Raw genomic sequence first — 277,356 nt, 5'->3', positions numbered from 1 at the left:
TATAAATCTGCATCAATCCCAGTTAGTACGGCTGTATGGAAAGAAGTGAGAGTCGCTTTGAATGATGCGGCAGCAAAGATTTGTGGGATGGAATTATTTCTTTTGCTTTCCTAAAACGTGGTCCTGTGTTTCCTACGTAAAGGAGATCATAAAAGAAGCACTGAGGCTCTTTCCCTTGGTGCTTAGTGGATTTGACCAGCTTGTTGCTTTGATACATCCTCAGTTTGGAAGAGTCCTTTGCACAAAAGACTATCTGACTGAAGTTGTTTGTTTTTAGAAATAATTGGGTTTAATTGTTATGCCACTAAAATGCAGCACTTCAATGCTCTAAATGCCTGGTAATTATTTAATAATTTGTTCTTTTGACCCTTAAAAAGAATTACATTTATAACACCATTTATCAAAAAACAAACATAAACTTAAGTAATCCGGGAGGATAATAAAAATGTCTCTGCTGTGTGGCTGAGGTCCTCCGAAAAGGTTTCAGTCACCTACGACTTAAAAACATGGCAGAATGTTTAAGGACAGATATGGTTTTTAGTGCCCTTTAGCGCAGGAACCTTGTGTAGCTGCTTAAATAAACACTTTTTACACGGAGGAAAAATGTGTGGATCTTTGGAGGTTTTCCCACCCTCTCTGTCTGTCTACAGGCCTACATGCCACGAGGTCAGGCCAAAGTGAGGGGGGCAGATCAGTGCGATGCATCGGCCCTGCTCAACCTGATCAACTACTGCACATGTTTCTCCTCTGTGGATCCAAAGTTGGTGAGACAGGTAAACATCGACCAAAACGGTCACAGTAACACATCGATTCTTGCATTTAAGTCTTGAAACTTAGAAACTGCTCGCAATCCAACGCTGTCACATTATCCCCATATGCAGGTGTAGCGTATAATAAGGCAGACATGTTGCACACCGTTGGACAGCTGAGATTCTAGATTCAGCCGATGCAAAGAATTTTAACATGCCTCCACCACATGTCGAAACAACTGATACAAAAATCACGAAACGGAGGCAACTCGCCCAGAAATCCTCCACTGATTTATATTTTCCTGATTCAAATGATCTTTTTTTTAATTGATAAGGGTCTCTTATAAGTCCACTATGTTTACGTCTGCATTTTGGGGTTTGCTTTTAAGCTTTCAGTATCAAATTCAGAATGGGAATGTTTACAATCAGTTTGTATGACAAAACATTTCTTTCTTTCTTTTATTATATTTGCAACTCAATCTCAGTAATAACTTCAGAATAACAGAGACAGTTGTCTATTTAGGTAAAGTATTGGTATTTTAGGCACATTTTCACAGAATGGGAAGCAGTTGAGGAAGATAGTGATAGTGATGATTCACTAAATTAATTTTAACATGCATACACCTTCCTTTCCTTCACACACTTAGACAGCAGTGTAACACTTCCTTAATGACTGTAATCAGTTCCTCTGCTATTATGCTTTTTTTTTTTTTTTTTAAAAAGGAAAAAGAAAGAAAAACAACCAAAAACAAGTCCACAGCCCTGAGGCTCTTCAGTGGTTTTAGATCAGTCGTCCTTGTGTGTAACTGAACTGCTCTGCTCTTTGTGGTCACTCAGTTCAGGAAAATGTGACACTGCAGACAAGAGAGGGTTCGTCCAGATAAGAAGTAAGACTTTGTGAGCTTCAGAGGTGCTCTTAGTCACAGATGGATTTAGTCATCTTTAAGCTGAGCCAGCTCAGCTGTAACCCCATTTTTTGTCCTTAAGCTAAACTAAGCTAAGCTAACAGCATGAGGGTTGTTGCCTTGTATTTGATAGAAAGAGGGTACCAACAATCGAGGCAAGAGGTCTGTCACCTACCTCTGAGGAAAGAGCAGTATGTTACGACGTGCTCTGCAAAAGATTTGGTGACCTAAAAAAGGTTAGTGACTGCAACCTTATCTTCTGAACAACCACTTGAGCACTTTTTGAAGTGCTGGTGGCTCATTCAGGAACAGGGTAAGGTAACAGAATGCCATTTTAGATTTTCTCACACAAGGTGGCAACAGGAGCAACAGTATGCATCTGCACACGGCTCATTTATGGTAAAAGCCTGACCCTGGCCGCAGGGGGGTGGTTTTAAAAGTCTTGGTTTAAATCTTTAAAAAGATTGGTTGGCAACAGTGAGTTGAACTGAAGCCTTATATCATGTGTTGTGAATTAGAGAATTGTCTGCTACGTCATTTGAGATACTTGACATTTACACAAAAAAATTAGGATTGAAAACAAAGACCTATCTAGTATGTGAATATTCAAAATAGTATCAGTGTTTTTTCTTTATTCACAGGCTGCAGCAGTAGTTGAACAGTGTTTTAACTGGTATTCTGTGATATTTCTGTGTGTGGGTTTTCTTCAGGTGATCCAATACAGGAATGAGTTGATGCATTCTTGTGAGTTTCGTGTGAAGGATGAATGGATGAGGCACTACTGGACCGCTCTGAAACACTTTGTGCAGCAGCTCAGTCACGTACCACAGATGGCAACAGCTGGACAACAAATGGAAAATGTGAGGATGTTTGTTCACGACTGCAGCTGAAGTATTCTGTGTAATGGAAAGCAATCGGATACGTGATGTTTTGTCTCTTCACATTGTTCCGTGCAGATGCTGACTGTGGATTTGTCAATATGCATCTTCGGTGTGGACCAAATGGACTCTGCTGCTTTGTTTGATGGACTACAGCATGACTCTGTAAGCCAGTCGACGGCCAGCGCTGACTTAGTCAGCCAATGGGAAACTGAGCTGCTGCAAGAGATGTTGCAGGAGTGTCTGCACGCTGCTGCTGAGGATGATGCAAAGTCACAGGTGGGAAGAACAGTGATGGACATCCCTTTGCATTTGCTCACACAGTCGATGAAAAGACACTTGGACTTTCCCTGACTTTTTGTCTCCTCCCCAGGACACAGAGCAGCTGAAGAGGCTGGGGGGCTTCCTGCAGACCAACCAAGATCTGAGTGAGAGGTTTTCTACACAGATCCAAGCCATCAACTCACTCCAGCCCAGAGAATGAGAAGAAAGAGAAATGAGGAGTTTATTATTTGCAGTCAATGTACTTGTATTCATTCATTGAAATGGTCAGAATTTAAATTCGGGAGCAAAGCACAGTCGGTTTGTTGATGTTTTTTTTAAAAAAAGAGAAAAAAACTACACATGTACTCAAATTCACTCTGAGACGTTTCAGCTGAATTTGTCTATGATACAGAAGCCCTTAAGAGCAAATTGAAAGAAATATTAAGAAAAGAAAGACATTTCCACCCATTTCACATAAAAAAGGATGCAGAAAGATTGGCCTTTAAAAATATTTTTTTTTTCTGTCCTCTATTAATGAAAAAAAGGCTAAAAAAAATCATTTTGAACAAATGAGATTACTAGAAATAGAATTTTCTCACTTCTACAGGGCTTCCAGGCTATCGTTTACATTTAATTTATGGAAAGGTGTTGGTTATTTGGCTATGGTTAGTCACACAAATAATGTCAGTCTGATGAGGGGATATAATCGCTTGTTTGTGCGTGTTCTCTGTGGGAATCCACTAACAATAAACTACCGAATGCTGTCTTAATAAACTTGTTTAAAAAACTAATTTTATGTGCAAACTGTTGAAATCTGTGTAAATCCATGTGTGCGTTTTTCAGCTGTGTAAAAATATAAGTGAGGCTGGTAATTGCTAAACGCGCATCAGCCGCCTGTGGGGAGTTCAGATAGGACGGTACCTGCAGCACTCAGTCTGAATGGGTCTTGAAATTAATTCAAATGAGCACACGCTTGTCTCATTAGTGTTGAAAATATGGAAATTAAAGCAAGTTAAACTTATTTTGTTTCGCTGGTCTCACTTTGTATTAGAAACTACAAGCCAGTGAAAGAGTGAAGTGCCATGGAGTACCATGCCAGGTGTAGGCTCCTGGTGAAAAAATGCAGGTCCCTTTGCATGGAGAGTTGCATTATTAGAGAAAACAAATCTTCCTGTTTTGGTGGAAAGAAAGGCTTCCAAAGTGAAAACTGGGAGTTGGAGCAAGTTAAATTGAAGGGTTTTTCAGCCATCACCTTGTTGAGGATTAGTTCCTGTCTAATTCAATCTATCCATTCGCTCAAGTAACGTTTTTTCATGTGATAAATCATTGATCATCTAGAAAAGGGTAAAATGTCAAATTTAAAGTGTTGTGCTGTTTTCCTCAAGAAAATAAAAAAGTCAGCTCCTACGACGTAACCCGTTTAAAGTTTAAGACTCTTCTTTTCTGCACTGTGAAATAAGTCTACAGCGGTTTTACTTGCAGCTTACTGAATAGACTTTTTTTCTCACTTCTACAAGGTAAAACTTGCACAACCACACCTTTGAACAATGTTTTGTTTTTCTGTGTGTGTGGTGAGTCGGGTTGGTTGGTGGTTTGTGTATATCTGTACGCATCTGTCTGCTTTAAAAAAAAAATAAAATAAAATCACCCTTCTTTGGCTTTTTAAGGTCAACTAAAAGTTTCTGAATGTGTGTCGATAAGATTGTTGACACAAGCTCAGGCAACATGTCAGTTCAAGCTTTTTTTAATTAGATTCACAATAGTTCAGAGAAAAGTGTTGATTTTGTCCAGACATTTTGATCTTTTGTGATTCTCACGACAAGAACTAAACTAAAAGTCAACAGAGTGTAAAAGTAGAAGGGGCTGCTTTCGTTTTTGGCAGATTAGAGCTATTATATGTCAGGTAACAGCAGTGTAAGTCATGAGAAGACTTACCGCATGTAAGAAAGGTGTGAAAGCCAGAAATGCTTTTCCTGCTTCATAACCGTTCGCTTACTATTGTGCTACTTCAGTCTGCTGCACCTTCCCCTACAAGGGAACAAATGAATGTCTGCCTCTGAGGCAACATGGAGAGGGAGGGGATGTTCATTCAGTCTATCTACTATGGGCAAATTGGAAGCGAGGCCACAGAAAGACTGCTGGAGATTTATGGACGTGATGGCAGCTTTCTGCTGAGAGACAGTCAGACGGTGCAGGGGACTTACTGCCTGTGTGTGAGGTGAGCGTTTGATGCAGAGGTACATGTTTGATCAAAAGGGATGTTTCCATCCTGTTTTTTAAAAAAAGAAAAAAAAAAATTTGCTCTTGATTTGATCAGTTTGTCGTGAACACACTACGAAGGATTTGTTCTTCCTGACATAATTGCATTTATCACACATAGACGATCCGTAGAACAAAGCAAGACAATAAAACCTTCTGTAAAATCTACTCAGCCGGAACCAGAAGTAGTGCAAGATAGAATTGATAAAATGCTTTGGTAAAAAAGGATAAGACAAGTAAAAAGGAGATAATAAACACTCAAGAGTATCTGTAAGTCTAACCATTGGCACATCTCATAGGCCTGACAAAACAAGAAAGTTTTGAGCCTTGATTTAAAAGTAGTAACATTTGGGGCAAATCTCAGTGTTTCAGGGAGTTTGTTCCAGAAATAAGCAGCACAATATCTGAAAGATGCTTTACCATGTTTTGTCTTAGGACTATAAACCGTTAGCAGTCCCTTTCCTGATGACCTAAGGGTTCTTGATGGCTGATAGGGAATAAGAAGATTTATCCGGTATTTTGGGCCCAAACCATTTAGGGATTTGTAGACTAGTAAATTAATTTTAAATTCAACTCTCTCACACAGAGGAAGTGAGTGCAAAGATCTGAGAACTGGTGTGATGTGGTCGTATTTTTTGTTTTTTGTTTTTTACCCGTGAACACACGCTGCTGTTTTTGGAAGCTTTTCTTACGAAGGCCGATATAAAGCCCATTGCAGTAGTCTAGTCTACTCAAGATAAAAGCATGGACAAGTTTTTCCAGGTCTGGTTTAGATAGAAGGCCCCTAATCCTTACTATATTTTTTTAGGTGGTAAAATCCCGACTTGGTTAGTAAATTAATCTGGTTTTCAAAGTGTAAGTCAGCATCTAATATAACACTCAAGTTTCTGGCATAGTTTGTAGTCTGTAATGATAGAGTTTTCAGATAAGCCGTGACCTTAATTCTCTCAATAACTTCTGTTTTGTTCTTGTTTAGCTGCAGGAAATTATGGGACATCCAGTCATTTATCAGTGAGATACAGTGATAAAGGGAATCAATCTGCTTGTGTTTTTGGGCAGATTTTTACTTCGTTGAATTGAATAAAGGACATTGTCCTAAAATGTAGAAAGATTATGATAAAAAAATATTCTGATACTGTGGATAAGAATACCAGAACCTTTCATAATTGATATAGATGGGTCTGACCGTTGACCATGTTTGAAGCATTGTTTTTCTAGTGACATTGATTGCAGAGTATCAAACTTACAACTTCTACAGTCAAGTAACCCCGGACAGCACTGGTATTCTGATCCTTTAAGCCACTGTTAAAGTCCTCTTTAGCTTTATGTGAATATACCAATTACTTGTGTAGTTAGTTTCTAAATGTAATTTTTTCACATTAACATAACTGTAATCTTATCTGAATACTTTTAGACCATTTCTGTATCAAACTCCACATGGACTGTTTAAAATACAAAAAAAAAAAGTATGCGGCCGCAAAATGTTCTGTTCCAAAATTTGTGTTTCAAAAACTTTTTTTAAAGAAACAACAACAAAAAGCAAACCTATTAAATCACCCTCATACTGTCAACAGTACTGGAACAGACCCAGGTACTGTGACGCCGTCTTTTTTTTTACGTAAAAAGGACTGCTCTTGTGGTGCAAAATGATGCAAAAGACTCTCAAAATGTCCTTCTTCCATTTTGATGTAAGATGACGGAATTAAACCAATTTATTCATGATTTGTATAAAAAGATCATGAAATTTAAGTTCAATGAGGAGCTAAACTTAAGTTAATATCCAGGAGATTATAGGCAGAATTTATAATTGGTCACATCAAACGACCTTTACATGTCCTCAGGTGTACTGTAAAGGTTAAATGTAATTTCAAATTCAGTCTGGACTGATTATAGTTCTAAATTTCCCTGACCATGTGGATGCACTTAAAGTATTCAAAGAAAAAGCTCTCAGTTTTGATAAATGACCCCAGTGATAAATGTACAGCTGTGTTTTAAGTGACATAAAATACATACACATTTTACTGTTGTAGTTGCTTGTGATGGCGTTAATGTGGTGGTTTGGCTAAAATTCATCTCATCATTGTATATACAGATCTATATATGTACATATTTCAGTCCAGAGTTTGTTGGGCAGTGGTGTGTGAGGGTATTGGTTAAGGATACGATGAGGAGCGGGGTCATTTTCGATATTTTAAAAAAAAAAATTGGATATTTGGGGGGGGGCTATGCCAGTGCATCACAGGGCCACACAGAGACAAACAACCATACACACACACTCCTAAGGACAATTTTATAGACATCAATTAACCTAACATGTATGTTTTTGGATGATGGGAGGAAGCCAGAGTACCCAGAGAGAACACACACATACACAGGGAGAACATGCAAACTCTACATAGAAAGGCCTGGAACAAGGGAGTTGAACCTGGAATCCTCTCGCTGTGAGGCGAGGGTGCTAACCACCACACTGGTGACCTGTCCAGGCAAATACCCTGGACAGGTCACCAGTCCATCACAGGGCCACACAGAGACAAACCACCGCACACACTCACACTCACTCCTAAGGACAATTTTGAGTCACCAATTATATAACATGCATGTTTTTGGGAGGAACACACAGAAAGTGCCCCAGCCATGAGTCAAACCAGGAAGCTTCTTGCTGTGAGGCAACAGTACACCACCACATCACCGTGCAGCCCCTGTTCCTCATAGAACACGCAGATTTGCCTTAAAGCCCCAACCCACAAGCAGTCAGGAATGATTGCAGAAATGATTTTTTGTTACACATATTCGCCGTCTTACTTTGTCCTATTCAGACTGTGGGTGGTGCTCTGTAGACTCAAAGGAAAATCTCCAATCACAGCAGTTATGGCTGATTTTACTCATTATATTGTCTTGTAAAACAGCTTAGAAATATTTTAAAAAATAAAATAATTTTACAATATTGAAACCAAGGTTAAAAATTAGATTTTTAACAGAGAGCGATTTATTTACCATTTATCAAATTATTTAAATATGCCGCTTGCAGAGTGGAAAATCATTAGAAAAAAGTATGTATCAAACCGCTGACTGAAAATCCCAATATGAGTGACTGAGATGTGATTTTGCATCTCGTGTTAAATACAAAAACAGAAACCAGTGAGTCATCTTCAACCCCAGAACATCATACCAAGTCTCTTTCAGATTGAATGTGCACATCAGAACGTGAACCTTTTTTTTTTTTTTTCCATATTTCAGAGGAAGTCATTCAAATTTCAGAAGTTTTGTTTTACAGAAAAGCTCCTTTTGTGCATACCTACAGACTTGTGCACGCTGCTGACAGCTGGTACCTTCAAGTAAGTGACCATCAGAACGCAGATCACACATACAGTCCAGCCCAAAATTATTCATACCCCAGGCAAACAGTGGCGTCCTCCTTGGTCTGCCTCCGTGGAACCCAGCAGTGTGCAGTGTCCCTTGGACTTTTCTGCACTGAGACGTTGCCACCAGCAGAGCCCAGATTCACCAGGATGACCTTGATGGTGATCCTTGGATTCTTTTTCACCTCTCTCACTATCCTCCTGGCCAGCACAGGAGCCACTTTTGGCTTCCGACCACATCCTCTTAGATTTTCCACAGTGCGGACCGTTTTGTATTTTTTAGCAATACTTTGCACAGTAACCACTTTGCAACATTTAGATTTGGCCTTATAGCCCTTTCCTGCCTCATGAACAACCACAATGCGCAGCACATGCCCTCATTGAGCTCCTTTGTCTTGGCCATGACTGTCCACAAACCAACTGCAGAGAGCTGCTGTTTTTCACCTGTTGAGTTGATTAACAGCTGTTTCCAATGAATCAGGGTAATTAGGATCCTTTAGAACAGCTTCGATTATTTGGAATGGTATAGAACTTTGGATTTTCCCATTGCCTGTGACAGTTTGCAAAGGGTATGAATAGTTTTGGACTTTTGTTCAAATGTAAATAAAAGCTGAGAACTTATTTTTTCCACAATGATGCCACTTGTACATTGTCTTATCATCTTCTGTGAGACCCCTGTCATTTCCCGTCAATGAAAAACTTGCTGGTGGAAGAAAAGTAACTTTGAGTCAAAATTTGTCAGTTGTATGAATCATTTCGGGCTTGACTGAATACACAACTAATTAAGTCTTTCAAGATTTGATGCATTTGTGTGTGAATGTGTGATTAGCAGGATTCAAGAAACAGACTGCTGAGATTTGAAACTCTGGAGTTACTGATAGAGCACCACAGAAGGGCTACAGACTCTCATGTTGGTGTCGTCCCCCTTAACGATCCACTAGAGAAAAGGCAAATACCTGACAGGTTTTTTCAAGGTACGGCACACGAGGACATGCATCTTTTCTCTGCTTCATGTATTCCAATAAAATCATATCGAGTTGCAACTGCGTGTGATATACTAAAAACTGGCCCATGCACTTACACAGATGCAAACACATACACCCACGTATAGTTTGTGTCTGTGGTGTGTCAAAGAGGTCTATTTCATCTATGAAAAGCCTGTGGTGGCTGATGACATACTCTATAAACTCTTGCACCATTTAACTGTTCTCAATCTCCACCACAGGGCTGGTCTACATGGAAATGAACAGCAGCAGAAGCAACTCTGCCGAGTGAGGCCTCGTCTTTGGGCCAGCAGACCGTGGAGCAGTTCAAATGCTTATTACTTTGTGGAAGATGTTTTGTTCATTTTGTTTTATATGTCAGTGTGTGTTTATTGAAGACAAATTTAAGTGTTTTTTTTTATTTTTGCTTGAGAGCATGTGGGAGTGTTTTTTTTTCTTTTTGTTGAACTTGTTATAATTGGTTTTGTTTTAAGACATCATGTATTCAGACTCAACTTTATCGTCATTGTACAGAGTATAGGTGCAGATCCAGTCAAATGCAGTAGTTCTGCATTTCTAAAAGTTAGGTAGTTTTCCAGTGAACAGGACATTATGGTTTAGAACTATAAGATAACATAACTGGTTAGAACTGGCTTGCATAACAGGATCAGATGAAACTTTATCTTGTCAGATTAGGTCTGCTGCATTAGATACACGCCCCAAACAACACTCACACACATCGCTTAACACATTTCAAGAACAAAGACAATTGGACAGTGGTTGACCTGTCCATGTCGCTGGTAACTGGCCGATTATACTCGGTCAAGTTTAAGTCAAATCTCTGTACGGGGCAGACCCAGCCCATGAAGATAAATGTGAACTATTTCCAAAGATCAGGGCTCATTCTGACAGAGACCCTGTGAGAATTCTGTCGCTCCGAGCCCAGCACTGCCTTACCTTACCTGTAACCTGGATAAATACTTTGTCAGTGAAGATTTCTCTGGACAAGCAAACTAATGCTGTGTAATTGTAGGGTGTAGTTTCTGACCAGTGTCCTTTATCAGCGCTGTCATGATTTGTTTGTGAGAAAGAGTGAATTTCCCTTTAAACATCCTGTCATCCTGTGTCGTACAAGAGGGGCATTTTACAATGCTGGGTATATAATAGTTGAGGATGAAGCCACTTTTGTGATTAGCTTTTTCTGTGTGGTTTATTTGTTTAATGTCATAGAGGCCATTAAGCAAAATGGCCCAGCAGCATGTAAAAAACAAACAAACAGGAAATGCAGAGAAGGAATCTCACCAAATAGTCAACGTGTGACACATTACACTATATCAGTATGTTTTAATAAAAACACCAATAAAGAAAAAGTGTGAAAAAAACACGGACGCCTCGGACACCTTCAGTGCTTATAGAACCACCTTTAGCATCAATGACTTGAAGTAGCTGTGTTTTGTATGATGTTATCAGTGTCTCACATCTTTATGGAGGAATGCTGGCTCACTGCTCTTCATTCAGTTCATTGAGGTTTGAGTCATCGCAACGCCTTGTTTATTATCTTTCTCACTCATTCTGTTGTAGATGTGCTGCTGTTTGGGATCATTGTCCTGTTGCATGACCCAATTTCAGCCAAGCTTCAGCTGTCATACAGTCACATTTGACTCTTGTCTTGACTCTGTAAAGCAAATAGATGTCCTGTATTTCTCCAAAATGACACCTTCGCCTTTATATTACTGATTTATCTCCCCATTTTTTTATCATGTTTTGCAGTTTTATGGAGTTTTCAAAGTCATCACAGCATCAAATGATCCTATATTTATGCTGCTGTTATAATGCTGCTATCCTAAAATGTATCAAAAAGCATTATAAAGTAGCAAAACACGCTAACCCCCATAAGGCCTAAGCAGCAAGATAATTATAGCAATTAGCCAAAAAATTTAAATCATCCAAAGTGGACCAAACAACACACAGTATACCAGTGCTTAACATAAAAGGCACACAATGATATAAACAATGAGTATAAACAATTTTGTTATCAATCTGTCAGTATCCTCTATAGCTTTCAATATGTCTTTCCAGCATTTTGGTCTGCATCTTCCACCTCTGTGATCACCTCTTCCAGTTTAGCCGGCGGTGCAATATGGATGAACTGGCAATACAAGAAAAAAAAAAGGAACCTTTAAATAATTTTTGCACAAATGTTCTTGGCTGCTTGAGTAGTAAGGTGCACATAAGTGCCTGTGTGTTCAGCATGAGCATGAGCTTACAGTGAGGGGATCACTTCTTTCCAGGAAATATTTGTACTTCACTGGGGGGTGAGGAATCGGAGGAAACAGAACTTCGGTCAACCTGTGACAAAACACACACACACAAATGAGTTTTAAGATACACTGAGCGTGGATATTTTAAGCTCATTGGTGGGATTGCGCCAAAGCGCGCCCAGTATTGTTGTAACCACTGTTGTAACAGTAAAAAAGAAGGTCTCCTTTTTTCTCATGTCGACCACTCGCACGCTACATAGAAATGCAGTTCAAATGCCATAATAATCAACTCTGTCATGTGAAAACCGTTATGATTTTCTCAGATGAACGTGGTACCACTCCCAAAATAAACGATTTTTGAGAAAAGCATACCCATTGTAATGAATGGATGGAACATTCCGAACTAGAGTGTAACTGGTGTTCAAAAAGTGGGGAAAGCTGAACATTTCTAAAGAATTTTTGACAATTTTTTTTTCGATAGGCAAAATCTTTTGATGAAAATGTAGAAAAATGAGTCTTCTCTCTCAGATTGTACCCCTCTGAGCCAGCAACTCTATGCTTTTGGTGCTAGAAGGCCCCAAACAAGAAGAATGTGCCAGACTGCCACACAGACTACAGTAAAAGAAAACCAAAACCTCCATATTTTCTCATTACACCGGAAACACAAAAGCCCCACTGCTGAGCTCAGTAATTCTGTTTTAATTTGCTCACACATTGATAGATTAGGCCAAAGCTTTTTAGGAATTGCAAGAGACAAGAGACAGGCATTTACAGCAATCCCATCACAATTTCTCCAGAAACGGTTTAAATGTGTACTTTTGTTTGAAAACAGAAAGTTATGAAGTCAAAGAAATGTCAAAGAACGAAAGAGAAGAGAAAATAACTCCCATCCTTCCTTTATCTGTTTTTGTCTTTTCGTGTGCTTCCTCTTTTTACCTATTTTAGAACACACTGAGGGGAGTTCAGTCTGCAAATTAAGGAACTTCAATATCAATGCTGGGTTGTGGTTTTTCAGAAGAAAAAACACACTATGACATATCACAGTCTTCTCTCTGCCATCTGTTTTCTAGGCTTCAAGAATTCAAATTTGTCCTTTTCTTTTTACACTGGTCAGTTTCAAACTTACGAGTCAGGACATAGTTAATATATGAGCTGAGAAACAGCTCAATGTGGTTTTCTTAAAACAGGAGTGGTGTGCAGAGGTGTGAGATAACTGCGTGAAGGTGTTAAGCGCATGTAAATGTGTGTGAGTCACACATCAGCCAAGAGCTCAGTCATTCGGCCAGATACACTCAACCTCTGATGGCGCAACAGCAGCAACAATGTCAGGAGGATCATGGGTATTCCGAGTGAAATGGAGATAATCACCAAATGGTCGAGTCTGCCAAGGGACTGTTCCACAGCTAAAAACACACACAGATATTGTTTTACTGAGTTTCATGTTTCAACATGTTTAACATTGTCTATAAAGGCTTCCAGGTGCTAACTAATCTAACAAAAAAACAGCAACTGATCTATCCCTTTATTAAAGAGCACTCACTGACAGTGTGACTCCAGTCGCTCCAATGATCACAGCCATAGCATGTACTTGACATTCTTGCCCTCATTCTCACCCTGTAGGTGCGGGAGGGATCTGCATTCGGCTCTGTGTAAAACACCTTGCCTGTCAGGTTTCTGGGGTATTCCTGTTTTGGAAAGATTCACCAGGATTTTTTTTATTTCACAGAGACCACCCCCTGCTTTGATTTCTCTGACTTTTTGGACTTGGTTTCCTCAAAACCAAGCATGTACTTCATGTGCAAATAATACATTCGGTACAGTCTGTAAATAATACAATACAATAAATATTGTGTGTCATTTTCGATGCAACATCACACATAGGAATCCATGCCATACCTGGTCACCCATGTCAAGCTGATAGTCATAACATTCATCGTTATTGGCTCTCTCCCTATGGGGCAGATCCCATATTATGTTGAGACTTCCATCTTTGATTGACGCAGATATATTTCTAGGTGGAGGCAGCACCACTGTGAAACACACAACCACATCATCAGCAAAATAGCAATGCAATGTTTTAAATTTCTGCTGCTGACTTTACAGTGTGATCCCTCAACATAACTAGGTTTTAGCTCATTAAAATATTTCAGTTTCAGATTTGTAGATGGCAAAACCCAACTCCAACATACGGTTACTCGCTTACTGGAACAACCTCTGTGGGAAACATGATATGCAGTTTACAAAGGTGGTTACATGTTGAGAATAAAGTTGTGCTGTTCAAAAAATAAAGTTGTAATTGGAAGGTGAATGCCCCAACTTCGTGGGAAAAAAGCTGCAACAAGAGAAATTATCAGACAATGGATTAAGTAAAATATTCTTTCATTTGGTTGGTGAGGCCTCAAACTGAGTGAAATTAATCTTACAGCATGTATCAAAGTGGCAGCCGTGATAAGAGCTGGTCAATTTCCCCTGTAATGTGAAGGACAGGTGCTTTACTGTTTCTTTTTTATACCATGTGTATGTCTTGCATTAATGTAACAATTGATCCATACAATTATTCTAACTAGGATTTATAATGATAATCAATAATAGGATAATGGCAGAAACTATTCTCATCATGACAAACATTTAATTTCACTTCCATAACTGTCTCATTCCCTCATTACTTTACTAAATGATTACAAATCATCACTAAATTCGGTAATAAAGTAGGTGCAAAGTATGAAATGTGCTCTTTGTTGTCCTCTCTGCAACACTGAACATCTACCTGATAAAAGCATATTAGTTGTCAACAAGTTCAACAAGGTTCAATAAGTCCTCCAATCAAAACCAAAAAAAGGTTGTTTGGCTCATGCCTTTAAATACGACACATAGAGGCGTCCTCTGAACTACGGCCCCAAGGAAGGTGGCAAGAAAAAAACATGACTCATATGAGAGTTGTCACATCAGAGTCCCTTCACGTGTTTCCTTTAACAAACCAAAGTTCTTTAAGGAGGAAGCAGGGGGTGGACGATATCCACATATGGCAACAGTTCTTTCAGTTCTGGGTTGGAACTGGTGGCTCTGAAGCAAGGACATCTCATTTTGTTAAATGCCTGTCACCTCGTCTCCTCTGCTCGCCTCCACTAATATGCAAAAAAAGAAGTTGAGTGTAGGATTCAAGTTTATGAAAATGAGACGAGGCGTGAGTCACTTCTTGGTTGGGTTTTGACAATAATCCGCTCTAATAAGGGTTTCAAATAAAAAACACTGTTTTAAGGTTAAAAAAAAACATCACTGTTAGGACTAAAATACCTTCTATCTGCTGCAGCACCATCAGGACAATGGATACCATTTTGGCACTAGAAGTCACATTCTTTCAAAGTAATTAAAGGTCAATACTGCCTGCATGAACAAACTACCCACGATGCCTGAATATGTTTAATATTTGGCTTTGATAATCTAGCTTCTTATCAGCAAAACTAATGCTATTCCCACTAGTCTCAGCTATACTCTGCAGAGCAGCATGCTACATTTTAACTATGCAACCTTAGGGACAAAGGCCTTTTCTGTATAGTTCAAATCTAAAATCTGTTATGGCTTTGTTATTCATCTTCAAGCCCTTCGTAATGTTTTAAAACTATTGCCCACAAAGAGATATTCATTATCTATATAAGCATTATAATGAGCAATTACCGAACAAAAACAAACATTGCATATCTTGGAATATTACATTGAGTTTCCATTTCGTATACTAGGGTGTAAGTCGTCCACTCGTCATCCAGGGACATGTTAAAGTGAAGAATTATTTCATAATCCATCTTGGTCTCATTGAGCATAAAAGACACTGATCCAACTCTTTCCACAGAGGCTTGACTTCGAGACTCAACTGATCTGCTTTTGTTGCAAACACTGAAAGAAGAGACAGAGAAATAGTGTCACTCAAAACAACACAAACATTCCAAAAGAGTTGGAACTTTGTAAAATGCAAATAAAATCAGATCACATTGCTTTGCAAACCAATATCAAATTATTCACAACAGAAAATGTGCAAAATATTGAAAGTGAAGCATTTTCTCATTTCATGAAAAAATATTAGCTCTGTGTTTAATGGCAGCAACACATCTAAAAAGTAATATGATTGGGTAAAAAAAGAGCACCTAAGTGAGACAGAGTCTCTCAGAAATAAAGATGGACAGAGGTTTAGTAATCTGAAAAAAAAACATCTACAAACTGTGGTGCAATTTCACAGTAATGTTCCTCAGTGTAAAATTGCAAGCACAAATATTCCATCATGAACAGTACATAATGTCATAAACAACGGGCATGATTCTGTCATGGAAATCGCTGTGTGGGCTTAGGAACACTTCCAGAAATCTATGAACAACGTTCACTGTGCTTTCCACATATGCAGGTTAATAATCCAAAGAGGAAGCCATACGCGAGCGTGATCCAGAAATATCGATCGAAAAATCGATCTCTTCATCACTCACATCAAAAACCTGCGTCTCTAATGGTTTGCACCTATGGAACTGAGAACATGCACATCTCTAAAGGCACCATCCGTGTTGAACGGTATATACAGATTTTACAGCACTGCAGATTGTTTAGCATTGAGGTTGCACCTCTTACATGAATAGGATTAGGATCTCTTAAAGGTGAATCGTATTCCTGTTTGGAAACTGGCCCCACTCACACGGCTTGGTTTTGATCAGCAAATCACAATCATCATGACAAAGAGTAAAACGCTTCATAAAGCCTATAAGAATACCTGGTATAAACAGAAAGCTCAGCGTCTTTTTCCAAAGTACGGAATGACCATGAGCAGTTGAGCATCTTGTTTGGGAACAGGAGGCAGTTAGAGGTTTCTATTTCATCAGGCACTTCTCCCTCCATATCAAACCCTGTAGAATTCTGCATGAAGACCTTATAAAATGTTTAAAAAAAACATTAGGAAAAGGAATATAAAAACTGAAAATTACAGCTCGGTTTTAGAGTTTTAAAAGGTGTTTGATCCTTACTGTATCAATGTCACTTCTCTTTTCACATAGATCTGAGTTGCTGCCCTTAGTCTCTGTAACAGTAAGAAGTAAATGTCAAAGTTATATCATGGGGGGGGGGGGGGGGGGGGGGGGGGGGGGGGCATTTTTCTTGTCACATTTTCTTTAATCACATTTTAGAGCACAGACAGCATGAAAGTCAGAGCGAGAATCAATAGAGCCCATCTAAATGAAACACAAAACACTTTTCTGGAGCACAACATGCTACACTCATCAGGGTTTAGCATTATTCAATATTTAAAGAGCTAGAGGAAATTAACTGTGACACCACCTTGATAAACACAAGCTAACTGTTTGCTATTAGTCATGTTTTCATAGCCATCGCTCACCACCATCTGTTTGCTTTAAACATTGGATTGGAGTCACATACCCCTTTGTGAGACAGACAAAACCAGGAGACTGAGCCAAAGAATTGGTGGAGCAGGAAACAGCTTCATAGTCAACCTAGAAAATCACATACACAGACTTATTTTACTTTCTTTTTGGGGAGTCTCCATTGGCAAAATGTATTCCATCCAAACCGTGACCAACTGAAAGCCTGAAAACCCATTCAAATCAGTATCAATTTCAGTATCAGTATCAATGTAACCAAGCCTCCCCCCATTTTGGACCTCGTACAGTTAGGACTCTGTTTTATCAGTTCATAGTGAGCGATTTCCTGGCATTTCAAACTTCCCCTTTTCTTCAAGGGCTTTCACATAGAGACAGAGTTCTTCTAAAACATTGTGGTTTGGTTAAAGGCAGATTTAAAGACACCGCTTTTCTTACTTCAGTGGTTATTTATCCCTTGTTACTTGCCGTGTTTTAGCAACATGATTTTCCACGATTAAAAAAAACAGATAGAATGATTCTCAGTGCTCTGGTTTGTTTACACCCCTATCAGATTAAGAAAAGGACAGAGCCACGATTTCCCCCTGGAGGTGTAAGCTACTCTACTACAGCAAAGCCAACCTATAAAAGCAACTGAGAAACAGTAAACATACCTGATAAGAAGCCGTTACCTCCAGCTGTCCCTGCTGACTGTGGTTGTCTGATAGCCGAAAGAGAAAATGACACATTTCTGGGGAAAAATAAAGCATGACGTCACATACTGTACATAGCACTCAGGAAACCAAGGCTTTTTTTCTGTTTTTTTTTTCTCTCATTTGAGCCTACACCACAGGATTAGAATATCTTCATCACCTTGTGCTCAGCTTTCCTGTTTAAACCACATACTTTTTTATCATGACAGGCACAGCTTTTAATATAGTCATGAGAATTTTCATTTAAACATATTGTATGATATAACAGTTGCCCTCTGGAGAGCTAATTTCAGCTTCCCTACTTAACCTTTTTAACATTTTTGCTCTTTGCTGTTTATATATATATTTTTCTCTTGTTGTAATATACTTGTTTATTAGATTCCTAAACCGGAACCTGAATCCTAATTTCGTACCGTAAACATGTAAATGTGAGCTGGTATGGCAATAACATTTCCTTGAATCCTTGAATTATGAGCATGGCTGTGGGGTGAATTGTTCTATCGTTGATATCAAATATCAAAATGGCATCTAATCAGTTTTGATATCTTTTTAAACGTTATATTAAGAACTCCTACTTTTGAATAAAGCATTTGTTTGTAACAAGTGGGTTACAAGATAGTTGGACTCTGATGGACTCACCCTCTGTATGATAAAAGAGACTGAGTAACGCTATAAGCTATACTTCCTTAGATATAGGTAATGGCTCATTTTCTCCACTGGCTCAACTTATCCTATTTTCCCCCATCATATTCTTTTCCATTTCCTCAGCTGAATTTCATTCCCATCATCACAAATAAACCAATAAAAAACCTTTAGACGTAGAGGAACATAAGTATTACTATTATGTAGTCAACAACTGTATCAGCTTTTTTAAGTCAAATTGTGAACATTGCTTTTCGCTAAAAGTGTCAATTTAATCGTTTAAAATTTGTAGCCCGATAATTGTATGAGAGTTTTACTTAACACAAAAAAAATTACGTTCCCTGACCGGGAATCGAACCCGGGCCGCGGCGGTGAGAGCGCCGAATCCTAACCACTAGACCACCAGGGAGAACTGTGAAGTTAATGACAAGATAAGAGTGTTAAAGGGGGATTAAAAGCCATATCAGACATAACCCGATAGCTGTCTAGTAAGTCTTTATATCATGTTCCATATCTTTTTCCGTGTGTGTGTGGGGGGGGGGGGGGGTTGTTTGTTTGTTTGTTTGTTTGTTTGTCTGATGCTGCAGCGTCAATAGAGAGAAACGAGATCAGGAGTCAGCACAGTACCGCTCGGTCGGACCATTATTTCATTTTGCTATCACCACTTGAATCAACAAGAATCAACCGAAAGTCGCTACACCTCCACTAGGTGGCGAACGGCTCTTGCTCAAGTCTCACACACTTCTATTGTCTGACACAAAACCCAAGGTGGCTCAGGGAACCACGCGGAACTTAAAAACGGGTTGAGAATACCTGAGCATAAGGATAGAGAACCTATCGGGTTTTAAGTCGATACGCTTGTTCAGTCGGTGTGTGCCAGCGCCTTCAGACCAACGTGGTTTCTGTCTGAAAGCAGAGCGCTTCCTCGCGCGCAGAAAAGAAGCAGGAAGAGTACCAAGGTAACCGAGGGCTGTCTGCCAATAATTATTAAGTTATGTATAACTGAGTAATGCTCATCGTTATGTATTTGTCTCTTCTTACGCAGCCTCAGGATGTCGGCCAAAGGCACAGTGAAGCGCAATAAAACAGCCATTCAAGCGACTTTAGCTGCGGACCGCAAATTTATACTCGACAAAGTTTACGAGAAAAAATTAATAACGCAACGTGAGTACAACAATCTCAAAAGCATCAACAAAGAGAATGATGAGGGGCACGTAACTGAGCTTGTGGATAAGCTCATGAACAAAGGAGAAGACGCGTGTCAAACCTTCCTGAATCTCCTGCAAACGGATGAGGACATAAGGGAAACCTACCCTGGCCTGCGGGACATACAGCTGAATGATACCACGGCTTCACGTCTGCCTGTCCAAGTTTCTTCACCTCTAAGTGGTAGTTTAACACACTTTTCATACTATAACACTGCTTTTAAGTCAGTTTCGCATAAGGCATAATTGTCCAGAGTTTCATGTTTGTTTCACTTTCTCTCAGGTGATCTGTCGGAGGACAACAGGAAGAAGGTGAGCTCTCATACTGAAAGTGCACATTGCTGGAGTCAGCTTTTCATTTGGATTTGTTTGATACACACAATGTGGTGTTAAAACTCTCTCTTGAACTCAAGCCATACGTATTAGCTTGTAGTAACACAGAGAACTTAATCTTTGTTATACTGTAATACCTCATCAAATCAAGATTACGGAGAAGACCCTTAATTTTGCCCTTTGGTGAACTGCTAGCGTCAAATTGTTTCCTCTGTTCTTAGGGCAAACCTTATGTACTGGAAAGTCAGCCAGTTGGCCTGTGTTTGATCATAAACAACGAGAATTTCATGGACAACACAACAAGAAGTGGAACAGAGAAAGACGCTCGTATGTTCCACACACTCTTTCACTATATTACTGTGTTCATTGCTGGTTTAAGCTCAATCCTCTCCCCTTTTTCATGAAATTCTCTTCAGAAAGCCTGGCAGAGGTGTTCAGCTGGCTGGGGTTCAGAGTGCTGATGTGTAAGGACCAAACCAAGGACCAGATGGAACAGACCCTGGCTGGCTTTGCTTCTCTGAGTGGCCTCACGCAGCTGCAGGTGCCAAGCATGCAGGAGTGGTCCGACAACACATTCACTGCTCCTCAGCCGGGTTTGAAGCACAGTGACGCCTTCATCTGCTGCATTCTGAGTCATGGGATAAAGGGTGCCGTCTTGGGGATCGACATGAAGCCTCTCGACATTATACAAATCACAAGAACTTTCGAAGGGACTGAGCAGTCGGCTCTTACTGGGAAGCCCAAAGTGTTCCTGATCCAGGCCTGCCAAGGAAATAAGATACAGCCAGGCGTGTTGTTGACAGATCTACAGACAGATGATTGTGGTTCAACATCCATCCCAGTGTATGCAGATGTTCTGGTTGCCTTTTCCACAGTTGAAGATCATGTGTCATTTAGACACCCAACCAATGGGAGCTGGTTTGTCCAATCTGTGTGTCAGCAGCTGAAGGAGCATTGTCCCAAGTAAGAAAATTCAAATGATTTTGTCTTCAAGTCTCTGAAAATCTGAACCATCCATAATATTTCAGAAATCTGATTTCCAGAATAGTTTTTAATGACATTTTTCATTAGTCAATGAAAAAAATCAATGAATTTGTATCAGCCTTTATTTAACAGACACGAGTCCAAAGGAATTATTTTAAGTGCGTTCGCCGGCCAACTTTATTTTATTTACTAAGTATAAACCAATTTAAAATTTAAAAGCAGCAACAGACTCAAAAAGGTCGTTACAACAAGCCTTCCTTTTGTTAACATTTGAATGGTTTTGGAACCAATGGGGCCCTGTGATGGACTGGCGACCTGTCCAGGGTGTACCCCGCCTTTCGCCCGATGACTGCTGGGATAGGCTCCAGCCCACCCGCGACCCGATTAACGGATTGACGGTATAGAAAATGGATGGAACCAATGGAATCTGTGTCCATTAAGTAATGGTAAATGGACTTGTACTTGTATAGTGCTTTTCTAGTCTAGCTGACCACTCAAAGCGCTTCACTACATGCCGCATTCACCCCACTCACACACATTCATACAGCACGTCTTAGGATATAACTACGTTCATTCACACAACGTGGGGTTCACTGTCTTGCCCAAGGACGCTTTGACATGTATCCTGGGGAAGCCAGAGTCGAACCACTGACCTTCCGATTGGTGGGCGACTGCTCTTCCTCCTGAGCTACAGCTGTAGCCGTAGCTAAGTATGGGAGAGTATTTATGAACAGGACTAGATTATCTATACAGTAGTCCATGTGTTACTGGTGTGTGTATGGGGATACAGTCCATCGTTATTGTACAGGTGTCAGGAGGTAGAGTTCAGGAGTGTGACAGCTGTGGGGAAGAAGCTGCCTGGTGGTCTTAGTCCGGAGGCTCCTGTAGCGCCTCCCAGAGGGCAGGAGGGTGAAGAGTCTGTGTGCTGGGTAATTGGAGTCTTTGATGATTTTCCCAGCCCGTTTCAGACACCGCTTCCTGTAGATGTCCTCTATGACAGGAAGTGGTGCTCCGGTGATGCGCTGGGCGGCTTTCACCACCCTCTGCAGCGCCTTCCGGTCCGAGGCGGAGCAGCTCCCGTACCAGATTGCGATGCAGTTGGTCAGGATGCTCTCAATGGTGCAGCGGTAAAGGTTCACCAGGATGTCTGGGGGTGTCTGCAGGTGAGATCCTTGGAGATGTGGACACCCAGGAACTTGAAGCTGTTCACACGCTCCACCGCCGGCCCCTTGATGTGGATGGGTGGGTGTGGGTCAGCGTTCCTCCTGAAGTCCACGATGAGCTCCTTGGTCTTCTCAGCGTTGAGCAGCAGGTTGTTGGTGTCGCACCACTCAGCGAGACGATCCACCTCCTCCCTGTAGGCGGTCTCGTTGTTGTCTTTGATGAGGCCGATCACCGTGGTGTCGTGTGCAAACTTAATGATGGTGTTGGAACCATCGACAAGTTTGCAGTCATGGGTGAGGAGGGAGTAGAGGAAGGGACTCATCACACAGCCTTGTGGTACACCGGTGTTTATGGTGATGGTAGATGAGCAGTGGTTATCCAGCCGGACATGTTGGGGTCGGCTGGTCAGGAAGTCCAGTAACCAGTTGCACACGAGGGAACTGATGCCTAAGTTTTGTGATGAGTTTTGAGGGGTTGACTGTGTTGAATGCTGAACTGAAGTCTATGAACAGCATCCTGGCAGAGGTGTTTTTATTGTCCAAGTGTGAGAGGACAGAGTGCAGCGCTATGGAGACTGCATCCTCTGTGCTCCTGTTGTGGCGGTATGCAAATTGGTGGGGGGCAGGATTTGAGGTGTGCTAGTGTCACGGGGGAAAGGAGGGGGGTGGTCGTCGGTGGTCGTTCTCCCGCCATAATCCACCGACGGCTCGCAAACCACCCCTCTCCACCGATTGCAGCTCCTTCCTTATAGTTACGATGGTGAGCGGTACTGATGAGCCACAGCTTAGATGCACAATTAAAAACAACATTTATTATTAAAAAAAACAATGTCCTTAAAAAGAGCTGGGATCCCTCTGTTAAAATAAAAACACAATTAAAAGCTTTACTAAAATTGCAGTCCGTGCGCCACAACCATTGTCCTTGTCACTCCTCCACCACGCCAGCCAATCCTGTCTCTTGGCTATTCAGCTCAGCTGGTCCCCGGCGCTCCCCAGTGGTCCCAGCAAAAAACAAATAGCATGGGCGGCAGACAACTATGCGGACAGGAGAGTCACTCGCTCTCCTCCAGAGTGGGCCTGACCCTACAGCTCCGGCTACCTGGCCTCCTTAAAAACAATCTAGGCGCCAGTCCCAGCACCTGATTGGCTTGCGCCGCAGTCAGCCAACAGGTGGATCCACTTACTTGTTAACATAGGAAAAAAACAATACATGCAAGAACTCAAATCATAGTAAACACAATTGTAACAAAAACACAAAATATAAATAAACATGCAACTTAAACCAAATACACAACGCATAACAGAACCAAAATATTACAAGCAGCGGAGGATCTCACTCGTGACACTAGGACCAGCTGTTCGAAGCACTTTGTGATGATGGGGGGTGAGGGCTACCGGGCAGTAGTCATTGAGTCTTGATGTGTTGGAGTTTTTGGGTATCGGGACTATGGAGGTGGTTTTGAAGCAGGTCGGTACCACAGCATGGGCCAGGGACAGGTTGAATACCTTCGTCAGCACTCCTGCCAGATCCCCAGAACACGCTGTTGAAAGACCAATGCTTTTTTTATTCTGCATCAAGATTTTTTGTTGAAATTATTATAATTCTCTGGTAGAGTATGGAGTAGTGAGCTTCCACTCATCTTTGCTCCTAAAAAGATCAAACCTTTAATGGATGCTCCTTTTATAACCAATGCTGACACCCTCACCTGTCACCAGTTAATCTGCTGATTGGAGAACCTCGTTTTTTTTTTATTGTGTTGCTAGCTTGAAATTCTGAATCTGTTTATTTTGTAAATACAAAAAAGTTGGGGAAAAATCGTTTTGTACTGGTCTGTTAAATAAATAATCAGAATAATCAACAAATGATAGATTTAAGGTTTTTAGAAAATGACCCATCTTTTCCGTTAATGAGATATGTAGATCTGATTATATGAACACTTTATTTCATCCTGATCTGCTCATCGACAGTGATACTGTGCGTTTATGTTCATTGTAAAAATCATTTTAGGGGTGAGGACATCCGTGATATTCTCCTCCACGTCAACGAAGACGTAAGTGAGAAAGAGGCTAGTTCCAGTTGGCCTGGTGCAGCCAAACAGATGCCTAAAGTGGAACACACCCTAAGGAAGAAACTTGTACTGCTCCCACGTTATTAGTCAAACTAAAATCACCACAACTCCAGCAACCAGTCCAGACTTCAATGACTCCTCAATAGAGATGTATAACTGTGGGGAGTTGTTTCTTTAAATTTTTTTTGGATCATTATATAAGAGAATGTTGGAGAAGTTAAAAATGTCATAATTTAATTTACATGTCTGAAGCTCTGAAGCCATAGCTTGAACAAATACAGAATTTCCATGCACTTTGCACGCCTGAATTATTAGTCAAGCACATGTAATGTCTTTAATAGACCTGTCGGATGGCAAAACAATATAATGTTGTCTGTGTACCGGAAGTAATATGTTGGCAAGAAGCACAAAGAAGGGTGCTGAAGGAAACTGGCGCATTTATAGTCCGTCCCACCTATAATGAGTGGCTATCAATTAGGTGTTCAATTAGGCCCTTTATAATGCATGAGATGCGAAAACATCTATGCTGCTACAGACTCATAGTAAAATGAATAGTAATCATTTGAAAACAATAGCATTGCAGTTTGTGACATACAGGAAAACATGAACTAACTTCTTTGCTTTCTTCAGCTGTGTACTTTTTCTGTTCTGTTTTTTCTATAATAACTATTGTAATTTTTATCACGTAAAGTACATGTTTACCCATCTGTGTCCATCTTAGAATAGTTCGACCTTTTCTCACGGTTGGAACTCATATTTTCTGAATAAAACTGGTAAGAAATTCGATAGTCGCTTGAGTCTTTTTTCATCTACAACATTACATTCCGTCTCATATTGTTGTGTATGTTAATAAAAGTGGTGGGGGTTTCTGTCCTGAAGGTTTTACGTACTTCAGCTTGGTGGATTTGTGCCTCTGGATGTGGCTTCTTCAGCGTCGTTGCCATGCCAACAAGGATTCGTTTGTCTTCCTACCCATAGACTAAAAGACAGTGGCGAGAGCAGTGCAACACAAGGCTGCCAGGAGTAAATTAGCCGCCCAAATAAAGGCCTGTCGCGTTAAGTGCCTTGTTTCAGTCGCAGGGAAACTCGTCGTAAGTAAAGACACCGTCAGTAATGGACGACGCTGGTGGTGCCATCTCGGTGGCTGAAGGACCCAAACATGGCGAGAAGTTGACAGCCTCCGATAAAGCCGTCACATACATTTCCAATATTGGTGAGTTCATAGTAATGTCCCACAGAGTGGAAGCTGAACTGCGCGTGTTTCGCAAAACTTGCTAATATCCCATATTTGATTGCTTTGAAAGCAAAGTGGCGAGGGGACACATTCATGAGAGCTGCAACCCGAGAAGAAAAAGAAATAGCTGTAAGTGTCCAATGTGTTCAAACAGAGCCTTCGGAGCTGCAGAGGTGTGTGTTTCCAGAGTCTCTGGTGACGGTGTCGGAGGACGGCAGAGACCTGGGAAGGTTCGATGTGGCGGTGGAGTTTGCCCGTCGACTCGAGCAGCCCTGCGTGCTGCTGCACGCGCAAAGCCACGGAGCCAATGACGGCTCCCCCTGTGGGACTACAGTGACAGGTAAAGACAGGCAGAAGCACCGAAAACCGCTGTTTTCCATTTACAGTGTGTCCACCTTTATGTCTCTTCTCTTCTGCCACTTTTTGACACTGTAAGCCTACATAACCGTTGACCTGGAGGTGCTTGAGGAAGACCACTATGAGTATGTCAAGGTCAGTTATTCTAACCTTACCCACGCTGCCTCGATTAAACTCAGTTGCAATAAATAAAAACCTTTCCTGCCTTCCATACTTACCCAACATTTCTATGTTTTAATGTTGCCCTCCTCTCCTTAAAACATGCCTTCAGCTTGCGGGTCACAGTGTGGAAAAGAAGTGCCACATGGTGCAGCATGAAGGCCAGATGCTGATTGATAAAGTTACCACTGTGGGAGAGGTAGGAGAAGACAGCGTAGCTCCCGTCATACTAACAGAACAGCAATATGAGCAGCTGCGCTCCATACAATTACCTTGTTACACTTTGGTCATCATAAGCTTGCTGTTTCGATACTTTTCAGAGACTTTTTACTGTAGGTCACACTTGATTTTTTTTGTATGTGAATGTGTGTACAGGAGGTGACAAAGGAGAGTGCATCATATCCCATGTCTGTCCTGAGAGGGCTGGTCACTGAGGGTTCCAGTCTGCTGCTGATGCGCCTGATCGCTCTGAGGAGGGAGGTCCCAGAGCACATGGCCTTTGTCTCTTTCGATCAACACATGCGCATCATCCACACCACTTTTGTGAGTGATTAAAGCTGTGTAGGTCTTCCTGGTCTATCACATATCCGAATAGTACATTTGTTTTAAATGTTCTTTTGGTCTGATGTCAGAGTGAGCTGGGTCTGAAGCAGCTGGAAGTTGGCAGTGAGGTCCTGGAGGTATTTGGGGTGCAGAGGATCGTTCACTCTGTGGAGAGCAGCCCCTCTACTTGGCAATGCTACTTCCTGGATGACGGGTAAGCTCTATGATTACAGCTTTACAGAATCCTCTGGTATCACTGGTTGCCACTGTGGATTGTGCACTATTATAATACTTTTGGTGTTCAGCAGCTCCCTTGAAAGATTACACCACAGAGTTTTAACTGTGCTGTGGTAATAGATTGAAATATCAAATCTTGCAAGTGGTAAAGAGTGAGGGGCTCTGCAATCGTGGCGTTATAAGATTTCCATTTCAGTGTGCTATGATGGAAGCCATTCTGTGCTTTTTGCTCCATGTAGACTGTCAGTTACTTTTACGTGATCTCTTCCATTTTTTTCATCATTCAAAGTTTCAGTTTTCACGCTTTTGACTGAAGCACAAGGAGCATTTCACTAGTTAGGTTTCCATTCACCAGCAAAGCAAATCTGAGAAGATCCTTTTGTGTTGTGACATACTGTTGTGACATTTCCTCCCTAATTCGGCCTGAATAGCAATGAATTTGAGCAGAACTTCTAAGTCACATCACACTGATGCTCTGTAAATCACTTTGAGTAAAATTCAGTGCTTGAAATTTGAATTTGTTGAACAGTTAATTTTCTCTGTTCAGGCATTTGGCAAGCAGGATACAGGTGGGATCACCCATCACCATGAAGCTTCTGCAGCTGCCGTCAACTATAGAGAAAGGTGACTATTCTCACACACACAGAAAAGAGGCCTTCCGCTAGAAAAGGAAGATTCACTGATGTGTCTGCGTGTGTGTGGTTATACATAAGGTTTTGAAAAAATCCAGCTTGTCTGGGAAGAGGACATGCAGATGTGCTCTAACTTCATGGACAGAAAGGTATCTGATTATGTTCTCATGTGAAAACACATTGGCTTATTATTGTTATTTTATATAATTAGACAAAGTGTGCCTAAGTAATAATGTTTACTACAAAATGTTTTATCTTACACTAAGAAGAATGGGTTATGAATGCGCGTTTATGTCTCACTGTGGCAGGAGGAGCTGAAGGCGGACCACGCTTCATACCTGAGGCAGCACCCAGAGATTCGAGCCCTCATATCTGACTTCTTGCAGTTATTGCTGCTGAGGAAACCAGACGACGTCCTACTGTTTGCCAAAGAATATTTCCTCCCTTTTGCCTCCTGCCGTCCTCCAGAACAAACCTGAGAGCACTCTAAAAGGCACATCTCGCATGCCTAAATACTCTCATTTTATAACTTGATGCTCAATTGTAACTCTTACAAGTAGAAACGACAAAGGAGACATGGAAGGAGGGGAAGAGCAACTTTCAGATTTAAGACTTTGTGATCTTTAAAAAAAAAAAAAAAACTTAAGGGACCTGAATAAAGGTTTGTTTCTAAAAGTGTCCAAGTTGGTCTCATTTCAGTGTGCTCACAGTCATGTATGAGAAAACTATTTGGAGTTTCCCAGCTGTATCCGGAAAAAGCTAAGCGTTTCTTCAAAATAAAAGCGCGCAATAACAAACAAAATGTGATACACCGTCAAACAACGTTGTGCTGTATCTGAGCTGGTGAAGACTATAGGTGTTGACGCGTCATTTAGACTGGACTCATCCACAGAAAGAACCACGAACAGCTGAATGATTTTCGACTCCCCCCACCTTACTCGTAGATTTTACTTTTTAATTTGAGTTCAGAGGGGAGTCGTCTTCTCTCTAAAAAAGGGGCCCATTTCCTCTGAAAGTGAAACAAGTAACTTGGCGGAGAGGACGGGAGGGCAACGAAACTACTCCAAGTTTAGTTTGCGTATAGTGAATTTTAAACTCAAGAAGACTTAACAGGGTTACAAAGGACCTTTTTTTGTTAATTTGAGGCATTGCTGAACTTGACGAGCGAGTCGAGAACCGTAAGTCAGAATGTCGTCATCTGATTTAGCAAACTAAAAGTTAGTGATGTAATTTGGCGATAAAGTTGCATTATGTAATTAAGGAAATAACGTACAGTAGTCTTATGTATACGTTAAAAAGGCTTAGCTGTAGTTTTTAGTGCCACACAGTGATACGTAAAAAAGTTTTCGGCCTTATATTTTACATCTTGGGTGGAGAAATGAGTTATCTTGTGTGTTTTGCGTGTGTGTGACGTCACGGGATACGTCCCAGTCAGTCGCGAGTCTTCGCTTTTTTTCAGTCAAGGAGCGAATAGTTAATTGTTGATATTCATATGAAAATTTGAAGAAAAAAATTGTTGCTATATTTCTGGGAAACCCTTTAAAAAGAGAACACTACAAGCCTAATGTAATTGCAAAAAATTATAAATTGAAAAAGAGTGCGGTAATATAACACTCTAAGACACACACAAAACAGTTTAATACCGAGTTTACACTTTCCTGTGTGAGGATTTCACTCTCCGGACAGGTTGATAATTAATTAGTGATGTAATCAGACCAGACCATCTGACGAAAGTAATATTACCTATAACAACACATCTGCAGTCATTATTTTTCTATTATGGTAATCATTTTTCAAGTTATACAGAGGTGACATTTGTTAGCACAATAAAAACTTTGCATTGTAATGGCCACTGTGACTTATATAATTTTCTGGTGACCATAAGTTATTCATTAATCACATTTTGTGATTTAACGTTGCCTGTTTTGCAGGTGGAGTAGTTAATACTTTCAGTCTGGTTCCTCATAGACATGCATACTTTCTCCTTGTTGTTTTATCGGGTTCTTTGTCTCCCTTGTTTCTTCTTGTTTGACTCTGACCGTAGTGCTGTGAGCTGAGCATCAGACCCGTGCTGGTGGCGGCTGGCAGGGTGATGGATAGGCGGACGCTGTCTCGTATCGATGAGGGGCTGGACTCCTCTGAGGTGGCAGAGCTTTGCTTCTTGTGTAGTGATGTTATCAACAGGAAGCGTCTGGAAGGGGTGAGTGTCACATATCAACTGTTGCCTCTGCACGTGTCTCAGTGGCATGTATAGAAAATAATGCATCACAGGAAACAGAGCTTATACGCTCTGTATACTCACTTTCATTGACACTTTCTAAAGATTCTCCTCTCAAACTGGGTCTGTGTGTGTCTCGGTTGTCCTCACACAGATTTCGGATGCAAAGGGGCTTTTCAATAGACTTGAGGAAAAAGGTCTGCTGAATGATAGTTCCTTCCTCTGTCAGTTGCTCCACACAATCCAGCGAGCAGACCTCCTCAGTCTGCTGCAGACTGACTGCAGACAACAAGAGGAAACCGATGCGAATCCTATCCTGTCTAAGTACAGGTAAAAGCAGTAAGAAATGGGCTTTACATGTACAGAATGCATGCAGTAATAATACAATAATACTGCTTAGATACTGCTCCCCCCTGTCTTTCTCGTTTTCACTCTGATGCCTTCACCTTCAGGGTGTTGCTGTACAAAATACATACGGACATGACTCAGGAGAATCTGGAGATGATGAAGTTTCTTTGGAAAAGCGAGCTGGGTAAAAGGCAGCAGGAGTTGAGCAATGTGAGAGTGCACCCACACACACCTCGTGAGCCCCTTGAAAAGGAAAAGAAGATCAACCTGCCACACCTGTGGTTACAAAAGAAACGATGACATCACAGCTTTGCTCTTTGCTTTTGATCAAAAAGTTTTATTCGTGAACAACAGGAGCCACAAAATGTGCGCTTAACAGTTGAACTCTGATCAGGATGTGGGAAAGATGTTCATTATCATTGCATCTTTATCCTGTGAGCATATCATAAAGTACATAATAGGGCAGCTCATCTTTGTTTTAGCCATTGTTTGTCTACATGTAGTTCTACAGCAGATCCAAGATTTGCAGTGAGACTTCAAATTCTCCAAAACAACTTGTCTCCCTGCTAATTGCAGACGGCTCTGGATGTGTTTGCTGAAATGGAAAAGAAGGGAATGATGTCGGCAACAAACGTTGACGAGCTCCACAGGCTGCTGCCAGGCCTTGATCATCAACTGGCATCGATGGTTCAGACTTACAAGCAAGGTACGAGGCCCACTTCCACACACAAGCAGACACACATTCAGATTCTGTGCTTCTGTGGACTGTAAAGCTCTTTTGTTGAAAAATAAAATGAAAAAAAGTGCTTTCATCTAAATAAGCAAACAGTTTACCATCTATTATTACTCTTTTGCAGGGTTACCCCAACACATCCTGCCTGGTCTTAACAGCATAGATCAACAGGTGATTTGTGTATGTGTGTTTTTGGAGAGTTAATCCTGCAGTGAGCCAGCTGACTGACCGCTATGATTGATTTCTTCCCACAGAGGGCCAACAACTTACCTCCGCCAGTGCAGCCTTTTATACCCATATCGGAGACTCAGCCCAGCTGTAAGCGCCCCTTTTTACATACTTTTATTATTTTGCCTCTAAATGACTTTTTGGGAGCCTTAAGCCACAGTTTCAGGAACACTAGTTCTCCCTCTGTGCTCGACATATTCTCTTCCATGTTTTTAATGCTCATATTTCCTCAGGTGGAGGAGAGAGTATTTTCTCCGATGCACAACCAGACACAGAATCATCGTCTCTTTCAGAGCGCTTCCCCGCGCGCAGAAAAGAAGGAGGAAGAGTATCAAGGTATTTTAAAGGAGGGCTGTCTGCCAATAGAGTCGCTAAGTTATGTATAACTGAGTAATGCTCATCGTTATGTATTTGTCTCTTCTCACGCAGCCTCAGGATGTCGGCCAAAGACACAGTGAAGCAAAATAAAACAGCCATTCAAGCGACTTTAGCTGCGGACCGCAAATTTATACTCGACAAAGTTTACGAGAAAGAATTAATAACGCAACGTGAGTACAACAATCTCAAAAGCATCAACAAAGAGAATGATGAGGGGCACGTAACTGAGCTTGTGGATAAGCTCATGAACAAAGGAGAAGACGCGTGTCAAACCTTCCTGAATCTCCTGCAAACGGATGAGGACATAAGGGAAACCTACCCTGGCCTGCGGGACGTACAGCTGAATGATGCCACGGCTTCACGTCTGCCTGTCCGAGCGTGACGACGCGCCGCCGTCACTCGCTCACCAGCTGAGTTAGTGTTAGGAGTGTTACTTAAAAGACTCTTGAACAGTTCATATATTTGAAGATTGTACAAACGGAACACACACGGGTATGGGTGTAAATGTATTTAATGATTTGGTGCGCTACATTACAGTCCGGAAATAATCAGGTCATGGGGAGAGACACTGGGCTGGCAAACCTCGTAGTTCACCTGTGAATGAGACTACATCGATTGATAAGCCGATAACGGTCGAAGGGAATAAAAGACTAACGCAACGTGTTTTAGTTGTAGTGATTAGCATAAACTTACCTCTACTTGTCTTCCTGTCTCCCGAGGTGTTCGGCCCAAAAGAATTCCCCAGGGGCACGCGCACCTTATTGGTTCAGGTGTAGTGCTGAAAAGAGACTGCTTGCCGAAAAACGAATGCCCATGACGGAACACGTAGAAGTTCAGAGGAAGTGAGCGTAGGTCTACTCATAGATATAATATACGGGGCAGCTGGCAGGCACAGCACCGAGAGAAATGTTTTTTTACTGTGCAATAGAAATGTCCTGTAGCCCAAGTGAAGAGACTAGAACGGCACAGATAAAATAAGTAACCTGATGTTTCCATAATGTAGGTGAGTTGTCAGCAATTGATGAGAGTAGATGCTTTACCTTGCCACTTTTATTGTTGTTATCATTGTTGCAATGTGATTTTACACCGCTATGATCTATAAATAAAGTTATATTTCGATACCTCAGTTTCAATGATTTTATGAAGATTAGGAAATAAATGCAGAAAAAAATGTAGAAAGTTTTAATGTCATATTAGATAGCAATCATATAACACATAATGAGAAATCAGTAAGTGCTATCAGAGGTGGGTAATAACGAGTTACATTTACTTCATTACATTTACTTATGTAACTTTTTGCATAACTTCTACTTTTAAGAGTATAATTATGAATACAATAATACAGTATATATAGAATTGTAACTGTAATGGATTTCCTTTACATTCTGCATAACATTCACTGTGTTTGCCAGATGCATGTATAGTGAATTTGGTCAAAATCACTCCTTGCAATAAAGACTTATAGGGTGCAGTCACTTTTTGGCAGGGCTTCTCCTGCCGAAAAGTGACTGCACCCTGTAAGTCTACATTGGTCGGGTACATGGTAACTCATGGTACATGCTGGTGATATTTCTGGTGCACTCCCAAGCTTCCAGAGATGAACGGAGTGAAAAAGAGTAAATATGCGAAGAGCAGAGATGGAGAAATATGCAGCATCCTGTTAGCCCGGTTTCAGCTGATACAAGCACAAGTGCATGAGTTGCAAGATGGATATGAGAACGGAGCTGAGGACCATGATGCGGATGATAGTGACAACATGGAGAATCGGGGTAACAGGCCAGCAGAACACGTCACCACCACCACGGGCACCACACATTCACAGAGAGCCCATGCTGATGCCACTCTCTTCAGAGTCAGTCTGAAAATGTCTGGATTGATGTAGGTGTTGGTATATGGAAACTTTTGATAAGAAAAATAAATGTGTCTGGATCCTCAGTCTTGGAATTCTCCCTTGTGCCTCCATGGCCGCATGGGCATTCTAACACCAAGCCTCTTCACCTATAACACTGCTTTTAAGTCTGAAGGTGAGCTCTCATACTGAAAGTGCACATTGCTGGAGTCAGCGTGTTTCATTTGGATTTGTTTGATACACGTAATATGGTGTTAAAACTCTCTCAAAGTCAAGCCATACTTATTAGCTTGTAAGCTCAATCCTCTCCCCTTTTTCATGAAATTCTCTTCAGAAAGCCTGGCAGAGGTGTTCAGCTGGCTGGGGTTCAGAGTGCTGATGTGTAAGGACCAAACCAAGGACCAGATGGAACAGACCCTGGCTGGCTTTGCTGCTCTGAGTGGCCTCACGCAGCTGCAGGTGCCAAGCATGCAGGAGTGGTCCGACAACACAACAGTTTGCCAAAGAATATTTCCTCCCTTTTGCCTCCTGCCATCCTCCAGAACAAACCTGAGAGCACTCTAAAAGGCACATCTCACATGCCTAAATACTCCCATTTTATAACTTGATGCTCAATTGTAACTCTTACAAGTAGAAACGACAAAGGAGACATGGAGGGAGGGGAAGAGCAACTTTCAGATTTAAGACTTTGTGATCTTTAAAAAAACAAAAAACTTAAGGGACCTGAATAAAGGTTTGTTTCTAAAAGTGTCCAAGTTGGTCTCATTTCAGTGTGCTCACAGTCATGTCTGGGCAAAACTATTTGGAGTTTCCCAGTTGTATCCGGAAAAGCTAAGCGTTTCTTCAAAATAAAAGCGCGCAATAACAAACTAAATGTGATACACCGTCAAACAACGTTGTGCTGTATCTGAGCTGGTGAAGACTATAGGTGTTGACGCGTCATTTAGACTGGACTCATCCACAGCAATAACCACAAACAGCTGAATGATGTTTCGACTCCCTCCACCTTACTCGTAGCTTTTACTTTTTAATTTGAGTTCAGAAGGGAGTCGTCTTCTCTCTAAAAACTGGGGCACATTTCCTCTGAAAGTGAAACAAGTAACTTGGCGGAGAGGACGGGAGGGCAGCGAAACTACTCCAAGTTTAGTTTGCGTATATTGACTTTTAAACTCAAGAAGACTTAACAGGGTTACAAAGGACCTTTTTTTGTTAATTTGAGGCATTGCTGAAATTGACGAGCGAGTCGAGAACCGTAAGTCAGAATGTCGTCATCTGATTTAGCAAACTAAAAGTTAGCGATGTACTTTGGCGATAAAGTTGCATTATGTAATTAAGGAAATAAAGTACAGTGTTCTTATGTATACGTTAAAAAGGCTTAGCTGTAGTTTTTAGTGCCACACAGTGATACGTAAAAAAGTTTTCGGCCTTATATTTTACATCTTGGGTGGAGAAATGAGTTATCTTGTGTGTTTTGCGTGTGTGTGACGTCACGGGATACGTCCCAGTCAGTCGCGAGTCTTCGCTGTTTTTCAGTCAAGGAGCGAATAGTTAATTGTTGATATTCATATGAAAATTTGAAGAAAAAATTTGTTGCTACTTTTCTGGGAAACACTTTAAAAAGAGAACACTACAAGCCTAATGTAATTGCAAAAAATGATAAATTGAAAAAAGTGTGCGGTAATATAACACTCTAAGACACACACAAAACAGTTTAATACCGAGTTTACACTTTCCTGTGTGAGGATTTCACTCTCCGGGCAGGTTGATAAGTAAATTAGTGATGTAATCAGACCAGACCATCTGACGAAAGTAATATTACCTGTAACAACACATCTGCAGTCATTATTTTTCTATTATAGTAATCATTTTTCAAGTTATACAGAGGTGACATTTGTTAGCACAATAAAAACTTTGCATTGTAATGACCACTGTGACTTATACAATTTTCTGGTGACCATAAGTTATTCATTAATCACATTTTGTGATTTAACGTTGCCTGTTTTGCAGGTGGAGTAGTTAATACTTTCAGTCTGGTTCCTCATAGACATGCATACTTTCTCCTTGTTGTTTTATCGGGTTCTTTGTCTCCCTTGTTTCTTCTTGTTTGACTCTGACCGTAGTGCTGTGAGCTGAGCATCAGACCCGTGCTGGTGGCGGCTGGCAGGGTGATGGATAGGCGGACGCTGTCTCGTATCGATGAGGAGCTGGACTCCTCTGAGGTGGCAGAGCTTTGCTTCTTGTGTAGTGATGTTATCAACAGGAAGCGTCTGGAAGGGGTGAGTGCCACATATCAACTGTTGCCTCTGCACGTGTCTCAGTGGCATGTATAGAAAATAATGCATCACAGGAAACAGAGCTTATACGCTCTGTATACTCACTTTCATTGACACTTTCTAAAGAGTCTCCTCTCAAACTGGGTCTGTGTGTGTCTCGGTTGTCCTCACACAGATTTCGGATGCAAAGGGGCTGTTCCTGAGACTTGAGGAAAAAGGTCTGCTGGATGATAGTTCCTTCCTCTGTCAGTTGCTCCACATTATCCATCGAGCAGACCTCCTCAGTCTGCTGCGGACTGACTGCAGACAACAAGAGGAAACCGATGCGAATCCTATCCTGTCTAAGTACAGGTAAAAGCAGTAAGAAATGGGCTTTACATGTACAGAATACATGCGGTAACAATACACAGGCTGCTCTCACCCACAGTTCGTATGAAAATGTACGAAAAGTTATGCACAGATTTTCGTGCATAATCCTACGATTATCCCTCCTGAGCTGTCACCTTATCGTGGTGGGGGAGTTTGCGTGCCCCAATGAGTCTGGGAGCTATGTTGCCCGGGGCTTTAAGCCCCTGGTAGGGTCACCCAAGGCAAACAGATCCTAGATGAGGGACCAGACAAAGAACAGCTCAAAAGACCCCTTATGATGAACAAAAAATTTGGACCTCGTGATCCCTTGCCCGGATGTGGGACACCGGGGCCTCCCCCCGGAGCCAGGCCCGGGGGTGGGGCCCGGCAGCGGGCGCCTGGTGGCCGGGTCTGTGCCCATGGGGCTCGGTCGGGCATAGCCCGAAATGATGACGTGGGTCCCCCTTCCGACGGGCTCACCACCCGTGGGAGGGGCCAAGGGGGTCGGGTGCGATGTGAGCTGGGTAGCGGCCGAAGGCAGAGGCCTTGGCGGTCTGATCCTCGGATGCTGAAGCTAGCTCTTGGGACGTGGAATGTCACCTCTCTGTTGGGGAAGGAGCCGGAGCTGGTGCGCGAGGCTGAGCGGTTCCGGCTAGATATAGTCGGACTCACCTCGACGCACGGCTTGGGCTCTGGAACCAGTCCTCTTGAGAGGGGTTGGACTCTCTTCCACTCTGGAGTTGCCCGTGGTGAGAGGCGCAGAGCAGGTGTGGGCATACTTATTGCCCCCCAGCTGTGTGCCAGTACATTGGGGTTTACCCCAGTGAACGAGAGGGTAGCCTCCCTCCGCCTTCGGGTGGGGGGACGAGTCCTGACTGTTGTTTGTGCCTATGCGCCAAACAGCAGTTCAGAGTACCCACCCTTTTTGGAGTCTCTGGGGGAGGCACTGGAGAATGCTCCTACCGGAGACTCCCTCGTTCTGCTGGGGGACTTCAATGCTCACGTGGGCAATGACAGTGAGACCTGGAGGGGTGTGATTGGGAGGAACGGCCCCCCCGATCTGAACCAGAGTGGTGTTATGTTGTTGGACTTCTGTGCTGGTCATGGACTGTCCATAACGAACACCATGTTCAGACATAAGGGTGTCCATATGTGCACTTGGCACCAGGACACCCTTGGCCGCAGTTCGATGATCGACTTTGTGGTTGTATCATCGGACTTGCGGCCGTATGTCCTGGACACTCGGGTGAAGAGAGGGGCGGAGCTGTCAACTGATCACCACCTGGTGGTGAGTTGGCTCCGCTGGTGGGGGAGGATGCCGATCAGACCTGGCAGGCCCAAACGTATTGTGAGGGTCTGCTGGGAGCGTTTGTCAGAATCCCCCGTCAGAAGGAGCTTTAACTCCCACCTCCGGCAGAGCTTCAACCATATCCCGGGGGAGGTGGGGGACATTGAGTCCGAATGGGCCATGTTCCGTGACTCCATTGCCGAGGCAGCTGATCGGAGTTGTGGCCGTAAGGTGGTCGGTGCCTGTCGTGGCGGCAACCCTCGAACCTGCTGGTGGACACCAGTGGTGAGGGAAGCCGTCAAGCTGAAGAAGGAGTCCTATCGGGCCTTTTTGGCCAGTGGGACCCTGGAAGCAGCTGATAGGTACCGACAGGCCAGACGGGCTGCGGCTTCGGCGGTTGCTGAGGCAAAAACTCGGGCCTGGGAGGAGTTCGGTGAGACCATGGAGAACGATTTCCGGACGGCCTCGAAGAGATTCTGGTCCACCATCCGGCGTCTCAGGGGGGGGAAGCGGCTCACAGTCAACACTGTTTACAGTGGGGACGGGGCTTTGCTGACCTCAACTAGGGATGTTGTGAGTCGGTGGGGGGAGTACTTCGAGGAACTCCTCAATCCTACCAACACGTGCTCGGAAGAGGCAGAGTCGGAGAGCTCGGAGACGGGGCCTCCCATTTCTGGGGCTGAGGTTGCCGAGGTGGTCAAAAAGCTCCTCGGTGGCAAGGCCCCGGGGGTGGATGAGGTCCGTCCTGAGTTTCTCAAGGCTCTGGATGTTGTAGGGCTGTCTTGGCTGACACGCCTCTGCAGCATCGCGTGGACATCGGGGACAGTGCCTCTGGACTGGCAGATTGGGGTGGTGGTCCCCCTCTTTAAAAAGGGGGACCGGAGGGTGTGTTCCAACTATAGGGGTATCACACTCCTCAGCCTCCCTGGTAAGGTCTATTCGGGGGTATTGGAGAGGAGGATCCGTCGGATAATCGAGCCTCGGATTCAGGAGATACAGTGTGGCTTTCGTCCTGGCCGTGGAACAGTGGACCAGCTCTATACCCTCGGCAGGATCCTGGAGGGTGCATGGGAGTTCGCCCAACCAGTCTACATGTGTTTTGTGGACTTGGAGAAAGCGTTCGACCGTGTCCCTCGTGGAGTCCTGTGGGGGGTGCTCCGGGAATATGGAGTGCCGGACCCCTTGATAGGGTCCGTTCGGTCTCTGTATGACCGGTGCCAGAGTTTGGTCCGCATTGCCGGCAGTAAGTCGGATACGTTTCCAGTGAGAGTTGGACTCCGTCAGGGCTGCCCTTTGTCACCGATTCTGTTCCTAACTTTTATGGACAGAATTTCTAGGCGCAGCCAGGGCGTTGAGGGTGTCCGATTTGGCGACCTCAGAATCGGGTCTCTGCTTTTTGCAGATGATGTGGTTCTGTTAGCGTCGTCAGGCCGTGACCTTCAGCTCTCACTGGAGCGATTCGCAGCCGAGTGTGAAGCGGCTGGGATGAGAATCAGCACCTCCAAATCCGAGACTATGGTTCTCAGCCGGAAAAGGGTGGAATGCTCTCTCCGGGTCGGGAATGAGATCCTTCCCCAAGTGGAGGAGTTCAAGTATCTCGGGGTCTTGTTCACGAGTGAGGGACGAATGGAGCGGGAGGTTGACGGGCGGATCGGTGCGGCGTCTGCAGTGTTGCGGGCTCTGCACCGACCCGTCGTTGTGAAGAGGGAGCTGAGCCAGAAGGCGAAGCTCTCTACTTACTGGTCAATCTACGTTCCCATCCTCACCTATGGTCACGAGTTGTGGGTAGTGACCGAAAGAACAAGATCGCGAATACAAGCGGCCGAAATGGGTTTCCTCCGCAGGGTGTCTGGGCTCTCCCTTAGAGATAGGGTGAGAAGCTCAGTCATCCGGGAGGGGCTCGGAGTAGAACCGCTGCTCCTCCGCATTGAGAGGAGTCAGATGAGGTGGCTCGGGCATCTGGTTAGGATGCCCCCTGGGCGCCTCCCTGGGGAGGTGTTCCGGGCACGTCCCACTGGGAGGAGACCCCGGGGAAGACCCAGGACACGCTGGAGAGACTATGTCTCTCGGCTGGCCTGGGAACGCCTCGGGGTCCCCCCGGAAGAGCTGGAAGAAGTGGCCGGGGACAGAGACGTCTGGGTTTCTCTGCTCAAGCTGCTGCCCCCGCGACCCGACCCCCGGATAAGCGGCAGATGATGGATGGATGGATCCTACGAATATCTGTCAACACGAGCGACCAGTGCGCCTGTGCAAAGCCTGAAGTCAGGGCTGACGCGCCTTTTATTCACAGAGGAAAATATAGATTTTTAAATAGTTTCGACATTATAATACATTGTTGAAAGCGAAAATTTTACTTTTTATTTTTACAATCTTCCTTCAGGGAATGTATGCAAGCTTTAGTTTTAAATTTATTTAAAAATAAACATATATTTTTGTTTCGAACGTTGCTATGGTGGTTACTAAGGACACTACTATCGCTGTAGTTTCTGTAAACGACACGTTAATCGCCATAGGCTTCTTTTTGTTTGTTTGTTTTAATTGCTTTTATTCCGGCTTTGCTGCTGAAACACACTATAAAGGAAATGCATTCAGGCAGCGGAGAAATAAGTTTGTTTTGTTGTTTTGGATGAACAACAGTGCACCCTGAAAAATCATTGGCCACTGACATCTTCTGCATGGAATCAGAGTGCCGAGGCAAATGGAGAGAGCCAGAATAATTATATTTACAGAAGGATGTATTCATGGACAGCTAACATATAAACAAACAAAATAAAGATAGGTTTATTTATTTGTCATTCTTATGCGTCACATAAAAACAAAATTGTGTTTCACACATCCACCGTTTGGAGATCAGTGCAGTTAATTTCAACAATAAATAAGGAAAAATGGAGGATACAGTAGGTATAATTGGCCATATTAGATCATTAGAAAATATAATATGAAACTCGCTGTAAATTATGGGGAAAACCGGGTCTAAACTGGTCCAAATTTCAAAGTCTGACATTGTATTAAGCAAACGTCAATATTTGGAACACATGTGGTCACTAACTAACCTTAAAACAGGTTTGAATTATTTCATCCAGCTTGGCCTCAATAAGGTTCTGAGAAAGTACACCTCAGAGGGCCTTGGAGCAAGATGAAAATTAAACTTTGGTGTAGGACAAAAGTGAGGACATCATTGGAAAGGTCTTGACCTGGGGAGTAACATATGTCAGTATGAAAATTGTGGGCAGCTCCTGCTCCCCAGGGTGACCTTTGAACCTTGAACCTGAGACACATCTGAAGGCTGACAGAGCAGCAACAAAATGGGCTTCAGACCAGTTGTAAACAGTAAACGGAAAGCTCTTGACCTATACTACCATCACCTGTGGGACACCTGTAGGGGGCGCCACTGAGTAGGGTCAAAACCCAGAAAAAACATCATTTCCCCCCTTTAACTATAAGCAAGATCAAAGCTGACCAAACAGTTGTGCTTCCCAACCCCAAAACATATAATAAGTCTGAAAGTTTCCTGGCCACAATTTCACATATTAGAGGAAACACATTTGAACTACAAAACATATGGTGCTGCCCGCCACTGTGTAGGGCAATTTAGAACAAATTGTAGTTTTTATATCACGCTTCCGGGTCAGGGTCAGGGTCAGGGTCAGGGTCGCAAAATTAGGGTTTGAAAACCCTATCTGCGCATTCTTCAACTGAAAATGTATAACCCTCACATGTACATTTATGTCGTGAGGAAAGCTGTTATGAAAACATTCTGTTTTCACTCTGTTCCCCCCCCCCCCTGTCTTTCTCATTTTCACTCTGATGCCTTCACCTTCAGGGTGTTGCTGTACAAAATACACGAGGACATGACTCAGGAGAATCTGGAGAAGATGAAGTTTCTGTTGACCAGTGACCTGGGCAGAAGGCAGCTGGAGTTGAGCAATGTGAGAGTGCACCCACACACACCTCGTGAGCGCTTTGAAAAGGAAAAGAAGATCAACCTGCCACACCTGTGGTTACAAAAGAAACGATGACGTCACAGCTTTGCTCTTTGCTTTTGATCAAAAAGTTTTATTCGTGAACAACAGGAGCCACAAAATGTGCGCTTAACAGTTGAACTCTGATCAGGATGTGGGAAAGATGTTCATTATCATTGCATCTTTATCCTGTGAGCATATCATAAAGTACATAATAGGACATTTTGAATTGACCTAGAATTTGAGTAAAGTTTTTCCCACATACGCAGTGAAGTGAAAGTTTTTGTTAGGAGCCCCATTTTTAAGTATGATTAAGACAGAAAGAACAATAGTCATTATACAGCGAAAGCCTCAGTCCTATTTAAAGCATAAACCACTGAGAGGATGTGGACACCCTTTGGTGGCTGATTTCTGTTATCAACTGGCTCCATCTATTTCAGGTGGTTAATAGATTATACCTGTATGGGCAACACAGATTTATCAGGGCAGCTCATCTTTGTTTTAGCCATTGTTTGTCTACATGTAGTTCTACAGCAGATCCAAGATTTGCAGTGAGACTTCAAATTCTCCAAAACAACTTGTCTCCCTGCTAATTTGCAGACGGCTCTGGATGTGTTTGCTGAAATGGAAAAGATGGGATTGATGTCGGCAACAAACGTTGAGGAGCTCCACAGGCTGCTGTCAGGCCTTGATCAGCAACTGGCATCGATGGTTCAGACTTACAAGCAAGGTACGAGGCCCACTTCCACACACAAGCAGACACACATTCAGATTCTGTGCTTCTGTGGACTGTAAAGCTCTTTTGTTGGAAAAAAAAATGAAAAAAAGTGCTTTCATCTAAATAAGCGAACAGTTTACCATCTATTATTACTCTTTTGCAGGGTTACACATGCAACCCCAACACATCCGGCCTGGTCTTATCAGCATACATCAACAGGTCTGTGTGTGTGTGTTTTTGGAGAGTTAATCCTGCAGTGAGCCAGCTGACTGACCGCTATGATTGATTTCTTCCCACAGAGGGCCAACAGCTTACCTCCGCCAGTGCAGCCTTTTATACCCATATCAGAGACTCAGCCCAGCTGTAAGCGCCCCTTTTTACATACTTTTATTATTTAGCCTCTAAATGACTTTTTGGGAGCCTTAAGCCACAGTTTCAGGAACACCAGTTCTCCCTCTGTGCTCGACATATTCTCTTCCATGTTTTTAATGCTCATATTTCCTCAGGTGGAGGAGAGAGTATTTTCTCCGATGCACAACCAGACACAGAATCATCGTCTCTTTCAGATGAGGTAACCCACTGACAGACTTGTGATTACCTCTCTTCTGTTAATTCCATTCTTTTATGGGAGCTTGATCTGTCTTCGGGACTTTGTTTGTGCCCTGTAGACGGAGTACTACCCTATGACTCATAATCCTCGAGGCTTGTGCGTGATCATCAATAATGAGATCTTTTTTGGGCCAAGTCTGAAGAATCGCCAAGGAACTCAGGAGGATGAAAGTATGTTCTGTTTTTTTCTTTTGTTTTTTTGTTGTTTATTATTTAGAGATCAGTGCTGGTCACGAATGACATGATGCAATCAACTGATATGATAGCATTTGTCCTTTTTTCTGTGTTGCACAGAGACTCTGACCACAGTTTTCAGACGCTTTGGCTTTGAAGTGGTGGTCCACAACAACCTGACTGCAGAAAAGATTCGACATGAAATACGACAGCTGGGCGAGAGGAACTTTTTGCGTGATGATGCCTTAGTGAGTTGTGTCTCTTTACAGGCTTCTGTTTCAAAATCATTAGATACGGTTAACAACTTGGAAATATCCCTTTTCTTTCTTAGAAGTTAGACAAGAAGATTGATGACTCTCATTTGTGTTTGTTAAACTTCAAGTCAGAGGCCCTCCAAGAATCAGGCTGCCACACAAGCACAACTTGTCAGTTTTGCATCTCGGTTTTGGTGGAGATGTTGATGGACTAGCAGCTGCTCTACATTTACTGTACAGCTGTAAAAGTTACCAGTTTTCTTGTTTTACTCACAGTGAAGCAGAGCATACTTCCAAAAAAAAAACATTTTAGTCCTCTTCCAGTGAGGTTAAACCTCTGATTAGTTATCATTGTTTACATACAAAATCAAAGCTTGTTTAGCACCTTCTAATTTCCTCAAAGCTTGGGTGGGTTTTAAATTCAAGAGACTCGATACACAGCTGCCTCTGTTTTTTCTGTAAGGTCATAGCCATCCTTTCCCACGGAGAGAAGGGGTGTATCTTTGGCAGTGATGAGACAGAAGTGCGTCTGCGGGAGTTGACGGAGCCCTTCAGGTGTGGCAGAGCCCCCACCTTGGCCGGGAAGCCCAAACTCTTCTTCATCCAAGCGTGTCAGGGCAACAGCTACCAGATAGGATCCTTGCCGTGCCCCCCGACGGCAATACAGGAGGAGGAGGAAAAACCGAGCCGCTTGGAGGAAGACGCTGGCCGCGTCCAAGGTGAGACGGTGCCTTGGGACGCGGACTTCTTGCTCGGCATGGCCACTGTGTCGCAGTGCAAGTCGTTTCGAAACACCTCCACGGGCTCCATCTATATCCAGGAGCTGTGCAGGCAGCTGACTAAATCAGCAGACAGGTAAGAGAGTGTTTGGTGACGTAACCTTAGAGCTCTGCTAAGAGTCAGGGAATCGGTGTGGAAGGTTGACCTAACGATACATTAGCTGAGCGTAAATGTCACGTTACTGACACAAAGCCCCGAGCACACCTCTCTGAGCTCTGAGACTCTTTTACAAGTTTCAAGTGTTGGAAGGTCTTTGAATGTTTCCCCTTGCCCAGTTTGAGGGGCATAACCACTTCTTGTGCTTTTAGAGCGTTGTGAAGTTTCGCAGGAACAAAAAAAAAAAGGACTGTTGAAGATGTAAAAGTTGCTAACTGTTTTCCACGTTTTCTGTGCAGCACGGAGAAGGACGACATCCTCAGTGTCCTGACACGCGTGAACAGGGAAGTCAGCAAGGGAGTGTACTTATCGTACAAACAAATGCCGGAGCCCAAGTACACCCTCACTAAGAAGCTGGTCCTCAGATACGTATGAGCTGCCTGGGACCAGACTGTCAGCTCGCCATATTCTCAGAGACTCGATTCCAGTTACAGCATGTGTGTGTGAGTTTGTGTGCGTGTGTCTCTGTGTGGCACGAGTGATTTAAATGAATTCATTTTTTTTGCATCCTGTCAATCAAATGAAGGAAATAAAGAAATAGAAATGTGTTAAATGTGGTATAAAATGTCAGTTAGAAAGGTTTTTGGTTTCATCTAAAAAAAAAAAAAAAAAAACACAAACAAGCATTTATCTAAAAAAATGAACAGCAAGAAGATTGAAAAGAGGTCTCTTTGTTTTCCATTATTACAGCAGATTTAAAGGGGTAATCAGTGTTGTCAATTATTGGAAAAATGTGTCTTCCAAATAATAAAAAGATATCAGTAAACACATTAAATGGTGTCTGGTAGTCTCTAATGAAACTTGTTTCATTCTATGCTCATTTGAAGAGATGACACAAAAAACTGAGACTTTTATTGCTTTTTGGGGTGGTGAGCCTCATACTCCAACCCTATATTTAAATTTAAAACGATCTGCAACACTAAAGTTTGAAAATGAGCGCATAGAAGCTAAAGTACTCTTCCGTGCCATATTGTGCGCATTTACATCTTACTGACGCGTTATGGTTTATGGATGTCTCTACGGTCGTCTCTGCAACATATTAAATGCTGCTGCTGCTGTCCTGAAAATAAACTCAACGTGATCTGATGGGCAAAAGAAAGTCTCTTATACTGGTGGCAAACTCCGGCGGTGCGCATCTCGTTGCAACGCGCCTTTATTCGGTAACTTGAGACGCGCCTGTTGAACATGAGTCAGCGCCTCCTGGGAAGTGTCTCACCCTCCGTGGGTGTGCCGTGTGACAGATTCCTCCGGACTCCACCCAGCCCGCTCTTCCCCGTTCCAGGAAAGCTTCTTCGCTGCTGCTTCACATCTGTTCACCGCTGTAAGTGCTGTTCACAACGACCCCGGGGACAGAAGGACCTGACAGGCCCGTGAGCAAGCTTACGTCGTCGCTTCCTCACAACATTCGGGTGTTTACAGAAAGAGCGGAAAGGACGAGGCTGGCAGCCGGGAGACAACTCGCTGTTTATCTCTGGGAATAATCACGACCAGCTGGACGCCTTGTAATTTGGTAAATTGAGAGGTAATTTTGAAAAGTTGTATCTATTCCGTAGCAGCTTCACTAACGACCACCATGTTACATGTGACATACCGGACGTGTGGATATCTCGAATCCATCGGTGGGGTTGCAATTCGTTCAGTTTGGTGAGCGAGCATATGGGCCTCTGCTTGTGAAACAGCTGCGGGCCCTCACCTGAAAGACCTTTTGTTGGTGGAGGTTCGGTCAAACAGCTCCACTCCACCCCGTGAACTGAGCCAAGTGGACGTTTTTATTCTTTCCTTTCCCAATTTTGGTCAGTTCAGAAGTGAAATACTTACTTTATGTATTTGGGTGATTGAGTGATTGGAAGTGCTGTGTGGAAGCCGATTAATGGTTGCATATTGACATAATATTTAATAATTCAAGATGTTTTAAAAAAAAATCAAAATTCTGAGATATAAAGTCTGAATTCTGAGATGCTGAGTCGTATTTTGAGGCATAATTTTAAGAGGCTACAACCCTGATAGTATCTCAGAATTTCCCCTTCACTAAGTCCAAATTCTGAGAGGGCAGTGACTTTAAATCCTTGTCAGTTTATGATGACGGTTTTTCACTTCTGCATCACCTTGAACTGAGCGTCGTGCTTTGGTGAAGGTCAGCAGGCTTTGTGGTTTGTTGTCAGCTGAAGCTCAAGGGGAAATGACACTTTTCTCCAACTCAGAAAGCACTATTGTTATGGCAGACTTCCTGACTCCTCACACCTGAGCCAGCATGCACATCACGGACATAAATCGGAGACTCCTGAACAGAATTTATTTCTTGTTTGTGATTTTTCCGATTCGTTCCACCTTCCAATAGAGACAAGTCTGGGGAAATACCAGTTTTCTGCTTTCTGATACCAGGACACATTCAAATCAGATAAATGCAACTTCAGAACAGCTCTCTTTATGTCTCCAGGTCCCGCCACAACATTTGTAGAGCTCTGGACTTTGACTTGATTATTTTCTTTTTCAGACATTCTGTCGTAGATTTTTCTGCTGTGCTTCAAATTCTGATCTTGTTCCATAGCCTCATTTCAGCCAAGCTTCAGCTGTCAGACAGATGACCTCACATTTGACTCTAGAAATCTTTAGTATAAAGAGGAGTTCATGGACTCAATGATGGCACAGTGCTCAGATCTTGTGGCTGACAAAACAAGCCCACATCATCACCCTTCCACCACCGTGTTTGGCAGCTGGTATTACAGTTATTAGGTGTTTTGCCATTCCGTTGTTGCCCAAACGCATAACATCCTGTAATATAAAGAGGTTGCACATTTTTTGTCTCATGACCTATGTGTAAAAATAGGATGCTCTCATACATGAATTATAGAAATAGTTCTGTTAGTCCTTTGATTATGAAGAGTCACCCTGTGAAAGCTTGTCTTTAACTGTTATCATTTTAACTCCTCCATTAATGTGCAGATTATTCAGTCAGAAGAGAAATGAATAAACCAGACAGTAGTGGAAAAATTCCATTGCTATGACTAATTAAGTATTTTCAACTCTAAATAATGGGATAAGGAAATAAATGGTGTGTAAACTTAAGACAGAAAAAAAACAGAGCTTAACTCTCACCCCTCAAAAAACAAATGACTCCTTCTTCAGCCAAATAAAAGCTTTAGGCAGTCTCAGGGACGAGGTCAAATATAAACTTTGCCGAACCGGTTCTTGCTGTCTTGTGTGGTATTTCTGTTATTTTGTTTATTCGTGACTAGGCTCGCATGATGGAACATGTGGATTTGCCGGGCGCGGGGCTTTGCTGCCAGCAATACCTGACAAGGTTTTTAGGAAATTGATGTTACCTTTGTTGAAGGTAAACTTGTTCTTGTTTCCGTGTCATCATGACTGCATGCTGGGTATTATAACGCTGGCCCTGACACCACACGATGACTTGCTGTTTGTGGTGACTTTTGAAATGCCTGTAACGTATGAAGACATGGAACTCAACAAGCCGCTGCTGTCCCAGAGCAGAGTTCCACCCTCCTGCTCAAACACACATAAACCTGAATAGCTGACTGTGGTAGTAACCAAGAAGTGATCAGATGTGTTACTCATTCTGTGACTGCACTTTTCCAGTGACTGTTTTCTGTCCTGTTGCTTGGTGCTTTGGATGTGATGTAATGGCATCAAGAGGTGGAGCCAGGACTTGAATTCCTTTGCTCATGTATTGCCCTGAAAGCCCCATTGAGAATGGAGCTCTGCTGCTTTTAGACACTTTAAAAATAACGTGGAACGTGCTAAGACACACAGGTCTCTCTTTTTATTGTGGTGTCTTGGTATATATTTTGATTTACAAATGAGTTTTTAGACGATCACATGCAAAATATTGTGAGGGAGTGCAAATCCGTTTTTGTTGTTTTTACATGATTTTCATGGTAAAAGTAGTGCGTGTGTGTGTCCATGCTGTGGTTCAACAGCCTCTGGTGGTTTTCATGAACCACTCTGCTTATCAAAACCACGTGTTCATGTTAATCTGTTACAACCCAAAATTGAATTAGGAGGTTAAGCCCTTGTGTTTGACACTCAGCCAGAAGTTATTATACATCCTAAATGTTAGATCAATTTGTGTGTGTTGCTTATACAACCAGTAGCAGCTAGGCAGGCCAAAAGCCAAACTTTTTCCTTAACAACCCAGACAGCAGGATTATGCATTCATGCATGTGCTTTCATACACATGGTGGCAATATAAGGACAATGGTTTCATTCGATTTTTTTCTGTCATAGTAACAAAGTACAGAGGCAGTCGCTGCTCCCTTTTAAAACGTTGATTGTGGAGCTAGAGAATTTTTATTTGAGTAGCCAAGCTGAGATCTTTTACCCCTCTTGGGTTGGCACAGAAACAGATGTCTCTTTTGTTCTTCCTGAATGGCCCATACAGTCGCTGCAGGGTGTCTTGTTCATCCTTTTTGATCACTTTTACATACCTGCCACGTACAAGTCCATCGTGTTTGTGCAACACTTAGCTGATCGGATGAGATCGGGAGTTTCCAAACGGCTGACTATAGTCATGAGAACTTTACATTTTAAACACAAATGAACCACAGATAGTTATAAATTTGAGCTGGTTTTGTTGTACTTGTTGTCTGGTCTCTTATAGAGTTCTGTTCATTCTCATTTCATTGCTTTATGTTTTCATTTTAATTAGTTTGATTTCATTTATAGAAATAAAGAATTCTGCACCTCTTTTCATCTTTAGTAGGAGTTTCATCCCTGCAAGATGTGTGAGATTTAGATATGATTCATCAGCCCTTTGGTGTCTTGTATTGAACGTTATTCTGGTTGGTTGTTTTCCTTTCAGAACACAGTCCTATAGAGCTTTGGAGTTGGTAGTACAGCTTTCTTTTTATTTTTGTTCAGTTATTTGTGCTATATTGACTTTATATAAAAAGTACTACACAAATAAAGTCTAATTGATCATTTGATTGATGAAATAGGAGTTCCAAGTTGCCACTCCAGTTATATTTTATTTATTTTTTATTTTTTTTCACCAGTATTACAAGGATAATGGTCTCTTTTAGACATGACCACAGGGACAGTTGAATGAGGATCCCTAAACATTAATTTTGAAATTCATATTTGAGGAAACACAAGATCTTTCATTCTACTTTTGAAATGTTTTTGCTAACGTTCCCTAATCTAAAAGATGGACAGAGGTAGGGTATCCCTGCAAAGGGCAGGGTATAAAGTCAAGGCAACGATCTGAATCGCTTATGGATTAAAGTGTGTGGACGTTTCCATCCACACACTGTTGAGGGTCCGGTCAAGTAGTCAAAAAATTTACCTCCTATTATATTTCCCTTAGCACTTTTCCTTGGGTTTGGTGGAAAACATCATGGAGGGAAAATGGCAGGAGAAGTTCTTAAGGACTTAGGACAAGACAACCATGCTGTAATGAGAATCTGACCAAACTTACACTAAGCTGTGATGTGGATCTGAAGCACTGCTTTAAAAACTTTAAAGCAGTTTATTGCAATCTTATCCCAAAGGTTATCTAATATATGTCATGTGTAGACATAATACAGAACATTAGAAAAAGAAAAATGAATAGAAGTGAAATCTGTTGTCATCACAGGCTGCGCACCCTCCTGTCCTCATATTTATTTGCACAAACCACAGAGGGTGCAGATGAAAAGAATCGAGCCAAGTCTTTTACCAAAAGAAAATGCAGCATTATTATTTTTAGGATCTGGAAAACATCGTGCTTTTTATTCAAATAGATCCTTTCATAACACTTACCACAGCTTTTCCCATGTATGGTCTTCTTGTCCTCAAGTCAAAGAGTTTTGACATCACAGCAACATTATCGGGATGATTTTAGGAAAAGCAAGGTGTTGTGAGATCATGTATCTTCCTTTTACTCCCCTCCCCACAGGCACCATGTCCAGGTCAGACTACCCTCCAGGGTACGATGAGTCCCGCGGCCCGCTCTACATGCCTCAGGGTGGGGGCTACCCGCCTCAGGGTGGGGGTTACCCGCCTCAGGGTGGGGGCTACCCGCCTCCCCCTGCGTACGGCTTTCCCTCCTATGGTGGCACCCAGCCAGGCCAGCCCTCTGCTCCCTACCCTACTGGTCCCAACGCAACTATGTTCCCAGGACAGCCCAGGGGGTATCCTCCCGGACCGTACCCTGGACAACCTCACCATGCCGGGTCACCGGGACCAGGATACCCCAACCCACCTCCTATGCCCCCTATAATCCCACCAACCATACCATCGGATGTCCTGAGCTCTGGTAAGACTGGGTAGGCCAGGTATATCGAAGTGTATCATCCAATTAAGTTGTCCTCACACAAATGTGTGAAGATGGTGCTGTGATATTTTTAATAAATCTTTAAAAGAAGCATGTTGGGGGATGGAAAATATTCTCTCATAACAACAGATCCAAAAAATCCACCTCTCAGCAAAAAAGAGAGAATGTGTTCAGTTCCCAAAAATTTTGACATCCCTTATTCTTTTAATGTAACAAAGTTAGACTAATGACTAATGGCTCTTATCCATCATCACAGTTGAATGTGTCTTGTTGCTGTTTGTCGCCACTGATCACATTTCTTTTCCACCGGTAACGCAGGTGATGAGGAGTTCGCTGCAAGTGGCCGAGGCTGGGACGATCTGAGCATTCGGCATGCCTTCATCAGAAAGGTAAAAGACGTAAATCATTTAGAATTTACCCTATTTTTTTGCAGTCAGCTGAGTACACAGATGCCAGCAGAGTAATCACATAACTATATACAGTCTCCAAATGAGAATAGGTGATAGGAGATAAGTTATCTGCGAACACTGTATCGTCATATTTACTTTTATGCAAATGAAGAAAATGTGATCTAATGATGTATGTAAGAACCTTTTCCACATTTTGTAAAATTGCTGTGTATTCAAAATCCCAGAAAAACAATCTGATGCCATTTTTAGATGAGAAATGTAAAAACATCTGTGGCTGGATGCATACAATTGTGTGAGGTTTCATTACTGTATACTCCCATAGGCAGAGCTGTGCAAATACAAAACTTTCACCAGATTCGGAAGCTGTGCATATATATGGTTCTCCCTTGCTCACCTCAGTCATTTTAAAACTAGAACTGACACAGGTTCACACTTATAGACACTCCGCTAACTAATCATATGAATAGGAAAACATTGTTGCCATCACAACTAAACAGGCCCACGTCAGAGTCAGGGCTGCAGGAGGAGGCCCAGTTGAACGGCAGCATGTTCAGTATACAGAGATTATCAGAAGGGAGACAGACGTACAGATGAATTTTGTTTTTGTTTTGTTTTTAAAGCTTCGTTACAGTCTGAGAATGACAGAAATAATTTTACATTTCGAGTTTGTCACATCACAGACAAATGTGTTATTAACCACTCAGCTAAATTTGAACGATTAAACAAGTAGCCAGTAAATGAATTAAGCTCTGAGATGCTGAGGATATGTCTGCTGAAGACAGATCTCAGATCAGCTGAAATGAATCACAATAACGGATCAAACAAAACTTGTTTTAACTCATGTAACAATACCAATTGCACACAGCAGATATGAAATATTTCAGGCATCTTATAACCATTTTACCAATATTGTTAGTGCACAACTGACATTTTCATTGCTCGTTTATTCCGTCGAGGTCCAGGTGAAAAATGAGGCTGATGTTGCTGGTAATCCTCTACTCTTTATCAGCTTGGCTCTGCATAAGATCAGTCAAAAGCTCTGCTGGTGTGTTGCAAAGTCTCATGGATTCATGAATTCAGTTTTTCTCATTGTCATTATTCCTCTACGATTTACGAGTCTGGCAAATTCTGACTTTCAAGGAAGTTTTATTTCCGTGATGAAGGCAGAACATTTAGCTAGTTAGTTGCTAGTCTTAGCCTAATGCATTGCAGTAGGTCTTAACATTCCAGTTTTAGGAGTGGTGATGGTTTTTGGTCACCTTTATATAAACAGTCCTTCTTTGTCATGGAAATCTACTGAGGAACACATGTCACGACTTTCAATCTGTGGAGCACAGCTGTACTTATTTATAGCGCTCACACTTGAAATGGAGTCTGTGAGAAAAACGAATTATCGTAGAAGAGTGTGTGAGGTGTCACCATCCCAATGCGTATTGTTCTTTTACAAATGCCTGAATGTGTGCAGGATGAGGCGCATACATGTTTTCCGTGTGTATGCATCATATATGCATCTGACCCCTGCTTACATCAGTGTACACACACTGTTTTATAATTAATTACGTTTCTATGTTCAGAATCACTCTTCACTTTATACAATACACGCTATATGATAGGGTCGTAAGCCTTTTGTAACGGAGAGGCCTGACTAAAACCCTAAAAAAGCTAAAAAATGCTTTATGGTGTTAGTCAATAACGAACTCAATTCTAAAAGGCATGTTTGACACAAAAGAGAACCACAGTGATAAGAAAACAGTGATAAGTGTTGACTGCCTCAACCTTGGTGACTGCTTCTGTTCAGCTGGAACTGCGACTTTAAAGTTAAAGTGGAAAGAACAGCGATTAGCTCAAGATACCAGTCAGTTACAGCACAAAACTAAACAACAACAACTCAAAGCATGAGTCGAAAAAACAACAAAGGAATGGCTTCATCGGGAGAAGCTCAGGGGGTTGTTTGATTGTTTCTAGCCCCACGTGTGTGTGTGTGTGTAATGCAGGCCTGTGTGTTTTTCAGGTGTATTTGATATTGGCGTCTCAGCTCCTGGTCACAACAGCCATTGTGGCCGTATTCACATTTGTGTGAGTATACAGAGTATGTGTTTAGTGTGGCTGTCAGTGTTTGAGTGTGTCCCTCCTAACTGCTCCTTCGTTTCTCACAGCCACCCTGTCAGAACGTTCGTACAGAGAAACCAAGCCGTGTACTGGGTGTCTTAGTAAGTCTCACTCTGCGTTAATTTCACCACCTTACAGTACATGCGATACCCAAAAATAAGAGAAGGGGAAAAAGAATCCAATTTTGCAAAGATTTACACAAAAATCTGTGTTTTACCATTTTAGTGCTGTATACTTCATCACCCACATTATGCTGGTTTGCTGCAAGGGCCCCCGGTGAGTGCCAGGAAACATTTGGACAGAGAATACTTTCTTGTTATTAATATTAACTTGCTTATATAATACTTACTTATAAGTTCTATGGTATTAATACTATATTAATACTATAAAAGAACCCTGTATTAATGACTCTTTTTTTGCAGGAGGAAGTTCCCATGGAATGTCATTCTGCTGTCCATCTTTGTAAGTTGAACTGCTTACAGTCGAGTTCAGAACCAGGAAAGTGAGACAGATTATTACAGTTTACTGGAGTCTATTTTTAAACTGGAACACTAGCTTTCTTATTGCAGGTTAAACTGAAAAACATCAAATAGATCCTGTATGGTCTATTCACTCACTGTTTGCATATTGCATGCGGTTTTATCAGCTCAAAAAGCAAAATGACGCAGTTACTTTGTGGAGCAGCTTAGTCACCTGATGGAGTTGGACCGTCTGTGTTATTGATGCTGTAAACATATTTCCACATGTTCCATTTTGCCCTGAAAAGTCACAGCTGATATCCTCTACATAGGCTTTTCCCTTTTTTCTTTGAAATGTTCTTATTTCTTTCAGAGGTTTTAATGCATATGGTATATTGCCTCGTGAAAGGTGCAGTTATTAATCACAATATTAAGTATTTAGCAATAGATTCTGCTGTATGTTAATATTTAGCAGTTTCTGGGTGGGTATTTATTTAGTTTTGCAGCTTTAAATTGCATACTGATTTTTCCTTTTCCCTCACAGACGCTGGCTTTGTCCTACATGACCGGGTCCATATCCAGGTAAAAAAAAAGAAAAAAAAGAAAAATCATCCAGATGTTTTCCTCAACCTCTGTCATCATTGTATTTTTCTCTTTGATTTAAGTTACTATGACACAAAAGCCGTGTTTTTGGCACTTGGGATCACAGCTGTGGTTTGCATCGCTGTCACGGTCTTCTGCTTCCAGACAAAGGTGCGTGTGGTTGTGTAACTGCACATCAGTTTCAAATGGCCTTTGTCTCTTTGTTCAGTTACCTGTTCTAACATGTCCGTCTGTGGTTCCCCCGCATAGGTCGACTTCACCAAGTGCCAGGGCCTCTTCTGTGTCCTTGGGATCGTCATGTTTGTGACTGGCATCATTTCAGCCATCGTGCTATCTTTCAAATATGTGAGTTTAGAGCTGATGTGACCGAGGAAACATCCCTTCTTGACAACTTCTAAGGTCACTGAGTTTGCTAATGACGTTCTGTTGTTGCAGATTCTGTGGCTTCACATGCTTTATGCAGCTTTGGGAGCCATAGTCTTCACTTTGGTGAGTGCTTTTTTTTTTTTCCAATGCTGAGCTGCAGTCATGTGAAAAAGAAATGACGCCCTCTGTCAATTCTAAAGTTTTGTGTTATGAGGACAAATAATATGTAAACATGGCCCACTGCTTCAGGGTCTTACAGTTTGATAATTATAGCCTCAGATCAACAACACACCATGCGATTACTTAACAAAATGTGACCTAAAGACACCCTGAGATAGCCTGCAGAACCGTCCTCAGCAGCAGTTATTATGTCCTGATATGTAAAACGTTGGAACTGATATACTCTGTTTCCCTCTCCCACTCTAATTTTCAATGTTTGTGTCTTGTAGTTCCTGGCATATCACACACAGCTACTGATAGGAAACAGGAAGCACTCCATCAGTCCAGAGGAGTACGTGTTCGCAGCGCTCTCCATCTATGTCGATATCGTCCAGATCTTCCTCTTCCTGCTGCAAATTATTGGAGCTTCCACAAAATAAAACTGCCGACATGAAGGTTCCGGGTGCGGGGGAAGCATTGAGCAGCAAATTGATGCTTCACTTTTTGTCCTCCACTTTTTTTTAAATTGAAAAAACAAAAACAAAACATTCTTTCAGTAAATCACAATACTTTTCTAAAGTCGTGGCAAAATCCAGGGAAAACGTCTAAGGGCTGAATTGGATATTTTGTTACCGGGTAGAGCAACTCTACAGAAATTGCACTTTTTCCTTAAGTATTTTCTATATCTGCTTTAAACTAGCTGCAACGTTGTTTTTTTTTCGATAAGTTGAAAAAAAAAAACATTATTTATGTACAGCTGCAATTCATTTTCTTTCCTGCATAAATGTTGAGAAAACTTACTGCCACAGATGTCACGACTCTGTAGAGTCAGTTTTTTTGGGGGGGGGGTGATATGACCACCCATGAATTACAGTATAGTGCTCTTAACAGTAGCATTAGAGCTGCTATAGTCGCTTTATGAAGTACAGGGTTATAGAGTAAGCTTTTATAACACACTGCGCATATGTGTTTTTGTGCTCTTGCAGTCAGATTAGGGGCAGACAGCGAGTGTTGGGCCAGCCACGGTGGTGTTCCTTTAGTGGAACATTTCTTAAGATTTCCTGACGTGATCAACCCCGCCCAGCTGGTCCTCCACACTCTGCATAAACATCACAAGCCAAAGTTACATACAGTCCTTTACTCGAATCAACAGAGGCTAACATTTGAAATATAAAGCAGAGGTCAGTGTAGTTGAGTGCTTGTAAATATACACATCATTCATGGAGACAATTTCTTTGCTTTTTCATATTAAATAAAGATTTTTTTCCATTGTTTCCATGTGATTCATATGCATTTATGCCAGTGATGGCACATTGGCTCCTTAAACTGTCATGATTAGTCTTTAGGCAGTAGTCCAAGTGTTACAACACAGTCATTGGTCCAGTTTAGCGTTCTTGTCACGGTGGCGGTAACGACTCCCCTCGTATTCTCCTTCGTTCGATTGCTTCATCCTCTGTCTGACCTTCAGCTGCTTCAGTCGGTTTTTGTCCACTTGTCTCTTGGCCAAGAGGAAGCCGATTATTCCTGCGGGGAGACCAATCATCCTGGACAGAGAGACAAATATTTTTGGTCAGGAAATGCATGTTGTAGTCATGCTTTGACTGCCAGGACAGTTAGCGTGGCCATGCTTTGAAAAACGAATTTGTAACGTCGACTCAGAAAATAACATCTTAAAATAAAAAATAATAGTTCTGTACAATAATATAAAGGAAGCACCAAATTTACGTTACATTCAAAAACAACTATTACTGAAAGGTACACCATTTTACCCACCACCGCACTGTACTGAGATGCCAGCACCAGTAGTTTTCAGGAATAGGGAAGAGAGAGACGGCAGGAAGATGCAAACGTGAACGTGTTTAGTTCCACGTGTTCCTTCATACATGCTGCTGACCAGCTTCTCTCTGGTTCCTGAACCACTGCATGGTTCTTGGAACTTTGGTGCTAATAAGCGCGCCTGGGGACAAAGCAGGATTTGTGCCTTGTTGAGTATCTGGATTTTCATCATCACGAAGCAGGTTAGCTTCTCATGCCATTGTATCAACATGGCAACTTACACTGGAATCCTAACCTCTGTAGCACATGTAACGGCATGTTGTCCAGACCCATAAAAAAGAAAAAAAAGACTTCAATTTGTGGACAGCTTTAAAAGTCAAAAGGTCAAACACTGACTGAGATTCTTCATAAGATACTGTATGTGTCAGCAGAGGAGAAACAGAGACTTATTACACTAAAACTTGTTCCTGTTGACTTTTAGATATATCTTTCCGGCTGATATTACACTGTGAACGGAAGGTGCTGCACAGTCACTTTGCCACCTGTTGTAAGGGACAGAACTTGAAAACCTGCCGTGTTTGGCTTCCAGTTGCAGTTCATTGTTAGTCGAAAAATCTTCGCAAATTACAACTTTCTTTTAGACATGTTGTCACCATCAAATTCGAGATGAGTTAATGTTTTTCTTTAAATAGTGAAATGTAACAACATCTGACATTCTTTCTATGTTCTACTGTGAGTAAAATACTGTTTTATGATATTAGAAAACCACTAGATTCATTTATTTTAATTTTTTTTTTTTTTTTTTAAATTTGGGGTTGTTCATACAAAGCTGGTCTGATTATATTTATCAAATGATGAAACATTTCTGTCCTGAGGGCACAAGGGATCCCAGAATGGTTTAACCAGTATGGAAATTCGGCTTATATGATATAGCTTTCACCGCCACCAAATCACAACCCAACTGCGCACTATTGGGAGAGTTTGGATCAATCCGTTCAACTGTATTCCCCATCACCAAAACCCTACAGATGGAAGAAATTATGTTCATCGTCTTGGCTGAGTTTCAGTTCTATAGCCAATGCCAATGTCCAGTGAAGCTGTTCTGTCGTACATAATTAACACACAACAAGAGTTTAGCGCATCCTCACACAAATTAAAGCATGTATCTTTACATTTCTTCCTTCACGATTGCTTTTCAAAGATCGGACAAACATCCAAATGGGAACCATTTTTGTCCCCTCTATGCAAAATACATTCTTCTGTGACCAAAAGAAAATCCGGTTTGTAAATAACACATTACAAACGCCAGAGGAGCTGAGCAAACTCACCACGCATAGCCTATCTTCATCATAGGGTTCTTGGCCTTTCTTCTGGGGATGTACTCGGGACCCTCCGGTTCCTCCTCGTCCTCCTCCTCCTGCTTGGCTCTCTGGGCTCCCGCTGAGCTGTGAGTCTGCGCGCTCTTCTGCGGCTCTGTCCTCGAGCTGCACAAGGAGGCGGCGGGGGAGGCGTGGAGCCGCAAACGTTGACACACTGTCGGGATTTGACTGCACTTCGTGAGGAGCAACCGACCGGGAGCAAGGTGCAACCCTAGAGGACCCATTAAACGTTTAACTTTTCTGTGCTAGACTTCAGTCACCTCTGCGGACGTTAACGTCGAGTTTAAATTAAGTTTTTAAGAGGAAAAAAAACAACTTAAGGAAAATTAAAATGCTTTCTAAGAGCTATAACATACATAACGCAATTGAGGGATAACTGACACTGCTACTGATGACAAAGATATTCATTTTGTGAATCACTTTGTGGTGACCGTTTACGCCAAGTCTATCGTCAATAAAAGGGTTTTTACCTGTCAGAGCTCCTCGGACGACAGTCAGGCAGGAGGCCGCCATGTTTGTTTAGTAACAGCTAACACGCATGCGCAGTGCTTCTTTACGCAAGTAGAAATGGGGTCCACCTAGTGGACAACAATAGTATTGCGTTTTATGAACTGGTGTGAGAAATTACCGTTAACACGTTTTTTTACAGAAACATTTTTATTATTTGAAACAACATTACCATTCACTTTATACCATAATATTACAACAACAAAAAACAAACAAACAGTATAAATTGAAACCATGTTTTAGAGCCTTGGTGTTTGTCTCTAATATACAGTTATAGAAAGCAATCAGCCATTACACAGTTCGAAGAAGTTACAGCAGTGAACAACTGTGGAAAAAAAACAAAACAAAGCAGTATATTTACAATATCTCACTTTTCTTATTAACCTCAGAATTAAGTCTTTGTACAGCTGAGATCATCACAAAAAAGTAAGTCTTAACATCATCTCCAACACTTCTATCATGTATGTGGTACAAATGAGCATCAATAAAACACTATGAACATCACTGTGTAAGCTGTGTAAGAGTCACTTTAGTCCTCCAGGATGTAGTTGGGGTTGACGACCAGAACAGCTTCTTCTGTGCCTTCCGACTCTGAGCCCTTCAGTCCCCCCTGAGACAGCTCGATGAGGATGTGATCCTGCAGAAACAGATTGATGCCAAATTTGGTGTAAATGGACACCTCTGAATTTGTAGAAGACTTCACTTCAATTTCTTTTTTGCCAAATGTCGACTCACATAGTGAACCAGCCTGTGGATGACCTTCTCTATCAGGCCCTTCTTGTTGATGAGCTCCTCCTCGGAGTCGATCTCTGACTCGATCTCCTTCAGATACCAGTTAACCACTGCAGTTTTCTTCAGCTCCTCCTCTTCCTCAGCTATGACACAGAGTGACAAAAATGTGAAAAAAGAAAAATGATTAGTATCACCGATTACAAAAGCCGGAGGAGAAAGGACACGCTTTGAGAGACAGAGGAGGAACGGCCTCTTACCGTCCTCCGCTCTGCGCAGGTGAAGGACCAGCAGGTTGGAGATGCGTTTGTACTCGGAGAAAGACAAGCGGGCGGACGGTTTGGGCTGGCCGCCAGGCTCAGCGTTCCCATTCACACCATCAGCATGGCCATTAATTCCATTAACATGGCCATTAATTCCATCTCCATGACCGTTTACTCCATTTGGGACATCGTTGCCTACAGAGAAGTAAAAAGCAGCAAATGAACACTTTGTTGGAGTTTTTGAGATCCAAGTACACGTATGATTACATTTTGAATCTACACATGCAGGAGGGTGCGACCGTACCTTCCTCCTGCGGCTGCTCCTCCTCCTCCAGGTCATCTTCCTGCTCCAGGTTGATGTCAGGCGTCTCCACTCTGATGATGGACTTGTTGAGAAGACGGAAGGCTTCCTTCACGTGTTTGGGCTGCACCTGGAGCCGGAAAGTGAACGGAAAGTGCAGCGTCACTGCATTTAGTAGCACTACACAGGCAACTCCCTGAACATTTTGCTCGGAGTAAAAATATATAGATTTTTTTTAGATTTGTTCAAACATACTTCATCACAGCAGTGCATGCGGGCCATGGCCTCCGAGAGGCGGATCATGCTCTCCAGCTGTCGCACCGTTATCCTCCAGGCAGACTTGGACACACCCCCAGAGCTGTCACGCTGGCGGAGACGCTTGTACTGCTCGACGATGAACTCCTCCGATTCACTGGAGATCTGTGAGGGTAAAATACACACATGTAGATAATAAATACCCAGGCCCCTAAGCCCAGGGCCATGGAAACGGACCCGACATCCCGGTACAGCTCAACTGAAAGCGACTCAGAGCAACAATAGACATACATGGATGCTTTTTGGGGTTTTTTCTGTGGTTCTTGTATTCAATCCATAATGCTACGGGGTAGGAAAACATTTTTTAAAAAGTAAGAGTGTGACTGCATGAAGACACGCACCTTAGGTTTGAATTGCCTGGCAAAGAGAAGGTATCTGCGGATCTCATCCAGAGAGTAGAGTCTGTCCACCGACTCCTCCACACGCGAGTGCAGGTCCACGATGCGCCTGGCGATGGCGTAGTCTGTAACCTGCGACACACCCAGACGCACAAACGGTGCAGATCAAGTCAGAAGTTCACGACATTAATGAGATGCTAAAGAAAGATCAACCTCATACAGTCAAAATACACAATAATGAAAACTAATATCAAATAAAACCGCCTCCGATGTACGCTGGGACTGTGTGCACGCGTACCTCGTTACAGTCATCCACCAGGATGAAGAAGAGGTCGAAGCGGCTCATGATGGGGGCGGTCAGGTTGACGTTCTGCTTCAGGCTCTTGCTGCGGTCGTAGCGCCCGCTGACAGGGTTGGCGGCAGCCAGGATGGACGTTCGAGCGTTCAGAGTGGCCTGAAGGAGACGCAGGGAAAAAATATCTGCTTATTCTCATGAGGAACAGAAACATCTCCTGCTCGTGTTGGCTGGCTCACGGGCGTATCTTCTCTTTCCAGAGCACTGAGGTTTCTCTCGACTAACACCAGGGGATGGAAAATCGACTTGAGATCATCGAGGAGGTGTATGAATCTGATGTGCGTTACCTTGACTCCAGCCTTGGTGATACTGATTGTCTGCTGCTCCATGGCTTCATGGATGGCCACCTGGTCCTTGAGGTCCATCTTATCAAACTCATCGATGCAACATACGCCCTGAAAGCAAACGCGGCCGTTAATAGCACAGAATACAGCGACATACAGCGACAGCGACAAACTCGTGACACTCACGTTATCTGCGAGCATCAGAGCTCCGGCCTCGATGACAAACTCGTGCGACTCCTCGTCTCGGACCACAGCTGCTGTCAGACCTGCAGCGCTGCTGGCTTTGCCGCTGGTGTACACTGCTCTGGGACTGAACTCCTCCACGTGCCTACAGGTACGCAAGGATTCCCGTTAGTCATCCGTCTGTGTGACACGGTGGGTGCAAGCTACATATAAATTATTCACAAGGCAGATTGCGTTTCCAGCCGAGTTTTTGTTACATACTTCAGGAACTGGCTCTTGGCAGTACTCGGGTCTCCAACGACGCAGACGTTGACGTCTCCTCTCAGAGAGGTTCCCTCCATGGTCGTCTTGGGCACGCCTCCAAAGAGCATCAGCAGGATGCCACGCTTCACCTCGTCGTTGCCTGCACAATGTGCAACGTTAAGTTGAAAAGTCACAGCTTTCACATGCTTCTCTCAGGCAGAGAAAAAGGCTCAGCGGAGGTCCGATCACTGACCGTGGATGGTGGGGAAGAGGCTGGTGCAAAGGTTGTGGTACAAGTTCTTGTCCTGGCTCATCTCAAACACCTTCTCCCACTCCTTCTCGGTCATCTGGCTCTTGATGCTCTCAGCAGTTTGCTCCTCATCCCGCAGCTCCTTGCCACCAAACTGGAATAAAGACAACGTGACGCTGTAATTCGGCACCACTTGCCTTGAGCGTTAGTTTGCGGTGAGTGTTTCTTACTCGGGGGTTGGTTGGGGCCACGTTGCAGGCCAGAAAAGCCAGTCTGTATGACAGCTCTCTGACTCCCAGAGCCTTCAGTCCCCTCAAACCCTCTGACTCAAAGCCCTGCCGACCTCCTGGTACACGGGTACTGGTCTCCGCTCGCACACCTGGAGACATAACATCCATACAGATGGTTGAAATGGGTCCAAATGCAAAACTGCTAATGTAAGAAAGTGCTTTATTGGTTGAGATTTAAACCATACCAGGAGTACTGAGCTGAGAAACATCCGGTACGACGATCAGGGTCCCGGTGAAGTCACAGCGGTCTCCTGCCTGAGCCATCTCCACGGCCTCCGCCCTCAGGATGATCTCCAGGGAGCGTGGGATTGAACCACGGGGCAGCTCCGCCTGCGTCTCCTGAATACGTACCTGAGCACACAAGGGTCACACATTAGTGCCCCCTCTCATTTACACAGAGACACACACGCCTTCAGCCTCAGTTACCTTCTGAAAGTCGATGAACTTGGATTTGTGCGTGTCGAGGTGGAATCGGGAGCGGTTGTTGCAGACGGGGTTTCTGCAGATAGTCGGTGGGGAGTATTTGAACTGCTGAGAGACATCTTTGATCACAGCCTGGCAGTCCATGCACAGGAAGGTCCCGCTCACCTGCAACCACAGAGCGGGTCGTGTCATCAGTGAGAGACAACAAAAACTCAACAATACAACTTTGATCTTTTGTCACAGCGGAATCTCTCACCAGCTCAGGGTGGACTGGGTGTGTCCTCACCACCTGGCCGCTGATCTTCACCAGGGTGCCGATGCGCATGGAAGACAGCTCACGGATCCTACATTATACACACGATGAAGATCACTTTCATACCCTTGCACAGTGATTTAGACTGAAGCCACTCGTTTTAAGCTTACTTGTGTCTGGTCGGCAGATCCTCGATGGCAACGTAGAACTCTTTGTTGAGAGGAACATTCCCGTGATCTCGAGCAAAGTTGCGCACTGCCCGGCAGAGGTAAGGATACACCCTGAAAACACAGTCGCTCGGTTTAATGCTTGTATTGTACCGAATGGAAATAATGGCTATGCCTACATCTGTACCTGTAGAGACCGTTTCAGCAGCTGCTGTGCATGGCAGTAATGAGCTTAGCATGAGATGTTCATGTAATATATTGTACTGCACATTTTAAACAGTAGAAGAACTAAATTCATATCCTGTGCCCCGGTAAAGCTTTCTGTTGCAGGCTCATCCAGTGTGATCCGTTTAACAGTACAGTCGTATTCATGTGTGATCTTAAGATCAGAGCCCCCTCCACCCTACCGTTTCAGAACAAATGACAGCAGATCAACTGCTCTCTTCAACACTGACGCTGGGGAACAAGCGGAGGTTGTGATGCAGCCCAGTTGTCAGGACCTGTGGATCCTGTGGTTGGCTCACCTGTAGTACTCCTCCTGAATGGTGGTGGCCAACTCCTGATTGAAGCCCTCCAGGTCTATGAAGCTCACCAGAAGAGTGTTCCTCTCAGGCCTGATCAGCTCCTCGGCCTCCTGGACATACTTCACATCCCCATCCCCGGTCTGAAACCTAAGCAGCACAACATCATCATTAGATACCGTCTAATACGAGTAAAACAACCGATCGACACAGCACTGGACCCGTAGAAATTCTGATCCAGAAGTTTTATTATGCGCTCGCGCCGTCGGCAACGTGTCACGGCCCACAATACAATAACGCCTGTTGCGGATTGACTTACTCCTCAAGGAAAGCCTGAAACAACTTTTGACATTTTTCAGCCAACTCGTCCTTCACCATGGCCCCGGCATTCTCCGCGGTGGCTGTAGCAACATCCATGCTGCGAACTGTAGTAATAGAGTCGGAAAGTTGAGCAAATTTCTGGACCGTACGGTTCCTCAACAGACTGGCACACACTACACGCTGACGTCCTAACAACAGAGCTGCGTTTCGCGCGAAAAGTGAGACCACGTGACATTTGGCGCGCCGATTCCGACCAATCTGCGGTGCCGTGCAAATATTCTTCAGGTTAGTAGCCAATGAGAGGAGAAAACGGCATGTGACGCAGAGCTCTTCTCGTTTCCTGTATCAAAAGCATTAAAGTTGTGCCGAAAAAAATAAAAGAAGACAAGTCAACTGTGGCAATGTATCTGCAGGCCTGTCGGGAAACACATTCACTGTCGTAGTTCTAACGTAGTGAACAATATACAAAGTTAAGCTTTGAATTAATTGAACAGACAGAAATAAAGTCGTGGAAACATCAGAACACCCCGTGGAAACATGAACTTTTTATAATATTTCAAAGCAGCAATAGTTGTCCAGACTTTCTGAAGATCTTTCAAAGATTTTCTTTGGATGTTGGCTGCTTTCTCATTCATTTTCAGCCAAGTCATTTCACATGGCCATCTTCAAAGGAGTGTAGGAATGTTTTTTTTTTTTTTAAGTTGCTTAACACTGACCCATGAATCATCCAAGCATAAAAAGACAAGGGATGCACCTGTGTAGAGTTTACTCATAGCGGCCTTACCAAATACCCCGTTTTATTTGGCATCTTTAGTTACTTGGTTACCAGCAATCTGTCACAAAAAAACACATCCTTTATTCACATTTCCTTAGATGCGTCACTAGAAAAAGATAACACAGATTGACATACATGAAATAAAAGTAGAGTAATTTGAGGAAATTGGACAAGTGGAGCCCAACAAAAGTAGTTTCAGATCTAGAATAATATCTACAGTAGATGGACAATATCTGAAAAGGATGTCCTGAAAAGAAGGAAGAAATATCCAGTTAAAACCAGACAGAGGACCTGAGAGATGCATACTGTTGACCCAAGCCTCATCAGAAATGGTCTCCATGGAAGGGTGGCTGTCAAAAAACCATTCATATGGAAGGGAAACAGGGAGAAAAGGCTGAGCTATGCCGAATGACACAAGAAGTGGACTGAAAATCAGTGGCAACAGGTGGTATGGAGGGATGAATCCTCCCCAGAGCCCGGACCTCAACTTTATTGAAGCAGTGCGGCAGCCGATATCCAAAGAAGGGCTTTGGGATGTCCTTCAAGAAGCCTGGAGAACGATTCCTGAAGACTACTTAAAGAAATGACAAGAAAGCTTGTCTAAGAGAGTTCAGACTGTTGAAGAATAAAGCTGGTCATTCAAGCTTATTGATATTGTACAAACTCAGTTTTTTCCTTATGTATTTCCATTGATGTTTATTGTGATTCATTAAATGGATTCTCTTATTTCCTGTTTTCCTGACAATATTGAAACTGTAGGTAAACATTTGGAAATTTGATATTCATTTTAACAATACTGAAAGAAATAAGTGGAATAAATGTCTGTTAATAATTATATTGACAACATAATCAGTAAAAAAAGCATTTTCTTATGAAGAAAAAGTCGGGATGCCCCAATTTTCATTATTACTTAGAATTCCCAGAATTATATTCAGGTATACTTTGTTAAATACAAATCGTTTAAATTTCAGTGCAGAGATTTTTGGAAGAGCCTGCCTTATTCAAGCCTTAAACATTTAGTTTAGTTTGCTCCTACTTGTATTATCACTATGGCAATGAGACCTGCAGGAAGAAGATTATAGACGCATAGGGCTTTAAAAAGATCTCAAAATAATTTATAATCTGCCATTCCACTGTCCGGGAAAAAATTTACAAGATGGGAACATTTAAATTGACTGAAACAAACCAAGTTTGCCTAGTCAGTCCATTACTGCATGTTCAGTTTAAGAGCTGACCACAAAATGATTAAAGAAGTCTCCAACAATCCTAGAATACCATCAACAGACTTACAGGAAGTTCTCGCCATGGTTGATGTCCAAGTACATGAATTTACCATCAGTAAGAGACCACACAAGGTTGAGCTCCATGGGAGGTATGTAAGGAGGAAACATTTGTAGTCAAAAACAGAACATCAGGGCAAAACTGCCAGAGCACAATGAGCTTTTTACAGAAGACTCAAAATTTGAATTAGAAATCAAAGACTTCTTTATTGTATGCTTGAGCAAATTACGACACCATAAATCTAAAACATTTAAACTGAAGCAGAGGTGGATCATGTAACATGACCCAAAATGTTCGAGTAAATCTATGAAGAAATGGCTGAGTAGAAAAGAAATGGATCTTTCTGGAAGGGCAGAGTCAAAGTGATTTAAAACAGGCTGTGCCTCCGAGACAGCCCTAAAACATCACACAGCTGTCTAAAAGGGGGGCTAACTTTCTACCAGTCATTGTTGGAGACTGGTACATGATTGTAAGAAAAGTTTTGTTAAGATATTTTAATTCATGCAGAACTTTATTGTATTGTATCTGGTAGAGATTAAGGCTGATTGTTGTATTGGTTCCCAATCCAGGGGTTAGGCCTTTCCAAAGGTCCAAAACTTAATCAGGATAAATGAGGAAATGAGAGAAAACAAAGTTTATTATTTACAAAATTAGACAAGTCAACTCTGTATTTAGTGAAATATCAAGTGATTTGACCTAAGATATTTGTCAAGATGAAACCATGTGGATGGTAACAGCTCATAGATGTCTATTAGAACCCACACTTCTGTTTTTTGTTTGCTTTGCAGATTGAAAAGGTTACAAACCACATCTAGAAATATCACTTTGTAATCTATCTCCAAAGTGTGCACTATAGTTTATGCCACAAACATACTCTGTTTATTAGGTGTCTGATATTAGTACATGAAATACTGTCAGAGAAAGGTGGTAATTACGCGTGCAAATAATCTTACAGTATATAAATATATATATATATATATATATATATGTGTGTGTCATTACGAATTATCATTCTAGTAAATAACAACAGTACCAGTGTTGCTAATTTGTCTATAATGCAGCCATTTTTACATTCAATTTATGACTGGGAACTACAAAACGTGGTGAAGTGTTGCAGTTCCAGATTGTGACCGTTAGATGGCAGTGAACGCTCATATCTCCGTCTGTAATTTCAGTTCTAAACTCGGCCTGCATCAGGGGTGACACTCTAACATCATTCTGGCTGAAACCACTTGAAAAACTCTTGTGTTTTCCGAACACAAGATCTACCTGACTATTGACTATTTTTGTAGTCACAGAGCTTGTTGCTGTGATGTATTTCCAGGTGCTGAAGTTTAACTATAGTTTAATGTCAGTGTATATAATCGATTACTACACATGACCCCTATATATTTGCAGATGATATCAGAGTTACGTTGTAGTTTCACACAGCGAGCAGAGTGAGACAACTGTGAGGCACACTAGCAGTAATTTTCATTTTATCATTCCTGCTTGATATACTGCAGATATAGTGGGGGTGGCTGCATATTTGTCCATTCATTTTTATGTTTTATGGATTTGTACAACTAAACAGTTTGTTTAGTCTTTCTGTTTTGTTTTTTTATCCCAACGGTCTTAATTTGTCCATGTTGCAAATAACCAGTCGAACTTACTGGTCTGTCTGCACAGCCATCGTTGCCGCACTTTCATGGTGGTTGCTTCTTGCTTTGTACCATCATTGTATTGTTGAGAACAGCAGCTGTTATCATTTTGAACACAGATCACGTCTAACCGCTGCCGTGAGTTTACTGTATCATCAGTGGAAGAACAGGAATAATTGCAATCCGCAGTTCAACTGACCCCTGTAACTGTTTTTTTCCAAGAATATCCTACCAAATTACGGGTACTCATTGACATTCATAGGCGAGCTTTTATCTAAAGCTTTACATGAATATGTTTTTCACTTCTAAAAACCCCTGAGCATGTGGGATGTTTTTGACCCCCGAATGAGACAGTTTGTTCATCAGGGGCAAAAAAACAGAGCAATGCACCATGCACAATGCAACTGAAAAAGCAACCGACAAACATCAATGCTGACTGTGCTTCTCAAGGCAAAGATTGTGCGCAGAAAAAGTGAGAAAGAAAAAGTCAGCTAAGAAAAAGTGAGAAACCACATGATGATGATGACACCCGAAGTCGTTATAAAGAGAGGGATATCTCAAAGTTTTAACTTGACTTTCAGACAGAATGCAGTCAACTAAAAATAAAACAGAGCAAAAAAAAAAGTGCAGTCAGCCTCGACAGGCAACCCTCCCAGGACCATCTGTGAGGCTAAACACTGATTTGCTGCTCTGCAACGCCAAGGATGACTGTTTCTGATTTTTTTCCCCCACATCATTCTCACGCCTACACCTGCTGCGGTCAATACAAACACTGTTGGCAGGCTATTGGTTTCACCTGTCACATTGTATGAACCCACCAGGAACAAAGCAGGAAGTTATTGCAGGCCATTTGGATGCAACCCAGTCTCTTTATTTCTCCTTTTGTCTTGACCTCTGGCGTTCCCACAATTGTTCAGCAGCAGGAAACTCAGTTTGTCTGAATATGAGGGAACCTGACCATCTGTAGGCACACACTCACACACACACACGCACATACATACTCACACAAACCACAACATCACAGCAAAGTATGGTGCAGCAATACAGGCAGCATTAAGTACCCAACACATGCATAGGTACAGCTATGTTCTGCCACTGAGAGAAAAAGCACTGCATTGACAAGTAGTAGTAAGATTCATTCATATTGAGACACAGGAGGCAAGTACAGATAAAACACTGCCACTCTGGTATACAGACTCAAACTCTGCCTGTGCAGTAAGAAAGCTTTGATGGTGCAGTTTTGTCGTCACAGGTGAAAAACAATACAATGGGTACAAACATTTGTAAGAGAAGCAGGATATGAAGATAGAAAAAACATTTTCAAAAGAGCTGTTTCCTGGTTTATTTGTAATCAGTGAGTGACACATCATCATTGTCTTGGCGGCAAAGTCCCGTGCTCTAAATCTGAAACTAAAGTGGCTCGATAAAGGGTTTTAATATCCAAACTGGGTAAGCAGAGCAGGAATTACAACATTTCTTGTCCACAAATCTCCAATTTCGGATCACCACACCAGAGCCGTTGTTTTAAACATAGTAATCACAAAGTAGTATTCTCAGGACAAACAATGGGTTTTCCCTGACTGGCAGGGTCAGTAAGCAGACCTCACACTGCACTGAAACAATCCAGATGTCAAATGGTAACTGGCGTATGCTTGGCCAGGCTTCATTAGAGTGGATGAACAGTGTACTGAACTAAAAAAAATTGGCGATTAGGCTCCACTAATGCGGAGACATACATATGGAAAACAAACATGATGTCTAGCACATAAATTACTCTGATTTGTAATTTCAGATTTGAGTAAAAGTTTAAGTACAAGCTTAAAACTCAAATTTGCCCATATGCTGCCTTTCAGCATCCCCACTGGCCTTGCAGAAGAAGTGTTGGATGAGCAACGATCTGCAAGGCATTTTTGGTTAAGGTCAGATAGTCAAAAAGTGACCTCCTGTCGTCTTTTCCTTCGGTCTTGTCCTCAATCTTGTTGGAAAATGCAATGGGAATCTGATCACACTTTCATTCAGCTGTGATTCGATCTGCATAAAACTGCAGATGTTCAGTGTCCAACAAAAGGTGCTTTGAATACTTAATCAAATGCAAGTATGTAGACACACACACATATTTATATATATATATATATATATATATATATATATATGTATGTATGTATGTATACGTAACAACATTATAAGGTTAGTATGGTTACCCCTGTCAGGTTTTAATCAAACTGTTTTTATAGCTGTATAGCTGCCATTTTTTTAAACATAATTGACTACTAATTAAAACATTAGATGTTTCTAGTTGGTTTCATAGCGTTCTGGACTTTTACACATCTGAAAATCAGAGATTTGCAGCATAAAGAACACTAAACCAATTCATTGGCTTTAGCTCTGTCAAGAAGTATTGCCTTTTCTGTTGTTATGTGTGTTTGTGTCCCTTTGTTAGGCCGCCCGGTCAGTTGAAACAGCAGAAAAAGAAACATCTGGTTATATTTCAGTGCACTAAAACATCTAGTAAATTGTCCCTAGTGATATCTCGGAAAGTCTAATAAAGTCTCCACAGGAAAAGAGTGAAGTTCACATGAAAACTTTTTGTAATGGCATCATTTGGAGAAGGCAGCACAGAGAGCTGGACTCAGACAGACAGAGATTATCAGATAAGTTTATTCATCTTTTATCTGTGTCAAGGTGCTGATCTCTTTTACAGGCAGAGTTGTAAAATGGAAAGGCAGCAGTCTTAGTGCCATGCTGAATGATCCGCTTGGTAGTTCTGGTCATTGAAAACATCTCAAGTCTATTTTAGGTGGAACAATGTTCAGATTTAGTGACACAGAGGTGTCCACAGAGGTGGAAGGTTCAGAATCTGGGACAAAAACTGAGACTTCAGATGACGGAAGAGGAGACAGTAGCACATTGAATGATGACAAAACTATGGAGGCAACATTCAACATTTCTTCTTCAATCATTTTATGCCACCTCCCCTCTCCAAATGAAATATCCACCCATACTGAGGCTGATGACACCATAAGCCACAAGATGAAAATTCTGCCACTCATCCTCTGGAGACTATCTGAGATTATCTGTCCATCATTCTTAGCAATGCATTGCTGTTGTAACATTGCAGACTGTCTTTCTTTTTCATTTCATTTCTTTAATCTTTTCAGATTGATAAGACGACGGGTTCAGGTCGAGCTCAGAAGCTGCGGGAGACTAAACGGCAGTAAAAAGCGTGATATTGTTAATTTTCTTGTTTGACACACAACTGGTTACATGTGACGCTGAATGAGACGTGATGAGAACAACCCTTCTGCAGTTAGGGGTGCCACAGCTCTCTGTGTTGCTGAGTTCAGAGCTGCTTGTATGTTTAATTGTTTTAGCTGCTTGTTTTTCCTAAAATGAGCTGCAGGAAGTCTTTCCTGTTTTGAATACACTATGAATAGAAGTGAATTGTGTGTGTGTGTGAGTGTGTGTGCATGTATGTGTATTTTCATTTTTTTCATTTTTTTTTGTGCATGTATCTGTGAATGTGTTGAAGGGGGGTGGGGGAAGGAAGGAAGGATGGCGAAACTGAAAAGGCACCAGGTAAGTGTGTTTTCCACACTTACATACATATATACATATGCCATCCTTCCTCCATATGTTTCTATACGTATACAAGTAACTTCATAGCTGGATATATTTGGTGATGTACGGCTTCAGTTCCTCCCACTTACAAAGAGTCAACCTTTCTTTGTGGCATTGAGTTCTCTCTCTCTCACATGCACAGCTCTCCTCTTCATCTTCTCGTCCTCCTCTCATGGTTGCTCCAGGAAACAGGACACAGTAAACTTCCAGCTTCTGTTTCTTTCACTTCCAAATGGAAGTAGGTTTGTGGGAAGCGCTGTTTTGTATGTGTGTGCATTAAAGTGCTGGAAATGAACCCCTTCATGCTTCCTCTTCTCTCACGTAGAAAAAACAAACTGTTTATACCATCAACATAAATCTAATTAGCACCCCCCCTCAAAAAAACCACATCCATACGCAGCCTCTGTCTCATGCTCACAGACTCACACACCTGGCTGTTGCACATCACGACTCAGGCACGGTTTCATCTTTCGAAAGATACGTGCTGTTCACGCTCTGGATCAGTGAATTCAGATGCCACACAGCTGAATGATAATGAATAAAGAAGAAAAGCTGATGGTTAATAAGATTATACACCTTCGTGCTATTTTTTTCCCTCCTCTTATCTCACATTGTGAATGATTGGCTCTCCACAAAACACGGAAAACGACAAGTTCCTCAGTAATGTTTCCAAAGGACAATTTCGATTTAAAGTTTAAGAAAATGGCAGCTTTTCACCAGCAATCAAGGAGAATTATGTTTAATTCAGGCTTGTTGTTCTTCCTTTTCCACCTTTCCTGTTCCTTTACAGTGTGTTTTATGTGATAAAACGCCTTCATCCCTTCTGTCATTATTGAGCTTGGCACTGGACTGGAGATATTTATGCATTTGGGAGAGTTGATAATTCTTATCAGAGCTTGTAAGCACGGCATTAGCTGCGGTTGAGTGATTGAAGTGCAAGCCAGGAATTCTCAGTTTGAGTCAGGAAGCAAAAGGAAACAAAAAAAAAACAGAGAAGCACAAACATGAGTATTTAGTGTGTTTTATTACAAACATGTACAACATGTATATGAGCACAGTTGCATATCAACACTATTTACAAATGAAATCTCTCAGTGAAGAAGAAGACAAGTCATGGTCCAGCAGACTGCTCCTTTTTTTTTTTTTTATCAGATACTTTGTGTAAACTTTCTGTCATATATTACAGTATGTACAGTACACACAAACACACACACACAAGGCAGCATTACAAGGAGACACTAGCTGGAGTGTAAACTGGATGACTCGGACTCTGTGGTCGTAGAGGTCCCGGGGCATCTCCGGGGTAAAACCTTCAAACTGGAAGCCCGACTCAGAGTGAGGGCTCTGCGGGCTGAACTCTTGAATCCGGCCCCTAGGAATGCGTAAAGTAGCGGGTTCAGGCAGCAGTGTGCGAATGCCATGGGCTCAGCCACCGCAAGCCACAAGCCTAAAGCAGCCTCCAATCTGCAGCTCCGCGGCAGGACCTCCAGGCGCAGCAGAGCATCCACAGAGATGCCCGTTCCATAGGGGAGCCAGCACACGAAGAAGCAGAGCACCAATGCGATGGTGGTCCGAACCGCCCGCCGCTTCTGCCTCTGGCCCCCCAACGGGCCTCGTGTCAGCCTTGTGACAATGACGCAGTAACACACAAGGAGGACCAGGCCGGGGATCACCAAACCCACCAGGACCAGCTGCAGGTGGAAGACTGAAACCCAGAGAGGAGCATTATCTGCAGGGTAGAATCGCTGGCACAGAGTGGATCCCTCTCCTCCTTCCTGAGTTCGGGCAAATATCAAATCTGGCACTGCCAGCAGGCCAGAGGGCAGCCAAGCACCTGCAGACAGGAAGAGGATGAAAAGAGATAAGTTTGAGGTGTCAGAAGAAAAGAGACAAGAGATGAGAAGGCAGATCAGTCTTTAGCTACCCACCTACATACACCAGTCTGTGTGCCAGCAGCTGCCTCAGACCACCGGTGTTGGTGTCTGTGGCTCTGACGACTGCCAGGTAGCGGTCCAGGCTGATGAATGCCAGGATGAGCACGCTGCCGTACAGGTTGACAGTATAGATCACATGTACACCAACGCAGGTGGCTGCTCCAAACCGCCAATCAGCTAGGGCTGCGTCTACTGCCCAGAACGGGAGCGCCAGAACAAAAAGGAGGTCAGCAGCAGAGAGATGGAGGCGGTACCGATCCGTCAGGCTGCATTTAGACCTTCAGAGAAAGAAAAAAAAATCCAATCAGTCACATGGTCACTTCTTACCTCGCACTACAAATGTCCTGCAATTCATTGGAGCCAAAGCTCCCGACGTCAGTCCTCGACCCGCCTTCTCACCTGCGCTGACAGCCCAGAACCATGACCACCAGGCCGTTTCCTGTGATGCCCAGGATGAAGATGAGAGAGTAGACCACAGGAAGGAAGACCTGCTGAAGCTCAGCTGTCATCAAGTGTTCCACATCACAAGGCTCCTCTAGTTCCACTCCCTCCTCTCCAGAGCCAGAGCCAGAGCCTGTCTCATTGTCGTAGTCAAAGAAGATATGCTAGAAAGACATGAGAGATGATGAAGGAAAAGGCAATCACATATTTGAGAACTTCCACGAAAGCTGCGGTGTTTGACCAGACCACCCTTACCTCATAGTACGACATGATGGAGACAGTGCTTCTCCCTTCTTAGTGGAGTGAAGCTCAGACTTCAGTGTGTGGGGTTTTATAGTTGTGTCCATGCTCCTCCCCCAAACACTCCACCACATCTGTGAGCCTGCTGAAACGTTTTTCCTGTTTTCGAGGTGTCAGGTGCTGATAGTGGATCTATCACAGGATACTGCGTCGCTATGTGTGTGCGTGCGTGCTGTTTGAATTGTTTGAACCCTGAGACCTCTGCTTTGTAGTCATCAATTGGCAATAGGAAAGAAAGCCAATGAGAATCGGACAATGTAATGTGTGTGTTTGTGTGTACATTTCCAAACTCCATGCTTGGTTAAATGAGGACAAGCAGCAGGAGTAATAGTTCTCACCGGACTGTGAACTTACTCGTCCTTTGTGCGTCACTAAGCATGTTCACATGGTCTCGTATGGGAGACACACAAGGACACGTAGAGGAGACAGAGTCGTTTTTTCTTTGAATGAATGTGAGATGATTATCAGCCTTCCTCAGCTCAGTTTTGGTAAACAACCGGCTGCAGGACTCCTTCTGATCTTTCTCTGTCAGTGAAGCATCAAGTGTGTGTTTGTGATATCAGTGAGTCACTTCAGAGCAGCAAAGAGACTCAGGTCTCAAACTCAGGTCTCAACACTTTGAAGCAAGAGTGAGCGAGCAGAGTAATCGTGGACTTTAACGGCGCTAATATTTATTTCTGTCATTTTTTTTAAACAACAAATTGTCCAATTTAGTGAAAGGATCAAACCTGAAAACATATGAAAAATCTAATTCAAATGAAAGTCGTTCCAAACTGAGGATGGACAATGAAAAGGGAAATGTTATGTGGCTCTGCGTTTTAAATTTGATTGATAACGTTCCCAAAGCACTTAAAATGTGCTCACTTTGTTAATGGATTATATCCCTATTTGTCATCTACGAGTGATGGAAACTCGAGCGTCTCAGCGGACACATTTCCTGACTGCTCTGACTTTAAATCCCCATCCTCTCCCAATTTACTAATCCCCAAAGTAAACAGCAAATCTACTCTGGAAAAACTGTTACAAGTGTCAAGACTGAGACCCCGGCCCCTTATCTGCCTCTCACTTTCCCCACCCTTCCTCAACATTCACCAATATCAGCACAACAATCTCAAAAAACAACAATGCTGTCTAAACTCTGCAGTTTTTGGGGGGTGGGGGGTGGGACATGTGGACTGATGTAAAAAGTCCTAATTTTGGACAACATGAAGCTACATTTTCCACATAACCTGCTAACAGCGCCTAATGGAAGAGGCTCCCGCAGTGAACTCAACAGGAGCAAACTTTTTTTTCTTTTTGACGCTTACTCACAGAGGTCACAGAGGTCACACGGCTGTAAACAATCACCTTGATTAAAAGCTGTATTACGCAGATCTGTGCCAGGCCCCTGCTTCTCTGCGGGACACTCATCGTTGAGCGTAGATCACACCTGCATCTGTCCTGCTGAGACTTGTCCTAATGATGAGAAACACATGCTTGTGTGACTGTTGTGTCCTCATCCTATGTGTAATGATCTTAATGGACTTAATTAGTTGTGAGATCATCCATTGGTTGTGTTTTTGTTTTTTTTAAACATATCACAATATTCTCAGTCTTCTTGTCCCTTCCCAACTAGTACTACTGGCATTGAATCACTTCCTTATTTTCTCATCTGCTTTTTTAAATGTATTTTTACATCGCATGGCGGCTGTTTGTTTTGGCATGAGAGTTACTGGTGACCGGACTGATGGGCTTTTTTTCTTGTGTTTGGTAAATGTCGGATTGTGACTGTGGAAGGAGATGGCGCCACCGAGTGGATCTTTAAGGAAATGCACCCAACCACACTGCCTGCAAGCCTGTAAAGACGAGATCAAATAACAGGAGTCTAATGAAGACGTGAGCATGTTTTCAGAAGAAGAAGAAGAAGCTTTTATCCAAAACTTATCAGCAGAAATGGATTCAATTGATCTACGGCGACACAGTGCATCAGATTGTTCTTACATTGTGATCTGATTTTAAACACTTTTTACATGACATGCAGCCATTTGCTTCTCTTTACGTTTTAACTTTTAAACAATTTTGCAAGACACACATTACCTGAATACAAAATAATTTGCTAAAAATAATTTGCTAAAAATGTGTCGATTTCGACTGCTAACTGAAACTTGAGGATTAGATATTTTCCAGATATTTTTATGAGAAACATTGTAAAAAATCTCCTTTTCATCTTTTCAGCAGTTGGAAATGGTAGTCTGTTCTTTTGTGTCAAACTTCCGACTACTGTCACCCTCCTTACTCCTGTCTAAGCTACAATTCTGTTGGGCCAAAGCTCTGCTGCAAGAATGTCGACCAGGGCCCCATTTCACTCTCACATCACCCCGATTCTCATGCCACTGCACTGTTTCTCAAAATTAACTAGCCAATTTTAGCATCCTCCTCTTTGTTTCTAAAGCAGCAAGCGTCCTGGATCCAGAGTACATGGGTATATTTTCAACTCTGTATATTCCCAGTAGACCCCTCAGATCTTCTGATTAAGGCCAACTAGTCATTCTGTGTGGGTTTTTTTTTTCATTGTCCCGGTTCGCAGACTGTGGAATTATCTTCTTCCACAAGTCAGAATGGCAAACTCTCTTGAGTGCTTTAAATCACAGCTGAAGACCCATCTGTTTTCAAAGATTTTCTGTCTCTAACTTACTGGCTTAGGGTTCTGTTTTGTGGCGTTTTGCTGGGCTGCATGTTTCTTTCTGCCCATGTTTTCATATAAATCTTAGTAACCAGGGTTTTGAAAGGTGCTGTATAAGCACGTTATCCCTGTGGAAAATGTCGCAAAGTTAAGGAAAGGTGATAGGAGAAATCCCAAAGGATTTGGGAGAAGACAACTGTGCTGCAATGAGAATCCGAGCACTTCTACTTAGTTAGTTTGTGGGCCTGCATCACTTCATACAGATTGCTTCTTCGTTGCCACATTATAGTTAAAAGGAAAAAGGGAGAGGGGGCATAAAGGTGAACTATACGACTATCACATCCTCCTATCATGGTATTTATTTTAAGGGAAGCACTCCGGCTTATTTCCTTACTCCTACCAGAATTTTAACAGGACATCATGGCTGTGTTTCTGCATTTCACTCAGTAGGGTTTTAAAGCAAAAAAAAAATAACACCTTTAGTTTTATCCACACTAAATTGGATCAATGCAACCAAATGAGGCCCTGTAATGGACTGGCTAACTGTGAGAAATTTGTGAAATCCTCTGTGGGTTTGTGGCCTCAGTGTACCGTCTTGGTTCATGTAGCAGCTACTTTTTGTTCTTTTATTTTTATCTCTGACCTGCAAAGCGGTGTGTTTGAACCTTACTATTTCCATTCCACTGTGATGGATCCTGAGTGTCTTTATGTTTTTGACACAGGGAGTTATGATCCTCAAGGCAGTGCATTGTGGGAAAGTAGCCCACGTGGAGAAAAGTGGAGTTTGAGGCTGTTTTTTTTAGTATTTCCATCTGAAACAAACTGGTGCTTTTATTGTATATTGTAACAATACTGAAGATTGTAAAAGCATCTTTTAAGCATGTTGTAAATTCCATGTAAAAAACAAAACATTTATTTACAGTTGTCAAGTTGTATGAAATTTTAAATCAACCCTATTTTGAAAGGATACAAAAAAAACAACAACATGCGGAACTGCTTTGTCAAAAAGTCCAGGAACGTGGAACTGAAAGAGCTATCAAACAAACTCCAACAAAACTCCAACAGCAAGAGCAGGTCATCGACCCCAAATCTTCAGCCGTAGCCGTTTGTTTAGGGAAACGTCGCAGTCACCTGGCTAACGTTTTTCTCTGACAATCATGCTGCTGTTGCCTCGCAACTGAGCGAGCAGGTCTCTGAATCCGCACGCCTTCTTCCCGCGTGTTTCCCGCTTGGCTCGGACAGCTTTAGCCTTGATGGTTTCCCGGGTTACAGATGACGGAATCACCTCAGCCGTCGAATCTGCATCAGCTCGACTCGAGCTGCTAAAAGAGCTGTTTGAGCCGTCATCCATACGGTTTATCCCGATGTGTTGGCGGCGACTGTTGCTTTGGAGACGCTGCTGCTTAGCAGCACGGGAACCCTGGGAGCCATCTCTGGTTCGCTTTCTCGTGTTCTTCTTTCTTTGCTTTTTGGCTGGCTCTCTGGCACACCGTCTCAGGTTCCTGACACAATCACGCAGCGCATGAGTCGTTTTCCATGAAAACAGAGGAACATATCAGACATGTGAATCAATGCATTACCTCTGAAGGAAAGTGTGTGGCCTCGAGCAGGCTGGTGACTCCCCTGAACGTTGCCCTCTGTCCTTATTCAGTTGTGTATGTCTTAAAAGCTTCCTGAAATGACACAGATGTGCAGTGAATTTGAGCCCCAGCCTTCTGTCTTGAAGCTGGCAACCACAGACACTGCAGTCACAACTGCTCTTACCGCACTGCATTAGGCGGCCTTCTCGGCATCCACTTTTTGATCAGCACCCACTGGTCGCATGTCAGGGACTGGGGATCTAATGAGGAAACAAGAAGCAGCTATGAAGTTTGTTTGTTTTTTCTGCACCATGCATCACACTTTTAAGCCATGAGTGCACTAACCATTGTCTTTGACTTTGGTTCTGACTGGAGCCTTTGTTCTCTTTGCCTTCTGATAGAGCTTGTGACAGGCTGAGCACAGGACCCAGGAAGGCTTTAGCTTCTTGGCGGGGGCATGATGTAAGAAGGAGGGACCAGAAACTATGCTGCTGCACTCAGAGCCACCATCCTCATTCGACTCATCCAGCCCGTTATCAGTTACCTCTACGGTGTCTCCTCCGTCTTGCTCTGCAAAACGCTCCTCAGCACAAGTGCCATTTATGATGTCGATCATGTCACAGTCCTTCCCCTCATCAGAGTCATCAGCCTCGGTTTTCTTCAACCAAGCTCTCACTCTCTGATCTCTCAGCCTATGCTGGTTAACTTCCTCATTCGGCACGGGACTTTTTTGGACATTCTTCTTGGAGGCTTTTGACAGTCGGGTGACGCGTTGGGGAGACATGGATCCCTTCCACTTGAGGCGATACTCAAATGACCTGCGACAGCGAGCATCAGAGGCATGATAAAGCACTTCCCTATGTCTCCTCTGTGAGATGCTAATGTGTTCAAAGGTCATCTTACCTATAATATTCTACTTTTACAGACAGTGAATGAGAGAATAAATCCAAGCCATCTGCATCATAACTGCTGTCAGTCACAGGCCTGCAAAATTTGAAGATAAAATTTGATTACTTCAATGACACACGACTTGTCAGGAGTTCTGTTCACAACAAACACTAAACCAAGGGCAAAAATTATCTGTGAGCAGTTGATCTGCTTCTCTTATCTTGAGCTCCTAGCTCTCAACTGCACTTTATATAAAAACTGATGGATGATGTAGCATTAAAGAGGCATGATGATAACTACTACTGTTAAATCCAAACACTTAGCTTTGAGCCAAGGCTACTCCTGATCAGACAGGACACTTTGATGATGAATTTTAGTGGCAACGATGCCACAAACTAACTAACGATCATGACTAACAAACGTCAAGTTCAGGCTGTAAGCTCGTACAGCCCTGGGTCTGAATGATTCAACACATCCGACTGCTACTAGTTCAAAGTCCTGAAAAGTCTACTTTTGTTAATGTTAAGTTTAGCATCCTGATCAATCTAACGAGGCTGAAAACAAGCAATGACCTCCGAGCCGAGGGACGTCAGCCTGGTTGTGACTTTAAAACTTACTTCGTATCTGTTCCCTCACACTTTTCATTGTCTGACATGTTCGTAGCTGCTTTCATTTCACATCTAAAACTACGGAAAAATACCGCGCTTACTGGCTCGTGCCGTGATGGGCTCGCGGGACCAACGTTGACCAAAGGGCTCGAGGACACTTCCACTTATCAACTGAAAGATGCGCGAATGGAACAAGACTCTTTGCTTTTGTAATCGAGTCTTTTAACGGCTCGGCTTGGCATCGAGTCAAATGTGCTCGTCACTCCACTTGTAGAGTCTTTCCTCTTGTCTTTTTTTGGGTGGGAAATGGCGCTTTAACGCCACCAACTGGACAAGCGCTAGAATGTGAAAAGTCATAGCTTTATACATAGACGCCGCATTGACTGCTGCCGCCCACTAGAGGGTAGTGCTTACGGGGCGGCCATCTTGGAACAGTGCCACTCGCTCCCATAGGCATATATACATAGAGGCGACAAGGAAGTCCAACTCGCCCCATTTTTTTTTTTGCTCCGTACACAAATTCTTACAACATAAATATCAATAAATGTGAACTGCTAGCAGTTAAAAACTGCAAATGTTCGCGCCATCTGCAACATTACAGTAAAAGTCAAATATGTAGGCCTTACAATCACCAAGAATCAAAAGACAAGATCCACCCTAAACTTTACTCCAATTATTCAGAATACTCAAAAGAAACTAAACCAAAGGTTACATAGGGACGTATCCCTAAAGGGTAGAGTTTAAAAAATTAAAGCAGAGGGAATGTCTCGACTAACTTATGCTGCTACCTCACTACATTTAGATAAAGAAATTAGTAAAGCTGCTGACCAGATGCTCTTTAATTTTATATGGAAAAATCGTACACATTACATCAGAAAAAGTATCATATAATTATGAGTCTGGAGGGCTTAACTTCCTGGATTTTAAAACTTTAAAAAATACATTAAAAATTTTATTAGGAAAGAATTTAAAAAAAAAATCTCAATCTGGAATTTTATTCCCCACCACGTCTTCTATCGTTTTGGAGGCCTCCATTTTATCCTGACTTGTAACTATAACGTAGAAAAACATATACAGGTCCTCCTTGCCAGGACTGTCACAGTTTAGGTTTTAAGTCTTCTTTTCAGGTCATTTGTTATGTTTTCAGGTTCCAGATCATGTTTTTCCCCTGTTCACTCATGTCACCTGTTTCTGTTCACAGCTGCACGTCATCACTGATCACTTCCCCACAGTTTCTAGGTTCACTTGCACCCAAGGCAGAATCCTCATGTACCTTTCATGCCACAGTTGTCTTGTTAAGTCTGTTTTTTTGGCCTCATAGTCTTGTTTTTTCATAGTCTTGCTTTGTTTGTTCATAGTTAAGTATTTTTGATTATCCGGCTCAGCCGCGCTTTCTGTTTTTGCCTGTTTGGAATAAACCTTTTTTGAATTTGGGTCCTACCTTCATCCATCGTTCCTGACAAGGACTCTCATCTATAAGCACAACCTTTCACCTCACCGTTATATCATTTGGATAATAACATTTGTTTTCCTCATCTAGACACGTATGTTCCATATTCAGCTGACTCTCCAGAAGGAAAACTATGTTTGTCACTAACTCAGAAGAATAATAAAAAAGTATGTGCCTTATTTAAAAAAGATATTGTTCCTACCCCTAATATTACTGTTTTTTGGAATAGTTTCACAGTTTAATGTTGATTGGACAAAAGTTTTTAATCACAAATAAGGTTAAGGAGGTTTCTTACAAAATCATACAGAAATATTATCCAGCTAATCATTATATGCAAAATTTTAAAAAGAGCATATATAATATAAAATATATCATAGTAATTACTCTTTCTGTAATTTACATCCAGAAACAGTTGTTCATTTGTTCTGGCTTTGCTCTCACATGAAAAAACTATGGGCAAACCATAGCAAATTTATTATTCTCTTGTACCATAGATTTTATTTTACTTTGGGAAAATGTTGTTTTTGGTTTCCGTAATTACCCTAAGAAAGAAGGAAAATGTTACTTTTAAATAAATCTGTTTTTATCTTTTGCAAAATTTCATTTTAATAAAAGTAAATTTTCTAAATTTCTAATTTTCAAAAAGAAATGGAACTTTACTTTAAGCTAATCACCAAACCAGCAAACGAAAAGGCTATTAAAAGCATAGACTTTTGTGATATGTATAACCTTGTTGTATAATGAACATCACTCCTGGCACATGTTTTCTGTGTTTTCCTTGTATAATGTTCCCTGTATACTATTTGTAGTATAGGCTATTTCAGAGGGAGAAAACAGGCTGCCTGAAATAATCTGTTACCCCTTTAATGTTGTTAAACGCACATTTGCTTTTATTAATTTATTTATCTTAAAGAAAGAGCAATTATGTCTAAAACCACCAAACTGTGTCAAGAACATATTTTATACTGGGAGCCCGCAGGTTCAAAGGTAAAAAAAACAACCATGACACAATAAATTATAACATTTTGTCGTTTTACTGACTAGTTGATCAGAAATGACGTACAGACTGTAGAATCTGCCTCTCCGGCTGCTGTGAGCACTCCTGATACCAGGGGAACTGCGAAAAGCTTTTTAAAAATGTTGTATTATGTTTTCTTTCATTTTAGCAAGTACCATCAAGGCCAACAAAAGCTTCAAGGAAAGCAGAAGAAGTGTGTTTCCTTTCAGTGAACTTTCCTCAGCATTTCCCTTAAGCGGAAACTCATTCTAATGTTGTATCTGCATGTAATATTTTTTAAACACATGAGAGCGTTAAGGCCCTGGTCATATTAAAACCTGTATTGCATTTTCTCTCTGCCACTCATTTTGGACACATTGACACACACATGAGCACACATTAAAACATACTGTAGTGTGTTATGTCCCTGTCACTTAGACTTAGGCAGCTTAGCTCATATCCAGGGTGCAAACAGTGAGCCTGAGCGATGAAATTAAGAATGTGGGTCAGCTACATCAGTGAGTGATGAGTTGTAAACGTCACTATATATTTCCATCCCTCTTTCCACCAGGACCACAATTATGCTTTGCCTGCTTCTCCCACTAAAGGCCAGACTTAGTGAAGCTCTGCTAGAGTGGAGAGTCTGCAGCGCGAGAAGAGGAATAGCATGCTCCGGGAGCGAAGGGCAAAGAAAAATGTGCACACTCTTCTCGAGGATCTGAGGGAGAAAAACCTCAAATGAAGCGTTGAAAGACAGGCTTGAATGCTAGTCAGCTAAAATGGAAATACTAATTAGAATATTTCATATAGGTAATTTATGCTTGTAGTCTGTGTTAAACTCTTATTCAAAGGGGTCGTACTAATAAGTTTATGCTTACTGAATTTCAGATTCTCTTGGCAAAGAAGGACCATGAGTACACCAGGGAGCAGAGGGAGTTTGCCCTCATACTACACCTTCATAGTCCGAAGGTAAATAGATTCCTGAGAGAGTCTCAACATCTTCCTGTCCCGCATCCCCATACATTGCAAAAGTATTCTCACATCACACACTGCGTTCCGATACATTTTGAGCTTTCAGACATGCTATTTTATGTTTTTTTTTCCCTGAAGAGGTTCTGGTGGTCAAATAACGAGATAGATTGATCCAGATTCCTGGATTGCTTATGAACAAAGACTGCTGGCAAGAAATCTTAAAGCTAAACGAGGAGCTGGGTTCTGGGAGAGCACCATTAGTTCTACCAATACTTTGCTCAGCGAGTTACAGCAGAACGGCAAATGAAAGATTTTATGTTTACTCAGTAAACCATGTACATTTCCAACAGAACAAGGACTTGATAACTTACCCAGGATAACTAGAAAATTTGACTTCCCATTAAGAAGTTGTAAATTCGGAGTATGTATGTACATCAGTAGGCTGTAGAGTAGAAAGGCAACAAGTTGCCTATTAAAGCTCAATAATAGTGTGGTACAGGGGTACCCAGAACTTGAGCCATTAATTTAAAATAAATAAAAACCTGGGCAAGGTCACCACATGACCAGACTGCTTAAGACAGAGTAGCACTGGCTGTGGCTTAACTGCAGAAGAATATTTGAGAAGTCTCCAGACAATCATTTCAAGCACATAAGTTTGGTGGGCAAGCCCTCAGGTTGGCTACTGTCCACTCGGCAATGAGCAATCTGTGCCCAGAGTTACGTGGCAGCATAAAGCTGTACAAATTTCAAGAGTGCACTGTATGGAAGGGGTTGTCCAGCGGCCATGTACAGGTGTAGAGAAATGGCTGTAAAGGATGCTGTACCTGATTGCTAAGGTCGGTTGAGCAAAGGGTGCAACCATTTGACAACACTTCCATAGCAGTTCCCCTCAAGATGCAGAGCTTTGAGAAGCCATGTTCTAAACCAAGAGCAGAATCTCTGAGTAAAGTATGACAGACGATGCCTGCCATTTTCCTTAAACCCAGATGGTGTACACAGGCCATCGTTTCCTTTAGTCAATCATCTTGAAGCTGGATCATTTGACAAGATTTTATTCAAAATCTAAAAAGAATCTTCATATGCTGTTGGGATTCAGCTTTCCAATCTGAAACAGAGAACCATGTTAGTTTAAGCACTGAGATAAGACCTCATTTACCACTCTCTCAACATACCCTTGGCACATCATGTTCAGCTCTAGCGGGCACTTGGGAAGAACTTTTTCTGCTGCCCAGAACCATGGCTGTCAGTAATATGCTCCTTCAAGTAGTGGACATCCTGAAAGTAGTCCTTGCCCTTCTCATGCTGCTGGCTGAAGGTGCTGTAGGTTCCAGTGGGGTACAGGCCATACAGGAGTCTGTAGTCAAAGTTAGGAGAACCACCCACACCAAAGCGTGGCACAAGTACGGTTACGGATCCCGGTCCAGACACTAGCCGAATTCCTCTGTCTGCTGCTGGTAATTCTCAAGTTCAGCTTCCTTCATGACACTGGAAGTCTCCCCTGACTGGAGCACAGGGCCAGGTGGTGACAGAGGGGCTGGAGGGAGAACGTCAGTGAGGCTGAGGGTTTGGGCTGACGCATCTTCAAAGACTGAAGGAGCAATAGCCCACTGTGTGGAGAGATTTCATAATTAGTCCTCTTCACAGCAGAAGTTTTGATAGCATGTATAGTGCAGTGTTTCTCAATTCAATTCAATTCAATTCATTTTTTCTTTATATAGTGCCAAATTACAACAATTGTCATCTCAAAGCACTTAAATAATATAGTCCAATTCAAGCCAATTGGAATTCAATTCATTGTAATCATAATCCAAGGAAATCCAATGAATTAATTTCAAAATAATCAAATTCATTCATATAGAGCCAATTCAAAAACAATATCCTAGCTAAGGAAACCAAGAGATTGCACTGAAACTAGTCTTCAGTCCAATCTCCCGTCTTGAGCGTGCCTGAGGCGACTGTGGAAAGAAACGACTCCATTTTAACAGGAAGAAACCTCTGGCAGAACCAGACTCAGGAAGGGTGGCCATCCGCCCCGACCAGCTGGGATTTGAGAAGACAGAAAAGAGGGAAAAGAGGGGGGAAAAACACCATAACGCCATTCAAAGGATATCTGTTGGAACAGGGAAACATACGTTAATAACCACAATAATGTCACATGTACATAATATCATTTGAGAAATTAAACGGGGGAAAAAAGTTAACAAAGTGAACAAAGGTGTGACAGATGAGGTCCCCCAGCAGTCTAAGCCTATAGCAGCTTAACTATGGGCTGTTTCAGGATCGCCTGAGCCATGCCTAACTATAAGCTTTATCAAAAAGGAAAGTTTTAAGCCTAATCTTAAAAGTGGAAAGGGTGTCTGCTTCCCGGACATTTACTGGCAGCTTATTCCACGAGAGAGGGGCCTGATAACTGAAGGCTCTACCTCCCATTCTACTTTTAGAAACTCTGGGAACCACAAGTAAACCTGCAGTTTGGGAGCGAAGTGCTCTCTTAGGAAAATATTTTACAATAAGATCTTTAAGATATGATGGAGCTTGGTCATTAAGAGTTTTATATGTGAGGAGAAGAATCTTAAATTCTATTCTGAATTTAACAGGGAGCCAATGAAGAGAAGCTAAAACTGGAGAAATATGTTCTCATCAGAACTCTGGCTGCAGCATTTTGGATCAGCTGGAGGCTTTTCAGAGAATATGTGGGACAGCCCAATAATAAGGAATTACAGTAGTCCAATCTTGAAGTAACAAATGCATGAACTAGTTTCTCTGCATCACTCGGAGACAGGATGTGCCTGATTTTGGCAATAATATGAAGGTGAAAGAAGGCACTCCTAGAAACCTGTTTTATATAATCTTCTTTCACTTCACAGGGTTTTGATGCCATTATAACAGATCCTCATTGTGCCGACAGGTTCATTGATAGCTGAGAAATATGGTGAGTTGCCCCTCTTTTTTGGAAACTCTGTCGGCGTGCCTATATATTTTCTCATGGTTTCAGTCACCATTCATTTGCTGAGGGGGATTCTGTGGTCCATGGATTTGATGGCTGCATGGTAGCCCTCCCCGGCCTCGTTGGTGCCTCGCCTTTCGACTGGATACACAGACAGAATGGACTTCAAGGAGAGAGTTATGACTTGAGAGTCAGACATGTCTTAGTGAGCTCATGCATAGCGAGGATGACTGATCTTGTTCAGTTTTCATGATAAAAAGCTCAGGTTTTCCCTTTTATTTTGGGAACTAATCCGGTACTTGCCGCTTTAAGCGAGTCAGAGCTCCACATTTGACTGTTTCTGTCTATTACACAACTGACAAATAAGGCCATTGATAGATGGTGGCACACAACATGCCATAACATGATTTAGAGTGCGTTTATCCCGTTCTCCAGGTGGAATGTCAGCTGAGACTGCGCAGTTTATTTTGTAAGACCATAGACGGAATTTAAATAACTCAACAACGAAAGAACTGACAACCCAAACCTCTGGTTACTGAGGACTGAGACAGCGACTCGATTTTACTGAGGACTTTGAACACACACAACTCTGCTAATTCACAGAGGAGACAGACGGCAGTGAGCACTTTCCTGGTGTATTCACAGCAAAGGAAAGGGTGTGACCAAAGTCCCTTCACTTCTGGACTCTGCCCCAATTGATCTGCGTGTAGAGGAAAGTTCAGGTACACACATAAGGAAGCGACAACAATGAGGAAAGTAGCAGTGTTTGTGTTTTTGCTGGTCAGCTTGGCCATAGAGGTGAGTGGTGCTGCAGATAAGACGGGGGGATCTGTGGCAGAAAACACCAGCCCAGAGAAGACAAAGGAGGCCAAAGAAGCTGACAACATTCCTGCTAGTGACAGCGCTTCATCAGCCTTTTTAGGTCACCTGCTGGTGGTGCCCATGGACGGGAGCCACTGGGTAGGCATAAAAGCCATTGTCCAAGAAATGGGTCGGCGTGGACACAGGGTCACTGTTGTGATGCCAGAAATCAGCATGCGGATGGGCGCAGGAAAACACTACGACACAGTCACCTACCCTGTTCCCTACGACCAGGCTTACATTGACTTTGTGTTGTCTTCGCACAAGGACATCATGGGGAAATCTGCGCAGGGTTTCGTGGAGAAGATTAAGTCACGATTCTCTCAGATCCAGATGATTACAGGTTTTATTCACACCACTGCAGAGAGCCTGCTGTTCAACACCAGTCTCATCTCACATCTGGCACAGCAGGTGAGTGAATATAAGAGAGAAACACAACTTGGAATGTGAATTTTGTAAGTTAGGATTCATTTGTAAGGCTTCTGTTGAGACCATCCCACTGGTGGTGGCTGGAGCACTTTTGTGGAGATGCTGCTATTTTGGATCACATTCATTCAGTCGTTTTCCATATCCACTTAACCTATTCAGAGTCATGGGTGGGGCTTCCATAGGCCAAAGAGGCAGGGCACAACCTGTCTGAGGTAACTGGATCTCAGTGTGACAAGAAACAACTGTTTAAATGAATCAAAAAGTACTAGAAAACTGTACTTATGTACAATTCTTTACTAAACGTACCTAAGAGAAAAACACTCTTTCACTCTTCACACTGTATAGCTTTTTGTTTTTATTTCAGGAAAAAGGGTCTTTATTTGCTTTTGTAAAATGTAGCGTGACAAGAGAATCCAATGATATGCAATTTATCCATCCATCCATCATCTGCCGCTTATCCGGGGGTCGGGTCGCGGGGGCAGCAGCTTGAGCAGAGAAACCCAGACGTCCCTGTCCCCGGCCACTTCCTCCAGCTCTTCCGGGGGGACCCCGAGGCGTTCCCAGGCCAGCCGAGAGACATAGTCTCTCCAACGTGTCCTGGGTCTCCCCCGGGGTCTCCTCCCAGTGGGACGTGCCCGGAACACCTCCCCAGGGAGGCGCCCAGGGGGCATCCTAACCAGATGCCCGAGCCACCTCATCTGACTCCTCTCAATGCGGAGGAGCAGCGGTTCTACTCCGAGCCCCTCCCGGATGACTGAGCTTCTCACCCTATCTCTAAGGGAGAGCCCAGACACCCTGCGGAGGAAACCCATTTCGGCCACTTGTATTCGCGATCTTGTTCTTTCGGTCACTACCCACAACTCGTGACCATAGGTGAGGATGGGAACGTAGATTGACCAGTAAGTAGAGAGCTTCGCCTTCTGGCTCAGCTCCCTCTTCACAACGACGAGTCGGTGCAGAGCCCGCAACACTGCAGATGCCGCACCGATCCGCCCGTCAATCTCCCGCTCCATTCGTCCCTCACTCGTGAACAAGACCCCGAGATACTTGAACTCCTCCACTTGGGGAAGGATCTCATTCCCGACCCGGAGAGAGCATTCCCCCCTTTTCCGGCTGAGAACCATAGTCTCGGATTTGGAGGTGCTGATTCTCATCCCAGCCGCTTCACACTCGGCTGCGAATCGCTCCAGTGAGAGCTGAAGGTCACGGCCTGACGACGCTAACAGAACCACATCATCTGCAAAAAGCAGAGACCCGATTCTGAGGTCGCCAAATCGGACACCCTCAACGCCCTGGCTCCGCCTAGAAATTCTGTCCATAAAAGTTAGGAACAGAATCGGTGACAAAGGGCAGCCCTGACGGAGTCCAACACTCACCAGAAACGTATCCGACTTACTGCCGGCAATGCGGACCAAACTCTGGCACCAGTCATACAGAGACCGAACGGCCCCTATCAAGGGGTCCGGCACTCCATATTCCCGGAGCACCCCCCACAGTACTCCACGAGGGACACGGTCGAACGCTTTCTCCAAGTCCACAAAACACATGTAGACTGGTTGGGCGAACTCCCATGCACCCTCCAGGATCCTGCCGAGGGTATAGAGCTGGTCCACTGTTCCACGGCCAGGACGAAAGCCACACTGCATCTCCTGAATCCGAGGCTCGATTATCCGACGGATCCTCCTCTCCAATACCCCCGAATAGACCTTACCAGGGAGGCTGAGGAGTGTGATACCCCTATAGTTGGAACACACCCTCCGGTCCCCCTTTTTAAAGAGGGGGACCACCACCCCAATCTGCCAGTCCAGAGGCACTGTCCCCGATGTCCACGCGATGCTGCAGAGGCGTGTCAGCCAAGACAGCCCTACAACATCCAGAGCCTTGAGAAACTCAGGACGGACCTCATCCACCCCCGGGGCCTTGCCACCGAGGAGCTTTTTGACCACCTCGGCAACCTCAGCCCCAGAAATGGGAGGCCCCGTCTCCGAGCTCTCCGACTCTTGCCTCTTCCGAGCACGTGTTGGTAGGATTGAGGAGTTCCTCAAAGTACTCCCCCCACCGACTCACAACATCCCTAGTTGAGGTCAGCAAAGCCCCATCCCCACTGTAAACAGTGTTGACTGTGAGCCGCTTCCCCCCCCTGAGACGCCGGATGGTGGACCAGAATTTCTTTGAGGCCGTCCGGAAATCGTTCTCCATGGTCTCACCGAACTCCTCCCAGGCCCGAGTTTTTGCCTCAGCAACCGCCGAAGCCACGGCCCGTCTGGCCCGTCGGTACCTATCAGCTGCTTCCAGGGTCCCACTGGCCAAAAAGGCCCGATAGGACTCCTTCTTCAGCTTGACGGCTTCCCTCACCACTGGTGTCCACCAGCAGGTTCGAGGGTTGCCGCCACGACAGGCACCGACCACCTTACGGCCACAACTCCGATCAGCTGCCTCGGCAATGGAGTCACGGATCATGGCCCATTCGGACTCAATGTCCCCCACCTCCCCCGGGATATGGTTGAAGCTCTGCCGGAGGTGGGAGTTAAAGCTCCTTCTGACGGGGGATTCTGACAAACGCTCCCAGCAGACCCTCACAATACGTTTGGGCCTGCCAGGTCTGATCGGCATCCTCCCCCACCAGCGTAGCCAACTCACCACCAGGTGGTGATCAGTTGACAGCTCCGCCCCTCTCTTCACCCGAGTGTCCAGGACATACGGCCGCAAGTCCGATGATACAACCACAAAGTCGATCATCGAACTGCGGCCAAGGGTGTCCTGGTGCCAAGTGCACATATGGACACCCTTATGTCTGAACATGGTGTTCGTTATGGACAGTCCATGACCGGCACAGAAGTCCAACAACATAACACCACTCTGGTTCAGATCGGGGGGGCCGTTCCTCCCAATCACACCCCTGCAGGTCTCACTGTCATTGCCCACATGAGCATTGAAGTCCCCCAGCAGAACGAGGGAGTCTCCGGGTGGAGCATTCTCCAGTGCCTCCCCCAGAGACTCCAAAAAGGGTGGGTACTCTGAACTGCTGTTTGGCGCATAGGCACAAACAACAGTCAGGACTCATCCCCCCACCCGAAGGCGGAGGGAGGCTACCCTCTCGTTCACTGGGGTAAACCCCAATGTACTGGCACACAGCCGGGGGGCAATAAGTATGCCCACACCTGCTCTGCGCCTCTCACCACGGGCAACTCCAGAGTGGAAGAGAGTCCAACCCCTCTCAAGAGGACTGGTTCCAGAGCCCAAGCCGTGCGTCGAGGTGAGTCCGACTATATCTAGCCGGAACCGCTCAGCCTCGCGCACCAGCTCCGGCTCCTTCCCCAACAGAGAGGTGACATTCCACGTCCCAAGAGCTAGCTTCAGTAGCCGAGGATCAGACCGCCAAGGCCTCTGACTTCGGCTGCTACCCAGCTCACATCGCACCCGACCCCCTTGGCCCCTCCCACGGGTGGTGAGCCCGTCGGAAGGGGGACCCACGTCATCATTTCGGGCTTAAGACTTTTGCACTGTACTGTATCATTTTTAACAAGAATGACTTGACAGAAGCACAAGTTACCCATGCCGTGTGCAACAATGCACTTCAATTCATCACACAACCAGACTCTTTTCCATTTTTCCACAGTTCCTCTTCGATGATCCCTGACTCAGAGAAGGAGATGGAAATTTCTAATTCCTGTTTTGTCCTTTCTCTTTTTCCCTCCTTCCCTTCATAGGGTTTTGATGCCGTCTTGACAGACCCAATGGTGCCGACGGGCTCACTGATAGCTCGGAAATTAGGTGAGCTGCCCTGCACTTGGAATCTCTGTGAGTCTGAGCACCTGTATATTTTCTCACCAGTGAATAATTTTCAGGCATTCCCAGCATTAATCTGCTGAGGGGGATTCCGTGTTCCTTGGATATGAAGGCTGCGGGGTGTCCCTCCCCGGCCTCATACGTGCCTCGGTTTTTTACCAGATACACAGACAGAATGAACTTCAAGGAGAGAGTTATCAACACTTTGGTGAGCGCTGAGAGCTGGACATGCAGGGCTGAGCTCATGTACAAAACAGACAGCTCGTCTTGTTCAGCTTTTCTAATTAAACATTTTTTCCTTTATTTGTTAAACCAATTCAGTTCCTGCAGATTTAAGCTGATCAGATCAGTTGGTATTTTCAGTCTTTCATATCCTTCTAAGGAGTTTTGGCTTGCAGACGATGCAGTGATAAACAGGCCTTTCTAAGATGAAAAATACACTTTTGTTTGACCAATCCTAACCCTTTGTTCATCTTCTCACGTCCCTCTAAATTCAAAATGTTGTAGCACATGACCCATTTATTCCTGCTAAAATCCATATACTCTCCGGTCCCATCCAATTATATTTATAAAGCACATTTAAAACAACAAGGTTGAACCAAAGTGCTGAATACAATGTGCTATTCTACAACTCAACCTGTGTCAAGATGAACTTTTTTTCCAAGCACAAAACATCTCACTATGTGCATTTTCTTGTGGTGCTTCTGACACACAGGTGGCTTTGTTAGAGCCGCTGTTCTGTCGACTGCTGTATTGGCGCTTTGACCAGATAGCCCATCAGTTCCTGGAGGAAGAGGTGAGCGTAGCAGAAGTGCTGTCAGACTCTGCTATGTGGCTGCTGAGGTAACACCTGCTACGATTCTTTATTTGTGTTTGGAAAAATACTGGAAGAACACTGAAAGAATAAGTTTCCTAAAAGCCTTCCTCTCTTGTTTAAACAGAATTGATTTCACACTGGAGTTCCCCCGTCCTCTCATGCCTAATGTAGTCCTGGTTGGCGGAATTAACTGCGACGTGAGAAATCCTCTTCCTGAAGTAAGGCGTTTGTACTTTAGATTCCAATTCAACTTCTAAATACAACTCTCAGCTTTTCTTTCCTCTCACTTATCAACAGTGGCTGTATATTGGTGGGACTGAGATGAATAGTGGAGGAGTAATGAATGCAAAGTGTCGAAATGAGTGTGTTTTTGCAGGATTTGAACTCATGGGTTTCAGGACAGCATGGATTTGTAGTTTTCACTCTGGGCTCCATGGTGTCAGATCTGCCACAGGAGATCACTTCTGCTTTTCTAGAAGCTTTCAGACAGATTCCACAGAAGGTAGGAGAACATTTCTGAACAGATATGAGCGTAGATCTCAAATCTTAAACTAAACCTGCAGTTATTGACACTCTGACAGGTGATATGGAGGTACACTGGGCAGGTTCCTGACAACATTCCAGCTAACGTGATGATGATGAAATGGGTGCCTCAGAATGACCTATTAGGTGTGTGAGTCCACTGCAGCTCATCCTGAAACATGTCAGTCACAGCTGATGGGTGATGTCTCACATATCATAACCTCTGCATGTGTTAGCACATCCTGGAGCTCGAGCTTTCATCACTCACGCTGGCTCTCACGGTCTGTTTGAGGGTTTGTGCCATGCTGTTCCTATTGTGATGATGCCGCTTAATGGGGACCAGCCTGACAATGCACAGAAAATAATGAGCAGAGGAGCAGGAGTCGTGTTGGATATAACTTCTGTCACCACGGAAGAAATCATTCAGGGACTGAATGAGGTCATCAATGACACCAGGTGAGGGGTCAGAAAGTTGCTCATAGTTTGGTCTTTGTTGATCTAATCTGTGTTTTATCTCATCTCCCATCATTTATCCATATATGCCATGTTTCAAACTTAGCCATCTATCGGATTCTTCCAGGTACAAAGAGAATGTGCAGAAGCTGTCAGCTCTTCATAAAGACCGTCCTGTCGACCCACTCGATCTCTCAGTGTTCTGGACAGAATTTGTGATGCGACACAAAGGGGCAAAGCACCTGAAAGCTGCTGTCCATGACCTCAACTGGCTCCAGTACTTCTGCTTGGATGTAATAGCACTACTAATAACTGTTGTGTTGGTTACTGTGATACTGATGGCAAAATGTTTGAAGCTATGCTTCCGGAAACTGAGCAGGAAGAGGAAGCAGGACTGAGATGATGTTATAAATGACTTCTTTTCAATCCTCACCTCTTTGTTTAGGAAAAAGCCTAAAACAGCACATCTGACAACTCTTAAATCAAAGGTCACAGGTTCCACAGTGGCAGCTGATGTCAGTAATGTTGCAGGAATCTTTTGCGTAACTCAACAAGATGAATTCTCTTATTGTGATGAGCAGTTGATCCATGAGGCTGACCGGACTGGGGTCAGTGTGCAGCAGTACAAGCAGCATTACACTGTAGCTGCAAACTCACGGTTGAGGAAAGATTGACATTCATTTGACTTACTATGAATCTTCTTCTTAGGCTAGTCTCAAGCAAGGTACGGTAAATACCTTCTGTAGTTCAGTCAGCTGTGACATATGCCAAATAAACAATGACTTTATATTAGTTGTAGGACTTTACTGCTACACAGCAGACCTCTAAATGAGTGTCTCCTGATCCTGGTCGCTGCCTGATTAAAATCAATTGGCCGTTAACAGGCTTCTGCAGAGCTTGATGACATGTTATGAGGTAAACCATTCATAATGATTAGGTGTTTTGGTGCGCAAAAAAAATCCTAAAACATTTAGGGCAGTGGGTTCCCAGGTGTCAGGGGTGCAGATCCGATGTCAGGATTAGGGGGACACAAAAGGGATTTTTTCTTTTTGCCCGTATGCAACTCAAACCATGCCACCATAAATCACAGCTTCGTAAAGTCTCTCCATAGCATTCAAAAAGTACTGCACAGGCAATCATTTATTGTGCTTTCCTTTCTTGTTTATAATCCTAAAAAGCCAGGAGCATGTATCACAGCTTACTTAACTGTTATATTAGTACATCATAGTTTTAAGGGTCTGTCATTTCTACCCACGTTCTTATCTTTCACCTCCCTCCGACCCTCCCAGATCCCAAATTCTTCTCACCATCTTCCTTTTCTCCCAGTGTATGGGACTACCTTATGCATGATTAATTGATATGGATGAATATCAAAATATGAAGCCCTAACCAAGATGTGTAAACTAACTGATATTGTTTTTACAATACCAATTATGATGGTAAACAGTTCTAAAAAAAAAGAAAGAAAGACTGTTCTAAGAGCACAATAAACACAACACAAGTTGACCCAACAAAATCTGATTTATTTACATAAAATCATTCCTTCCTTGTTGTCATCTGTCATTTTCCAGGAGTCTCTGGAAGAAGAGATGCTGTATCTGTATAACTCTTCTCATCTGTATTACTGTTCTTGTCTTTATTACTCTTATTATTTATATCTGGTCAACTCCTGGATACAATAAAGGATAAATCATTTTACAACTTGACAATTAATTCATATCCATTCATTTATATAGTCATGTTTTATAGTTAAAAAAAAAAGTCCTTATAAGAAAATGTATCTATCTTGTTGTTGTTGTTTTTTTGGCAACCCTAGCCCCCCCCCCCCCCCCCCCCCCCCCCCCCCCCCCCCCCCTTCCAGAGCTGGCAGAAAGATTGAGGGGGGTCGTTTTTTTAAAGCCTGCTGATGCCATCAGCGTCTGTCTAAGAAACTACCCATTCCTTTGCATTGTAGTGGAGGAGGCCAGAGATGGAATGTGGAGGCAGAAATATATTTGTCAAACATTATTTGTTCCACCTATTTCAATAATTTCTTCTTAGATGTGAATCTAAAATGTGAATAATGTGAAGTCTGAAAATACATTTGTTCAATTTTTAATAATTTATGGTATTTTTAGGGGGGGGGGGGGGGGGGGGGTATTCGTGTTTTTCAGAAAAAGAGGAGGGGGGGGGGCATGTCCCCCCTGGATCTGCACCCACGCCAAGAGTCCTAAAAAGGAGACAGCGTGATAATCAATGGCTGCTTTGCAAACTCCCACGACTATTTACAACAAATCAAATTGCTGTTGTAGATAGATCATTATGGTAACTCTTCCTTGTCACATGTGCTAAAACGCTGGAAAAAAACTGTAGGAAAGGGGCTGTATTGGCAGGGTGCCATACCGATCCCTCTGATTTCTGCCAAACAGGATTACTTTGGTGCCTTTAAACACACTGCCTGCAGAATCTCCTCGGTTTATCCCGTTTGAACTTTTGTCCAGTTCTCCAGGTGGAATGTCAGCTGAGACTGCGCAGTTTATTTGGTAAGACCATAGAAGGAATTTAAATCACTCAACAACGAAAGAACTGACAACCCAAACCTCTGGTTACTGAGGACTGAGACAGCGGCTCGATTTTACTGAGGACTTTGAACACACGCAGCTCTGCTAATTCACAGAGGAGACAGGCTGCAGTGAGCACTTTCCTGTCGTATTCACAGCAAAGGAAAGGGTGTGAACTAAATCCCTTCACTTCTGGACTCTGCCCCACTTGATCTGCGTGTAGAGGAAAGTTTGGGTACACACATAAGGAAGCGACAACAATGAGGAAAGTAGCAGTGTTTGTGTTTTTGCTGGTCAGCTTGGCCATAGAGGTGAGTGGTGCTGCAGATAAGACGGGGGGATCTGTGGCAGAAAACACCAGCCCAGAGAAGACAAAGGAGGCCAAAGAAGCTGACAACATTCCTGCTAGTGACAGCGCTTCATCAGCCTTTTTAGGTCACCTGCTGGTGGTGCCCATGGACGGGAGCCACTGGGTGGGCATAAAAGCCATTGCCCAAGAAATGGGTCGGCGTGGACACAGGGTCACTGTTGTGATGCCAGAAATCAGCATGCGGATGGGCGCAGGAAAACACTACGACACAGTCACCTACCCTGTTCCCTACGACCAGGCTTACATTGACTTTGTGGTGTCTTCGCAAAAGGACAACATGGGGAAATCTGCGCAGGGTTTCGTGGAGAAGATTAAGTCACGATTCTCTCGGATCCAGATGATTACAGGTTTTATTCACACCACTGCAGAGAGCCTGCTGTTCAACACCAGTCTCATCTCACATCTGGCACAGCAGGTGAGTGAATATAAGAGAGAAACACAACTTGGAATGTGAATTTTGTAAGTTAGGATTCATTTGTAAGGCTTCTGTTGAGACCATCCCACTGGTGGTGGCTGGAGCACTTTTGTGGAGATGCTGCTATTTTGGATCACATTCATTCAGTCGTTTTCCATATCCACTTAACCTATGCAGAGTCATGGGTGGGGCTTCCATAGGCCAAAGAGGCAGGGCACAACCTGTCTGAGGTAACTGGATCTCAGTGTGACAAGAAACAACTGTTTAAATGAATCAAAAAGTACTAGAAAACTGTACTTATGTACAATTCTTTACTAAACGTACCTAAGAGAAAAACACTCTTTCACTCTTCACACTGTACAGCTTTTTGTTTTTATTTCAGGAAAAAGGGTCTTTATTTGCTTTTGTAAAATGTAGCGTGACAAGAGAATCCAATGATATGCAATTCATGAAATTGCTAAAATAAACTGAAAATAGTTTAAAAACAAGTCAAATGTTGAAAACTGTGAAATGTTATAGATTTTTGTAAAATATTTGTTCATTTTGAATTTAGTGACAGCAACACGTGTCAGAAAAGCTGGGACGGAGCCACGTTTACTGCTCCGTTTCTTCCCCTGTTCCTGTAAAAATCGTCTGTTCTGTTGGTCTGTTTTTATATCACAGCCGAGGAGTTGTAATACATGAAAAATGTGGCCTGGTTGGCTGCAATAGCTCCAAATCTTTACTTTCAAGCTCCTTAGAATGGTACAAATTCAGTTTTTGCCTTATAAACTGTATTTCCATTTATGTTTGTAGGTTTCAATAAATCACTAAACCAATTTCCTGTCTTCCTAACTAAATGACAGGTGGCTTAAGACTTTTGCACTGTACTGTATCATTTTTAACAAAAATGACTTGACAGAAGCACAAGTTACCCATGCCGTGTGCAACAATGCACTTCAATTCATCACACAACCAGACTCTTTTCCATTTTTCCACAGTTCCTCTTCGATGATCCCTGACTCAGAGAAGGAGATGGAAATTTCTAATTCCTGTTTTGTCCTTTCTCTTTTTCCCTCCTTCCCTTCATAGGGTTTTGATGCCGTCTTGACAGACCCAATGGTGCCGACGGGCTCACTGATAGCTCGGAAATTAGGTGAGCTGCCCTGCATTTGGAATCCCTGTGAGTCTGAGCACCTGTATATTTTCTCACCAGTGAATAATTTTCAGGCATTCCCAGCATTAATCTGCTGAGGGGGATTCCGTGTTCCTTGGATATGAAGGCTGCGGGGTGTCCCTCCCCGGCCTCATACGTGCCTCGGTTTTTTACCAGATACACAGACAGAATGAACTTCAAGGAGAGAGTTATCAACACTTTGGTGAGCGCTGAGAGCTGGACATGCAGGGCTGAGCTCATGTACAAAACAGACAGCTCGTCTTGTTCAGCTTTTCTAATTAAACATTTTTTCCTTTATTTGTTAAACTAATTCAGTTCCTGCAGATTTAAGCTGATCAGATCAGTTGGTATTTTCAGTCTTTCATATCATTCTAAGGAGTTTTGGCTTGCAGACGATGCAGTGATAAACAGGCCTTTCTTAGATGAAAAATACACTTTTGTTTGACCAATCCTAACCCTTTGTTCATCTTCTCACGTCCCTCTAAATTCAAAATGTTGTAGCACATGACCCATTTATTCCTGCTAAAATCCATATACTCTCCGGTCCCATCCAATTATATTTATAAAGCACATTTAAAACAACAAGGTTGAACCAAAGTGCTGAATACAATGTGCTATTCTACAACTCAACCTGTGTCAAGATGAACTTTTTTTCCAAGCACAAAACATCTCACTATGTGCATTTTCTTGTGGTGCTTCTGACACACAGGTGGCTTTGTTAGAGCCGCTGTTCTGTCGACTGCTGTATTGGCGCTTTGACCAGATAGCCCATCAGTTCCTGGAGGAAGAGGTGAGCGTAGCAGAAGTGCTGTCAGACTCTGCTATGTGGCTGCTGAGGTAACACCTGCTATGATTCTTTATTTGTGTTTGGAAAAATACTGGAAGAACACTGAAAGAATAAGTTTCCTAAAAGCCTTCCTCTCTTGTTTAAACAGAATTGATTTCACACTGGAGTTCCCCCGTCCTCTCATGCCTAATGTAGTCCTGGTTGGCGGAATTAACTGCGATGTGAGAAATCCTCTTCCTGAAGTAAGGCGTTTGTATTTTAGATTCCAATTCAACTTCTAAATACAACTCTCAGCTTTTCTTTCCTCTCACTTATCAACAGTGGCTGTATATTGGTGGGACTGAGATGAATAGTGGAGGAGTAATGAATGCAAAGTGTCGAAATGAGTGTGTTTTTGCAGGATTTGAACTCATGGGTTTCAGGACAGCATGGATTTGTCGTTTTCACTCTGGGCTCCATGGTGTCAGATCTGCCACAGGAGATCACTTCTGCTTTTCTAGAAGCTTTCAGACAGATTCCACAAAAGGTACGAGAACATTTCTGAACAGATATGAGCGGAGATCTCAAATCTTAAACTAAACCTGCAGTTATTGACACTCTGACAGGTGATATGGAGGTACACTGGGCAGGTTCCTGACAACATTCCAGCTAACGTGATGATGATGAAATGGGTGCCTCAGAATGACCTATTAGGTGTGTGAGTCCACTGCAGCTCATCCTGAAACATGTCAGTCACAGCTGATGGGTGATGTCTCACATATCATAACCTCTGCATGTGTTAGCACATCCTGGAGCTCGAGCTTTCATCACTCACGCTGGCTCTCACGGTCTGTTTGAGGGTTTGTGCCATGCTGTTCCTATGGTGATGATGCCGCTTAATGGGGACCAGCCTGACAATGCACAGAAAATAATGAGCAGAGGAGCAGGAGTCGTGTTGGATATAACTTCTGTCACCACGGAAGAAATCATTCAGGGACTGAATGAGGTCATCAATGACACCAGGTGAGGGGTCAGAAAGTTGCTCATAGTTTGGTCTTTGTTGATCTAATCTGTGTTTTATCTCATCTCCCATCATTTATCCATATATGCCATGTTTCAAACTTAGCCATCTATCGGATTCTTCCAGGTACAAAGAGAATGTGCAGAAGCTGTCAGCTCTTCATAAAGACCGTCCTGTCGACCCACTCGATCTCTCAGTGTTCTGGACAGAATTTGTGATGCGACACAAAGGGGCAAAGCACCTGAAAGCTGCTGTCCATGACCTCAACTGGCTCCAGTACTTCTGCTTGGATGTAATAGCACTACTAATAACTGTTGTGTTGGTTACTGTGATACTGACGGCAAAATGTTTGAAGCTATGCTTCCGGACACTGAGCAGGAAGAGGAAGCAGGACTGAGATGATGTTATAAATGACTTCTTTTCAATCCTCACCTCTCTGTTTAGGAAAAAGCCTAAAACAGCACATCTGACAACTCTTAAATCAAAGGTCACAGGTTCCACAGTGGCAGCTGATGTCAGTAATGTTGCAGAAATCTTTTGCGTAACTCAACAAGATGAATTCTCTTATTGTGATGAGCAGTTGATCCATGAGGCTGACCGGACTGTGGTCAGTGTGCAGCAGTACAAGCAGCATTACACTGTAGCTGCAAACTCACGGTTGAGGAAAGATTGACATTCATTTGACTTACTATGAATCTTCTTCTTAGGCTAGTCTCAAGCAAGGTACGGTAAATACCTTCTGTAGTTCAGTCAGCTGTGACATATGCCAAATAAACAATGACTTTATATTAGTTGTAGGACTTTACTGCTACACAGCAGACCTCTAAATGAGTGTCTCCTGATCCTGGTCGCTGCCTGATTAAAATCAATTGGCCGTTAACAGGCTTCTGCAGAGCTTGATGACATGTTATGAGGTAAACCATTCATAATGATTATTTGTTTTGGTGCGCAAAAAAAATCCTAAAACATTTAGGGCAGTGGGTTCCCAGGTGTCAGGGGTGCAGATCCGATGTCAGGATTAGGGGGACACAAAAGGGATTTTTTCTTTTTGCCCGTATGCAACTCAAACCATGCCACCATAAATCACAGCTTCGTAAAGTCTCTCCATAGCATTCAAAAAGTACTGCACAGGCAATCATTTATTGTGCTTTCCTTTCTTGTTTATAATCCTAAAAAGCCAAGAGCATGTATCACAGCTTACTTAACTGTTATATTAGTAAATCATAGTTTTAAGGGTCTGTCATTTCTACCCACGTTCTTATCTTTCACCTCCCTCCGACCCTCCCAGATCCCAAATTCTTCTCACCATCTTCCTTTTCTCCCAGTGTATGGGACTACCTTATGCATGATTAATTGATATGGATGAATATCAAAATATGAAGCCCTAACCAAGATGTGTAAACTAACTGATATTGTTTTTACAATACCAATTATGATGGTAAACAGTTCTAAAAAAAAAGAAAGAAAGACTGTTCTAAGAGCACAATAAACACAACACAAGTTGACCCAACAAAATCTGATTTATTTACATAAAATCATTCCTTCCTTGTTGTCATCTGTCATTTTCCAGGAGTCTCTGGAAGAAGAGATGCTGTATCTGTATAACTCTTCTCATCTGTATTACTGTTCTTGTCTTTATTACTCTTATTATTTATATCTGGTCAACTCCTGGATACAGTAAAGGATAAATCATTTTACAACTTGACAATTAATTCATATCCATTCATTTATATAGTCATGTTTTATAGTTAAAAAAAAGTCCTTATAAGAAAATGTATCTATCTTGTTGTTGTTGTTTTTTTGGCAACCCTAGCCCCCCCCCCCCCCCCCCCCCCCCTTTCCAGAGCTGGCAGAAAGATTGAGGGAGGTCGTTTTTTTAAAGCCTGCTGATGCCATCAGCGTCTGACTAAGAAACTACCCATTCCTTTATATTGTAGTGGAGGAGACCAGAGATGGAATGTGGAAGCAGAAATATATTTGTCAAACATTATTTGTTCCACCTATTTCAATAATTTCTTCTTAGATGTGAATCTAAAATGTGAATAATGTGAAGTCTGAAAATGCATTTGTTCAATTTTTAATAATTTATGGTATTTTTAGGGGGGGGGGGGTATTCGTGTTTTTCAGAAAAAGAGGAGGGGGGGGGGGGGGGGCATGTCCCCCCTGGATCTGCACCCACGCCAAGAGTCCTAAAAAGGAGACAGCGTGATAATCAATGGCTGCTTTGCAAACTCCCACGACTATTTACAACAAATCAAATTGCTGTTGTAGATAGATCATTATGGTAACTCTTCCTTGTCACATGTGCTAAAACGCTGGAAAAAACTGTAGGAAAGGGGCTGTATTGGCAGGGTGCCATACCGATCCCTCTGATTTCTGCTAAACAGGATTACTTTGGTGCCTTTAAACACACTGCCTGCAGAATCTCCTCGGGTTATCCCGTTTGAACTTTTGTCCAGTTCTCCAGGTGGAATGTCAGCTGAGACTGCGCAGTTTATTTGGTAAGACCATAGAAGGAATTTAAATAACTCAACAACGAAAGAACTGACAACCCAAACCTCTGGTTACCGAGGACTGAGACAGCGGCTCGATTTTACTGAGGACTTTGAACACACGCAGCTCTGCTAATTCACAGAGGAGACAGACGGCAGTGAGCACTTTCCTGTCGTATTCACAGCAAAGGAAAGGGTGTGAACTAAATCCCTTCACTTCTGGACTCTGCCCCACTTGATCTGCGTGTAGAGGAAAGTTCAGGTACACACATAAGGAAGCGACAACAATGAGGAAAGTAGCAGTGTTTGTGTTTTTGCTGGTCAGCTTGGCCATAGAGGTGAGTGGTGCTGCAGATAAGACGGGGGGATCTGTGGCAGAAAACACCAGCCCAGAGAAGACAAAGGAGGCCAAAGAAGCTGACAACATTCCTGCTAGTGACAGCGCTTCATCAGCCTTTTTAGGTCACCTGCTGGTGGTGCCCATGGACGGGAGCCACTGGGTGGGCATAAAAGCCATTGCCCAAGAAATGGGTCGGCGTGGACACAGGGTCACTGTTGTGATGCCAGAAATCAGCATGCGGATGGGCGCAGGAAAACACTACGACACAGTCACCTACCCTGTTCCCTACGACCAGGCTTACATTGACTTTGTGGTGTCTTCGCAAAAGGACAACATGGGGAAATCTGCGCAGGGTTTCGTGGAGAAGATTAAGTCACGATTCTCTCGGATCCAGATGATTACAGGTTTTATTCACACCACTGCAGAGAGCCTGCTGTTCAACACCAGTCTCATCTCACATCTGGCACAGCAGGTGAGTGAATATAAGAGAGAAACACAACTTGGAATGTGAATTTTGTAAGTTAGGATTCATTTGTAAGGCTTCTGTTGAGACCATCCCACTGGTGGTGGCTGGAGTACTTTTGTGGAGATGCTGCTATTTTGGATCACATTCATTCAGTCGTTTTCCATATCCACTTAACCTATTCAGAGTCATGGGTGGGGCTTCCATAGGCCAAAGAGGCAGGGCACAACCTGTCTGAGGTAACTGGATCTCAGTGTGACAAGAAACAACTGTTTAAATGAATCAAAAAGTACTAGAAAACTGTACTTATGTACAATTCTTTACTAAACGTACCTAAGAGAAAAACACTCTTTCACTCTTCACACTGTATAGCTTTTTGTTTTTATTTCAGGAAAAAGGGTCTTTATTTGCTTTTGTAAAATGTAGCGTGACAAGAGAATCCAATGATATGCAATTCATGAAATTGCTAAAATAAACTGAAAATAGTTTAAAAACAAGTCAAATGTTGAAAACTGTGAAATGTTATAGATTTTTGTAAAATATTTGTTCATTTTGAATTTAGTGACAGCAACACGTGTCAGAAAAGCTGGGACGGAGCCACGTTTACTGCTCCGTTTCTTCCCCTGTTCCTGTAAAAATCGTCTGTTCTGTTGGTCTGTTTTTATATCACAGCCGAGGAGTTGTAATACATGAAAAATGTGGCCTGGTTGGCTGCAATAGCTCCAAATCTTTACTTTCAAGCTCCTTAGAATGGTACAAATTCAGTTTTTGCCTTATAAACTGTATTTCCATTTATGTTTGTAGGTTTCAATAAATCACTAAACCAATTTCCTGTCTTCCTAACTAAATGACAGGTGGCTTAAGACCTTTGCACTGTACTGTATCATTTTTAACAAAAATGACTTGACAGAAGCACAAGTTACCCATGCCGTGTGCAACAATGCACTTCAATTCATCACACAACCAGACTCTTTTCCATTTTTCCACAGTTCCTCTTCGATGATCCCTGACTCAGAGAAGGAGATGGAAATTTCTAATTCCTGTTTTGTCCTTTCTCTTTTTCCCTCCTTCCCTTCATAGGGTTTTGATGCCGTCTTGACGGACCCAATGGTGCCGACGGGCTCACTGATAGCTCGGAAATTAGGTGAGCTGCCCTGCACTTGGAATCTCTGTGAGTCTGAGCACCTGTATATTTTCTCACCAGTGAATAATTTTCAGGCATTCCCAGCATTAATCTGCTGAGGGGGATTCCGTGTTCCTTGGATATGAAGGCTGCGGGGTGTCCCTCCCCGGCCTCATACGTGCCTCGGTTTTTTACCAGATACACAGACAGAATGAACTTCAAGGAGAGAGTTATCAACACTTTGGTGAGCGCTGAGAGCTGGACATGCAGGGCTGAGCTCATGTACAAAACAGACAGCTCGTCTTGTTCAGCTTTTCTAATTAAACATTTTTTCCTTTATTTCTTAAACCAATTCAGTTCCTGCAGATTTAAGCTGATCAGATCAGTTGGTATTTTCAGTCTTTCATATCCTTCTAAGGAGTTTTGGCTTGCAGACGATGCAGTGATAAACAGGCCTTTCTAAGATGAAAAATACACTTTTGTTTGACCAATCCTAACCCTTTGTTCATCTTCTCACGTCCCTCTAAATTCAAAATGTTGTAGCACATGACCCATTTATTCCTGCTAAAATCCATATACTCTCCGGTCCCATCCAATTATATTTATAAAGCACATTTAAAACAACAAGGTTGAACCAAAGTGCTGAATACAATGTGCTATTCTACAACTCAACCTGTGTCAAGATGAACTTTTTTTCCAAGCACAAAACATCTCACTATGTGCATTTTCTTGTGGTGCTTCTGACACACAGGTGGCTTTGTTAGAGCCGCTGTTCTGTCGACTGCTGTATTGGCGCTTTGACCAGATAGCCCATCAGTTCCTGGAGGAAGAGGTGAGCGTAGCAGAAGTGCTGTCAGACTCTGCTATGTGGCTGCTGAGGTAACACCTGCTACGATTCTTTATTTGTGTTTGAAAAAAATACTGGAAGAACACTGAAAGAATAAGTTTCCTAAAAGCCTTCCTCTCTTGTTTAAACAGAATTGATTTCACACTGGAGTTCCCCCGTCCTCTCATGCCTAATGTAGTCCTGGTTGGCGGAATTAACTGCGACGTGAGAAATCCTCTTCCTGAAGTAAGGCGTTTGTATTTTAGATTCCAATTCAACTTCTAAATACAACTCTCAGCTTTTCTTTCCTCTCACTTATCAACAGTGGCTGTATATTGGTGGGACTGAGATGAATAGTGGAGGAGTAATGAATGCAAAGTGTCGAAATGAGTGTGTTTTTGCAGGATTTGAACTCATGGGTTTCAGGACAGCATGGATTTGTCGTTTTCACTCTGGGCTCCATGGTGTCAGATCTGCCACAGGAGATCACTTCTGCTTTTCTAGAAGCTTTCAGACAGATTCCACAGAAGGTACGAGAACATTTCTGAACAGATATGAGCGGAGATCTCAAATCTTAAACTAAACCTGCAGTTATTGACACTCTGACAGGTGATATGGAGGTACACTGGGCAGGTTCCTGACAACATTCCAGCTAACGTGATGATGATGAAATGGGTGCCTCAGAATGACCTATTAGGTGTGTGAGTCCACTGCAGCTCATCCTGAAACATGTCAGTCACAGCTGATGGGTGATGTCTCACATATCATAACCTCTGCATGTGTTAGCACATCCTGGAGCTCGAGCTTTCATCACTCACGCTGGCTCTCACGGTCTGTTTGAGGGTTTGTGCCATGCTGTTCCTATGGTGATGATGCCGCTTAATGGGGACCAGCCTGACAATGCACAGAAAATAATGAGCAGAGGAGCAGGAGTCGTGTTGGATATAACTTCTGTCACCACGGAAGAAATCATTCAGGGACTGAATGAGGTCATCAATGACACCAGGTGAGGGGTCAGAAAGTTGCTCATAGTTTGGTCTTTGTTGATCTAATCTGTGTTTTATCTCATCTCCCATCATTTATCCATATATGCCATGTTTCAAACTTAGCCATCTATCGGATTCTTCCAGGTACAAAGAGAATGTGCAGAAGCTGTCAGCTCTTCATAAAGACCGTCCTGTCGACCCACTCGATCTCTCAGTGTTCTGGACAGAATTTGTGATGCGACACAAAGGGGCAAAGCACCTGAAAGCTGCTGTCCATGACCTCAACTGGCTCCAGTACTTCTGCTTGGATGTAATAGCACTACTAACAACTGTTGTGTTGGTTACTGTGATACTGACGGCAAAATGTTTGAAGCTATGCTTCTGGAAACTGAGCAGGAAGAGGAAGCAGGACTGAGATGATGTTATAAATGACTTCTTTTCAATCTTCACCTCTCTGTTTAAAACAGTATTTGAAACGTATCAATATCTGTAAAACCCTGATGCAAAGTGTGAAGTTATATTTCCTAAAAGTCTTAAGAAGAACAAATATTTACACTTGGTGACCAAAAAGACATTTAATTAACAGAAAATACAGAAATATCATTAGATTGAATTAGGTATGGTGTTCCTTTAAAGGACAATGATGAGATTCAGTGGCCACCCTTCTTTGGAGGAAACATGGCGTACTCTATTGCCAGAGCAACAGTAAAAGCAGCAAAGCCCCACTTAAATCCTTTCAGCAGAACCTCTGAGAAGGTCACAGCACGAGCGAAGCCTCCTGAGTATCTCCATGCCTCATTGCTGCAGACAGAAAGAGAAAGGGGGGGGGGACACAGGTCGTAGCGTCGGGACTTATCTCACACACCAACAGATGTTAGATGTACCTCCTAGCTGTATAACTCACCGTGCCCACGGGTCCTTGAGGCCCCTGGACGCCAGTCTCTGCTGTGTGAACTCCATCGGTGTTCCCTCTGCCTTCCACTGTCGCCAGTCTGGCATGGACAGCTTGCTATGGCCTTGATCACCTCCCATACTGAAAACACACACTTAGGCAACTCAGCAGCGGTATTGTATCAGTAAACAGATCAAATCTAATTTTGCTTTATATGTCATCCGTTTCCAAAAGAATACACGTTGACAGTCATTAATGTCAAGCCTCAACTCTGTCATCTACATATTGTAATGGAAAATTTTATTTAGCCTTATACTTGTGTCCCATCATGCTTAAATCACTTGTAAGACTTGACATTGATTCCCAGACATTAGATGCACCTGATTTTATAGTACAATATTTCTTTTTGTTACTTGTGAAACTTTGTCTCCCTTTCTCAGACACCAGAGAGATAAGATGTTTCCAAACAAACAACTCTGTATTTCATTTTTCATTTTGGTTTGTGCACTGCACAAGGCTGTCCAGCTCATCAGGAGATAAGAAGACGTTAGACATACGTAGACATTTTTTTCTTCTCCTGTGTTCAGGTATAATACGACATGCACTGAAACTGTAAGTCAGAGCTACACTCTGACACAGGTGCTCTGTGTTGAAGTTTTGCTCTCTCTTGTACAAGAACTGTTCAATAAACCTGCCTGAGTGTTTTTCACCTCAACAGTGCTTGGATAATCATTATTTTTTCCACCACAATATTTATTCAGAAAAGCCCTTAAGTCAAAGCAAAAGCAACTTTTCCAATGTTTTTTGTTCACCGCAAAACTTGACTTGACTGATGAATACTTGAAGAAGTACACACTGCCTCAGATTTGGAAAAAATGGGCATTTTTGTTGCTATGTCGCAGAGAAACTTTTATTTTCAATTTTCAATATTCAAAGGTTAAAACTCATTTGTGAATAAAATTATCTTCATTTGAGGAAAGATACGGACGGCAATGAGGGATGAGATTATAACACACGAAGCAGTTAGACTTAAAGACTTGTTTTTAAAAGAGATAAAGTCAAAATATAATATTAATTCCAAATAAACACGGATTTTGGAAATATTCTGAACAAACTGCATTTTATATAAACCAATCTAAGCTCCTCGGGACGAATATCCCTTATGTCGATGAAATATTGTTTGTAACAACTACACTTGAATGTCAAATTCCAATAAAGTAGCTTAAACGTATAATCTACTCAAAAGAACCAAATTTTTAAAGTTTTATTTTAGTAAATAGAAGAAAACTAAATGTTACTATTGTAAATAATGTTTTTAACTGTTTTTCTTGCGTAACTTCAGTCCAATGTTTTTAAAGCACACAAGTAAAGATTTCAGGGAACAACGGATATGAAAACTATGCTCATGTAATAAAATGGGGGCTGCTTCAGCCTAACAAAGCTTTCTGATTAAAATCAGCTATTGGGATGTAAGAATGACATTTAGTAAATACAAAACCATTGTCAACAGCTGAGAATCAGGATCTAAAACATGTTTTTCTAACAAGAAATATACTTATGTGTTAGTAATAATCAGAAAACTGTGTCATCCCAATTAAACTATCAAACAAATCGTTGTTGTAGTATGAATGGGGCCTGTTTATACTCCCATAGTTATTAGCTAACTTGTTTTCTGTTTGCATTAAATACGTTAACAAATAAGTAACGCTAATAGTTGACACATCGTTGAGGGCAGAAGGTGTTTTCTTAGCTAGCGGCACGTTAGCTAACGGCATACTAGCGCATTAAATGTATGGCTTTGGCTGTAAAACCGGTTTTACTCACAAGTCAATTGGTAAGAAAATAATGTTTAACCATCTGCTATAACCGTGAGTTTAAAATTACAGCAAAACTCTTGGATATCATAGACACATCACTGTACCTGTACGGTTTGTTGTGACCTCTGCAGCTGAAGCAATGAAAGCGACGATTGAAGCTAGTTTACGGCAAAGGTACGGCATACCATTCAGGACAAAATACCAATGCGCTCTTTAGGCATATGCATTCGAAGTGTCTTCACTTTAGCTCATACCAGATAAGACGCTTTTTACATTTATTTGTTGACGTAATGTCAGATTGTTATCTGATGTAAATTTCAAGTGGCTGCCGCTTATTAACTGTAATGCTGAACAAACTCGTAAAATCGTCACAATTTTGGTTTATAATGATCAACTTCGATTGGATTAGATTCTTTTTTATTTTCAGTCTAGTCAGCAATTGTGACAATATTGTATAAATTTACAAAACAAAGGCACTGGATAAACATTTATCAGTACATCTCAACTTTTAAATGTTACAAGTCACAGTCCAGAAAAACTATATGTTTATGTTGTTATTAATTACATAACATTCTGTACACAATTTTGACAATGGATCACACTCTCTCTATATATACAGCACACCTTATAACCATGGAACTACAGTGTGTACTCTGTGATTGCGCTTGTGATCTATGTACAGCTGTACATCGATTACACTCGAGTGTTTTGTGCATAAGTAGATTAAAGTTTGCTTTGTGGTTTGAGCAGCTCCTTTAAAGCTTCTAGGTTTTCCCCCTCTGGAGCGTCAGCCCACGCTTTGTGATCTGCACACAATAACACACACAACAATTCAGTTGATCATATTGCATAATATTTATCATCTAATACATAATGTAAAGACAGTGCTGGGTTAGCAAGGGGCACGCACCAGGTATCTCCCACATGGAATGGTACAGACTTTGTCCTGCATCGACCTTCAGTGTGGCTCCGGAGATGTAGGATGCAGCGGGAGAGAGCAGGAAACACACTGTAGAGGAGATCTGAACAAAAAAACAAAACAAAAAACAGTCAGATTAGAATATTCTTCAGTGCGCTGGATATAGTTGCAACCAACTGAGCACCCCCTCACCTCACCCCTCCCTTTTAAGCATGCAGGAGAGACTACATAGGATGCAAAAAAGCAAGGCCTTGTCTAGAGCCACTATTTGGTTTGTCCATTCTGGGCTTCTGTAGAAAGATAGCGGTGTAACATGGACGACTCTGAGAGAGAGTGATGTTAGTTTTGCTGTGCTCCATTCCTGAAGTAACAACTTCTTTAAACACACTATGCAGGACATAATTGACAGCTAGCTTAGTGTGGGAATGTGGCTGGAATTGATTCCAGTGTTAATTTGGACCACGCAGATCCCTGACATACAGTGGACACTTTCAGGACCACAGTCCATCCTTAAACATACTGCATATTTCTTCTGCTCTTGTCAAAGGGCTGAATCCCCTCAGACAATTGGACAATTTCCTTGATGTAACATGTAACTAAGCAGTTACACACCTCTTCAGGCACGCCCAGTCTTTTTGCGGGGCTAAATGGAATAGACATCTTGAAAAGATGCGGTCCCAGCTCCTTATAGTTCTCCATCGCAGTTTTGGAAAAGATTGTACCCTTTAAGCAAAAACATTAACCACAAATTAAGTAATGAACAAAATCCTCCAGCACTGATCAGCTCTTGACCTGTACATACAGGTGCAACAGCGTTGACTCTGACTCCTGAGGATGCCCACTCGACGGCCAGACTCTTGGTTAAGTTGTCCACCGCTGCTCTCGCTGCTCCCGTGTGGCTGTCAGGGAGAGGAGACACACGCGCTGCAGGAAAAAAATGCGCAACTTTGCAGAACTGTGCGTCAATTTGAGGGAGGCAGCTCTTACGACATGCCAGGGAAGCCTTTCCACATGTCAGCGATGATGTTGACGATCACACCTCCGTGCTGCTTCATCCATGCAGCGTAAACTGAGTGAGGAGAGTGGAAACAGTCACACTGAGCGCCTCTGCACCCACACCGACCCGTGCCCAGTGTGTTTTGCTTACCCTCCTTGCAGCAGTGGAAGGTTCCAGTCAGGTTGGTCTCTATCACAGCCTTCCAGCCTTTGGAGGAGATGTGCTCTGCTGGGCTGCTGAACTGACCCCCTCCATTGTTCACCAGGTAGTCGATCCGGCCGTACCTCTTCAGCACAGACGAGACAAGAGCCTTCACCTGCAGTGCATGGAGGCAAGATGAAGCGTACTGCCATCATCACGCAGCAGATCCCGATTCAGAGGCTGAAAACGCGCTCACCTCTTCCTCGTTGCGGATGTTACAGGGTAGAGGAGTGACGCTCGCAGGACTGGAGGGAGGGATCTTCTCACTCATCTCCTGAGCCGCAGCGTCCAGCCTTTCTGCCTTCCTGCTGGAGATCACCACGCTGCAGCCTATAAAAAAAAAAAAAAAAAAGAGAGAGAGATTACACTGAAAATGACACGCACAGCTGCAGCTTTATAAACAGCCCAGTAACAACTAATGGTCTGGATATAATATATAAATGTCAATCTTCAACTCCAGTACTTTTGCCACCTGGTTTTTATGTGAATGTGAATACACCAAAGTTATTAAGAATTCCCCTTGATCTCATTTATTTCCATCATACACTTGACTTTCTGAGTTGTTACTGAACATGAAGCTTCTACACACAGTAGATCTTAGTCACTCATTCAAAGGCTGTCAGTTAGTCAAAGACTTATGTGTGTCGAAGTTCAATCGGCTGTTGGCAGTCAGATGTTCTTCGCGTTAAACTTTCTGAGCTACGGGGGGGGGGGGGGTGGGGGCAAACACAAAGCACTCTTAACTCTGAAACAAAGCTTTACCGACCCAACTCCAGCAGCTCCGCGGAGATAGCTTTGCCAATCCCGGTCCCTCCACCCGTCACTATCGCAACTTTGTGGTTGAACAAGCCCGGTCTGAACACACTGGATGCCGCCATGCTTTTCTCTGGAGCTCCCTGAAGTGACGCAGCATCAATAGCGCCCTCATCTGCAAGTATTACCACCACGTCCGACTACTGCCACCTTCAGGAGTCGTCTCTCTCTCTCTCTCAATGCACACGCAGATGACATAAGTTCATCTGTGCAATGACAGCTGGAAACAGCTACGTTAGGGTTTTTTTTTTAGTTTCTCATCAGAGATATAAACTTATTTTCTGGCTATTTTTCATACAGTGAGTTGTGTAAACTCTGAGTTAGTTTTTACATTTTCATTTGATCACCTGAAAATGTCTAATTCACAGTTTCCAATACCAGTGTCACGGTAGGACATCTGGTTAAGATCCACAAGTGAGTTGAGTGTTAAAAGTCCGGTGTGCATCCGCGTCTGCGCAGGTGGCTGTTATTAGCAGCATTTGGTATGTTAAAGGTCCTCGCCCTCCTCGCCTTTTCATCCAAAGATGCAATCGTTCTATCCTGATGGGAGGTATTTCTGCAAGAATGACAGTGCCCTTACAAATGACACCCACGACAAATCTTGGATGGACAACATCATGACAAAACCTCAGATTTGGACAAAATGGGGTATCTTCTCTCCTTCTAGTCTCATAAAAAGAAGACTTATGACCAACATATACTAAAACTGTTCTCGGAGTAGTTTTGAATCCAACACATTTCTATCAGAAATAGGTTTTCATCTCCAATAGATATATAATTACTCTAGATGGCATTTCCTTGGCTTCTAGTTCTACAGTGAGGAACCTTTGAGTTATTTTTGACCAGAATCGATCATTTGACTCGCATGTAAAACAGGTATATTGAGAATATTGCCAAAAATCAGGAACATCCCGTCTCAGAACGATGCAGAGAAACTAGTCCATGTTTTTGTTACTTCAAGATTGGACTACTGTAATTCTTTATTATTGGGCTGTCCCACATATTCTCTGAAAAGCCTCCAGCTGATCCAAAATGCTGCAGCCAGAGTTCTGATGAGAACTAACAGGAGATCATATTTCTCCAGTTTTAGCTTCTCTTCATTGGCTCCCTGTTAAATTCAGAATAGAATTTAAGATTCTTCTCCTCACATATAAAACTCTTTATGACCGATCTCCATCATATCTTAAAGACCTCATTGTAAGGTATTTTTATAACAGAGCACTTTGCTCTCAGACTGCAGGTTTACTTGTTGTTCCCAGAGTTTCTTAAAGTAGAATGGGAGGCAGAGCCTTCAGTTATCAGGCCCCTCTCTTGTGGAATAAGCTGCCAGTAAATGTCCGGGAAGCAGACACCCTCTCTACCTTTAAGATTAGGCTTAAAATTTTCCTTTTTGATTAAGCTTACAGTTAAAAACATTTTAAACAAACGTACAAAAGACAAAGAACTCCGCTATAGACTCCTTTATTTTTAGATGTTGAGGTCATGACCAGCTCTGTTTAATCATAGAAAAAGTCCCAAATCCACCAGCGATTGTCGCACACTGGTTTACTGGTCCTTCAACTCCTTCAGCCTCCTGATTGCGGACTTGACTGTGACGGCCGACGTTGTGCTGTAAGAAAGAAAAAAACAATCTTTAGAATAAATTCTGACTACACGACACGTGTTGTGTTTTTAAAATATGCCGTTTATTTTAACAGCGCTTAAATGATAAAAGCTGTTGAAAAATGTGTTAATTAGTCAAACGTTAAACACTTCTTCCTCTCATTGATGACTTCATTTTAACTGGGATATCAACACTTGAAATGCCACTCATCTGACAAAGTTGGCTTTATACCAGTAAATGAAGCCAACTTGGGGAGGGGCTCTGGCAGCTATGCCTGTTCTACTCCTCGTGCAAAAGTCGGCTAGAAGTTATAACAAGCAGTCAGGGAGGTGGAAATATCTTTCATGACAGGAAAAATATTTGCCAGTGAAATGAGGGGTCACTTTTTTTTTGTCCCCACAAATCAAGTGTGATGTGATGACGCACTAAGGATGCTGCATCCTTAGACGCTGGTTAGATAAAAACGTTGCAGAGAGAAAGCGTATAGCATTTATTCATTTACAGCCCAACTTAGTATCAAAAGACACTTTTAGTCCTACAGTGACTAAGTACAGCAGCCATATGGTTCAAAGGGGAATATCGGCCAGCTCTGCGGGTCAGTTACTTTGAGAACGACCGATACGATAAACCTTGATCGCTCCCGTAGATCAGCTACCACGAAGCCTCCTTACACTGATGAACGTTATCCTCTCCATTCACAAGTTCCACTCATGCACCCACGTTTGGAAAAGGAGTGACCCCACAAGTTCGTTACTTTGATGACAGATATTCACAATGGCAGTGACTGGGTGGTTCAAAACATCATTTAATCTTTCCTTCTAATCTGCCTCATAGTGGCACATATCTATTGCACTGGGCAGGCTAACCACTAAGTCACACTGAATTTGGATACCACACAATCAAGTTTAACACTAAAACATAAGGAGGCATCCATCTATGCATGTACATGCAACTGTATGGCCCGCTTACTTAATCAATATGCTACCATTAAAGTTTTTAACCATTTACAACTTTGATATAAATTTGTCAATTATGATCTGAAAAGCAGGAACAATCGCACCACTTTCATTAAAAAAAACCCAAATATGTATATATATATAACTGCTGGGAGAGATGCATTAAATAAGACAGAAAATCAACAGCGCAACATACTTGTACGTCCAGGCACCTCCAGCCACCGTCTTCCTGCAGGACCCACAGTGCCAGATACCAACAGCCCTCCTCTTCATCTTAGTCTGTAAACACGGATTAAATTAATTAGAAAGTTTTACAAAAAACACACAACATCCTAAAGTCCTATTGTGTTTCCAGTTAACTGAGACTGAAGTCTGTGCCATCGTGTAGTCATGACTACAGTTCAGGGTGTACACTAAGCAGACAGGCCACATATTGTACAAAATCTGTTGCAACGGTTTGTGATGCCAACACTTACCTTGCCACAGAAAGAGCAGGTGTACTTGGCATGCTGGGAAATTTCAATTTTCTTCACCATCTTCCTCAGCGAAGCCCCATAACGAGTGCCGTACTTCCCAACAATCCCCACCTTCTTGGTGCGTTTGGCCTGTGGAAAAACAAAGTGAATTACGTGACAATGATAAAGAACATTACAGCAAACTGCAACTATTTGGTCAACGGAGTTCATACACCTGGTTATGATATACTACTGTTCCCTCACAAGTAACAAGTACGTCCTGGACAGGGTTAGAATATTCTTTAATTTTTTCTTATAAAATGTAATAGAATGTATCAAATCATTGCCAATGCAAAACAAAAAAAAAACGTAAAGGGTAAATGAGCTGCTGTCATTCTTAGGGACACCGGCTAGCCAACACAATCTTCTACTTAGCAAGCTAACCATCATGCTAACTTACCCCGCCAAAACAATTAGTCTTTATTGAAAACACGACATACTCTGTTGAGATATGAACCACGCCATTTCGCTGTGGTCTAACTACAGGGCCTAAAACAAAAAAGAGGAATTCTTTAAGAGACTAGCCGGCTAGTATTTGGGCTCGGTGAGTAACGAGATGGTAGCCATTTCGGTCTCAATAGGACATGGCAAAACATCGCTTTTACTACGGATAAAATCTACCAACTAATACAAATCGAATTCAGGTCTGGCAAACAAGGTTAGGATTAAGCCTCTGAATATGTTATTATATCTTTTGTAGTACGGGAATCATCAGATTGGCACGGATTATGAGGGGGACAGGGGAATCTTACCATCGTTTCAGTGGAGACGTAGGTCCAAAGAGGGATTGCTTAACGCGCAGGCGCGATTTACTAACTCGCTCGCTCTGCATTGTGGGACTTTGAGTTTTTACAGAACGTAGTTCTTAAACATAAATTAAAAGCTCCACATAAGAATATATCATTACATATTTATTTGCGTGTTTAATATTATAAGGGGTTCACAAACGCCAGCGATAAAACCCTGCACATAAAAGTATCTAACAATTTAGCCGTAACTAAGGACGCTTCATTAATTACGCGCATGCGTATTCACGTAGCTGACGGCAACGTCCCTCTGCTGCTGAGTCGAGATGTTTGTCTACTTAGCCTGTCATGATGCGGCCTTTGTTGTTTGTTGATATATATACGAATTAATATGTTCTTTATTTCTAAGGAAGGTAGCTGATATGCCATGAAACTAACACGGAAATTGGTTCTCGCTAAGGCTAAGGCCTCTGACTTGGAAAGCGTGAAGAAACTAAACTGCTGGTGAGTCTCTGAGTTACATTTTAGCACACCAGTGATTTAGTTAGTTTTTGGTCCACATGATGATAGCCACGGCGGACGGGTATAGGTCGCTTGATGTCTTGCATTTGTGCTAACGTTGCATATCTTGTTTTTTTTTTTTTTTTTAGGGGATGCAACCTGACTGATGTGAGTAGTCCTAACAGTTTAGATGGCTGGCAGTTACATTCATTTAAAAAAAAATATTCGTGCTCAAATTGAAACACTGTTCATTTTAATCCAGTTAATGAAGCTGTAACAATGTACGTGTCCTGTCAGATTTCTATCTTCTCTCAGATGCCCAACATTGAAGTGCTGACGCTGAGGTTGGTCCCTTTAACTTTACTGTCCCACTCTGGCACAAACACATACTGTAGAGCCATGCCCCTTTAACGCTGACATGATACTGCAACACCTGCAGAGTCATTCAAAAACTAACCTTAAATCCTGACTGCGATGCTCCTTCTCCTCTCTGCCTGCAGCGTCAACAGCATCTCGTCTCTCTCTCCTCTGGCTGGCTGTCTGTCTCTCTGCGAGCTCTACCTGAGGAGGAACATGATTCCCTCGCTGTCTGAGCTGTCCCACCTGCGTCCGCTGACACGCCTCAGAGTGCTCTGGTTGGCTGAGAACCCCTGCTGCGGAACCGATTCGAGCCGGTACCGGCTCACTGTGCTGCGATGCCTGCCTCGCCTCCAGAAACTTGACAATCAAGGTGGGTGTAGAATGCTCCCTGTACGTCCGCTCTCTGGCAAAGTGCAGTTTGAGCTCAGCTGCTGCAGAGCTTTCCCACTTTAACTCATTTGAATAGTTCACACATGTATATGTGCGATTTCTGCGTGCAGTGGTGAGTGAGGATGAAACTGCACTTGCTCTCATGGAAGGCGAGGAGGTCAGCACACCCCCAGGTAATACCCAGAACCAGCTTTCCAACAATGGGCTTCTAGATGCAGAGACGGAGAATGACCCACTAAACTACAACATGGAGGAAACCAAGTAGGTTTTGCGGACTGAAAAACTTCAATGGAACTTTTATGAAAAGAAAAAAAATCACTAAATGAATGTAGAATTCCTCCCTTTTGTTTCTAGCAAAATCAGAGAAGAGTTGGGAATGAAGCCTCTCTCGAGGGACAAGTTCTCCTCCCTTTCTTCTCCATCGACTCGAGAAAAAACAACAATGAGAAAGGTAGCTTCCTCTCAGAAGCTCCGGCCTGAAATTTTAAATGTTGAATTCTGCTCAAAAGCTGGAAGATTAATGATTTAAATGCTTTTGTTTTTTCTAAGACTCACATTGTGGATGCAGTTCTTCTGCTGCTGAGGGATTTGGATGAAGAGGAGCTGCGTATCGTGCACACAGCTGCACAGAACAGACTCCAGACGTACACGCTGGACTCAGGAGACGCTCAACGAGTCACAGCCCAGACAGAGAACTGCTGAAATGCATCACTTACAAGCTTCACAGCATGCGTTCAGGCCATCCTCTCTCACTCCTTTCTACGTTTAACACACGCCTGAGGATCATAATTGATACACTGCGTCCCAGTTCACACTTTTCCCTTTTGTGACCCTCTTTTCTCACAGGGTTTAATACTTGATGATTTCCACCACTTTCTTTTTACAGCTGCATGCCGACCTGCCTTGTAAGAACAAAAGAATGTATGTTTCGCTAGATATGAATCTATTTCTGTAATTAAAGACAGTAACCAGCAATAAATTAACTCCCAAGTGTTGCTTTTAATAACTCAGGTGTAGTCCGCAAGCATGTACACATCACAATGTGAATGTCACATTTGTACAATGAGGCACTGAGGCCCAAACATTTCAACCAGATTTAATGGTAATTAGCTGTAACTGGGCTCCAACATCTGTGACCGGCTCAAGTGAAATCTGAAGGGAAAGACAATCATAAGCCTGAAGTTTTGTCCTCTCAGTCACCCTCCTCGTTCTCCAGAAAGTCCATCAGTGTGCTCGCATCCACGGCAACAACCAGGTACTCCACTCCATCGGCACCCTGGAGTGTCACATGAACAAAGAAAGTTTTAACACCTGATAAACGTCAGAGTTTGCTGTAGGTTTTCTCGCTGATTATGAGGCTTGCCTTGCGTGTCCGAATCAGTTTGTGGTCTCTGAACTCGGTCAGCTGAGTCCTCAATGTGAGGTCCGAGTTCACCAAGAACGCCTCTCGACAACGCTGGTAGAAATCTTGGAAGGATAATCCTGTGCACAACAACAATGGTTACAGCCTCGCGATGAAGTGAAAAATCGCTTTGTGGTTTCGGGTGTTGAATGTGGTCTCACCTGCGTACGAAGGGTTGTCTTTGTTTTCCAGCTGGAATCTTACCAGCAGTTCAAAGATTCCCCTGCAGAGAGAGCGAATGCACAGCCGTTGAGAAGTTGCAGACTCCAACAGCTTTGACAGCTAATTGCATTAAAGTGGACGTGGTACCTGGCATTGGGTGTCAAACTGCGGAGCACGTGTGTGAGGGAGGACAGAGCGAGAGCGCCGGTCTGCTGCACCAGGAGAGAGTTCTCATATGAAGTTTCCTCCGTGTAGTGCTGGAACGTCACACATTCCCACCACAGCCAGTTAAACTGGCTCTGCTTAAACTGGTCCCACACTGGAAACGCACCAGCAACGTTTAGCTATGGGAAAACATTTCTGTGTGATCAACACTGCGGCACAAATTCCCACAAACTCTCACCTAATGGCGCATTGATGTGGTCTAACGAAGCCACCAAATGCAGGTTGGGCAGGGATGCCAGCTGCCCCAGTGCACTCTGGGCCTTTTCTCCTCGCAGCATCGGTCCGTCGATATTATGGATGAGCAAGTACACGTGGAGATCTGGGCCTGGGAGCACACGTTGGAAATGTGAAACACAGAATTCCGACATAATCTCAAGACCTACAATTCACACAAGCACTCACTGTCTCTGAGAGTCTGAGTGATGAACTGGATCTGGTCCGAGGGTGTTCGGAAACTTCCCTGGTGCTCCAGAACCTCACATGTCAGCGCATTTAATATCTGTAATAAAACCACAGCGTTGTCATGATAAACACGCAGGAGTCGTCAAACAAAGCATAATAAAGTGATTTTTTTTTTAAAAACACTGACTGATTTAAGAGTAATGGAGGGGAAAAATCCATTGACCACCAGGTGGATCTCTTGAGATAAATGAGACACCCTGAAGTCCTCCAGCAGAGCTTTTTTGCTGCCCAAACCGTAGACCAGCACACTGAACCCCAACCTACACACAAACAGCCACAGACTTTCTGTTTTTGTACTCAATGTTTCAACATGAATAAGACTGCCTGCGACAAACCCACAACAACACTTACTGTAGCTGCAACATCCATTTGTTAAAGTGCTTTTTGTGTTTGTTGTGCAGCTGCTGGGTCTCTTTTGAATAAGAGGATGATTTTCCTTCTAAAAGACAAACCAAAGTCTCCTGCAAAAATGGGGAGAAGAAAAAAAATTTAGCCAAAACTTTAAATAGAAACAGCTCGTTTACTAATAGCTCTGAACTGGCAATCAGTAACGGACCCTGTCAAGTTTGGGGGTGTGTAAACGCTCGAGGGTGCGGTCTGATGTCAAGACTTTTGAGCTGCCGTGAGCCTCGAAATAGTCCTCGATCATGGTGGGCTGGTTGAGAGGTTCTTGTGTGTTCTTGCTTTTCTTAGCAGGAGTCTTGTCGAGAGCTGCAGATAAACTTCTTCTGGGAGTTCTTGGGTTTTTCAAGCTCTCCTTGTCCTCTTTTCTTGCTTTCTGCTCTTCCCCATGCCCATCGTCCTCCTCGTCTTCCCCCTCCCCAGAGTCAGAGGGTGAGAGTTCACTGTCGCTGTCTGACCGCATGCTCGGAGCTGAAAACATCGAGCACGTTTAAATGATATCGAACTGACATTTGTTTAACCTACTTATAACGGGCCGGACTCACCTGTCAGTCTCTTCCTGAGTCTGTGTGGCGTTGTGGAGACGAACTGGACCTTTTTGCCCTGTTTAAGAAAACAAGCTGAGACTGAGACGAGTCCAATCTCTGCACAGAAAAGCCACCAAAACCAATAGGGCGGTCTTCAGATGTTTAGAAGTCTGGACCTTTTATGAAAAATAAAACAGTGGTTTGTGGTCTTACCTTCTGTGGGGTCCTGCTTTCACCTCTGTGGTCTAGACAGAGAAAAAGAGAGACAAACTGAATCATTTGAAAATGAACAAGGAGATAAGGAATCTAAAAAGGAAGAGAGGGTGAGGTGCACTGACTGCGGCCCGTTCGACTGGGAGTGGAGGGTTCGACATCTGGGGTTGTGCTGAAGCTCACGCTTTTCCCAGGAGTCCGTGCCAAATCACTTGCTGTGTGCAGAAGCAGAAAACTAAAATCAACAATCGTTTGATAAATCTAGGTGAGGATATACAATGCAAAAAAAACCTGGAGAGGCTAGAGGCTCTCACCAGTCTGGGCCATGCTGTGGCCGCGTCTGACTTTCTGGAACGTGAAAATGGAAGATCCGGCCACTTTTGACAAACCATCCTCATCCTCTGTAAATCCAAGAAAACAATGTGACTGAGGTGCAGTTACATGTGGTGATAATATCAGTATTCTTAGTAGGATAAAAATGCAAAGGCCTTGTGCTAATACAGGCGACATCAGGAGGTATACTGACCAACCATAATAATACATACTCAATCCACTCTCATTTCAGCCAACAGAGAACCAGTCCTGTTCTAGTCCATGCAGCAGTTCCATTCAAGCCCCACAGCGACAATGACAAAATAATGGATCTACATATTTTGACCACAGACAGTTTGTTTAGTCCACCCTGTACCTCAGTCATGGACACAGTGCCCTGCCCCAGTGACTAAAAAATAAAAATGTAAATAAAAATCTCACCCATCTGCTCTCAACAACTCCAAACTGTTTGTCTTAACATCTCACACAGCGACGAACCATCAGGGCCCCTCTTGGCCTTCAGAGACGGCCTAATGTACCATAGATGTTCTTTTAACTGAACCAAATGTTCCTCAAGAAATGAACCCTTTGAATTGGTTCATTGAGTTAAAAAGAAAGTAGTTAAAAAAAAAAGAAGTTAAAAGAAGTAATCAAAAACTTTCAATCAACATGAACCTGATTTGCTATTTTGCTATATTCATGCCTGCTATAATAACAATAGTTTCACTCATCCATTTGCTTTACCTGGCTTTAATGAACACGGAACTGAAGCGTAGTTTATGCTTCTCCGTCATTTCGACGGCGTACGCCACAGCCTGACGCGCACCTCCAAAAAAATTCTAACTACACGTGGCGTTGACGCGGACTGTAAGGGCTGTGATTGGTCCGCTCAGAACGTAATTTCCAGCAGTTGCTTTTTCCGGTCTTAATGGCTGTATATGGTGAAGAAGCTCGTCAAATTGGCCCGTTGACATTCGAAAGTATCGAAAGTGCATTTTTTCATCCATGTCCCTCAGTGGGTGAACTAGTGTTAATTCACCAGTTCCCAGCCTCGACTGGTTTAAGATTAATTTATACTCTTTCAGGACGTCGTCATTGAGCATTCGAAGTTCTGCGTCAAGGGAACACGTTCCTCTGCAATTCACCATGCCGCGAGGGGGGTGTGGCTGTGTGTTTGTGTGGTTTCAGGGGTTATAGCGAATCCTTGCTTTTTCTTCCGGTCACAGTTAACAACAGTAAACAATGGCAACTGAAGTGGAGCAGCTGTATTTGCAGTTGGAGCTTATCAATATTGAAGAATAAATGCTTAAACAAGCAAGGATTCAGCTATAACCCCTGAAACCACACAAACACCCCCCCCCCCCCCCCCCCCCTAGCGGCGACATGGTGAATTGCAGAGCAATGCGTTCCCAAGATGCAGAACGTATGCTCAATGACGTCGTCACGTCGGAGAACCATAAACTAGGACTACGGTGAGCATGGAAGTGAAAATATTTGCTAACAGCAATTGAGTGTAGAATTTTATCTGCGTTTGTACAGCAAGTTACTTTGCTCACGTGGACACAACTAAAACGGAATATGCTGTGCAACATTGTGATATGGGAAATAAAGGAAACTCGGGAGGCTCAAGACTAAATCCTTGTGCACAGCATCTGTTTTCTCCGTATTTAGCCTACTGTGGTTTTCTGGTTATTAGGCAGAAACTGAACAGAACGGACAAAGAAGACTGAATCTGTGCTGAGGACAACTCTGAGACCCTGAAGTTGATTGTGGAAAGAGGAAAGTTGCTGAAGCTGCTCAACATAAAGAACAACAGTAAACACCGTCTACACAACATTAACAGCGTCGTCTGCCTGAGGTTTCTTCAGCATTGATGCAATAAGGTCAAGAGCACGAGATCGTTCCTGCTCACTGCAATGACTTTTGGGGTTTAAAAAGTATCTTATCTATCTGTTTAGCTCTCACTGGGAACCAGTGTTCCAGATTCCAAACAAAATACTTGAAAAAAAAAAATAATAATATCACTCACCTTCTGCATTGTGTGTTCCTAAAGCCTGGATATAATTCTGCTCATCAAAAACCCCATTTTCATCAGCATCGTGTTGTTCCTCCTCCCGGCATCCTCTCCTTCCAGCCGGGTTCTTGAACGTTACCATCCTCTGAGCAGCCCCACCACTGCTCTGCACGCCTACAACACGGTACAACGTGACAACGCAGGGGGTCAGTGAGTCAGACAGGGTACAAAACCTGCTGATTAACTATGACATATGGGCAAAAGCAGTGTTCATACCCTCTTGTTTGTCCACGATGTGCTCCACAACATCGTCATCCCCGATGAACTTCACCTCCAACACACTCATTCCTCAAGATAAACAACACACATGACAGCTGTTAGGCACGTTGCTCGGTCTTAAAAAATACAGCACCCAATTTCGGGAGCGTATAAGGGTCACGTGTCAACAATTCTGTCGCTAGTTGTGTTAGCGTAATTAGACCGGTTAAAGCTTGCTGTTAGTGCGTTAGTGTGTACTCGGTGTGCTGCGGACAGTCAGCAGTAACACAAAGCGGCTAAAAGTGGAAACATAAAGCAACTTACTTGTAAATTTCGGTGAAAGGCCCCGGAATAAAACAAAACTACCAAAAAAAAAGTTAAAAAAGGGTAAGTTTAGTTGCGTTGTGGTGTTACAACTTCCCGCGCCATCCTACTGAAGTTTTTAAACCACGTGACGAGTCAAAGGTTATACAATGTCCAATGAGAAAGCCAGTTTCAATCAAAACCACATTTCCCATCATGCACTTCAAACATAGATCGAAACCTGCTAGAAGCTGATCAGTGCTGCAATTTAACAACAATTATAATGTAAACAGTGGCATACTTCCTGTTTTGAAATAGAAAACTTAACAGTGCCATAACTGTTAATAAAGACATCTACTTGAAGGATGGTGACAGCACAAGTTATTTCTTTACAAATTACGTCATTACAAAGGAAAATTAAGATAAACACTATCAAATTGGTGGGTTTCTTTATCTAGTTCATTACGATGAATTTTTTGTTGTTGTTGTTGCAAAACATTGAATTAGAAAAAAAAAAGGTTGGATCAATAGTAATTTTATCAAAGCATAAAAGTACATAAATTAGGGGTGGATGGAGCTCAGTGGTTAGACTGGGTCATCCAATAAGGTTGGTTGTTGGTTCAATTCCCACTCTCACCACTCAAAAAGATTGGTGAAGCTGACAGCTGGTGGGGTGTCAGTCTACCTTGTCACAAGGTGCCCTTGAGGAAGGCACCATACCCCCATTCTCCCCAGGTGCTGTGAATGGCTGCTTACCACTCCAGTGTATGGCATCTGTCTCTATGAGTGTGTGCACATGTCAACAGGTGCCAACATGGATGGGTTAAAAGCAGAGGACAAATTTTGTGAGTATGTTTGTATGCATGACAATAAAATCTGATATTAATCTTAAATCAATTTAAAAAACATGTCCGTGGTGTGGTGACCTCAGAATTAACCCATGACCGTGTGTCATCAGAGATAATCAATCAACTACAGAATGACTCACTCAGCATTTCATATAATTTATTGTTTTGCCTTGCAAATAATCTAAAGTCAAACACTACTCAAGCTACATCTTACAGTCATTTCTTTTCTTTTGTTGGTATCCTGTTTCCCTTACCTGCAAAATACCTGACAAATACATGACAATTTATGCAGGATTTAAATGTGTCCAATCCAATGTCTAAATCTCACATAAGAGATAATTATCATGAATGAAAGGCAACTATTCAATCAAGCTGTTGCATGTAAATAATGTGGCCAACATTTGGCTGAGTATGAATACTTATATATATATATATCTCCGCATCATTATTATACATAACACTGCTAGATGTTATTGATGAGGGAACGACATAGTCCTTAAACTTGCATTTACTTAGACATCAGACCTTTAAAACCTTTCCAGATTTTCTTTTTCTATATCTACTTTGTCACTTTAGATAAAACAATCAGCTGAGAGCTCTGCCAACACCATTACCCTATGTTTTTAACAGCTTAACTGTAACAGGCATCACTAATGAAATCAGCTACAGGTATAAAAGGCCAACTATCTATCCTAACAAGGCATTGTATAAGTAAATGTTTGGACAGGTGTTCACCACCCACGAGTGGGTGTCCACTTCCCCAGCAGACGACCCTCAGAGTGCACGTGATACACGGGGTGCATCGTGGCGGTTGCACATGACTGCAGAAAGCAAAAAAAAAAAGTAATAAGGTAGTAAGATCACAAAAGAGAGCGACAATAAAACAGAAATATCGGCACACTTTAAGGACCAGTTTGTAGGGTTTAGCAGCATCGAGTAGGTGGTTTGAGAGGTTTGTAACTGCAACCTACTTGGGCATACCAACATTCCCAAGTATGTAAGTGAACCAAAGTACTCTACAGATAGTAAGGGCTGTTTCTGCTGATAGAGCACACCCAAATCCTGCACACTGGTCCTTTAACACCACATTAAATGATACTAACATGATAGGGTATCAATGTGAGCAAAGAGCCAAGAGGGTATTTGCTGTAGTCCAGTGAACCTGAGATAGGTTCCACTCTTCCATGCTCCTGAGTCATAGACAACAACCTGGAGGGAAAACATTTCACATTACCAATTTAATCACACTTAAGTTTTAAGTTAAGCGAAAAGCACAAAAAGCTTTACTTGAGGTCCGGATGTCCTTCGATTACGGCATATCCAGTGGGAAGTTTTCCAGCTCCATCCAAACTGTGAGAGACAGTGAGAGAGAGGGTAATTCACATATTTCCAGCGACACAGACCTAACAATAATGTAGGCAGGAGTTTAAAAAATGCGTGTTTACTCCAGTTACTTTGAATGCTGCTAATAAGCATGAACATAACATTTGTCCATTGGTAAACAGTTTACCCATCTGTTCTGCAAGTAATAAACAATACTGATGAAGCAACCTGATTCCAGTCCATCCACAGTCCACCAGGAGCTGGTTCCTGTGTGGACAGTGTCCTATGACTCTTGTCAAAACCCTCACAGCCACATCATCCAGGCAGCAGGAGCCAATCATAGACTGCTGCACATCTGAAACCCATCAAGATTCATTGAAACAAACAAAGAAGAAAACACCACTACGGTAGTAATTTGGTTTTTCATTGTGAGAATTTCAGCTGTAGAACAGCAAAACAAATCCACATTAACACACCGTAGAAGACATAGTTTCCAGGATGCACCTCGCTCAGCTTTGCCATGTCTTTGACTGGATGGCTACAGGAAGGGGTAGAGCCAATGCTGGACTTGCATGTTATGCCAACAGCCTTTAGTCTGCCAAAGAAAAAGAAAAAAAATTCCATTTCTAAAACATTAAATTCATTCAATTGAATTGAATCTTTGGTAGCGTGACTTGTGTTTGTTATGGTTGTGTTGCTGCTTGAAAGATGCCCCCATATTTTCCTTTAGAAATTCACTGGTGTGAATCAGTAAATTGTTCCATCAGTGACGACAAGCTGAGCTGGCCCAATACTGCTTACCCGTCACTTATCTTAACTGAGATTTGAATAGATAGATATGACAACAGGAGTGTGAGTCTGAGTAGCCTGTGACGGCATTATCTTTCATGTCTGTGCTTTTTACAACAGCACTATTCGATATTATAATTTATTATACCAATACAACACATGTGATACACCGTCTGTGTAACAGCGGGTTAAGATCACATTGGATAACAGCTCTTTTACCATTTGTAGAAGCAACATGTATGATGTCTTGTATGATATATACATATATATATTTTTATTTTGCCATGCTCCTACTTTTCCATGAACTGCAGAGTAATACTAGTGGTTTCCTGGGCGACAGTCTGTATTTGCTCCACTCCTCTGCAGCTGTAGGTGTTCCCGCAGTGGGCGTAGACTCCCGTTAGCTCCACGCCCTCCGTCTTAGCGATGGCTTGGGCCAATATGAGCGCCTCAGGCTCCGAGTGCAGAACGCCAGCTATGGCGGGAAAAAAAATAAACACAGTGGCGGCATGTGCTCAGAAGCTCATGATCAGCTAAGTGGCAGTTTCCTAGAATGTTTACCTCTCCCGTTGCCACAGTCAAGTTTCAGCCAGACGTGCCACTGCCGACCGGCTTGAAGGGGCCTTTTTTTGAGCTGCTCCAGAGCGTCGGGATGATCCAATAACACTTGGAAGAGATCAAGCCTCTCTGACAGGGCTGCACAGCGCTCTACCTAAGGATAAAAAAACGTTTTTTTTTATTCAACAAAAAGTTGGGACACTGCGTAATATTTAAATAAAGACAGACTGGAGTGATTTGCAAATCTCATAACCAAATATTCTATAAAAGCACAGAAAGCACATCAAATGTTGAAAGTGAGACATTTTGCTATTTCAAGAAAAATTCATTTGATGGCAGCAACATCTCAAACAAGTTTGGGACGTGTTCAAATTTACAACTGTGTAGCATCCTCTCTCGTTTTTACAACAGTCTGCGAACATCTGGGGACTGAGAAGACCATTTACTGGACCTCTGGGAGGGAAATGCTGTCTCATTCTTGTCCAATACAGGATTCTAGCTCTTCTTTGTCATATTTTGCATTTCATGATGCTCCAACGGGCCAATTTTTCAACTGATTAAAGGTCTGCACTGCAGCCTGGCCAGTCCAGCACCTGGACTCCTCCACTTCGAAGCCACGCTGTTAAAGATAGATGCAGTATGTGGTTTAGCATTGTCTTGCTTCCCTGAAAAAGTTGCTGTCTGAATTGGAGCTCATGTTGAGCTGTGGTCATTCATGTCTCTTTCAACCCTGATGGTTCCGATTCAGATGTGCTAGTTGGAAGTTCCATAAGCATGAATGCCCTCCATACAATCAGAGATGCAGGATTTTGAACTGAGTGGAACAAAAAACAAGCTGGAAGGTCCCTCTTCTCTTTATTCCTATAAAAAATCATTTAAAATTTGAATTCATCTGACCACTGAATAGTTTTCCACTTGTCCTTAGAACATTTCAAAATGTGCTTTGGCCAAGAAAAGATGAGAGCGTGTCTGGGTTAACTTCACTTGGTTTCTTTTTTGCATGATAGAGCTTTAACTTCCATTTTGTAGATGTGACTGTGTACTGTTCACAGATCATAATTTCTGGAAGTGTTCCTGAGCCCATGCAGGGATTTCCACTTTAAAATGCATTTTAAAATGCAGTGAAGCTTAAGGGCCCAAAGACCATTCAAAAATTAGTTTTCAGCTGTGTTCCTTGCACACTGAGATGTCTCCAGACTCTTTGAATCTTTTGATGATATCGTATCATATGATAGAATATTCATAGTATTCCCATTTTTACATGGAGGAACATTGTTCTGAAATTGCTCCATAACTCGTTGACACAGATTTTTGGTAGATTGCTTAACCTTTGAACATCACTCTGCTTCTTTAAGGTGCTCCTTTTATACTCAATCATGATACTGACCTTTTATCACTGAACCTAATCAGTTGCCATATGTTCTTCCAGCTGTTTCTTTTCAGTACTACTAGCTAGAAGTGAAGTGTTGCTGCCACCGAAAGCATTTTGTGAAATAAGAAAATGTCTCACTTTCAACATTTGATATGTTTTCTATGTTCTAGTGTTAATAATTAAATATGTTTAAAAGATATGCCAATTGTTGCATTCCGTTTTTATTTACATTTTACATTGCATTCCTACTTTTTTGGAATGGTGGTTGTTAAGTCACACCATTGGGTGTCACACATATTTGTATATATTGTCAAGCAAAAAGAATTGTGTATAAAAGAACCTTGTCAAAAGGAAGACAGTATGCATAGAGGATGTCATCAAATCCATGGTCGGCATAGAAGCAGGCCTCTGCCAGAGTGGAAACCACCATGCATCTCCGGGATCCAGCCGTCATTATGTCAGCACACTCACTACCCATCCATCCACACACACACACACAGAGAAACAGAGAAACAGCATATCAGTGTCTCCCATATGCAGCCTGACTGACATGTATGCTTGAAATGTAAGTGAGAATGCGGATCCACACAGCGTTTTGTGGGTCTTCATGTGTGGACGAAGCTGGACCCCCAGTTTCTGACACCGTTCGATCATCCTCTGAGCGTTTCTTTTCACTTTGTCCACATCCACCACTAGAGCTGGGGTACACAGGGCTGATAGGGGCTGTCCCTCCATACTGACAGCACTGAAGCATCACACACACGCACAAGTTATTTCAAATGCAATTAAATTTTTGTGCATGACTTGCTCTACTCACATATAATTACAATGATGCACAATTCTTCTGACAACAAATATAATATAAAGGTAATATAAAGGTGTATGTTCTGCGTGAGCAAATCAGCGCACACACCAGAGGCTTGTGTGCAGTTAAACATTGTGAAACACAGACCTTTGAACTCAGAAAACTTTACTCCGACTTTTAAAAACTTTTTTAAGAACAATTCTATGTTAGTGTTGCCAAAAAAAAAAAGAAGAGGTAACAATGAGCAAGAATGCAACGGCGTGCATATGACATGAAATGCCACATGTCACGGATTGTGAAATGTGTATGTGCAACATAGAAAAATGTGAAGGATAAACAAGATTTACCTTAAAAAGCCAGCGGCAGTTTCTCGTTGAAATGCGTGAGCTGTGGTCACAGTACTACGGCGTCCTTGTGTGGTCAAAAGTCCTCAGCGGAAAAGGCATTATCTCTGCATATGGTGCTTTAATTTGCACCTCATCCCAGTTTAACAGGGTTTTAACATAACAGGTGACTTCGGACAACTTTCTTTTAACGGCGCCAAGTCACCCGTGTTTAGATTTTGATTAATTTATTTACTGCTGTTATGTAATTCGTTAGTTATGATCATGAAAGCTTTTTCAAAATCACTGAGGAAAAATACTAGACTGTTTTCCATCAATCTTCAGCCCCACATCTTCTGTCTTAGGCTACAGTTGAGAATTCGTTCCCTTTTTTTATTTGTTATGTTTTTGTAGGTTTGTGAGCGATGGTCCTTGATTTTGCTGCCTCTTAGTGGCCAAAGAGTGTATTTATACCTTTAAAAAAAGTCGCCAAAGCAGACTGTACTTAGCAATAAGAGTGATGCATGAACTGCGTGTGCATAAAAAAGCAGTTTTTACGTCTTATGAACCCAGTCCAGGTCAGCTGGTTTGCATTTCAGTGAGATGTGTTGGAGCAGAAAATACCCAGGACAGAGGAACACTGCTAACTTTCTGTCTCATTGATTGTGTTTTCTTAGCAGACTCTTAATTAAGCTCACTGCTGAAATCAACCAAGCATAAGTTCTCAAAACTATATTTATGTAATTTACTTGTGCATTTCTGTTTTATACAAGTTTCTACTTCCACTCTAATATTTCAGAGGAAAATAATGTTGTTACTTTCTACTCCACTTGATTTATTGACTTTGGTACAAGTGACCATTATCATGAAGGTCCAACAAAACTGAGACAATAACTAGCTTCTAAAATACAACACGCTGATAGATGTTAATGAAACAAAACAAGCTGAAGCTAAGAACAGATTTATACATCATAACTCACAATTTTTCAGATTCATCTAGTCTCCCTGAGAATAAAGCTCCACAGGGTACAATTATATTTACAACAATAAAGTTGGGAATTGAAATATATGCTCTAAATACATGAAATGGACCGAGGTAGAGTAGAAAGAGGTCTCCAGTTCAAAAGCCTGCACCTCTGATGGCGTGGAGGTGCATTAGTGCAACTGACATCTATAGCACCATTAATGCTGCATAATGATAACAGAATTTAGTGGAACATATTCAACTACCCAGACAAGGCTCTTCTTCATGGATGGTCTGCTTATTGCAGGAAGAGAATGTCAAAGCATCCTCTGTGTGCATTATGAATGCATGGCTCTGAAGTAAAACAGTCCAATAGATTCTTTAGTCAGGAAGATGGGGAAAATATTGAATTTAAAAAAAAAAAATTCCTGAGTGCCAAAACAATTAAATAATCTGTTAAAAGGACTAAGTCAAGCCATATGCATTTAAATCCATTTAAAAGCAGTGATTACCCTTTTGCAGCCAGAAAGAAAAATGTACAATGTTATTTTCTCTCTCTGGTAAATCCTGGCAATGTTGTGTATATGCACAAGTCTTAATCTTTTCTTAAATAACTGTGTGCAGCATATCATGCTGCATTATGCTTTTTAACAAATGTAGGTTTACACACTCACCAGTGCTTGTGGAACGACTCTTTTGGATGGTCTTCTCTAAACCAGAGAAGAAGAATGCAAATGTTGCTGTTTATTGCAAAACCGTTGTGAGGCAAACTACATAGTTTAGTTGGTATCACGTCCAGATTAAGGAGGAACTGAACTCTAGTTTCTCCATTGTTCCTACATCGACTTGTCTAAGGTGTACCCCGCCTTCCGCTCAATGGCAGCTGGGATAGGCTCCAGCACCCCTAACGATCTTCAACTGGATTAAGACAATGTAGAAAATGGATGGATGGATGGATTCTGCCTCATCGGTGGGAATTTAATAACATTCATGACTTATCACTGTAAATATTGCTAATAGTATATACATATCATAGTTCAATAGTAAGATTTAAACAAACACACCACATTCAGAACATACTTTGCAAACATAAAAACAGTGTTGGAGGTCACAACTTCATACTTTATTTGAACTTACTGTATACAGAATTGGTTCTTTCATGCCTGTTTGTCAATTTCTGTGCAGTTATTCACAGCGTATATATGGATACCTGCATGAATTTCCTGTGTGGTTGAATGCGGAAAATTGAAATGTAATGGCTCTCCCTTAGAACAGACATGTCAATATGGTTTGATACCCTGAATAAACTAAAGTAATTACAGCATAACATGATGTAAAAAGGAGTTTTTCTTTTAGAACAACTCAGATGGCTTTTTTTTACCTTAGCACCTTTAATGTAAATATGAACTTTGTGAAGAAAGGTTGTGTGCATTTGCGTTGTGTGAGAGAGAAAGAGAAAAATATGTTGCTGCAAACTGAATGTCATCAAGAAAAAGAAAACTAAATGAAACTTACATTTAGTTTGGTACAAATTCAGTACTTTTCCTCTGAGATACCTTTGAGTAGCTTTGGTTAGAAGTGCTGACTGATTTAGAGTAATACAAGTGACATTGCCTGTTATTGGGTGTGTGAATATGTGTGTGTTTCTATATGCGTTAGTCCTGCATGGATTGTTTTGGCTTTTGTAAACACATTCTCATCCACAACAATAGGGCATGTAGCCATCTCAGTGTCTTACATTCAGGAATGATAATGATCACAGAGGTGCGTCTGGTGCCTCGGTGAATGTTTACATGTACACTGAAGGAGCTGGTCCTTCTGTCATTCTATGCCTTCTAACTCTATCGTGAAGAGCAGTATAGTTCCTCACTAGCATATCCAGCGGATAAAGCGCTCAAAGAATGATTTTGTGTTCAGCATGGTGTAGTCAGCTCCTTTAAAGATGGCCGACATGTCCCCGAGTGACAATTTGCGCAGCACCTCTTCGTTTGCGTCACTTCCCATGGAGATCACCGTGGGAACACCTCCCGCTCTCCTCATGGCGGTGACTCCTTCATCCAGCTGATCCTCGGCAGTAGTCCCATCAGAGATGAACACAAAGGCCACTTCAGCACTGCGGCGTACCTACAAACACAATATTAAAGGAACAGTTCAACATTTCAGGAAACATGCATTCGTAATTTGCAGTGATTCGCATATCACCTGCATGTTCCAGCTTTGAGATTATAGGACATTTTTTATATTTTCTTAAACACACTCATGCATTTTATTGATGAGAGTTCATAACCAGGCTTGTCAGTTTTGTGAGATTACTATCACAAGAAAATCCATCTAATCAGGCTCTGAATTATAGGGTTTGAGGCCTGAGGAAGTTTGAGTTGTGTTGGACCAGTAATCATCTCATTCTGGCAGGTTCAGGATGAAAGGACACTCAGCAAAAGTGTTTTCTTCAACTAGTTAGACTAAATGTTTAAAATCAGTAATCACAGAAAGAATGGACAAACAAGAAACTATTGATTTTTGTGTGTGTTTTGACTGAAAAGATGTTTTCATTCCCTGACTGGCTTGGAAAGAGTGAGATTTGGATTTTTCTGCCAAGTATTCCTTGAAAGTGTCTGCTGTTTTCCAAACAGGTTTGAACTACTAATTCTCCGATGGTTCAGCAAACATGGTTCTGGTTGTGAGATTATATGAGAACATTGATAGAATTTTGTAAACGGTATCATAAATATGAAGCTACAGGTTAGCTTTGTGTCAAAAGGAAGCAGCTAACCTACACTCTGTTAAAAGATTATACAATCCAAAACCTGCTCATAACAGTGGCTTTTCAAAACCACGAGAGAACCTAGGAGGTCACTAATATCAGACTGAAAACAATCCTCTACAAATTAATATGTTACGATTTTAAAAATGACGCACACTTTTGACTAGTTCACAGCTAAGGTAAGCTAATCATTTGGTGGACTTTGATCCCTGAGAATCAACTGAGGCAGAGGACCAGATGTCAGCATTGATGTGCTTCATCCTCCTGGATAATCATGTAATTTTACAGCTTATTAAACATGTTTGACTATATGTTACCTTATTTATCACCACGTTGTTGACGGCTTGGATGATGGCGCTGCCCAAAGCAGAAGAGGATTCCATGTAGGTCATGGCTGCCAATGAATCTATGATCTTATTGAGATCATGTGTGAGCTCAAACTCCACTTTATGTTCTGCAGAGCTGCCATACTGCAGCAAAGCCAAGCGGGCATTCCTCTCGTCTGATGGCCCGCTGGCCAGAATGAGATGTTGAGCCACTTTCTCCATGAACTCTTTGGCCCTGCGGTGGTTCTCCAGACCCATTCTCTCAGAACCATCCAAAAGGAATACCACTTCCACTGGCCGCTGAACACAACTAGCCACAGCAGGCTCTGCAATAGACACACATAGATGCAAAGGCACTTTGTTCAGTGTGCAACAGCTGGTGAGCAGATGTTTTAAATCAAAGCCAAGAAAAAGCATACTGTATGCTGTAACTCCATACAAGCTAGCAGGGTTCGAGCTGTTTGATTTCCACTATAATTTCTCAAGTCAGCATTGGCTTCATCAAGACAAAAATGTGAGTTTGCTCTACTACTTTATTCCCTTGAGACGCGAGGAAAAAACTTGAATACATCAATTATTAAATAAAACAACAATGTTCACATCAGATAGTTGCAGTCACAGAGCTGATAACATAACAGTTGGTTAAAGCCACAACATTGCCATTTCTGTCAAGTCATCCTTCTTTACAAATCGAGCCACATGCGAGAAAACATGCACCAGCTAAAGGTGTAACACATTATTTCCTTCGTTGTAAGTGCCAAGTCAGTCAACCAAACATCTGACTCAAATACAAAATACTGTGATATGTATTTATAAAACCAGATATTTTCACATGTAATAACTTTTAACTCACGTGAATTGTTCACATAGGAAAAAAAGTAAAGGCCGTAACCATGGGTATGTGCAAAACAGCAAAAGAAAAAAAAATAAAGAAAAATGTCAGATTGATTCAATGAGCTTGTGATTCACAGTGGAAATGAGGCTTCATCACAGAGCCACTGTACAAGAGTAACATGAATGGCTCTACAGTTGAATGACATCGACTTTCCATTTCTCTGGAAAATAGTCCTCCACTAAGATGGAAGAGGTGATGTGTATATGTTGCTAACCTGTTTTTCTCTGTGACATTCAGTTATTTTCTAGGAGGAGACAGAGCATGAATCCACAATTTGACTTTTTTTGCCCAACACTTAGAAAGCAAGGCTGCTCTGAAAGCCTACAGAAGGACCAGCTTCATATCATGCAAAACTTTCGCAATAGCCCAGATGTGTATTGCACCTGCAGAATAAAAAAAATGCCCAGTATTTGAACTAAATATGTCCAGCAGAAAGCTTATTAATAATTAGCATCAACAATGGCGAGGTAGCACGGTTAGCATATTAGCACTAGCAAAGCCCGAGGGCTTTCTGGGGGTCTCCCATAATGTCTCCATAGACATATTTGAAGGAGTCGATGAACAGCTGGGTCCACTGCTGTCTGTCCTCTCCCTGGGTGAGTTTGGCTCTCTGGGCTGTGTACGCCATGGTTGCTATGCCAACCCCATACTGCTGCTCGCTCAGGCCATTCAGTAGGTTGGAAACACCCTCCAAAGAGGTGGGAACCAATGAGGGACTGCCTTCTTCGGCTGGTAGATTCCAAGGGGGTGGGGCTTCCCCCACAGTGATGCCCCCTCCTGCAACAAGTGGGTGGAACAACATTGTGGGCGGGGTCCCACAAATGCATCAACACAGCCAATTAGATGCCGGAGGCAAACCGAGTTGCTCTAAAATGTTAGTTTGAGCTTAATGACTTACAGCCCCATGACTTAATCACACCACAACAAAGGAAATGTAAGGATACCTCTTCAAAGAATAAAAATTGAAAGAAAAGGAAAAAAGAAAAAAAAGACATTAACAGCAGGTTAAGCCAGACTGCATCCAAATTCTAAAATAGGTTAAAGGCATCAACATGCTTCAAAGCAACTAATCAGCAAAGTGTCATGAGAAAACAGATCAGCATTAATTTAAATTCCACACTGAATCAAACAAAAGGTGTTGAAACTGTGTCCCTCAGCGTCATTCATGCTATGTTACTCAGTTGTACAAACAAAAATAAGACAAGTTTCACAAAGATCTGATCTAAAGTCTGACAGGGAGTAGGGCGCTATTAAGACGTAGTTAGAAATGCACTTCATCTGAAGCTTAGTGACCCCTAACAGAACTGGTTACCCATGCCTAAATATTAAGGCCACACTTAAAATAAGACAAAAACCCAGGGGACAAAAGATTATTTGATATATTATGTTTTAAAGTCTTACCTGTTTTACAAGGCAGATCTGGGCATACAATGACAGGATCTAGCAAAGACACAGACAATATTAGAGAAACACAGGTAGAGAATAATAGCTTCTCATAGTCCACTGAATAAACATGTTGCTGATAAAGTTGGATTCCATTGTGTGATTTTACCTGGGCAGAGCACGGTCTCAATCCTGTCAATGAACTCGTCTGCCACAAGGTCAACAAAGCGTTTCATTTTCAACACTTTTTTGTCATCATCGCAGGCGATGCTCTTCAGACTCTCATTCTCCTCCGTCTGCTCAAACATGTCTCCGATACCAATGGCATTCACATCAATACCTGGGCGTCTGTTCACAGGTACCAGAACACATGAACACAAAAACAAGATAAAACCTTTGTCTTATATTCTAGTCCCAAATCTCAAAATACAGCAGCAATTGCACCTGCACAGGTAGTTCAGCAGATTTTCGTCATCTCTCGGGTCAAAGCGTCCATCAGTAAGGACAACAACGGTGACATTGGCTTTGGCTCTGCGGGAGTCCCTGATTAGAGTGTCGTAGGCGAACTTCAGAGCAGATGGAGTAAACGTTCCTCCTGCGATCCACTCTAGACGCTTCACTGCTTCCTGAACAGTGGAGAAGACAGGAAATTAGCAATGGATGTATGTTGTGTTGCAGAGTGGGAGGAAGACAGAAGAATGTTCCTCCAGTATCGCTCCTTGGTTTGTTAAAGAAGTCAAGGCAGAGGGTAAAAGCTAGCATGGTATGTGCCATCTGTGTTAAAAATTTAAGCTCATGGACTCATGGAGGGACCTCCATTGGCCAAATTAATCAGCAATCATAAAACTGGTAGCTAATGATAAATGTCTGCCAGAATTAGATGGGTTTTGTTTTGCACAAAAGACCATTTTTGTGTGTAGCATCCAGCACAGGTAGCATGGCTTGTAAATTAGCATTAGCAGAATTCTTGCAACTTATCTGCTAGTGTTGTCATTTGAGACAGAAAACTAAAAGTGTAGAAATAAATAAGAGAGATCTGAATAATCAAGACTTAAAAAAATGTGTAAAAAAGAAAATTTTATAAACACATTTTAGGGCAAACTAATTCAACATTAGTTACTATGCATTTTTATTTTCTAAATCATTCTCTTGAAAACACTTAAACTGCAATACGTCTCTGTCTTGTAAGCTGCACTCGGTTCTGAGCCAGTTCTTCCTGAACATATAAACCATTGCCAAACATAGTTAAATTTCAAAGTCAAAGCAAGTAATTTTGACATCCAAGTTTGAAATATGTCTCTCAAGGAAAGGGCAAAGATGCATTTGCTGTGAACATTGATATTCATTCAGTGTTCTAGTGTATATTTCAAGCTGCATCACGGTGTATGTTGGACTAAGTCAAAATAAAGTTATATATCGCAAGATATCGCAAAATACAAAGCTCATGATCACGAGAGATCCCAAAATTTGTTTTTGTCAATACTGGATTTGTTCATTGTTGGTTTGCAAACAAGCGAAACAATGAAGAGGACCTGAAAAATCCTTGAAGGTGTCCACACCATCTTCTGCACATCAGATTCTATGCAATATCATATGTCAGTGGTATACTTTGAGAGACCTGTGCACATTGTGTTAACTGTGATGACTTAATTATGTCTAATATGAACAGACATACCTGATCAGGACTGATTAAATAAAAAACATGTGGTTTAAGGGAGACAAAAGCGCAGCCTGTAAATCTTGATAATCTGCACATCTGTATTTATTTCTCTGTATGTGTTAGCGAGACCTTGAAAGCAGTCAGTGAGTTGATCCTGGGGTCATTGGGCAGGATTGCCTGGAAGGTCCCATTATGGCTGTACTGAACAACTCCTACCCGTGTGCCTGGGAAAAGAAATGATTGTGTTATCACACACTCAAGTTGTCAGTGATCTTGAAAGTTTTGGCATTGCACATTGTAACACTGATCGGCACATCTACCTATTACTGAATCAGGGTCATTGGCAAAGGATCCCAGTCTGTTTATGGTGTTGATGACGAAGTTCTTCTCCAGGGTGAAGTTGGTTAGACCCACAGACTCTGAGCTGTCAATAACAAACACAATGTCCAGGGGTCCACAACGTTTCTCACAATCTGGAGACAAAAAGCACACCTTGTAAGGATCTGAGATTTGAACAGTGTTTTTTTGGTCAATGAATGGTCGTACTATGGTAACTAAACTCACCACAGCAGCCACAGGTCTCTCTGATGTAGTTCATGACATCGCATTCCTACAGGAAAAGACAAAAAGCATCATTCTATTCATCATATCCTCTGTTAGTGTTTGTCAAAATGATGAAACTGCGATAAGATTAAATATTCTCACAGTGAGGCCAGGATCTCCGTCTGGACCAGGATCACCCTGTCAGATGAGAAGAGCAGACTGAGCCATGTCTCTGTCTTTCAGAAAGTGCTATCTGGTAAATTTCCAGATACTTACGTCACGCCCAGGATCTCCTCTTTGTCCTCTCTGTCCAGGCTCCCCCTCGGACCCTGGTTCACCCTGTTGGAAGCAAAGAAATTACTTAGCCGTGAGCCCAGGTGAGAGGAAAACTATAACTACACACAAGGAGGTACATACTGGTTCTCCCGGTGTTCCTTTATTTCCAGGTGGGCCCTTTTTACCACAGTCTCCTCTGCTGCCACGAGGTCCAAGATTGCCCTTCCCTCCCTTGTCACCCTGCGAATAAACAATGAACATTGAACATTTGTGTCAGTAAAGTTTGCAACTCTCGCTAGCAAATCGGAGGTGAGTTAGTGTTTTGTTTGTTACCGGTTTTCCCCTTGATCCTGGATAGCTAAAGCCAGGTCTTCCGGTATCTCCCTGAGGAGACATAACACACAGTTATGACAAAGGATTGCAGCAACCTGAAACCTGACTAAGAATGATGCAACCACAGAGACACACACACACACAAACACAGCTGTGCTTACTTCTGGTCCTCTTGGTCCAGGTTCTCCTCTTGGTCCAGCATCTCCAGGATCACCTCTAGTGCCCTGAAGTTCAAACAGTGTTAAAGCAAGCTGGATGGGGTATCTTTGAGTGACTATTAGATATGACTCCCAAATTTCACTTTTAACCTACATTTCTCCCAGGATCTCCTGGTTCCCCCGGTGGTCCCCTAGGTCCTGCCAAGCCATTCTCTCCCTGTTTAGATCAAAGAAAGTTTACAATGACTGCAGCAGAAACCGGTCAGGGGATAGATCAAAGCCGTTCTTTCAGCCATATACTGATTAATGTGTGGGAACAACTTTTCCGACCTTTGGCCCTTTGATACCAATCTCTCCTGAATATCCTCTCGGGCCCTCTTGTCCCATTTCCCCCTGTAACACATTAAAAAAAGTCTTCAGCCTCATGTGTTTCAACAAAGAAGCACAAGTGGATAGGAAAAAAAACAGCATGCAAAAAGGCATAACTTGTGGATTTCTCTACATGAATAAAATACCTTTTCACCCTTCTTGCCAGCTGGCCCTTGTGACCCCTTCTGCCCATGTTCTCCTCTTCTCCCCTAGAAAATAGCAGCCAATGAGCCCAATAAGCAGCATAAAAACAGAACATGTAGGTGAAGATTTGCCTGCAAGTGGGTGAGATATTCTTACTAGTTCGCCTTTGGCTCCACGAACTCCAGGTTGTCCCTAAGAAATCAAACAGACAGATTAACCCATCCATTCTATGACTTTCATTAAAAGCATTTGTCCATGGCGATGCATCTTACACTGTTTCCTTTTTCTCCAGGAGAGCCAGGTGATCCAGGACTTCCCCTCTCTCCCTGTAGAGTAAACACCAGAGTTTAGCTTTTCACCTCAAGAGCTTGGACAATTTCAAAAAGAGCTACCTGTCACAGTTCTCCGATTTACCTTTGGTCCAACATCTCCTGGTGAGCCAGGGGAACCAGCTCTACCTGGGCGGCCAGCATCCCCCTGGAGATAATTAAGCAGAATATAATCATGGGTTGGGTGAATGATGGATTGGGTTTTACCTGTAATTGGTGATAGGACAGTGTACCTTCTCTCCAGCAGATCCAGGGGGACCACGTTCACCAACGTCTCCAGGGTGACCATCAGGACCCTGCAACCATTCAATACAGACCATAAACAGACCATAACATAGAATATTATAGATGCCCCAACAATTTTAAATTATAGTCAATGTCATACACTGTCGCCTGGGTCTCCTTTGCAGCCGGGAGCACCAATCCGCCCAATTTTACCCTGGAAGCAAGAGAAACAAAGAATTACATTGCCAAAGAATACCAGAAGTAATTTTCAGAACAGATGCCCCTAAAAGCGTTGAACAAAAGCTGGTCTTCAAAGTTTTACCTTCTGTCCGTCCGTTCCATTACGTCCTGGAATACCGGCGTCACCCTTGCAACAAAAAATGTGGGCAGTTAGAAATTAAAGACCAGTTGTTTTCCCAAATCTATGGAAATTAACAATCATACAAACAGAAAAATCACCTACCCTTCTCCCCTGTGTGCCAATCTCTCCCTGTGGTCAGACAAAAGATTAGTAGATGGTTATCAGTTGAGACTGTCAGCACATTTGACCAGACTTCAAATATTCATCTACAAACTGAATGCCTAACATCTTTATTAGGATATTCTGATCGGCATAAAAGCAAGCCAGAGCCTCACCTTGTCGCCTTTCAGACCTGGTTCTCCCTGCAGAGAGAAGAGAAGGAAAATCATGTATCCAATCATAGTCTGAAACGATGGTAATGTTTGGTATGGTGTAGTGGATGATGAGCCGGCGTAAGCCTCTTACTTTGATACCAGGCTGACCGATAGGACCTTCAATACCGGGGTCACCTGAGCGACCCTTTTCTCCCTTTATTCCTCCTGAGCCGATGTCTCCTTTAGCTCCCTGCAGTCAATCAATTCAAAGGGTAAAAACATCAGGGAGGGTCAAAGTGGCTGGTGTGTACGGTGAATATTTGCGTGTGTAAAACTTACTTTCTGTCCTCTGTGGCCTTTTGGACCAAGATGTCCTTTTCTCTCCAGACAGGACACCTTGTAACACTGCAGCATTATGCAGGACATGAAAAGAAACAGTCAGAGACCATACAGAAGGCAGCTAACTGCCTGACCCAGTATATATTATATTGATATGCCTGTTAGTGCTTGGGCCTTACCTCTACAAATGCCAAATGTTTCTGTGAGGACAGAAAAAACAAAACAAGCATGAGCAGCGGGTCAAACATATATTTCATCTGTGTGTATGTTCGTGTGTTACCATGCTCTTGATGATGCGATCCATGGTCGATGTGTCAATAGTAGCTTTGCCTTGGCTAAAATCCACAGCCATGAAGTCATCCCTAAAGACTGAAGCTGGCGAGCTGGCAATGTCTATCAATCCCGTCTTCTCAATATTTGTTGACGCTGCCACAACAAAGATTCGGATGCCCTTGTCCCGAGCTTCCTCTGCTGTCACCTTAATACCCCCACATGGGTTTGCAGTCACATGGCCATCGGTGATGACCACAGCAAAGCGGTGAGGTTTGGGGACTGATGTTGAGAGCTGCATCTCCTGAGATGTTCTTCTGAGGGCACAATCGGTGTGGGTGCCTTTGCCCAAATAAACGATTCTCCTGAGTCCCTGGAAAAAGTGACGATGTTGAAAGGTGGTCATTTAGTCTCAAATATTGAATTTTGAACTCAGAATTCAACTTCTTGTCCTGCTGCAGCAGAGTTAAAGGAAAAGACTGACACCGATTTCTGTCTTAAAATGAAACTGATTTCCAGTCTGTACAGACTTTAGTACAAAAACAGCATACTTTAGTTTTTTTTAAGCTATTTTTTTCATGGGGAGTAGGAGGGATGTAACCAACGTGTAACTATGTTCATAGAGGGGAAAAAATACTGCGACTTTATGATTTCCCTTTTAATTAAATTCAATGTACCATTGCAGGAACTAGCCATTCAAGCCATTGCATACAACTTTTAAACCTCTAACAACTAAAGGCCTGTTTCACCCTTTTTGTTTTAATATAGATAACACAAACCAGGTTTCGAGGTGCTGGTTGGTGGATTTTGTCATAGCTGAAGACTGCTGTTTCCCCCGTTTCCAGTCAACTAACTGCTGTCTCGTGGATACATGTGTATTTAACAGACATATATGAGACATATAAGTGTGTGTGCACCCCTCTGTCAGACAGTGAACACTCTTTTTCGTAGTTTTTTAAAGAAGCCACTTTGACATTAAATGGCAAGAAAAAAATAGAAGTTGTCCTTAATTATGGCTCACTACCGAAATAACACACAACCTCTGAAAAAGTCATTTTTCATGATAAAATGGTCTCAGTGAAAAAGATCTGTTTGTACAAGTAGGATTATTTGCTTGGGGCTCAATGTTTAGGCAGTCACATCTTGATTACATGGTATAGACATATTTATTAGATATATTAGGGTTAGGCTGTCCACAGTGTTTTGGATGTAAATGCAATGACCCAAAAAGGAGAATCTTACAAGTGCACGTGTGTGTGGGTCTGTGCCACTTACAGAGATGAAATCAGTCTTTGAGCCAATGCTGCTGAAAACTTGTTGTTTCTCAGAGAAGTGCAGTCCACCGATTTTCCAGCTGATCTTTACAACCCCCTGCAATTCTTCATCTTTCAGTTTGTTGACAAACTGCTCTGTGAAATCCTGCAAGAAAAAGACACAACAACACAGAAGAGTTGTGTGTTTTATGCAACACACCTTCTTCACCTTTTGACTTGTCATAAGGAGCACAGTGTTTCCAAGTGTCTAACAGTGTTTGAGAGTAACAAGTTACATGCAATTAAATGCAAATACTGCAGTTTCTATTCAAGTTGCTGTGAAAAAATGGGGAATAAACTAAAGTTATGAATAAAGATATGGGCATTACAAAGGAGTTATATCCAAGTAACAACTGTTTTTATACTTTCATTCATTTCCTCTTTTGTTTCAGTGTCTCTGGCTTTTCATGCTTTGCAAGTATCAGAAATACAAAGTTGACGTTAGCCAAGTCATTTCTGATCACAGTGAGGCAATAAAATTACTCGGTTAACATTAGGAAACATTAGGTTAACATTAGGAGAAGATCAAAATTTGGGCTAATATGCATTCTTTTACAATGCCATCAACACGTTACAGCATGACATTTTGTAGGTTGTCAAGGTGAGATGACAACACAACCATTCACTGGTATGTAAATGGTAAGATTTTGCACTGATAGCATCTTTTAGAATTTTTATCAAGATGGCAAAAAAATTGGCCGAATTATGAGTTTTCCTTTTGATTGGTTCTCTTGATTGAATCGTCGTCACTGCTTATTCTCTGCGAGTCAAATCTATGCAAATTGCCCAAAGCACTTTACGTTTATCATGCTTGTGTCACAGGTCAAGTTGGGTTTTTGTCCTGTCTCCGTGTCCTGTGTTGTCATTTCCTGTTTTATTTTGAAAATATATATATATATATATATAGCTCATTTGCCCTTCCTCATGTGTCACTTGTCGGATTGCATTCCCTGATTTCTGATTGTGTCCACCTGTTTCCCATTGTCCTCAAGTGTGTCTCATACTCTGCGTCTCCCTTTGTTTGTTTGAGTGTTTTGTTCTGTACACTCAAGCCAGCTGCCACAGTCCAAGTGGTCGCTGCCTTGCTTTTCCCACGTTATGTAAGCCTGAATTCTTTTGCCTCCTTGCGAGTTATTTTTGTTTAATCGTAGTTGATTTGATAGCCTCCTTTTGGACTGTTTTTTTTTTTTTTTTTTTTCCTTTTTGTTCTCAATAACATTTCATAGAGTTTGTTGAGCCTCCAATTTTCAGGGGAGCTTTTTTACTTACTGAGTTTGGTTTTCCTCCTTAGGGAGTGATTTTTTTTGTTGTTTGTTTTTGTTGTTTTCCTCTTTGCTTTTGTGGTTTTTCCCTCCCCTTTTTTCACAGTGGTTTTGTTTATTAGATTATTTCTTCCCGATTCATTTTCATAGACTTCATAGTATCAGTTTCATAGCTTGTTATTTTGTCACTCAGTGTTAGAGATATTTCCAATAAAGTCTGCCTTGACAGTCATTCCTGAGTCATTCCTCTTTTAAGTCCAGGTCTGCCAGCTTGTGACGAGCTGACCACACCGTGGTGTGTCATCAGAAGGCAACGCCTTTCAGTGCTAAAAATACAAACATTTCTTTCTGAAACCGTTTATGGTTTATAATACTTGTATACAAAGTAAAGTTTGTTTGCTCTCTACTAAAATGCTGTCAACATAGAAAATACTGAAACGTGAGAAAGCATTTTGAGATAAGTTGGCATAACCATATTTCTGTCTATTATGTTAAAATGTATGTTTAATTTCCATTCATCACAAAATTATGCATTGGCAAGTTCATGAAGTTAACAAGAATCAGTGTTGAGTGTTATTGTGAGATTTACACAACATTAGTACCCGATCTTTATTGTTTTTGGGGCGGAGTAGTACAGGTTCTTTGCATGCACTTTAGGAAACCAATGGTATGAGAAGCTAACACAAGCTATGATGAGAAGTTTGCTGCACTTGACAAAGAGAGTGAGCAGCTGCTTGCTACTGGCAGCCAGGACGTGGCTCTGGGCTGAATGAGCTTGCCCCCACCAGCCCCTGGCTAACTTCCCCTAATTGCTTCTTGTTTTGTGGGGGGCTGAGAGTGGTGAGCATATTCATAGATCCAAACTCACTGAATGTGGGACATGATGTGACAATATACCCATGCTGTCAAGGTGTTGAGTTTTAGTAGTTTTTGTATTGGAAAAAGAAAATAAACTTTGGGGAACACAAGTGAGTTTTTCAGTGATTAATAGTGCAATAATACATTTGAGTTATCTAATTTACAATGTGTAATAATAACACAGTTGTATGAGAAAAGATTATTATTGAAAAGCATATTTTTATTAGTATCTAATTGTTTTGCAAAAAGAATTGTTTTTCTTTTAATTACCCTTGCAATTAAATATTTCTGTCTGTAGTGTATATATCCAGCAGGTCCTTTAAAACGTAAAACGGCCATTTTACAGCCACGAAACGCACTCGGGCAAAGAAGTGGAGCAATTAGTAGTTGAGGATGCAGTTTCCTGAGAACATGTTGCCTTACATGTTTGGGGGGGGGGGGGATTAAGATCATACTTATTAGGTAATGGAAGAGCCATCTGCGCTGCATGAAACAACAATGGTAAGATGGCAAAAAGCATAAAGAGGCAAAGCAAATTTGTGGATAGGCTAAGGCAGTAGACGAGAACAAACACTCGTCTGGCTTTTTCCGGATGGCAAACACTGAGGAAGAACAGCGGTCTTCGGAGCGATGCAGAGGTTGCTTGTTGACAGATAATTTTACTTACAAATGCATTTTTTTACTAGATAGTGAGTGAATGACATTTGTGATGGCTGTCTTCAACTTGAACACTAGATGTCAGTAATAGTTCCACACTATTATTTCCCACCCGATGAAAATACTTGCAAGAAAAGTATCAAAAAAGTAATTGCAATGATTTACTTTACTCTTAAGTAATTACCATACATTACTCATTAGATAATTAACACAGTTCTGAGTAATCTCTGGACCATCAAATCTTCCCAGTCCTGCAGTATTGGGAAAAATTCTCAAATGAATGAAATGCAGTCAGTTTGATGCTACAAATTAAACTCATATCTTCCCTGCTATGACTATCTAAGACAGTGTGCACTAAAAAAGGTTTAAATTAATGTGGAACCTTGATGCTTTCCACCAGCGAGCCAGCTGGCGACTCCTGCAGGGCGATGGTCTCAGACGTATCTATAGTGAAGTACACCTCTATGGGACACTCATTGGTCTCTGCAGGGAACACACAAAAACCCCAAACATTTTTAAATCTCAATCTTAAATGAAAATGTGTACATATTGATGTTGTGCCAGTGTTACTGTGGCTGAGGAGTTCAGAATTTGTGGCACTCACGGTTGCACTCTGCATTCTGTGCATGAGTCAGGGCTCCGAAAAGAAGACAGAGCACAATGGCCTCCAACCGCAGCATCTTTCCCGTCTCCTGTCTGACAAAAAGATACCAAAGTCAAGTTTGAGGCAGAAATGTGTTTCTCACTTTTTCTATCAAAGTCAAATAAGAGGGCAATAAAAAATGTAAAGTAAAAAGAAAAGAGTGAACTTAAAAAATACAAAGATTTTAGAGCCAAAACAAGAATGTGTGTGAGAACAACCCCGCGCCATAAAAGCCTTATAAAGTAAAGAAGCTTTTCATGTAGCATTATTCAGTGCTCAATAAAATGTCTAACATTACTTAACCGGTTTCACATTAAGTGTCAGGCAAACAAATGTCTTACTGTCGAGCAAGGACCAAAATGGCTTCCATATGGTTATGTAATAGGTTTGAAAACAGGAGTCTAATATGGCTCTATGATTTGTGTTGGAAGATAGAAACAAACAATTAAAAAGAGGGGAGGGGGGTAGAAGCTAGAATAAATGACTTGCACAAACTAACACAGTCAAAATCTATAAGAATTCAATAAGTCTTTCTTTTTTTCTTTTTTTTTTTTTACTTATGCAGGCCTAAGATTATAACTGTCACTTATCGTTTGAACAAATACAGGTTCAAGTCTAAAACATGGCACTGATTATCTGTCACAATGTAGCATTTCATCCTTTCAAGTTAAGGAAAAAAAAAAGAAAAATAATTTTGTGGAAGGTGATGTGTAAACAAACAGACAGGCTACATCTGGGGATCAGACAGCAAGTCCTTTTATTAATTATAATGACCCTCAAATTTGGTTTCTAACCAACTGATTTCACAAGGCCTCAGTCTTATGCCCTCCAGGGGACTACACCATGCTCACATCAAATGTGTGGTTGTCCAGGCCAGATTAAGCCTTTTGAAGGCTCTGAGGCACTGACGCTATCTCCATCACACACGTGTAGAAAAGACTTGCATATATGTGCAGAGTTCACTTTACTGCCACGGTCACTTTAACTAAGCAAAATCACATGTGAGCGCAGTTAAACAGAATCAGCCCGAACTAGTCAAAACACAGGGCAGCACCATGGTGCAGCAGAGGTTCAGGGCTTAAAAATGGTAGTCAGCTGGGACTGCTCTATGCGGAGTTAGCATATTTTCCCTGTCCCTACATGGGTTTTCTCTAAGAGCCCCTGTTTCATCTCACTGTCCAAAGACAAGGCTGAATAAAACATTGGTGTATCAAAATCGATGGCATGCGTGAATGTAAGCACGCCTGGTTGTGTCTAGGTTTATGTTAGCCACACAATGAACTGGCAATGAGAGCCAAATGGAACTCTGACAGCTGAACTTTGACCTTCTCTAAGATGAAGGGCGTTGTTAATGGTAGGAACTGTAAGCAAGGCTTTCACAGGGCTCAGCTCCAGGGACAGAGCCCAATGCTCATAATGATGCTGGTTGTGTTGAAACACTATATCTGTGGAGAGCTATTGCAACGTCTAAAAAAACAAACAAAAAAAGAAGAATGTTGTTGCATCCATCCTCCTACATCAGCCTAAACATCTTGCGTCTAGCAAATGCCATCCACTGCCAACTGACGTCCACTACAGCATACTGAATCTATACACTGTAAAAAAAACTGTCAAGTAAAAAACAAGAGAAAACATATAGTTCCTAAAAATAAAAATAAAAAAACACATAAAACTTATTCAAAGTAAAGCGAAATCACTTCTGCCAAGGAAGCTTTCACAATCATCACTTATGTCTCCCTAAATGATTCATTTTAACCACTCAACGCAGCGTCAGTCACGCGCTTTGCTGTGGCTCCCTCCAGCGGACAGACAGCTGTGTGCTGCGAAGCGGTCGCTCCTGCAGATGTTCAAAATCCTCTCACACTGTTCAGACAACGAGAGTTTGTGAAAGTTCTCAAAGCCCTTCTTCACTGCACAGGTGAATAACATGGACAATAGAAAGAGGTGACGGACAGCTGCAAGCAAAGCCAGTACTCTCAAGAAGCTTGTAGTTTTTCGCTCGAGCTGTGCAGCCAGTCCAAACTGCTGTGCGAACAAAAGTTCGAGAGAAAACGCCAAAGAAAGTTTCAAGAATAGAGACAAAAAACTAACCAAAACTTTTTTTTTGTGAAAAAAAGGAGTAGGAAGCAAGGCAGATACATTTGGGAGAAAAATGGAATTATGAGCTTGGCAAATTGTAATGAAAAGTGAAGCTTACCTGAATCCTATACAATTTCAAATCTTCGTAAATCTCTGCGGCTGATTATGTCCTCATCTCCACAGGACGGAAAACCTCGAGAGTCAAGGGGGATACGGGAGGAGAAAGTGGAAAAGAGAGCCCTGGATGCGCGTTTACTTCCCGCACAAGAGTCGTCCGCTCACCCTCCTCCAGCCCCAGCTACAAGCCCTGAACCCTCCTCCTCTACGCGCGCGACTCACCGCAGCTCTAACTGTCCTCCGCTTGGGGGCGCCGTGGCCCTGTTGGAACCTCTGCGCGCGTGCGCGTGTTCCCGTTGGCTTTAGTGTTGATGTTACTAGCATTCACCAGCATGATGCGATGCCAGAGTATCTGGCTTCTCTCCTCGGAGAAGCATAACTCCACAGTTTGTAATGTCCGTTTAGCATCAGGAGATGGACGTGGCCCGCGGTGGAACACATGGCGAGCCTGGGGACACACTTTGCATTCATGCAGCTCAGATAGAGCATTTAGGACATATATGCAGTTAATCTCAAACATGTGGAGATGCCGAATGAAACAGAACAGAGCAAAGAGCAGATTTGTGCCCCAACATAACGTAAACACGCACGCGAATTGGTACATAGTATCTTGTGGTCTGTTTGCAATTAGGAGGCAGAGCTAGAGGAGTTTACAGCTGGTGTAAACACTTGCAGCCGGGCCATAAGTCTCCCCATCATGTTTATTAATTTGAAGGTGCTCACATCACTAGTTTGCCTATTTCTATGTCTCAAAGTGTTTTTCACATGGTGGGAGGTCTCCCTTTGGAGAGGATTTGAAGTGCCTGTTGCATCCGCACAGACACATTTACATGTAAAATCTGTTTTATATCATTACAATGTTGCTGGTCATACACGTAGGGTTTCCATTGACACAATATTAACAATGTGATATTCAGCACAGAACACTGGGGGCATGTCAGTTAGAAGCTTCTCGATCATTATGCTGGAGATGAATACTGTGGAGGTGGACGAGGAGGCCGAAGAAAAAAAAATAGAATTCCCTCAAAAAGACCTTATGAGGCCTTAGACCCTAAAGCTTAAATGCTTGAAGGTGCAACATCCAAAGTTGCCGTCTTACTTTAACTTAATCTGAAGGTGTTGTGTGCTGTTCAGTTTTGAGGTGTTTGGAGGTGAGACATCAGCCAGCAAATATGGAGATGAAAAGAAGTGCTGAGACAGACAAGAGGACGAAGAGAGGGAGAGGGCCAGCTGTTGACCAGAGTTATTACTGCGAATTGCCTGTCTCTGTTCTGGCTGGCGGGGGAAGAGTTTTTCCTTAAAAAGAGAAGGACAGAGGAACAGAGTAATGTGTGTGTGATGGAGAGATGTGGAGGTGGAGGGAGGAAGGGTGGATTCTGCAGTGTGTGTGTGTATGGGGGGGGATCTGGTCTCTCTTAAATTTGTGCGTGACTCATAGAACAGGAATGGCCTTCCTCCCCGAAAAGAATAAACCAGTCTCAGCTTTTCTGCCTCTGCCTCTGTTTCCATTTTCTCTCACAGACTCCCTCTTTATTCTATTTCTTTTTTAAAATTTCTCCCACATGGAGGAAAAGACCCTTTCAGTCTGCAGAGATCTCTGCTTAACCTGTCCCAGAGCCATTAACAGCTCCTCCTCCGAAAAAACCTCACTCTTCCACAGAAACTGCTTAAGAGCTTAATTTGTTTCATGTGCAAACAGGCAAAGAGATGACAGAAGAGGAGAAAATCTTCAAATCCTTTTATTCAAACAGGAACTGTCCAGCAGGTTTATGTCCATACGATCTGCAGGCAGCATAGATACACAAAGTGACAGCTGTAGAGGTTATTTGCAGTGCTTTCTGTATCTGTGACAGTCTGTGTATGAAAGTGATGCTCTCCAGCTCTGCTTGTGCGCCAAGGAAGCCCCGTTTAAGAATACAATACCACAATGAAACATTAGACAAGTTAACATTGACCCCCTTTTTCTGCTCCTCTTTTTTTCCCGCAGATGTGCTTTTTGTTCAGACAAGGCATCTGGGAGTCGTTATGTCAGTGCATCACGCACACACTAAATTGTACACAGATCATGTGATCAGATCATTATGGTCAAGACCATGTGTTGTTTCCAGTGAATTTCCTTGGAAGAAATGTTGTGCTGAGGCCTGGGAGTGAGGCAATAGAGAGGTCCCATCGCCAAAGCTTCAGAAAACGAGAGGAGGGAGGAAATTGCAAAAAAGCTGCAAAGGAGCCAAGACATTTTTTCAAAAAGCAGTTCCTCACACACAAACACAGCCACATGCACACAAATCATACAGACATACATGCAGGCATGCCGTAAATCTTGCACAAAAACAAGCATAAAGACTCGAACGGACACACCCATGTATTTGTACATACCCAAACAACCAAACAAGCAAATGTGATAAGCGCTCTGATAAGCGCTCTGATAAGCGCTCTGATAAGCGCTCTGATAAGCGCTCTGATAAGCGCAGTTTTGGTTACAGACTTTCTGGAATGACTCTGACACAGGAAGAGATGTATCAAACACTGCAGACTGGGCGTCAGCGCAAATGCACAAACTCAAGAATAAAACTGTTGCTCAGAAATGGAGATCAAAGAGGCGTAAGACAGGGGAGGTTTTGAAACCGTGGCAGTTCCACAGAAATTCTGCTGCAGCCCTTAGACCCAAGTCTAATACAAAACATGTGTCCTGTTGAGCAACAGAGACGAAAATAATATTTTATACTTGCGGCTATATAAATCTGCACAATGTGTAAACAGTAAAACACAAATTGAAAAAGGATTTTGTTTTGGTGATGCAGAGCTCATCTCTGCAGGAAGAATTCCTTCTGCAACAAAGTTAGAGGTCAGCTAAGCTGCAGAGCAGCAATCCTGGCACCTGAGCGGGCCGCCCTCAAAGCCAACACACAGGTTTTGTGTTGTTAAAGACAGATTCAGCTTCTTTTTTTTTTTTTCCAAACTAGGTCACACTGGGTCAACACACTCCAGTGCATCTTTACTATTGGTTTTACTGCATTTTACTCACTATAAATAACAAATTTGCAATAATTGAGTACAATAGGTCATGCTAAAAGTGTAATGTCATTCAATATGCCATTGCACAGAACAAGTTAAAAAGAGACATCTACAGTACACTCTATGTATACTCTAATATCAGCATACTCTCTGAGGATAATAGAAAAAAACGGAAGTCATAAATGAGAAGTTGAAGCAAAGCTTACAAGGCTTTATGGTGTCATTATGTGTTTATGGTCATTTTTGAAAATAATTCTAGAATAAAATAGACCATACTCCAAGATATAGAACTTTCCGGTTTCACTTTTCTTTTTCTTTTTTATTTCCTTTTAAATTTGGTCACTTCCAGTTCCAAAACAACCAACCTGGCAACAGTGGAATGCCAAAGCCGAAAAGGCAGATCACAAATCAATGGCTGGAATTCCATTCATGTGCAAAGCAAATCTTGGTTGCATTGTGTTACCAAAGGGTTGCGACATAGGCAATATTAATATGGTTATAATTCAGTAGAAGTGGTCTAATTGGAAACAAGACCTCGAGGAAGAAAAGCAACTGCAGTGGACATTAAGCAAGCAATTTATATTTTCACATTAGTGCAAATTTTTTAAATTCTATAGTTTACGTTTACCTTTTCTTATTCAAATCTGCAATATGTGAATCAAAGACTGGCTCATGGCTGAGATTAGCGGTGCTATGTTCATTATATATTTACACTCTGAACTGATGCTACACTGAGCTAAAGGCTAATTAATAACTTCTTTACAGTAGAAATACATTTACTGCCTGGTACAAAAACTGCCTGTATTGCTATTTTGTATATTTATTAGAACTATGAGAGGGGGTCAGTTTGTATGCAATTTACTTGTTAGAATTGTATTAGGTCAGGTATTCGAGTTTACTTACTCTACCCTGCAGTAGCAATAGCACATCCTGGTTAAGTAATGAGCCAGTAAAATATTATGCCAATGACTTTGAATAGGGGGAATAAACCTAAAAAAAATCTTTATAAATGTTGAGGCTCAAAGCCTAGCCTAGCGTTTTGATCTAAACTCTGTATACCCACAATCCTGTCTGGTATTTTCCATCTCCATTTTGCAACTGAGCCTATGTCAGACAATCAGAGTTAAGCTACGGATAGAGTTTAACCTGGCAATTTAATGGTACCACTATTGTTCCAATAAACATGCATGGGAGGGTAACTGAGTACATCAGACTGCAACACCATGGACTGTGTGAGAAAACATCCAGATGATTTTGCCGCTTCTTTTTGGGAGATCACTGTAGCTGTAAGTATAGCTGAATTTACTGCAGAGATGTTATCTCTTAAGCTATTTGAATGGTGTTTTTGTCAGGCAGCTCTAAAATCAGGATTTTGCTTCAGTAGAATGACAGTGGCTGCACAATGGTGTAGTAACTAGCACTGTGGCCTCACAGCAAAAGAGTTCCTGTTTTGAATCTCGACTGGGGTTGTTCTTCCCATGCATGTGGGGGTTCTCTTCAGGTACTACGGCTTCCTTCCACTGTCCAAAAACATATAATTGGGGATTCTAAGTTGACCCAAGAGGTGAGTGTGTGTGTGCATGGTTGTTTGTGTAGTTTGTCTCCATGTGGCCTTGTGATGGATTGGCAACATGCCCAGGGTGGACCCCGCCTCTCGCCCGGTGGCAGCTGGGATAGGCTCCAGGCCCTCTCGCAACCATGAATTGGATTAAGCAGGTATTGACTGAAGGGTTCCCTGTTCGAATCCCAGCCAGGGATATTGCATATTCTCCCATGTATGCATGGGTTCTCTCCAGGTACTCCAGCTTCCTCCCACTGCCCAAAAATATGCATGTTAAGTTAATTGGTGACTCTAGATTGTCCCTAGGAGTGCGTGTATGATCGTGCATGGCCTTGTGATGGACAAGCGACCTTTCCAAGGTGTACCCTGCCTTTCTCCCAATGACAGCTGGGATAGGCTCCAGCCCCCCATGACCCTGAGTTGGATTAAGCATACAATGGATGGCTGGATGAATGGGTATTGATTGAACAGAATGACAGTTTAGATACATGAGGCCATTGCAAGTTGACACGTGGTCTTAATGGACTGATTTTCAGTCACAATTTCTGATGTGTTTAGCAGTCTGACAAAACGAACTGAAAATATGTGAATCAGAGCAGCTTTATTGGGACTTCAACTGTATTATTACACACTTCCACTATTTTGGAGCATGTTCCTAGCCTAGACCCATTTGATTCTAATTGAACAAATGCATGCAGGAGTGGTTTGAACCCCAACCGTATGACCTGGGTGTGTTAGCTCAATCTTGCGAAGCTTATTTTTGCATTATCCCGTCTGGACTAACTAATACATGCATTTTGAAAGTGCAGCTTTGGTTGGACATTTAAAATGCTTAGAATTTACATGAAGATTCAAAAGTATTCATTAAAATGATGATACATCTTTCTTTACAAAGCAACAGATTGCAAGTCTAAGTTTATACATGGACAAAAATGAGCACAGAAACTTTGGTATAGCAACCTTTATTGAAGGAACTCTTACAACACTACTGAGGCTATGCACCCCAGCTACAAAAATCTTGAACAAAATGGGCAGAGGCTGATACAATGAGACCAGTAGCACCACAGATGATAGCTAAAGTTCAGCGAGTTTCCAAGCCCCCTGATGGTAACAAATCTTGACGAACTCATATTTGATCTAATTTTTTTTACTGTTTTACTGTGTGTGTCTGTAGGCTCACAAGACCCACAATGTTTACTTTCAACCATGACAGATGTTTTGCTACCTAAGTGATGTAGCGTGTGTGTGTGTGTATGTGTGTTCTTGCTTCTGTGTTTGAAAAAAACTTCCCTGCTGCACAGATGAAAAAGAACAGGTTTCTGTCATTCTGTTGCTTTGGCTTTTGAACCAGTGACCCCAGTACATCTGTTTATGGAAGAATAGCCCAAAGCTAAACATGCTTGAATAAACTGTAAATGCAGTGGGACTCACACATACAGACACCTGCACAGACTCACACATGTTGAGTCCAACTGTCCTCATTAGCACCAGGTGAAGAGAGTCTGTCTGTCACTTCCTGTTTTTCCTATTGAATTAATGATCTAATAGAGCTTGCCAATGATGTTGAGAGCGAGTTTACCTCTCAAGTCACAAATGTGTTATCACTTTTCCAATAAACCTTCATGGCTGCAAAATTCAAAATGAAACAATAGACCATTCAGGGACCATGTTTTTGGTTTAAGAGTTACACAGGTGCAGGGAAAAGAACATGTGTACATTTTCAGCTCACAGCTGTAGTTGTTCGCTTGCTTTTGTATTATTGTGACATAAAACATCGAACACCACTTAAAAGGTTGGTAAGCGCTATACAAAGAGTGCACATCAAATACTTTGATAAGCAGGAACTCCAGTCCTGGAGAGACAAGACAGTACAGCTTTAGTGATCTTTAAATCCTCACACGTTGGAAGAATTAAGCCAAAGCTGAGGGTAATACAGAGAGGCATAGGCCCCGAGTAGAAATCAGCACAGGTGAAACCTTGAAATCTGCTTTGATGGGGTCATTACTGATGTCTCTCCAGGACCAAAGTACTCCTTTTGAATTGGAACGTTTTCACCCTGAATTATACCTCAAAAGTAGAGATAGCTCCCGTTTGTGTACGGTCTCATAATTTCTGAATTTAGTTGGTAAACATCAGCACATTCACTGGATTCGGGTAAAACTGAGATGATCAGCCTTGGAGGATGAAGTCAAAGTTAAAGAATTAAATTTCTGGTCATATTTACATTTGTCTGCCACACAATCATGATTTTGTGACATTTAGTTTTTATTTCTTTACACGTACTTGAACACAGTGTATGGTAAATGCGTGAGACTGAGACTATTCAATAGAATGGGATTAAAAATCTAACATGTTTGTCCTGTTGTTCGAGGGCCTGCACTTAATGCAGGGACACCTGGCGGCTGACGGTTTGGTAGAAAACCCCCTTGAGCAGAGAGGGGTAGTCTGAGACATGGAACCGGTGGCGACGACCAATGCTGATGCTGTCTTTCTTCCCCTTGTTCACCAGTATGTTCAGGTTGACTTCATTGACTTGGCTGCCAGCAGAGATGACGAAAATCTCAATTTTGTCATTGTCCAAATCACGGACACGCTGCTCCAGGGAAGCTCTTGTGACACCCTGAGACCCGCCGTCAGAGAACAGCACCAGCTTTTTCCAAGCTCCCCGGGCATCCCTACGCTCACGGAAAATCTTCCTTGCAAACGCCATGGCCTCTAAAAGATCAGTGCTGTCATCTTGGTAGCTCGCTGTTTTGATGCTTTCAGAAAGTAACTCTAATTCTGAAGTCAGCTCCACCTCTAATTTAGGTTTCCTGCTATACTGCGCCACGGCAACTCTGACCCTGGCAGAATTCTTTAACTCTGCTGTCAGGAAACGCTCGGCCAGATGTTGGACAAAGGTCTTGCTTGTCTCGAAATTTTTGTTGCCCACACTGGCAGAGCTGTCCATCATCAATAAAACATCGGTACTTTCAACGAAAGTGACTGCAACACAAAAACAAACAATAATCTCAATGCATCTGAAGCCCTTTTTTTTTTTTTTAGAGGGTCTGCAGCTGACTGGAGAGAAAACCAGGTGCAACACAACTGACAAAGCATGTATGCAATTCTATTACATTTTACAAGCTTATTGCAGTTGCTGATTGTTTTACGTTTTAATCAAACTCTTATTTACTGTGAAAACTATGACTATTGCATATCTCATTTCAATCAAAATTCAAACAATTAGAAAGGAAATGCAAAGAATTGTAAAAAACTGTGTCATCCATAATAATATTTGGTCAAATATTATAAGCCCAACCAAACTTAACATAATATTGAAAATAATAACAGACTTACCAGGACATTTGTAGTCTGGGCATTTCTTCTCTAAAAGAGAAAACAAGAGGGAAAAAGATTAATAGGAATATCAAAAATATTCAGCAAATGAACTAGTGTGTGCATTTGTGGTGCTGTGTTGTACTTTGACAGATCTGGCCTGTGATATTTTGCAGGAAACTGTCCTCCAGCAGCCCAGCAAAGGTGTCCATTACAAAGGAAAAGCCTGGTTTGTTGTCATTTGGACACACAATGGATTGAAGCTGCTCTGGGTTGGGCTCACGTCCTAAGTAGTCCTTCACTCCTAAACCACCCACCTGGAGATGAGGATTTTTACATTAGCCAATATGAGTGCATTATATGAACAGTTTCAGTGATGGACAATATATACAGCACTCACCAGGAGGTCTCTCCCACAAAGTTTGTTGAGGGGAACCTTGTCCCTACTAATATCGGAGCGGCCATCAGTGAGAACGAGAACAACTTTGTTATCGTGCCTCATTTTGTTGATGGTGTTGTTTAGAGCAAAATCAAGAGCCTCGCCTGTGTATGTGGCCTCAGCCAACCAGCGCATGTTTCTTACTTCCCTGTACAAGAGCACACACACGCACAGAAAGAAATGTGATTATCAAAAATCAAAAGCTGTTTATCAAAACAACTGACGTTTTTTGACAGAACACAATCAAACTGAAAAGAAAGAAAAAAAAGAAAACTCTTAGTTTCATGTCAGCCAGTAAGCTTTTAATCAGCTCTTCAAACAGTTAACTATAAAAGTGAAATCTAAAAACTTTCTTTTATGGTTTTAAAGCTTCAGTTGGTAACTTGAAAAAAAGTAACCTCTTGTGATATTTTCCCTAAAACTGTCCCTATGCCCAAGCAGTAGGACATGAGACTTGTTAATCTGTGAAAAAAAAAGCAGCTCCATTGGTCCCACTTACTGCCCCTACTGCGATTTTCAAGAATTTACCGCGACCGAGACAAAACAGCCAATCAGAGCCAGAGCGCCGTCTGACGGAGTGTGTGACATCTGTCAATCACTCCTCACACACACACGCTGCGACCCGCTCCTCCCTCCGCTCATGCTGCCGGCTGCCGCACTGCCAGAACAGCTCTGTGAGCTGCGGCAGGTGGCTAGTGAAAGCTATGGCTATAGTGGAGCAACAGCCACCAGCAAAGGAGAAACTGCCCATACTGCTGCTGCCAACAACAGCATATACGGCTAAGACAAAAAAGAAGTTGACCAGGGAATATATTTTCACAGTCCATCAAGTAAGGCTGTTCAACCACCTTGAGGATCAAACAAAGGGCCCGTCCACACGAGTACGCAGCCTCACACAATACGCTGTCATTTTGAAGAAAGTCTCAGTAAACACGGCGTCATTTCCAGAAATATCTGCGTCCACACGGATTCACTGGAAAAGACCAAAAACGCTGTAGTACATATGCCAGGCCTGTATGTGGCGCTGTGACGCCGCCACACCAATACACTAAAACCGGAAGAGAAGCCATGGAGCATGTGTATAAAGGCATAGACATATAAAGAATCTTTATAACGTCTATGTATAAAGGTAGTACAAGCCTGTTGTCCGCCATTGCTGTTGTTGTTATGACCGTAGACATTATAAAGTACAATGGACTTGTTAAAGTTTTATTCTTATTCTTTATTCTTATATGTCTATGGTTATGATGCGTCTCACGACGGCAGCTGAGGTTAATGGTTAGAGAGGCGGGGCTTATACGTCATCGCTTCTGAAAAAATCCGCATTCTCTGTACACACAACTCCGGGCTATCCTGCGTTTAAGGATTTATCCACTCCGGGACCCGTTTTAAAAAAATAACGGTTTCACACCTCGAAAAAGCCGAATAAATCCGTCTGGATTTATTATTTATGCGGATTCAACTAAAACGCTCTCGTGTGGACGGGCCCTAAATCAGCCATAAAATGCAAATAACAACTAATTTTCTATATGTTTACCCATCTCAGGGATCCCTAAATACATACAACAATTTAAAGAAATGCCAATGTTAAATTAGTAGATTGATATCTTTATAATGACTGGGTGTAATGTACAGAGCTAGAGAGGAGCGGTAATTAGCCTAGCACAGTAAATGGAATGGCAGCTTGCATGACTCTTTCAGTGTTTTTATTTTGAATCTTGTTAAAGATTTTTTTTTTTTTTACTTGCAGTGGACTGATATGTTTAACATTTGGTTATGAGGATTAGAAATGGGCTGAGACATGATTTTAGTGGCCGAGACTACAGATTGAGCGTAGAAACACTATTCTGAAGTAAGAATTCAAGGTCTGTGCATACAAAAGACAACCACAGAGCAAGCGAAAATACAATATGAAGTCCTAAGATACTGACTTGTGACGTCAACTTTATTCTCTATTAAGGTCATATTAAGGAGATTAAAACAGAAGAGCAATTAAAAATTTAAATTAAATCAAGTGAGGACAGTGACTAAAATGTTTCTCTGTGTGCACCATTTTCAGTGCTATGTCCTTAAAGTCCTTCTACCTATTGCTACACATTGTGTGCTAAAAGAGAAACATTTCCTTGAATGATAAATGAAGTACAGTTTCACCCACTCATTATAAACGTTTTGGTACATCTCAAAATTCAGACTGCAGTTATGAAATGCCATGTTTGTTCTCAATATATTTCCACTATAACTTGCACTAATCCCAAAAATCTGACTTTATTAGTAATGTTTAAAAAAAAAAATATTTTTTTAACAGCTGATACATAATTATATCTGTTTTCAGCAAATGGGATATAATAAAGTGTCAAACACTTTAATTGTCTGTACTTATTGTACTTATGTCTTTATTTCACTGCAATTAATCTGATTATCGTTAAGAAAATAAACACAGTAGATATAAAGTCAATACTGAATTTGTTGAACATCTGACACACTGCTTGTTCTACCATTAAAAATCATGGCGAACAATTACAAAAACTGTGACATCCCGATAGCATCAAAGAAAAAGCCAGATGTAAAGCATTAAAACAGGCAGGCAGAATATTTGTGAACTCACTCCTTAAAACTGTTGACGTCGGTGGTTAGCATGATCGCTTCTTGGGCTTTTGATCCACTGTACTGGACTACACTAATATTGGAATGGCCTTCACCAAACTGGAAAGAAAAAAACACTGCATGGTGAGTGTGTGCTTTGGTCTGGTGTGTCGTGTCTGTGAGCATGTGTTTTCCTCTGTCAACATTTCTGCGTCCCTCCCATCCTGACTAATTACACCCAAATTGGAAGAGGAGAGTCACTGGAGAAACATAAAAGCATGGTCCAAAAACCAAGACAATATCTTTCATTCACAATTTCTATTTTCAGGTCTGATCTCAAAGTAAGCATTTTTTTAACATCTTGGGAAAGAGTTGACTCAAGCTGACTCAAACCACAAAGGTCAAACATCTGCCATTCCACAGAGGCTGGTCAAAGTGGATAAATATGAAATCACCAGAATCAAAACGGAATGCAGATGAAAGATAGAAATTACCTGCGCTCGGTGGTCTTTAACAAGTCTGTCAATAACTGTGACAATGAAATCTTTGGCAAGAGCAAAGTTGGAGGCACCGATGCTCTCTGAGCTGTCCACAATGAAAGCCAAATCCAGAGTTGCACACTTGCACTCTGAAGATACAGAAAACAGACACATAAACAAACCTATAAAAAAAAAAGAAGAAAAAAACTTCACAGTGGCCACAGAGGGTGAGGAATAATTGAGATAATGACTCCAAACTTACCACAACAAGCTGGGAAGAGATTAGAAGAGGATGAAAAGAAAAACAAAAGTCAAAGTTAATCAACTGAGAGAGAAAAAGAAACATAAAAGCAACAGAACCCAAGTGACCTGCCTGATTTTCAGCAGCCTATTTGGTTTATAGGCTCTGACTTGGAAGCGGTACAGTGTTTTATCATAGAGTACATTTGGCTTGATCGTTATGAGTGCGCATTTAATTGTATGCAAAAAATGAGCGTTTAACTTACAGCAGAGCTTCATAATTATATCCAGAATTTCACATTCCTGTGGACAGAGGTGGAGTATAGATTACAGTAAGGTAATGCACTGTTACATCATTCAAACATAAACATGAGAAAGTCAAGAGTGTTTCAAGCTGCTCTAACAGAAACAGAAAAAAAAGACATCACAATCATGATATTCTACTTTGAAGTCTGAAATGCCATGAGGTTTAGAGCTGAGTGAATTGGATGTGAGGCTTTGGACTGAACATACAGTATCAGTTTCAGATTCAACAGTAACACAGCCTCAGGGGGTATTAAGTGTATGGTGCTTAGCCGACTGGTCCTGGGACTAAAACAAGGGCAAGGGTTCAAATTAGATTGACTGATTATCCCCCCTCCCCCCCGAAATACTCACATCAGTTCCTGGTGGTCCAGGCGGGCCAGGAGGACCCTGAGGAGAGACAGAGAGTGAATTCAAAGAAGACAGTGGTTCATGTTTGTCAGTTTAGCAAAAAATGTGTCTGGTCTGAGTACAAGACAACAGGGCCAGTCGTTCAAAAGTCTGTGTATTTTAACTGGAATTGGAAAATGGGGGTTTCTTTGGAAAGTCATTTCTACTGCAACTGCAAACCAGATTCCCACAATAACTGAACCCACATCCACGCCCACACATTTGTGTGCACTGCTATCTTTCTGCAGCAACAGATGAATCTTCCAAAAGTCAACTGTCACAGGATTTTGTTTTCTCGCTCAGCTGCAGGGGAGCCATCTGTTTTGTTTTTAACAGACATTAAAACTTAGTTTAAGAGCATTCTTTTGTTGACAAAGACGCCAGCATAGCATGCATGTGTGCACACAAGCAAACGCACAGGCGCAGTCATTAGAGTGAGAAAGAAAGAGCCGTTAATTTTAGAGAAGAGAAGCTTTCCCAAGAACACATGACGTAAACTCTTCAGGCAAAAATATGCAGGAGAGACACGAACCAGAGGAGAAGGAGTGAGAGCAAGGTGAGGAAGAGGAGAGATCTAAAGCTGGAAAAGTGTGACTGAGTAGGGTTTGGTTTATGGTTTGCCTGAGAGAAGATTCCTGAGAGAATATTCCTTCTCGTCTTATAATATCTAGATAAGATCCAATAACACAAGCTTTACTTGCCAGCTGGTGAAAAGAATGGCAATCACACAACGTAATCAACATACAGAGAGCAAAATCCACTTTTTTTTAGGTCTTAACGAGCTGTTGGCTTGTGTGTTTTTGCTTTGGAGGGATAAGATTAGCTAATGTTAACTCAGTTACTGGATATCTATGGAAACCTTCCCTGACAGGTAGGAGTATATCATACATTGTCTTAAACATGGGTGTGTATGTGTAGTATCTCACTCATTCAGGTCATGGTAACCCAAAGTGAAATGAAGGCAGCTAAAAGGAAGCCCAGCATGTTCTCATCAAGCATTTGATGTAGCCACGGTGACATCACTTTTTGGTTTTCAGACTAACATTTTGAAGCTTCAAGTTTGTCATTATGGGGTCACCACTGTGACACTGTGCAACTGCATTGGGTAACAGCTTTCTCCCAAGGTGGCCACACCTTTAGCTTATGCATAGTCTAAGCATAAAGATATACAGAAATTGACTTCGTACAGTTATCATGATCAGTAAAATGAGCTACCATGACCAAAGCTCCTTTTTCAACCAGACTATAAACATTTATTTCTGCTGTAGAGTTGCACATTTTATTATAAGGGGACTAACTTACTTATGGAGACATTAAAGAAACATTAAGAAATGTTTTTACATGTTGACTTCATTTTTCAGTCCCAGAAGTTGCTGCTTTGAACGGATACAGTGCTGATGGTGATACTGCACATAAGATATCCCACGAAGAGACCAAAACCGATAATTAAACTAATAGGGGTGTGTACCTCTTCCTTGGAAGACTATGTGAAACATATCTGCATAGATAGTTGCATAGAACTTTTCGTTGCTATGTGGTTTGATGCATTCTGATATATTTTGTTGCTATTTATTTTCAATATAAATTACTATATTTCTATCATTTCTATAAATGTGGTACTAGTTGACGTTAAATAGAAATAATAAATAACAGACCAGAGAATCTCGTCGATCTGATTTGATGAAATTCAGTTAAATTAAAATCAATAATATTCTATCAATCCTCAAAGTTATATCATTTTGTTTCAGAATAAATAATAGATAAATACCAGGGGTGAAGACACCTCTGGTCCATTATGTTTAGCAACTTATATAACGTTCTTTTTTTTTCCAACTCTCAGGGCTCCAGAGCAGTCTCCAGCACAGAGGCAGCACTGTTTATCAGTTTGTTCGGTTTCTTTAAATCACTGGCTCAAAAATATAGATACTTATGGATACTGCAGACATCTTTATCGTGACAGATAAGAGTATCTATACATTTAACACAGTTTTCAGGATAGGCCATCAAGATTAGCGTTGCCAATACCGCATCCCAGCAAATTGTGGAATATGTTCATGATATCCCATTTTATTCCTAAATTAGGCCTATATTTGACAGAATATCATGATGTCACAGGTAAGTGGATATAATACTTTATCACACCCATAAGGGATTTGTGTGAAAGTTAGTCATGAATTACATAGTAGCTCTTCAGTTGTGGCCAAAAATGCAACTAAACATTTTCGCAAGTCTCTCAAGGTGTTCCTGACATCAGTTTCACATGAATGGGACTGACAGATGGACAGTTTGAAAACATAATTTACATAACGCTACGACCGTCACCAGCACGGAGGGCACACAAAGATGCAGCTGAGCCATGCTGATGGCTTCCACTTTCATCGTGACCAAAACAGATGCAACCGTTTATTGCATTAATTGTCAAGGTGCTGTAAACAATCACTTGAACACCAAATTTGTATAAATCTGCAAATGACAATACTGTCCTTAGGTGTTTTAGGACCTTGCACATCAGACTTTAATTTAATCTCAGTGACTCCGTTAAAACATCAAAAAGAATCATAGAAATTCTAATGTAGTTTTATGGAAATCCTCAAACTGAACCCAAAAAGTTCAGTTACGTTCTAACTATTTGTAAATGTGAGAATATGTTCTAGTTTTGAGCAAGAAGCCAACTTGGCATGCATAAAGAGCAATCCCACCAGTATGTCAACTATCATACACACCTACAATACAAAAGCATGCATATACACAAAGGAAGGTTCATGGTATTCTTACCGAATTCCCCTCAGGACCTCTGTGACCTTTGGCCCCTTTAGATCCGCGGGGCCCTGGTTGGTTGTTCTGTGAAAAGAGAGAAAGAATGGAGATAAAACGAAAGGTACACACTTAGGTTTTTTGTTGTTGTTGTTGTCGTCTTTCTCAAATCAACACAGGTTTATATTTAAACTACAGCCCTGATCTTTATATCCTATTAAGCATGGATGTTGTGATGCTATGCACGGCCAAAAGGCAGTCGCAGTCTACAGTAATGCGCCATAGTTTTCATTGCAACCTTGTGGGCTTTGTGCCATGTACATGTGCTTTATACACAGGGAACGTTTCAAGTGAGTGCAGCACCAGCTTTCTTTTCTCATCTGTAGGATCATGCAAGTTGTACACAATACATTAAGGGGTTTGACTGAAACCTTTTCACTGACAACAGAAGCCATGATCAGATTTCATGAAAACTTTTTCAGGGCCAGCATTAAACTGTCAGCACCAAACACAGCTTGACTAATGTAATAAACAGAAGAAATTAAGATGAACATGTTAAGAAGAGATTTTCATTGATATTTTGTGAAACAAGAACATACATGGTGTCTAAGACTGAAAATCGCTGCCAAGACTTCTGTAAATATGATCAATTACAAACCAAAGAAGTGACTCATGAGGATAAAATTGAAAACTGCATGAAATTGACTGAGAATGTTAGGCATATACAGTGAGAAACATAATATTCTCACAATGTAGAGAATGGGATTTTTGCAATATATGTCCAACCATTAAAATCAACCATTGAAAAAAAAAAAAAAACTACAAATCCATTTCAAGCAGAGGTGGAGCAGCTGCAGAGGGAGAGAAAAGCCAGAGCAACTGTGGCTGCTGCATGTTGACTGACAGCTGTTTGCTGTGAGATATCCCCAGACTGCAAAAAAAAAAAAAAAGAATTTTGTTCTGCTTGAGAGCAGATACCAAATTCAAGGGTATTACTTTGGATAGAAAAGTTCTGTTGTTATAGCTTGACTGTTGTGCTTTTATAGTCCTACTACAGTTATAGCTCGACTAGACCATTTAATTGGACTAATCAGTATACAAGTGTACTGAAGCATGTCCAAATCCCAGTTGACTGGGTATCAGGGACCAAAGCAATTGACACACAATTTACTTGGTGATAAATTAGTAGCACATCAAGCACGGAGTTGGACAGCTCCATACATTCATACCAGGTATACGCATTTGTAGTGTCTGATGTTTACCACCTGTGCAAAGTTGCCTTGGGAAAATGATAAGAAGTCTGTTAATTGCCATCTGTGTAAGGGAGTTATAGGTATAAATCTGGACATTTTGAGAATAACATAATCCCCAGTAAGTTTGTCCAAGAATAGGCTCAAAATTACGCACAGACCATGTCCGGGCTTTGTGCTGGGTGATGAGAACATGCAACATCTTCAAGGTCACTAAGAACTGGCAGATTCTACTTAACGAAGACCGCACCCTCAGTAAGGCAGAGATTTTGGGGAATCCGGACTTGACACATCTCTCCAGATTTGATGCATCATTCTGTAATTCTGATACGGACCTGGTTGACAATAAAGGTTTCTGTGTTCGACCAAGTCTGTGTCAGCAGAGTTCTTGCTGCATCATCTACACACAGGCTGTTTGAAGGCGACCATCCCCAATACATCACACTATCCTTTAAAATTTTTTTTTTTAATTGATGCACACTATCCCTTGCAGCAATATTCTATTCTTACCACCTTCTCTCCTTATAACTGAGTCTAGGCCCAGCATGGAAACTGTGTACAATCTCAGAAAGATTACCATGAATTTTCAATAGTCCTGTTTTAGTTTGACCAACATAAAGATTAATTGTTTTCTAATGTAAATTTTCTAATAAACTGACTCCAGCTCTTTGATCTGAACTGATCTGAGCTGAAAGCCAACTCAGATCTTTTGCAACATCTAATTAGGGATTGCTGCAGCATGTAATTAAGGAGAAGGTATTGCTGTAATGCTGCCAACCACCTGGATTTTGAAGGTGGTGTGTTTATATATATTTATATATATGCTTCACATGTGGTTCTAGTTACTGCAGATTCTCAACTTAAAACCCTGTGATGTAATGAGCTTGGGCCATAATCATCTGCAGTTATACACAGACGCACATCCTGAATCTTGATTTTTTTTTTTGGTGTCATATTCGATGAGTCATATCATTCCAAAGCATGTAGGCTAAAACTAAATAGGTAGAAAAGTCGAAGAGTCTGTCTCCACCTTCCCCTTCTCCAACACGCCCTGTGGCACGTCCAAGTGGCATTCAAATTTCCAACAACTTGATGTTTCGTGATTTTGATACAAACTGTTTAATGGCTGTAGTGTACAAAACAGTAAATGGTCAAGTATCTGAGAGAAGTGTGTTCCTGGATCTTGTGAGAGTGTGCTGCTGAGAGACCTACAGGCCTGAAACTAATTCGATTTTTCTGCAGACTCAGAATGTTCAGAAGATGTGTGGCTTGTGTAAAATGGATCCATTATTTTTCTCGGACACTATGGGGGTTAAAGAATCTTCTATTCGAAATAACAGTCCCAGAAACGGCCTCTTACCAACTAAAGGGATGTGTCAGGCAGAGAAAAACCTTGTGCCATAAGCCGTTTTCCCATATAAACACCAGAGATGTTCTTAGGAATGCGTAGGCAGGTTTGGCAGGATTTTCCAAAGTTTCTTTTCATGCTCCAGTAAAAATCTAAGTACATACATTGGCAAGATGTAAGACAAAAGCTATGCTGTGGAAATTGCTTTGTTGTCTTACAATACTTTTAATTGCCAATAAAAGTGGACGAGGCTCTGTTTTAGTGTTTAAATTAATACCATAAGTGTTTGACAGCATCCAGTACTGACGAGAGAAGATCATACCCTAATGAACGGGTATGCAGAAGAGTATGTATGGGCTTTAGAAAATGTCAGGACTGCAGTGCATGTGGGAAAATGGTTAAAGACACAGGAGATGCTCTTCTGTGGGTCGGCTCACTTCTGAACAAAAGCTGGACATTTTAGCTAATTATGAATCAAAACTATTACGACAACTAAGATTTACTATCTTAAACTGTGAACAATTTCAAGCATCATCAGTTAGCAAACTAGGTCAATATTTTAGCTTCAAGTAGCTATCAAATGTTTTCTATTTAGCCGTTTGTGTTTTTTCCCTTTGCTAACTTTTATTGCCTCCCGTTTATGTTTTTACATGTTTAGTTTCAAAGTGTAGTGTTCAAGTGTTACAGCTGACTCAGAACCTCAGCTTTATACTTTCACTCAAAGCATTTATCACTTTCAATCTCAAAAGAGAATTCTCAGTATGAAAAGTCTCAGTCTCAACAGAACTGCCCTCTTGCATAAAAACTCCTGATAACCTGGCGACGGCTGCATGTAAAAGTGGAAATATTATGGAAAAATCCCTTTTTGTGTGTGGTTGAGAGCATATATTTGGGTGTCTCAAGTCTTTACTAACTCAAAAACACAGTAACAACACAACTCGTTTTTGGCACTTCGTTTTGGGCCCACCAAGTTTGAAAATATCCGTCTCCCACTCCACCTCCTCTAAGCCTCGACCTCTGAGCCCCACCCACTCACATCCAAACTGCTAGAACGATGACGGCAGTGTCGCTTCGGAAATTTTCTGCTGTCAGCTGTGCTGAGGAGCATGCAAGCTACATTTACCCTCAGCCTGTTAATGTTAATATATGCTAAACGCATTAAATAATGATACACATGCATTACTACAAGGTACACAGTGTTCATCTCCTACCTTGTCCATAATTGTTATTGAGAAAGCGTTGTTAACAAGCATCTGTTTGGGAGTAGTTTCTGTGCCCATAAAAACAGCCTGGTCTTAGGAGAGGTGTTTCAGTAAGGATGAGGGAAGGGCCACTGATCTTAAACCTACAAATATTTTCACTAGAGTCTGGAAATTGTGTCAGCACTTCTGTCAGTTTGTTTCCCTTATTAAGTTAGTCACTCTAAGTTAGTCCAATGTCTTTTTGTGAACAAATTGCTGGTGTGTCTATACACAAAATAAAGTGCAATGTGTTAGTAAGTTCTGTTGCTAATTAGCTCGCCTGGACGTCTTCACAACAATGGAACTGAAACAAACAACTGGAACACGGTAAAATCATTCTAAGCTCCATTCTCCAACTTTGACGATAATGGGACGTGGCCAAATCCCCCTGGTCTGGAATCACTGTTAGATGATTTTGTATGCTTTGGCTCACTTTTACGGACATTGTTTAATAATTGTACATTTAAAACTGTTTTGGAAATCTTTTCAACAAGTTTACAGAGCAGCTGAGTGACGATGTGGTGGAGAATTGTTCTTTGTGAACCTGAAATGTCAAAGATGAAGCTTCCGAACACACAAATTTTATGAGCCGTGTCCTATAGGCTGCCGTCACACAAGGGAAAGCAGTTTCCATGGGGATGACAGCCCATAGGTGTGACGAAGTGAGTTACAATGCATCTAATCCTGACTGGTTCCACACTTCTACAAAGTCCTGAGAACTCGTAAACTGATCAAGCACTGCGAGTCAAACTCTTACAGAGACGGACTGCTGTGAAAGAAAGTGGTCAGGAGTGCACTGATGTACAGATGAAAGAAAAATGCAAACATGCAGAACTGTGCAAAAGGAAAATTGTTCCTGTGAACACGGCTGACTTGAACCAGGGCTTAAAGTGTTAAATCTGGCAATCTCTACGGATACAGATGATTCACACACACATGCACACGCAAATGCACGCACACACACACGCACGCACACAAATGCACGCACGCACGCACGCACGCACGCACCCCAAAGTGTAATGCAGTTCTTTCATCGTTTCAGCTCATTTCCTAGTATCCTTGACAACGACATATACACAGCTGTATCAGCTCAGAACCCCCTTCCCCAATGACACACACGTGTACAAGCACACACACACACACACAAAATGAGTTCAAATGTACAAAGCATTTCCAGCTGCTGAAGAAGAGAAGTGTGGGAGCAAAACTGATTAATACACTGAAAAAAAAAAGTATATCCAAAAAGCTAAAGGCAAAACATTTTAACCACACGACCATAAACATGAAAAGTATGACCATCTATTTTTTCATCTGGTAAAATACACTAACAAAAAAGAAACATGTATATGTGCGCTTAATTCAAGACATGTGACTCAATTCCTGTCAGCAATCTATGCCAAGAAAAGGACAAAGGCAAGAAAAAAGATTTTGATCAAAAGTGAGTAGCAACTCGAAATTAGAGGCAGACTCACGTCGGCTCCTTGATCTCCAGGCTCTCCATCATCTCCTTTGCTGCCGGGAGGTCCCTTGGTACCCTGAGGGTCACACAGCAAATGTTCAGAGGTCACAGGGGAAATTTATCAAGACAATCCACTTTACACTGTTGGCACTTCAAACGAGGTTATCCACATGCAGTGACCTTGTCTAAAATTTGTAAAAAAAAAACAAAAAACAGAATTCCTTTCAATGTAAGGTTGTCTAAAGAAAGTCAGTAAACTGTAATTCTATATCCACACCAAATGCATTACTGCCATTGGTCTAATAATAAGTATGCATTCCAACATCTGACAAGAATTTCCAATAAAATAGTCCAGTATTCGCTTGATTCTTAAGATAAAAAAAGAATTATGGGATATAACCTACCGGCTCACCAGGGTCTCCACGGTCCCCGCGGTTACCCTAAAAAAAACAAAACAAATAAAACAGAAAAACAAGAACACAAAAAGCACAAAAATGTTCAGATTATGCAGAATACCATAGCACAAACAGTAGCTTGTATAAGATGCAGAAAACTAGCTGCAGCACAAACCTGGAAACCAGGACAGCCTATTGTGCCATTTCCTGGGACACCATCTGCTCCCTGAAATTAAAAAAAGAGATTTTTTCAGATCAATCTGTGTGCAAACACATGCAAACCTCATGGCAGGGCTGATGATGGATGGCACACATCTGCCTCTCCCCCCTCCATGTCTCTGTGACTCACCCTTGGCCCCATCGTGCCTCTGTCTCCTGGAGCTCCTTTGATTCCACTTGGTCCTTTTGGTCCCTGAGAGACAGAGGAACGGATATGATCAGAAACATGCAAAAATATATCTGGTTCTCACTGAAACTGACTTTGTGTGAATATGGGAGTGAGTACATGTGAACAAAAACTATTTTTTAACCCCTTGAGCCCTTGACAAGGCCAAGATTATATCTTGGAATTTTCCTCACTTGACCAGAGTGATATTTGAAAGATATAAACAGCCTTTTGACAATGAGTCAGCAAACCCCAGCTCTGCTCTAAAAATTCCAAACACAACACCGTCACACCCATATTAGTGAGCGTAGGGCATGTTTCAAAATGAGTAAACTTCTAAAAATGGAATCGGGTTTCCTTGTAATATGTAATACAATCTGGAGCAGGGATAAATGGTCAGAGAGTGATTCCAGGATTTGGCATGCTGCTCCCTTACAGTGTCTGATAATGAGATTATTTTAAAAGTTTATTAAAGGTAGCTGTTAATATTTCTAGAAGACAAGAATGATTACAACAATTCTATTTCAGTCTCTGATACAGTTAACGGCCCATTTTTACTGATTTTGGAGCAAGTAGAAGCTCCTATGCTTCAGGCATTGTTGTCTTAAAAAACAACTTCACTTTTTTCCCCTAAATTCTCTTTCTTTGAGCCTTGTCCTCTTCAAACAAGTGAGAAAAGGCCAGCCAGAAACACAAATACATCAATCTCTCGTGTAAAATGAAAATGTTCACTCTGGTAGATAGTGTGTTTTTATTGGATCGCTTAAAAAAAACTTTTTAATGTTTGTGCCCTTATTAAGAAAATGTGATTTTTTTGTTTTCGTGACTCACCTCTGACCCAGGTAAACCTTCGTCACCTCTGTAGCCGGGAAGGCCGGGCTTTCCAGGATCACCCTGGAAAAAAACATAAATGAGGCACAGTTACAGCAGCAACATTGTGTGCAATAATGATCTAAAAGACAAGCAACAAGCTGTGATGCTACACTTTTAAGAAAAGAAAAACACAGCAGTCGCAGCTTCATTTGGATCTTGATCTCCTCCTGCACACACTAACACTTTAAGTAAGACTTTGACAGTGTTCATGCCAGCACTGTTTAAAAACTGTAGCTCCAACCTTTGTGTTGCACAACATAACTGCATGTGAAGATACAGTTTTTTTACAGTGTGCAAGGAAGGCCAGCATGTCACTTATTCCATGTTTTCAGTACTTTTCAGTTGCTCGGTATGTACTGAGCACTGATGACGAAAGAAGGTACAAGCACAAAAGAACCATTCAAACTTCTGACATCACGGGGGTTACCACAGCTACTGCTTGTATCTTATTATTTTCATTACACTGACTGGTGACCTATTAAGACAAACCATATTGAAGCTTTGGCTCAAGCAGATGGAGAGAAGAACTGAGTCAGAGGGGAAAGAGTGAGTGCTGGTGTTCCCAGAAAGGAGCAAATGCTGAGAATGAGAAAAGGGAAATGGTGCAGGGAGGAGTGGGCAGCAGCAATACAAGGCAACGGCCACATTCGCCCCTGTTGAAGCTTTAGCCTCGCGCACGCTTGTTCAACGTGAAATATGGACCCACTAGAAAATTCCCAACCAAGTAGGGGAAAAAAAGGATAACAAAGGATAACAAAGGAGAGAAATGAGGGTGATTCATTCCAGCAGATTTTCAAGTAGTGCACATAGCTCCTGTTTGAGTCTGTTTTCATGTGAGTGTTTGGTTATGACTGAGTCTCTTACAGGGTCTCCGTTTTCACCAGGTGTGCCCTCCCGCCCTGGTTCCCCACGTGGTCCTGGCTCCCCCTGGCAAGGAAAAGAACAAATGTCAAAAGTGACCAAAAGGATTCAAAACAGTAACAACACATAAGTAAACCAAAAGGAGCAATGTTTTAAATGAAGTTGGATTAATGGGAGTACATATGGGAGAACATGGAGCATGAGCTCCCCTAACATCAGTGTTACTGTTGGCTACTGTTGACCCGATACATAGGCCAAACTGCATTTCCAATGAATTTCTGAGGAGGAGGAGATGCTGGAATCAAGTGGACCCTGAGGAACAGCAAATTTATTTTTCATCCAACTTCATCATCATCACTTACTAAGTCTCCTTTTGGACCTCTATTTCCACGGGAACCTTGCTCCCCCTTCTCTCCGTTTTCTCCCTAAAAGATTTGAAATATGTTGACACACTTTGGCAGCTCTCGCACACAAATACATTAACTTAAAGTCAATATTAATCCTATTTACACGCTCGCCGGGAGCTCCATCTGGCCCAGGTGGTCCCTGAAACACACACACAAAACATGAAATCAGAAGCTCTATCAAAAACCATGAATTTGATATTTTTGATGTCTTTCAGGAGACTTGTCACGTACATCATCGCCACGCTCTCCTTTGTCTCCATCGGCTCCCCGAGGACCCCTATCACCCTGTCACAACACACACAGTTAAACACCTGCTCCTTTCTTATCTTTTGTCTTGCTTCTGTGTTTCTCTCCACTTACTCTAGAACCCTGGGATCCATAGTCTCCAGGCCGTCCGATTTCGCCATCTCTTCCAGGATCTCCCTAAAAGAAGCCCACAAGGCCTTAAAAAAAAGAGAACCAAAAGGCAACCTGAGACGTTCATGAGCTCAAGTCTTTATATCTCACTTTGTCTCCTTTGCGCCCATAAGGACCAGGGTCCCCCTTCGGTCCAGCCCCTCCTCCCTTGCCCTGAAACCGCACAACACAGAGACAGTTTCAGAGCGTGATGGTCATAAGCTGAAGCTATGACACTCAATCTTGAAGGCTGCAGTACTTGTATGCTCATGTATGCGTGAATGTTGGAGTTTGTTTACAGTATGACAAAATGACTTCATTTAAACAGCCTGACAGAAGAGTATGTAAACAAAGCTGTGAGCAAAGAGCAAGGGGCCTCCGAGTGCCTGCCTAGGGGGCTCCAGACAAAGGGCGTGATGTTTATCGGCAGACATTCTCGAAAAATGGAAATGTGGCTAATGGCTAATCTGTAAACAAAGAAGCCAGAGCCTCGGGTGGATGCAGGGGCTTGTCTGAGTGCGAGAAATTAGAACACCAAAATAGAAAGCATGTTCTAATATAGTCATGTCTGATTGGCTGTGCTTTTGCATTCCTTCAGACTTGACGTCGGTGTCATAGTTTGTGAACATCTGATGATTAGTCTGCATCTGGCTGCAATTCAAACCGTTCACAATCTGTGGCATTAGTGCGAGTGGATGGCGAGTTAAAACAGTGGGATTATTCTGAGGTTGAAATAAACAAACTCACATCTGACCCGGCAGAACCTTTACAGCCGGAAAGCCCGCTGAAACCAGGTTCCCCCTAATGAGAAAAAAAGAGATTTTAATCAAGCAAACACATTTATCAAGCAAACAATAGAAAGAGCAGCTCTGATGGTGTTATACTTACTTTGTGTCCATCAACTCCATCCCTGCCCCTTTGACCTTTGTCGCCCTGAGAGGGAGGAACAGATGGAAGGGAGAGAAATAAGAGCGTTGGAGTAAGAAGAAAATACCCGATTTCAGAACAAACACCAGTGGAAAAGCATTAAGCAGCTCACCTTGAAGCCTTTGTGTCCTCTTTCACCCTACAGAAAAAGCACACACAGAATGAATTCAACAGACTAGAAAACATTCGGAATATTGTTTGAAAATACATACTTTTTTGTAACTGATAATACCTTTTCTCCTCTGGGACCGCGGTCTCCCTGGAAGCAAAAACACAAACATTATTGTCCTAATGATCTGACATTACATCAGTAAATGATGCAGGACAAGCATCCAAAAAGGCACAATCAGATGGCAACTATTAATTACCTGCATCTTAAGCCTTCAGCGTGAGCAATATCTAATACTAACCTACATGTTTAGCTCCAACGAATGAATCATATAAAGTTATAACAAAAAGTGGATGGACATGGTGCCGGTAGCAATGTTATCAGTGCAGTGACAAAAAATGCTGCAAATCTCATTAGCATCCTTTCACTTATGAAAGTCTACACTCTTTTCCAATTATATTTATTTAATTAAGGCTTAGGTGCACTCTACCTTCATTCCACTGTAACCAACTGGACCAGGATCACCGATGTTGCCCTGAAACAAACAGACAAGAATGTTCGATCACCTGCATAACAAAACCAATGAGACGGGTTGACCTTCATCTTCTTCAAGTTTGTACCCACCTTGCTACCGATATTTCCCTTCTCTCCTGGTATCCCTGGTCGACCTGCTTCTCCCTGTAGAAAGGGGAAAAAATATCAATGAGTTCTGTGGGCTTCGGATGAGATCTATGTATTTCGGAATGCCAAATTTTCCAGATAGATACCCCACCTTAGTGCCAGGATCTCCTTTTTCTCCTTTGTCTCCTCCAGGAGGCTGCAGACCAAACAACAAATTAAGGATGCAACTCATCAGGCAACAAAGAAGACATGGCATTTGTGATTGCTACAAGTTTAATGAAAACAAGAATACTTACATTGCAGTCATAGGAGCAACACTGAAAAGAAAAAAAGAAAAGAAAAGTTTTAAAGCAGGAAAGCTTACTCTGTGTCCCACTGTTAGAGATGTCAATCATCAAGATGCAATTTAGACCTTGAAGCGGATAAAAAAAGTTGCCTAAACACTTCTAATCTCAGCCATCCTAAATAGCTTTATTATGTGGTTATTCCAACTTCCTGCATGTTTCCTTAGCAACAGCTCCTTGTTTGCTGAGTATGTGAGAGTTCAGATCAGTTGAAAGGTCAGTGACAAGACTGAGTCTGACTGGTCCTTTAAACTCCTAAAAAAACCATCCTAACTGCAGCACATTTTAGTGAGATTTACTAAACAGTCACGCTCACGAGCAACAACATAAACAAAATGTTTTGGGGTGAAATCTGGGTTTTTAAACAGTTCGATGCAGCTGTTAGACAAACAGCTGAGCCAAGTTCATAACAAATGAGCTGTTAGATTGTTTTGCTGAAAAAAATGCTGAACCTTCTGATCAAAAGATTTAAGAAAGAGGGGTAACATAAAAGCAAACTGCCAGAAAGTATATTCAGGTGACACTTTTAACCACACTGTTCAGCCTAAATGTGAGCATGAACAGCCTGTCCTGCCACACAGCAACGAGCGCAATTACTGGTGACAACATCCTTTCATTTCATTTGCAACAAAGAAACATCTTAAAAGAAAGACATACCACATCCTTTGTCTCGTTGGTCTGAAAAGAAAGGAAATTAAAAACTGGTTAGTTTCAAACATTTTTTCCCTCTGGTATTCATACTTAGCAGAGGAGAGGAGAAGAGAAGATACTTACGATCATATCAATGATGGTTCGAATGGTTTTAGTCTTGGTGGATCTGGATTCGTCTGCAGCAGTAAAGTTTCGTCTGTAAGCCTTGTCTGTGGCAATGATTGACAGCCTGGTTTCCTGGGGAAGCCAAAAACACAAACATCTTTACCTACAGGTCTTAAAGAGGAACCCGTGCTGTGCCTTTCTGATCAAAGTGCCTTACTAATCGTTTGTGTGTTGATTTTGTCAGCAGAATTGCACAACAGTGTTCTTCTGGTCAAATGGATGTTTGAGAACGGAGAAATCCCTTTATGGCTATGGTGCAAAACTTACTTTTAAAGTTTTAAGTTTGATGCTAATATGATATCAGCTGGCTGAGTTAGTCACATCATGTGACTGTTCCATCAGTCCATCCATCTGTTATCTAGATCTACTTTATTGTGTAGTGGCTTGCAGGGAGCTTGAGCCTGTGGAGGTAGGATACACCTTGGCCTGTCCATCACCAGGCTGACACAGACACATAAAAGACCCCCCCCCATTCTATGATCACGCCAGCGTGATCAGATCGCATTAATGGGCTCAGAGCCCAGAGGATTAAATGTCAAAATATACTCACAATAAATGAAAACCCTTCTGCAGGTACTGGTCTATAAAGTTATGAAATGTTTAATATTCAAACACAATACGTCGGTTACAGTTTGGCTTCTAAGTTTTGGAATTCATTCTGGCAATGTGGATCTTCCTGTGTACTGAGGTGAAAGTGTATGTGAGTGTTTATGTGTGTGTGTTTTGTACCTCCTCGTCAGGTGAGATGGCCACAGCAAACACTTTGACTCCGTGTTGCCTGGCCTCATTAGTAGCTTCCTGCACACCTCCACACGGCTCTTTGTAACCAGTGATAGGATGGCCATCGGTCACTACCACAATGTACTTGTTCTCGTGGTAGTGGGAGCCTCTGCACGCAAGCAGACACACAAACAAACACTCAGAAATTATCATTGATTCTATTGAAATTGTGCATGCATGCATGTGCTATTATTACCCAGTGAGCAGCTCAGCCAGGCCCTCCTTGATGGCGCAGTCTGTGTACGTGCCCTTGCCGATATATGAGATGCCATCGATGGCAACCTTCAGGGCTTGGCGCTCAGTGCGCATGTCACTCAGCTTCTTCACAAGGATGACCTCGTCACTGTACTGCAGTGCTCCTGAGTTCCATGTCACGATGCGGTCGCAGCGGTGGCGCCTGGAAAAGCAGAGGTGTAAACACAAAATGAACATGCTTGATGGTGCAGATGGGTAAAGTTGTCTTGTTTACATGTCTGAAGCTTGATAGTAGCAGTTGTGTCAATTAAACTAACCTGAATTAGTAAAGTTAATGGATTTGATAAAGTGTTACAACATCATGACACTATATGGTGCACAGTCAGCATCAGTGATGCAGGGCTTTGTCAGTTACACCAATCAGCATGAACCTTATGACCAGGTGAAGTGAAAAAATGAGCACGTCAACACCTGACATGGGTCTGATACATTATGCCACAAGTGAATATTCTGTCCTTGAAGTTGGTTTGTTGGAAGCAGAAAAAAAAGAACAAGGATTTCAGAAACTATGACAAAGTCAAATTGTGATGGGTAGACGGTTGAGTAATAGCATCAAAAACAATTGGAGCACTTTTCGGATGTGTATGGTCTGCAGCGGTCAGGTCCACCAAAAGTGATCCAAGAAAGAAACCTGGTCATTGGCAGCCAAAGCTCACTGATATATGTGGTGGCTGAAGGCATGGCCCTTGTTGTTGGATCTAAAAGAAAAGCAGATGTAGCTCAAAATTGCTGAACAAGTTCATCCTGGCTCTGATAGAAAGGTGTCAGAACACATAATAAATCAGTTTGTTTGGTACAGGGCTGCGTAGCCACTGACAACGGGCACATGAGCATCAGAACTGGACCATAGAGCAAAGGGAGAAGTTGGTCTGGGTTGGTTTATTCTATTTACTTTTACAAAATTTGGGAGGTTGGATCTGTCTGTGTCATGTATCTGGTAAAAGCATGAAACCAGGATGCAGTATGGGAAGAAGGCAAGCTGGTGGGGGCAGTGTAATGCTTTGGGCAAAGCTTTCTTGGAAACCTTGCCTCCTGTCATCACTTTGACAGGTACTACCTACCTAAACATTGCTGCTGATCAATTAAGACCCTTAATGGAGCAGTATTCCTTGATGGCAGAGACCTCTTTTAGCACAACAGGCCCTGCCAAACAGCAATCAATTTGAGGTGTTGACTTGGCCTCCTAATTCCCCAAATCTCCATCTAATTGAGCATCTCTGTGTTGGACAAACTCTTACAAGGATTTAAATGATCTATCACTGATGGCTCAGTGCTCAATACCTCAGAGGCCTTGAGAGGCCTAGTAGAGTCCATAAGGGCTGTTTTTGGCAGGGACAAAAAAAAAGAGAGGACCCACTCAATATTAGACAGGTGAACATACTATGGCAGAACAGTGTATAATGCATCTGTAACCATATCCAGCAGTGATACCACAGTGTTTCACTGCACACATGTACATCACTGCAGTGTGGAGAGGATGGTCCATGTACACACAACTAAAAAGATTAGTAAACGTCTTTCATCACTGCAGATATTATAAGTGTGTGTGTAAGGGAGAGAGAGTGTGTGTGTGTATATTTGTCTTACATTTGCTTGAGTTCATCTATGAAGTTTTTGGTGAATTCTTTGATCTGGTCAATATAAAACCTGGGAGGGTTCCGTCTGAGAGCGACACTCTCAGATGTATCCAGTACAAAGAAAAGATCAACTGGACACTCTGTTCACAAAGCAAACAAACAAATATGGCTGACAGCAAATATTATCGGACTAAAAATCACAACTGCACCATGACATGTAAATTCAGTTGGCTTAGGAATCAGTATACCTCATTCATGCATACATTGAATACATTGAAGGCACAGGTTTCACTATTACTGCATTCCTTCTGGTCATTGTAATACACTGGCTTGGAGCATCACAGTGGATGTTAAGGGATTGATATTCCTGATCTATTACATTCATAGAGGTTGACTGACAGGTGACACCTTTGTTGAGTGCTGTGACCCCTAACACAGCTGCCTGAGGTTCCAATTGTACCACCAACTGTTGTATGGCATGGAGCAGGTCTTAAATGCCTCTTCTGCTTTGCTCCTTGGCACAATTATCAGTTTGGCATGGCACATCTTAGAATATTTTACACCCTAAGCCTACAGGCCCACTCACAGGGACCTCACAGAGGCCTACTCCTGTTGGGTTAGCATGCTGTCTTCATCTTATAGTTATTATTGCACATTTGCTGCAGATTTATACAGCTTCACAGACTTGGAAAAGTATATAACCTGTAGACAGTTCAAATCTGACCCTACAGCAAACATGAGTTCAGTGCATCTAACAGCAGGAAGACAACTTTACTATGCAAAATGTCATAAACAGTAATAAGTAGATTATAGGCTTAAGGCAGCAATTCTCAAGCAAACTTACCCGCAAACTTGGGTATTTCGACCTGCTGTTGCGCTCCAGCCGCGAAAACGCACAGCAGCGTGAGGAGACTTCTGAGAGTCTCCATTATAAAATTGCAAACAAAACTACCCTGGAAACCAAATCATACGATACTCTAATCCACAGAAAGATCAATACTGAACCGCCTGGGCCACCCCGAGTCCGACACCACTACGCAAATTCAGAAGATCCAGCGCTCTTTAGGAGATCCAGCGCTCCGCCGCAGTTTGTCCGAGGCGAGATCCAGAGCGCGCAGAGGAGGACCAGAGCGCAGGGCGAGGGAGGAGGAGAAGGAGGAGTTCATAGGAGAGCTCCGAAGATGATGGTGAGTCGCGTTACACAAGAGCGCGCAAGGGCCAAAAGTTTACACTGAATCCTATATGCGTGCACTTCCTTAAATTTGGGAGGGGAAAGTGGGAGAGATAACAAACTGCTGATTGCGTTGGAGGCTCCGAGAGAACAGATATCTTTTTTTATATAATAAAGTATGTGCGTGTAGAAATTGGTCTTAGTTTAATGGTTTCAGAACATGTATAGTGAGAGGACACAGATAATGTTTCCCTTTTCCCTCGTGCAGGACAGGTATAAGCCCCTTCCTCACATGCGGCATGCAGAAATGCAACCCCTAATAGATGCATGCTAAAGTGATTTAATCAGGCTTAATGAGAAGCAGCTGAGGAACATCTTGGAAGCATTTTGTACTCCGTTTCTGGAGAAAACATCTCGTTTCTGTGGAGGATAAGAGTGGGTGGAGTTTTCATACATCTGGTTCACTTTGCAGTCTAGATCTGACCTGAACATGAAAGCAAAAAAGCAAGTGGAGGAGGGTGTAGGGCAAGGTTTTTTTTCTCCTCTTTTTCCAACTCCTTTAAACTGGAAAGCAAGAAGAGAAACAGTGCCATCTACTGCTCTTTGTGTTTTAATATTGGACATCACTCTGGAAAAAATTATGGGAGAGTGTGGGAAGGGGGCAGAGAAGCGTGGGGTGTTTACTTGGCAAGATGTCGATGGGGGTGGATGCTGCATGGTTGCTGTGGATATACGTGAGTGTGTGTGTGTGTGTGTGTGTGGGGGGGGGGGGGGGGGGGGGGGGGGGCACGCGCGTATGCAAAGTGTGGAACGGCAAGGAAGGTCTGGCTTGGACTCAGATTTTCCACTGAGATCACCAACTGAGGGAGGGAAGGAGAGAAAAGAAGGAGGGATGAGGATGAGAGAAATGGGGACATCTGGTAATGATCTGTATTTATTTGCAGGCTCTCATAGTAAATCTGTCTGATTTTTAGCAGCTGTAGGGCTCTGTATATGGTGTGATGCATTCATTTTGTCTCAATACCCACCTTCATCAGGAAACTATTATTTCATTAAAACCACCAGGAATTAATTAGCGCAGCGGCTGAGTTTGTTTTCAGATACTTTTATGACTTTCTTAAGAACTGACCCCCAAAGGACTTTTAAAGTGTTGGAGGTTTGACTCAACTCAATCAAAACTGTCATTACAAGCTCAAGATGTACATATACAGGCACACACAGAGTGCACACATGCTCCCTGCAGCTGAGAGGCTCAACATCTTTCCAGATGTTATCATTTACAATACCTGCTTTCCGCTTTCCAGAAACTATTTAGAAGTGACTCTGCACGAGTGCAGGGGAGACCATTAATTTCTCTTTTCCAGCGAAACCATGTTTCTCCTCACACATGGAAAAGATGAATCCAATGTGCTTGTTCTTGTGACTCAATACCTCATTTGTCAAAAGTTCCAAGTTAGCAACTGCGGTATAGGAACAGATTTGGTCCCAATTAACTCTTTTAGTTAGCTAAAGCGGGCTACAGTTGGGATGAGAAAAGATAAAATGGGGAGAATTCCCTTATCAGTTCTTTGTAGGCGCCAGTCGAAACATGAGGACATTGCAAGTTAATCAAGATTGCTAACTATGCCAAGGAAGCAAGGAGTAAATTACAGGAAATGGGGCAGATTAACCTCTGCAGCAACCGCAGAGCATTGAGAAATGTTTGAGCAGACTACAGATTGATGGCGAATGCTGCAAAGTAAATGTTTGATTAAATAAGCACTGCTCAACAGGTCAAGTTCAGCAGGAAGTGGGGAAAAAAGTTACCTACTGCCACCTAGTGCAACCATTTCATCCCAACTCCAAACCTGAACACTGTTCACCATGGGTCTTAGAACTTATAGTGATGGGGGGGAAAAAAGTAACCAAGCTAATTCAATTTTTAATCTCACAAACCTTGCAAACCAAAGTGTATGTGTTATAAAAGGCCAACAGGAAAGAAATAAAGAAATGTCACGTAGAAGTAAAGGTCATCAACAATTCCAATGTGCACTCTCAGCATTTGTCGCCCGCCATGCTTACAAAGAGACCCAGCGTTCATCTCTGTGTCTTTCAAAGTCTCTCTAAAAAAAATATACTTTCATCAGTATTTTAGCTTATGAACATACAGCAGGTCAACCAAATAAGACAGTGGGCCTTACATCTCAGAGGAGAAATCCTTTCTGGGCTACATTTGAGCTCACTCATAACATTTCTGCATGACCCTAAATCCACAGGAAGTGGTGGTGTTATGCTCCACATCACAATGTACTGCCAACACCACAAAAAGAGAGATGATGGTAGACTTCATAAGGGGGAACTCCAACAGGATCCAGCAACAGGCTGGGGATGGGAGGGGGGGGGGGGTCATTATGCACCTCAGCCTTTTTCTTTGGAAAAGAGGAAATGCTGGAGTGGAATGCAAAAGCAGTTCAATAAAGTGTTCCCTTCTGCGACGCTTTGGGAGTTCCAAAAAACAGTCCTCTGTCTGCCATCCAAATGTTTCCATGTGTTAGAAACTAATGTACAGGAAAAAAAAAGAAGCACACACTCAAACCCTGGTGGGGAATGAGGGAAGAGAACTATTTGTGCTGGTTCCTATAATCCTTCAAAAACATTTTACATTGCAAAGAAGAGCAACTCTTCAGCTCAATCTACACAACATTCATACAGCATCATTCATTATTCTGTATTGCAGATTTAGTTGGCCCATTAAACTCTTAGTACCCAGTTTTTAGCAAGTGCAGCGTTTCAGTATGTCTAGTTCAGTTATCAGCGTTGGCCCCAGTTTGCCTTCAGGCGGGATTCAGTTCATGTTGGAGTGACTCTTCAGGTGCCTCCGCAGGTGGTTCAGACAGGTGTACGTCTTGGGGCAGATCTGGCAGTGGTACGGTCTCACCCCTGAGTGGTTCAGCATGTGCTGCTTCAGCACACTTCCATCTGAGAAGGCTTTCCCGCACTGAGAGCACACGTACGGCCGCTCTCCCGTGTGCACGCGCATGTGAACTGTTACTTTGTGTGCCATTGTAAAACCTTTGCCACACACCGTGCACTTGAATGGCCTCTCTCCTGTGTGGGTGAGCCTGTGGGTGCGCATTGCGCCCATTTGGGAGAAAGCCTTCCCGCAATCTGGGCAAACGTGCGGCTTCTCGCCCGTATGGACCCTGGTGTGACTGCGCAGTCCTCCTGCTGTGGAGAAACACTGTGAACAGTGAGTGCATTGGTAAGGCCGCTCCCCTGTGTGAGTGCGCATGTGCTGCTTCAAATCGTAGCGGTTCCTGAAGCCGCGACCGCAGACCAGGCAGCTTTCGGGTCTTTCGTCATTGTGCCGCAGCTCGTGATTGGCCAAACACTTTTCGGACAGGAAGCACTTGCCGCACTCCTGACACTGATAGGGTTTCTCATGATCAACTCTCTGATGATACTTGAGCTCACTGATGCCAGGGAAGGTCTCGTCGCAGTATCTGCACCTGAAGCGATGGTTGGGGCTGTACGGAAGCTGATGTTCACTCATCTGGTGGTTCCTGAGCAGATGGGCCATCTTGAAGGTCTTTCCGCAATGAGAACACTCGTATTTTGTCAGCAGCTGCACACACTGGTGTCTGACACGTTCATGCAGAGACCTGAACTGACATCCACACTTGGTGCAAATGTGGGAGGCATTTTTACACTTTCTCTTCCTGTGACCCGACAGATGAGCCTCTGTGCGGAAGGCTTTACCACACTGAGAGCATTTGTAGGGTTTCACTGCAGTGTGGAACCTCTGGTGTTCAAGAAACTCAAAGCGATACTTAAAGCTGCGTCCACACAGCGGACAGTTATGAGTGACTCTTCCTCGTGGGTAGACTGCTTTGACAGATGTCTTCCTGGAGGACAGAGATGTAGAGGAAGTCCGGTGATTTGAGACGCTTTTCCTGTGTTTACCGCCCCTCATTAATTTTGCCGCCTCCATTTCCCCGACCTCCTCATGCCGTTGTTTATGTTTGGCCAGACTCTTTGAGGAGATGAAGCTCTTACCACATTGCTTGCACTGATAAGGCTTGTCATGATCTACCTGCTGATGATACTTCAGGTCACCAATTCCTGAAAAGCCAACACCGCAATGGCTGCACTTGAACAGGCGGCTCTGAACGTGAGTTAGCAGGTGCTCCTTCAGGCTGCTGGACTTTGGAAAGCTCTTCCCGCATTGTCCACAGTCGTAGTTGCGGCCCCTTTTCGGGCAGTGGTGTCGGAACTTATCCAGTGAGGTCGGAAAACTGTTCCCGCATTTGATACAAAGATACGCAGCATTTTTACATTTCCGGAGCCTGTGGCCAGCCAGCAGAGTGGCTGTTCTGAAAGCTCTTCCACACTCAGAGCAGTTGTAGGGCTGCAGCCCGCTGTGGACTCTCCGGTGTTCGATGAGGACAGAGTGATGCTTAAAGCATTTGTCACACTCAGGGCATTTATGGATTCCTGACAGTTGTCTTCTGCGAGGAGATGATGAGATATCAGTTCTTTTGGGCGATTCTGGAAAGTCAGCTGAGGTGGATGGGTTGGTCGACAGCTCTTCATCAAACATGACAATCTGAGGAACGTCATTATTCTCATCATCACAAGCACTTGGGTGGGAAGCGATGGCCACTTCCATGGATGGGGGGAGAGACAGAGATGGAATCAGAAGATCATCAGATTGAAACGGAGCTGCAGGGAGAATGAGGGAGGGGGGGGGATAAATGAAAAGCCCCACAAATTTAACTATAAGACTGCACTGTAAATCTTAAATATATACAAACACACCAACGGTGGTCTTTGCGAGTTTTCCATGGCACTGTTTGCTCTGGAGAAGAAATTTAAGGTCGTCTCCGTTTGAGACACACTGCATGTACTCCTCTAACACAGCAGGGGCGGCACTGATCCAGGAAGCAGTCTGTTGAGGGCGAAAAGAAACAAAAGACAAAGTGGAATTGTTGTAAATTAAGCTGAAAGTGGCCCTACACATTTTCTCCGTAATCCTGTAATGACACTCTCTTGCCTGTTTGAAATCTGGTATAGGCAGCAGCTCCTCTAGTCTGGTGAAGAACTCACAGACTAAAGTCTCTAATGCCGTGTCAAAGTCAGGGCCATATTCCACAGGAAACACATTCTGTTGGAGAAAAGAAAAGGGTGTTATCCTCATCAATATACAGACTACTCATACATGGAGAAGCAGCAATAAAGAATGATTTTAAATATTTAAAATGTCTCAGGATTTAAACTCTGCAGGTGAAGAGATGGGAGCTTTAGTGGCGCTTCTGTTACAATAAACTCGACCGTGTGCGACGCTCATTTTAGATGAGAGGATTATGTACCTGGGGATTTTCATAGAGTTACAGATGGGATAAAGCTGGCAGATTTGTATGAGACTGATAGCAAATAGCAGATTACTCCGTACAGCGGCTTATATTGTACGTCTCTTTCGGGCATCAGGCTGCCAAGACACCGTTGTACACGATGGAAGGACCGATGGTGACGGAGTGCTGATATAAAGCCTGACCGTGAAGCTAAAAATACACCGTGCCAGACAGCTGTGGCATGACATATGACGCACACAAACACCAGCACCGATAGGAGATGTCGCGCTACAAGCCCGCACCTGACCACACAAACCGAAATATCTGTTGAGTAAAAAATTATTCAATCAGAGATTTTATGTCTCGAAAGCAGCAGAACTTGCATAGATGGCGGACTGCCAGTCCTGGGTTGTTTTTTTTTTAACTGAATGTCTGTTCCCACATTTACTTTACTGACAACTGGCTTTGTTGTTTGAGAAAGTCACATGTTTTTTCAAAAGCATAGTTTTTCCAAAGTGTTTCAACAACAAGGCCAAATCCCATAATGGTAGGGTAGGGTGAAGTGGTCAGGCCATGGGGCGGAACTGGGATGGGGCCAAAGTTGTGGAGGTTTTTAACCTCCAAGTTACACTTTTGTGTTGTTTTTACCTTTAGAAAGTGTTCCCTGCCGTCAGTGTCTTCAATGAGGCCTTGCACCAACTTCATGAAGTTTGCCTCCGGGGCTTCAATCACAGGATCATTTGTCTGGGTGGAAAGACACCACTCAGATGACATCAGACTGATTTATATGATCAAATATCCTTTAAGGCCCGCAACTAATTATTTTTTGAACATTGATTGTCTTATCGAATTAATCTATTTGGCATTCTATTGTTGTATAAAATGTTAGAAAATGGTGAAAACTATCCATAACAATTTACTAATTCAAGATAAAGAGAGAAAATCCAACAACTTAAGATGTTGGAATCTGTTCATGTGTCAGCCTTTTTGTTGAAAAAAAACTTTTCAGTTGATCAAAAAGTTAACAGCATCCCTCACCTCCTCAATGCATGAAGTTCGGATTCTGTTAAGATGAGTCTCGACTGCTTTGAGATCTTCAGGGTGTTCCGAGCGCAGCAGTTCGAGAGTTGTCTGGAAGAAAGGTAATTGGTAAAATTAATGTTTTCCCTAACGTCCTCTTTGGGGGAGGGGGGTTCTTATTTGAACACTTCTCCTCTTATTAATGAAGAATTCACACATTTCCACTTACCCTTGCTCTCAGGCCCAGGGAGAGCAGTCTCCCCTCTCTTTTACTCATCAGTTCAGGAACTGCATCTGTTACCATGGATACAAACTCCTCCAGCTTCCCATAGTGCTTTATGTTCCGCTGCCTTACCACTTCCCACATAACTGCTGACATTAATCGAAGCGGTGGGACCAGGAGTGCCAGCGAAGACAAGGGAACACTGAATTCTTCAGAGACAAAAGTATACTTGAATTATCCAAACTGAAAAGCAGGATGAGAACACTGTAACTACCGAACCCTTAAGTTTTATCTACAACATTTCATGAGCTAATTTTTAGACAATGAAAAGAAGAAGAAGAAATTTCCTTTAGGTCACTTTTAAGTCTAGTTTTCGCGTGCTCGCGCATTAAATCATATACGAGCAGTGCTGACTGGAAGCTGGAAATGCGTACGCTCAGGTCCAGCTCCTGAAGTCAGCACTGGGTTTACTTCTTCGACTGCGTTACACTAATTCCAAATGTATCAGACTGTGTAGTAAATGATGAGCACCGGATTTGCACACAGGTTCTGGACCTTCATACATTCTCTGGGTGTACATTAAACACACCGAAACACATAGAAGGGTTGTGAGCTGCCAACTTGATGATTAGACATTACCAATTCAAACTGCAGACCGCTAACTATTTACGAAACGTCAAGAATTTAAATTAAAAATAAGCTGCATCTTTTTGACTGGTAGATAAAGGACTTAAACTGCACAGCTTTTGAAAAGTGGAATAATTTGAAAAGCTTTTTAATCACAAGGTATTGTAAGTTTGTGCCCACTGCAAGACGTTAGCTGATGCTAACATGTTAGCCACAAGGCCGCTATTGCTGCTTAGCAAAGGCAGCTTATTTTTTTAGGGATAAAAACAATTCTTGTTCCAGGGAATAGTCGAGGCCTGCTGAGCCTCGGCTAATCCCTCTCTGCAGCAATTCGGCTACACGCAAAAGACGCAAAAATACACAATGTGGCCGAGTTTCACAACATAATACATACCCATGTCGTTCATTTTGGGAGTCTTTAACAACGCCGGAGAAACACTCAATAAAAAAGACTATCTTTCATCGTTTCGGTTAGCTTGCTAGCAACCAGAATATGGAGCTTCAGGCGCCAACTTCTTCCTGAAACACGCTACTCACGAGAGGGAGCATTGGACCAGTCAGTGTCCGTTTTGAATAGTGTAGTTCGTTTTGCTATACGGGGCAGCCCGCATATTCCGATTCCAATTCGTTCTGTAGTGTCAAAATCACAAGCACCGCATCACCGGATAATGGAAGATTGAACCTTACGCACTATGTTATAGTAGATAATATCTGTATTTTCTTAACATAAATTAAATGTTTGAAATTAATCTACATCAATTTAAAAATGGAGATTTTTTTATTACGTAAAAGCTATGCTTGAAGTTTATTGCCATATCTAATTATGAAGAATAAAAAGAAAAAGAGGTGTAAAAGGCTGAATTTGTTTTCAGATAATTTATCAAAAATCAAAAACAAACAAGTATTAACATTTTGCAAGACCACTGTAGCATATTGGGTCTTGGACTGACGTTTTGCTGATGAGGAGCCATAACTTTCTTGCAGATTATTCAAGAATTACAATACTGTGTTATAAAACAAACTCATACCGATAGAAATGAAGACTTAACTGGCAATATACGTTGGCATAAATTAATAACATTTTCAAAAGTTTTCTTCAAGATGACTTTAACATACATTTTTGGAATTAAGAGAGCAAAAGGCAAGACACTTAAGGTCCAAAAGCTGCACACAAAGTTTAAATACTGAGGTTTGCAATTAAAACGCACCAAAAAAAAAGGAAGGCCAAGATCTGAGTCAGTAAAGACGAGCATTTCAACAACATAGTTCTACAAGAAAGGATCTCTTACAGCATCACACAGTCTATAAAGCCAACACAATCAGTACAAACTGGCTAAATGAGGAAATCCATTTGTAAAATGATAACAACACGACATACAAATCAGAGAGTCTGGGTCTGGATTATGCTATGAGTTTTGAGGTGCCGCTTGAGGTGATTCAGGCATATGTAAGCCTTTGCACACAGCTGGCAAGTGTAGGGTCGAACCCCTGTATGTTTCATGGTGTGTTTTTTCAGTTCACTGGCACGGGAAAAACCTTTCCCACATTCAGAGCATGCATACGGGCGTTCTCCGGTGTGAACGCGCTTATGAAGCGTCACCTTGCTTGCCATGGTGAATCCTTTCCCACACACCGGGCACTTGTAGGGCCTTTCACCCGTGTGCGTGCGTCTGTGTATCTGCAGCTCGCTGGCTGAGATGAAAGCCTTGCCGCAGTCGGAGCACAGATACGGCTTCTCTCCAGTGTGAATTCTTACGTGTATGTTCAAATTTCCGGACACAGAGAAGCGCTTCCCACAATATGTACACTGAAATGGCCTCTCGCCTGTGTGACTACGCATGTGAAGGTTCAAGTCTTGTTTGTTTTTGAAGGCTTTGCCACAAAGTGCACAAATCTGTGTCTTTTGCTGCGTGTGGCGGAGCTCGTGAGCGGCCAAATTCGCCATCGAGCTGAAAAATTTGCCGCACTGCTTGCACCGATTGGACAGCTCTGGAGGATGAATCTTCTGATGAAACTTCAGCTCACTCATGCTGGGGTACACCTCCCCGCACTGCTTGCATGTGAACACACGGCTCTGCTTGTGAGTCAGCTCATGCTTACCCAGCAGGCACTTCCTTTTGAAGCTTTTCCCGCACTGAGAACAGTCAAACATTTGGACACTACGAACACACTGGTGTTTAAATTTGTCCCGCACAGATTGAAAGCTTTTCCCACATTTGATGCAAATATAATCTGCTTTCCTGCACTGTGTCCTCCTGTGGCTTGATAGGTCTGAGGCCCTCCTAAAGGCTTTCCCGCACTGAGAGCACTTGTAAGGGTTCTCTCCAGTGTGCAGCCGCTGATGATCCAAAAGTTCATAGCGGTAAATATAGCACTTCCCACACTGAGGACATCTGTGAGCAACTCTCTTCCTTGGGGGAGCAATCATAAAGCTGGAAGTTACAGGACTCTGAGCAGATGTGCAAGGAGCATGGGAGGTGGTTGTGCTTTGGTCACCGTACTCCTCAACGATAAGAACATCAAGAATACCGTCGGTGTGTGTCCCTACCGTTACATGTTCAGCTTTGTTGCCGTTCAGAATGTTTGGCTCCATCTCAGATGGCCATTTAGTATCCTGTATGTCAAATGTGACTTCTTGAAGAATAGCGGCCTCAGATTTTCTCTGGCTGTCAAATGTTTGTATGTTAGAGTTCAAATTTTTGGCGCTGGTGTCTCTCACTGAGACAGGAAAAGACAAGGATGTGAGGAGGTGCTGCTCTGAGACAGAAGGCACTAATGGAAGAGAGACAGAGAGAAAAAGAAAGAGTTATGAATCAGTTTGTTCATTTAAGGATGTGTCTTTTCTAACCAATTAATATTTCAAGTACACCCCACTAATTTTGCTTCTTTATTCTTTGAATTAGCCATTTCCTGACCTTTGTTTTTTTCTGAGGCAATAATACTTATGATTATATACGAGCTATCCAGAAGACTTACTTTGGGGACAGACAGCATTTTACTGCAATATCACTTTCCACCACTAGATGGAACACAAGTCACCCTATTGTCTAGTGTGCCCTGGAGCCAATGGAAGAGGAAGAACAAAAGAATGAAGCAGTAGTATAAGAACACATTTGTGGGAACCATGAAAGCGACTATCTCTTACATTTGTTTATTTTTGAACAAAGATTATCAAATGCATTCTGAATGTGGCAACAAATGTCCACAAAGAGTGAACAATATCATATTATTCACAGTTTCCTTTGGGTTTTGTTTTCTGAAACATATAACAAATATTTATTTTCAAATAGAGGGAAACATTAGACTTCTTACTTAACAATTTCTGACTCATTACTCACACTGTGCAGATCACTTTAGCACTACCCTACAGCAATAAAGTTGGCTCATATTTCAGGCACACAGACTTACCACTGGAATCCATTTTGGCCATTTGACCACGGCACATTTTGCTTCTGAGCAATAGTTTGAGGTCATCATTTTTGGTTTCACACAGCATGTACTCCTCTAGCACTGAAGGTGAATCACAAATCCACTCTGCTGTCTTTACAAAAAAAAAATACATTTTTAAATGTCCTGAAACCAAATCAACAACCTCTGGAAAAATGCAGTATAAAAAGTTATTTTTCATAACAAATGTTGGTCTCTCGACCTGCTTATAGTCGGGTATAAAGATGAGCTCTTCCAGTTTGGTGAGGAATTCACAAAGCAGTGTTTCCAGCGCTGCATCAAAGTCTGGTCCATACTCCACCGGACACACATTCTGTCAGAAGAGTGGATGTTTAAAATCAACCAACAAACAGCACCTTTTAGTATCTAAACTGATACAGACCTTAAGGAAGAGTTCTCTTTCTTTTGCGTCTTCCAGGAGTCTTTGAACAAGTTTGACAAAGTTGGCTTCGAGAGCTTCAGATCCTCCATGAACCTGTCAAGTTTAATGTTCATGTTTTGAATAGGCAGAAAGCTTCTCAAGCAGCCAGTATCCAGGGTCCATGAATGTAAAGTCTCACACACCTGTTCTGAGCAGGTGTGTAGCAGGCTGTCCAAGTGTGTTTTCACCCCTCCAAGGTCATCTGATGGTTCCAAACTTAACAACTGCAACAACATCTGCAAAAGCATTTAGCAGAAACAGTGAAGCTCCAACTGCCTCCTCCTCGTCCAAACTACTTCCTTCATACGCACTGAACTGAGGATGTTAGAGACAGTAATAAATTGAATTCAAACACCACAGCACTGATTTTCCTTTTTCAAGGATTAGCAAATGCTCTGTCATCTTCCTTTGCGGCTTTTCTAAAAATGATCATCTTCTTACACTGAATATATAAGTTGGATGTGTGAGTCACCTTTGCTTTTAAGCCCAGTGTTAGCAGCCTCATCTGTCTGTGTGTCAGGATGTCAGGAATGGCTTCAGTTACCATGGACACAAACTCCTCCACTTTCCCATAATGCTCGACGTTTCTCAGATGAACCACCCTCCACATCAGAGCCGACATCACACGCAGAGGGGGAACCAGGAGCTGCAGCGATGACGGCGGCAGAGGACCCTCTGGAAGGAGTTAGTTATTTTTTGTAAACATGAGAATTACTAATCATTCTTTAATCAACCGTTTAGTGACATAAAAATTTATCAAATCACTGGGCCCTCTCAGAGGAGGTAGACTAAGGTCGAAATCTGAATTATGCAAGAGATATGATGTCATCAAAATAAGCCCCAAGTGGAGAATATCAATGGCATTTTTCTTAATTTCTTTATTGTTTAAGTGTCGACACATTACGGGCTCTCTTTTAAAAAATGTTCCATTAAACGATCATATTTTCCTCCTTTATTTTCGACTGAGGTGTGATCTGTGTCATTTCTCTTTTGAGAGGCACTAACAGCAAATTATTTCCACAAGTGTGTTGTAGTTATTTTAAAAGAAACTTGGAAGCTAGGAAATGCACACTAAAAAACTGTTACATGGTAATACCAAGAATGTGGAAATTTTGGAACACATTTTGAGGATAAGCCAGCAATAGAAAACGCAGCTTTGTTGTCTCCACAGTAAAATACCTCCCAGATAAATAACGACTATTTTCACGTTAGCAGGCAAGCTAACACTGGTTAAACCGATACGAACTCCACAAAAAATCCTTACCCATTTTTAATCTCCGGAATGATTGCGATGTCAGAATGTGGATTCAGCAGTCTTTTCTAATGGAAAATATTTTCCTTTACAATAGTGTAGCTCTTGGTTCAACAATGTCTGTTTGTGTATCACTCAAGTGGAGGAATACTTCCGGCCTCGTCTTCTTCGTGTCATATATTTAGGTTGACACCCTTTTGCTCCACACACAGCTGTAACATTTCTGTTCGTGCTCATAGCTTGTTGTCTGTCCAACATGATCTTTTTCACTAAAACTGCTCACTCTTCAAAGAGATCTGTAGATTCATTAATAACCGAGTGGTGGCAGTGATGGATATGAAACAGTCGAGAGGGGTCTGGCCAGACACTCTTGAAACAGTCACAACCAAGCAAATACTTCAGAAACACACGATCTATGGGAGAAGTAATTAGATAGTGCTTCAACAGGCCATCTGGGCATTGTTAGCCACCATGACTAAGTAAGTCCCTGCAGTGAACGCCGACTGAAAGCAGCACTTGCAGCTAAAAGGTTGTTTCCTCTTTCATTATTTTTAAATTTCCTATCTCTTTGACAGGGTCAGGCTTAAGAATTTGTGACCACATCTAACAGGCTAACTTTAACTTGTAATTTCAATATTATTGAGTTATGTTATGCAGTTAAAAGGCCCTCTAAGTTTGTAAGACAAAGACAAAATCTGTTTCAGTAAAAATCTGTATTAGTGACCAAATATTAAGATTTTTTTAAGATTTGCTGCATCGGTATAGCCCTCAGTTGAATACTCGCAGTACTTCTGATTCTGACTTGATAGGGTACTGACAGTCAAGTAACAAGAATTACTTCTTAATCTGCCAATACTGTGAGCATACACCTTCCAGCCATTAAAAAAAAACTATTTACAACATAGTCGCTGCTGGCTGGCTCACCCAACATCAAAAATCATTTTCTGTAATTGTGTACAGATATATGTCTAATTCCACTCCTGCAATGAAAAGATGTAAAGACAAAAAACAAAGTACATATTAGAAAATAAATCTTCATGGGCTAATAACGGACACAGAGTGTGACTCATGACATTCATTTAACTCAGTGTTATTTGAATATATAACACAAAATGAACAAGCAATTCATTAAATGCATTTTCTATTAGCATTGTCACAGTATATATGCAGGCAATTTGCACTGCATTCCATTAACATTGCCATGTTTTGCTGTGTGCTGGTGCATTCTGTAATTAGATATAGTGCCTTTTTAATCTTTTTAAAAAGTGTTCTTTCCCTCAGATGAAGCTTTAATCTCCACCACATGTCCAAACGCTTAAAAATCAGATCAATTACCAAGTCACATTCACTCAAGTCGCATTTTCCTGGCACCTCACGCACAAACCCAAATTTAATTCAGTGTAATTATGAGGATGGATGGCAAACGTTAAGTGAGCGTGCGATAGATGCGTTAATGCATGTAAGTGCTCATGTGTGCTCTGTGGGTGGGTGTGTGTGTGCGTGTGGGACAGTGAGAGGGAAAGAGCGAGAGAAAGTATGTGCGTGTGTAATTAAAACAAGTGATTTTTTTTTTTTTTAACACACAGATTATCCCTCTATCCCAGCTGGTCAGAGTTGGATTTAACCACCCAGACAACCAGAGAGAGGAAATCTCTTTGGGGATAAATCCAAATTGGCACCCTCGATGATTTTTTTTTTTTCCCAAACCAAAAAACGTGGGAGCCCTCAAGTGAACATGAATTTAACTCTAATCGCTAAGAATTATTTCAGCAGAACAAGTTAGCAAAATCTTGAGGAGCTTCTTTCTAAAGGTCAAGTCCTAAAGACAGAAAATGCCAGAATGCTTTATGCCCGGTTTCTTTGGTTTTATTATTTTCCCGGCCTCAAACTTTATTAGAAAATTTTCCATGAACAGTGGTTAATCTCACAGCAGTGTCTATGTGTGTGTGTGTGAGCCTCCATTTCGACACAATAACATTTAAGCTATGATGTTAAGGGAGGTTTTATGTGATTGTGCTGCATTTGCAGAGGCATTATAAACAAATTTAAGCTTTAAAGGGCAACACACTCACAAGGGCAGATAGATCACCATGGAGATGCAGAGGTCTGTGCACATCTGTCCTGTTTTTTTTTTTTTCGTACACATGGGCTAAGAGGGAGAGAGAGAGATTTAACACTACCCTGACTTGTAATGGGGTCAAATCAGCTAACTGGCTTCTGATGTAAAGATGGAGACCCTGGAGTATTGAGTTTTCTTTTCATTTTCTGTTTGGTACATTCAAAGATAATACACGTAAATATTAACATCAGCTCGAGTCACTGTAAACTGTACTGACAGTTGGGAGGCTGACAAATATGGAAAAGAGTTTTATTACCATTCAATAAAACAATCCATGAACTGTTACACCTAATTGCAATGCAGATAATCATGTTCAGGAGGAAAGACTTTTATAAAAAAAAAAATGAACATGTTATATTTATATGATTTGATCATACCTTGTTATGGCCATCACGAGAGTCACTGAAACGGCCTTTCAATATAAATATTTTACAAAAAAATTGGTAAAAATCAGCTTTATATACATTACAACCTCAAAGCTTTTTACACACTTATCAAAAAAATGAGCTTTTGGTGCGTTCATGCCCCCCCCCCCCCCCCCCCCCCCCATCCATCAGATCAAAATTAGATTTCCTAGAGAGGTTCAGAGAGGTGTGCAGACAAAAACTGAAATCAGGCACATGAATCAGGTATTATTAGTACACACAGCCCTTCTTTGTAACTGACACGCAAGTTAAACTCGTAATGTGTTAGATGTGACAGGGTAACGGTAAATAGTGCTTTTTCACTAGAAAAACATCCTTCATTTTAGCAGCGGTTTAATACTGAATAATGACAAGAACGGTGCTTCTCCTCACAAGTATGTGTTTTAAAATGAATAGGCTACATTTCAGCAGTGTATTGTATATAATATACGCTGTACACATAGATATCCTTTTATTTGTTGGAGGTTCGTATAGAAGGATAACGTGATTGATCACTTTGCTCAGTAAGAATAGTTTTAAAGCATCAAAATACTGATCAGGTCATGATTTCAGCTGACACTTAGTTTACTGTTTGCCTTTAAATTCAGACACCTTAATTTTATGAGCAAATATTGGCTTCAGTTTTAATCAGATGCCACAGTCAATGTTAGTAATACATAGCCTGCTAACATAAGAAAATTACCTTAAATGCATCTGTGCATTTGGAGAAAATATTGACATGTATGTGCAGGAAAAAAAGAACACACTCTGAGCTAAAATAGATAGTTTTGTTACAAAGGTTCATGATACAGGTTCTTTTATCTGCTTGTATGAACTGCTCTTGGCTTTAGTAAAGAAACGCTAAAAACATATAGCAGCATTAGCTTGTAGTTAGCAAAGTTTAATGACTAACAAAAAATGATTTTTGTTCGTTAAATTTGTCTTTTAAGTTTCTTTCCTTTCTGTGACCGAGAGGCGAGATATTTGGCCTCAGATGCATATTTCTTTGTACATGTGCTCAAAGGTTTTTGCAGCACAAATATACATCATTGTCAGTCAGTGTAGAAAATCATTTCAATGAATGTAACTATTTAGCAAATCCTCTTCTTTGCTTTCTTGCTAACGACACCCAATCTGGATTGAAACTGGACAATAACCACAGAGCCAAGAAGACATTTACAAAGAGAACAACAGTTATTTGCTATAATTTATACTTTGGAGTTGTCATATTTGTGCAAAAATAAAGACAATTCAAAAATGGCTGAAAAACTGATTGAGAAGCACCACTGTATGTTGAAATTGAGTACCAAAGTTTTGTGATAACATATCTGATATTGATATTTTTTTGGTTATAATTTCCAAAATGAGTATTCATTGTGGGAAAGATGTTGTGAGAACAAGTTTCACCTGATAGCTCTCCATCTGCTCTCTTGAAGATAATGACTACGTAAGCTACTCTACATCTGAGTTACTCCACTGAAACAGAGGCTGTTAGCTACTTAAAAATATTGCACATTTCTGCTGCATCTTCTAGAATAAAAATAATCAATCTGTTTGACCATGAGGTGCTATCATCACTATTCTCAGCTGTAAACAAAACAGACTAAGTACATTAAATCCCTCGCTTTGTAACTGAGTCTCAAAGAAAAGTTTCATCATAGCCTTCACCAGGTTTCCCAACCCCAGGGCCTCTAGATATTGATCTGAAAGCATCAGAGGGGCTCAGAGAGGCTGCCCTGGTCACACTATCATAAGATTGTTGCGAAGACATTAGTGTGTCCTCTGTTATCTGTACTGCTGTGACCCCAATAGAACCATAGTGCTGTATCATGGAGGCTATTAGCCCCTCTGTTTCTGGAGCATTCTCCACATCCACTACAGTCTCACACTTGATTTGTCTGTAAAGGTAGGATGCCTGCTTCATTTGCCGGCGCATCAGATGCCTCCTATAACACCTCTGAATTATGACTACAGACACTTCCTCCAATTTGCGGCGCAGTGTGGAGGTGATGGGCTCATGAGAAATTTTGGAGGGGTTGGCCATCATGAACTTTTCCTCCATTTGCTCTTTCAAGGTGTCCATTTCACCCGACTCTCCCAGTACACGCTTTGTGAAGGCAAACAAGATGTCCAGGCAGTGGATCCTATCCCCACTGACCATGGGAAGGTCCATGGAGATCAGCTTGATCTTGTTGGGCTTTGCTATACGCAGCGGCTCCGACAGAGCGTCAGCAAATTTTGAAAGCATTGAGAACTCAATGAACTGTGTGGCCTCAGAATCAAACTTCTCCCAAACCTCATAAAACATTTCAAAGTCATCCTCACTCAGTGGCTCTGTGCTCTCCTCTGTGGCAACACTGAAATTCTCCAGAATGATAGCTATATACATATTTACAACAATAAGGAAAGAGATTATAATGTAACTGACAAAGAAAGCTATGCCCACTGAGGGATTGCCACAGTTTCCTCGGGTGTTAGTGCCAGTATTGACAAAAGTACTGTCGCACTCCTCTGGAGGGCTTGACATTATAGGACTCAGGAGGTTGTCCCAGCCTGCTGAAGTGCTGATCTGAAAAAGGCAGATAATACTGTTCCCAAAGGTCTCAAAGTTAAACATGTCATCGACCCCATCTTGTTTTTTCACATAGGCGAAGTTCGCCATACCGAAGATAGCATAGATGAACATGACGAGGAAGAGTAGGAGGCCAATGTTGAACAGTGCTGGCATGGACATCATTAAGGCAAACAGTAAAGTTCTTATTCCTTTGGCTGCACGTATAAGTCGAAGTACACGTCCTATCCTTGCCAGTCTAATAACTCGAAACAAGGTTGGAGATACAAAGTACTTCTCAATGATGTCAGCGAGAACAATCCCTGAAATCAGAGAGAAAAAGAAATTTGTCACATTTGAAAATATGAACTTTAATCCACTTAGAGCTGCACATGTCAAAAATGAATACAATTACTATATCTATTGTGTAAGGGAACATTGCATTGATGAACCCATAAAAATATTTCACTTGGATGAAGTTTACTCAAGCTTGAGTGTGTGATCGATCTTATGGTTTAGATTCATATTAGTAGCCAGGCTTCCATTTTTTAAATGTGTTTAGAGGATGTGAAAAAGAAAAAGGTGAACCAAACAATTAAAAAAAAGAAAGTTCCACCAATGCTTTTGTTAAAAGCATCAGACGAAGTGGAAATAACATTGCAAATTGCATTTTGACCTGGTAAAGATTAAAATACCCTGGATGTCATGCTCCCAGATATGATATGATATCCTAAATATTCCCAGAGATTTTCCTGAAAGCCAGCTGACTCCATTTTCCTCATGTGGATGTCCACTTCTGTTGTTGTTGTTTTTTTTCCTTTGACCACGATTGCTTTTGAATTCCAACCACTGGCATTGTAACCTGTATTTCCACCTTCTAGCGACACTTTTGTGGCTTTTCAAAAGGATGCTTCTGATTTTCTTAGCAAGTAAATGAGAACCCAGCTACGGTTGTAGAAAATTTAGGTTTATCCCACAGATTACTACCTGTCCATCAAATGGTGGACAAAGTTATCTTGACTTTAATAGAGTGGAGGCAACTCTCTCCCGACTGTGGCCAAAAATATTAATGTAGATATCGTACTTTGTGAGTTCTCTCAATTATTTTCAGTGTTGATAACACAATAACTGAATGAATGAAAATGGGGAAATAAAGAAGTGAATATTTCTCTTTTTTTTATTCCGTGTGTCAGTTCTTACCGGTAATAGAGAGAATTATCACTACAAAGTCAAAAATGTTCCATGCAACTGTGAAGAAGTAACATCGGAGGGCAAAAAGCTTGATCAGGCATTCAGTGGTGAAAAACACAATGAAGACCAGGTTGATCTTGTTGAGAACGGACTCCTTTGGCTCGGACTGCTCATCGGTTTCCACCATCATGGTCACCATATTGACAATAATGAGCATCATGATCATGATGTCGAAGGCTTGCTTGGAGACCAGATCAAAGAAGAAGGCTTGGAGAGTGTTCTAAGATGGGGAAATAAAAGCAGTCGTTAATAGATAAAAAGCAATCCTCATGCAAGATTTTATGAATGCTCACAAGTCGATATATTGCATTAATAGTCATATAAGTAATGGATGCATTTTACACGCATGTTCATTATTAAACATCAGCTTACTGAAATGTTACATAATGCATTAGTGTCTCTGAAATAAATTCCATTTGTGACTTGTGTTTTAACTATACCGCAGGCCTTGGTATTGGCTTTTGAGGTTTTTTAGATCCCAACTTCTTCATAGCACTATAGTACTTCTTCTGTTCTTCAGTCATGAAGATATCCTGTCCACCTAAGTACAAAATAAAAAAAAAATCTCACATTATTTTATTTTTATTTTACAGAGATCTAACATTTTTTTTAAATCAAATTTCAAACATAAAGTTAAAGCCAAGTTATTTCCCCACCAGTTGTGTTACTTGGTATTAGCAGTCCCTTCTAATCACTAGAGGGTTTTTTTTTCTTCTTAAAGTAATGGAACCAGAATTGGTGATACCTTAAAATACTAAGAACTACTTGCAAACATCAAGTAATCCACATCTGACAGCGGTGCTAATACTTATCTTTCTTTTCTGCTGATTAAAATTGTCAATGATGACACCTATGAAGAGGTTGAGGGTGAAGAAGGAACCAAATATGATGAAGACAACAAAGTAGAGGTACATGTAGAGGTTGATTTCTCTGCTGGGTTGTTCCTCCACCTGAAAAAAAAAGGGGTTTATAAGTCACCTGGTGACTTCTGAAGACATTTATAATGTAGATCCTGAAAAAACTGGACATACTTACTCCTCTTGAATCAACAGCGGCATTCATTATTTCCATCCATCCTTTAAATGTTGCCTATAACACGATACAACACAACCTTACTGTTCAGTCACGACACTTTTTTGCGAGACCTTAAGTTAAATCTGTCGAAAACAGACACTGCAATGTCTTTCTGAGCTGTTAGAATAACTACATAAAAACTTTGAGATTTCATGAAACAACAACCAAAACACAAGATAAAACTTATGTGAATTCATTCAAAGCTGTCTGTTGATATGTTAGTAGAATTCAAGATGTTTCAGCGGGATAGGAACAAAGTTGTGAGGAATTATTCATGCTGGAGAAGCTCTTGTTAAAGTTAACATGTTTCTTGCCCAGCTGATGACTTTTCAGGTTGGATTGATGAAAAAAAAAGAATGTTTGCAGAAGGAGGAAACTCACCACTTGCAGAAGGGAAAGGTAGCCGAGTCCCACATTGTCAAAGTTGACCTTGACTGTTGTCCAGTAAAACTGGGTGTCATTCATAGCGAGACAATCAGACTTGTTGTTGATTATAGAAATGTTGTGGATAAAGCCTGTTCTGTTCACACATTTTCCAAACTTGCCGGCGAACAGGTTGACTCCCATGATGCTGAAGATGAGCCAGAAGATGAGACACACAAGGAGCACGTTCATAATTGAGGGGATGGCTCCTATAAGGGCATTCACAACGACCTGATGAGAAACAGCCAAGAAACAGGTCATTAGTGTTGTTCGTTCACATCTCTGATTAGTTAGGTGACACATCAGTCTGACACACAAACTTGTTTTATGTGTAAGCCTTGTAAAAAGTGGGATACATGAATAATAATAATAAGAGAACCGATTTCTGTTGATTTAGGTGTAGGTTTTCATGACTGTAAATACATCCTAAAGACATCACCCTAAAGTCTAAAAAAAAAAAAAACCTGTCAAATAGAAAAAATACTTAAACGTTTGCATTTACATTCCTGTTTTCATGATTTTTCCCTTAAAAATGTGTAGCCCTTAACAATATGTACCTTTCTAAGCATAGTGTCTATTGATAACCTCTTAACAGACCACGTAGAATAATTCTACCCCTGACTTTTTACTCGTAACCCCAACTATTGGCAGGTGAAAGTGAAGTAGAAAAGTAAGGAACAGTGAGTGGGACGGAAGGTAGATAAAGGAGAGGACCGTAGAAATGAATGCGCAGGACTAGTGTCGCACTGGCAGTTTGTTGCACGGAGAGTCAGTACAGTACAGTACAGTAAACCTCTGTCATACACCCCTTTTCCACCATATAAGCAAGATAATAAAAAGTGAGTGGTGTGTGTACATTGAAGTGTAGCTGGCAGTGTTGTTCCTGAATCCATTCTGCTAATATTGCCATGTTCCCAAAAATTTCATGAGAATCTTTTTTCAGCCCTAATTATTCAGTTTTCACACAGCATAAATTAAATGAAAATATAACCTTGTTATCAGAGGTACTGATCCTAAGATTAATTAGCATATTAGCAGTCAACAAGATCAGGATTGCCAGGGACAGTACAGAGGCTGTGCAGATGTTGAAGCTCCTCAACACAGCTGCCTTGATTTGGAGTCCAAGCCTGGGGACCCTTTGCTGCATGTCATCCCCTCTTCGTAACCCCATTTCCTGTCAAGCAACTTTCCAAAAAGGGCCACTTGGGAAAAAAAAATCTCCCTCCAAAAAAAAAAAAGGATTGCTAAGGATATAGGAAAACAAACAACTGGACCCTTACCCTCATGCCTTCAAATCTGGACAGAGCTCTGAGAGGTCTCAAAGCCCGGAGGGTCCTCAGAGACTTAATGGCAGCAAAGTCAGAATATCCCAGTGAGTTTGCTACCAGGCTTATCAAGGACACCTGTAGGGAGTACAGAATGAACAATGAGACACATACAATACATACGTTTTTGTTTGTGTTTACACCTCTGTGAAAAGTATTGGACAAAGCAATATTAACAGAACCAAGTTTAGAAAGAAAAAGAAAGGAAAAAAGCAAGTAAAGACCCATTTAAACATTTTATTTGTATTTGTTTTGATTAATTTATTTTTGGTGGTGCATTTTGGGACATTCCACAGTTAGGAACCCACCTAATGAATTCTGAAGTTTGGATTTGGTTTTTGTATCCTCTTTTAGCAAATTTGGACTTCAGCAAATTTTGGACCACTCTATTCTACATCCAAAACAGACAAAACAAAATGGTATTCCGCTGTTGAATGACCCTTAGATGACATTTATGAATGAAAATGGCATGGTAAAAATGAAAGAAACAGAAAGTTCATGTCATGATTGGTGATGGCAAAACACAGGCAAGTAGGCACACATGGACAAATTATATCCATGCATGCATACTCAGCTATATATGCATATAAATATGTATATATATAAAATAGAGTGAGTTTTATAAAGAATTTTTGTCAGTCTTTGCCAAATTTGTCTCCCAATTTGTATCCAATTGATCTAATATATTACTTAAAAACAATTAAAGGCTTATAAGAGCCCAATATCCTCAATTTCTTTATAAAAGTCTATGTATAGATGTGTTTGTTCAATATATCTAAAGAAGATACTCAAAATCAATTTGTTGGAACAACAGATGTCTTTGGCTCCACGAGAGTACAGAAAAAAAAACATTTACAGAGTCAAAAAAATGGGCAAAAAAAGGCATTTTTCTGTATAAACAGAGGAGGAGAAATAGGTAATTGCAACGATTAACAGTATTTGTACTTTCTTCAAACAAACATAACAAAGGACATTCAGTACAGGATTTAGACATAACAGATTAGACATAAATTCAACTGGTGCATTTCTAAAGTGAAAGTAGAATTGTCTGTTCTGCAGCATTTGTTAGGTGTACTTTTCATAGTACACCAGATCTTCTGTAGATAGTCCTCAGAGAACATGGCTTTGCAATTGTTTTTGATACAAAAGCCAAGGTCCTGTTGTAACCAATTCAAAAAAGGACTGCCGAGTAGTTTTGTTGGACAAGACATACAGTTTGTCTGTCTCGTCCAGTGTATTTGTTTGGAAACAAGACGGTGGCTTTTGATATCGCAACAGAAAGGACTTACAAGTGAAGAAACACAAGCTTTTGTGATGCAGATGCAAGTGTCCAATCCCAGGGTTTATACTCACCTGGGACCTGCTAACTACAACTTACCCTAACAATAGTGCGGTCTGTGGCGATCTGTGTAACAGCAGGTGAAATCAGAGGAAGTCAAGTCAGGCCTCGGGCTGGACGCCTCGGCCGCTTTGGATTTCTACACACTCCAAAGCCGCATCCATTTACTCTAAACATGTTTGAAGCTCACAAAGCTTAACGTAAGTCCTAGCACTGGAAAAACCCTTTTAAAAAGGGAAAAATCCAGCCAAATCCTGACATAAGAACAACTGCAAAACTATACAATGTTTCAGTGTGTGTTTTTAGGAATCTGTCATCTCATTAACTGCTTCAGGTCCTGATAAATTTGAGTTTATTCGTCTTTTGTTGTTTTAATTGGAGTAACACAGGATAGAATTAGTACATTTTCACAAACTTGAAATAGAAATGAACTGTCAGGAGCTTTTCTGAGATATATAATGCATTCGCTAATATATACACTACACATACAGGAGCCATGCTCTGCTACAGGGAGAGGAAATCCCAGTTTGCCACAGTTTGACCTGAGATCTCAACAATAACAGCATCCGTTCACTAAAGTACGACAAAAACAAGAAAGGTAACAAAATGTTCACTCACATCCACAATAAGAAAGTCAAGCCAGCACCAGTAGTTGGTGAAATATTTCTTGAAGCCGTATGCAATCCACTTGAGGAACATCTCCAACACGAAGATATAGGAGAAGACTTTGTCAGCACACTCTAAAATCACCTTTATAACTTTTCTCTTCTCGATGTAGATATCTTCAAACGCCTGCAGTAGAAAATGACTCAGTTCATCATGCAAACAAACATGCTGTTGTTTCATTCAACAAGCGCATTTTTTGGAGTGTAGCAGCCTTACCAGAGCCCCGCTGCTGAGCAGGATCATGAAGATGATGAAAGTCTCGAACCAGCTATGCTCCACAATCTGGAAGCAGGTCTTCCTCAGCCTCCACCAGGCTTCGCCCAGACCACGGCTGGTGTCGATGTCACAGCACTGACAATGCCTCAGGCATACTGACGTCATTGTGAGAACAAACCAAGATATTGACATGAAGTAAAGTAAGTTAAAACATACACCTTGCAAGCAGTTTTTGTTGGGTTATAACTCTTAGCTCTATTAAAATGCTACACTTACACTCAGGAAAGCAATCGTCTGGCTCCATATTGTCTTCATCAAGCTCTGATAAGTAATCTTCCTCTTCTCCAGGCTTCCTTAGATCCACAGTGCTGCCCTCTGACAGGCTGATCTTCTCCTGAGATATGAGGAGTCACAGTATTACTAAACAGTTCTCCACTTAATAGATCCATACTGGACTGCTTACAGGACTATATTCATGTACAGAATATAGATCTACATGACATAACACTGTTGTAACAATTATAACTGGGGTGTTTGCATGACTGGGTTATGTACGCTTATAAGTTTCAGCGCAAACAGAGCAGTGAGCCAATAGCCAGTGAGATAAAGGCCAGCTCACCTAGATGCATGGCCTTGCTTTTAAATCTCCTCTGAGCTTTAATACGGTTCTGATGAGATTTTCTTGTTTTGTAAAGGCCACGTATTTCACATGATTTGTAGGACAAAAGCGCAGGTTTAAGCCAATAAAATGGTATGAAGTCTTATCCAGCATTAACAAGCAACTACAGGACAGGAGACAAGATTACCAGCATTACCAGTCTTAGCGTTTAAAGACAGAGCAGAAACAATATGTGCTGACATATTGTGTCATATCAACAGGATCAGAGGTGATTTACAGTATGCATCCTTTACAGCGAAATTGATGAAAATAAAAAACAATTCTAAAACAATAATCTCAGCATTTCTGTGTGTTTAAAGCTCTACACATGTAAATATATATCCTTATTTAACAGTGAGCAGCTGCTGATGCCCAGTTAAGCTGATGGAGGGTTGAAGGAGGGCTGTGTGGGATGGAGTGTGGGACGGAAAGAGGAAGAGAAAGTGATAGACAGCAGGCTGCTCATCTCAGCCTGGCCTTGCTCAGCTGTGGTAGTTTAATCTGTTCTACAGGGCCTGACTCCACATCTGGCCTGCTCCTGTCTGACTGCCAGACAGGACAGGAGCAACACAACCTCCACCTCAGCAAACATCTGACCCATAGGTTGCTCCGTACACATCAGTGCAGCACACAACCCCTTCTAAACCCAAGATGTGTTACATTTTTTCCTATTGATTAAACAAGAAATTATATGCTGTGTCAATTACTGTGCTTTAGAGGTAGGCCAACTTGGCATTTAGTAAAGTCAAACTTGAAGTGTTGCCCTGTTTTCTGATTTAAATGGACCTGAAAGTTGCTTTACTTTTTACTTGTAGCAAGAACCCTGAGTTGGATTAAGCGGGTATAGAAAATGGATGGAGGATCTGGAGCTCTGTAAGCATACAAATAATGCAACAAAAAATTGACCAAATTTGGTTCACCAGTTTGTGTGTCTCATTTGTCTCTGTGTGGCCCTGTGATGGACCTGTTCAGGATGTACCCTGCCTCTTGCCTAATGACAGCTGGGATAGGCTCCAGCCCGACCATGACCCTGAACTGGATTGAGCGGGTATAGAAATGGATGACTGGATGGTTTAATAGTCCTAGTGATTGCTTAGCAGCTTCTGTCAGATCAAGTATGCTCAGCATCATTGTCCCAAACTGCCAAATAAAATCAGTAAATAACACTTTTTTTTTTTGGTTTCACGCCTGATTGAGAGTCAATTTGGATGTCTCCCGAACATTCCTGTTAAATTTCTCTCCACTGTTAAGGCAGGATAAATAACACTTTAGCATAACTCCACATCAATTCCAGTCGGGGTCTTATCTAAAGTTATAAGTGCTCACCATCTTTGTGGGTGTGGAGAACTTTTGAGTATTGGTACAGTCAATAAGATTATAAGCCTTTCCCTCAGCAGACTTGTGAGATCAGGAAAAAAACAACCAGTTTTCATACACTGGCAAAGCAAATCTGAAGAGGTCGTCTATAAAGACCTTCTCTAGGGATATCTGGAATATCATATGATATACCTGGGATGACACCAGTTATTCACATGAGTATTTATTGTGGGTTCAGACTGGAAACAGCTGATGAATCACCTCCTTTTTTCATTGTTACCTGGTCAGACAGGATTTTTAAAGTTGTTTGTTGTTCCTGGGAAGCGCATCAAGTTTTTTTTCAAAACAGGCAAAAACCACCACAACAACAACACAAGATGTTTTCACATCTTCTGAATGTGATGCCTGATGACTCTGTTCTACCCCAAGCTTTCATAAAGCCATGAAAACACGACACTCAGACAGCATTCAATAGCAAGGCCATGAAACCTATGAGTAAATATTAATTTAGCTACATACACATAAAGGCCTTTTTTTCTGCTCTTAATATGTCAAAAATCAATGATTTGAAAGGGTCTTGTAATGAGACATTTTTCAGGTCAATGGAAATGATTAAATATCAAAAAAACAAAAAGCATACCAATATCAATAAATTGGTAAAAGCATACCAATAAGCTCTCTCAGAAAGCTTCTACCAGATGCTAACTGCATGATGTCAGACGTTTGGAACTCATAACTCCAATAAATCATATTTCTATTTGTTTACATTTAGGTGCACTTTATGTTTTTCAGCCCACTCCCAAGTCTAAAATCTTCCTGTCCAATATCTCATCAAGTTGAGTAAAGGCCCAGTTTAGAGAGAACATGAAACCATCCAAAAAGGGTTAATTGATTCTACAAATTAGCATAATTCCAATTGATTGGTGAAGTAACCCTCCAAGTCTTTGATTTGAGAGCAGATCATGCCAACTGAAGGTTTTTAACTTCAGCACATTGGTAAGGACGTGATCTGGAATTTATGCGTCGCAGGGAATAAGCTGTAACTTTATAGAACTGAGGTGTGAGACTACTAACTGTGTTTACATTTGCAACAACATAATATTGAAATAATAGTTGTGATTTATTTTGTTTGTCGTTAACATCGGATGCTGCAGTGTATCTAATATTAATCCAGTGCTCAGGTCTCTGCACTGGTTTCCTGTCGCTCAGAGAATAGACTTTAAAACAGCTCTGCTCGTGTACAAGTCACCGCATGGTCTAGCACCAAAGTACATCTCTGACATGTTAGAGCTATATGAACCAACTCGGACTCTGAGAACCTCAGGGAGAGGTCTCCTGCAGGTTCCCAGAGTCAGGACTAAACAAGGTGAGGCTGCATTTCAGTTTTATGCACCTTAAATCTGGAACAGTCTTCCAGAAGATGTGAGACAGGCCTCAACTCAACAAATGTTTGTTTTAGCTGTGCATATGGCAACTGAAAGTATTTTATCTGCACCCTTCGATTTTAATTTAATTAATTAATGATTATTTTTGCCTTTTTGTGATTTTATGTAGCTGTAAAGCACTTTGAATTGCCCTGTGTACGAATTGAGCTCTGCTCCAATAAACTAGCCTTGCCTACGTGTTACAAGCAGGGAAGATAAAGTTAAGTTGTGTCACATCATCAGACAGATCTACAGCAGATTAGACTGAAAAAAACAAACCAAACTAAAAACATAATAACCCCCCCCCCCCCCCCAAAAAAAAACAAATGTTTTATAGTTTAGGTTTTTAAAGTGGGTTTTTTAAAAATTTTGTGGTTCAATTTTCTGAAAATGTCAAATTCTTTTGTTTATCAGTTTCTCTGCTTTTTTCTCTATTGTTGTTGTGTTGTCTGAAATACCTTCTAAAATTCTGTGGTCATAAATGTGTTCAGGGCCACTAATCAAATCATCTGCAATAAAGCATTTATCCGAATGGATAATTGAGCAAATAAGAGGATTAGATTTTTGTTAAAAACTGTATTGGTGGATAATGACGTCATAGTCCATGAGTATTAAAACAGTATATCGTGATGTATTTGCATCTGACAAACTTACTGGTTTGTCGTCTTCATCATCTGAAGACTCAGAAATCTCCTCTTCCTCAAGAAACTCCACATCAGACTCCCCAGGTGCGATTGGAACAATGACAGTCAGGTTCGGGTTGGTCATATAGCTGTCCTCCTCTGGTACGGTGTACTTCTCTCCATAGCCTGTGAAAACTCCCCCATTGCTTTCGACATGATTTGCAACCAGTATGACAGCCTGACTGGCTTCTTTGGCCTTCTCATTTTGATTCTTCAAGTCATGGCTGCAGAGGTCGACGACACTCGTGACAAGCCATGAGACACCGCTGTTGATGCGGGCCATGGCGATTTGAATGTTATTCAAATCGCCGTCTTCTTCGGGAGCAGAGAGGTTGTCAGAGCTGAAGGAGCTGAGCAACAGGGCAAGAAAGAGATTCAGCACCTAATGACAGAAAAAAATGAAGTCATCGGTAAGAAAAATGATCAAAACCCTTGCACCATCTCATGAATGTACACCCGTAATAAAGTAGGAAACACTGCATCTACATTGTGGTCTTGTCATCATTTCTTTTTTTTTAACAGGATACTATAGTTTTAAGCTAAAGGATAAGTAAACCTGAAGCCAGACATAATGTCTCATATATTTTGTCAACATTGGCAAATCCTGCCTTGTAATTCACAAGGATATTCTACAAAGATATGCTTAACACATATGAATCTGCTGTTCCAGCCACCCTGAAGTCAAGGTTCAAAACATGCGATTCCCGAGTAATCTGTTTGTTCGGTTGGAAAGTAGCAGCATCACGCATATCTCTGCATACAAGTGTATGTGGTCTTTTTGCGCCCACATTTCCTGTGTACGTGGGTGATGTGCACAGTTGGTAAGGATCATCTTTAGCCTCTGAGCCAGTCAGAGAAGGGGAGCATGACCAGATGATTAGTGATGAATGCCCTCAAACCTTCCTGCCCCTAAGCATCCTGGATAATCCCTTAGATAAACAGCTGTCCCACAATTCATGTGCAGACAAGGTTTCTGTGATAAAGTCCATAAGGAGCAACGCTGTGATCAGGTCTCGGCTCTAATCACTGATAAGGTCTGTTTATGGAAAGTGTCATTCAAGAGAAACAGCTGGAGTAATGTAAAACATTATATTATATTTCTATCACATTGAGTTCTCTCCAGGTACTCCGGCTTCCTCCCACCGTCCAAAAACATGTATGTTAGGTTAATTGCTGACTCTAAATTGCCCCTAGGAGAGTGTAAGTATGCATGGTTGTGGCCATAGAAATCTTTAAAGCTACCTGTTCCAGGTAAAAATGAGCATCTTCGCCAGCTAATGAGGCATGTAAATCAGTGACTCTAAGGTGGATCTAAGAATAGGGCTGTGATTCTCCTGTCTTATGAGTTCAAGGTGCTCCCATTTGGCTATAAATTCACTCTGCTGAAATACGGGACAAATAATATAAAAAAACTGTGAGGTTCAAGCTGGCTCTTTTTTTTCAAATAACTAAGTAATTATCCTTATTTTGTCTTGACTATTTGTCATTGTTTGTTGATTATGGGTTCTCAACGATGTTCTCCTTCAGGAAATGAGGACATCTGTGACCGTAATGTATAAATGGTTGTCATTGCTTGTGTATTTATACAGGATTGTGCGTGAGATCTGCAAAAATGTTAAGTTTCGATATATTGTGACATGATCACCATGACGCAATAACTTTTTTAAAACAGGTTAACCTGGCAAGTTAAATCAGGCATCGCACATTTTACATTGTCACATTAACAAGAAAACTCCTTTTCCTTCTAATAAATGCAGTGACCTCAGTAAATAGTTTTTCATACCTACATGCTTACACAACATATCTGTTAAAACTGGATAATCAATGTTCCCTCATTAGGAACTAATAATATTCAGGAAACTGCTTTAAAACCTTTTCTGATCATCTATTAGATTTTCAATATCTCTGGTCTAAGACTGAACGACTCTTGGTGTGAAATGTTTGATTATGACTTTCTGCTTGTGGATACAATACAAAAATACAGTACATACGTACGTAATTATATTTCAGTTTACAAGTAAACATGACAGATATTTAAAAATTCTCAAGAATGGTTTTTAAAACATTACTAACAGACAGATATGCTTCAGAGAGTAGGATTAAATGATAGACAAATAAAAATTTAATGGCAGAGGACATGTTGGAAACAGGTGTTGAACCACATCCAAGATGGACTACACCAACGCATGGCCTCAATCCACTTATTCTCTCTGTATAAAAAAAAAACTTGAAATAGTTTGCTGACAGAACTAAATACATTTATTTTGTAGATGATGCTGATATCACATTGTATATGCTAATATGTGTTAAACAGGAGACAAAAAAAACATTCCCTGGTAGCACATATGCTGCTTTTAGTTTGATTTACTGGATTTGCTGGACTTACATCCTGCTAATTTATACGTGGAATCAAAAAGCTAAACTTAGGACATGTATAGATAGAAAAAAAGATTGCATTAACAGTATTATATAATCTATAATGTACGGGTGCAGGAATGTTTTTAAGACAAGCAGAATTGATGATATGAATCCCTCACAAATTGTCTATTAGCTTGTACAGGATTTTATTTTGATCTTTTCTCATTAATGTTAGCTCACAGGAAACAGCTGGACTACAAGTCACCATATGGGTGGACCAATGAATGTTGCATACATCCATGCTGTGGCACTGAGCGACAGCAGTTGTGTACAAACAGTACTGTGAAGCAGATTAACCATTTATTCAAGGAAGCAGCTGCATGCGGCGGCAGGAATGTCAGGGAGAACACTGTGGCCCTCATTGATCCTTTGTACAGTACTTAGGTCCCAGTTCATTACCAGTGGATAAAACTATCATCAGCCTGCAGTAAAGCTGCAGAGTTTGTCTCTTGTGGCTCCTGTTTGTACAACATGTCCAGAAATTCTAGTATTACTTAGAATGGTAATATTGGGTTTATATGTTGGGCAGACATGACTGTTTTAGGAGTCTACCAATGCTAATGTAAGAAACAGGTAGCACAACATTGTGAAACACTTCCATAGTGATGAGTGAGTTTTGAAAAGCTGTTAATCGAATAAAATCAATGACTATGATGACATGACTGACCTAAAACATGCCCTATCTCCATAAATGCAATCAGCTATCCTCACTGTTGATTGCATAATCCTAGATTATTTGTGACATCATCATTTGGATTTGACAGCAGTTAGAGTTTATTCTACTGAAGAACAACGGGATCCCCCTTTAGTTATCACACACTGTTAAAGGGTTCCTCTGGCAATGAATCAGAATGCCAAAATCAATAATGTGTTTCAAAAGTTTTTTTTACATGTCATGTTATCGTAGGTTTGATTGCTTTTTTGTGCATGTAAGAGGACTACAATGTCATAAAACACGTCTATGCTATTGTTTCATCACAGAAAACTCTTTTCTTGTACTGCCTGAAACTTTCTTTATGGACTTAAAAACATCACCATGAAGAACTGCTCAGTGGCCAGCTTTTCACACTCTTAAAGAATAAATGAGTGGCTGTGTTACACGCCATCACTTTTTATCAATCAGCTGACCAACTATAGCAGAATGGACCTCCTGGGAGGTGTCCTTAAAGAGACAGGAGCTTAAACTGGAGCATTTCAGATAGAGAGTGACAAGGGATTCTACAGCATTGTCCAGTATGACAGAAATAATGTGTGGTAATGTGATGTGACAATTAAGACATGTAAACCTATTCTGATGGATTCCAAAATAAAATGTTTACCGGTAGTCTGTAAGTAGGGATCATTTGGACTCTATAAACCATGTTTCAATACTTTCTCAGCACAAGACTCTGCCGTTTATTACTATGTATTTGGTTCTCTAGTGTGTATTCACAACACCAATATAATTCACGTGGAAACATATTACCCTGTGCTACGCTGTGGCTGGAAACGCTCAATAGTTTTTGTACAAACAAGCTCGATGGAACAGAGGAGATGGATATATCAGCCAAATCCTTGCTGGGTCTTTTTGTGAGATTCACCAATGTTATAAATACACAATATCAGCTGATTTTAAATTAAAGATGCAGAATTATATTCAACAACTTACCACCAGGTTTCCTATGACCATGACCAACATGAACACCAGGATGCAGAGAGGCTGCCCAGCCACCTCCATACAGTCCCACATGGTCTCGATCCACTCGCCGCACAACACTCTGAACACAATCAGGAAGGAGTGGAAGAAGTCCTTCATGTGCCAGCGAGGCAGCTGACAGTCAAAGGAGATCTTACACACACAGTCTTGGTAGTTCTTGCCAAATAGCTGCATGCCCACCACAGCGAATATGAAGACAATGATGGCCAGCACCAGTGTCAGGTTTCCCAGGGCTCCCACAGAGTTGCCGATGATCTTGATGAGAGTGTTGAGCGTCGGCCAGGACTTTGCCAACTTGAATACTCGTAACTAATGATAGGAACAATGTGAAGACAGAAAATAAAGTGAAATTAAATAACCTTTTCTAGAACTTCTGCACTGACTTCTTTAATTATACTTGAGAAATGTAAAAACAACTGGAAACCCAGACATTCTGTATGTTCATATATATATTTTCTGTGTTTTGCTTAAATCTCTTTACTCCCTCTATATAAAAAAAAAGCAAGGGTGATTTGGTGTATTTATATTAAGACAAAATTAGCAAGAAAAGTAGCTGAATAAAGAGAGTTTGAGATTTCCGTTACCAGTCTGAAAGATCGCAGGACAGACAGTCCATCTACGTTTGAGAGGCCCAACTCCATCAGACTGAGGCAGACAATGACGCCATCAAAGATGTTCCATCCCTGCTGAAAGTAGTAATAGGGGTCCAAGGCAATCAGTTTCAGTACCATCTCAGCAGTGAAGATCACTGTGAACACCTGAGAGAGAAAAACAAACAGAAATAATGAAAAAACTATGGTATTAGTTAAAAACAGAATCAAAACTGTTTATTTGAGTTAAGTTTAGATTATTTCATTCTTAAACTGAACTCAACAGTGCATTTATCTTTCATTAAATTGTTGGTTTTGAGGCTCCCATAAACAGTCCATCACCATTTTTTTTGTTTGTTTAATCTGCAGCTGTGCCCAGAGAATAAGAATAATTGGACATCAGGAAAAGTAAGACTAACCCTACTAGAATGTTGTGCCTATGAGCTTAGAGCCAGTTATTTATGTTAAGGACTTGGTAACGGGAGATGGAGACAAACAGAACTTCTTCAGAGGGTAGAGCCATACCTGCAAATGAACACTAATTATTAGTATTTTTAGATTACTGAGTTAAGTATAAAGATGTAGAAAGATGAATTTATCTTTGCAGCTACTCAAGTATCAAAAACTCCTCTAAATCTAAGAGAAAATACAAAAAAAAAAAAACTTATCAAAATGTCTTGTAGCAATGTGTAAAATGACAACTTTCCAGCAGGGGGATGTTCACTAAAAACTCCAAACCCCTCCAAAAGCACAACCTTTGACACAGCATAATCATTGCACCTCTAAAAAGAAAAAGAAAAAATACCCAGTGAAGAAATATATTGTCTGAATGAATGCCATTCTTGCTTCCTCTTCTGGGCACTCTCCAGTTCTCATCTACCACTCAAAGGCTCTTGGGAGAAGGAGTGTGAAACACGGGAAACTTTCCGACTCCTATCATTTAAAAGCTTCTTACCAGATTGCCCACTGAGAGCATGGTGTTGAACTCATCAGTCATGGGGTAGTGCTCCAGAGCCATGAAGAGGGTGTTCAGCACAATGCATATGGTGATACCTAGATCCAGGAAAGGATCCATCACCATTAACTTGACGTACTCCTTCAGCTTCAGCCACCAGGGGCTGCGGTCCCATATCAGATACTTCTTCGCAAAAGAGTACCAGCAAGGATGGCACTTTTGCCTTGATTCCTCCAGCTCTGAGAAGAGAAGCAAGAGAAACCAAAGTGAAATACTCATCTGCATGAGTTTCAAGAAAGCCCCTTTTGCTTGCCTTTTTCTCTTTTTTTTCCTGAAGCCCATAAATGTTCAAGTGTTTTATGCTAGTTTCAAACTAAAATGATTTAAAAGAGCAACATTTTAAGTAATAGTTTCAACAAACAGAAAATCAAATAAGGAGATGGATACCATTCTCATGTCTGTATGGCTAACTTTAAGCTACACCCAATTGCATAGGTTAGCAAAAAATGTGTAGATAGGAGAGGAGACCTTGCTCTTTCTCAATGTGACAACATCAGCTTACCAGGACTGCCAAATTAACTCATTTGTGTGTAAAAATGTATCTATTTAACTTGTCAAAAAGAGAACAAAACCACAGTGTAAAAACAAGCTTTCTTTTTAGGGAGATTTAAAGTTTGGGTGGCTCAAACTTTAGATATAACCAAGTAAGCCACATCGAGTCTTTGTGCTGAGCTGAAATAACTTCCTGTCGGTTAAAGGTTTTTGAAGTGGCCTTTTGGTAAATACATATGAGCAGTCAGCATCTCGCCTGCTGCACAGTTGTCAGAGCGCTCTCAGTTTGGAGAAGCAGGGAGAAATTCTGACTGGATGCTAAGCTAACTACTAAGACTGGGGTCGACAGAGAAGCAAAACTTTTGCATCAGACACTTGCTCACTTTGTAATTTTCTCAGTGGAGTAACATCTGTTGCACTGTGTTGTTGCATGCACAGTAGCTGCACAGCATGTCTTGCAGCTGATCAGCTGAGTTAATTATCTGAGTATTATCAGATTTGTGGTGGCCCCCCTTGTGAGTAGCTCCCCTGTCAGAAATGCTTCCTGCTTCTCCAAACTGAGAGTGCTCTTACTGTTGTTTACTGCAGGCACTGACACTGACTACCATCTTTAAAAAAATCACAAGGTTTAGCATTTAATAGATAAATATGAAAGTGGAGATTTTCTTGTTTTTAAACTCAAAAACAAAGAAAAAGAAAAAAACGATTTGCCAGAATTCGAAATATTTTTCCAGCTATTCTTTTAGATATCAAATGAACTCACCATCCATGGCATCACTAAGAAAGCTGACAGAGCTTAGGCCTCTTTTCCTGTGCACTAAAGAATGCTCCGTTGCAGTGGGGGAAGGTTGGAGAAGAGATCTGGGAGCTGTGTCCTCGGTAATGCTGGGCTTCTGGTACACAGAAAGTACCTAAAGAATCAAATACAATGCTGCATTTGTTTTTTTCATTTGTAAGGCTGATAATCAAAATCAAGTTTTTCTCCACCCTAATAAACAGATACATATATAATATATAATTTGCTTATTCAGGATGGTGTAATCTGACAAGTCGCACTCACTGTGTCCTCCCTGACTCTTTCCATGCTGTGAGCTGGCATGGATGTAGGGGTGAGCAGACCCATGGTGGTGACTCCATTCTGGTCCAGGGAGATGTTCAGTCGACCGTTGATATTGAGGCTGGGTGTGAAGACTTGGGAGCAATGGCTCCTAACACTACCCGTCCTCCTCTTCCAGGGCGTAGCCATTGAACTGGTGCGACTCCTGAAGACATCTCCATGAAAGCTGTACTCATCATCCCCAAACTCAGCTTCTGAGTTGTTACGAACACGGAAAGAGCTGAAGATACTGTTCTGGCTTCCTCTCCTGGTGCTGAGGGGGTGAGAAGAGAGCGTAGCCAGCAGAGGGTGGACTGGCAGGGGGGACAAAGGAGGCTACAGAAGGACACAAAGGTTGCATTAGCTGCTATGACCTATAGCATCAATTACGCTCTAGATTGTGTTTGCTGTACTGTACCACAGTATCATCCACAGGGTCCAGTTTCTCCTCAGCAGCTTCCCCTGGTGTTTCCTCAGACAGAGTCCTGTGGGATCTTCTTCTTCTGCTGCTATTGCGCCGTATGCTTTCTGTCTTTAGACAGAATGGAGACAGCTCTGGGGACAGAACTGAGTCTGTCTCCTGTGCTTGTCTTTTGGCTGCCAACTTTACACAAAAGGAAATCGTGTTACAGAAGATTAGTGTTATGTTTTGTCTTTAACTCGTAAGCATATACACAAATGTGAAAATCCTGCACATACTCTTTGCTCTCGTCTGAGATGCTCCAAGGCAAGCTGAAATTCCCTCTCTTTCTGCCAGGCCTCTGCAATGGTTGCCTGATTCTGCTCCTCGTAGGCCATGGCCACTACAGCCAGGATCAGGTTGACCAGGTAGAAGGAACCAAGGAAGATTACCAGCACAAAGAAAACCATATAGGTCTTCCCTGCTGAGCGCAGAGTCTGAGGAAAGCATGACATGAATCAGTGATAACAAATTCCCATCTTAAAAAAAACCTTCTCTAACAGCCAGAATTTGTATGGTTAGGAATGGCTATAACCAACAACAGAAAACCACATTAAATCCCTAGTTTTTCCATGAAATCATGGGAAAAGTAAATGAAATCCAATTTCGATTCTTAGATTTTACTTTAAAAAATTATTAAATAAAAAAAGATTTGGTCCTTAACAGCCCTTAGATGCAACCTCAGTTGAACAACAACACATGACATATTACACAGTGTCATTGTTTATTTCACTAAAACTAAGTCAAAATCAGCCAAGCGTTAGCTGTCAGACGGATGGCTTTGTGTGAAGTGACTCTAGAATACTTTGGTATACAGAGGAGTTCATGGTTGACTCAGTGGCTGCAAAGTGGCTGAATCCCATGGCTGCAGAACAAGCCCAAATCATCAGCCCTCCACCACCGTGCTGGACAATTGATGTGAGGTGTTTGTGCTGATATGCTGTGTTTAGTTTTTTTACCAAATGCGGTGCTGTGAATTATAATCAAACATCTCTACTTTGGTCTAAACAATCCAAAGGAAATTTGTTCTAGAAGTCTTGTGGTTTGTTCAGATGTAACTTTACAATCCTAAGCAATGCTGCCATGTTCTTTTCAGAAAGAGAATAGGCTTTGTTCTTCAGCCCTTCCAAACAAGCCATCTGAGCATTGAACAGTCTGACCTTCGGGTGAGCTTACTGGGACGTCCACTCCTGGGAAGATTGGCTTCTGCCTTGAATGTTTTCCACTTGTGAATAATCTTTTTCTTTGTAGAATGATGGATAAATAGTTTGGGAATGGCCTTATCACCCTCTGCAGATTGATGGGAAGCAACAATTGCATCTATGATTATTCTGGTGTCTTTCCTCCTTGGCATTGTGTTACCATACACCAGAATACTTCAGACCAGCAAACTGACCAAATTTCTGCTTTGATAGAGGTGCTCACACTGATGATGATCAGTTAATAATATGTACTTGATTAGCAGCACCTGACCACTACAGTACTTCCACTCTAATTTCCTTTCGAAGCAATAAGTATATACTTAGTTTCCCATTCTCTGCATTTTACTTGTTTTTTGTTGAATAAATATTGACACAGTGGACTACGTCATGCGTAGTTGTTTATCTTAGTTTGTGTTTACCTAATTTTAAGACCTAATAAGGACTGATATGTTAAACTTTAGAGTTGAAAAGCATACTTTCTTTTTCATATGACTCTATATAAAAATGTATTGAGTTTGACAACTATATAATGGTACCTGAAATATCAGTTAGATTCACTCATGGTCAAATGCATTTTAGAAAGTTGTGAGAATATAGAGGGTTTAAAAATATAACTATGAAGTTTGAGTAAAAAGTATGAATGAACTGCATTTATATAAAATATAGGCATATGATATGCAACCTAAACCGTGAGTGATTACAATAACTAAAATAGAGTGTCTTATAACCTGTTTAACTGTTAATATTGCTTAAGTTTAATATAACGTATTTGAGCTAAGTTGACTATGTAAAGAAAACTGGGATTGGGCCCAAATCTCTGAGGTTAAAATTGCACAGTATTGGTGGATAAAAACTAACATTCTAAAATTTCACCTGGTGAAACAGCTCTTCCCAGTAGTCTTGGGTCATCAGACGGAAAAGTGCCAGAAAGGCCCAGCCGAAGGTGTCAAAACTGGTGTAGCCATAGTTGGGATTCCTTCCTACTTTTAGGCAGTCAAATCCATCTGGACACTTCCTGTAATGCACATTGATTTAAGAGGCAGAAGACAGATTTTTGGACAACTGGACTGAATAATAAAGGCTGAGGACAGCTACATCAAGAGCAGCCAAGATAGATATAGCTTGTGCTAGCGTGCAAGCTCTTTTAAAAACGTCTCCAATATCTACATGTGGCCCTGCAGCTTTTGACCTTACAGAAGCAGATGAGACTGTAAATGTATGCACTGCTATCATCACCACTATTTCAACCGAAGAGGGCACTTGAAATATATCTCAGTGACAAGCACTAAAATACACCGCAGCAAAAGGGATTACGCTGAGCCAGATGGATGTCAAACTGCAGTACAAAAAATTTTCGGCAGGATGCCTTCATCCATGATCTTCATTGTGCGCATAGTGGCATTACAGAAAATATTTAAGTACAGCAGATGAGAACAAGCTGGACTGCCATGTCAATCAGAGTGTGGAATAATTTCATAATGGCTGGCAAACATCTGGGCGGGAGAGCACTGCTGTGAGAACAGCTGCGGATCTTACCACCCATCTGAGCAGGAATTCTGACTGATATCCAGCAGGGAGGACAGTGGAGGCTGCATGCAGCCAGAGACATCTTCCTGTCAGGCTGTCCCACTGCTTCACAGCTGCACCTGTCACTGATCTGATCACCTCTTTTATTCAATGACCAAACATACAGGATGATGATATGACACAATAGTTTGCACATTCAGTTTAGATCGATAGATAGATTACCTTTGTTGTTGGTGACCATTTGACCTTATTTATTGAACTTACCCACTATTTATAAAACAACGTCTTAGTTTTCAGTATTTCCTGTTGTTTTCAAAGGAATATCTGTCCATATGTGATATCTAAATAATGTGTAGATTAATCGATAATAAAAGCAACCTCTGCGCCTCTTTTCATTTCTATATAACGGCATAGCCTATCTATGGAAAACAGTGCCAACGTGAAAGGTATGAATTTCATTGCTGCTCATCAGTAGGCCTTTTAGCTTTGAGCAAATGAAAAAAAAAGCCCTATGGTCTGCTCTGGTCTGCTTCTTAGCTTTGCATCAGTTCTGCTAGTGTTTTCTTCAATTTCACATATAAGAGACAGAGAATAAAAAGAAAGCACGTCATTGGACAAAAAATGAGCGAAACCCCCCCCAGAGCAAAGGACAAGTCTTTTTCAGTATGTTGAAACTCTTTCATTTTGGCTGTGACAAACTGAAAGGCGCCGTTAAGACAACCAAAGAAATACAGATTTGTTGACAACGTTCGGATAGTTCACAACATAAAAATGTTTGAACAAAAAAAGGTGCTTTAAAGTTTGTAGTCTTGTTAAAGGCACCTATATCCTCATTTTCAGCAATCTGACATATTTTGCAACAATTGTGTGACAATATTGGCAAAATTCTCTCAAGTTGGTCGAGGTTTGTTTGGGAAAATCCAAAATCACAATGTATCCCAGCTAAAGACTGGTTGTTACTCAGATAACCTTTGCAACATTCTGTACAGGTTGATGATACCTCAGGGTGACATCAGGTATTTCTTTAAAAAAGGAAAACTGGGGAGGTGGTTGCACTTTAAGTCGGGAAGGCTGAAATGCATGTTAAAAACTTATAGGGACCACACTCCTCAGCTTCCCAGGGACAGAACACAGCTTGAGAAATTCCATGGATAGATGACTTTAGTTGATGTACACAAAGCACAAACCACATATATTGTTGTAATTTCTTCACGCACTGTTGCCTTTAAACAGCTACATTATTATGACATGAGACTCCTTTTGCAATTAGATGCTGTTGTAAAAACAAGGAACCTGTGTGAGTAATGTCCTCCAGGTTTCTATAGCAACTGAAGCCTGCCTTTGTATAAAGTCATCCAGAGTTAGTGCTCCTCAAGGAGTGTTGCTGTGAAACACATTCGCACGCACATTCAAATCACTTTACTTACTTACTTTACCTCATCCCAACCATTCTTTACACACATGGGAAGTGATTTCACATTGCCTGAAAATGAGTGGGAATCTGTGGCTTCCTGAAATAAAAACATTTGCGAACAATCAAAATGTGAGATACACGTTTGCAAGTCATCTTATGTAACCAAAGCAACGCTGCATTAAAGCTCTTTGCAACATGTTTGCATTTTTAAAATAATTATCTTTGTGGGCAAAACTTCAATTTCCTGCAGTTTGGACACAGAGCAGCAGAGGGACAGCTGCCTTTTCTTTTTCCTGACTAAGGCTAAAGCGATGGGTTTCCACGCTTGCATCAGTCAAGGGCAAAAATTGAAAACATCTATACAATCAGTAATAATCCTTAATGCACAGTGGCTTTAAGATGTGAGAGGATAAGCGTTTTTGCCTGAACTCTACAGTAGAAGCGATGAAAAACAGCCTGGACCTTTGAGCAAATCGTTTATCACAAACTTGTTGACGGGGCTGAAAATATCATTTGAATATGCATGGGTGTGTGCATGCGTGCCCTGTTGCATCTGTGTGTGTTTGTGTGTCTGTGTGCAACAGCGTGTGTCATCATAACGTACCCAAAGCTTTAATTTGGAAATCTACTCAGGGATTACTTGTTGGAATACACTCAAAAGATTAAGCATCCTCTATGTTTTACGTCCTCCATCCTGACCTGCTTAGTATCTTGCCCGTCTCCACAGCAAGCCTCAGAAAGTTTCATATAAAAAAGTTAAAAGTCTGCTTCAATCATTGCAAACAAACACATACGCTTCCTTATGGCAACCTTAAGGTATGACCTGGCAACCATGTCACTTGATGTCAATTGATGTCACTCTTCATTTGGCAACAGTAAAAAAGATTAAATGCAATAAACACCATATTAGTAGTGATGATGCAGCAATGTTGAAATCAAAAGCAGACAACTGGATTAATTCTCTGTCATTTTTCAAAGAGCTCATTAGACAATGTAAAGGGTTAAACACAAGGAGAATTGAGAGAATTGACAATGAGGTCTTTAAGCTCCAAAAATAGCTGAAAAACTAAAGTTCAGCTGCAGGTGGAACAGCTGCACAGGTCATAAAAGTAATCTGATCTTACTAACCTACTATATAGAGGAGTATATGACATCACTTCCTCCTGAACGCCCTCAAATGTATCCTCTTTTCACTCTGACTTTATCACAAATTACTGGCTCAGATTTGACTTCTTGAGAGATTAAGTTCCTGTGTTTTTGGAGGAGAGGTTACTGAATGGGATTAAAAACTACAGAGCGGCTGCTCTCCGATGGATGACTGTGACTGACTGGCTCCATCTTGTATGTACAAGAAAAAAAAAAGAAGAAAAAAACAATTTGGTTTGTCCCTTGGCTGGTCTGTCTGTGGAAAAGACAGCTGTGGCAGCCATGTCATCCTTTTCTATTAAACATCAACAACAAAACCTACCCACACACACACATATTTCTTGTTTCTTTTATCACTAAAACAGGATTACTACGATTGCCTTTTTTAAGAGAAAAACAATACTGTGAATTCTTGTAATGGCAAAATAAAGTAGCATATTCAGCACCACACACTCCACAAATGTACAATGACCTCTCTGCTGTCTGCAGAGGAAAATTATGTCTGCAGAGAGGGAGGGGACACCAAGCTTTCCTGCACACACATAATATCATCACAAACTTTCTTTTTTTCATCCATTACCATGTCATATTAATAAGAGCACCTAATAGATGTCATTTGTTGAAGCTGCAGGATTTCAGATTCACACAGATGTGCTTTTGGCTCGTACTGTTGTGCTTGTTTCGAAAGCATTTGGATTTACAGGATTATTCCGTGCATAGTAGCAATATTTTGATGTTTTCACACTGTATATTTGATTAGGAGCAAAGCCCATCACTTCACTAGAAATACATCATCTATGCATCAACATATACACTAACTGACATCTCATCTGGGACAGCAACTGTAGAACTGCTAAGACTTAAGACTGGCTGTTTGGTTTATTTCAAATGAGTTCCACCTTGTAAGACAAAAGCAGGTTGATCAATAGTTGTGGCTTGAAGGCACCACTCAAGTATCTCATCTAAACAATGACAGAAATTCCGTCAAAATGGACCTGGTAGATGCAAGTTAACCTAATCATGTCATAGAGCTTTTCAGACGATGAAATCTCCAAAGACCCCACTCTCCAGCTGGCAACTCAGCATTTCTGAGTAAAAGGTTCCAGTGGAGCTCGAGTGATAATCCTCACCACATGACATCTTGTAGCCTCTCTCACACTACACCCGTTCCTCTGATAAGATCATTCCTCAATACATCCCTCTGAAGTGTCACGCTGAATATTTAAAGCAGACAGGAGATCATTTGTTGCTGTGTGTTTTTTGTACAGAGACTGGCGTTAAAACTTGCCTATCCTATTGTACACTTGACATGTATGGGATCAAAAGCCATTAAATGGTACACATTTAGATGTCATGTAATATCCTGCAGCCGATAAACAAGTGGAGCAAACATTCACTTACCCTGCATCATTTCCGTATCCACATATTAAGGCATCCTTTGCTCCTTCAACTTTGTAAAAATTATCTAAAGAAAGAGGAGCAACAAGTTTAAGTCTAAGCTTATTAGATCACGTAGATGTTATAATATTCAGAGCACTGCACATGTGTGAAATGCTTTCTCAACAGCTGTTTCATCTGACCTTCATTACTCAGGAAGTCTGCAGGTGAGCTCCAGGTTCTGTTGTTGCAGATGAAGGATGTGTTGGGGCTATACGAGGAGTTGATGCAGTGCCCGAGGCTGCGGACACACTTCTGTCGCAGGAGCCCCATGAAGAGTTGCAGGCCAATCAGGGCAAATACACTGAGACAGAAAACGGTCAGGATCATCACGTCGGCCAGCTTCTTCACGGACTGGATCAGAGCGCCGACAATGGTCTTCAGGCCTTGATGGAGCAGGAAAAAAATGAATGCATTCATTTGTATTCCATTTCGACATAACTGGAAACAAGACAGGAAACAGAGAAATGACCCAGTGGTTGTTTTACCTGGAATAACTGAGATGGTTTTCAGTGCTCGCAGTACTCTGAAGGTTCTTAACGCAGAGACATTTCCAAGATCAACAAATTCTGTGACATAGCTGGAATTTGGTACAAAAAGCAGGGAGATTTTTCTGTCAGAAGGTTAAAGGTCAAAGGTTCAAAGGTTACATGAATACATACTTGAAGGTACACTCATCATGTTGTCGGACAGAAATTTAATAATGTCATAGTATTCCAAAGAAAATTTATTTCATAGCTTCCTTGTTTCATCACCCGTACATATGTACAACAGTGAGTAAAAGTATTGTAAAATTAAATACTTAGGTCCCAGAGAACGTGTCAAGGACAATACTTTACTCTGAATATAGATAAATGAACGAATAAGTACATTTTTAGCCACTTAGGACTACAATTGAAAATCACTGGAATATCATTATCACCATTCTGGTTATGATTCTTCATATTGATTCCGATTCTAATTGGTTCTTACTTCCTCTTTTAGCTTTGATTTTGGTCTGCGAAAAATGTAGCTTTAGCTGCTCATCCAGTTTTTACCAGTGAGTCATAAACTTTGTCTGCCTGCTGTTTCAGGATGGGACATAGAGTTTTATCTCAAAGCATTTTTGGTGAAATCTTCTTCCTTATTGCTTCCCAAAGTAATGTTACAGCCATCGGTGAACCAAAACTGTCTATTTTCAGCTTAGATTTGGTTGATCATTTTCTGTGGCTTCTTCACCTCTCACCTACAAAGAGCAACATGATTTAGTGACAACAAAACAATGTGTTTGGTACCTGTTGGATGAAATGACAAATGACTTACCTGACTGAACTATAATTAATCAAAAATCAATTAATCGAGGAGAGTTATGACTGCTTTTATTGTGTCTATGTCTGGTTAAAGCAGTTTTGTCTTGCTGTTTTCAAACAAAGTGAACGTTCCATCAGGTTGATTGTCTCAGACAATCCAACAGCATGGAGAGGTCATCCATCTAATCTGCCACCTGCACCACACCTACTGAGTCATTTCACACAGCTCTGTAGCCTTTACTAAAGGCTTGCTGCTCACAGCTATTCAAATAACCACAAAACATTTATCTTTTGTATTCATCTTTACTGGTAACAACGGGTTCATGGTGACGATGACATAACTGAGAAATTTCTCAGGATTTTCTCTTTTATGCTATCAGTACAGGCTGCACATAAACAGCCTTCAAGACAGACAGCAAATTCTGAAATATGGTGACATTCTTTTTTCAGCTGTTTCTCTGGGTATTTCCAAGCACACACAACATTGCAACGTAGCCTCACCTGGGGTTAAAAGACTGCAAAAGAGACAGATTATGGATTATGAATGATATTGCTACTCACGCCATGACAATGACAATGAAGTCCAGCCAGTTCCACGGGTCTCTCAAGAATGTGAACGGCACGATGCAGAATCCTCTCGCAAATATCTTTATTACCGACTCAAAAGTGTAAATGCCAGTGAATGTGTACCTGGAAAATATCGATGACAGAATGTGCAGCTTTAGCTCTGAATTTGATGTTGCACAGGAACAAAGCTTAGCTTTAAAATGAATCACAACAGTAACAGCAAGGCCTGATGTAAAATTACAAAATGATTTGCAGAAATATAACAATGGGGGACTGATGCACTCGCAGATTACGTGCAAAATATGGAGTGACATGTTGAAGCAGTTTGAGACAACAAAGATCCAAGTGTAAGCAAAGCTACCCCCAGGAGCCACTTTTCTTTTCAGTCTTCAAGCTAAGCTGAGTCATTTAGGATGCTGCCTAAAATGCTGTAGAAGATTGGAGCTCAGGAGGTGAGGTGGTTGCTCTTCAACTGCAGGACTGCTGTTGCAATCCCCAACTGCTCTAGTCAACAAGTATCCTCAAGCCCATGATGCATCCCAATGTTTTTATTGCTTTGAAGTCAATAAGTTGATTGGAAAAAAAAAAGCGTATGCTACATGAATGCGAAGTAATTCTTGTATTTAGGGTTAAGATGGATCTTGGAAGTGTAACAGTGACATGGCGGTTAGTACTGTCCCTGCAAAGCAAGAAAGTCCAAGGTTTGAATCGTATTTCTTTGTGGAATTTGCATGTTTGCCTTGTTCCTGCATGGGTTGTCTACTTGTACTCTGGTTTTCATCCCACAGTCCAAAAACATGCATATGAAGCTAATTGACTGTAGATATGAGCGTGCATGGCCCGTCTTGACCTGGTGAACTGTTTAGGTTATACCTTGTCTCTCAACCTGTGACTGCTTTAACCCCCCTAACGCCTGTAGCTCCAGAAGTAGAGTGGTCATCCCTCGAATTTTGTCTTCAACTGATTATATTGTTAAAATTATTTAAAAAAATCAATACTATCTATTTCTATTTACATCCTGAGCAAGAAGCATTTTCATTCATCAGAAGTGAATTACACAAGCTGCAAAAAGAAAATTACAAAAGCCTCTGTGTCTGCAGACAGAATATTGCATGCTAGTGAGACCCACTGATGCCGAACATCATGCACAGAACGAAACTTCTCAAGATGTTTTAAATGCTTTTTTTTCCATTCCACAGCACATTTTTTTCTGCAGCATGCAAAGTGGCGTTTCATGTGCCGTAAACATCACATGCATTATATACTTACATGTCAACTACTTCTTCAGTAGTCACTAATAAAGCAACAAACCCCAGCAAACTCCATATTAGAACACATGTACCACAGTTTAGGATCCGATAACAGCTTAAGAACTGCGAAAAGGTATTTACTTACTCCAGATATTTGGTCCACGTTGGCGGATCAGACATGGCCATGAAGAAACAGTTTGTCAGTATAGTGAACATTATGAAATAGCTGAACAATGTGGAAAGGGTTAAGGAAAGTACAATGCAACAATTTTACTGTCAAATAACTTGTACTTATGATATAATCCCTTGAAATACGGCCAATAGGCTCAACATTGACCAAATAACCTCACGTTACTATAGTAAATACAAATGAAGCAAATGAGCAAACCCTATTTTTTAGAAAGTGTGTAAAATGTAACTAAAAACAAATGCAATGATCTATAAATCCCACAAGATAATGATTTATTCCCAACAGAACACAGAAAACATCAAATGTTCAAAGTGAGGCAAATTTTACTACTTCATGAAAAATGTCCCTTCTCTTGGACAACATTCCTTTAAAATAGGCTGAGGCAAAGCAGAAAACTTTCCTGTGGTCAGAGCAATTGATATATAAAACTATTTTGGAAATCATGCACACAAAGAAGGAGGAAAATCATCCAGCTTGTTATCGGCGCTTAGTTGAAAAGCTTGCGTCTTTGATGGCATGGGGATGCTAAAGAAGTGAAAACGTGCACACGAGCAGCTAGAATCCTGTATCATAGAAGAATGGAGCAACATTCCTCTCCCAAAGGTCAGACAGCTGGTCTCCTCAGTTCCCAGGTGTTTACAGACTGTTGTTAGAAAGAAGAGAAGCTGCTACACAGTGGTAAACATGACCATGTCCAATTATCTCGTATTTTTCATGAGCTCGTCAAAAGTCTCCCTCTCAGCATTTTATGTTTTCTGTGTTCTGTTGTGAATACAATATTGGTATATAAGATTTGCAAATCATTGCATTATTTTTCCATTTACACTTTACACAACATCTTTAACATTTTTGGAAAATTCTGAATACGGTTAAGAACTGTTTTGAAAAAGTGCTTGAATGTTGGAAATATTCGATAAAGATGTATGCTATTGATCAATATTCCAAATCTGACTGTATTACATGTAAGGAATGAAATCTAAACTTTTCATCTTATGAAGCTGAAATAACGGCAGGAACTTCTAGTCCCTCTAAAGACAACTGATTCACAATTTAAACTTCATATCATCTCAGACTTAAAAACTGTTCAAAAATATCTGACTGTCTTAATATAACTGTTTAAAAAATTGTATTATGTCTACTCCAGGATAAATATAGAGTGCATACATAAACACAATACCATCTTTCAACAAACTAAACAAAGGCTTGTTTGACACTCGGTAATCAAAAAGGATATGAATGGACTAAAATTTTAATGGAAATTGATCTGATGAAGTGAAATGGACTCAGTATGTAAAGTGCAGATGTGGCACTGAATCTGAAGATGGCCTTCCCTTTGTTAAGTACTATAAAAGTCTGCAAAGGAAACAGAAACAAAAACATTGATTATCGTAAAGAAATATCACATCACACTATATAAATACATTCCTCTGTTATGTAAAGATACTTTTTTTTTCTGTCCTGCAGGGAAACTCAACAGCAGCTCTGAGCAGATGTTCGGCTGTTTCTTTACTAAGCAGGGATGACAATATAGCTGCAGTGTTGAGTCAGTCTCTCTGTTTGCCATCTGTGTTAACTTCCACTTCCAGCTAGGGAGGCCAGTTGAGATAATGGAGGCAACTCCAAAGCAGGCTGACTGTTTCCACAACAGATGTGGCATTTATTTAAATATTTTTTCCGTCTTTGGATAATCCTCCCATCCAGCAGAGCATCACATGCCAAAACAAAGAGACCCTGAGAATGGCTGCCATGTCCTTTTTTTATCTCTCCGTTAATGGGCGGCAGCCTGATCTACCAGCTCTGCAAATCAAAACTTGTTAATCCTATTTCTGCATCCACTAGAGAGCTAAAGAGATGCATTCGCACGGCCCATGTCTCAGCAAGCGGCTCCAAACAACCGCTTAGGACATTCAATGACAACTTCAGCTAATTTGGAGGATCACTATCATATAATGTTCACAAGTCCAAAGAAAAGTTGTATGTATATCATTCAACATGTCGGAAAAAAGAAAAAATAACAACAACAATCAAGCTGTATAATAGCAACCTCAACAGTTTTTAGATGCAGTTCTTTAAATGTGGGTAAAATGATTTGTCGGAACTATACATCAAAGCTTACTTGATGCTTTTCTGTAAACACTAACGCTCAAAGTAATCCATTATCTTGAATTATTTTTAAAATGATAACAAATTAAATTAATTTTTTAATTTAATTTAATTTAATTTTTTATGTTAGTTAAACAAGGTAATGTTCGTGTAAAGGAGATAATAGGAGAGTATTCATCAGGTTTATGTGAGCATTATCAGGCTGACACATGCAATCCTGGATTGTAATAAGTCTGATCAAGGAAGACTGAGGCAATACTTTGTGTTTAATAGCAAAGGCTGTGGACATTTGCTTAAATATCAAGCATGTTCTGTCATGTTATGTAGCTGTGAGTTTGTTCGATATGAAACAATCAGCCCAGTCTTACAAGAATTTGCATTACAGATGTGTTTGTACAAAATGCAGCAGTGTCACAAGTTTTTCTTTTCCTGTTTTTTATGTAAAGGTTAAAGGGCATCAATAAATTTCCTTTCCATTACATGTTGTGAAGACATAAAAACACACACCAACACCATTTAAGCTATTCCGCAAGTTCTGTCTCCCACACAAAAGCTCTCACCCTCTGGTTCTTGTAGTAAAATGGATCAATGTCTTCCAGAGGCACCCCAACAAGCTCTGTAGGGATGTCGCCAAAGATGCGTGGCAGCTGCTTGCCTGCCTCCAGGTCGATCCTGGGTTTGGGTGGCTCTTGGTTCCTCTGAGCCTCGTGGCCATCCTTGGAGCTCTTGGCCTGCTCCTCCGCAATCCGCCGCTCCATGGCAGCCAGGGATTCGCGAGTGAACCGCCGCAAGCCATCAGGACCCGTTGGTAACAGCATGGCTGCCATCTTTTCATCCTGATTGTTCTGTACTAGAATTTACTCACAGCTGCGGGGGGGAGACAGAAGTGGATGCGGTGAAAAGGGAAAGATGGAATAAGGTGAGAAAATTCATGAAAATAAATGGTGAGTTCAAGCTTGCACACTTGTGAAAATCAGGGATGTAGATTCTTGGATTTCTTCTGTCAAATTACCAACCAGCTCAACTTTGACCAACATCTTGTTTGCATCAGTTGTTGGCATGACTGATTTCAAAGCCCTCTGCTTTTGTCCACAATTTAGATTAACAGTGGATTGATGTCAACCAGTGGAGCAAAGTGTTTACAAGGACAAAGCTGGCCTGAGCTCATGTGGATGTAATGTAGAGCTACTTTGCTTTCGGCACAAATTTGATTGTGGTTGATGTTACCAGACTTTAGCCGGGGACACTGGGGTTCGTCTGGTGTCAGTACAGTACTTTTTTAGATGGCGGTCTAAAGAAATACTGTTGTTCAGCTGGGTTTAAGCAACAAAGCTACTTAGCAAAGTCCAGAACAATGATTCTGAATTTTGGGAAAGTGACCCCCAAGGGAGTCGGAGGTTTATGTTGTTGGGGTTCGACAGATGGTTGTAGACAAAAGACTAGATAGAATAAAGATAAGTTATTTTACACTGGGGAATGGATTATACATTACATCACTGTTTTCAGTGATGCACTTTGAGTCAGAATAGATTTTATTCAATGTTTCAGTGTAAAAGTGAGCATGTACATGTCTCTGATATGTGGGGTTCTGGACCAATAACCTAACTCAAAGGGGGCTTGTGTGTTTCAAAAAGTTGAGAACCACTAGTCTGGGAAAGGATTGTTGTTTGGGCTCACACTAACAATTTCAAAACATCCAGCACATCATAGAAAGGTTCCCCTTACATCCACCGTTGTTGCCTGGGAGACAAGCCCCCATGTGTTTAAAGCTTCTGTGAGAATTTGGCCAATTCTGACTCCAGCATTCATGATTCAAGCAAATAGTAGCTGATTTTAGTCTGAGAGACTGAAAGAAAAACTGATACGGTCTCATTTTCAAGAAACAAAAAGGAATGCAAAGTAGTGTCAGAGTGATTTAATTCTGAATGTACTGACTTCCACCAGTACATGAAGGAGTTTCTGTGGAAATTTAGAATAATGCATATTGTAATAATCAATAATGCACTGATCAAGTTCAGTGACACCATTAGAATTCATCAACACAGCAATCAAGAAATAGAAATAAAAGCCAAACAATCCTATCAAGAATGAATTAATATAGTGTTTATCAAGGAACTGCATGTATCTCCATGTGAGATTTTTTTTTCTTTTTTCTAAATACTCGAGTCAAATGTTTGATTGCCTCTTAGTTTTTTTAACGGAGACTGTGCTGAAGGGGGCTCCAGAGGCAAATCTAAACCAAATGGCTCAGTCAAACTGAACTCTGAGTTAGATGGATTTAAGTCAGAGGTTTTTTACCAGCTCTACTTTAATAATGGCACACTTCATGCTCCTGAAAAGAGGGAATCTTGGACAACCAGCTACCGATGGTCACAGTGTTTCCTAGAAGCCAAAATGACCTTCTGATGTTAATGGAATGTGTTCATGGGGACACAGAATGAAGCTCCTTTCTGTCCAAACATTACTCGATGCCAGTTTGTCCCTCCAAATTCTAATGCTTTCTAATCAAGGCCACATTCACTCATTCAATCTAACCTGTGCTCACCACTGTCACTAGAAATAAAAATGCTTGTCAAGTGAAGTTTGATGCGGCATCTTCAATTACTCAGATATTAATTGTGACCACTAGCTGAGTATAAACAAAATATAAGTGTTTACAGCCTAATTTCCACATTCTAATACCACAAATGGTACTACCTCCAGTAGGGGTCCTTAAGCAAGACCCCCTTACCTGTAAGTTGCAGTGTTTCCTAAAAAAAGAAATGGGATGTCCCTTGAGTTCATATGCGTGTAAAGGCAGATGAGCAAATACTCTTGGCAATAGTGTATTTTTTAGAAAAGAAACAATATCTAAAGTGATCTACTGATTATATAGTGGAATATGACCTACTGATGAAAGTAACGTGGAATCAAGATTTTAATAAATTCCTTTTTTGCTGTTGTAATAATTTCCATTATTCTTCCACACTGGTTACACTGTGTCTCTAAAACTGAATTAGAGCTTGAGTTTCCAGTACTGTGACCAGTTTTTAGTGATTCCAGTTTTTAGTGTTTCACTTCACTGCATCAAAGAATGACAGATTATTTGTGATAGAGAAGTATTATTACATTTTGAGCTGACAGAATTACAAAGTGTGTTCAATCCAAAGTCTAAATATGGCACATCTGCATCATTCTCATAGGTAAACTCTATGGATGGACTTTTAAGGCAATTTGCTCAAGAGGAAGAGGAAGTGCAAAAGAACTATACATACATTTCAAACCACTTAAAACTTTCTATTGGATGTGTAAAAATCTCAAGTCTACGATAAGCACATCTGCTTTTGTTGTTATTGCTTTTGTTGTTACATTTCTATGGACTAAGCTTAAAACAGTTTGCATGTCATCTGTTCACACACCAAAGCGACTATCTAATCTCAATAAAGACAAAACTAAAGGGCTTTCTGCTAACAAAAATTCACTCCCTTATTTGATCCAGTGACAGTGTAATATTTTAAAACTCGGAGAGCTTTCCAAAAAGAGGATTACATTTCCATGTTCCCCCTTTGACAGAGAACTACCACTGCATCCTTTAAATATCACCTCATTCTGAGTCTTCCATCTCCTCCTGTCCTGAAATGCATTGATCCCTTCACACATCCAGCTAGACGCTAGTTATCTGCTTTCTCTTGATCTGCTTGTTTGGCCCTCGTCAATCTCAGATCAGCTCGTCTGATACAATAAACCCATTGCTTTCCAATTTGCAGTCACAATGAGGTTGAGGCTTGCATGCAAAGTCATAAAGCAGATAAACCAGGTTCAGAGCAATGTCATATCTCTGTCAAAACAATCTGAGAAACACGGCATTTCTTTTATAAAAGGAGTGATACATATACTAAAAGCTTTTGTAATGACCCAGTCTGTTGACTACACAACTGAACTGTAAAATTAATCTACATTTAAATGCATGGAGAGAAAATCTGCCCGAATGCACAGGGCTGTTTTGCATGCCAGCTCACTTGCAGGAGGAAATAACAGGAAAAAAAGGTACTTTAGTTCAAATTTAATTCCCATAACAGCCAGATGTGACATGATCATCAGCACCACAAATAATGAAGATGATTAGAATGAAAGTAGAGCAGAGCTCATGATCTGCACATGCATGAGCAGCCACACACAATGTGATAAGGGTTCTGTAATGTGACTAGTTTATATGATCAGAACTGAAAACTGAAATGTAAGTATGCTAGTTACTGATAAGAAATTAGCTTAGCAGTATTCAGTTATTTCTCGTCAGATATCATTTTACAGTGTACGGTGCAGACAACAGTAAACTGTGCAGCTGTGGTTCAGGAGGAGGACAGTGGTTCGATTCCCGGCCCCCAGACCAGTTGTTCAAGTGTCCGTCGGCAAAACTCTGATCCTCATGTTGACTCCAGTGTGTTGGATTTTGAATGTGTGCCACTGAGAAAAAAGCACTGAGTAGTCAGTAATACCGTAGACCAAAAGAAGGAGGAAGTGTTAATGCAGGATATCATTTAAAATGATGATTTGTTGCAATTTTTTACTTTAACATCAATGATATACAAGTTTACTGATCTGCTTTTGATGGAGATTAACAAGTCCTGAAGAGTAAACCAGCAGTTTAGTTACTTTAGAATCACCAGGCGTTTATCTATATACAAAAAATAAACCTCATTGTTGGTTACATAACTAAAGTTTGATTCATACAACGCTGTTGCTTGATGATTTAAAGCTTTAATGTTTTAAATGCACATGAAAATCTGTTACATTCAAGCCCACTCTGAACAAGAACCCACAACACGGACTCATTCTGTCAGCCTCAGGTAATGTGTAATGGCACATGATGCGTTCTTCATCAGCCACTAATGACTGGAGCTTAAGAGGGGAGGGCTACAGCAAGACCGACGAGGGAAAAACCCAGGAGGCACCTGAGAAAGATTTCTGGTGCTCCAGATAAGAAGGGAAAAGATGTCACTGAGAAGAAACTCATGGACATGAGGACAAACTTTATGAACATTTCTCAGCCTTGTTTTGTTTACTATGATCAAACGTACAGCCAGAAAGCTCCACAATGACAGTCATGATACTTATTGGGGTCTCACTCTGATACAAAAGTAATAAGGAGAACATAACCCAGAACTCTCATTACTGAATGAAAGATCTGCCTCCATAACTATGATAACTTTTAAAGAAAACTAAAAAATCCCTGACAAATAATACAAGATCTATGAGTAAACTCAACAAAGTGAAATACAAAAACTGTTGTTTGGTACCAAATGGTGATTAATAGTGTCTTCTGACCCTCATATACAGCACAGGTAGGAACTACAATAAGTCCTTAAATAAATATTAGAAGAGATAACCGATCCTTCAGTCAAAAAAGGAGCCTCTCTCTTTGTTATTTGGGATGTTGAAAACTGTTATCTGGGATATTTACATCTTGGACTCTGATGCTTCTGAAAAGCAAAAATGTTGATATTTTCCTTGAAAAGAGGAGATTTCTGATTATGAATAAGTCGGCTAGAAAGTTTTTCAATTTCTGTGGTTGGTATTATATTCATAGATACATAAAAAACACATCTAAACAAGATGACTACATAGATACTGAAATGCTTGAGATAAAGTTTAAGGTGGAAATGACACTAAGACTTTGACAAAAGACAACACTTCACTGAAATAAAAACAGTTCTTAAAAGTTTATCTGTTTTGCAGTAATGGTGGCAGAAATTTCTGGGAGAAGTTACAACAGACAGCGAAATATCACGGAATGAGAGGAGCTATGAACTGGACTGCTCTCAGAGCTCTGGTCTCATGTGCCCTGGAAGGATGCATCTCGCCCCCTTCCCACTCAAACAGTTTCCACACAGTTTATCTAACACGGAGCAGGTTTGATAAGCAACAACACTGAGGCACTTCTGTAAACAATCAAGATGGCTGCTGGTAATGGCTAATGTTCTGGATATCATACTTTCACACATCACTGCAGTCTCTACAGATTTTTTCATCCCTCAGTGCTGCGTCGCACATTTCACTGCTCTGAGCGACGCATTAGTATTAAAAATAAAAAAGAGATCTTCTAAGAGTTTTAGGCCTGTGGACTGGATTTCTGGTCTATTCTGCTGGAGGTGCAGCATTTAGCATTTACCAAAGACAAGAGGCAGGCGTAATCCAAACTCACGTTTTTTCTTTTTGTCATCCTCAGACACCATATGCCCACTGATAAATTCAAATTAGACTAAAAAAGAATATATGATCACATAAAGCACTAGGCCATTCTATCATCCAGCGCACCCCCCCCCCCCCCCCCCGTAAACCCTTTGATTTGATTGATAATAAGGTGGTACAGCTCTGTGTTTCTGTTATGTTGCCATTTTCTATCTCTGAAACATTAAATGTTTGTATTATGTGGACAACAGACTATGCTTTTGCTCTGTATTTACAGTCACCATCCATTAAAGACAACTTTGTCTGCCATTTCATTCCTGACCCTGAATCCATGAAAGATTCTCCTTATGACATCACAAATCAAACTCCATCATTTTCTCCGGGACCTCCTGCCCTGAATGTCTTAGCTGTTTCCTTGCTCCAGCCCACATGACTCAAATAAATGGCTCGTCAACCTTGCCATCAAGTTCAGCAGAAGCCAAATATCGGCCCCTTGGTTTAATTCTGGTGTTAGACTGCTTGCAGGAACATCACACTAAATATAGAGTATATATAATCTTAGTGTGCACCTGAAACTATGCACAGCCCAGCAACCAACAACTGCAAGCTGTATTAATACATTAGAGAAGAAGAAGTTGCATCACTTGTCAGAGGTCAGCTTGAGCCTTTTTTCTCTTCTTTGGGATTGTGTTACGTGTTCTTCGCCCTCTCACAGCGTCATTCTGTGATCCTATCGCACTGGAACTGAACTGATGACCTACTTCTTTGGCACAAACCTTTCAATGTAATCACTGTGGGTTATAGAAGGTATAGAGCTACAAATTCTCTGGCATGTTGAAGTTATTACAGTGACAAAGGTAATGAACTGATTGACAATCAGTTTTAGTCAGAGAAGATTATTTGAAGGATCTTAAATGTCACACTGCATTTGGATGATGCAGATACGCTGTACATATCATAATATAATGTGCCATTAATCATATTTCATACTCATGGTAGCCAGCAAACAAGATTTTGCCACATTAAGAACTCATGACAATAAATGACCAAATTGGGAACAGGGGTTGTTTTGATTTACAGATTAAATCTGTCTTTAACAAAATAATTTTAAATTTTTTTTTTATAAGATGGAGTTCTCCTTTAAGGATGGAGTTCTCCTTTAACCCTCTAAAAGTACAAACCAAGTCATCAACAAATAGTCCTAAATCAGCCATTTAGGAAACTCATTCTGTCTATGCAGACACACACTTTTTGCAAGCAACATGAATCCTTACAGTAACTGATACTTACATATGAAACTCTGAGATTAACAGCATCATTTCCAGAGTTAAATTCTTCGGGTTTCAGTAGAAGCATCAGCCAAACCCTCCGTGCGAAATCCATGTCCTCAATTCAAGGCTTACTTCGCTTCATCACGAACCCAAACTCCAATCAACAGAACAGGCAACTGTCAGCAGAATCCAAAGTTTCAACGGTCAAGACTGTTCTCTAAGCAAACACCAGAGGTCTAATCACCCTGTGCTGGACATTTTTAAAGCTCTTAGGGGTGCAATGTACAACTTTTCCTCTTCCTTGCCATTTATGGGGCTCTTCTGTACACATCCCACAGCAAGAAAGTCCCGAGCTGCGGAGCTTGGAGAGGATGCTGCGCTGTTCTCAGCAGCAGTGCGCAGCGGCGGCAGAGGCGCACCTCAATTTGCCCTTGAGCAAAGAGTGCATGAGGGAGGGAAGATGCAGCTGGACCACAGAGGATTACCACTTCAATGGGCGCTTCATGCCACGTTCAAACATGGCAAACAGGGACACTGACCTGCTGAGGAGGGGAGCTGACATTGTTAGAGCCTATCACCAAGTAGTGTTGGGACGCGCAATTGAATTTTAGGCGCTGTTCTGTGCGGTGAAAACGGAACGGAACCTGACCACATCGTCCACAAAAGGCTGTTTTATGTAATCTGATCTAATCCCATCATTACATCTTTTTTTATATAAACAAATAGGTCTAAGCCAAAATCTTTTGGCGGTTTGCCATGTTTTATTTTCTGAGCGTAAACGTTTGATAAGGGTTTTGAACGCAAGAATAAAAGTTCAAACTATTAATGGTGCACTTCTACATGGTGATCAGAAACAGAAAACAACGTGATTTTAAAATGTATTCAACTACCAAAAAAGGATATTTATATTGTTTCAATGGCCCCTAAATTTACGTTTCACACAATTAGTCTTCAGCATTTTATCGCGGGTTTAAAGCTTAATGAAGAGAGTGCGTGTGCGTGGGAGTGTCCTTGTGCTTGGAGGTGTGGTTCGGCTTTGGATGACCTTGTCCCACAGACTATCCAACGCCGGCGGGGTGTTTGGCGCCCCCTAGTGGTTTAGATCTTAAAGACATGGCAGCAACAACAGACTCATTTCTCTTGGATGATTCTTGATTGTTTTAATTGAAATAAAATACAATTAATTAAAAAAAAAAAAACAGACATGACAGAAGACTGTTTTTTTAGCAATTGAGCGTCATTGCGTCATTGCTCAAGTGTTGTAATTTTTGGTAAACTTTTTTTTTAATCTTATAATCCTTTAAATCTTTTTTTCAAAGTGTATTTTCCAAAGTTTAAAGAGTCTGCTGGTAAATTGAATAGTTTTGTGTCATATTTCCAATTTTCTTTCAACCAGATAAAACCAAAGAATGGACATCCTCCAAGAGCGATAGGAGTAATGATTTCATTTTCTAAATATTTAATTTTATCCTATGTGTGTTGGGCTGTGCTGTCACTGCGGTGAACCCTGTTCAAAACTGGTTCCCATACGTCGTACAGGTCCCCGGCTCAAAAGTAATTTTTATTGATAACAACAACAATAATAATAATAATGATAATAACCTTACAACTTTTTCTCCCAGTGGCTGATAAGCGGGTATGGAAAATAGAAAGATAATTGTAAGTGAAGGACTGTGGTAAAACTACATTACCCATGAAGCCCAGGTGTGCATGCTTTCTTTTTTCTTTTTTCCCCGGATATAGCATCACATGAATTGACTGTCAACATGTAAGATGGCCACGCATCACAGGCAAAATGCTGCTGGGCGGAGGAAAGTACAGGTAAATATTGAGAGCTGCATCGCTGATAAGTCTGTGGCAACAGTGAAATTAAAGTTTTTAGCTTAAAGAGGTGCATCACAATTACTCGACTGCCAGAAAAAATCACCAGCAAAACCAGCGCTGCTGTTATGACTCATGGCACAAGCCGGCTAACCTAGCTGGCTTAGCTTAGCTGAGCTATTAGCGTCTTCTGCTAACGGGTGCGCCTAAATGACAACATGCTTTTGTTGTCATTTAGACGCACTTGTCTCACAAGTGCGTGTGAGATAACGTAGAAGATTAGAAACTCGAACAAAATTCTGCCATAAGGCATGTATAATTTTAAGTACCGCAGTTTGATGCTGTCACGGTGTTCATGGTAGCTAGGCTACATTGCATCTCGGCTCCGTCTAATTGCTGGTAAAACGTAGCTGCATCAGTGGTTCTGTCGTGCTCCCAGTTCGCTACCACACGAACGTTCGTTCTGTGTGCTGAACGTTCTAAATCATGGAGCGAAAATGCGTTGTCCGTCTGCGTCCGTGTAAGAATTTTAAAGCTAATTTTAATGTTGATTTGGTTACTTTTACTTTTTTACTGTTACTTTTACTTACAAGAGAAGTGCGCGAGCCGTGTTGCAGCTTGACAGTAGATGTTTTTTTTTAGTTACATTAGGGGTTGTCCGGGTAGGAGTCTGACCTTTGATATACATCTATACATCTTTGTGTCACAGGTGTCCTACGTCATTAGAGATGAAGTGGAAAAGTACAATCGAAATGGGGTAAACGCACTCCAGTTAGACCCTGCCCTGAACCGGCTCTTCACTGCTGGGAGGGACTCCATCATCCGGATATGGAGCGTCTATCAGCACAAAGTAAAGTTCATGATCCTCTTAAGCTATATCGGGATAGTAAATTATTTCACACTTAAACATTTTTTTACATGCATCGCTGTCTCTTAAATCTTAGTAGAGAAACGGTTTAAATGTTGCCTCTTTGTCATTGCAGCAGGACCCGTACATTGCATCTATGGAGCATCATACAGATTGGGTTAATGACATAGTCCTCTGCTGCAACGGGAAAACATGTGAGTTGTAATCACTGCCAGCAGTTTTGTTTAGGATTTTGGCCTTGTGCATTTTAGCTTCTGGGGCTTCGTTTTTGTTTGGGTTTTTTTCTCCTCTGTTCTGACAGTCAGGTCTCTCTTTATAGTGATATCTGCCTCATCGGATACAACAGTCAAAGTATGGAATGCACACAAAGGATTTTGTATGTCTACGTTACGAACACACAAGGACTATGTAAAAGCTTTGGCTTACGCAAAGGACAAGGAGCTCGTGGCGTCGGCAGGTCTGGATCGACAGATCTTTCTTTGGGACGTGAACACACTAACGGCTCTCACCGCTTCCAACAACACTGTCACTAGTGAGTAATGACTTAACCCCCTGTGACAGTCTCTGTGGAAGATAGTTTGCAGCCCACCTTTGGACTCACCATCGTTTGTTTCTCAACAGCTTCGTCACTGAGCGGGAACAAGGACTCAATCTACAGTCTGGCCATGAACCAGATGGGTACAGTTATTGTTTCTGGATCCACTGAAAAGGTTTGGGTTTGAGTCGCGCACACACACACACAAAGATGGGAAACTTGAATAAAACTATTCTGTGATTAGTTTACCTTTCATGTTGTCATCTTATTATAGGATATTTATTCATCTGTAGCCTGAAGCTTGATTGAAAATCCACTTAAATCACAGATACACGTTCAGAGCTTTTGAATTTGTGTGAGGCTTTTGGGCTTCAGCGGTATCAGCTGCATCTACAAGCTTTAATGGAACTGAAAGCTTATTTGCTGTGTTTTGGATTCCTTATTCCCTTCTTTTTTTTTTTCTTCTGCAGGTCCTAAGAGTGTGGGATCCTCGAACATGTGCAAAACTGATGAAGCTAAAAGGCCACACAGATAACGTGAAGTCACTACTGCTGAATCGAGACGGCACTCAGGTGACCTGCTTAAAGATGTTGAAAACGTTGCAACGTTTGGAGAAAGAGGGAAATTTGTATTATTTTTATTTATTTTTTAAATCTGAGCTTGCTGACTCCTCCCTTACAGTGCCTGTCGGGCAGCTCAGACGGGACCATCCGGCTCTGGTCACTCGGGCAGCAGAGGTGTATCGCCACCTACCGGGTGCACGACGAAGGGGTGTGGGCCCTGCAGGTCAATGAGGCATTTACACATGTCTATTCTGGAGGAAGAGACAAAAAGATCTACTGCACGGACCTGCGTAACCCGGACATCCGCGTGCTCATCTGTGAGGAGAAGGCCCCGGTGCTTAAGGTAAGAAGTCAAAGCACCGCGAGCACAGCTCAATGCCCTCGTTTTAGCTAACACGGCTGAAAGGAAATAATCTTTTAGTAAGTTTTTATTTGGAAATTCCATTATTGAGGACCGGGTGTTGGTCTTGTCTGTTGTCAGGCTTTCAAATGTGTTTATGTAACTTCTGGTATTTGAAGTCCTTGTGCAGACATGCGATTAGCTAGTTTTATTTTATTATATTTACTGCTCCATGCTCCTTTTGGAATCGCTCAACCTTTCTGTCTTTTTCTTTTACTCAGATGGAACTGGATAGATCTGCTGACCCACCCCCAGCTATTTGGGTTTCCACCACCAAGTCATCCGTTAATAAATGGGTAAGCATGCCTGACACCTCTGAGATCACCGTACGACTGTCAAACTTTAAATCATCTACGTGAAGATGAATTTATATTAATCAGAGTCACAGCTCTGCGATTCTTAAAATCCAGGTTGATCTTTAATGAGTTTGGCTGTTCTCTGTGAGTGTGTATGTTTAATTTATTGTATTTTCTCTTTGCTTGTGTAGTCTCTAAAAGGAATGCACAACTTCAGATCATCAGGGGAGTATGACAACGACTGCAGCACACCTCTGACTCCACTGTGTACTCAGCCAGAACAAGTCATTAAGGGTAAAGTTGTTTGTTTGTTTGTTTTAAAACTTCTCCAAATCCCCTTTTCTGGTATTTCATGCAATTAAAGGAGAAAATCTCTCTTGCTTTCGCAGGAGGTGCCAGTATTATCCAGTGCCACATTCTGAATGACAAGAGGCACATACTCACCAAAGACACCAACAACAATGTGGCATTTTGGGATGTACTAAAGGTAAACCACACGCCGTTGTTTTGATATTCTAGATGTATTGATTGCCTCGCTATGTCAAGGAAGGATCCTTAAGGGCCACCTTTCCTTTCTGGTCCAATCCTGCTGAAGCAGCGTTCTGACACAGAAGATCCTGTGCAGTACTAAAGCTTACTGAAACCATCGTTACGCTGGCGTTAGTCTTCCACTCAGCAGGTGTCGTGGTACAGTCTGCGCTCATCAAACATGTTGCAGCCATGTTCCTCGGACGCGTGCCTCACAGTCTGGCTGTTAGTGGCCTTTATATGACTGCACCTGCCACAAGCTCGCTTCTGTGTAACCTGAATCTCCTAAAAGCGCCCATAATCCTTTGCTCATGTCGAAGATTGCGCAGAAGTGCGGCTCGACATCCGTGCAATACGAATATATATATTTTTTAAACGAGTTTGGGTGGTTATGTGCCAAAGGTTAATCGTTTATAGTTGCTCTGCCACATCGATTTTTCTCTGCACATTTTGAGCAAATTTGCCCGAAAACAAGTTTTACGTGACTGCCCTCCTGCTGATATGTGGATGAAATTGACCTTGTGGGGGGGGGGGTTTTGTTGCTTTTTTTAACTTTCAGGCTTGCAAGGGTGAAGACTTAGGGAAAGTGGAATTTGATGAGGAGATTAAAAAGCGCTTCAAGATGGTCTACGTGCCAAATTGGTTCTCTGTTGATCTGAAAACTGGGGTGAGTTTCAAGCGTGGCTTTGGCAGCTGTTACCTTTTCCAACTCGCGTGTTCACCCGTACGCTGCTTGTGTTCATCTGCTCCACCCTGAATAGATGCTCACGATCACTCTGGACGAGAGCGACTGCTTCGCTGCCTGGGTGTCTGCAAAGGATGCAGGATTTTCAAGTTCTGATGGCTCTGACCCAAAGTGTAGGCAATCATTGATACATAAATATATGTTAAATAAACGCAGTGCCGAAGCTCTAATGTCACCCCGTGGAAACGTTCTCATTGCTCCCCACAGTGAACTTGGGTGGGCTGTTGCTCCAGGCTCTGCTGGAGTTCTGGCCCAGAACTCGCATCAACCCCATGGACGAGGAAGAGAACGAGGTGAACCACGGTGAGCGGATTGTTTCTAAACTCCCTCAATGCTTTTTCTAAAACTGAACCGATCGAAAGGCGCCGACGTTTACCCAAAGTGCCGCCTCGTTTCTTATTCTAGCCTTTTCCGTTGTTGTTCCCACAGTGAACGGAGAGCAGGAGAACAGGGTCCAGAAAGGAAACGGATACTTCCAGGTTCCACCACACACACCCGTCATCTTTGGAGAAGCAGGAGGCCGAACTCTTTTTAGGTACTGCTTGAGTCACAAACCCATAATAAGTGAATGAGGGTAGGATGCAGACCCAGGTAGTGGTTCATAGGCAAGTGTCTGATTCCACCTCCGTGTTGCTTCTGCTGCAGGTTGTTATGTAGAGATTCAGGTGGCGAGACTGAGTCCATGCTGCTGAATGAGACAGTCCCACAGTGGGTTATTGATATCACTGTAGATGTGAGTATTGATGCTGCTTTGTTTTTGCACACTTAAATATATTACCTCCATTTTTTTTTCCTTTACATGTCTCTATGTCAGTTTCTTCTTTCTTTCCTCTCACCTCTGTGGTGGAAATTTAGTAATGCACAGAGTCAGTTATCTTCTTCTGAGGAGATAAGATGCTTTTATAATAATATCTTGCAAGAGAGAACAACACAGTACAGAATACAGAGTTGCTCTGACCACTGAGGCAAAAACGCACAGTTATATTGCCCTCTTATCACATCATCTCTCTTTGGGTGTAGTTTATTGTTCTTCTATCTTTCCCTCCAACCATCAGTTGAGGTTAACCAGACACAGTCGTAAATACCAGCCTCAGCCCTGTCCCCCCTAAAGTGCAGCTATCTCATTATAACAAGCCCACCATTGTAAAGAGGAATTTCAGAAAAACAGGGCAGGCTGGTACCTTGAAGCTTGGTCATTTGGAGGTTATACACAGTAACACTCAATACATGCATATAAGAATTAATTTTCCATTACACCTCCTTTCTGTTAGTTCATGTCCCTCCTTTCCTTGTTTTTCACTCGTCTTCCATCACTGCTCCTCTTACTTTGATTACTGCAACATCATGTTTAAAGTGAGACATTCTGTTTCTACTTAGTGAAAAACATTAGTTCATTGTGAGTTTGATGGCAGCAACAACATCCCCCAGAATCCTTTCCTGCGAAGTCATGCAGCTGTCACAGATGTGCTTTTGCGTTTCTTTCTGAAATATGTAAGACCCTCCCCTAAAACCTGTACAAACCTTCCAACACCGATCATTTCCAAAGAGAATTTCAAATTTGTCTGACAGAACAGGTTTCTGCTTCGCCTCAGTCAGTTTAAATGAGCTTCGGCTCAGAGATGGCAGCAGCCTTTCTGGGTCATGTTCACATCTGGCTTCCTTCTTTGCATAAAGGAGCTTTAACCTGCTGTGGGTGGCGTGGTGAACTGTGGCTGACTTTAATGCGGTGCTGCCGTGTGTTGATTTTAGCTCATCTGGGTGAACTTTTGCCCATCTTTACTTCTCAGGACTCTGCTTCTCTAAGGTGCTCTTTTTCTACTCATTCATATTACTGACCCGTTGATGATTTGCCTAATTAGGTGCAACATGCAACTTTTTTTAGACGTGCTGCTGCCAAATTCCAATGTGTTTTTATATATATATATTTTTTTATAAACGGTAAAATGTCTCGCATTCAACACAGTCATCACTTTTTATCAGACATGATATTTGTAAATCATTGCATTCTGTTCTGTTCTGTTCATTTACATTTTATACACTATCCCAGCCTCCTTTTGGCAATTTGTGGGGGAAGGCAGGGAAAGCCACACAAAAAAAAAGTAAAAATCCTACAGCTAAAGTTAGCTGTTTGCCTTGTCAGCAACTAGCACAAATTATTTAATATTATTAGCTTCATAATTTGATATTATTAGCTTCATACGGTGCATTTTCATGTGATATTTAAATCAGCTTTTATATCAGAATTCAGACGGTTTTAGTGTTTTCTGAGCTGGGAGTTTACATCGACTTCGACGTTTTGCTTCCGCCGTCACTAACATGCGTCGCCCTTCTCCTTCTGTTCCAGAAAAATATGCCCAAGTTCAACAAAATCCCGTTCTACCTCCAGCCGCATTCTTCCTCTGGTGCAAAAACTCTAAAAAAGTGAGTTTGGAACGTCACGTTGCAGAAAACCAAACGGCCCGTGCAGACGGCAACCTTTGCAAGGTGCGCTGCAGCCCACCCGCAGAACCCCATTTATGCCTTCTTTGTGTCGCGCAGGGACCGTCTTTCTGCCAGCGACATGCTCCAGGTCAGAAAGGTGATGGAGCACGTTTATGAGAAGATCATAAACCTGGACAATGAATCGCAGACCACCAGCTCCTCAGCCAACGATAAACCCGGGGAGCAGGAGAAGGAAGAGGACATGGCCATGCTCGCTGAGGAGAAGATCGAGCTTATGTGTCAAGACCAGGCATGTTGACTCCTTATTTCTTTAAAACATGTTCATGTTTATCTGTTGCACGCTGCCTTCAGTATTCAGTAATCGCAGCCGTGTGGTTCATTTAAGTGACGTCTTTGTTTTTGTCCTTCAACCAGGTTCTCGACCCCAACATGGACCTGCGAACAGTTAAACATTTTATCTGGAAGAGCGGAGGGGACTTGACACTTCACTATAGGCAGAAGTCCACGTGAAAGTCGCCGTTTTTACAAGCAGAACTCTTTCTCATTTGCCAATCACCACCCACCTCTGATATGTAGTACCCTAAACCCCAGTGTGGTCAAGAGTCGCAGTATGAGAATCCAGTAAATTTGCGAGGGCGTGATTCACGGTGTATCATAGGGAAGTGACCCGAGCAGTCCGACGCCGCCAACACACTCCTGGGGGGGGGGGGTTCTTTAAAAGATTGAGGAATGGACTTTTTCCAGGTTTCAGCAACTTCTTTTCTCTTAGATTTTGTTTCTTCTCTTCCCCTTTCCTTTCGATTGGCATTTAATTTAAAGCGAGTGAAGTTACGGTTTGTATTCGTGTCTGTGTGTGTGTGCGTGCGTGTGTGTGTGTGTGTGTGTGTAGGCACATGGATGTAGTAGACTGTTTTGCTCTAGTACATTCCAGAACCTGTTGCTGTTCTACAAACACTGCACCCGTCTCAGCAGAATCAGCAGTGCAGGAGTACACCTGGTCTCTGGGTAGCATCACAGCCCCCCCTCCCCCCCCAAAGCGATCCTCATCCGCGCCGTTGTCGACATCGACCACCTTAACTTGAATTGACCCTTTACTCAGACATCTAACTATCGCCGAGCTTGAACCTCACTGACGGAAGCACTTGTGTTTGTCTTTATTTTTAGCTGTGCTATTCTTCATGGAATGAATGTTCTTTTTGTAAATATACATGCAACATTTTTTGATTTAAATGACTGTTTTGGTTTTGCAGCATTTTATTTTTTTTTTTTTCCTCTTGTACAGTTTCAACAGTTGTTTTTCCAAATCCCTAGAGCACATTCATGATTATGAAGGTAATGTGATTTGGATGTTAAGAATTGCATTTGTTGTATTCACTGCAACACAGAAATTCAAGTTTACTCTGAAAATAGTTGTTTCAAGTCATCTTAGCAATTGGAAAATTATGTATAAGGTATATATCCTACAATAACTCGTAATTACATGCTGTGTTTGGCTCATGAGCGGTGACTCTGGTGACATGGAGGGCTGTTCCTAGTGTAGATTTCATTTAGATTTAATGACAGTAAAATAAACCTCGACGGGGGAATTTCATCCAAGAGTTTATGAGCATCCAGCCACTGTGGGAGGTTCACCAAAGTGAAATAAACGCTAACTTTTGCGTCTCTCTTTGCGTCGCCGAGCAGGGCAGCGGATACTTTCACTGGAGTTAATTTTTGCCACAATGAGTGTGTAACGCCATAACGGAGGACGCGTCGGGTGAGCTCTAAATTGGCCAAAAACAGGATGTGTACCACAATTAGGCCATAACACTGCAATATTCCTTGTTGTAATAATTTGTGAAATATGTATATTTTAGGCATTCAAAGAAATAAATTGGAATGGTTTAACAATGACGGACCTGTGGGGAGTATAAATGGATGTTGTGACGTGTTCCAGCTGGTGAGCGTGAAATAAAAACAAGACACTTTTTTTTTTTCAAAATCAAGTGATATGATTGTTTAACAATCAAACGTTTCACCCGTTACATTCATCAAAAGCCTCTGTGCTCATTCCTAACAACAAACACAATCCATTAATAAAATCTGCAAAAATACTTCCTTATTTTACACACTTGCACCTACTTTGACAAATAATAAAAAGCCCCATAAAGAGAACAGAAGAAAACTAACGCTCATCTGAAGAACTCCCATGATGCCGGACTAAAGGTTTCACCTCTATAGGAAATACCCAACATATATGCTGCCTGTATACGCTAAATTAACTTTGCATAGATCATGTGAATTACATGTAAAAATTCCAAATAAACATGGGGGGGGGGGGTTACAAATGACTGGCTGTACAGTTGTAAAAATCTGATACGAAACTTCTCACAAGCTACGAGGCTAAAAAAAAAATAAAATAATTACCACCATAATTAAAAAAAGACAGCGTTTAAAACAAACTGACCTCCTGGTGTTAGAACATGCACCCAGTATATTCACTTCATTACAACAGGACTCATTATGGTACAGCTAAAGCCCTTTAAAATCCAGTACAGGGGGACGTAGACTCAAAGTGTCCAGCTTCGTGTGATTTAAAGCTCCGATTGATGTAAACGATGCTTCTTTAGAACATCTTAAAGAGATTTAACAGTGCGTCTCTGACTGCCAGTGTCGTACTTTCAAAGACCGTGATAGTGTTACAGATGTGAAGGTGCAGCTGAGCTGTGCAGTAGTGAAATGTGTTTATCTTTGGAAGCATTCAAGTATTTATCGCTTTGATGTTTCAGAAGCAAAAGTATCGTTACCCGTGTCATCTGAAAATGTTAAAAATCACAACCCTTTTGGCTTAAAGTAACTCAACTCTCACATATAAAACAAACAGGATATTATTGCAGTAACTGTAGATATTTTCCTGCCATGTTAATGCTGTAGGTTTTTCGTGTAGTGTACCAGTCAGTTAATGATGCAGCCATACTCATGTAGACAGGAAAGAGAAAATTAGAGCGGGCACATTTTTTGCTCAGTCTAACCTGTGTCTCCCATATATGCTAAAAAAAAAAAATTAAGATTGTCAACTCCGTGTTAAATATGTGTTCTCTCTGTACAGCCTGATGGCAGCTTACTCTTAGTGCGACTCCTCTGGTTCCTCCTCACCGTGCTCATGGCTGCACTCAGCAGCAGGAGTCACATTCACAGGCTCTGCAGACTCATACGTCGGCTCTTGTGTATCTGCGATGGCCTGAGCAGGAGAATCGACTCCAGTGGACTCATTGCCAGCGGAGGTCGAGGTGAGGTCGACGGGAGACGGGCAGGGAGAGTCTGCGGGGACCGAAGGCTCCTCTGGAAGGGACAGCACGCCGATGGGAGGACTCGGGCTGGACTCGATGAGCAAGCTCTGTTGGTCAGCGGACTCCGGGAGCAGGTGAGATGTTTCAGCAAGCGGGATGCCTGAATCAGACAAAGTGTCGGTGGAAGCGAGAGAAGCAGAGAGGTCCAGGGCTCCCTGGGAACTGAGCTCTAGTGGCTCACTCTGGTTCTCTGTCGATGATGAAATTAGGGCGCTGTCGTCCAGCTCCTCTGCACAACAAAAAAATGTCAAGCACAGTCTGGTTTAGCAGCCATATCTTTATGGAAAAGCTCCTGGACGCAGCTATGAACAACAGCGATGTTCACTCACCAACACCAGACAGTTCACCGTCCTTCTCCTCGTGCATAGCCAGTGAGGTGTTGGTCATGTCAATGGATGACATGGACAGATCCAGCTTGTCCACCAAGTCCGCAGGGTCAGGGTTCATCGCTGCCACTTCAGAGTCAGAAAAGCCTGGAAAGAACAGCAACATTTATGCAACTATTTCATTAACCTGATGGCCACAGTCACGGAGTGCATCTTGATCCTCTTAAATCACTGCAGACAGGATCTGTGCTGACCAGGGTCCATGACTCTCTGAATGGGTGGAGGTAGCGGAGCTTCCTGGAGGGTGACCTGATCCATGCTCAACAATTCTTCACTGTGGCCTGAAGGAGCCATCAGAGGTGCCTGGAAACAAGCAGATAATAAGGACAGAGTCAAACGTGAAGACTTTGTTGTTGTGTGATTGTGAAGAGATCATCTAGGGCCTCTGGAAGGTTTCCATTTTAAAATAAATACTTACTGTTACTTGTGAAATTATTGGACGATTAAGGCTATTAGTTGAGACATTTTTGGGAAGATATACCTCTGTGTATCCATGTGTTTGCGGCTGTGGGGAGGGGTTCTCCTCTGGAACAGGGGAAGAAGGCGGCTTCACTGTCGACACATCAGGATTTGCAGGGATGCGGTGCAGGTAGCCATAGCCGATGCCACAACCCAAACTAAGGGCAAACATGTTTAAAATCAGCAAGAACAATCACAGCACCAATTACTGAACAAACTGCACACTTTGGAGTAAAATAAAGCTGAAAAACTTGAGTACATTAGACACCAAGTGATTTAGTGTAGCCTTAGCGATTACTGGCGGATTTATTTGAATAAACTCACAAAAAATACAGGTCATAGTTTATAAAGAACAGAATACATCTGCATGTACCTTCTCTTCATGTAGCAGTGAACCTTAGTGATGCCAAACATGAGCATTATTTTCCCCAATACAAACTCCCACGTATGAGCCTATGAGAGGGGAAATGTTTGGTTTCATCCCGTAAGATTTCCTGGTTTTTCCTCTGACTCATACCTGCCCTCTCCTCCCCAAGCTCCGTTGGGTGTGACCACCACCTCTCTGCAGGCCTCTGTTTGCGTGTTGTACACCAGCAGCTTCAGGGGCTTTCCCTCATGTGCCTCGATCAGCGAGAAGAAGTCCTCTGACTGTAAACCAAGAAGCTTGAATTAACCACAGATGGTCTTTTACAGGCACACTCACGGCAGGAACGTTTTCAAAGTTTATCAGGTAACGTGCAAGGAACACATCACATTCAGAACTGTGTGAAAGTCTTGAGCCACCCTTCATTTCTTAATATTTTGCATCCAAGCAGTCAAACTTTCTTGTAATCTTTTTAAGTGGTTTTGAGCAATAGTTCTCCAGACTTTCTGAGGGTCTTTCAAAGGTTTTCTTTGGACATTGGCTGCTGTTTCCCTTATTTTCAGTCTAGTCCTGGTACCTGACCCTTTCCAGAGGTATCTTTTTTTTAATTTATTGTTAAGTAACTCAGCATTGACCTATGAATCAAAGGGAAAAAAAAACTTTCAGTCTGTTGAGAAGACACATAATGTGTTCCAGTTTCTTTAGTTGCACCAATGGAAAATACCTCAGATAGCACGGTTTCACAAACACAGATCAGTAGTTTTGCATTAACAAGGTGATTGCCGAAGAGCTATTAGCTGAAAACTTGACATTTCTCAGCATGGTGTGCAGTGTGTCCTCAGAAAATCTGATGAAACTGGAGAAGGGAAGGAAAAAAGAGGAAGTGGCAACTCTGTACAGCAGATTAATAGTATCTGAAAGAGATGTCCTTCAGAAAATAAATAAATAAATAAATAACAAATCCAGCAAAGACCTGACACAGGACCTGAGAGATGCATCTGGACCTTCAGCTGATCCATCTACTGTTCACTGAAGCCTCATCAGAAATGGTCTCCATGGAAGGGTGGCTGTCAAGAAGCCATTCTTAAGGAAGGGGAACGGGGAGAAAAAGCTGAGGTCTGCCAAATGACACAAGAAGTGGACTGAAAATCAGTGGCAACAGGTCTTATGGAGGGATGAATCCTCCCCAGAGCCCGGACCTCAACATTATTGAAGCAGTGGGATCATGTTGACAGAGAACGGAACAAAAGGCAGACGACATCCAAAGAAGAGCTTTGGGATGTCCTTCAAGAAGTCTGGAGAACTATTCCTGAAGACTACTTAAAGAAATTACCAAAAAGTTTGTCTAAGTGGGTTCAGGCTATACTGGAGAATAAAGTGCTCAGATCAAATATTGACTTTCGAGCTTTAAAGAATTGCATTGTTTTTGCCTTATATACATATATGCATTTCCATTAATGTTTGCACATATCAATAAATCAGACTTTTTCACAGTTCTGTATGATCAAACCTAAACTGAAAAATGTACTGAACATAAGTGGAGATGTGTGATCTTATGAGTCTTACATCCTGCAACACCTGATCTGCTCCAACTATGTAGTCACTGTGGGGCTGAAGCCCTGCCAGTGCTGCAGGTGAACTGGGTTCCACGTCCTATGAAAAAGCAGTTTTAGTTAGGACCAAATGGAACGAAAAACTGTAAAGGATTCGTGCATCTTTTGGGACAATATCACAGTAAGGTCAGTGGGTTTTCAAAGCTCAAAGCTCTCACCAGCACGTGCCAAACATTCTCACTGGCTCCTTGGTAGCTGCAGAAGCGAACACTGGCACCCAGCAGACCCTGGCCTCCCCACATGTTACTCGGAACCACATCCAACTCACGGACCCTTGTGGTTTTAGAGCTGTACACCTCCATTTTCACTGCTTTCTCCATGCTGGCTTTCAGGAGCTCCTTTAACTGGTCATTTTCCTCATTCTGGCCAATGAGCAAGAACAAAAATTGAGGGAAAAAAAGGGCAGGATTAGATTTATAGCAACAAAACGTGTTGATTAACTGTTTACATGTTCTTCTACTTCTCTTATTAGAGATCTGTGACTAATGTACATTTGTATCTGCATACTTACAAGTCTTCTGTTGTCCAAAGACAGAATGAAGTCAAAGAAGGGCTGCAGCCCAGCCTTTTCTGCAGGGGAACTAGGCTGCACCTGCCAAAGCCAACACAGGAAACTTCATATAACTAATGGAGCTTCACCTCTGCATAAAGTTATACAATTCCTTTAAAAGTTCAAATGAATAAATACTATGTTAGTCTAATAAAAATCTCCCGCAACTACTCCTTAATAATTATTACTACTGAGACTCATTAATTAATCATTTATAACAACTAGAAGAACTCTAAATTCATCTAATTTATACAACCTGTCCAAAACTTACATCTAAATTGATTTATCACTTATTTGAATGATCATTTCGGCAGCACTGTAATAAAACTTAGAACTACACCCTATTAGCTGTGACTTGTAAACATTTCTCCTCTTTTAGGAGATTAGTCTTCGTACTGAAAATGATCAAATCATAACACACATGAGCAACCACTCAATGTTAGGACACTTCGAAAGTTAATTTGTGAGATTCAAGATAATTTCTCGCAAATGCAGAAAAACAACAAACGTTATGTCAGTTTTTTCTATGAGTTTACCACAACAGGTAAGCAGTGCCACCTCATCAGGTTTGACACCGCAACCATTAAGCTAGCTCCCTGCTAGCATACAGTAACGTTTCACGATAAGCTGCAGCCCGCGCTGCTTCGGTTTAAAAACTAAGGAGTTCTGTTAGACTTACGGCGTGTACGTGATAACCGTACGTCCCTCCTTCCGATACTTCTGAGCTCTGGGATAACCCCATTTTAGTTGGATATAATTAAATACTGTTATCGTCAGAAAAATAACCTTATAATTGCTACAGCTGACACTTCGCGACCATCTTGTTAGCAGCCCACAACAATCGAGCATCGCTGCTGTCGAGCAGAAGCGCACATACGCATGCGTACACTGACGACACAAACCTAGTATTATATAGTTTGAAATTCCTCAAGCAATTAAGTGTTTATATTACTATTAATTTCAAACTACATGTTTTAATATGGCCTCTATAGAAATGAAGATAAGAATAGAACAATGATTCAATAGCGGCAGCACATTAAACAAGGATAAGTTTATCACAGGACACCTTCTGATACACTTCAAAGAAAGTACAGGTATGATTTGCAGCACTAATATTCACCACATTCAATAGGTGTATGAGTTTTGGTAATGTCCACACACACTGGAAGGTTTAGGTGTGTATGGTCAATGCTAATGTGCTTTTCTAGCAACAAGGAATAAAAAAGGCTGCTGTCAAAAATCAGATACTGTATGCACACTTGGACTTTGCAGTACTTTCAGTGTCACTGGTGCAAGTTAAAAACTGGCAACAGAAGTGAATCTATTAATAATTGTTGTGGATGATAACAGAAGCCAAAGAGAAACTCTTAGCCCACAAATCACTCAAACTGCTGTCATTAAATTACCAGTTAATACACATTGCTTCAGCTACTGGAATTTGCCCAGTCTCCATTTATTCAAGATTCCACAGAGCAAATAATTACCATTTTTTTAAACGAATGTGAAATAAATAAAGATGTTTTATTTTATTTTAACTCCAGTACAGAGATTCTCTGGACAGAATGTTCAAGACATGAGGGATAATTCACAGTGAGCACACTGTGAAAATCATTCCCGTAATGTATCAACTCCATCTAATAAAATCAATATAAAATCTGATATTTTTGGTGTTCATGGTAAAAAAAAAGAAAATAAAAATAAAAATAATTAACAAATACAACAGAAATAATTAAGTTTAGGAATAAAAAAAACAAGACATACTAATTCTTCAAGTGTGCAGTTAAGGCAGTAGAAAAAAATTGTGCAGTTAGGAAAAATAGGTTATCAATCATTCTTTGTACATTTAAATATAATTACAAATAGATAAAAGCAGTGCTCTTTACAGTTCATTCACTCAGGCAGGTTCTTGCTATATATTGCGAGATTTTTCAAATCAACTATAAAAACATCTTTACAGTAGCTGCTCTGTTCTCGATTACGTCAGGCCTATCAGAGATTCCAGGAGGTGAGTGCTCGACTCGTACTGTGGTAAATTAACAGAGCTAAACAGCTGGAGGGGCTGAAAACTGCCTGAATGCCTGTGTTCTTTGAAAGAGCTGCACAGTGGTCCGGATGGGTAGTCACTGTCGAAGAACTCCAGGTCGGAGTCAGAGGAGAGGCTCAGGTCCACGTATCTGCCTAAGGAATAGTCCACAGTGGGGGAGGGGGTGTTGGGGAAGTCCTCAAGAGAGTCGTTATCGAAGAATTCTCTGGACTGATTGGCGTTCTCATCAAGATAGGTCCTGCTTATGTTGTCTGTGAACGTCATGGTTGTCTCTGGTCCTATGCTGTCAGCGGGCGTGTTATTAGTGGCAGAGCTGCTGCCGTGCTGCGTGAGTGGTTGTTTTTTGTGCCTCAGCTGGCTGCATGAAGGGTTGTTATTTTCAGAGTCAAGACGACTAAGAGCAGAGGTGAGCCTTCCATCACCTTCAGGAGGACTCTGACTCCCACTCAGGAATCCTCCTGCGTCAGAGTCAGAGGAGGAGCAAGAGGATTCCGTCATGTCGCTGCTGCAGCTGTTCTCTTCGACCACCAGCCGCTCTGGGGTGAAATGGAAGGATGGTGTAACGGGCATGGTGAGAGGAAGGCCATCCTCCTCCAAGGTGAACCCGAAGGGACACCTCTTATCCTGCACCGGATGAGTCTCGTCCTCGTCTTCATACTTAAGCTCCTCCGGAAGCCCTGTCTGGTCCTCTGGGCTAAGTGTTTCAGCTTGCAGACGCCTCTCCAGTTCCAGTCTCATGACAGTGTGGATGTAATGGGTTTGCACATGCCTGGCGTCAAACTGGATGCACCCCTGGGTGTTTCCACAGTTGTCCTTTGTGCATCCACAAGGGAAGTTGAAGCGGTCCACCTGTGAGTCAAAGAAAGCAGGGAGAGAAAAAGGGTCACACTGTCACTGTGAGACATTGTGGATAAATCAAGTTCATATTCATCCTTACACTGTATGCTGGCTCCCTGGTTATAGTATTTACATATATGTAGTGAGCGAGTGGTGTACCTGGCATCTGATGCCTGCCAGATTGCATGCACAGGTCTCAGGCTCGCAGAAGCCCCGACAGTCACATCCACATTTTTGTCTGGAAAGCCGCAGGGCGTGAAGCTGCCTCTTCTCCTCCCTGTCAATGAACTTCACCTCTGCTGCCTGGAGGATGGCTTGCCGCTGTTTGGAGGAGAATGGCTGAAGGAAACTTCCATCCTCCTGCTCAGTGTCACTCACGAGAACCTCAGTGTCTTCATCTATGACTTGATCCATAGAGAGCCTGTCTGCTTCATGTTGGTCAACAGATCCACTCACGATCAGCTGGAATCAGCAAAATAGATATAGTAAGTGGACGTTTGTGCTGAGGAGCAGTGAAAGTAGAATAAATCAAGTACACTTACTTTGTGTTTTAATGCCTCAAACCTCTCCTGTCTCAGTTTTTCTCGGCGTCTCTGTGTGCGCTTGTGCCGTTGCTCCAGTGCATGCTCTGCCACTGAGTACCTTTGGAGGGCGCTGTGTTTCTGCACCATGCCCAGGGTGGCACCTCCACGACTGGGCACACCGGTGAAGCCCTGGCAGCGTGGGAAACTGAACACTGTCACCTGATCAAAGCGCACGTTCCTCTGTCCTTTTGTAAGCTTGGGCTTCTTCAGGATGGACCGAACTGGTTGTGTTAGAAAAACAAACACCAGAAACATCAGCTAAAGTTTTAACAAGGGAATCTGATACTTTTACAGAATATACGGTAAAATCAACTGTATGCTCTTGATCTTTATTCTCCCAAACTTTATTTTACTGAAATCATTAATATAAAAACATACAGAAACATGAAAGCGCTATTTGTCTTCATGAAAACACCACATTCACGACATTAGATTTTTAGCGTACTCTATAGTTCTCCTTACTGAAAGAAAGTAGAAGAACCTTCACACAAAGACAGTATGACAAATGCAACTGTGAAGTACTCTAAGAGTGTTTGTTTTTTAGCCCAATTATATGAAGTAATTCTTGATGCTTGGTAAAAACTGCCCTTAAACTCTTTCATACGCTTCACGAAAATAATTAGGGTCAGTAGTCGAACACACGCATGGAAAGACAACGCCTGGATTGCAACAATGACAGATCAATAGAGGTGAAAAATGTAAGCCAGTTTCGGACTTCTCTTACTTATAAGTTTACCAGGATATAACTGACTATTTCAGTCTAATGTCTGAAAACACCTCTTAAACCCTCTATTTGCTGGCACATAAGCGTCCTGCTCCCTTTGTACCTTTTTTCCTCATCTATGTCCTCCGGTTTTCCTCCAGCTGGAGATCTAGTTATATCTCATCCAAGACATTATGGATCTGGATTTTCGTCTTTTGGAGCAGACTTTCTCTCCTCCTGTGTCATTTTCTCTTGCTTTGTGTCTATTTGTTTGCTTTGTAGCAGCACCAGGAAGTACCTTGAAATCCACTTGGAGCTGCCCGTCATTATCAATATGAATCTATCTGTAACTGCGTCAGCCCCATCGTGGACATTCACACATCATCTGTTGGATGTCTGTCCATCCTGGAAGATGTACCTCCTGTGCTGCTTTCTCTGAACTTTTCCTAATCTGATCCGGGGGTCTCGGCACAGAAGGTGTCACAGACAAAGGGTTTATGGCTCTACGGCAGTGACTGTCTTATCACCTTTTATCAGTACAAGTGATGAGTGACAGCATGTTAAGTTTCATTATGTCTAAATAAAGCCATTTGATATGACTTGTATAAAGCGATCCTGCTATTCAAATCGATTCGACAACTTCCTATTGCTCAGGCAAATGATCCTCTACACCACAGATGCGAGACACTCTCTGCGTGTTATCTGGAGCGGCCCCGAGGCTGGCGTTTTCATATCAGTCAGTCATAACTGCTGCTGCGAGGTGATAAGAAACACTCCTATAAAACGCTGATGGGAAAAGGGGCAGATAAGGGAGAGGTTTGCATTATTTGAAAGAAGGGGGAAAAATAAACAGTCGTGCCGAGCTGGGATACTTACTGGACAAAGTGCTGGGTGCAGCAGGACTGTCAGGTGTGAAATCTTGGTCCACAGAGGAGCTGCTCTCCCCATCGGACTCCCACTCTGAGGAGGCAGGGGAGGAGAGGGAGGATGGAGACGAGGAGGAAGATGGGTAGCAGGGGTTTGTCTCTACCGCTGCAAACTTTCTCTTCAGGATGCCTCTCATTGTTTGGCAGTGATGTTTGATGCACAATCTGCACAAACACAAAGGAAATATGGACATTGGTTGGAACAACTAATATTCTGTGTTAATCAATGCTTGGATTAATAATGTAAGAAACTAAAGTGATTCCTTATGTGGTTTCAACCAAAGAGCGGCACTTATTTGACCAATCCAGCAAGATATCTATCAGAAGATATCTATGAATCATTCATGGCGTTCACGATGAACGCAAAATGTCGCAACACCGCAACACAAAACAATGATGTGTTCGCACATCTGTCTGAGGCACCAAACGCTCACACCACCTTTTGAAAGTGACAGTCTTTCCTGCTGAGTACTGCACTGTTGCTGGTCGAGCTGGTCTCGGCTTGATGTCATTTTGACAGAGAATATCCTACAAGCTTATGTTTCAGAGGCATACTCATGGGAACTGAAATTCTTCTCTTTAATTACAACCAGCTGTGTGTTTGAGAGATAAAGAAAAGAAGAAAACAACAACAATAACAGCTCATCTTCTATTCCCCGCACAGCAATAAACATTCCAGTGATTCTTCGAGTTTTTTTGGGAGAAATACGTGCAAACGATGGTATGCTAAGCATGTAATGGATCGAGCGGCTGCTATTTTTGGATGTGAACATGGAAAGTAAATCCAAATGAGAGTAATTTCAGGGCAACAATCCACAGCAAAGGTTTAAGTCGGTTTAAGGTATCAAAAAATTCAGAACATAAAAAAAAAAAGAGGAAGGATGTCACCAACAACAGGTAATAGCTTTGACTGCCAAGTTCTCGACTGACTTTGTGCTGAATTCTTTTCATCTGTCAAGCAATACTATGAAATCCTTCAGCTTGCACCCACAAAAAAAGCCAAAATAACCAAAAAAAAACACCAGACAAGTTCGACTTTTCAGATGTATAATTTTACTTGGACAACTCCGAAACTGAAAAATGTTCAGCTTGATGACACCGAACAAATGAACTTTTTTTTTTTTTTGCAAATATTTCAGCTCAAGTTTGGTTTGATTCTTTTCTCAAGGGAAAACTTGTGATACAAAAGATCAAATATGAACACTATAAGTTAGAATTTATAGAGTGGGGCATTTAATAGTATTAGGAATCCAACTGGCAACAGCTGCACACCAAAGAGAGGTAACGCTTAACACAAGCTACCCTAAAAAGCTCCAGCATCATGGCAGCATGAACACATCAGGTGAAACAGCGACATGTCTTCTTGTTAGAAGCATTGTGTAACTTTGTCTGCACTAACAGCCATTATCCCGCACTAACACACAGTCAGTCACGGTCCACTAGACAAAGGACTACTGATTGTCTGCAGCAAGCAAATACCAACCAAATAAACCGGTGCGTGCGTGTCTTTGTGTCTGTGTGCACAGAGACTAACTTCCTGGATTTATTGCAAATAAGAGGTGAAACAAGACACAGCTCAGCGAGTATTTTGAGCAGTTACAATGCATGAATGGTGCTTCATAGATGACTCTTATCAATGTAGCAAAACAATGTTTTCCTGCAAACACAATTACTTTCCATGCAATTCCAATTAATACTGCAATGCAGTGCTGCTGTAGCTGTCTCATGGCCCAGTTACATCACTTTTATTACACATCTGACAGAGTAGAGACTTCACTGTACATCTAGGTATCCACTGAGAGGACATCAATTATTTAAAAGATTCAAAGCAACAGCAGCAGCAGAGTGTGCACGGGCGCGCTCACGTGTATATGGAGAGGGACTGTGACGGGGTTAATACACTTAAGAAATAAAGGACAGACTGCAGACGTTTCACTATGATATCATTGGAAAACCAAAGTCCCTCGATGCACGGTTAGTGTACAGCCGTTTCACTTTTGTCCTCGCGCACACTTTAAAACCCCTTCAGGAATGTTACGCAGATGTCACACGGGGTTTTCACTGGAGGAGTACAGGAGTCGTTTCCTGTTTGGCATAATAACAGTCGTTAGGCGGCTGACCTCTTCACCCCTTTCGGAGGGAGACACACACGGTGGTCCTGTCAGCTACAATGACAACACTGTTCCCCGCTGTCCGCGCGCTCTCTGCACGGGCACAAACACTTGCGGGCACAGCCTCCATTTAAACTGAACCGTATTAACGCAAATGTCCACTGGCGCTCCACAGCACCAGAGTTAACACATTCTGCAGTTTGTTTGGGGTATTAAAAAAAAAAAGTATTTATGACTCCAAAACCGTGAAGAAGCTCATTTGAAACCAAGCAACAGTATAATTAGTACAGTAATTAGCCTTACGTTACCATCTTATTATAGACGTTATGCTTCATAAACATAATGCGAAGTGGTACATTAAAAAAAAATACAACAGCAACTTTCAATTCACTTTTAAGTACAATTAACACCAAAAACCCTATGAAATATTATAGCATGGTGAATTAATGTTTGGTTACTCACCACAAAGTAAAAGACAGCATACTAATAAGGAGGGCTGAAGTGGACAAAAAGTTATGGGTCTTGTCAACGGTCCAGCCAGCTGAGCATTTTGTGTCCGCCTGTGTTTATGTGAAGCTACACAGTAGTGCCCAATGTGAATATGAGAGCACTGGCTGGGAGCTCCCGAAGAGACACAGTGTTAGAGCAAGAGAGTTCCCTGTCTTTGAACCGGCTGAGGCCTCGCACCTGCGCACTACTGCGTGCAACATGTTGGAATAGCTGGCTAGTGATTGGTTTAATTAGTCATTAAACAGAAAAACCGAACGTGCACTTTTAAAAGCTCAAGCAAAACCAGATAATAATTCCAACTTTTAGCCTCGACTGAAACATTTTCCATACATAAACATAGCATAACATTCACCAAATATGGATATTAGCATTTTTCAATCAAGACGCCATGTTAAACAAAGCCGGAAATGCTAGGGATTTTATCCTCTTGTGTTACTTACTTTGTCTCTGTGTCCTCTCTGTCTGTCTTGACGCAGACGGTGACACATGCAGAGGCGGGAGACTCACTGCAGCCCACAGATTCCTGTCTGTTTTGTTCACACTTTGCTGTTACCACCAGTGACGAGCTGGTAAATAGCGAACCTTTAAACCTCCAGCTCGAGATAGTAATCGGAAGGTAAACAGCTGCGTGTTTGTTTTCACTCCAGCTGGATGCGAATTGGTTTCAAACTTTGATCATTTTCAGTGAAAAGAAACTCAGTGACATTAAGAGACAATGGCAAAGTAATGGGAAGATTCCAAATTGACTAAAATAGGATAAAGTTCAATGACGTTCACATGTTCCTCACAGTTGCAATTTTCCCTTTCACCTACGGCGTGTATTTTTATATGCCTTCAGGCCTGTCATGGAAATGGTGATTAGGCATTTGTAAAAGGTGACACCTTCTCGTTGCATTCGTGTTGTTTTACTGAATTAGGACTCCTGTAATATCGGTGTTCCACAAACTCCAAAGCTGTTGATAGAAATAGGATTATGGATCTTGGTGTTGGGGAGTAAAGCCCGACTTTTCCTCTTCAAGAAATCCCCTTCCCTGCTTCTATCCCAAACAGACATTGTCATAAATGAAAGTTTATATGTGCACATTTATACACAGATTAATTTTGAAATATCTAAAATGAGTTTTTATGAGGATTTTTTTCACAACAAGATTTCTGTAAGTAGAGATAATTAGAGGATTAACATTCCAGCGGCTCTACTTTTAAAGATAATCATAGGCTACTCTGCGTACCCGACTAGGAGGAAAATGAAGCTGAGCTCTCACGGAGACAGACAGCGCACCAGATTAACAGATGGACGGACAGATGAACGCAAAGACTAAAGCACTTCTTAACTCAACTTTTGACCCTCACGTTGTTACACGTCAGTTTGATGAGTTAAACAAAAACTGCACTAATGCCGAATATGTGGGGTCCAAATGGGCAGCTTCTCGACCTCAGCGTAAGTGTGTTATGAGAGTGTGACCCACTTTGGCTTTCACTTCTCCACTGACCTGCGTGGGAGTAAACACCAGCGACAAAGCAGCGAGAACAAGCTTAGTGCAACAAAACAACACGAAACAATTACCAAAGACCTGATTTCTGTTGTTGTTGTTGTTGTTTTTATTTATTGTGTACTAAAACTATACTTCCAGCATCACTGAAGGCACGTCCAGCCTGTGCACCATCTCTGATATCTTATTGGGACTTACTCATAGCACATGATGGAAGTACTCCGTGAGGCTTTGTGGCTATTAATAGCACAGTTGCGCAGCCCAGACAAAAATACATCTGTGAACTACAGTTGGAGTTTCCTGTTCCTTTTGCAGCCTCTCACCACGCACACTGTGACTTGTAAGTGTCTAAAATGTGTCAGGAGGAGGCCGATCCTGTTTAGTCAGCGCCAGTATGTCACGTACAAACCTGAGTTGAGTCGCGTAGCAAAATTAATTTTTCACGTAAGCAGCACTGCAACAGTCAGTTTTAGACCAGTTGTGACTCTAAACGCAGCCATTCTTCCACAATTTACTGGTAGACCTACCCCTACTGCAATCAGCGTGTAAACCGACCTTAAATTTCTATCAGATTTAATTGCCTCTCACGTTTCACGTGAATCACAAAGAAGAATCAATAATTCAGTGCTGCTCAACACTGTCACGTACTCGCATTATGTCTCTAACAGGTTACCCTTTCTCCATTCTACAGTCAGAGAACAGTGAGAAGAAATCACTTGTGGACTTTTTGGTGTACTGTCCATGTTACACAATCTATAGCCTAGTTAACCTACATTCTGACAGCCTCTCAGGTTGCTGCCACCGGCTGTGGTGGCCCGGTTTTCTCAGTCGAGCTGTGGCGGCGATGGCCCACATGCAGCAATACCATGACAGAGTCTGACAAACGCTGCCCCGGTTCATCCTTGCCTCCTGTGGACACTTTCTCAGGGACCTATAGTATTTTGGAGACAGTTTCAGCTCAGCACAGGAAGCTTGAAATTGTTGATATACTGACTACCTACCAGAGCAACATGCCTCCTGGAAGTTGTTTTGTCTGCAAAACGTCTTCCTCAATCAAACAGCAACTAACTAACTAACTAACTAACTAGATAGATAGATAGATAGATAGATAGATAGATAGATAGATAGATAGATAGATAGATAGATAGATAGATAGATAGATAGATAGATAGATAGATAGATGGTGTCTTCTTCTCTACAAATGTCACATGTACTCATAAGTTGGCACTTTTATACATAGCATCTGATGTCATATTTTGACAGTGATCACCATGGGTGCAAGACAAAATATAGCCCAAGTGTTTCTATTTCCGAGGACAGTGAGTCATTACTCCTCCTTTCATCAGCAGCACGGTTGCCATCATCATCAACAGTCAGCACCTTTCAAATCATTAGCATAATTTTCTTAAGTAAGTTTGATGACATTTCTTTTCTGACTTTAGTTCACTCATTTTTGTGAATTTAGCTTTTTTTTTCTTTCTGTCTTCTGAGTCTTAAGGTTTGACATTAAACACCCAGTTTAAAATGTTAAGCAATTCCCAATTAACTCAACTGATCACAAGAGACTAAGCGCAAAGCCAAAGTCTGTAAGAAGAAAAATGTGAGCAGTTGTTTAGAAAGGGCGTTTGGGTGTAGTTAGATCAGTTTTTATTAATCACTAAAACCCACCCATAGGGTTGCGCAGGATTCCCTCTGCTGCATAATCTGGTCAAACAGCCCATATTCTGATGCAAAATCTGTTAAGATAAAATAAATCAAGGGTGACTCTATGTGTTGAAAAGTTGAAAAAAAAATGTAAGTAAGAATAAAAATATATTTAAAAAAAACAATTTTAAACAGCCTTCAAGAAGTCAATTGAAAGTTATATTTGGGGTATCATCTGTGTATATACAAGGATATGACAACGTCAGAAATACAAAAACACTTGGCATAGATGGCACAACAAAGTCCACCACACAAGTAAAACTCTTGACACCTACAGCTGCAACACCATCTGAATCGAACCAGACCTTTTTCACATCTACTGAAGAAAGCACCAGCACATGTCAGTCAGCCCTGCCACAACAATGTCAAATTCCACTGCCCTGAAGTAGGAAAAAAAATGAAAACCTCCTGAACATTGATTATAAGATATAATGTCTGAGCTGGTAAATCCACCCTTTCTATAGATGTTTGGTTATTGGTTCCTTGTTGTTCTGGAGTTGTTGTTGCTGTAGAGAAAGAGAGAGTTCATCAGTCTTCAGTTATCAGCCTGATAATACTAAAAACATGACTAATCATGAGTCATTTAATCTTACTTTTACTGCAAATAGTGAATCAGAAATGCTCGAGAGAATGATGTCTCCATAAAACGAGCAGATAATATGGACAGTAGTGATTCTGACAGACTGGACATGTGTAATGGTAAATCATGGTCAGGCTTCAAATCTCCTGTCAGAAGTTCCCTAAAGATAACCAAAATAATGTTAGCAGATGATATCATTGCTATTGTTTGCAGTAAAAAGGTCATGTTTCCAGGGCCTTTAAACTAAACTTAGTAAAAAAAAACAAAAAAACTCAGAGTACCTACTTTAGTAGTAATGTCATCAGATAAAAATGTAGGTAAAATTTCCCCCTAGTGACACCTTGAGTGATGTGACACTATCTTCACTATCACCTCAGGGAGAATGGTACTAAAGAGCTTCCTGTGTTTCTATAATGCCACAGTCTGGACCTGTGCCAAGTGTAACGTATCTCTGGCAGAGTTACAACATGTCAGAGCCCATGAGTGCTCGCCGTCTAACATGTAGGCTCAATTATTAATATAAAAGACATCTATGCTAATATGCAGCTGGGGCAGCAGCTCACTTGTAATGTAAAACACATTCCATGTATCACAATGCTGCAAAAACAAGAACCTGTACAGCTGCAGCCACAGTACAAAGTAGGTTACACAACTACAATCCAACAGAAGTGATCTTATCTCCAGCTGCATGTGAGCAACTCAAGCTTTAAGCAGATGTATGATTGGGTTTGACATTCCCTCTTGTACAATGAGCCTCTTGTCAACAAGAGAGCTGTGGTGACCTTCCTTACAAATTTACAGGCTCGCCTGTGTGATGCTACATGGACACACAAGGCGTTTTGCATCAGGGAACGAAACTAAAATGCATCACTGAGCAGAGATTCATTTCTTAATGTCTCTCCTGTGGCAGTTTTATCATGCACTGTGAGTGTGAGTGCATAAAGTCTGTGCGTGTTCTTGTTCTCATGCTGCCACGGCTGACTGAGTCTGGCTGTCAGCCCTACACTGGGAGCTCCTGAACCCTTCGAGTTCCAGCACAGTGTGCTCTGCTGTTGGTGGTGGCTGTCACATGTGTCTCCATGTGAGGCTTTTGCAGGAGCGTGTAGCAGCAGGAGGAAGGAGACCTGCTCTGTTCTCAGCTGTTCAGACCAGTGCTGACTGCTCTGTACTGAAACCGTGTGGGTGAGTCCTTTGTGACTCCCCCCCTCCTTCCCCTACACGTTCACTGCCTCTCTCCTCTTTCACTGCAGCTGGCAAAACACATGCATTAAAGCCTGACAACACAACTGTTAGACACAGGATGGGCCTCTCACTTTTCTCAGGGATTTCCGAAGCCCAATGTTTCTTATCATGCGCTTGTACGAAGAGTTGTGTCACGATACATTAAGGGTGAGTTTGAAGTAAGTACACGTGTCCCATTGTGTATATACATGGTATTGAAAACAGATGTGACGTGTACATGTGCACATGTGCACATGGCAAAATATAAAGCAATCACAACAGAGTTCTGTCAACAAGCAAAAAGTTAGAATGCCCTTTAACCACATTTATTATGGGTGGAGCCACGTTGCTCTGGCGCCATCTCCTGGATTTTCCTTTTTTCCTTTTTACATTCTCTCTCTCTCATTCTTTACAAGTAATTGCCCATGAGACAATGCATGAACCACTCTTCCCACTGCAGATCAACCACAGGGTTAATTCCTTCCTGTTGTCTTTAACTGTACCAGATTCACACTGGTGTAATTTACTTCTGTGTAAACTGTAACTTCCTGTAAGACGTCTCAATATACAGTTTTTTAAAAAGCTGGTGTTACGTAACTATAGTGTGAATGCAACCAGAGAAAAAGCTCTTGAAGATTTGTACTCCTTCATGTAGCTCCCCTTTACAGAAATAGGTTTCATTTAAAAATGTTGATACTGAATTTGTCCAGAATTTTAATAACTGACTTACCCCGCCTCTCGCCTCCAGACCCAAAAACCTTTTTAAATGCAATATTTGCTCAGTTTTTGCTAAGTTTAACTTCCTAAGAAAAATATCTTAGTCTTGGTCTGAGTGGTTTGACCATGTTCACCAGCAGGTTGCTGGCTCTGTTTGCATTTTATTGCTTTCAAACAAATGATAATGACAACTTAATGTTACTTCAAAAACATATAAAAACCACAAGCAAAGATAGGCATAGTTAGCCTAATTTAACTGATTTCCTATTATGAATTATAAGCTAAGTATGAAAGACATAAGACCGTTTTAACCGGAGCAACTCTCTGGTTGCGCTGTGATATATGAAACTTTATGACATGTTGTTTGTGAGATATAAAGATGAATGTGTCAACACTTTGGTGGCATTGTAATTACACATTTTGAGCTGCAGTGGATTCCTGGTGCTACGGTTGTGTTCTGTGTCAGCAAAATTTCTGAAGCATCTTCACACATTATCATCTGTTTCAGCACATTGAAGAATAAATGGCATGCAAGATGAATGAATGTGGCTCCTGCTGCAGAAATAAAGGGACAAGGTATGCATGTGACACAGATAACATGCTACTGATCTGAGTCTTGGCACGAGCTACAGTAAGAGAGCAGCTATGTCAGGCATTTCAACACCCCAACATCTGACTGGACCAGCTGTCACAGAAGCAAACTCATAGGTCTGTTCTGTGGTTTCTTATAGTTTCAATTCCTCACACTCTCAGCATTGCAATAACAGACTGTAAATTTCTAATTTTATGTTTGAATGGACGGATAAATGAATAAATAAATGTATTCACATCACATGCTTTGCACACTCAGAATGAAATATATCATTTGTCAAACGGAGCCATCAGTTTCTGCATACACTACTCGATTTAAAAAAAAAAATCCCTGTCTCGTGTTTTATTGCTCTATAAAAGACTAATTTGTCAAGTGATATTATGGTGGCAAATGTCATATCCGGAAGGCTCGAATCACAAGTTCTTAAAGGACTTTGGCCACTAGAAATTGCTGTGTCTTGTGAGAGATGCCCCAAAACCACAAGTAAAGCAGAAAGACTGGTGATGCACAGGTGATTCCTTCTTCTTCTCCTCCTCAGGTATGCAGCTTTCACTTGATTTGTCAGAAGAAAAAGAAAAAAACAGCAATATTTTTTTAAATAACACTGCAAAAAGGTTATGATTTAAAGCTACTAGAAGTGCTTATATTTTATATGACCTTTCTAAAGTGTAGATTTAAAGACAGGTTTCCGTTAAAAAATCTAAGGAGATGCAACTTCTTCTTTAAAGCTTCCTCTTTTTTTGTTATCAGTGAATGACTTTTAGCAATAATATAATCATTTACTGATTCTGCAGTGGCCCGCTCTTCCCATTGAATACACTGGGATTTGCTGTGGAACTGCTGAAGTTCATAAACATTAACAGAGTCATATGACTGTCGGTGTTATGCAACAACTCCAAGAAAGCTTAATCCCAAACTTTATGATTGCATTTTCAAGTGTTTTAACTTCACGTTAGAATGAGGAATTTTTAAATAAGTATTTGTTGCTCTGATATGCTCTGCTCTAAGTATGCACTGTTGGAAACTCCAAGCTTAGAGGACAGTAAAAAGTTGGCTATCATGTGATTTTATGGGCACAAATCTTCCTTCCTTATTGTAGCTTGTTCTTAAAAAGAGTGCAATGGAGCCATTTGGCCTGAGGAGGACTCAGTCCTTAAGGAGCCTGTCTGGGGTTCAAGAAAGGTCATGGGTCATGCCAGCTTCAACAAACTGGAACAGAAAGTCTGTCTCTCAGTTGGTTCAGCAGTAAGTTATTTAAAACACAGCCATTCAGTTTGCATGTACACGTGCATACGTATGCATACAGAGCTTCTCAGTGCTGCCCAGCTGATGTAAGTCTTCAGGGCAAAGCTAATCTTTTTGTCAATAATTCTGCTCTAATAGTTACCAAAGTTCTACTGACCTGAGGAGTTCTGAAAAAGATGAGCAAAAACTTGAGGTAATTGCCCTTCTATCATACTACTTTGATTTAATGACAATCAAAACCAAGAAACACATTTTAAAAAGAAACAGCTGCTGTCTACAGGCCTCAGAAAGCTGTGCGGACGGTCGCTCGTGGAGGCCAGACAGCAAGAAGAATGTGGCTCTCTATGGATCAGGAGGAAGCGGTATTCTGTCCAAGAGCCGCTCCATGGACTTCCTCCCCCAAAAAGAGACTTCTGGTACCAGAGCTTTGTGCGCCCTGTTTGAGTCCAAGGCCACCCTGGAGCAGGCTTTCAACAGCAGCCCGGGGCTCAACACTGTGTCTACAGCTGGCAATAAAACAAGGAGAGACTGCCCTCATCAGGACAGGACAAGTCATAACACTCCTCTGAAGGACGCATCAATTCAGGTGAGTGAAAGTACCTAAAGTACAGAACTGTTTCCTAACAAGAAATCATGATGGATATCAGAGCAACCAAGCCAATCCAGAAACCAAATCAGTGACGCATGAAATAGCATTTCATGAACATTATATAAACACTTACCACTGCTCTGTCCGGCCTATGTTTTGTTTATTGGCATCAGGCCTGTATACTGGTGCTGGTTCTGGTATGCAGAGTGTCAGCAAGCAGTTATCAAACATCCTGAATTTTTGAAGGAAAAGTTTGACCATCGCTGTGCTAAGGCCCTGAGCCAGTCCTCATTTCATTATATATTATGAGGAAAACATATTGTTAGAAATACAGTATATAAGGTATAAACAGAGTTGTACAAGTCTACAGAAGTTGAAATTAATACTTGGTATGAGCTCCTTTATTCTTCAACGCAGCCTGAACGCTCTGAAACAAGATTTCTTGTCATTTCTTTAAGTAGTCTTCAGAAATAGTTCTCCAGGCTTCTTGAAGGACATCCCAAAGCTCTTCTTTGGATGTCGGCTGCCTTTTGTTCCGTTCTCTGTCAACATGATCCCACGCTGCTTCAAAAATGTTGAGGTCCGGCCTCTGGGGAGGATTCATCCCTCCATAAAACCTGTTGCCACTGAGTTTCAGCCCACTTCTTATGTCACTTGGCATAGCTCAGCCTTCTCTCCCCGTTTCCCTTCCTTAAGAATGGCTCCTTGACAGCCACCCTTCCATGGAGACCATTTCTGATGAGGCTTCAGTGAACAGTAGATGGATCAAGTGAAGGTCCAGATGCATCTCTCAGGTCCTGTGTCAGGTCTTTGCTGGATTTTTTCCTGTTTCTGAATGACATTCCTTTCAGATACTGTTCATCTGCTGTAGATAGCTTTTCAGGTCTGCCACTTCTGTTTTTGTCCTCCACTTGTCCAGTTACCTCAAATTCTCAAGGGACAGAATGCATACAATGATGAGAAATGTCCCAATTTCAGCAAAGAGCTCTTAGGGAATCACCTTATTGTTGCAAAAATACCATTTTATATTTGTCAAACTGCATGATTGATTTATTTATTTATATTTTTTGCAGATGCAGCAAAATAAATTGAAAGTGCATGTCTCTGTTGACAGACTGTTAATAACAACATGTCTAAAGATACCATTTAAAATGGGTTCTTAGCTAAGTTATGTGACACAACACTGGTTTGTCCCTTGAGTTATTTGCCTCTTTTATGCTTAAATGATTCATAGATCGATGTTAAGTGGTTAAACGAAGAAAAAGACACAAGGCACAAGGACTAGACTGTAAATTAGTAAAAAATAAATAAAAGAAGCCACTGTCCAAATGAAAACTGTGAAAGACTTTCAAAAAGTTTGGAGAACTATTGCTCAAGACTCCTTCAAAAGATTACAAGAGAGAGAGGCTGGTTGGCAGCAAAAGACAAAGAAATGAGGGATGGCTTAGAACTCTGGCACTGTCCTGTATATCCTTAGTCCTCAGGTATAAAGGCTGTTTTCTCTAAAAAGTTTGAATATGCCTATTAGAAACTTCTATGCTCATTAATTTTTACAGACGTGAGATTTTGCTTTCTCATTCAACTCTTGTCAAGCAACCAAATACATGCACCCCCCTAAAATGTCAAACTATTCCTTTTAGTTCTTTTTATTTCAACTCTTGACAGGCCCACTTGACCAGTTGAGAAGGGACACAGTAAGCAACGACACTAGATGCACCAAAAACATTGTATCGTAACTCTTCAATATACAATTTCTTGTTGATCCACAGATAACAACCCAGGTGGATGGAGCAAAGGTTATGAATGGGCTCCCGGGGTGTTACGGCAGAGCATCCGGACACACTCACGGTAAGCAGAGGGATTTAATTTCATGTTTATACTCTAAGACATCCAAGACGGCAGATGGGATCAGTACTTGAGGTCACTCAAAGCTTTGATTTATGGGCATATAAATTTTGGTGTTGCAGCTTGTAACCAGCTGTCCTTGCTTTAAAAGACAAATCATGTGTCTGTTTCTGTCAGACAACAGTGCTGAAACATCCAGAAATATCCAGCATATCAGATGAATCTATGTGAAGTTCCATAGCAAACATGTCAGTATCAAGGTCTGTAATATTTCAAGAGTCACTGTGCAAATCCCAAAAGAGTTGGTGAGCAGTAACCCATGTGCTGTTTCATGGGGAGGGAAAATAGCCAAATAAAGACAAGGATGAAGTGGTGTAAAAGCATAACTATGTGTTCGGCACATATGCTTAAGATAGGATTGAGGCTGTCGCTGTTCTGATCATGACGCAGACCTTGGCCTTCTGAGTCATCCCTCTAAGAGTTTTGGAACTGATATTGCTGCGGCATACAAATGTTTTGACCCTGCGGTGTGAGTAAGAGAACGAAAGTGTGAGTGTGAGTAGGCATCCACAGGCATAGGGCAGTTTCCGAAAACAATGCATATATAGACATATATGTTTAATTTCAGTTGGTGAAACTACCTTACAGCCAACCAGAAGAATATATGTGACACAATAAAGACTTTCTAGATTATACCACTTTGCCAAAATAAGATCTTTCATGTGTTACTCAGTGTTATTTTATTACTCAGCGACCACTGACACACATACTATCAGTCCCACCCAGCGCCCGTTATAGTGGGTGACAATGTAGCTATGGGAAAGGGGGGTGGCTGGGTGTCCCAGGCTTTTGGTGACCAACAGGGGTGATTGACTCAGGCCTGTTGCAGCAGCCAGCCCACCATCCCAAAATAGCGAAAGTCCTCCTCTTGGACAGTGGGCCCAGATAAAAATCAGCTGTCACTGAGGCCACAGGACTAGAAAGAGTTCAGCCACAGCGAGCTGGAAGAGAAGAGACAGGTTGTGGCACACATCACAGGGGCCTCGAGAGTCTGTTGTTCAACTTGGCAGAGTCACGAAGGGAAGTAACCGGGCGAACGACGCTGGACTGTATTTTAGTAAGTGAGTGTACATCAAATCTGTTCTACTGAGGGAAATTATAGGAATATGTCGGTGCCAGTGCCAGTGCACAACAACGATTTTGAAAGACACTTTGTAACGTACAACTGAAACAGTTTTTGTTTAACATCATGCCAGTGCTCAAGTGATAAATTGTTAAGTATAAAAGGATGTGTAATGCATGTGATGCTTATGTGTATGTGTGGATGGATGCTTTGGTACTTTCTGAGTGATATCAGTGCTATAAATCGCACAACCTGGAAGCATCGCCGTTAACCTTAAGCAGAAACACAATTTCAGTCTCATATCTTAACAAAAAATACTGACTGGGAACTCCTTAGAGCGATGATAGCTACAAGTAAGGATTAGCATTTCTGCCATTAAAGCATCCAGGACAGCAAAACATGGCTGTTGTTGTTGTTGGGTGTGTGTGCTGTCTGGGGTATCTGAAGCCCTCCAGTAGGAGATGTCTTTTGGGATTCTGGTTTTCTTTACAGTCTGTGAATGTGGCTACAATCGGCAACAGCTGATGGCGGCGAAGGTGGTGAGGAACAAATACCAACTGCATTTCATCACCATTTGCACAGCTGCCAGCAGCCAAAAACACCCGCCCATTACTGCGCCGCTAATAGCTCCTCTTCATTCCTGGAGAATTAACCCAGATCAAAGACATGTCAGCACAATTCTCTCTTAAAGTGTGGGAATCATAGAGAAAGCAATCAGACTACTGGAAGCCAAAGAATGTTGAGTTTAAATTGGCAACAGCCAGGTTTTACAAATCAGTATTTTAGCAGATAGGTTTGTGTGAGCATGCGGGCGATGACAAGTGACCTCTTAGTTTAGTGGGTGAGGACTTTAACAGAACACGCAGGGCCCTTGGTTGCTTCATTCTGTCTGCTCATCCATCTATGAAAATGCTTTAAATCCAGACTCGTGAGAGGCGCCAGCTCGCTGGTCCGTCCTTTTGTCCCATGAGGGCTTAGTGGGCGAAAAGGGGAGGTTTGTTTCAATCTGGCCATTAGTTACAGATGGATGGTCTGGACAACATACATTGTTGACCTCCAAACTTACTGTATTGTACACAATACCGTTGATGACTTTGTTTTTTGGTTGTTTTTTTTTATTCCAAATTCCTATTTCAAATTAGTCAATTGATCAATCTTTTTTCCACCTGACACAATACAAACTGAGAGGATCTGTTGTTTTTTAACCAAACAAACAGACTAAAACAACTTCTGGTTAAATAATGCAGTTGAGATCATTTCCATGGTTTTTACAGGGTCAGGCAGTTGCATTCCTCAGGTCAGGTGTTGATGGTTTGGTGGCACAGAGCTACTACAAACAATGTGCAAACAATCTGTGTCACTCCAGCTGAGCTAGCAGTTGCTGTTTTCTTTTCCTCCTGGGCGTCACAGTCATTCCATGGTATGCTGTCTGGTGAGTGACCCAGCCAGCAGGCAAGCAGTGTGTGGGCCTATTTATCTGTCAGCTACCAGGATCAAACCCTTCAAAAGTTGGCATTGTTGTAAATGAAGCATCATTTCACGTAATTACGTAAATGTAGAAGGTGCCACAGGTTAACAGGGAGCTACAGGGGGGTAAAACATAAATACATCCACTCTGAGCAACTAAAAATACACAATCACGCTGTTATCATTAAACTTGTGGCTGACACTAGACACAATCTGTTACACCTATTTTAGGATACAATGATATCCTTCCTTTACAAGTGTCTGCTATCAAATGTGAATTAAGAATAGTGTTCCCTTTCCCAGAACTGTTCTACTTCACTGTTGGTATATTGAACATATTCTAAAAAATAAAAAACTGAGGTAAATTTGAAATGCATATATTTTTTCTCCTTTCTTTTACAGATGACAAATATAGTCCATCACTGAATAAGGGGGGCACCCTGACAAGACTAACCAGAGACAGGATATCTACTCCCCCCTCAGTGAGAGACAGATCGGCTCTCTATCTGTCAAGAGCGGCACCCATTGACTCCACAGGAGGCTCAAAACAGCCAGTGAGTTCCTGACATGCTTTTCATTCCTCCCCACACACTGAGGTGGAGAGCTTCCGCAGGGAATAACCACTGTGCTCTGACACAATGAGAGCAACTCATTTAGAGTACTCTCTAAATATGCGTAGTACAGTGAATGTGAACAGAATTACAGATGTAATGCCTGTCATCCAAGCTGACTTTAATACTCCCTTTTTCCTGTTTTCGGATAGGAATTCATCGGAGCTCCAAGACCGAGAGCTAAAATCAATAAGGTATCATGTAGTTCTCTTAGCATCTATTATAACAGAATGTGGTGTCTTATCATTGTGTGCTGTGTTCAGTCTTTGCTTGCATGACACATTAAACATAAGTTCTTATGAATTAACAAAAAAGCACAATACAATTGCAGCTAGAATTAGATGACAAAGGCAAAACCAAATTTTGTCAAATGAAACAGTCTTGTTGAGAAAAACAATACTCTTACCCAAAAAAGTAAAGTACAGGGCCATCAACAGGGCAGAAGTTGTGTTGATGTAGTGTTTCAGAGGGTCGAAACACACCAAGAGCTGACAACTCTAAGCTTTAGAAATTGAAAATCTAAAGTGAGAATCTCAATGGGCTTTACCAGACAAAGTGAAAAAAAAGATGTGATCTCATGACAGATCATGAAACTGGAGCTATTTTCCCTCATCACTACAGCCCTGATATTTTCAAGAGTGACAACATAGGACAACATGTGACAACATAAATGTTGGCACGAGATGTTTTGGAATCTCTGTGGAGTTTCATCAGAGAGCGCGCTCGAGCAGAGTCCGGAGTATGTAGGTCCAGATCTGAATATTAGGCCCATCTCCGAAGTTCATGTGTCAAAACAACATATAGTTGGAGTGTTTGAGTCGTCTGCCAACTAACAGCTGTGAAGTGTTTAGTTAACCTTGGTGTGACAGAGGATGGTTTGCTGTGAAAAACAACACAAGCACAGAGGAAGGTAAAGCACGCTTTTTTTCACTACATGCATGCTTCTCTATATTCTAATTGATACAGTTTTCGATAAGTAGATCCTTATACTGTTACTCCTATCTTTTTTTTTATTTCAAGATGGCTGATGCAGCCAGCAAAATCACAGTTTCACAACCACTTCATGATGAAGATGACCTGCCTCTCCCTCCACCCCCTCCTGTACCTCCAAGACCCCTAGACTATGAAGGATCTATGGCATTAAGTAGCCTCCCTGCGCCTCCACCTAAAGAGACCTTCTCCATGTTCTATCAGCAACGGCAGAAGAGTGAGCTGAGGAGGCTCTTCAAACACATCCACCCTGAATTACGGGCAAGTCTTGATGATGTAGTGGATGAAGAGATAATGAAAGCCATACAGGCAGAGAGCACTCAGGCAGGCGACGCAGCTTATCAGGGTGAAGTGCAGTCCATGAGGTGGATCTTTGAGAACTGGACTCTGGACAATATTGGAGATCCTCATGAAACCAAAAAGTTGCTGGATGATGAGGAGTTAAAAGGTGGAAATGTCAGAGGCACCTCCTCCATGTTTGAGCACACTGACAGCACCCAATATAGGTCTGCTGAAAGACAGACTTCTGTCAGAGGGGATGTGAGAACATCAGCATGGTTGTTTGAGACTCAGCCACTGGATTCTCTCAACAAATCTAAAGATGAAGAGGGTGAACTTGTTGAGGCAGTTCTAAAAGAACCTATCCATTCTGGTGATGTCCGAGGGACTCGGCTGCTTTTTGAGTCTAAACCACTAGGTGACTTGGGACGCTGCAATTCCATTGAAGACCATAGCTTCCTGAAACTGAAATCTGAGCTTCAGGAGCAAAAAGGAAACGTCCAGAAGACTTTGAAACTGTTCCAGACAGAACCTGGCTGTGCCATCAGAGACAACAGCGGTAATATCCATGAGATTAAATCCATATGCAGGGAGGAGATCAACAGTGGCAAAATCAGCTCTGCCCGTTGGCTTTTTGAAACCCAACCTCTGGACCTGATTAATAAGGGAAGTGATGGAGTGAAAATAATTCGTGGTATATCTCTGGAGGAGGGGCACAGAGCAGGAGTTGACCAAAAGAGATGGATGTTTGAAACCCAGTCATTTGACACGATACAAGAGGTGGTGGGAGTAGAGAAGTTTGAAGGAAGTGTGGCTGACTACACAGGAGAGGCTGATGTCATCAACAAAAGGAAGCTTTTTGAGATAAAACCCTTGGCAACTCTAAAAGGAAATGCAGTGGAGAAGTCTCTGGAAAAGGAGGCTATAATTGGGGGAGATGTCAAAACTTCTCTGTGGCTATTTGAAACTCAGCCCATGGAGACACTGAGTGATAGCTATGAAGTTGGACGCCTGCAGAAAATTGCCATCTCAGCCGATGAACAAGGAGAAGTAAAAGGCAAAAAACAAATATTTGAGAGCTGCAGTGTTGAAAAGAATATCTCATTAAGTGAGCAAGAGATTGAGAAGGGGGATGTGAAGGGATTCAAACAACTTTTTGAAACAATTCCTTTGAGCAAAATTGCTCGCTCTGATGAGGAGATTTATGAGAAGGAAAATGCCATTGCAGGTGGAAATGTTAAAGGTAACATGGCAATGTTTGAGACATCACCTTTATATGCAATTAAGGACAGCTCTGGAAGCCTCCATGAGGTTACAACTGTCAGCCGAGAGGAATTCATCAAAGGGAAAGTCAAAAACTACAAGTGGATGTTTGAGACCAAGCCTTTAGATCAGCTGGCAGATAGAAAAGGAAGTGTTGAGGTGATCAAAGGAATCACCAGACAAGAGGACACCACAGGTGATGTCAAGATGGCAAAGTGGCTTTTTGAAACCCAGACAATCGATGGGATCCATTGCAAGTTCAATCAGACAGAGCAAGCTCCTTCTGTGGAAGAAAAACCTTGTAAAGGTGATGTCAAGACCTGTAAATGGTTATTTGAAACACAACCGATGGATATTTTGTATGACAAGTCAGAAAAAGCAAAAGATAAAGACTCAATTGATAACACCAATGTTAAGTCTTTTACTTGGCTTTTTGAGTCTCAGCCTTTAGACAGCATCAAAGACGGTGAACCGTACAGTTTGAAGCTTTGCAGCACCATACAGGATTCTGTCAAATCCGAAGTTGCTGTCCAAACTGTGAAACATCTCTTTGAAACAGAAACCTTGGATAGAATCAGCAAAAATTCAGATTCAGAAGTAGATCTGAGATGTATCAGCCAGGTCGACTTTCAGTCAGGAGATGTCTCACGAGTCAAAGAACTTTTTGAGTCCCAATCACTGGATGAAATAGGATCCGAAATTGTGACAACTTCTGAGGGGGAGAACCAAGACGAAAAAATTGAAAAGGGTTCGGTGAACAAATTTACATGGATGTTTGAGAATTGCCCCATGAACCAGATCAATAAGGACTGTGCTGACGCAAATATGCAGAGAGTTGAGGTTCTTGAGAGTGGTGACGTACAGAATAAGAAGTTCATATTTGAAACCTCCTCACTGGATAAGATCCATGAGGAACCCCTAGAGCAAAGCTCAGTATGGGTGGAAGAGCCTGTGAGCAATGTTGATGTGAAGTCAAGCACCATGTTGTTTGAGTCCCTACCACTGTATGCCATCAGAGACAAAGAGGGACAGTTTTACGAGGTGACAACTGTAAAGAAAGAAGAGGTCATGACTGGTCACGTAAGAGGAGCGAGGTGGATGTTTGAGACAAAGCCTCTCGATGCCATCAAGGCAGAGAATGAAGTGTATGTGATCCGAGCTGTCACCCAAGAAGATGTCAAGACAGGGGACGTCAAATCAGCCAGATGGAAGTTTGAGACACAACCTCTGGATTCTCTTACCAATCGAGATGAGCCCTCTGTCAGGGTTACTGAAGACTTTGGAAGCAGCAATGTGCAGCAAAGTAAAAAGATATTCGAATCCGACCAGTCAAGCAACAAGTTTGTGAGAATGGTTAGTGTCACTGACGTCCAGTGTGGGGATGTCAGGACCTCCACCTGGCTCTTTGAGAATCAGACAATGGACAGTCTGAAAGGAGAACCTCAGGAGCAGAGTCCTGTAAAAACAGTCCACAGGGAAGACAGCCAAAAGGGAGATGTGAAACGCTGCACCTGGTTGTTTGAATCGCAGCCGCTGGACAAGATCAAAGAGCCCGAAGATGCCTCAGTACAAGGTGTTGAGGACATACCAAAAGCTGATGTGAAGTGCACCACCTGGCTCTTTGAGACCACTCCACTGGACAAAATCACTGCCACCAGCGTGGCAGACACACTTTTACACTTGGATGAAATGAATTTTGTTCACTCAAGTGGTATTATAATAGAAGCAAATGAGAGCAGGGATGTCACTATGGCAAAATATCAGCTTGAAAGCAATGAGGGCGCGCAGATTCAGAAAGAGGACATTGTTAAGGGCAACATCAGGAACATCATGTTGCAACTCCTGCTCAAGCCGACACTCAAGCCACAAGTTACTCTTCTGAGAGAGGTCGAAAGGGGTCAATTTAACACAACGGTAATGGAGCTTCCAGTTTTTGAGTCAACCACAACTATCAGCATCGAGAGTGATCAAAGAATACGAAACATCGCCCAAACAATTGATGAGATGCTGATTTACGATAAGAATTTGAAAAAGGGAATCATAATGCAGGAGACTGGAGCAGGACAAGCAGAAATGTCAGTTTATTCACTTATCAGCAATCATGAAATCAAAACTGAGAGTCGTGTTACAGAGAGAGGGGATGTTAAGTCTGCAATTGGAAATCTCTTGGCTACTGCCAATAGTCAGAGAACTGCAGCATCGTGTAGAGTGGATGAAAATGAGAAGGGAAATGTGAACTTGTACAAAAGTTGCATTGAGAAAGGAGATCTACAGTACCTGAAGAGTCTTCATACAGAAGAATCGGAATGTGAAGCTGATTTCAACCTTTTGGCCAAAGAGCCATTTGAAACAATTCAGGGGGGTGTGAAGGAGGCAAAGAAGAGCCTGTGCCAGCAAAAGGAGCAGGTTGAGAGAACCATTTGTGATGTTTTGCCAGGGGACGTAAAGAGCACCAAAAAGGTTTTTTCATCTGAGTGCTCTGTCAGCGTTGATAGCTGTACGCCAAAGGAAGAAATAATCCCAGGAGACATCTCAACTGCAAAGCAACAACTTACTGTAAAGCCACCAATCATTGTGGACAAAGAGGAAATTGTACCTGGTGACATCAAGGCAACAATGGAGTCATTAGAGCGTGCAAAGCAGCAAAGCATGTGTGTGGAGCGGGAAATCATTAAACCTGGAACGATCTATGACATGGACTTGTCAGTCCAAGATCCTGTGGAGGAAGGAAATCAATCACAAAAAGAGGTTATTATATCCGGAGATGTGAAAGCAGCTAAAAAGTCTCTTGAAATGGCCAAGCAGCAAAGCACGCACATGGAGCGGGAGGTCATTGTCCCTGGAAAAATATACAACTTGAGCACGTCAGCACAAGCGGAAAGCTCTTCAACAGTAGCACAGTCTACATGTTCATCCTCCTCCAGATGCCAGCAAATCAGGAGTCATCCAAAGGTCAGTGATGCAGAGAAGGACCAGGGAAGCTATGTTTCCTTTGAGGCTTGTCAACAAAGTGCAGTTCTAGTCAGTAACAGTGCCCAGGAATCACTGCCACCTTATAAAGGCTGTGATTTTAATGGTCAAACAACTGAGGATGAGACAGAGGAAGTTGTTAGAGGAGATGTGAAAGCAGCTATTAGATCTCTGCAGGGTGCAGCAATAGAGCAGAAGTTCCTAGATAAAGAAAATATTGTGAGGGGAAATGTGCAATCGGCTCTGGAATCTCTTGAAAAGTCTAGTGTAAATGTATCCAAAGGAGATTATAAAGCTGCAATGATATACAGGAATTCAGGCAGGAGTTGTTCAGGGAGGAGCAAGACTGTTCACAATCAGTGTGTTGTGGTGTCTGTGCCTCCATCTGACACAAAATTATCTCCTTCAATTTCAGTAACCTGTGAACGACAGCCAACCATCACAACACAGAATTCAACCCCCAGCCCTGTAGCATACGGAAACTCTAAATCAACCAGCTCTGAAAGACTAACTCCACCTCCACTTCCAGAAAAGAATGAGAAACTGAAGGAGCAGAAGCCAGCTTTACCACCAAAGCCACAGTGGATGAAATCTGTTGCTGTGGAAGGACCAAATATCTCACTAACTCTTGCTCCCAAAGTAATCTGCTGTGTTGAAGACAACATAACAAATGCAGTGGTTCCTCCAAAACAAAGCCTACAGTTTCCTACACACTCAACGGATAAGCAACGAGAAATTACAGCACATGGAAAAATCAGTAAAGAGAGCCTACGTGAAACACATCCAAACCCAAGCAATGAACAGGAAAATGAGCAGAAAACTAAAACGGCACAACTTACTGAGAGAAAATCAGACTGTTATCAACAGTCTGATTTTCAAAGCAAAGAAGTGGAAATAGAGAGAAATGTGATCCAGAAAATTAATGCTGCTGAGGAGATACAGATGTGTATGAAGAATTATGCAGAAGAAGGAAAGCATGAGATGAACATGAGTTTGCAGACTGCTCTACAGAACTTTGAAAGAAAGGACAGAGAGGTTTTGGACAGAGGAGCACTGCTGTCAAAGAAGGTAAAAGGCATTAACAATAATGTTAGTGACAATGAACAACTCAAATGTCATCCTAACCCTTCCCAAAACCAACCAAAGACTGAAATGCAAATATCACAGGCCAACAGTACAGTTGAAGCCAGCCATCTGCAGCTAAATGAGCTCAACCAAAAGAGACAGGAACTTGGGGATAAAGTTGTTCTAAGAGAGAAGAAAGTAAGGGAGACAGAGGATGAAAGACGACAAAGGCTTTCTATCCACAAGGAGGAGATTATGAAAGGAAATGTGAATGCAGCCATGGAAATCTTTGAAAATTTAAGGAAACGAGAGGAGCTCAAAGGAATCCTGTCCCAGGTGGAGGAGATACAGGGAGAGGCCTGCAGCGTAGATACAAGCTCCTCGGATACATTATACATGAATGTCCCTGCTTGGATGGTTAAACCAAGTAGAAATGCTAAGCAAAGTAAAATGGAGGAAAAGAAAGTTGAAGTAGAAACACAGGATGAGGATATTGAAAGCATCTCCTCAGTTGAGATGGCATTTGAAGATCTAGAGAAGGCAAGCAAGGAAATAATGAAGCTGAAGGAACAGACATTAGCAAAACTTCTTGACATTGAAGAAACTATTAAAAAGGCTTTGTACTCGGTGTCCAATCTGAAATCTGAGGCTGACATTGCAGGTTTGTCAGGACTGTTTGATGAATCTCTGAAATCTGACCAAAATCTTCTACCTACCAATAATGTCAGGAAGATAAGTATCGTGTCAAGAAAGACAGAATCAGGTAACATGAAAGAGACAACAGATTTGGATTCAAGTCTTTCCAAGAAAAAAGTGCCCAAACAAGTACACAGTAAGCCACTTATTCGACAATCCTCTCAGTCTTCACCATCATTTATCTCAATTCACTCTGCAAGAAAGCCTACTGAACACCCAAAGCCAACCATGTCAACATTCAAACCAAACAATGTCGACCAAAACCAAAAATCAAAAACAGAGGCAACTTCTCATAGTGGAAATAATGCAAATCATGATTTGGACTCGGCTGCTCCTGAGACCTCAAAGAATGGTTTAGGTCCACAACGCAAGGTCAGTCTTCTTGAGGTAAAAGCAGTTCCAGAGCAACCCACAGGAATAATAGGTACCAAAACAATCAGTGAGACATACGAGGAGAGCGATGGCTTTGGCAATGTGTTCGTTTCTTCTACGACTTCGACATTCGTCACTAATCACTCTGACAGTAAAACATCTGCTCTGTTTGAAGTAGTTGGGAGTCCAACAAGATACGAAGTTATGGCATCCCCTGTACTGAGAAGATCAGGGCGTCCTTTTAAAGATAAAGTGTTGAGCAACGCCAAGGAGGAGGGGACGGTCTTTGTAACATTTAGTCAATCAAAAGAAAAGCACTAAAATATCCCTGTGATTGCAGTCCTTTAAACTTTAGAGAGACAGTTATTTCTTTTGTGTATTTATCCTATTATGTTTTAATGAAAGGGTTTTGTTTGTCATAAACGGATCTTATGCTGAAAATGTTAACTTTAAATTGCAAAACATTTGTCTTATAGATTTTATACTGTAACCATCTGATAAAGTGTTAAGTTCTTGTGCTAAAGCTAAAAATACAGTTAACACTGTATGTTCTGTTGCGTAAACTGCCAAATAAATGACTGTTTTAAAGATGTAAATTCCTTTTTAAGCTCTGTGCTTGCCCTCCATTATCATTCCAACAAACACATGCATTGATGGTCAGAGAGGTTAACTGTGTTGCAGACAGACTAACTGCCTCTCACAAAATTTACAAAGATCACTTATCCTATTTACAAGTTTATTTATTCTAGAAAATAGAAATTAAATTAGTTTCCCTCAAAGTACAGTTTAACATTGTGAAAAATATACTTGGTCATAAGTTAGAGAAGAAGAAGAAAAAATATAGCTCATCCAGTTGCTAGTTAGCTTAGCCTATCCCAACAGTCCGAAAACAGGTTAAAGGGCTATTCAGGAAAAGTCTGACAACGACATGGATGGCTGGCTGACTTGGAAAAACAGAGGCCCCCTGGGAAAAACATTCTTTGGAGGGCCTTTGCCTGCAGCTAAGACCAACAGAGCAAGACTATATTAACTGTAGAAAAGAGGTTTCCAGTGTCTCTTTAGTGGAATTGTAGAGTGACTGGATTGATCTGATTCTGGTTTATGAGCTTTCACTGAGCTTTCATCCTAAAAATATTAAAATACTACAAGAGAGAAATGAAGCCAGACATTCCAAATCAACACTGTTGGTTATTTTTAAAGAACAAATTTACACAAATTCATCAAAGGTTAAGTAGCTCCTCAAGTAAGCTTAACTGTGGCTGTCTTTACATAGTTTAAGTGGCTAGTTTCCTTTACATCTGCCAGTCATCTTCACAAAGACCCTTCAGCAAGTTGAAGGATGTTTTTTTTTTCCAGAGCTGTTCTTTTTATGTTTTTAAAACGTACCTGTTGGTTTAAGTAGCTCTACTATAAGGTTTTCCTGTTGTTGGAAGAGAATTGAACAAAATCATAAGAAAATCACAAGTTCATCATTGACAAATTCCTGCAGAAATATGAACATGACAGGTGGTTGCTGGTAAATCAAATGTGCAACATAAAGTCACCATAAACTGAATTTGTTTTCATCATCTCAGTTCCAGTCACCTGCCAAGGAAATGTGTTCTGCTTGTTTAACACCCGTCTATCCAATGGAAAAAATGGTGGCCAATAAACTGACATTGCACTACAACTGTTTCTGCTGTAAATACTGTAAGAAGAAGCTCAGGTGAGGCACAATATTCAATTAAATTCCACCCCCAAAAGGAAATTCAATTGCTACTGCATAATTTGATTATAAAAATCATTATAAAACGTAATTTAATAAAATCTAATAATGATATATAGATAATAATGATGTGTGTGTGTGAGAAAAAAGCACAACATAGTAATAAATGGAAAATAATCACAGAAATTAAAAGGGTTCAAACAATCTTTATCTTACGTTAAATAATTAGTGATAATCTCCTATCTCTGATTCACTTAAATTGGTCACAACAACGGATCACACAATTAACAATCACAGTATATGAATAATTCAACAATTTCTCATTTTTCATTTCCTTGCAGTACCCACAACTATTCATCTCTTTACGGAGAGTTCTACTGCATTTCTCACTACCAACAGCTTTTTAAAAGAAAAGGAAACTATGATGAAGGATTTGGACGCAAGCAACATAAAGACCGCTGGCTTAGTAAGGATAAAGGCATAGATGAGCCTGATGCCAGGTCCACTCCCAAAAAGACAAAAAACAACTTAGGTACTCTTGCTGACACCGTTGTAACAAAATCATCTTCAAGAGAGCTGCAAAGTGTTGCCGATCCTATGGGTAAACTGAAAATAAGCTGGCCACCAGAGGAGAAGAAGACTACTGGGGTTAATCCAACACAGCGAGCACATGTACCAGCGCTGAAAAATAAGATATCTGACATCGGCAAAGCAGCTACAGTTACAATGAGCCTTTCAGAGCAGTGGAAAAGCAACAGACTTAGCCATGGAGGGGAAATGAGAGACAAGGGAGTCAAGGAACAATATAGGACAACAGGTTTTATCTCAGTTGAAAAGTTGCCCTCAAACAAACCGATTCATGTGAATAATCCAACCAAAGTAGACAATTTCCAAGTCAACATCTCCCCAACAACATCAAATCTTTCTTTTCCCCGCTTCGAAAGGGCTACTTCTGTTAAAA

General features: G+C 41.7%; 29 protein-coding genes and 1 non-coding gene across 32 annotated transcripts in view; 12 read left to right on the top strand and 18 right to left on the bottom strand.

The window, feature by feature from the left end:
• LOC140269033 (uncharacterized protein CXorf38 homolog) overlaps nt 1–3,035 on the top strand; it is a 4,617-nt gene extending 1,582 nt beyond the window's left edge. The window contains exons 3-6 of the mRNA XM_072364060.1: nt 651–773; nt 2,365–2,514; nt 2,611–2,811; nt 2,906–3,035. Of these exons, the coding sequence (XP_072220161.1) occupies nt 651–773; nt 2,365–2,514; nt 2,611–2,811; nt 2,906–3,016 (585 nt within the window). The 3' untranslated portion in view covers nt 3,017–3,035. The remainder of the gene's footprint in view (nt 1–650; nt 774–2,364; nt 2,515–2,610; nt 2,812–2,905) is intronic.
• A 1,749-nt stretch (nt 3,036–4,784) lies between these two features.
• Nucleotides 4,785–9,905, top strand: LOC140268837 (SH2 domain-containing protein 1A-like). Of its 2 annotated transcripts, none has more exons than XM_072363828.1 (4): nt 4,785–5,014; nt 8,330–8,390; nt 9,247–9,388; nt 9,640–9,905. In XM_072363828.1, the coding sequence occupies exons 1-4, from the start codon at nt 4,863–4,865 to the stop codon at nt 9,687–9,689; spliced, it is 405 nt and encodes a 134-aa protein (XP_072219929.1). In that variant the 5' UTR covers nt 4,785–4,862; the 3' UTR covers nt 9,690–9,905. The 2 variants fall into 2 exon arrangements, with proteins under 2 accessions (XP_072219929.1, XP_072219928.1); XM_072363827.1 differs by having other exon boundaries at nt 9,244–9,388.
• A 798-nt stretch (nt 9,906–10,703) lies between these two features.
• LOC140269365 (interleukin-13 receptor subunit alpha-1-like) lies at nt 10,704–17,724 on the bottom strand. The gene is made up of 9 exons (XM_072364417.1): nt 17,681–17,724; nt 16,659–16,711; nt 16,409–16,563; nt 15,371–15,549; nt 13,555–13,688; nt 13,199–13,343; nt 12,956–13,061; nt 11,665–11,746; nt 10,704–11,546 (listed from the first exon to the last, which is right to left on the bottom strand). Exons 3-9 carry the CDS (start codon nt 16,555–16,557, stop codon nt 11,460–11,462), a joined length of 882 nt encoding a protein of 293 aa, XP_072220518.1. The 5' UTR covers nt 16,558–16,563; nt 16,659–16,711; nt 17,681–17,724; the 3' UTR covers nt 10,704–11,459.
• A 974-nt stretch (nt 17,725–18,698) lies between these two features.
• Nucleotides 18,699–18,770, bottom strand: trnae-cuc (transfer RNA glutamic acid (anticodon CUC)). Its single transcript has one exon. It is a non-coding gene; the product is annotated as a tRNA-Glu (tRNA).
• A 330-nt stretch (nt 18,771–19,100) lies between these two features.
• On the top strand, nt 19,101–24,294 carry LOC140269341 (caspase-3-like). The gene is made up of 6 exons (XM_072364389.1): nt 19,101–19,320; nt 19,407–19,753; nt 19,850–19,878; nt 20,121–20,226; nt 20,316–20,862; nt 24,055–24,294. The coding sequence occupies exons 2-6, from the start codon at nt 19,414–19,416 to the stop codon at nt 24,200–24,202; spliced, it is 1,170 nt and encodes a 389-aa protein (XP_072220490.1). The 5' UTR covers nt 19,101–19,320; nt 19,407–19,413; the 3' UTR covers nt 24,203–24,294.
• Nucleotides 24,295–25,056: 762 nt separating this feature from the next.
• Nucleotides 25,057–27,910, top strand: catip (ciliogenesis associated TTC17 interacting protein). Its single transcript, XM_072364387.1, has 9 exons — nt 25,057–25,328; nt 25,504–25,689; nt 25,786–25,841; nt 25,978–26,064; nt 26,241–26,408; nt 26,498–26,622; nt 27,193–27,269; nt 27,359–27,426; nt 27,586–27,910. Exons 1-9 carry the CDS (start codon nt 25,229–25,231, stop codon nt 27,754–27,756), a joined length of 1,038 nt encoding a protein of 345 aa, XP_072220488.1. The 5' UTR covers nt 25,057–25,228; the 3' UTR covers nt 27,757–27,910.
• Nucleotides 27,911–29,014: 1,104 nt separating this feature from the next.
• Nucleotides 29,015–43,968, top strand: LOC140268220 (uncharacterized). The gene is made up of 22 exons (XM_072362989.1): nt 29,015–29,477; nt 29,650–29,825; nt 29,948–30,053; nt 30,420–30,549; nt 30,701–30,747; nt 30,831–30,894; nt 31,038–31,140; nt 31,234–31,552; nt 32,771–33,034; nt 33,119–33,206; nt 33,366–33,526; nt 35,152–35,307; nt 35,480–35,655; nt 40,764–40,869; nt 41,503–41,632; nt 41,784–41,839; nt 41,920–41,983; nt 42,127–42,191; nt 42,289–42,400; nt 42,524–42,651; nt 43,121–43,512; nt 43,833–43,968. Exons 1-22 carry the CDS (start codon nt 29,370–29,372, stop codon nt 43,966–43,968), a joined length of 3,087 nt encoding a protein of 1,028 aa, XP_072219090.1. The 5' UTR covers nt 29,015–29,369.
• An 888-nt stretch (nt 43,969–44,856) lies between these two features.
• LOC140269337 (protein lifeguard 3-like) lies at nt 44,857–55,240 on the top strand. The gene is made up of 12 exons (XM_072364386.1): nt 44,857–45,103; nt 49,487–49,846; nt 50,183–50,253; nt 52,286–52,350; nt 52,431–52,484; nt 52,609–52,659; nt 52,806–52,845; nt 53,386–53,423; nt 53,507–53,594; nt 53,694–53,789; nt 53,880–53,933; nt 54,260–55,240. The coding sequence occupies exons 2-12, from the start codon at nt 49,492–49,494 to the stop codon at nt 54,407–54,409; spliced, it is 1,062 nt and encodes a 353-aa protein (XP_072220487.1). The 5' UTR covers nt 44,857–45,103; nt 49,487–49,491; the 3' UTR covers nt 54,410–55,240.
• On the bottom strand, nt 55,001–57,655 carry LOC140269340 (uncharacterized). The gene is made up of 3 exons (XM_072364388.1): nt 57,595–57,655; nt 57,074–57,335; nt 55,001–55,513 (listed from the first exon to the last, which is right to left on the bottom strand). Exons 1-3 carry the CDS (start codon nt 57,635–57,637, stop codon nt 55,342–55,344), a joined length of 477 nt encoding a protein of 158 aa, XP_072220489.1. The 5' UTR covers nt 57,638–57,655; the 3' UTR covers nt 55,001–55,341.
• Nucleotides 57,656–57,853: 198 nt separating this feature from the next.
• mcm6 (minichromosome maintenance complex component 6) lies at nt 57,854–63,072 on the bottom strand. The gene is made up of 18 exons (XM_072363879.1): nt 62,866–63,072; nt 62,550–62,696; nt 62,029–62,139; nt 61,862–61,949; nt 61,609–61,770; nt 61,368–61,533; nt 61,123–61,271; nt 60,896–61,046; nt 60,661–60,802; nt 60,403–60,544; nt 60,220–60,327; nt 59,876–60,031; nt 59,581–59,709; nt 59,180–59,344; nt 58,928–59,054; nt 58,621–58,818; nt 58,367–58,506; nt 57,854–58,268 (listed from the first exon to the last, which is right to left on the bottom strand). Exons 1-18 carry the CDS (start codon nt 62,961–62,963, stop codon nt 58,161–58,163), a joined length of 2,487 nt encoding a protein of 828 aa, XP_072219980.1. The 5' UTR covers nt 62,964–63,072; the 3' UTR covers nt 57,854–58,160.
• An 8,114-nt stretch (nt 63,073–71,186) lies between these two features.
• Nucleotides 71,187–72,893, bottom strand: LOC140269198 (C-X-C chemokine receptor type 4-like). Its single transcript, XM_072364216.1, has 4 exons — nt 72,812–72,893; nt 72,515–72,720; nt 72,110–72,393; nt 71,187–72,015 (listed from the first exon to the last, which is right to left on the bottom strand). Exons 1-4 carry the CDS (start codon nt 72,824–72,826, stop codon nt 71,420–71,422), a joined length of 1,101 nt encoding a protein of 366 aa, XP_072220317.1. The 5' UTR covers nt 72,827–72,893; the 3' UTR covers nt 71,187–71,419.
• A 3,580-nt stretch (nt 72,894–76,473) lies between these two features.
• On the bottom strand, nt 76,474–78,684 carry LOC140268675 (uncharacterized). The gene is made up of 6 exons (XM_072363628.1): nt 78,604–78,684; nt 78,002–78,082; nt 77,444–77,916; nt 77,283–77,358; nt 77,099–77,191; nt 76,474–77,020 (listed from the first exon to the last, which is right to left on the bottom strand). The coding sequence occupies exons 1-6, from the start codon at nt 78,657–78,659 to the stop codon at nt 76,654–76,656; spliced, it is 1,146 nt and encodes a 381-aa protein (XP_072219729.1). The 5' UTR covers nt 78,660–78,684; the 3' UTR covers nt 76,474–76,653.
• A 6,668-nt stretch (nt 78,685–85,352) lies between these two features.
• On the top strand, nt 85,353–92,263 carry LOC140269420 (UDP-glucuronosyltransferase 1A1-like). Its single transcript, XM_072364490.1, has 9 exons — nt 85,353–86,232; nt 89,961–90,024; nt 90,099–90,247; nt 90,755–90,882; nt 90,981–91,074; nt 91,233–91,358; nt 91,438–91,525; nt 91,615–91,834; nt 91,959–92,263. Exons 1-9 carry the CDS (start codon nt 85,708–85,710, stop codon nt 92,227–92,229), a joined length of 1,665 nt encoding a protein of 554 aa, XP_072220591.1. The 5' UTR covers nt 85,353–85,707; the 3' UTR covers nt 92,230–92,263.
• Nucleotides 92,264–94,218: 1,955 nt separating this feature from the next.
• LOC140269422 (UDP-glucuronosyltransferase 1A1-like) lies at nt 94,219–99,877 on the top strand. Its single transcript, XM_072364492.1, has 9 exons — nt 94,219–95,156; nt 96,228–96,291; nt 96,366–96,514; nt 97,022–97,149; nt 97,248–97,341; nt 97,500–97,625; nt 97,705–97,792; nt 97,882–98,101; nt 98,226–99,877. The coding sequence occupies exons 1-9, from the start codon at nt 94,632–94,634 to the stop codon at nt 98,494–98,496; spliced, it is 1,665 nt and encodes a 554-aa protein (XP_072220593.1). The 5' UTR covers nt 94,219–94,631; the 3' UTR covers nt 98,497–99,877.
• A 611-nt stretch (nt 99,878–100,488) lies between these two features.
• On the top strand, nt 100,489–104,772 carry LOC140269421 (UDP-glucuronosyltransferase 1A1-like). Its single transcript, XM_072364491.1, has 9 exons — nt 100,489–101,403; nt 102,475–102,538; nt 102,613–102,761; nt 103,269–103,396; nt 103,496–103,589; nt 103,748–103,873; nt 103,953–104,040; nt 104,130–104,349; nt 104,474–104,772. Exons 1-9 carry the CDS (start codon nt 100,879–100,881, stop codon nt 104,742–104,744), a joined length of 1,665 nt encoding a protein of 554 aa, XP_072220592.1. The 5' UTR covers nt 100,489–100,878; the 3' UTR covers nt 104,745–104,772.
• Nucleotides 104,773–104,885: 113 nt separating this feature from the next.
• ndufb3 (NADH:ubiquinone oxidoreductase subunit B3) lies at nt 104,886–107,236 on the bottom strand. The gene is made up of 3 exons (XM_072364493.1): nt 107,143–107,236; nt 105,234–105,362; nt 104,886–105,130 (listed from the first exon to the last, which is right to left on the bottom strand). Exons 2-3 carry the CDS (start codon nt 105,359–105,361, stop codon nt 104,980–104,982), a joined length of 279 nt encoding a protein of 92 aa, XP_072220594.1. The 5' UTR covers nt 105,362; nt 107,143–107,236; the 3' UTR covers nt 104,886–104,979.
• A 212-nt stretch (nt 107,237–107,448) lies between these two features.
• On the bottom strand, nt 107,449–110,077 carry pecr (peroxisomal trans-2-enoyl-CoA reductase). The gene is made up of 8 exons (XM_072363583.1): nt 109,922–110,077; nt 109,352–109,485; nt 109,105–109,270; nt 108,945–109,026; nt 108,760–108,856; nt 108,570–108,680; nt 107,949–108,060; nt 107,449–107,844 (listed from the first exon to the last, which is right to left on the bottom strand). The coding sequence occupies exons 1-8, from the start codon at nt 110,031–110,033 to the stop codon at nt 107,762–107,764; spliced, it is 897 nt and encodes a 298-aa protein (XP_072219684.1). The 5' UTR covers nt 110,034–110,077; the 3' UTR covers nt 107,449–107,761.
• A 1,336-nt stretch (nt 110,078–111,413) lies between these two features.
• Nucleotides 111,414–113,861, bottom strand: rpl37a (ribosomal protein L37a). The gene is made up of 4 exons (XM_072364180.1): nt 113,795–113,861; nt 113,004–113,132; nt 112,724–112,806; nt 111,414–111,577 (listed from the first exon to the last, which is right to left on the bottom strand). The coding sequence occupies exons 1-4, from the start codon at nt 113,795–113,797 to the stop codon at nt 111,514–111,516; spliced, it is 279 nt and encodes a 92-aa protein (XP_072220281.1). The 5' UTR covers nt 113,798–113,861; the 3' UTR covers nt 111,414–111,513.
• A 228-nt stretch (nt 113,862–114,089) lies between these two features.
• cfap410 (cilia and flagella associated protein 410) lies at nt 114,090–116,043 on the top strand. Its single transcript, XM_072363989.1, has 7 exons — nt 114,090–114,292; nt 114,439–114,457; nt 114,587–114,633; nt 114,790–115,019; nt 115,150–115,300; nt 115,394–115,490; nt 115,589–116,043. The coding sequence occupies exons 1-7, from the start codon at nt 114,216–114,218 to the stop codon at nt 115,739–115,741; spliced, it is 774 nt and encodes a 257-aa protein (XP_072220090.1). The 5' UTR covers nt 114,090–114,215; the 3' UTR covers nt 115,742–116,043.
• On the bottom strand, nt 116,026–121,458 carry orc2 (origin recognition complex, subunit 2). Its single transcript, XM_072363988.1, has 16 exons — nt 121,341–121,458; nt 121,035–121,106; nt 120,774–120,932; nt 118,747–118,833; nt 118,558–118,647; nt 118,433–118,464; nt 118,238–118,295; nt 117,847–118,163; nt 117,642–117,751; nt 117,418–117,550; nt 117,231–117,327; nt 117,007–117,153; nt 116,751–116,922; nt 116,603–116,664; nt 116,403–116,521; nt 116,026–116,315 (listed from the first exon to the last, which is right to left on the bottom strand). Exons 2-16 carry the CDS (start codon nt 121,102–121,104, stop codon nt 116,232–116,234), a joined length of 1,737 nt encoding a protein of 578 aa, XP_072220089.1. The 5' UTR covers nt 121,105–121,106; nt 121,341–121,458; the 3' UTR covers nt 116,026–116,231.
• A 751-nt stretch (nt 121,459–122,209) lies between these two features.
• LOC140269209 (D-serine dehydratase) lies at nt 122,210–127,461 on the bottom strand. The gene is made up of 10 exons (XM_072364228.1): nt 127,362–127,461; nt 126,799–126,954; nt 126,550–126,679; nt 124,841–124,991; nt 124,574–124,754; nt 123,967–124,085; nt 123,719–123,845; nt 123,455–123,517; nt 123,271–123,376; nt 122,210–122,988 (listed from the first exon to the last, which is right to left on the bottom strand). Exons 2-10 carry the CDS (start codon nt 126,942–126,944, stop codon nt 122,899–122,901), a joined length of 1,113 nt encoding a protein of 370 aa, XP_072220329.1. The 5' UTR covers nt 126,945–126,954; nt 127,362–127,461; the 3' UTR covers nt 122,210–122,898.
• A 1,941-nt stretch (nt 127,462–129,402) lies between these two features.
• On the bottom strand, nt 129,403–143,714 carry col6a2 (collagen, type VI, alpha 2). The gene is made up of 31 exons (XM_072363843.1): nt 143,625–143,714; nt 143,403–143,503; nt 140,206–140,349; nt 138,941–139,303; nt 138,840–138,860; nt 138,661–138,726; nt 138,473–138,571; nt 138,343–138,369; nt 138,170–138,196; nt 138,029–138,073; nt 137,867–137,920; nt 137,715–137,777; nt 137,567–137,629; nt 137,425–137,478; nt 137,309–137,344; nt 137,155–137,217; nt 136,970–137,032; nt 136,794–136,856; nt 136,643–136,705; nt 136,482–136,532; nt 136,290–136,388; nt 136,149–136,211; nt 136,035–136,070; nt 135,894–135,939; nt 135,650–135,802; nt 135,459–135,553; nt 134,114–134,295; nt 133,839–134,017; nt 133,688–133,726; nt 131,383–131,717; nt 129,403–130,425 (listed from the first exon to the last, which is right to left on the bottom strand). The coding sequence occupies exons 1-31, from the start codon at nt 143,698–143,700 to the stop codon at nt 130,171–130,173; spliced, it is 3,024 nt and encodes a 1,007-aa protein (XP_072219944.1). The 5' UTR covers nt 143,701–143,714; the 3' UTR covers nt 129,403–130,170.
• Nucleotides 143,715–151,381: 7,667 nt separating this feature from the next.
• On the bottom strand, nt 151,382–176,134 carry col6a1 (collagen, type VI, alpha 1). The gene is made up of 35 exons (XM_072363842.1): nt 175,830–176,134; nt 174,996–175,125; nt 173,350–173,550; nt 173,103–173,262; nt 172,332–172,445; nt 172,215–172,235; nt 171,510–171,530; nt 171,365–171,409; nt 171,217–171,270; nt 171,083–171,127; nt 170,716–170,742; nt 170,596–170,622; nt 170,445–170,489; nt 170,304–170,357; nt 169,668–169,730; nt 169,521–169,583; nt 169,392–169,445; nt 169,264–169,299; nt 169,116–169,178; nt 168,757–168,819; nt 167,851–167,913; nt 166,984–167,046; nt 166,810–166,860; nt 166,644–166,679; nt 166,253–166,315; nt 160,963–161,028; nt 158,152–158,187; nt 157,761–157,797; nt 157,517–157,525; nt 157,270–157,403; nt 156,798–156,895; nt 154,154–154,340; nt 153,899–154,070; nt 153,775–153,804; nt 151,382–153,420 (listed from the first exon to the last, which is right to left on the bottom strand). The coding sequence occupies exons 1-35, from the start codon at nt 175,912–175,914 to the stop codon at nt 152,816–152,818; spliced, it is 3,021 nt and encodes a 1,006-aa protein (XP_072219943.1). The 5' UTR covers nt 175,915–176,134; the 3' UTR covers nt 151,382–152,815.
• A 1,923-nt stretch (nt 176,135–178,057) lies between these two features.
• On the bottom strand, nt 178,058–183,944 carry LOC140268960 (uncharacterized). Its single transcript, XM_072363958.1, has 7 exons — nt 183,751–183,944; nt 182,736–182,938; nt 182,525–182,617; nt 182,135–182,230; nt 181,189–181,299; nt 180,954–181,083; nt 178,058–180,857 (listed from the first exon to the last, which is right to left on the bottom strand). Exons 1-7 carry the CDS (start codon nt 183,761–183,763, stop codon nt 178,981–178,983), a joined length of 2,523 nt encoding a protein of 840 aa, XP_072220059.1. The 5' UTR covers nt 183,764–183,944; the 3' UTR covers nt 178,058–178,980.
• A 277-nt stretch (nt 183,945–184,221) lies between these two features.
• On the bottom strand, nt 184,222–188,617 carry LOC140268901 (uncharacterized). The gene is made up of 7 exons (XM_072363895.1): nt 188,489–188,617; nt 187,697–187,899; nt 187,368–187,460; nt 187,186–187,278; nt 187,006–187,116; nt 186,765–186,897; nt 184,222–186,128 (listed from the first exon to the last, which is right to left on the bottom strand). Exons 1-7 carry the CDS (start codon nt 188,490–188,492, stop codon nt 184,738–184,740), a joined length of 2,028 nt encoding a protein of 675 aa, XP_072219996.1. The 5' UTR covers nt 188,493–188,617; the 3' UTR covers nt 184,222–184,737.
• Nucleotides 188,618–192,638: 4,021 nt separating this feature from the next.
• On the bottom strand, nt 192,639–224,645 carry LOC140268219 (sodium channel protein type 5 subunit alpha-like). The gene is made up of 26 exons (XM_072362988.1): nt 224,379–224,645; nt 222,950–223,068; nt 221,671–221,760; nt 220,270–220,398; nt 218,908–218,999; nt 218,563–218,805; nt 218,384–218,447; nt 213,769–213,910; nt 211,933–212,130; nt 211,655–211,837; nt 211,198–211,569; nt 210,901–211,030; nt 209,586–209,824; nt 208,625–208,798; nt 207,993–208,349; nt 203,898–204,308; nt 200,121–200,238; nt 199,845–199,999; nt 199,581–199,754; nt 197,579–197,701; nt 196,257–196,529; nt 195,837–195,890; nt 195,610–195,751; nt 195,242–195,342; nt 194,751–195,021; nt 192,639–193,873 (listed from the first exon to the last, which is right to left on the bottom strand). Exons 1-26 carry the CDS (start codon nt 224,643–224,645, stop codon nt 192,639–192,641), a joined length of 5,856 nt encoding a protein of 1,951 aa, XP_072219089.1.
• An 8,359-nt stretch (nt 224,646–233,004) lies between these two features.
• LOC140269486 (WD repeat-containing protein 48) lies at nt 233,005–241,348 on the top strand. 2 transcript variants are annotated; one of them, XM_072364608.1, is made up of 18 exons: nt 233,005–233,078; nt 233,788–233,928; nt 234,065–234,140; nt 234,266–234,478; nt 234,568–234,656; nt 234,952–235,053; nt 235,163–235,387; nt 235,666–235,740; nt 235,932–236,034; nt 236,130–236,227; nt 236,828–236,935; nt 237,030–237,126; nt 237,221–237,316; nt 237,443–237,548; nt 237,659–237,746; nt 239,358–239,434; nt 239,552–239,744; nt 239,870–241,348. In XM_072364608.1, the coding sequence occupies exons 1-18, from the start codon at nt 233,031–233,033 to the stop codon at nt 239,963–239,965; spliced, it is 2,031 nt and encodes a 676-aa protein (XP_072220709.1). In that variant the 5' UTR covers nt 233,005–233,030; the 3' UTR covers nt 239,966–241,348. The 2 variants fall into 2 exon arrangements, with proteins under 2 accessions (XP_072220709.1, XP_072220708.1); XM_072364607.1 differs by having other exon boundaries at nt 234,062–234,140.
• An 88-nt stretch (nt 241,349–241,436) lies between these two features.
• On the bottom strand, nt 241,437–247,021 carry gorasp1a (golgi reassembly stacking protein 1a). The gene is made up of 9 exons (XM_072364609.1): nt 246,836–247,021; nt 246,118–246,198; nt 245,765–245,968; nt 245,560–245,646; nt 244,147–244,277; nt 243,652–243,787; nt 243,365–243,473; nt 243,114–243,257; nt 241,437–243,013 (listed from the first exon to the last, which is right to left on the bottom strand). Exons 1-9 carry the CDS (start codon nt 246,896–246,898, stop codon nt 242,562–242,564), a joined length of 1,407 nt encoding a protein of 468 aa, XP_072220710.1. The 5' UTR covers nt 246,899–247,021; the 3' UTR covers nt 241,437–242,561.
• Nucleotides 247,022–247,658: 637 nt separating this feature from the next.
• Nucleotides 247,659–253,976, bottom strand: LOC140269015 (cysteine/serine-rich nuclear protein 1-like). Its single transcript, XM_072364041.1, has 5 exons — nt 253,824–253,976; nt 251,201–251,415; nt 249,580–249,842; nt 249,197–249,499; nt 247,659–249,049 (listed from the first exon to the last, which is right to left on the bottom strand). Exons 2-5 carry the CDS (start codon nt 251,385–251,387, stop codon nt 248,132–248,134), a joined length of 1,671 nt encoding a protein of 556 aa, XP_072220142.1. The 5' UTR covers nt 251,388–251,415; nt 253,824–253,976; the 3' UTR covers nt 247,659–248,131.
• A 7,311-nt stretch (nt 253,977–261,287) lies between these two features.
• Nucleotides 261,288–273,049, top strand: xirp1 (xin actin binding repeat containing 1). Its single transcript, XM_072362987.1, has 9 exons — nt 261,288–261,420; nt 261,559–261,613; nt 261,701–262,006; nt 264,631–264,719; nt 264,829–264,971; nt 266,847–266,998; nt 267,208–267,249; nt 268,076–272,539; nt 272,973–273,049. The coding sequence occupies exons 1-9, from the start codon at nt 261,296–261,298 to the stop codon at nt 272,973–272,975; spliced, it is 5,379 nt and encodes a 1,792-aa protein (XP_072219088.1). The 5' UTR covers nt 261,288–261,295; the 3' UTR covers nt 272,976–273,049.
• Nucleotides 273,050–277,356: the final 4,307 nt, after the last annotated feature.

The sequence above is a fragment of the Leuresthes tenuis genome, unplaced genomic scaffold, assembly GCF_036924035.1.
Source record: "Leuresthes tenuis unplaced genomic scaffold, fLeuTen1.0.hap1 SCAF_14, whole genome shotgun sequence".
NCBI classification, from domain to species: Eukaryota; Metazoa; Chordata; class Actinopteri; order Atheriniformes; family Atherinopsidae; genus Leuresthes; species Leuresthes tenuis.
Note: the sequence above shows the minus strand (reverse complement) of the source record. Positions and strands in the feature narration are given on the sequence as shown.

Coding starts and splice junctions, on each gene's coding strand:
- LOC140269337 (XM_072364386.1), top strand. CDS start 49,492: ATGTCCAGGTCAGACTACCCTCCAGGGTACGATGAGTCCCGCGGCCCG. Junction 50,254..52,285: donor GGCATGCCTTCATCAGAAAG/GTAAAAGACGTA, acceptor TGTGTTTTTCAG/GTGTATTTGATATTGGCGTC. Junction 52,846..53,385: donor TCATTCTGCTGTCCATCTTT/GTAAGTTGAACT, acceptor TTTCCCTCACAG/ACGCTGGCTTTGTCCTACAT.
- mcm6 (XM_072363879.1), bottom strand. CDS start 62,963: ATGGATGTTGCTACAGCCACCGCGGAGAATGCCGGGGCCATGGTGAAG. Junction 61,771..61,861: donor ACCCAGTCCACCCTGAGCTG/GTGAGAGATTCC, acceptor CTGTGGTTGCAG/GTGAGCGGGACCTTCCTGTG. Junction 60,032..60,219: donor TCACCAAGGCTGGAGTCAAG/GTAACGCACATC, acceptor CGTCTCCTTCAG/GCCACTCTGAACGCTCGAAC.
- gorasp1a (XM_072364609.1), bottom strand. CDS start 246,898: ATGGGGTTATCCCAGAGCTCAGAAGTATCGGAAGGAGGGACGTACGGT. Junction 245,647..245,764: donor AGAATGTTTGGCACGTGCTG/GTGAGAGCTTTG, acceptor GCTTTTTCATAG/GACGTGGAACCCAGTTCACC. Junction 243,474..243,651: donor AAACACATGGATACACAGAG/GTATATCTTCCC, acceptor GCTTGTTTCCAG/GCACCTCTGATGGCTCCTTC.
- orc2 (XM_072363988.1), bottom strand. CDS start 121,104: ATGAGTGTGTTGGAGGTGAAGTTCATCGGGGATGACGATGTTGTGGAG. Junction 118,648..118,746: donor CCACAGCATGGCCCAGACTG/GTGAGAGCCTCT, acceptor TTCTGCACACAG/CAAGTGATTTGGCACGGACT. Junction 117,752..117,846: donor ACACCCCCAAACTTGACAGG/GTCCGTTACTGA, acceptor CCATTTTTGCAG/GAGACTTTGGTTTGTCTTTT.
- LOC140269341 (XM_072364389.1), top strand. CDS start 19,414: ATGTCGGCCAAAGGCACAGTGAAGCGCAATAAAACAGCCATTCAAGCG. Junction 19,879..20,120: donor CGGAGGACAACAGGAAGAAG/GTGAGCTCTCAT, acceptor CTCTGTTCTTAG/GGCAAACCTTATGTACTGGA. Junction 20,227..20,315: donor TGGAACAGAGAAAGACGCTC/GTATGTTCCACA, acceptor AATTCTCTTCAG/AAAGCCTGGCAGAGGTGTTC.
- LOC140269422 (XM_072364492.1), top strand. CDS start 94,632: ATGAGGAAAGTAGCAGTGTTTGTGTTTTTGCTGGTCAGCTTGGCCATA. Junction 97,342..97,499: donor TGAGAAATCCTCTTCCTGAA/GTAAGGCGTTTG, acceptor GTGTTTTTGCAG/GATTTGAACTCATGGGTTTC. Junction 97,626..97,704: donor TCAGACAGATTCCACAAAAG/GTACGAGAACAT, acceptor ACACTCTGACAG/GTGATATGGAGGTACACTGG.
- LOC140268675 (XM_072363628.1), bottom strand. CDS start 78,659: ATGAAAGCAGCTACGAACATGTCAGACAATGAAAAGTGTGAGGGAACA. Junction 78,083..78,603: donor TGTGAGGGAACAGATACGAA/GTAAGTTTTAAA, acceptor CAAATTTTGCAG/GCCTGTGACTGACAGCAGTT. Junction 77,917..78,001: donor GTAAAAGTAGAATATTATAG/GTAAGATGACCT, acceptor TCGCTGTCGCAG/GTCATTTGAGTATCGCCTCA.
- LOC140269421 (XM_072364491.1), top strand. CDS start 100,879: ATGAGGAAAGTAGCAGTGTTTGTGTTTTTGCTGGTCAGCTTGGCCATA. Junction 102,762..103,268: donor AGAGAGTTATCAACACTTTG/GTGAGCGCTGAG, acceptor TCTGACACACAG/GTGGCTTTGTTAGAGCCGCT. Junction 103,590..103,747: donor TGAGAAATCCTCTTCCTGAA/GTAAGGCGTTTG, acceptor GTGTTTTTGCAG/GATTTGAACTCATGGGTTTC.
- rpl37a (XM_072364180.1), bottom strand. Junction 112,807..113,003: donor CCTGCTCTTTCTGTGGCAAG/GTAAGTGTTGGC, acceptor CCGTGTTTACAG/ACTAAGATGAAGAGGAGGGC. Junction 111,578..112,723: donor GGAGGTGCCTGGACGTACAA/GTATGTTGCGCT, acceptor TCTTTCTTACAG/CACAACGTCGGCCGTCACAG.
- LOC140269340 (XM_072364388.1), bottom strand. CDS start 57,637: ATGGCGGCCTCCTGCCTGACTGTCGTCCGAGGAGCTCTGACAG. Junction 57,336..57,594: donor CGTCCGAGGAGCTCTGACAG/GTAAAAACCCTT, acceptor TGGGTCCTCTAG/GGTTGCACCTTGCTCCCGGT. Junction 55,514..57,073: donor ATGAAGATAGGCTATGCGTG/GTGAGTTTGCTC, acceptor CTCTCTGTCCAG/GATGATTGGTCTCCCCGCAG.
- LOC140268901 (XM_072363895.1), bottom strand. Junction 187,461..187,696: donor CACTGGGCTTAAAAGCAAAG/GTGACTCACACA, acceptor ATGCTTTTGCAG/ATGTTGTTGCAGTTGTTAAG. Junction 187,279..187,367: donor TACACACCTGCTCAGAACAG/GTGTGTGAGACT, acceptor TAAACTTGACAG/GTTCATGGAGGATCTGAAGC.
- col6a2 (XM_072363843.1), bottom strand. CDS start 143,700: ATGCTGCGGTTGGAGGCCATTGTGCTCTGTCTTCTTTTCGGAGCCCTG. Junction 137,218..137,308: donor GTGGAGCCAAAGGCGAACTA/GTAAGAATATCT, acceptor GCTATTTTCTAG/GGGAGAAGAGGAGAACATGG. Junction 134,018..134,113: donor CTGCTGAACTACCTGTGCAG/GTGCAATTGCTG, acceptor ACCTGTGAACAG/ACGCCCAGGTATTGATGTGA.
- catip (XM_072364387.1), top strand. CDS start 25,229: ATGGACGACGCTGGTGGTGCCATCTCGGTGGCTGAAGGACCCAAACAT. Junction 25,690..25,785: donor CTGTGGGACTACAGTGACAG/GTAAAGACAGGC, acceptor TGACACTGTAAG/CCTACATAACCGTTGACCTG. Junction 26,623..27,192: donor TGCTACTTCCTGGATGACGG/GTAAGCTCTATG, acceptor TTCTCTGTTCAG/GCATTTGGCAAGCAGGATAC.
- LOC140269420 (XM_072364490.1), top strand. CDS start 85,708: ATGAGGAAAGTAGCAGTGTTTGTGTTTTTGCTGGTCAGCTTGGCCATA. Junction 90,248..90,754: donor AGAGAGTTATCAACACTTTG/GTGAGCGCTGAG, acceptor TCTGACACACAG/GTGGCTTTGTTAGAGCCGCT. Junction 91,075..91,232: donor TGAGAAATCCTCTTCCTGAA/GTAAGGCGTTTG, acceptor GTGTTTTTGCAG/GATTTGAACTCATGGGTTTC.
- ndufb3 (XM_072364493.1), bottom strand. CDS start 105,361: ATGGGAGGTGATCAAGGCCATAGCAAGCTGTCCATGCCAGACTGGCGA. Junction 105,131..105,233: donor CTCAAGGACCCGTGGGCACG/GTGAGTTATACA, acceptor TTCTGTCTGCAG/CAATGAGGCATGGAGATACT.
- LOC140269198 (XM_072364216.1), bottom strand. Junction 72,394..72,514: donor GTTCTGGGCTGTCAGCGCAG/GTGAGAAGGCGG, acceptor CTTTCTCTGAAG/GTCTAAATGCAGCCTGACGG. Junction 72,016..72,109: donor ACACAGACTGGTGTATGTAG/GTGGGTAGCTAA, acceptor TCCTGTCTGCAG/GTGCTTGGCTGCCCTCTGGC.
- LOC140268220 (XM_072362989.1), top strand. CDS start 29,370: ATGGATAGGCGGACGCTGTCTCGTATCGATGAGGGGCTGGACTCCTCT. Junction 29,478..29,649: donor ACAGGAAGCGTCTGGAAGGG/GTGAGTGTCACA, acceptor GTCCTCACACAG/ATTTCGGATGCAAAGGGGCT. Junction 40,870..41,502: donor GGCAGCTGGAGTTGAGCAAT/GTGAGAGTGCAC, acceptor GCTAATTTGCAG/ACGGCTCTGGATGTGTTTGC.
- LOC140268837 (XM_072363827.1), top strand. CDS start 4,863: ATGGAGAGGGAGGGGATGTTCATTCAGTCTATCTACTATGGGCAAATT. Junction 8,391..9,243: donor CTGACAGCTGGTACCTTCAA/GTAAGTGACCAT, acceptor ATGTGTGATTAG/CAGGATTCAAGAAACAGACT. Junction 9,389..9,639: donor ACCTGACAGGTTTTTTCAAG/GTACGGCACACG, acceptor TCTCCACCACAG/GGCTGGTCTACATGGAAATG.
- LOC140269365 (XM_072364417.1), bottom strand. CDS start 16,557: ATGCAGAATTCTACAGGGTTTGATATGGAGGGAGAAGTGCCTGATGAA. Junction 13,062..13,198: donor CGACTGGAGTCACACTGTCA/GTGAGTGCTCTT, acceptor GTGTGTTTTTAG/CTGTGGAACAGTCCCTTGGC. Junction 11,747..12,955: donor CTGCTGTTGCGCCATCAGAG/GTTGAGTGTATC, acceptor GTTTTGTCACAG/GTTGACCGAAGTTCTGTTTC.
- LOC140268960 (XM_072363958.1), bottom strand. Junction 181,084..181,188: donor CTATACCAGATTTCAAACAG/GCAAGAGAGTGT, acceptor CGCCCTCAACAG/ACTGCTTCCTGGATCAGTGC. Junction 180,858..180,953: donor ACTCGCAAAGACCACCGTTG/GTGTGTTTGTAT, acceptor TTCTCCCTGCAG/CTCCGTTTCAATCTGATGAT.
- xirp1 (XM_072362987.1), top strand. CDS start 261,296: ATGGAGCCATTTGGCCTGAGGAGGACTCAGTCCTTAAGGAGCCTGTCT. Junction 261,421..261,558: donor GTCTCTCAGTTGGTTCAGCA/GTAAGTTATTTA, acceptor CTGCTCTAATAG/TTACCAAAGTTCTACTGACC. Junction 262,007..264,630: donor TGAAGGACGCATCAATTCAG/GTGAGTGAAAGT, acceptor ACATACTATCAG/TCCCACCCAGCGCCCGTTAT.
- LOC140269486 (XM_072364607.1), top strand. CDS start 233,031: ATGGCCACGCATCACAGGCAAAATGCTGCTGGGCGGAGGAAAGTACAG. Junction 235,388..235,665: donor AGAAGGCCCCGGTGCTTAAG/GTAAGAAGTCAA, acceptor TCTTTTACTCAG/ATGGAACTGGATAGATCTGC. Junction 237,549..237,658: donor GGAGGCCGAACTCTTTTTAG/GTACTGCTTGAG, acceptor CTTCTGCTGCAG/GTTGTTATGTAGAGATTCAG.
- cfap410 (XM_072363989.1), top strand. CDS start 114,216: ATGAAACTAACACGGAAATTGGTTCTCGCTAAGGCTAAGGCCTCTGAC. Junction 114,634..114,789: donor ATTGAAGTGCTGACGCTGAG/GTTGGTCCCTTT, acceptor CTCTGCCTGCAG/CGTCAACAGCATCTCGTCTC. Junction 115,020..115,149: donor CCAGAAACTTGACAATCAAG/GTGGGTGTAGAA, acceptor TTCTGCGTGCAG/TGGTGAGTGAGGATGAAACT.
- col6a1 (XM_072363842.1), bottom strand. CDS start 175,914: ATGGAGACTCTCAGAAGTCTCCTCACGCTGCTGTGCGTTTTCGCGGCT. Junction 171,410..171,509: donor GTTGCTCCTATGACTGCAAT/GTAAGTATTCTT, acceptor TTTGGTCTGCAG/CCTCCTGGAGGAGACAAAGG. Junction 171,128..171,216: donor AGGGAAATATCGGTAGCAAG/GTGGGTACAAAC, acceptor TGTTTGTTTCAG/GGCAACATCGGTGATCCTGG.
- pecr (XM_072363583.1), bottom strand. CDS start 110,033: ATGGCGGCATCCAGTGTGTTCAGACCGGGCTTGTTCAACCACAAAGTT. Junction 108,857..108,944: donor AAAGGCTTCCCTGGCATGTC/GTAAGAGCTGCC, acceptor TCTCCCTGACAG/CCACACGGGAGCAGCGAGAG. Junction 107,845..107,948: donor TTCCATGTGGGAGATACCTG/GTGCGTGCCCCT, acceptor TATTGTGTGCAG/ATCACAAAGCGTGGGCTGAC.
- LOC140268219 (XM_072362988.1), bottom strand. CDS start 224,645: ATGGCAGCCATGCTGTTACCAACGGGTCCTGATGGCTTGCGGCGGTTC. Junction 200,239..203,897: donor ATGATGAAGACGACAAACCA/GTAAGTTTGTCA, acceptor CTCATATCTCAG/GAGAAGATCAGCCTGTCAGA. Junction 195,022..195,241: donor AGCCAATACCAAGGCCTGCG/GTATAGTTAAAA, acceptor TCCCCATCTTAG/AACACTCTCCAAGCCTTCTT.
- LOC140269015 (XM_072364041.1), bottom strand. CDS start 251,387: ATGAGAGGCATCCTGAAGAGAAAGTTTGCAGCGGTAGAGACAAACCCC. Junction 249,500..249,579: donor TTGAGGCATTAAAACACAAA/GTAAGTGTACTT, acceptor TGCTGATTCCAG/CTGATCGTGAGTGGATCTGT. Junction 249,050..249,196: donor TGGCAGGCATCAGATGCCAG/GTACACCACTCG, acceptor TTTGACTCACAG/GTGGACCGCTTCAACTTCCC.
- LOC140269209 (XM_072364228.1), bottom strand. CDS start 126,944: ATGGAGGGACAGCCCCTATCAGCCCTGTGTACCCCAGCTCTAGTGGTG. Junction 124,086..124,573: donor ACTCTGCAGTTCATGGAAAA/GTAGGAGCATGG, acceptor TTTCTTTGGCAG/ACTAAAGGCTGTTGGCATAA. Junction 123,377..123,454: donor GAAGGACATCCGGACCTCAA/GTAAAGCTTTTT, acceptor TTTTCCCTCCAG/GTTGTTGTCTATGACTCAGG.